The sequence below is a fragment of the Denticeps clupeoides genome, chromosome 1, assembly GCF_900700375.1.
Source record: "Denticeps clupeoides chromosome 1, fDenClu1.1, whole genome shotgun sequence".
Lineage (NCBI taxonomy): Eukaryota > Metazoa > Chordata > Actinopteri > Clupeiformes > Denticipitidae > Denticeps > Denticeps clupeoides.
In genome coordinates, this window is record NC_041707.1 from 22,556,412 (window position 1) to 22,844,769 (window position 288,358).

Below are 288,358 nucleotides of genomic sequence, written 5' to 3' on the forward strand. Positions count from 1 at the left end.
ATTTTCTGCTGGATACGACAGCACGGTCCTCTCCTTTTCACCCCTGTCAACGCAAACCACGGCCATTTAAATCTTCCACCTTGTTTCAGGCCCCCAATCACAGGGAACACACACAGGGAAAGAGAGAGACAGGGAAACAGACACAACACCACAATGGAACATCACAGCCAACCACTTTGTATGGAGTTCACACAAGCAAGTGGTCCAGTCAGTGAGACAGCCAGACAGTTTGCGTTGGCACCGTAAGGTTTCCGCCCGCCTGCTGTTAATAACTACCTCTCCTTATACCCAGACAGACAACTTTTGGACAAGCATTCACATAAAAGTTTGGGATCCACCGAGGCCCCTATTGTCTTAATGTACCGGCACAGAGTTATTTACTACTTGTAGCCTTCTCACAGGGGCTGTGGACTATGACAAACTTGGTGGGACTCTCAGTACTGCAGTCATGGCCAATTGTAACCACAGTACCCCATGAGCCTCCTAAGCACTATTGCCTGAATCTTTATACTTCCCGGTGGTATATCACCAATATCACCATCAGCACCCAGGCACTGCTTCCAGTTCTTTACACCTGGCGGGACTCCCTATACCACACGTCAATATATCACACCGCTCCCAGGTACTGTTCCTACACTACATTCATTGGATTCATAAATGAACCATGGAAATTGCTTCCACATGATTCTTCTGATTTAGGCTGTTCTAATTCCTTTGCATTAGTTAAGTTTGTTCAGAATGATTTTTATTAGGTTGATCAAACATGATCTGGCATAGTCAATTAATTTTATACATTAAGTTGAATCCATGAGGCTCATCTCAGGCAAAATTTCAAACTTAATTTTTTATCAGTGTAGAACAGGTTTTACACTTAATATCCTAACTGAGCTGAAGGGATCAACTTTACTCACCCTGGTCCCAAAAGTCTGTTTTTCCAATTATTGGATTCAGGATCATGTCACCCCTTCCGTCCTTCGGTGGGTCTTTCCCTCTTTTTCCAACAATTCAGTTGGATGACTTTGTTATCTGTGCACGGTGTTCTCTGAAACCGAAGTCTGGAGGAAACTGTTGGAATCCAGCTCAAAACACCATATGTTTTACGGAAATGTTCTTTTTTCTGAGAAATATCCCATTGACTCGTTGGGCCATATTTGAAAAAGTTTATATTCTTGTACAAGAAGACAAGTCAGCACAGCGGTACAGGATTATCTGAAGAGGAACAGGTGGTCTGTATATCAAAAAATTAATATGTGTATGTCTGTGTGTTTGTGTGTGTGTGTGTGTGTGTGTGTATATATTCCACTGTGTTTTGTACAATAATATTACAACAATATTAAATGTGTTAGGAAATACATTTTTTAACAATTATATATATAATTTATATATTATAAAAATATATAACTGCCTTTTAAAAGAAATATGTAAAAGTACTTTTTTTTTTTTTTTAGCGAAGACGTCAACTCTAAAATCTGCCACAAGGCGGCAGCATTAGTCCAAATTCAATCAGACTAACCAAAAGGATTAACGGGAAAAAAAAAAACGTTTCGGCATTTAATTTTATAAATATCCTATTGAAGTATTAAATGCATTTCCAATATAACGTTTTCTGATATTTTGCCAAATTAATGTTTTTCCTGAAGAGGTTGTAATGTAAGATTTATGAACAAGGGAAAAGTGAAATGATTGTCATTGTGAAAGACTGCAACACAGCACATGGTGAAATAACGAAGTGTGTCCTCTGCTTTTAACCATCACCCTTGGTGAGCAGTGGGCAGCCATGAGAGGCGGCCGGGGAGCAGTGTGTGGGGACGGTGCTTTGCTCAGTGGCACCTCAGTGGCACCTTCGGGATCGGGATTCGAACCGGCAACCTTCTGAATACAGGTCCGCTTCCTTAATCGCTAGGCCCCTAAAGCGTTCATGTTTTCCTGTTCGTTTCAGTTTGCAGAGGTCTATGTACAGTGGATAAAATGCCTAAATGTTATAAGAAGTATTATCACATACCAGCTAGCTGCAGTACACAATGATTTTCACGATATGTAAAAATGCCTTCTCACAACTGTTTGTTCACATTTGCACAATTTTGGAGTTTAAGAAATCAATTTTTCTAACATAAACAGAGCTTCTGTGACACCCTTTTTGTAAGATTTAAGATGGTTCTAAGAAGTAGTCACTTTCTTAATTCAACTTCTGAAATCATTTTGGAACACTGGAGCATCTTATCGACTCAAATCAAGTCCAAATGAACAAATATTGGTATGTCGACACAAGAAATGAAATTTGGTCTGAGATCAGCATTGTGCTTTCTCTAATATCAGTTTTCAAGGATTAAGAATGCATAGCAGGACGTCTGAGACCCTTCCTCTTTATGTAGTTTATTTATATTATTCGGGGTCCTAGGCCCTCTCTTGTACACGGTCAGCTGAATACACTGTTCTTCAGTGTGGTTCAGGTCAGAGGATCTGGGATGGGCATGACAGAAGCTAGGTTCTGTGTTTATTTGCAGCTACCTTCTGATCTCTGATCTGCTGAAAGATTCATTGACGATGCAGTTTTTTTTGTTTCCAGTCCAGTAGATTTAAAAACTCCGGGATGCGTTGTAAGAACGTCCATCACAATTTACAGTTGGGCATCTTTTGGCTGCTAGGTTTCCGTTAGACTTTTGTGGTAATTCACCAACAGTAAAAGAATGAAGCGTACACGACTCACTCACTTGGCATAAACATATCATCCCAATAATGAGTCTCTCCAGCCGGGACTCATCCAGGGTGGAGCACCAGCACCGTTCACTCACACCCACCCACATCTATGGCCAATTTAGAGTCGCCAATCCACCTAGTGTACATGCCTTTGGCCAGTGGAAGGGACTCGCAGAAATAGGCATTTTCTGGCAAGAGGAATATTAATGTGAGGAATCAGACCTCCATGTTTATCAGTTTACCTTTAACTATTCACCAGATAAAGGTGTAGTCAAATATCCATTTGTTCTGTATAAAAGATTGAACGTTTGAACTTCTGGGCCAAATGTAACTCCTCATTTTATTTACTTACTGTCTCCTGCTCAAGAAGGACTTCCAGAAAACATTCCTTTCCTTTTCCAAATGACCTAGGGCCCTGCTAGTGGGACACCAGGGGGTCTTGCTGATGAAGGAGGGTCGGGGGGTAAAACACAGGAAGTCTCATCACTGTCTGATCATAACAGTTTTTAAGCTCCACTTTTTTCCAATTTTGACCAGAAAAGCTTTTTAATGGAACAAATTAAGCCAAACTACTAGAGCTAATGACCAATCATTTTATTTCATTCCGTTCCAGTCACAGTGAACCAATTGAGTCCATCATGGCTGTTCTTTTTTTCTGCAGTTTTACAATGAAGTGGTGTCTCTTGCCGCAATTTGTTTGGGGGGTACTTTTTTTTTTTGGTTATAGATTCAAATCTTTTACACACACACAGACACAAACTTGCCCACATACACACACAAAAACACACACTAGCACAACCGGCTTCAGATTTCCTTGAAGATTGTTTGCATGGCTTCTCCAGATATTGCATACATTAGCGTACATTGCATGAGACTTACGATGCTGCGCTGCTTTGTTTGTCCTGCTCTTTGTCTTTATTTCGTCCTCCCCCCTCCCCCCTCTCCGTTGCTCTGTCTGGCTCTCCCCTCCCTGCCTCAGTGGTTCTAATTACAATGGATCTTCTGGTATCTGCTGCTCAGTGTGGTGGGAGTGTGCCTGGCTGCTGGTGCCAGACATATGGGCTTAATCAGGGCACCCAGCGCTGATGTTTTCTTTGGGAACGTTGACAGCCTGACAGGCTAGGCGCTCCAGTGACACCAAATCTCCCTCAAGTCTTCTGGAGAAAGTGGGAGAGGGGAGAGAAGGAACCTCGGCGAGGAGGAACGGAGAGAAGGAAGAGCGAGGGAGAGGTGGCGGTGGCGGTGGGGGGAATATTGTATTCACGCCTGTGACTGCCCCCTTTTCTCCCTTCTCTTCCCCCCCCCCTTTCTGTGCTTCTCACTTCCTCCCTCTCTTTCTCACACAGACACACACTCTCTCTCTCTCCTGGTCTCTCAGAACTTTCTTCCTATTTTTTTTTTCTCTGTCTCTGCTGTAAATGACTTGGAGCCGGAGAAAGGAACGCATTCGGACTCTGGCTGAGAGACAGGAGCTTTGCAAACAGCCTGAGGGCAAAGAAACGAGAAGCCGGCTGCTCCACCTTCACCACCAAGAGAGGAACGAGTGATTTTCAGGGAAAAGCCGGACCACTGCCCTCACCTACCAAGGTATTTTTTGGTTTGACTTTTGAGGGCGGCTATGGCAGTCAGAAAAGGACTCGTGCTGCTCTGGCTCTGTCTCCTGCACTGGTCCAGCAGCGTCCGTCCGGCTGCCAACCGGAAGGGCCTGTCCGAGAGCTCGGAGAGCAAGGTGGAGCGCCTTGGACAGATCTTCAAACAAAACGTGCGGCAGCTTCGGGAGAGGAGCCTGACTCTGGACCTAGTCTTCCTGGTGGATGAGTCGTCCAGCGTGGGGGCCTCCAACTTCCGGAGCGAGCTGCGCTTTGTGCGTAAGCTGCTCTCCGACTTCCCTGTGTCTCCCGAGAACACTCGCGTGGCCCTCGTCACGTTCTCATCCAAGACGCACGTGGTGACCCGTGTGGATCACATCTCGAAGCCACACGCTCACCAGCACAAGTGCTCCCTCTTCAACCAGGAGATCCCTGCCATCACTTACCGTGGTGGAGGCACCTACACCAAGGGGGCGTTCCAGAGAGCATCGGTAAGTGTGGTTATGTGTGATTCTGCACATGTCCATGCTGTTTAGATGTCTTCAAGTTAAAACTGATTGGAATTTATAAATGTATTTGAAACCCTGGTTTGAATTCAGAGTGCACTCAGACTCACAGAGGTCTTTTTTCCAAGTGGTTTCTGTTATTTTTTTTGTACACAGAGAAGATGTTGAGTGAATGCACGAATCGGGAGACGGAATGAAACGGAAGCCATTATTTCCACTTTAAATTGACAGTATGAGTGAAGAGAATTCACATTCCCTCCATTATACGCTCACACTGCCCCTAGGGTGGACTGAGTGGGAGTTTTGAGTTGAGACCAATGTTGAGGATGATGTGAACAATATGTTGGGGTCTCTCTCTCTCTCTCACATACACACACACACACACACACACAAACTTACACCTCTCTCCATATGGTAGCTGGTAGCAACTATCAATCACTTTTATCCTCAGCTGTTGTGTCTGGGTTCCCCTGGTTTTGCCTGGAGGAAGTGGCCCTGACTAGAAAGCTTCAGATCCCTGCTGGGGAGCTCCTGTATGGAACACAGGTTCCACACTGACAGCCTGTCCATTTGCCACGCCTCCAGGGACTGTATGCTGTAAGCTCTGTGGGTGGAGCATTATGTTATCAGTTAAAATGTATGGTTTTAGTCTATACCAGAGATCAAATACACCCCATCTTCTTCTTCCTTCTGCTGCTCCCATTAGGGGCCGCCGCAGTGGATCAACCATTCTGGTTGTTTTATTCCAGATTTCCTTCCTAACGCAACCCTCCCCATTTAACCGGGCTTGGGACTGGCACTGAGAAAGATCCCCAGTGGCTGCGTTAAGAGCTTTTATATCCTTAATGCTCTTGATTTGCTCAGTCATACGGCTGAATGTTCGCTAACTGTTCAGCATCCAGGATCAATGCAGGGCTGTTTGCTCTTTGTCTGTCCTGTGTTGTATCACCACATATTGAGCCAGCTTTGATTATCAACCCTGCTGTATGCACAGACATCTTCTTCTGCACATTGATTCTTGATGCCTTGTTATATATGTTTGCTGTTTAGACCGCTTTTAGTTACTTACTTTGCCCAAATAAAACAGATTTTCTCAAACAGAATGCACAAAAACAACTTGGCACATGTATAAAATTAGAAGTGATGAATGTCAGGAGAAGATCCATGTTCTTTGTGTTCTTTGTGGAAAGGTCAAAAGAACAGACATCATTATGTTATTTTCTTTGGCCCGACACACCATCGTAAATGCAGTAGAAATCTGGAAGTCATTTGAGTCTTTTTTTGTCCATTTGGTAGAGCAGGGTGGCAGGATACAAGATTCTCTCAATGTGACTATAGTCACAGTTCCAGCTGCCTCCAATTCCACAAAGATGTCAAAACTGGGTGCAGGGAAATTAATTCCTGTCACAAAACTTGGAAAGCCTAACTGTGCCTGAGCTTGACTATCCCTTTGGGATCAGAACATTACTTATGTAGCTTCCATAATCAATGACACTTCATTCTGTATTACTATCTGACAACCTGTAAATAAAGCTTATTTGAACTTTTAGGCTTATGCCATCATATACCAAATACCAGCCTGTACAGTCCCCACACTTTCCAATTCCAATCTGATTCATTACTTAACCCTTAAAACCAGAGAAATCCAGAAAATATGATAGTACTCTTATAGTGTCAATGTTTTGGTCATTGGTATGCAAAAAATGAATATTGATGCATCTCTGCACAAACTTTGTGAGGGATGTTTACCTGACTTGTGGCTGCTGAAGAGGAGATGCTTCACTGAATGAAATTTAGAAAGTATTTCCTTTTAGATTTCTTGTTACCATGTTCTGGGCATGCATCATGGATGCATGCTCTACTACATTCACATTCCAGGCTGTAGACCAGTGACCAGAATTGCACTGTATGTACTGAGGTTGTTTAGGTGTCCATCATCTTGTTGGCTGGCTTTTTTGTTGCAGTTAAGCTGCTGCTCAAACACTAAAGTGTGCAAAAGGACCAAACCTTTCTATACTCCTACCATTTCAAACCATTCAGGCATTTTGACCATCCAAGGGCATTAACTGCTGTCATTATGAAAAAAAAAAAAAAAATTCCCTCTACTTTACTTTTTGGTACAACAGAACATGAACTGTGTTTTACACATCAGTATAATACCTGAGTTTACAGTTATTCTTTTATTCCTCTTATTTCTTTGGTAACAATGGTTCCTGGAGGTGGTTCTAGCTGCTTACAAATTTTGAGCAAATTGATGGTGTTCTTCACCATCTGCAGGAAAGATCCAAAAATCCAAGAGGGGTACTTCACATATTGCATCACATTTGTTTTTCAACAATAGTGAATTTTTTTTTTCAATTTTACCAACAGCCACTCAGTATATATTCAGGAAGGGACTAACTAAAAGCTTATAAAACACACAATTAGTGATTATTTAAATAAAAATGAAAGTGACAATAATTTCATTTGATTTCAGAATGAAAAACTGAAAGAACAAAAACTTTTGAACAAATTTGTATTGCTACTCAGAGAACAATAGGATAACAGAGTCTTGATCTCCGTACAAATTATGCCATTGTCTCTTGAATAAATAGTGTAGGTAAATCTAAATTAAATCAAGGGAATTTTTTACCTACCATATTTAACTAAAACTTGTGTTTAACATGAATTGTTTTCAATTTGGATTTTGCCATATGTAAATGTAGTTGACAAAAGTCATATCTACACACAATCATTTACCACAGTACTGCTTACCAACCGCCACTTCTCAAAAAGTGTAGTTTTTTTGTTTGTTTTCGATTACTTAGATTTAATTGCATTAAAAGCATAATGATTGCAGGGCTGGCTTTTGTGGAAGAGTTTGTCTTTGTACATGAGACCTCCATCCAATACACACACACACACACAGACCCACAGAGACCTTACCCCCCAAAGACAAATTCCAAAAGCAGGCCTCTAAATTCAGTTGACCCCTGTGGGGTCTGTGAACCCGACTACAGACTCATGTCAGGACAGTCCAAAATATATCATGTGGTGTTCAAAAAAAAAACATCTGTCATCAAGAATTTCTCTTTTCGACACATGTTGCACAAACCCCAAATCTAAAAAGACACGTACACACAGTAAAAAATCTTCATGCACACACACGCACAAGCATGTAAAATGCACCCTGGAGGATGTATTGAAAAGAATCTTGGCTCAAATGGCAAAGTAATGACCAGATAAATGGAGCAGACTGCAAACAGTCTGCAGGTGTTGAGTGGAAAGATCCAGTCAAGTTTTATTACCTCATTCATTCATGCTGAGATGCCTATATCTATTAAACAAAGTATGAGCTCAGGCAATCTACACTTCATTCAGTCATTATTTTAATGTGTGAACAATCAGTTCTCTCATGATTTAGATCATCATGCAAAGAAATTGCTTTAGAAACACTCAATATAAAAAAAACGCTTAATCAAAAACATAGGCATGTTCATTCACCTTGAAATCTAGAGCACTTGATATCTTTATATTTAATATCTTTAATATATTTTATTAAAGGAGTTTTATCACAAAACTGGCTACACAGTTTGTCACAGCAGTAAAAAAAACGCAAGAGGATTTTAAAAGAGGATTTCGTTTTTACTGTGAAATCTGGGCATTTCCTCCCAGTTTCTCCCAAACGCATTTGGGTTTCTAATAGGGATTGATGACGTAGATCAATACCAGAGACAGCCTCCTCCACCCTTGGGCATGATAAGGAAGCGGGGAATGCCTCTAGGTTTAGAGGCATTCCCTCTAAAACCTAGAGGATATGGCTGCTCTGGGAAAGATACAAGGGCTTTTTATGTGGAGCTATTGATGTGATTATATATGTGATTATAAGGGCAGCAGTAGTCAGTAAATCACATATTGCTTTCATCCAATTTCTCTGAGAAGAAACAATTATATTCACTAATTTATTGTAGTTGAAGTCACTGTGGGTTCTATGGTTTTGGTTCTTAAAGAGTACTCTAGACATCACATGATCTCTTAATTTCACAGACAGATCTCCCAATTTCTCATCAAACCAATGGCATTGCTGTAACTGCAGAGGGGCTCTGTCACACATAGCATCTGGCACTGACTCTGTTTGTCTGCCTGCCTGTCTTACAAGACAACACATCCAGCACTTGTAAAAGAACAAAATGCCCAAACCACTCGAGCTGCATCCATTCTGATAATGCTTCTCTTGTTGTCTCCAGGGTTCTGTCATGTAAGACCACCCCACACCCCAGTCTGTGTGCTCCGAGCTGGAAGTTGTTACAACAGATCTCTGATCTCTGACCCATGTGAAATGGTACTGAAACACAGGGTCTAAGGTCAAGAGAAAACACAGTGTGGGAGGAGGGCAGCAGTAGAGATAGACAGAGAGGTAGAAAAAATGGAGGAAAGGGTGGGAGAGAAACCTTCTCTTTGATGGTGGTGGATGTTGACTTGGGGCTGTAGGGAGGTACTGTTTTAAAGTCTGGAGGGAGTTCCTTATTCCAGGGTTTCTTAGTTTGCTTGGGATGTTGGACAGTCTTGTTTATTACATTTGATGACCAAGCTGAGGTGACCCCATTCCAATGTCAACATGTCCCAACAATGTAAAAAAAAACACACAAAATAACTGGAGACAGTTATTAAATCCCATTTTTGCTTTGGTGCCTCAATAGTAAGTTCAGGAACAGAAACCGACACGTGCCTTCTGCAAGCTGGTGTGAATCAGACAGCAGGAAATGTTCAGCCCCTGTCATTTGTATTTGATCTCTCTTGACCTGATCTCTCTTGGCCTCAGAAATGCAGTAATGTTTGAGAGAGGATGCATTGTGTGTGTCCTCAATAGGTCAGAGTGCTTCAGCCTAGCCACCCACCCAAAACATTAGAAGAACATAATTCCCATCCTTACCACTTACCCCATGATTCAGCATGCTCAGCTATATTAATAGTGACATATTAGTTTCATATGGTGAGAATATTGCAACAGTCAGTTGGAGCCTGAGTCTCTGGACTGGTACATAAAAAAAAGTCTGTCCAGTACATTACTGCTTTTACTGAGCCTCACTAATAGTTCAAATCTGTTTTAGCTTCTAAATGCATTTGTCACTAAACAATGAAGATATTTTTGTAGTTCATTAGTTCGTTAGCAGCAGTTCACTTTGAAATGAACTTTGAAATGTCCTCAGTGAACCACACATGGAATGACAACATCTGGCCGGGACAATGGAGGATATCTGTGCTAATGTGCAGTAAAAGCCGTACCGTGTGGAAAATAGGGTAGTTGGCTCTGTCTCTTGACTGAATCCACAGTTCCTCTATAAACTGAAGAATCTGTTTAGCAACTGAGAAAATACCATGTTACAGGTTAATGGTGTACTTGAGAGGTAATATTTACAATGCAAACTAAAGGGAAGATGTTATTTCTTTTTTATGGAACCTACTCTCGAGCAGTGATGCTCATGGTATGAAAGATAATAGTTTACAGCTGAACTGAGTGTGCTGTTTATCAAGTAATTGTGCAACAGCTACTACAGCAATGCATTATTGCTCAAGTACATTACACAGTGATACTGCAGGAGCCTCACAATGCAAGGTTTTATTCATGCAGATTTAAGAAGTTATACATTAACACACATTCATTTATTTTTTTGACTAATTATTAACCGATTGGTCAATGGACTCATCAATAGTAAATGCTACTACAAATAATACTAATTACAAGAAAATATATTTAATGGCTGATGTACAATTACATTGCTCTAGAAAAGTAATTCAGTTACATGCTGTTGCATGTAAAACTGATACCAGAATTTATGCCAGGATTTTTAAATGTCATGTCGTACTCTGGTCTGGTGCAAGAGGAGTCATGGTTAAATATCTGGAGCAGTTCTGGGTCCAGTGGAAACAGTTGCATCTGCATTTGCTGGAGATGGAAAAGAAAACTGAGTCTGTGTTTACGTCCGTGGCGTTTCTAAACCACAGGCCCCAGTGGCTGACCCAGCAGAGCTTTCTGTGCTCCTTATGTTCCACCCTGATGGGTACACATTTCACACACACGTCACAGTGTGCCTATGTTCATGCAAATGTGGTTGAGTCTGTGGTTACTAAGTTTCCATTAGTGTGTCTGTCATAACATGTATCTGGTACAGCCTCCGTCATTTTATTTCCTGGATCTTACTCTTCTCTGTCAGTTGAATCAATCAGTTTGGCTAATTGAACTTAACCTTGGAATGCCGCACATAACAGATTCTTATTTATTGTAGACATTTGTAGGTTGCCTCCTTTCCAGAGCAGCCGTCCCTTTGCCTCTGGGCAATGGCTGTGTACGACTCCTTCTGTTTCAAAATGGAGCCCAGAGGTAATTATTTTATTGATGCTTAAATTCAGAGCATGTAATTCAAAACGGCATTTAAAGAAAGGCACAGGATATGAAAATGGAAAGTAATCTCACTTCAAACCCAAGTCTGAATACAATTATATTATTTCATGGCAAATGTGCAGTCGTGTTTAGTTCCCATTTTAAGAGAATTTACTCTTGTACACAAATTTTTTATTTTAAAAAATGTATACATCCTCCAAGTCGAAGAACCGCCTGACAGCCTCAAAGGCCATCTATGTGACTATGAGAGTGAAGCAGGTAGTCGATAAAATGAGGTCAGGGTAGTGTTCTTCAAGACGGCCTACCGGGGTTCTGGACTGAGGAGAAATAGAATAGACACTCACACGCACGCTGGAAATTATGTGGGAATCATAATCATATATGGGAATCACGACCTCCACAAAAATCTGAGCCAGCCAATCTAACCCCCCACTATAAGCACATATAATCATACTAAATGATTATGGATTATAATCATAAATTTATTAATAATTTGTTGCTTTTTTTATTCATGCAGTTTTCCAGCAAAATTGTAGCATGTTTGGTCATCTGATAATGTTACTTACCAAATATTACCCAACCCCTTTCATACCGTAACCCCCCGTCACATCTAAATTATTTGCTAGCACACCCCCTCCTTAATTTTGTTTAGGCAGAAAGCATTCCTGATTGACAAATGTATGATACGTTTTTGTAGAGCTAGACATAGCAAAGGTGCAAAGGCCTCGCAGGTGGGCTCAGTGTGATCCGGGCAAGGCGGCTTGACCTCCGCTGCGATTGTGTTGCCACTCAACACTCTCAGCAGCGGGACTTACTTCCCTAAGCAAACAGAAGGAGGAAGCCCGGAGGACTGATAGGATCTCCGTAATGGTGCAGAGAGCTCGGAGCTAAGCCTCCTCTGTTATCCCCGCAGCTTAGCCACCAGTTCAGCCAGTTGCCATTCTCAAGCGTCCGTCCTCCATACCAGTCTATATGGGCAAAACATGCAAAACTACTTCTAGTAGATAAAGACTCCACAGCTGATGTTTCATCCAACCTGCTGATATGCCAGTAGTGACATGAATATAAACCTGAATTTTATTTTATTGACAGTCAATAAAAAATTAAATTCAAAAATTGACTGAAAGGAGATTTAACAATTGCATTTTTTTTTGTAGAAGATGCATTTTAATTATAAAAACTGTATTCTAAATCATTTTTCCTTGTAAAAGGGAAAATTGACTGAATATGATACATTTTTGTCATGGGTGGGCTGGACATGGCATGAAGGAGGACGCATTCGCACGATCACAGGACAGGGGGTTTAATACGAACTACACGAGACAAGGGAACATTAACATGCACAATGACCCGACGGCGAACAGACACGAACAGGATAGTTTTATACAATTATATAAATATACACCAGGTGAACACGATCAGGGAACATTGCACAGGACAAACATGAAACTCCGTTCCGGACTCCGGATCCGGAGTAACCCCTGCCGGTCCGGATCATGACACTTTTTATGTATTTTTTGAGTAAAGAAAGTGTAAAGTCACTTGTGATACACAGCAGCACAGCACACCGTGCACACAGTGAAATTCGTCCTCTGCATTTAACCCTCAGTGGCACCTCAGTGGCACCTTCAGGATCGGGATTTGAACCGGCAACCTTCTGATTATGGGGCCGCTTCCTTAACCGCTAAGCCACCACTGCCACTGTGTTTTGACTATGTATTCTGTTACATCTCAATCCTGGTAATATGTAGCTATCCTTATATCTGATTTTGGCTCCCAGGATTTCCATTCCAAATAAAAAATGAGGATTAAAGGTTGAAATAACATTTAATTTTTGGACATCTGATTTTGTTTAGTTAAGATGCATTTATTTAGACAGCAGAGATTTCTGGACACAGTGACTCTCTATGGTAGTTAGCTGTGCAGAAGAGTTGCAGTCTGGTCCAGGTGTAGTCTATCCGAAAAGTAGAAAAACCTCAAACTTTATGTGCAAGTTTATTTACTCCGGCATCTCGTTACAGTATAAACATGAGTGCCATACTCATGCATGTCTGGTGTACCTTGCTCTCTTAGGAAGCAGCCCAACCCCCAACACCTTCTTCTCGGCACAGCCCTTGCTTTGATTAATGGTGTTTTGACGTGAACCAGCAAAGCGTAGCAAAAAGAGCCCTCCGCTCCAGTGTCCACAGCAATTACGTGAACGTGTACCATCTAGAGTCCTCACGTAGCACAGGCATTAATGCCAGTTTGCGGTCTCCACAGTCACACAGATAGTAATAACCGCACAAGTGCCTGTCTCTGTGTTCATCACTCAGTATGAAATTAAGTTAATATCACAACTTGCTGAAGAGGCGCTATGTTTGAAAATTAGACAATATACAGTTGAGGCTAAACTTCTTTCCAGTGTTTGCTGCATTAATAGAACTTGATATAATCAAACAAGTTATTTAGTAGCTTTTTATGCATTTTGTAATGGAAAATACATTTTTTGTCTTGCTTTATATCAAATATAGTAAAAAAATGGCGTGGTCAAAACCAATCAGCTCTGGAACCACACCTGTGCAGTTAATTGGCTTCCTAACAAAAGCTTAATCCTATTGAGAATCTGTGGCAGGTGCTCTCAGATGTACATGCCGATTCCAAAATCTCTGCATGTCTAACTGACATTTCATCTGGGATGGCAGCCAATCACGTAAAACTCAATCCCACCGAAATAATTAATTCCAGCAAATTCTTCAAAACATTCTTGCTGTTTACCTGACTCACAGATTTCTCCTTCTGCAAGTGCATGCAACAACCTTGGAGTAACTATACATCCATCTCTCCTTCTTGACTCACATCACCAATCTTTCACACTCATGTAGATTACATTATCAGATGGATCCGCCCTGATCTATCAACACAATCCCACTAGGGGCGGTGATCTCACGACTGGATTACTGTAATTCCCTTCTAGCAGGTCTACCTCTGCCATCCGGTCTCTACAACTTATACAGCTAATACAACTAAGAATGCAGCAGCATGACTGATATTCAACCTTCCCAAGTTCTCCAACACCACACCACTGCTTCGCTCCCTCCACTGGCTCCCAGTAGCTGCCTGTATCAAATTCAACTAAATGTGTCCTCTGCTTTTAACCATCACCCTTGGTGAGCAGTGGGCAGCCATGACAGGGGCCCGGGGAGCAGTGTATGGGGACGGTGCTTTGCTCAGTGGCACCTTGGCGGATCGGGATTTGAACCGGGTCGCTTCCTTAACCGCCAGGCCCCCACTGCCCCACAAATAAGGGAAGAGCGCGAACGCAGTCCCCCACTACCAGAAATTATGCAGTCGAGATTCCCACATTTGGGGAATCCGCAGGGGTCAGTAGGGGGTCAGTTCAATGGCTGAGCCTCACCCTGGGTGAACCGCCTTCTTGATCACAATATCTCCTCTGCCAACGGCGGCTAATCGTTTCAATAACAATGAATGATTACCAATTTTCCTTTCTTTTCTTTTCCTGTGAACAACTATGTAGTTCACATTTCCAAAAATATAATTCACATTCATTTGTTATTTTTATACTTTTAGATGTTTACCATATGTTCTGGGTGTAAGGTTGGTGGTTTTAAATAAGTGCATGAATGTTTATTTCAAAAGACAACGTTTGATTTTTGTCCTGTGGGCTGTTTCTGTTGTTTTGCCAAGATCTGATACCATGTCAGAGCAAGCAATTTAGCTTCCAACAGACATGCTTGGGTCACATTCCTCTGTCTTCCTTGGAATGCCATAAAAAATAAGGTATCCTCAAGGTTACCACGACGATGGAAGATGGGCAGAGTTCCCTTTTTCTCATGTCGCTACACTTTATTGCCATAACCTCTCCAGGTGCAATGAAAGAGCATGCATGCTCCCAGCATGCACTTAGCTAGTGCATAATGACAGTGAGAAATTTCCAAGCTTCCTACTAGGCATGACCAGTGACCTGAGGCAAGACGCAGCCACGAAATCAGGGAAAGAGGGATTAGTTCTCGTTGCAGGTGTGATTCGAAAAAGATGAAAAGCACAGCAGCATGATTTAGCATGCAGGATGTGTGCCAGGTGCTTTCTGATAAATGGGCCTGGATGCCTGATCATGGTCTATTCCTTTCCAGCATCTTGAACTGTGGAACATGTTGGAATTTAAAGAGATGCATCTAGTCTATATGTTTTGCAATATGATGCAATATGTTTCCTTTGCTGTGTAAACCCACAAGGAAGCTATGGCTTTATGAAGCACCACCCTCACTTTCCCTTCCATTGTCAGTGTGAACTAGCCGCCTCCTTTTTGTGTCTTTTGGCTGGTTATTCCTCCCCCGTATCTGGGCTCTGTCTTACGTCTAGACCCCTGACAGCGATCTGTATCCGAGGGCCAGTGGAGCTCAACGGGAGCAGCTCGTTGGCGCTTATCTTCTCTCTGACATACGAATGTAGTGCCGGCAGCTGCGCCTGCCATGTACAGTACTGTATCGGAGACAATCCAGATGACATTTATTATTTATCAGGAAGGTTACAGCCTGGCTGTAATGCAGCGGAGAAAAAAAAAGGTGCTGTGTGGCTGCTCAGTTCACAATAAGGTTTGAACTCAATGTCTTTATTCCTCCACTAAAAAACACACACACCCTCAAATGGGTGGCAGATCTTTTTGCTTGGTGTCCCACAATATGTGTCATGCTTTTGGGGCAAGGCTTAGTGGTAAGGGGAGGAGTTTTATTTATCTATTTATTTTTTAAACCAGTTGTAAAAAGAAACCATTCAGTCTGGCTTTTTTATGTGGCTGCATAAAAGTATGAGTTAAAGAAAAGGGTTTGACAAGGCACTATATTTGAACGTTTGCACAACAGTTACAGTGTGTCTTTACATGAATCTTAACCGAAAATGTATCCTGCTGTGAAATGATGCATCGCATCGCACTCCCACTTCCCCCATCTGCAACCATCGAGTCACTAGCCACTGCTTTCAGAAAGCATCCTGAACAGCCTCACACCCTTCCCTCCAAGAGCCTCAGGGCCCCACAGCTTGAGGATGCTGGGGGCCACAGTGATGTCACTGCGGTGGTGGAGGCAGAGAGAATGATAGCTGGGTTTGGGCGCAGGCCGAAACTGAGACCAAGGAACGCTGGTGCCTCTTACCAGACTTTTTCTTCTCGCCCCGTGCTCAGGGCGTGTAATTAGACTTCCCAGAGAGAGGAAAAAAGAAAAAGTTGAGGTAGCGGCAATTAGCCAATAAATAAAAGAGCTTTATCGCTCCCTGTCCTTCACATATATGTTCATTCTCTGTCTGTTTTTTTAATTCACATTCTCATCCTCATTTTTTACTCAGTCTTTGTTGCACTTTTTGATGTTGGCTGCGCTTGTAATTGAGCTGACATGTTTGTACTATTTCCTTCACCTCTCCCCCTGATGTCATTTGACCTTTTTCTGCATCCTTTTCTTAGTCCGTGTCACCTTGCAGCTGCTGTTTAATGTTAAAGAAACTCTTGTGCCAGATGCATCTGCTCCTGTAAATGGTGCTTGGTTCAAATAAAGACGTTTCTCCTCTCCTTCCTTTTATGGTGTGCTGTAATTATACAGGATGCACTGTAAAGTTCAGTTAAGTACAGCTTTGGGATGGGAGCTTGTTTTCCGAAGCACAGGCTTGTCTGCGTATGTGAGGGTTATGTTCGGCATCTCCCTGTGGTTTGATGCTGGCAGCTGCTTCCTTCATACAGTGCTCTGCTTTCGCGGTAGCTTGTTAACTTTTAGGGAGTATTATATAGAGGTGTGAGCCTTCACTGTTCTCGTGATTTGATTACAGTTATCAATGCCTCGATTATCGATGCATCATGATGCATACCATAATTTTTTATTTCACATAATGTTTTCAAATACAAGAGTTAAGGTCTGGTTCACCCATGTGGACGGTTTAGTTCTTTAAAAAAAAAACTGTGGGGCTCAATGCAAAAAATAAACGTCTAACTCCCGGTTAGACGATAATGTGATATTGTAGACCCATGGACACTCAGAGACTGTTAAGATCATTTGTTCCTCCATTATTGTCATGCCGGGGTCATGGAGCAAGGTGAACAAGTGATTTACTATATGGCCATATTTCAGCAGACGCTTTATACCACCAGTGTATAACTGGAGTCACAGAACAATTTTTGCTTCATGTGTGTATTTCGAAGGGGCAAAATGAACTCTAGCCCGCTTCAAATACGTCCACAAATTTCTACGTTGACTGTGGTGTCCGCTGAGTAGCGCGCTGAGTAGCGCGCTGTGCAGCGTGAAACTCCTCCCCAGTCACTGTACTTAGATCAGGCAGCCAATGTCACTACCAGCACTACTATAACATAAAATGTTTGTAAAGAAGGTGGTTCGGCTGTACATTACATTGTAATAAAAAAAATATGTTTGTTCCTGTCGCAGCAAATCTTGCAGAACTCCAATCGCAATGCAACAAAGGTCATCTTCCTCATCACGGATGGCTACTCGAATGGCGGGGACCCTCGACCAGTGGCAGCGTCTCTGCGGATGGATGGCGTGGAGATCTTTACTCTGGGCATCTGGCAAGGGAATATTCGGGAGCTCCACGACATGGCCTCTCTTCCTAAAGACCAGCACTGCTACTTTGTCCACAACTTTGCTGAGTTTGAGGCCCTTGCCCGCCGTGCACTTCATGAAGGTAGGGGATTCTAATTAATTGAATTTTGCAAAAAGAACACGGTCATTTACAACACATTTTTCTGCATCTTAGATTGTCTTAATATAGGAGACTAATCCTATAATATACACACACCAATCAGCCACAACAGTGTGACATTTTTTGAGCACATACCACAGATGCCCCACTGGATTGAGAGTTGGAGAACAATTTCAACACCCTCATCATCGTCAAACCATTTTTGTGCCATTTTTGGCAGTGTTTCAGGCTGCAATATCATGTTGAAAGAAGGCACTGTCTGCAGGGAATTCTGTAGCCGTTAATGTCTTAGCCGAAATGTATTGGTGCGTGGTACAGTTCTAAGTAACGTGAACTCAACTCAAGGTTTCCCAGAAGAACATTGCATCCTGGTGCCATGTCTTCCCCACTGTAGGCACTTTAGATGGAGAACACCCCAACAAGTGTGCAGCTTTGCACAACCTACACATAGCAAACCTTCAGAATCAGAATCATGTTTAATTTATTATGTTTATTATGTTAACTCAATCACAAATAGTTTTTTGGACAATATACTCATTATAAAAAAGACATACAGGCCAAAGGTTTGGACACACCTTCTCATTCAATGTGCAAACAATAATATGCAAGTGTGAATGTATGAGATTGGACCAAATAGTGTGAATATGGAACAGGATGTAATATGTGAGATGAGAACAAGTGCAGCATATCTGGTGTTATTGTTTAGCTGTTAAAGAAGGTGATGAAAGCGAAGAAACTGTTCCTTTGTTGGCTTGTTTTAGTCTGTAGACTTATATCGCCTGCCAGAGGAGAAGAATTCAAAAAGACCGTGTCTCGGGTGTAAAGGATGTGAGTTGGTCTTTCCTGACCTTTTTCTGGATCTCATCAGCATCTTGAATTGGTCCAATGACTGAGGTGTCACCTGCAGAATTGAACAGTTGCAGAATTTAAACGTTTGGTGCAGTAATATAAAAGGAGAAGAGCTGTGGGGAGAAGATGCAGAGCTCCAGCACAGACTGTCTGTAAATCAGATCTGAAGTGCATTACCTCTGTGCCTCAATGAGCTACTTTAAAACAACTGTAAAATTATACAAGAGCTGACATTTTCAAGTAACACTTATACAGATTAGTTAACCTGTTGAGCCCTGGTCCCTTATTTTGAATGGACATACTCAAAATTTAACTCTGCAACGGCATGGTCTATTAATATAGCTTTTTTTTGTATTCTAAATCATAACACTCCTGAAATTTCTCCAAAGAGTTGGAATCAGCATATATGTCAACTTGGTCAGAGAAAATAAAGATGGAACACTGAAGAAAATGAAAAGGAAAAAAGGTGCATTTTCACAGTGATTTAGCCATCTAAGAGAGGCTGTAGAAGAAATATTCCTCATGTAACCTGTAGTACTAAACCCTAATAATAAGCCTGCATCAAACGAATTGCTGCAATAGAGGACAGGGAGCATTATTAATTTCTAACCGGTCCATTTGGGCACGTTGGTGAATTTTTGGACAAAATTGGTAACATTTGAGATTTCTCGGTAACCAAGCTATAATTTTGTTTTTACTTTCTTGTGACTGGTAAGTTCCTGCAATTCCATTCCTACTAATTACGGCTAAATATGTAAAAATATGTAAATTGTGTACATATGAGTATATGATTTCCATTCAAAATAACAGCATGCAAAATAATTGGCTGAACAAGAACAATATTTATTGATTAGAAATTGAAAAATGAAAAATATAACTGTTGTAGGAAAAACTATATACAATTCCAACAGTGAGGAACCGTGGCACCTGATACTTTCTCCGGTGTATGGCTGTTTTCACCCTATGGATGCAGAACTATTGTCTGCCTCAACTTCTTCTGCACACAGGAGATGCTTTTCATCAAATGAGGATTCAAAAGGACAAACTGCTGTCCTTCACCAGAATATCCAGCACCTACTCAGTCATAAAAACCCGATCATCATTTGGTCTTCTTTCAATATGCGATATGTATAAACTGGTACATGTTTATGGGTGTTAAAATTGTACGCAATGGGCCTTCTTTTTGAAATGGTAAAAAATCAACCCTTTCTGTGTTGCCTGTCTACACTGGATCAGAAAGGAATGCATCACTGAAAATTTATCCACACTCTATGGAAATCCCTTCAGATCTAAACAGCCCTTGGTCTGAGGCCACTATCACTTTTGTGGCCTTAAGCTATTACCTCATTAGTTCGCAAGCTTTCAGAGACAACCACAAGGATTACCCCAAGGGATAGAGCTTGACTCAGCACTTTTAATGCTTTATGTAAACTCCCCACCCATTGAATACAAAATTACCCGAAAAGCTGTTAAGGATCGAGGCCGAGAATAAATCAATCATCTCTCTCAGACGGTGCGGGGAGACAGTCTGGCTGGGAGCTCACGTTGTTGCACAGAGCAATATCAGTCTAGCCTTATGTCTCTCTGCAATAGCCCTGTTCCAAGTCATCTCAGATGCTCCCAGCCCTTACACCCAGGCAATGTGTGAAAGTAACTGCATTCCAACCATGCAACACAGTATCAAGGGGGAAACAAAAATGTTTAAAGCCATTGCACTGTCCCCTTCTGCCTTGTGCCAGCCTCCTAACTCGAGATTTTGTGTTATGGGTTGTTTGAGGATCGAGCATGTTTCTGATGTAATTCAATGATTGTCCAGGCGTCAAATGTACAGTAATGTTAATTTCAATTTTTTCTCAGACTTGCCAACAGGTGGATACATCCAGGAGGACTTATCACGATGCTCGTCACTGTGTGATGCTGGGCATGATTGCTGTGACCTGATGGCAAGCTGTAAGTGTGGGACCCACACCGGCCAATATGACTGTGTCTGTGAGAAGGGGCATTATGGAAAAGGTCTGCAACATGAGTGCACAGGTAAGGGGTAATGTGCCGCTGGACCACATGACTGCAGTGAACCCTTATAGGTCCCAGAGCTTTTACAATGTAAATTTACAGTAGTATAAATGATTAAGCTGTATACTCATACTCAAGAAATTTGATTCAAAACCAAACACATTCTGGCTGTATCACTCCCCCGCAACATGTGGATGTCACCATCAACTGGACTTCCTGGACTTTCAGTATTGCTTTTGTTCTTGGTTGATTATCTACATTAAATACATTCTGACATTATCTACATTCAGCTCACTTGCATTGGTTTTGTGTTTCCAGTTCACTTTTATCAATTTATCAGAATCCTCATGCTTACAGTTGCATACAGTCTTATCTTCTGTCCTTTGAGGCTTCATCCCTTTTGTTTTCTTTTTTTTTCTTTATGCTAACAAATTTCCTGTTGGTGTGTACTTGTGTCCACGGTTGTGTAAAAGCATCTCCTGAGACCAAAAGCTTATCCTTCAGGATAAACTTGGCAAAACTTGGGAAAAACAAATTGAGGCCACTTCCTTGAGGTGTTTGTGTAGAGCTTTAGTGATATAGACGTGCTTGTGTGCATGAAGCCCTTCACAAACCAAAAAAAAAACCCAACAGTCTGCACAAGCATTAATTCCAGGAATGTCCGGGCTCATTTCACTTCAAGCCCTCTGCCAGAGTCTGCCGAGACGTCAATACAAGTGAAAAGTACTCCTGTACTTTCTCACCACTGGGGTTTTTATTACAACAATTTAACTGAAATAAGTACTTAGGTAAGTGGGGTTTTTGGCTTGGAGAAAACATACATGGACAGTCTAGCCTTCCAGGCCTGGAATGGGTCGATTCTTTCCTCTGGTAACTTGCAGCCCTTGTAACGATGCAGCCCTTGAAAAAGCAGCAAGGAACACGAAAACAACCCTGGTGCAAGGGAGCCCGTAAGGCTTTGGATGCCATTGCGGCTGCCAAATATCTAATCGTCTTGGTTGATGGAGAGGACTGCGGTCTTTGTGGTTGCTGGAGAGCTCAGATGGGGAGAAAGAGAAACAGATAAACAGAGAGCATCTCTGTGGCAACCACAACAAGTAGTAATGATGGACAGCTGAACTAACAATTGGAAAACAGTGTCCGTGATGGGAGTAACAAATAACCGATGTCTCTGTGAGTGAAGAGTGTGAGACTGTGGCAAAGATGCAGATTCATTCAATTATTGCCAGATGTTTCAGACTTTTTTTTAATATATTTATGTGCAATTTTTTTTGTCCCAAGAATAGTAACCTCATGCAGTCTTCCTTTGTCTCTACTCTTTGTTCTCTCTGTTTAGGAGGTGTAGGATAGGTGTTGAACAATTAAAGGATTAATATATTGTGCTGTGGGTGATATGTCTGGGAAACTTAGCTATCTAGAATCGCATTTACCAATCCCATGTCTGGAGGATTTGAAATAAGTTTTTTTATGGCCTAATAATTAGAGCAATAGATGGCACTTTCTGACAGGTGGGACTTTAAGAGCAGGATTAAGAAACACTGTTCTAATGTGTTCTGTTTTTTAGACAGGCTAGAGTTAATCCTTTGTTGACTAAAGCCCATTATACCATGTAGGATTGTAGACTGACCCACACAAGAGATGACTACTTTAAAATGGTTGTAGGTTCAAAATTGTGGTCCTATGTCATATTATGAAAGCGGGTCAAGGACAGCTATTGTCATTGTATTGTCATTTATTTAGGTGGACCTTCTAACAAATTGGGTGCTGTCTAGACAATAAAATGCAAATAGCATGGAAATGTGACAAGCTTGCGAAGTTCACGTTCTCCCCCTTCTTTGAAATGTTCACTATGCACATGAAAGTAAGGGTTGCCAGAGCTCAGTTCATCTTGTGCTCAGCAATGTTTACGTCTAGCATGTGCTGATGACATTTTGTTCCTCAATACACACTTGTGTCATAGACTGTAATTCGATAGGTGTTGTCATTGTAGTGTACATACCTTTGTACATATCATTGTACATTTTGTAAAAACGTTTTATCCCGGTTTATTAGATCAATGTCAAATTGCTCTGTCTGTACAAGGCTTAAGAGATAAAGTCGCATCATTAAAATAATTTTACGGTTGTAGTTTTCTTGGACAGTGACAGTAAATTTTTCATATTTTTGAGGCTCTCAAAGTATAACACTGTTTTTCCTGGGCTCCAGTGACTGCTCAATTGAATGCATTTCTTTCTGTTGTCTAAGATGACTGAAAGCAGGACAGCAAGGCCTGAGACCTTTGGTACATCACAACAACCTTCTACCTCCATTTATCAGACAGACAGCAAAGGACACAGGGGTCTGAGAGAGGATTTTCTCTCTCTTTTTTTATCACCAGGAAATGAGGGGTAGAGCAGGACTCCTAGCCTGTGTCAGCTCTGGGTTATGTTTATTTACTTATCAAGTTAATTGTGGCATTGCGCTTTTGCACAGTAGTGCAAGTGTTACTGAATGAGGGTTCGCTGGCCTGCTGTCACAAATCATTGTGGATGTCCATTTTATTAAAGGCCCATACTGCATTCATGCTTGGGTCACTGACACCCCTGATAACCACACTTAAAACCAGCTGGGGTCAATTTATTTCCCCCAAGAGCTCCTTGTAAATATTTACTTTCTCCTGGAAGACCCAAGGAAAGCTTGAGCTGGCCATAAATCCATGGGATGAATAAAAACGTCAGCGCGTGAGGAATTTGAGACATGTTGGTGGAGGGCAAATTTGTTGCAAGTGTATGTTTGTGTGTTCTACACTGGAGTTTTGAATTCAATGCATATGTGTATGTATTCACATGTTTAAGGGGGCTGCATGGTTGGAGTGATGGTAAGCGCTGTAGCCTCACACCTTAGAGTTTGGGCTTGGCTCAGACCTTGTGGAGTTTGCATGCTTTCGCCTTGTTGGTGTGGTAGTAGGACTGAGTGTGAGTTTGAGAGGATAAAGTATTCAGTCTTCATGGCCACATAATCTTTGGGGCAGTCGTATACCGGTTAAGGAAGCATGAACAGGTTTGAATGCTCCAACCACCAAGTTGCAACTGAGGTAACCTTGAGCAAGGTACCATGCCTAGACACCACCCATTGTGTACAGACCCCTGTAGCGTTCGGGCACAAAGCATGTTGAGTATTCTTAGAGGTTGTTTCTGATATCCATATGAATGTATTTCTGGTCAAATTGACTCTTTAAGTGACTCATTCTGTGAACCCTTACTGTCACCTCTTATAGTCCATCCTTTTCCATCTACTGATGTTGATGATTCTGCATTCAGATCCAAACCCATTTCCTCTTGGGCTTTGATCTTTGGTTATCTATAGTGCTCTATTCCCGTAGCCCAGGTCCAAAAAAATGAAGTCATGGAGAATCCAATAAAGTATATAGATCAGACCTGCTGAGATTTTATGTCCTGGCTGAGAGCTCCATTGGCCTGAGAACAATTCTATTGCTAGGAAAATTTTATATCATCCAAAGAGAGTCTATAAGACATTTTTTTCCACATGCTTTTGTCATTGACTATTTACTGTACTTGGATAAAATGTTGTTGCATCAGTGACATGCTTATCTTTTCAAACTGAATTTAGAATTCAGAGCACAAGCTTGGAAAGTTTGGTGTAGTTTAACTTTGTCTGGTAAAGGTGTTTGTATGGCCAGTGTTGCTAAGCACCATGAGGTTCTCAAATACTTTTCTAATACTGTCTAATTCACACTACCAGTCAAAGGTTTCTTTGAGAGAAGCGAGTGTGAAATTAAACCATCACAACAGAAGCACCCTGCCTTAGAGAGACTCCAATGTTCAGCTTTTTGCCTTTTTTACTATTTTTTTGTTCATTGGATAACCCCGCATGCATTATTACATAGTCCTTTGTCTTCAGTTTTGTAGTATAATGTTTTTTTTACATCTAATCACCAAGCAGCTGCAATGCTTCGCATGTTTTCAGGCCATGCCGGTGGGTGGAGATAATGTTTTAGGGGAGGGGTGGGAAATTCTCTAGGGTGGAAACAGCATGAGAAAGGGGAGGTAACCTTATGACAACATAAGGGGAGAAATCTCAGATCCGACCATCTGAGCCACCGCTCAGCAGCACTCTTTAGACCTATCACCATTTCTAGCCATGCAGGACCAAAGACAGGCTAGGGGAACTCATATTCATTTTAAATAATCTCACAAAGTGAATATTTCATGATAGGGGACCTTTAAGAGTAGAATTGGTGGGTTCTAATATTAAATAATTCTATGTTTATGGCTGATGCTGTAGTGGGCTTTTTTCACTGAAAGAATTTTGACACACAGCAAGAAAGACCCTTTGATGACTGTAAGGCCCAGAATTCCACATGACACGGTGCAAAGAGAATTCCAGAGCCTAATAAAATGTCTTAATTAATAGCTTTAAAACCAGGAGCAGCATCGGTACTTGGGAAAGCAGTACTCTCGTGTAAAAACGAATGTTGCTTTTTGTCATAAATAGAACCGTTTCTTGCACGAGGAGTGTGCCTGTGCCGCCATAAACTGCACATAATTAGGGCTCCCCAGCAGGTGGGTGTGACAGAACGAGAGCTTGTGAAACAGGCGGCAGTGTAAAGCTGAAGTTCACAGGGCCATTAACACCCTCCGTCTCTTCCACTTTCTTCCTCCCTCCCTCCTTCTTTTCCCTCCTTCCCCTGCCATTTATCAGCCTCACTGCAGTGCCTGATGTCAGCTTGTCCCAACCGTAAAAAGAGGATTTGCTTTATAGGTCGATATAAAGTGGCCAATACTCCCGCAAGAAACACCCCTTGTTAAATCTGCCCTGATTTTCCTTCCTGGGCCTGGACCCACAGGTCGGCTCCCAAACCGTGTCACCATTGTGAAATTCGCCCTTTCTCACGCTCTCATTCACTCCTTTAGTACCGTTTTCTGTTCTGAGTTTTATACAACCTCTGATCTACAGTCTTCATAGCAAACCTCAACATCTGCATGAAACATTGGACATTTGACACTTTGATTTCCTTTCTGGTCTATCTATAGATGGTCATCTGCTCTTTCTTCTGTATTTGTGACCTCTTCTCTAACTCACTTTTGATTCCCTTTGCCATATGTTTGTTCTGCTGTTTGGATTGCTCTCTATGATTGCTGCTGGCTTTCCCAGCTTGTGTTAATCCCAGAAAGCTTCTTCAAAGTGAGGTGAGATGCTGTTTATGAGGAGTTACTAGTAGGGATAGGGGTCACATGTGCGGATGGTTATGCTGTAGAGGGCCCTTGATTTTGACAGCTGCTCAGTTGAAGAGTGTTGGTGGCTGAATTGAGAGAGAATAGAGGGATCCTCAAGCCTAGCCCCTCACTTCCTCATGTCCACAACTACGTTTTCGTCTACTTCTAACCCACTCACGGATTCCACCCCTAAATCCAGATACAGGGAGGAGATCTCAAGAACAGGAGGATATATTTTTTTTGGATTCACAGAGACATGTTATATTTGTCACATAGAAATAGCTTCACCATTGACACTTACATTTACAGCATTTATCAGACGCCCTTATCCAGAGCAACTTACAATCGGTAGTTACAGGGACAGTCCCTCTGGAGCAACTTAGGGTTAAGTGTCTTGCACAGGGACACAAGGGTAGTAGGTGGGATTTGAACCTGGGTCTTCTGGTTCATAGGTGAGTGTGTTACCCACTACGCTACTACGACCCCCCATTTTTTATTCTTTTCCTTGTTCACATATAAACACTATCCTTAACCATTTAGTGTTTCTCACAGTCACGGCTGCTGGAGTTCATCCCAGGACTGTGCAGGTGGGTACTCAGCCAGGGCGGTGGGGTGCCAGCCCATCACTAGGCACACTTAGTAGTGCACCAATCCACCTAGTGTGCATGCTTTTAGATGGCAGGAGGAAAACCCGGGCCAACACAAAGAGATCAAATCTCTCATATTTACAACCTTGGAGGTATGAGATCACTAACGACTGGACCATTGTGTGGCCCTTTACTTATCCTGTGAACTCCCGTGAATGCCGTTGCATTCACCAAATTATCTTTTGCTCACACATGGGCAGTGGTGGCTGCTGGTTCGAATTCTGAATTGATTACCCTTCACACAACTTTTACCACTTGCATTCATGTAGTTGTGTACTGTTGCAAGTATTAGGGTAAATGCAACAATATTTTGACAAATGTGACCTGTAAATTGTTGAATGTAAGGGCTTCGTCTGTGTGTGCGTCCCCTACGGGGACTGTTTATGGAAATGATAATGTCAACAAACCTTCAGGATATCTCTCACTAAAAGATCTGAAGTTGGGATGTCCGCCTGTGCCTGGATTGTTTGGAAGGTGAAGGATGAGTGCATTGACCCAGAAAAGAAGAATGTGGATGGCTTTCCGTAAAAAGCTCAGTGGGTCCATGGACGTGATTTACAGTCATTGCAGCATAGCAAATCTTTTCTGGATGTGAATGGGCTGTTTTTTATTGGATAGCTGCAGCAGGCCAGGTCAAAGGAATCATTTTTCATGAACACTCTTGCCTTTAATTGGAAATGCAATAGGAAGTGTTGACACTGTCAGTATGCTTTTCGTACAGTCAATTTTGTAAATAGCGAAACAGAAATATCCATGGCCTGTAATGGGACAACAAAGACCATGTTTTTGTTTGGTGTCCCCTCTATTTTTCTTTGTCTTGAGCCAGTTTCAGCTGACATGAACCATTTAAAAAATTGTTCTGCTGTGATAGTGCTTGTTTCAAGACTGAAATGCATGCACTGAGATTAGGAGGAAGCAAGATTCATAAATTGGTTCATCAGTGTATTCTGTAAATAAAAAGTCATATTCAGAATACTTTTCCAATACACATCAAATGTGTTTTTGAAATGCATGTCTAAAACAGTTTGATAAATTCTCCACCTACAAATACTTGTGGAACTGTCAATCACATTCTGTACATCAGCATCAATATGAATAAAAAAATATTGTTTGTTGGTGACTGTAATGCACATCTACAATTGGGTGTGGAAAGGTGCTTGTGAGCAGTCTCATCTTCACACATTTTATGACTGTAGAGTGATTGTAGAGTCACAGTTAAAACACGTGACATGTCTCTGACAAAGCACTGATTTGGCCTAAAATACAGAATGCCACGCCCAATACACAACAGAAAGCCAGTGAGATTTCAACATATTACAACAGACGTGTATATTACACACGCCCATTCTGCCTTTAAGCATTTGTTCACGGTTGGAGCTGATATATTCTGAAAGATGTATTTGTGCAGTAGAGTTAAGGTAAGTAGCTGTATTCTAAAGAGTGTTAAACTGTGTTGATGTAATTGAAAAGCAGACCTGTTTAATCGGTTTTCGGCATGTGAAAAGAGGGTCCCATTTTGGAAATAATTGTGCTGTTCTTACCAGCACGGCTGAACAGATTCTTGTGATTAGCGGCTGTTGGCATGAACCGAGATGGACAGGGTATTTTTTTGAGGAGCTCATTTCGCACACAAGGCTTTTGTTCATGGTCTGTGGAAAGTAATTTTTAAAAAACCACTTTGACATATTAGACCTGGAGAAAGTTTACAACATCATACAGGGGAAAATGTGAACATTGCATTCTCTCTGAAATGTAAACCCACAACAAGTCAAGCGCCACTGCTCGTTGGCTGCAGAATATTTTTAGCACAGCAAAGCTCCATGTGTTTCAGTGACTAAACCAGTTTTCCAAGCCGTTTTTCACCTGCAAATTCCATCAACATTGGTTAATGCTAACAGCTAGTTTCCATTCTGCTTGTATTGGCATTTTTTGTTATCCACTAGAATGTGTGCATCATTTTTATGGAATGGAAGGTGAATTGACTGCAATGTGTTTTTCTCTTCCACAGCAACTGGTTCACATTCCAGTCGGAATAGCTTACTGTTCTGTACATTTGAAAAGAACCTGAATTTAGTTCATTTTGCTCATGTTTTGATGGTATGAAGCTCATTGCTCTAAAGTTACTTGACACATAGCTACACCCGTTACTGTTGCTGTTCCCTTGAGCCTTTTTTTCCTGATGATGGACTGTACAAACGTTCTTGGCGTTTTAAAGACTGTTTTATAGAAACTTGAGATACATCCAATCATACACACACACACACACACACAAGTCTGCCATCAAAACTTTTAGGTATTTGTTTAGAGGAGGATCCCAAGATTCCTTGATACTTTTATTGGCTGGGATATTTGAGATGATCCTCCAAGCCTTTTCGGTTCAGTCTCTCTCCAGTAGTCTGTCTCTTTCTCTCTTTTTGCAGATAGGTGACAAATGAAATGAAAGTAATAAATGAGTTGCTTCTGACAAGATGTCAAAGACCTTTTTTGAAACCTTGTAGGCCTATTTCACAGTAAGTGAATACTAAATGCCTGAGTGATCACCATCTTCCAGGGTGAAGTGCCACAAGGATTGTCTGCCTGTCTACATAACTTTTCCACTACCATCATCTAAACAAAGCACTGTGAAATGATCTTTTTGAAGTAAGATAACAGATGAGAGCTGGGCTGAGCTCCCAGATCTCAAGGGGCTCTGGATATGTCACCTGGCCCATGTGTTGCATTTAAAAAGAAAACAGAGAGAAGAAAGTTTCCACTGATGCAAATTCAGTTTAATACACTTTCCCCACTGTTTTGCCACTTCATTAATAATATTCAAATAAAAGAAAAAATCTGTTAAAATATCTGACTTCCTGTAAATTTTAAAATGAACCTGTAAAAAATAAAGTAAACCTTTCACTCCTGGGGCCTTGGAAGTGGAGTTTAAGAGATGAAGACGCATTTGACTCAGAGTTTTCTTGTTATGTAACTGTCTGTCTGACCAGTCAGTGTTATCAGCTTCACCATCAGAGCTAATACCAGCCTTGTCTGTCAACACTACGGTGTGGCAGAGGCACGGCTTTATGTGGGAAACACGGGTTATTTGATGCCAGGCAGCTTGGCAGGTGGCTAAAGGTGCTTGGCTGACCCTAGTGTGTATTAGGTGGCAAATGAGTATGTCTTGGCACGAAGGGCCTGTTTCCCCCAACGACAGACTGCCGCCATAAAAGGAGTAAGGGGAAAAGGAGGGAGTGATTGGCCAGGAGGCCATGCCAAACTTTCCCACCTCAAAGCTGAAGGACTAAACTTTGCAATTGCAACATGAATCCCCTATTAAAATCCAGTCTTTCTTTGAGGCCTGTCATTTACTTTCTCTAAGGTGTTTTAAATAAAATTCTTCTACGGAGGCAAGTACACTTCCTCTTGCCATTCATATAGAATAGTTCATAGAGTCGAAATCAGTGGAAAAGCACAAAAAGAAAGTCTCAATTTTTTCATCTTCTTTTTTTTTTCACCAGCATGTCCATCTGGAACATACAAGCCTGAAGCAACCCCTGGAGGTCTAGGCACCTGCATCCCCTGCCCAGACAACCACCACACCTCTCAGCCAGGCAGCACTGCCCTCAGTGACTGTGTGTGCCAGGAAGGGTATATGTCTGTGGAAAAGACCTGCCATGGTACATTCATCCACTGCCATTTATCTTCATCCAGGATAATGCTACGATCCATTATTTCACTGGTGTTTCAGCTAAAAAGACCTTTTGAGTGTATCTCTTTTCACACTCTCCAGTGGTCCACTGTCTTCAACTGGCTCCTCCAGAGAATGGCTTCTTCATCCAAGGTGTATGTAATCACCAATATAATGCAGCCTGCGGGGTCCGCTGCAGAGTGGGTTTTGACCTGCATGGTAGCAGCATCCGTCTCTGCCAGGCTGATGGTACATGGTCTGGTACTGAAGCAAGCTGCAGAGGTGAGTACAGGGCATGGAAATGCATGAGAATTCTCATAATGTTTTGTCAATGAAAAAACTGTTTGCTAATGGCCACTAAGAAGATGTATTTTCTAGTTCATCTCAAGGATCACTATATTAATGCTGGTGTGAATTAGTGAGATTGTGGAATTATCAACCAGCATTCATTTTTAATTATGAAAATCACCAGAAATCACCCCTAATCGAAAGGTTGCCTGGTCAATTCTCAACGTCCCCACACACTGCTCTCCGGGCACCTTTTATTATTACCCACTGCCCACCAAGAGCGATGGGTTACATGCAGAGACCACATTTCACTGGGTGCTGTGCTGTGGTGTGTCACATGTGACAACTAATCACTTTTACTTCACTTGAAAGTCACTCTGTATTAAAAGGTCACATAAATAAACGTAACTGTATTATACTGCATTTTCTCATATTGATTGAATTGAATAAAATTAGAGATATTTTTTACCTCGTCACATATCATAGACATGCATACATTCATCATTCTATCATTCTATGTGTAGCTCAAAGGTCTCAAAATGGCTGCTGTAGATTGACTTCATATGTCTTTATAGGACTAAATAATTACTGGGAGACTGAAGCCTTGCGCCATTTATGTGGAAAACACACATGCTCACATACACACACACACACACACACACACACACACACACATCAGGCACCTCTTGTACCAAGTGACTTAAGGTCTGGGGATTCTGTTCGTCCCAGGCGTTGAAAGCTGAGATGCTAAGCACTCTTTGAAAAGCCTCAGGATTAGCCAGCCAAGCCATGTTGGGTCAACACTATTCTGGGCCCTCTGTTTTGAAATAAATTACAGGTCCCAGAATTTCAGGCGCAGCCTTTTTTCCGCATCTCTGTTTCTTTCTGTAGCTGTTTTCCACTATGTGTTCCTTTTTCTTTTCAATTTCATCTGCTACACCCTATGGATGATTCTATATGTGGTCTTTTAGACAACCACCGTGTCTTTACATACACATAGGTTCATGGTTGTGTTAATTATTGCTTTGCACGTCTTGGTGTGTGAGTAATTTGTCGGGTTCTCCAAAATCTTTTATTTTCATTTTTCTTCCTGAAGATGCTTTACTTATAAAGATGATATATTTCTCATGGATTCTCCTTCATTTATCCATGGTATATTCACTTGGAAAGAAATATATATTAAAGTATGCTGGTTATCTAATACAGGTAGTTTTGTTTATCGTACCAGTGAAATGCTGGTTGGGTAATTATTTTACCAGATGCAGGTAACTAATAAACAGCTTTTTCATTTTGTTTAAATTTTTTTTTTTCAGAAGCTACACTTGGTGTGACATTAGTGCTGCGTCTCATTCACCGGCAGGAAAACATGCCACTATATGCTACTGTGCTTGAATAAGCAGCGTTTTTAACTGCATTTTAAACGCATGTGTGTTTGTTTTGTGCTGTAGTGCGTTCATGCCCCAAGCTTTCCCCACCGCCACACGGCCAGGTAAACTGCGCAGAGAGTGGGCCGCCCTATACAGGGGAGTGTGAAGTGCGCTGCGCTAAAGGCTACCAAGTGCTGGGCCACAGTCGACTCACCTGCCAGTCCAACTCTCAGTGGAGTGGGCCGCCACCTCGGTGTGTGGGTAAGACCGGAGGCCTCTCCCACACCTCTGTGTTTGTCCACGTGTTACCATCAAAGCAAATGCACACACACACACACACACACACACACACACACACGGTTGTGTTCAGTTACGCATATGGTCTGGATTTGTTTGAAGCCTCTCTACATCCCAGAGAGAGAATATATCTTCAGGCCTGACAAGACACACGTATACTCTAAAAAGCACACACTCACACTTACATGTGTACACACATGCACACACATCAACATGTCACAAATACAGACTTGCATACACACACTCTGCCACATCTTACTACGTCATTTTATGTGTCAACCAACAGGGCACACACACACACACACACACGCACACCTGTTGTGTTGCTTTCAACCCTATTTTATGCAAAACTCAACAGCCTGTGCTCAGAAATGTGTGTTGTGTGTCTCTGTGTATGCAAGTCTGTGTTCAGTCATGTGTATGTTATGGTGTGTGGACTCATGACCGCAAGCCTCTGGCCACCATGCTCTTTACCCTCTCGTGACACACCACTCCCTTTGTAAAAGCGGCCAGTGTCTCCTGCTGCTGCCAGAGGCCAGCTGCTCACTCTGTTTATCGCCCAGGCCTCCTTTGGGCTCTGGTTTGTTTGTGCGAGCGTCTGAATGCTGGCTGCACTGGGTGCACCCCCCTTCGTGGTTAATGCTCCATTTTTCATCCTTCCAAGTTCCAAACTCCCAGCAGTGAAAAGGTGGTTCTGTGTCCAGTTATAATCTCAGGAAGAAAATATTCTAATGAATGATTTTGAACTGAACTCCCTTTTGGGTCATTGCTCATACCTGGAAAATGGAAAGTGCATGAAATGTATGTATTTGAATATAGTATTAGTATAGTCTAGTATATAGTATAGTCTTTAATTCATTAACTTAATTCCATATGTTTCCAAATCTTTTGAAAATAAATGACTTTGTCCTTACACAGGTTACAGGTAGGTTATTCCCAGTGCCTTGCTCCTTATTGACCATTGATTAGGGTAACCATGTCAGTGAGGACACTTGGAACCAGAACAGGATTTGTAAGTTAACATTTACAGTAAAGCTCTTGCTTTGTGCTGTATGGTGAGTCTCTTCTAGTCCTGCACATGCCAATCCAGGAAACAAACCAGGCAAAGCACAAGAAGAACTTAACCATTTAGCCAAGCGGAATCTGCAGTAGCAGAGTGTCCTCTGTGGTTGCTCTTGATGTAATGTCCATTGTGAAAATAATAATAATACCTGATTGAAAGTCCTTATGGAAATGGCTGTTTTAAAAATGCCTTTTGCTGCAAAGTTGCTAGAAAGGACTATGATGTCAGCTCTTCATGTTGAGTGGTTATTGCATCAGACACATGAGGGTTGTGAGTTTGTAACTGCAGAGTTTATGAATTTTGAAAAAGCCATCGCCTCTCCTCTTGTCTTCTAGAGATTCGCTGTCAACCCGTCAGCGTAAAACATGTCCTGATGTCGCCCCCTGCCTGTGGGACCAGGGAAATGAGGAGTGGCGCTTCCTGCCAGCTTTCATGTCGCCAGGGTTACCAACTCCTTGGCAATGCAGTAGTGCGGTGCCTGCCATCTGGGGAATGGAGTGATAACCTACATAAAGCTACCTGTGCAGGTATCGCACTGCATCTATTGTGTGTCTGTGTGAGTGTATGCTCATGTGAGTCAATTTGCATACACTCCAACAACTTCAAGTGTGAAAGCGTTGGAACAACATAAATACATGTATTGTGTGTATGTGTAAGAAGAGTGTGCTGTGTGTCAATAATCCTATATCATTCTTACTGTTTAAAACCTACATAGAGTGTTTTATTACATAGAAGAAGGGTTCACACTCATTCCCAGTCTGGGTATAATAAAATGTCTAAAACAGGTGTTTTTTACAAGTCTGGCTCATGCTTAACAGAGAGAAGAACCAGTAAAACCATTTTCACCACCATAAAGCATACTAAAGCCCTGATTTAACAGATATATTTAGCCTTAATAGAGACGGACTGTTCCCCACTCAACTTCTCTGTTTTAATAATGATGTGTAAAATCGTAGAATGAACCTCAATAAAGTTCAGCATCTCATAGTTGTCTACTTTCCAGGTTACCCAGCATTTCATGTTGGTCCAGCAACGAAGATGTTCTTGCTTATTACACAATTACGCAATGCATTTGTTTTATTTTAAGACTTTGATCACTTCTGGCAGATGTATTAATACAATTAATGTATTTGCTGAGCACCCATGTTTCAGGATAACAGCTGAGGTGCTAGAACTGTAGGAAACTACTTCCACATGTTTTTACAAACATGTTATTTGTGGACTCTATAGCCTTTTCCATATCTGATATTTCCCATTTCTCTTCATATTATGATCCTTACCCATAACTGTGTTAATTGTATTCCAGGATGAACAACAACATATTGTAAAAGTATTGTAGGCACTACATTATTTCATCATTTCCCCTGTATTTTGACAATGGTAAGACATGATTTGTCCAAATCTCATCAAGATTTCCCTGAACATTCTCAGCATTGTTATAAATGAGTAAACCTTCTGTTGTTTATTCATTCAACTCTCAGAAGACTTGCATGATGGCATGATCTGACGGTAGCTATTTGCACCTTGTTAAAAGCAACAAAGCTCCTCCTTCCTTCCCAGGCTGCTCTTGTTAGGGGTCACCACAGTGGATCAGCCAGTCTGGCTGTCTTAACAACTGACTTGGTCAAAGTTCTACTCCGGATGCCCTTCCTCACACAACCCTCCTCATTCACCCGGGCTCGGAGCCGGCACCAGGAAATACAATGTCACATGCATCCCTAGTGGCTGATTTGTGAGGGTCCATAGCTACAATGCTGAATTTCGGGTTGGACTGGTCTTCATGTTTGCATACGCAATGGGTTGGAAACCCGTATTTGTTCTGAGGCAATGGATTTTGTCATTGACTCTGGAGAATGGTTTAATTGAGAACATCTGCATACCAAGTCTGACTCATTGTCAAGCCATGGTCAACTTGCATACATTTTTCTTCAGAGTTGGCCCCTCTGTATATTGATTTTTGGCTTATCTGTAATGTTGGTCTTTGTGACTCTTTCAGATGCAGAGCCTCCGTGGATCCAGTGTCCAGAGGACATCACTACAGAGACCAACAAGCACCAAGGGTCAGCCAGCATCAGCTGGAAGACACCCACTGCTCACGACAACTCAGGGGAGGAGGTTGGCTCATACTCACCCCATCTCCAGTGTTGAAAATGACTTTATCTAGAAGAATAATCTAAATGAGACAAGATGATCCTTTATTAGTCCCAGAAGTGGATATGTACATATATTTGTTGTGATGATGAGAAGAGACTAAGCTAGAGCTTTTTTGGATAGAGCTTAATTGGATAAATACTTTTACATACTAATAGGATCTTTCATCCTATACCTTGTTGAACCCACAGGTCACGGTGCAGGTGACACCAATTTTAAACCTGCCCCAGCTGTTTCCAATCGGGGTGGAGATGATAACCTACAGTGCTGTGGATCGGACTGGGAACAAAGCTAACTGTTCTTTTTCTGTGACAGTGATGGGTTTGTACTTTCAAAGTCATTTATCACTATTATAAATGCTACTTTGCATTTTTCAGATGTATTATAAATTAAGTAACACAAGCAGATCAAGCTTTTGTAAGTTCTATGGATTTACAACATGTTCTTACTGCATATGACTGCACATGCTACAATGCAAAAACAACAATTCATAGTTTAACAGTTTTAGATGTTGAGAATCAGGATTAAGCATCACTAGCTGTGAGTATATAAATAAAACAATTGAAGGTCAGTACGAGATAAAAACTTTTACATGTGGCTACATATTTTGCCTAACAACATGTCCTGTGCCTTTACTGTAGATATGGAGCCCCCTTTGATTGACAGGTGCAGGTCCCCTCCCCTGGTCCAAGCAGTAGACACTGAGACAGTTGTCTTCTGGGAAGAGCCTCAGTTTTCGGACAACTCAGGTATACGCCCGGAAAGTGTGACAGAAGCCTGTGCAATCTCACAGGTTTAGGCAGGGCCTGGAAAAGAGCAGTCAGGGCTGAGTTATGGCTCTGTCATTGCTGGCTGAACGACCGTGAGAAACCACACTCACAATGGTGATGCTAATACCTTTACAGTGTGTGGAGCTAACACAGATGGATCAGGAGTAAAATATGGCAGACACATTATTATTTTGGTTTCTCTCCTTCTCGTCAGTCTGTTGGTATGAACAGTTTAGAAATGCATGGAATCTAGAAAGCCAGGGGTTATTGTCCATTACAGAAGCAACCAGGAAATGATACTGACTGGGGTGAAGAAACTTCTAAATATTACATTAGCCAAAATAATGCCCACATAGCACAGCTTTACACTCTCGTACATATACTGGGCCACGTTACACTCGTTGTGTCTGTGGCCTTTCTGTGACCTACACTGCTAAACAGAAAAAGACTGTGGTAACCCCAAGCCAAGACAGCAGGCTGACACCCAGAATGTCTCTGACGTTAGCATGTTTTTTTTTCCATGTACAGCCAGTGTAGCAGCCACTATATTTAGTATCCATGATTGGGGAGACACCAGCATTCCCAAGGCCAGACAGCCCTGTAATAAACCAGACCCTCTCTCACTACACTTCTGTACAAAGCAAGCAGTCATGCAACAGAACGCAGAAGCAGTTCTCTCTCGCTCTCTCTCCCTCTCCCCCCCAAAGTCTCTCACCATCCCTCTGCTGTGGGTTTAAAGCAAGCAGACACCAGCAATTACTGGCAGAAGACATATTAATTTGGTCCTAGATGATGACGGAATAAGCCGCTTTCACGTGTCAACATATTCTTATAGTCACAGCTAACCAGTATGCCTTATTGTTGCACACACATACAAGGACAAAGGTCTAGCATTTAGGATCTTAAATTTTAGTGTGGAACGGACTGCCTTTTTCACCTCCAAATCCATTTAGGCAGGTGATTTAATTTGATTAAATAACTTAACTGTTTGAAACCATCCAAAATTGTGAAAAATAACAGGAAACTGTTGATGAAAACATGTTTATGTCCTTTATATGTTTCTGAATTTCTGTGTTTTTTCACATAAATCTCACATAAGTGAGAAATTTGGGAGTTTTGAGCATTGCTTTTATTGTGATTTATCAAAGGAGCACCTCTTAACATCTCCAGTAGCCACATTCCTGGTTCTCTGTTTCCTGATGGAGAAACATCAGTATTTTACACAGCTACCGATCCATCTGGCAACAACCGCACCTGCGAACTCATCATCACTGTTCAAGGTACAGGAGTTTATTATTTCTATCTCACAACAGTTAACATAATGATGGTTGTGTCTGTCAATTGTGATGAGATTTAGTTAGAGCAACTCAAGGATGTCAGTTTGAACTGATAGATCAGGACGTTGGCCTTTCATGACAGGGAACTCCAACACAATGGTGTTGTTGTTAGACCATCCTTTAACTTCTGATCCTTTGATCTTATCCAGGATTGAAGTGTGAGCAGCCCTATGTCCCGGTAAATGCTGACTTTTTCTGCACTGAGTTGGAGGCAGGGGTGAACTGTACGCTGCACTGCAGAAGTGGGTACAGCTTCACAAAGGACGCTGTCCAGAGCTACTTCTGCCCCCACAACGGGGTGTGGGATCCACCCCATTCTCCTGACCGCCCCGACTGCTCCCGTGAGTTGGTGGCTGCCCATCATTCATCATTTATTAACCCTTCCTTAAAAAACCCTTTAAATAAAATGTTATTGTTACAATATTTGAGTCAGAAGTGTACAGAAGGGTGCTGTGCTTGCTTTGCATCACAATGACAATTACTTCACTTATATTTTTTTTCACATGATGATATACAGTAAAAACTTGTTCAAGTTGAATTTGAAGTACATGTTGAAGTTTAAGTAAATTACTCAGGATGTCTTATTCAGTAATTTTCATTGATCTATAAATTATCTAAGGCTTAACATGGACCCTCTTTTCATCCTAGTTAACCGAATAGCCAACAATGGTTTCAAGCCATTTGAGATGTTGTTCAAAGCCTCTCGCTGTGATGATTCAGACATGCTAAAGTCTTTTTCTGGAGACTTCAAAGTTGCCCTAAAGGAAATGGTAAGAGCAAACAGCGACATATTTCTCAAAAACACTTGGTTGCAATATAGTTTTTAAGGGTTTAAATTGCTCTCATTTTTCTTCAATGCTCAAATAAATTGCACAGATGTTGCCTAAAATCTTCTTTTTGTTTTGTTCTTTAGATCCCTATGTTTTGCAGTGGGTCGGACGTTTCTTGTAACCTGGAAGTGATGTCACAGGGCCAATGTTTAGAGTATGACTACTATGAAAATGGGTTTGCAATTGGTTAGTCAAACCTTTTTCATTTTCTCTACGTGTTATTTGCCTTTTCCGTTATAAAGCATTCTGAGAAGATATGTGTCAGTCAACAGCAGAATATTTAGCTTTTGATTCATGTCGGCAGGACCTGGAGGGTGGGGCAATAACTGGGGTTCTCAGAATGGACCGGACTATACCTACTTTGACTCTGGCTATGCCACTGACCGCCAGGGTCCCCCCATGCAACAAGATGCCAGGTTCCACCGCAGCCATCGTCTCAGGGCAAAACGGCATCGTAAGATCACTGGGCCAACGAGGGACCAGAAGATCCAAATATACTTTAACATTACTGGTAAATAATTTATATTGGTCTTTATAAGTGGGTATGGTTTTCTTCCAGTTACCACTTCAGTTAATAGCACCAATCTTAGTTGTTTGGAGTTGTCACTTAATCAGGCTCAAATCTCCCAGCAAACATCCCATTGCCCTTGACAAGGAATGACTCAATGGAGGTGGCCAATCAGAAGCGACTCCTTAGGACTCTGGAACTGTTGACCAATCGTCTGAAGAGGACTCTGAGTAAACAGCCACTATCCACATTTCATGTGTCTTCTGAGATGATTGTGGCCGACCCAAAATCCCTGGAGAGCAAAAAGGCCACGCTATTCTGTCGGCCAGGTTCGATGCTAAAGGGTCGAATGTGTGGTGAGTATCTCTTATGTGGAGGGTATGCTGTAAACGATGTGCTTGAATAGTGCTTGAACTTGTAATGAAATCCTTGATAAATTTGGTTGGGTTGGGTTGGGTTGTGTTGGGTTGCCTGTCCATTCCATTATGTGAAAAATAAGATCTTGAGGGACAAACTTTGTACAAAACAATGAACCAAGGTTGTGCCAGTCAGTAGATAAGATTTTTCAGTTTGGTGATTCTGATGGTTACTTTGTGGCATACAACCATGAGGCAGTAAGTTTAGTTCCTACTCACAACTACATTTTGGAGATATTTTCTTGATTGACAGCTTGTATCTTCATGACAGCTAAGGGCCATTACTCATGCTTTGCTTTGTGATTTAGTCCAGTGCCCTCTTGGGACATACTACTCTCTGGAGCACAACGAGTGTGAAAGCTGCTGGATTGGTTCCTACCAGGACCTGGAGGGTCAGTTGGAGTGTAAGGCCTGTCCAGATGGTTTCTCCACTGCATACCTGCACTCCCGCAGTGAGGCAGAGTGTAAAGGTGAATTATCACGCAGCTTTATGGAATAAAATGATTTTCTATCCTTCTTACATTCTTTCCATAAAGAAAAAAAGCCCAGGATCACTTCAGCTTTTTGACCATATACACTTTATGCATTGCATCATTAAGATAAACTTCCATTTCTCACATTGTACAGCACATGATCAAAATGCATTTGAATTTAGAATTTTACATTTTTAGCATAACCAGTAGAAACACTTTAACCAAACTTGAATACTGGGTATGGTCCACAATATAGATGGTGCTTATAATGCACTTAACATAATTCTGAGCAAGACTACGAACTGAAATTACATAAGTGCTCTTCACAGTATGCGCAAAGTTGTTGGATAACAGTGAACAACCACGGGTGCATCCTCTTCTGTCTGGTTTTAGCACAGTGTAAGCCTGGCAGCTCTTCACGCAGTGGGCTAGAGACGTGTGAGTCCTGCCCACTGGGTGAGTACCAGCCAAACTTTGGGTCCAGACATTGCCTGCTGTGCACAGCAGGCACCTCCACCATCAACCGGGGTGCTGTGGACATGGACGAGTGTGGAGGTAAGGAACATGGGTAGGTTTTGGTACTAGATGCTACAGGAAAAAAACTAAATAATAGTTATTTTTAGAAATTTAGTCAATGTCTTTCTAGATGTTTTGCTTATGTTGAAGTGTAACCTGAAGCTTGAAAGTTGTTACAATGATGCTGTTTGTAAGTGTAATTAACCACATTACAAAGAGTTAAACTACAACCAAAATACTCTCCTGTTGGAACATACACAGCACACTAGATCCTTCATAATTAATCTTCTTTTTATCTGCTCTTCCAATGTTTTTTCCAACAGTGCCATGTTCTGCGGGTCACTTCTCTCGTACAGGTCTTGTGCCCTGTTACCCCTGCCCTCAAGATTACTATCAGCCTGAAGAGGGACGGTCGTATTGTCTCTCATGCCCCTTCTATGGCACCACCACAGTGTCCGGCGCCACAGCTATCCAGCAATGTTCAAGTAAGCCAGGGCAGCCCACTGAACAGGGAGCAAAATGAGGAAATCACTGGCCTGGGCGAGGGGAAAAAAACAATCTTTTCCAGAGCTGACGTCAGGAATTATACTCTCTTCCTCTTTGTGCGTGTCTCTCTCTCACAATCATTGTACTTCAGGTTTTGGCTCCAGTTTCTTGCCAAAGGAAGAAAGTGTTACTTCAGCCCCTGAAGTGGACTTGAAGCCTGACTATCAAGCCAGCAGTCAGGTTAGTTTGATTCCAGGAGCTTTAATGGTGCCCTGGCTGGAACTGCTGTATGTAAAACATTGTCTGGGTTCGGGTAAAAGATTCTTGTTCTTGGTCTCATGCAGGCTTTCCATGAATGTTTTCTGAACCCATGTCAGAACAAAGGAACATGTATAGAAGTTGGCGTGGGCTACATCTGCACCTGTCAGCCAGGATTTACAGGTAGGAGGGCAGCACTCTCCATTTTATCTTCTCCAGAGTACCAGGGGGGTTAATCCATTAATCCATTTCATGTGAATGATTGATTATTTTTGCATTAAGTGAGATAATTTTAGTAGTGATGTTTTCTGGACATTTGCAACCGTTTCCAATCTGTTGCTCCATCATTCTGGGAATATCAAGGCAGTATCACAGTGCTGAACAGATGATGTCTGCATGATGGCTTCTCCCACAGGAGCAAAGTGTGAGAGTGACATTGATGAGTGCGATTCCACTCCATGCCAAAATGGTGGCATTTGCCAAGACGGGATGGGAGACTTCCAGTGTCAGTGCCAGCCTGGCTATGTAGGTATGGCACTGAAAACTCTTCTGCCCCTACGCTACCCTGCATAGTAACATTTATTGTCTCACACAAAAACGGTGTAAGAACAGAATGGTGCACTCAGTTTAGCATGCAGCAGCATAGTAGGATGTCACCAGAGATGTCTAACAGAGGATTTTCCAAACTGTCAATCATTTATATTGGTGCATATTCTGCTTGACCTAAACCGTTATATGTTGCTTATAGGGCAGCTATGTGAGGCTGAAGTAAATGAGTGCAGCTCCTCGCCCTGCCTAAATGAGGGTGTCTGTGTGGATGAAGTCAACAAATTTACTTGCAGTTGCACAGATGGGTTTACAGGTCAGCGAAGCTCCTTTTTTACTCTTCTCTTATTTATCAATTTATCAAGGGGAAGAAATGTTAATTTAGTTGCAATTAGTTAGTTTAGTTAATAAAGTAAAAAACAGAACAGTATCAATATGCAACTTTTGTTTTTGTATATGTTTAAAGGATCTAATTGTGAATTGGAAATCAACGAGTGTGCATCCAGCCCGTGTAAAAATGGAGGTGAATGTAGGGATATGGCAGGGGGCTTTTCCTGTGCCTGTGTTCAAGGATTTACCGGTGTTACCTGTGAGCTCAACATCAATGATTGTGACAGCAACCCCTGTCTGAATGGAGGAAGCTGCCAGGATGGTGTCAATGACTTTAGGTAAAAGTGGCAAGACGGTTTTGAAACTTTTATAGGTTTGCAGACAACGAGCCACTAAGTGAATGTATGTTCACATGCAGCTGTGAGTGTCCTGGTGGATACACTGGCCATCACTGTGAGGTGGACGTGGATGAATGTGACCCCGACCCGTGTTTGAATGGAGCCACGTGTCTGGACAAACCTGGTGCCTTCACTTGCCGCTGCCCCCCTGGGTTCAATGGAACCAGGTGTGAGACAGGTATAGACACCACAGTGAAAGAGCAGAGGGGAAAAAGAAAGAGACAAAATAAGCTGCAACATAGCATTTGATGCTATGAATAAAAGCTGTTAAAGGAAATTATTGCTTTCGAACAGCATTAAGGACCATGCATTATCAGTGAAGCAGGAAAGTGATACAGACAGGAAAAAAGAGGATGATAAATATTATATTCCATTAAAACAGTGCACAGAGAGCATATAGTTATGACAAGAACCTTAACAATCTTGCATTATTCCTGAGTGTCAAATGTGACACTGTGGTTTCATTTCATGTCAATACAGAAATTCATTTAACTGAGATTTAACAAAAAGAATTAGTCAAGTGAAATCTGTCCAGAAGTGGCCAGTCTAATTCAGGGGCCAGTTGTGTTTTTTTTTCCTTCATAGATTTTTTTCTTTTGAAGGCTGTCACCTCTAAGCATATGTAAATTAGATGGTCTAGTTTAGCACTCTCTGTCACCAGGATGTATTGAATTTTGGGGTACGTTGGTCCCATTGGAAAAGAGGGATGCAGTGCTGGACCAAGTTTGAAAGAACCTCAGAATTGGTATAACCTTTATGCATTTGATCTTCAAATTCACCATTGAAAGGAAACACCATGCTTTGATAATTAGGTAAAAAAAAGTTTGTTTACAAATGTAGTAGCTCCTGAGCAAAGCTTCTCCTAATTCCTTCAGAAATGTCCTCTTCATTCAATCTGGACTTTGAGGTGTCTGGTATCCATGGTTTTGTGATGATGGATGGACTCATGCCCACCCTGACAGCAATCACCTGTACATTCTGGATGAGGTCATCAGATACAATCAACTATGGCACACCAGTCTCCTATGCTGTAGATGGAGGGATTGACAATGCTTTTTTGCTAATTGACTACAATGGGTGAGTCTTTGTGAAACAACACAATCACCAACAACACCAATAATCATTTTACAAATCAATTTAATAAGCAATTTTGATAGAATCATTAGAAATGTGTGTTTATGTCGGATGTGTTTCTATGTCTATGTTTAATTTGTCTGTCAGTTGGGTTCTGTACGTGAATGGTAAGGAGCGCATCACTGACTGCCCAGCAGTGAATGATGGCCGCTGGCATCACATTGGTGTGTCGTGGCGTAGTGAAGATGGCGACTGGCGGGTTTACATTGATGGAAACCCCACAGATGGCGGGAAGAACTTGTCCATTGGCACCACCATCCCAGGTGTAGTGCCATTCTCATCCAGAATGCCACTTATCATACACTGCATCATTCAAATTATATAAATGATAATAATTGCAAACAAGGAATATCTAATGAAATTATGTAACATGGACAAAACCTTTTGAAGGAGGAGGAGCCTTGGTTTTAGGCCAAGACCAGGACCAGAGGGGTGAGGGCTTTAACCCTGTGGAGTCGTTTGTGGGATCTCTCAGTCAGCTCAACATTTGGGACCACGTCCTCTCTTCTCAACAGGTTCATCCATTAAGCAACTAGATACATGGTGGACTGGAGTAAAACTATATTGAAAATAGTCTATATGCAATATGTACTAAAACTGTCCTGTCCCCTTATGTATCAGTCAAACGTTTGGACATTCCTTCACAATCAATGGTTCTTTATTTTCTACATTGTAGATTAATATGGCTGCATAATTGGCTGCTTTCCTTCTCTACAACTCATCCCAAACCCTCTCAATTGGGTTTAGGTCAGGTGATTTTGGAGGCCAGGAAATCTGATGCAGAACTCTATCACTCTCTTTCTTGGTTATATAGCCTTTACACAGCCTGGAGGTGTGTTTTGGGTCATTGTTATGTTGAGAAAAAAAAAAGATCCCGCTAAGTGCAAACCCCCATACCATCACATGCTCCATGCTTCACAGTGGGAGCCACACATGCATGTGCTAACATCCATTCCTTGTGTTTCTTGGCTAACTCTCTTAAACTTGTTGTTCTTCCTCAGAAAACCAAACTATATAACTATATATACTAACCAATCTAATCTCCTCTGTACAGTTGATGTTGAGATGTGTCTGAACTCTTATGTGGGCTCTAATCTGAGGTGCTGTTAATGTGTGATTTCTAAGGCAGAGGGAACTTTTGGTCTTTCTTTCATGGGGTGGTCCTTATGACAGCTAGTTTTTTCATAGCATTTTAATGAACTTTGCAACTGCGTTTGTTGATATGTTTACATTTTCTAAATGTACAGATTAACTAATGAACTGTGGTTTCTCTTTACTTTGCTTAGTGGTTTCTTTTCATAATGTGGATTAGAACACTAGTCAAAAAATGCTATTCACAAGACTAACCCTACCTCTGCACAACACAACTGATGGTCTCAAACACAAAAAGAAGGCAAGGAATTAACTCTTGACAAAACAAACCTGTTAACTGAAAACAGTGCAAAGATTTCATTCTGTGCAAAAGCTGTCATCAAAGCAATAGGTGGCTACTTTGAAGAATATGTTCTGTTTTAACACTATTTTGTTTACCTCATACTTCCATGTGTGGTCCTTCAGAGTTTGGAGGTTGTCAGTATTCATTTACAATGTAGAAATAAATAATAAAAAAAGAAAAAACATTGAACGAGAAGCCAAGTCCAAACCTTTGACTGGTACTGTATGCATTAGATGCTTGTTAGATAGGAAAGTGTTACTAGCATCCCACCCTTCTTCTTTGTCACCAGATCAGGGCTTTGGCCAGCAGCTGCCCTGATGATCTAGCTAGAGGGAATGTGTTTGCATGGCCAGATTTCCTTGAAGGGGTCACAGGAAGAGTGAAGGTTAACCCCAACTGCTTCTTCTGTGCAGGTGAGTACATGAAGCATTAATGAAACACAATGTTAAACACAATTTCACAATGTGTCCTCTGCATTTAACCCATCACCTTGGTGCCGAGGGAGCAGTGTATAAGGATTATATATATATATTTGTTAATTGCTGTTATATTCTGATGATCATTTTACATTTTGTTTACAAAAACCATATGTTGAGCTACATTATGCCACTTTTTCTCTCATGATGGTAGACTGCCCCCTGCTGGATCATGCTGTTCCTTACCTCCGTGCCTCCAGCCTGGCAGTAAGTCCGGGGTCTCAAGTGCACCTGTCTTGTGATCCTGGGTTCTACTTGGTGGGAGAGCCTTTGCAAAAATGCCTTAACCGCGGGAAATGGAGCCACTCCCTGCCACGTTGTGAAAGTTAGTAACAAGTGTGAGAATTTCACACATATTTATTAGAAACAATATATCAATGTTTTACTAGTGTTCAGATACTGCACTATTTGGTCTAACCTGCTTGATACTTCATAAATGATCAGATAACTATAGATGACTAGAAAAATACATTTAAAACAAGCTTTCTTAACCTTGTGTGTTGTACAGGAGTGAATTGTGGGGTGCCACCCCCTTTGGAGCATGGCATCCACAGGGCTTCAGACTCCTATGCTGGAAGTTCTGTGGTCTACCAGTGCAGACCTGGTTTCTATCTACTGGGGGAGCCAAAAATGCTTTGCACCAATAGTGGGAAGTGGGCCGGAAACCCCCCTGCATGCCTGGGTGGGATATATATCCATTACAATATTGCAAATCTGAGTGTGAAATAATGAAATTGTGGCTGATGTAATAATGTGTGTGTCTTTTGCAGATGTGGATGAGTGTGCACTAGGCTCTGATTGTGACGAGCATGCCAGTTGTCAGAACGCTGATGGGTCACACATCTGCACTTGCATCTACCCCTACAGTGGAGATGGAAGGAACTGTACAGGTGAGACACTGTCCACCCTGACAACAACAAGATCTACCGTTTCCTCATCTCACTGGTTGTTTCTGTGCTTCATCAGAGCCAGTAAAATGCAAGAACCCTGGAAACCCAGAGTTTGGACACCGTGATGGCAGCATCTTCATTATGGGCAGCGTGGTGGTGTTTACCTGTGAAGAGGGCTATGAGTTGATTGGCTCAAGTCATGTCACATGCTCTGAGGCAGGAACATGGGATAGGGAATTACCATACTGCAGAGGTGAGCCTACTAAATTGAAAGAAAAACATAAAACATATGCTTTTTGTGGGTGATTGTGGTGTTTCAAAATGAAAAATAATTCCTAATTATAATAAATTTGTAATAATTTACATTTCAATATTTAAATCTTGGTAATATGGTAATAAATCATGATATGGTAATAAATCATATAACATGAGTATTATGCATCTTTAGACAATATTGCGCCATATTTGTGTAACCCTTTTATTAATTTTATTTTTGTTTGCCAAAGGCAATCCCAGACGTGTGCATTATTATGTGCATGTGTAGCTGCATATCTTATTCCACTAGATGGTGGTGTCTATCAATGTATGTTCATTGTTACTGGTTAAAACACATCAGTGAAAAATGTGCTCAAGTTCGGTGACAGTTTTATGATAAGCATTAGCTTTATAGATATCATGTACATTTACATTTACAACATTTATCAGACACCCTGATCCAGAGTGACTTGCAATCAGTAGCTACAGGGGCAGTCCTCCTGGAGCAACTTCGGGTTAAGTGTCTTGCTCAGGGACACAATGGAAGTAAGTGGAATTTGATCCTGGGTCTCCCAGTTTTATACAGGTAAGGAGCTGATATTGGGAGCTTCTCAACTTGTCATCTTTATAAAAACACATGTCCATAGAATCAATAAATCTATCCAGATTCTGCACCATGGCCTAGACAAACGAGCTTTCCATGGATATCAGGGAGACAAGATTGTGAACCTACACAAGGCTGGAATTGGCTACAAGACCATCACAAAGCAGCTGGGTTAAAAGGTGTCATTGGATTGGTGCAATCATTTGCTAATTTAAAAACCATAAAATACCTGCCAATCTCAAAGCAGCTGGGACTATAATCACCAAGAAAACAGTTGGTAACACACTATGCCGTGAAGTTACAAGAGACATCTGAGTGGTTTGCTCACACTGTAGCAGGTATTTTGGCCCATTTTTCCATGCAGATTTGGGTACAGATTCAGATTCTCTATTGGATTGAGGTCTGGAGACTGACTAGGCTACTCTAGAACCTTCATCTTTAATGCTCTCACTGATTGAAGGAGGTTTTTTCCCCATTCATCATTTTTCCCTTTTTCGTAATATGGATCAGTCATCCTGTCTCCTTTTGTTGATATTCTGCCAATCCTCTTCTGCATCATCCATATGGTGGATGACAAACTTTAGACGGGCCTGGACATGTGCTGCCTTTCGATCGCACTAGGATTTTAATCCACAATTTTCACAGATTCAGCTTTCAAAGACTTTGTGGTCTGAAACCACAGTCCCTGAGCAAGACACTTAACCCTGAGTGTCTCCAGAATTACTGTCCCTGTAGCTACATGTTGTAAGTTCTTGATAAGGGCATCTGATAAATGTCATAAATGTAAATATATTATCATTTTAATAGTTATCAGTGGCAGAGTAATTAACGACATTCTACTAAAAAGTGATGTCAGAAGTTGACCTGAAAGGAATTGATTTGGAATTTAGAACTACAACAAACCTTAAATACATATGAAGGAAAATTATTTTGTACATTTACTCAAGTAGAAATTTAACTGGGGGACTTTTACTGGGGTAAAATTTTACCCTGGGTAACTCTACTTTTACTCAAGTACATAGTAAAATGTAGCTATGAGGTTTCAAATCAGAACAATACCTGTCCAAATGTCCAAATAAAAATTACACAAGGCCCATAGCCTTATGATTATCAAGATAGCTATGAATCATAGGAAATCTGCAAAACATATATATTATTTCTAGAGCCTTTATTGTATTTTTAGTTGTTTATTCACAAAACATGAAGCAGTTGAATTAAGTGTATATTCTTCTTTGCAGCACTTTCTTGTAGGCGACCTTCTGTACCACAAAATGCAATCATCAAGGGTACAAATTTCACTGTCACAAGCAAGGTCTCTTTCAGGTATCACTGTGAGTTCTAGAAGTAACACTGAAACTTATTCACTTTACATAAGACACAAAGACTGTAGGAAATGATAAATGAATGAACATTAACTAGCATTTCATTGCCTATGTAGCTGCAACAAAGGCTTTTTACCAAAGGAGTCTGTAGAGATTCAGTGTTTGTCCAGTCTGAAGTGGAGTAGGGCACCTCCTGTCTGCAAACCTGTAACCTGTGATGATCCACCAAATGTTGACAAAGCAAATTTTACCCTGAATGGAAAAGAATACCTGTCAACTGTGATATATACATGTAAAGAAGGGTACAGGTAAGGTATTCATTTAATTATCATGAATCACTAACTGATTTCATCTGGACCTGAATAAGGGAGTAATAGACTTGCTGTCTTTAAGATTGCAGGGCCCTGCTGAACTTCTGTGTGAGGCCCTAGGAGAGTGGGCCTCACCACCACCTTTATGTGCTAGGGTGAACTGCAGGGACCCTCCTGTTCTAAAAGATGCTGTGACCATAGGGGACAACTTCACCCTGGGCAGCCAAGTGCACTACATCTGCAAAGAGGGGTAACTACAGCTCAACACAGAAGATCTTCATGAGGTTATATTCCTAGTCTTGCTGTAGCTATAGATAAAGTTGTATTTATGTATATGGTTTTTTGGGAAGGGGATTCTGTTTTCTATGTGTTTATTTTTATTTTTACCTGACCTCAGATACATACTGTTGGGAGTAGAGAATCGAGAATGCCTTTCCAGTGGTGAGTGGAGCAACAGTTCTGCCCAGTGTGTCCCCCGTTCCTGTGGCCCACCTCCGAATATTGACTATGCCCTACCTCAAGCAAGCCACCAGCTTTTTGGTGATACTGCTATTTACTTCTGCACTGATGGCTACACTGCAGGCAACAATACCAAAATGCTTTGCAATGCCAAGGGTTTGTGGGCGCCACCTGATGGCCAGGATATACCACACTGCATTGCAAATTTCTGTCAGAGGCCTCCTGATCTGTCCCATGCCATACTGGACTCAATTAACAAGCCCAAGTATGCCAGTAACACAGAGGTGAGCTACAAATGTGAGGAGGGCTTCATGCTCAACAGCACTGGTATGCTCAAATGTATCATGGGAGGTGAGTGGGTGCCCTCGCCTCTCAGTGTGGCTTGTGTTCCTGTTCGCTGCTCGAAACCAGAAGGCATTGAAAGAGGACATGTCAGCGGAACCAACTACAGTTTTGGTGCCATTGTTGCCTACACCTGTGAAAAAGGCTTTTTTATTCGGGGTGAGAAAAGAAGAACCTGCAAAGCTAATGGGGAATGGGGTGGGGTTCTACCCACATGCCAACCCATTAACTGCTCCTACCCCCCATCACTAAGACAAGGTTACATCAGGGTAAGCATGTATTATTGTCTAAAGTGATGATTATTTTCTGTTTTTCCTTTTTTGTTAACAACTCCTTTTTTCAGGATCCACAAAGGCGAAGTCATTATGTATATAACAGTAAGATTTCATATGCCTGCAACGAGGGATACCGTTTGATTGGAAAAGCTGAGCGTGTATGCCAGGCCAACCGACAATGGTCCAGTGATACCCCAGTTTGTGTTCTCCTCACATGTGATCATCCACCAGATATCAAGAACGGACTCTATCAAGGATACAACTTTCAGGTTGGCAGCAAGGTGGTGTATGTCTGCAAAGAGGGCTATGAATTAACTGGCGATGCCATCTGGACGTGTTTGAAGAATGGCAAATGGGATAAGACAGAGACACCACGGTGCTCACCAGTTCAGTGCCCTGAACCTCCACTGGAAGAGAACCACTTGGTGCTGCGAAATCTGTACTCGGACTCAGGAACAGTAGAGTTATCCTGTGAGGAAGGCTATGTTCTGCATGGCTCCAGCACCCTCCGCTGCACCCCATCTCAGGAATGGAATGACTCTTTCCCAGTCTGTAAGCAAGTTTTCTGTCGACCACCTCCAGAGATTCCTTTTGGCGACCCATTACCAGCATCTTCATATTATGGCAGCGTGGTCACTTATTCATGCATGGATGGGTTCCACCCAGGGAAAATATCCACAGTAGTTTGCAAGGCTGATGGACAGTGGAGTACACCTACACCGGAGTGCAGCCCAGTTGAGTGCCCACAGCCTTATGAAATCCCTAATGGTATAGTGAATGTACAGGGTCTTACGTACCTTAGTAGTGCTCTCTACAGCTGCAAACCTGGGTACAACATTGCTGGCAATGCCACTATCCTTTGTGGACAGAGTGGACAATGGATTGGAGGGGAGCCAGTTTGCCATCCTGTTGAGTGCCCCCTACCAAAAGAGATCACCAACGGCATGGTTGCCTATTCCCAGCTGGAGTTCAGTCGTTCTGTTACTTATTCCTGCCAACAGGGTTATCGTCTTGAGGGTCCCAAAACACTGACCTGCTTGGAGACGGGCAAATGGGATCAGGAAGTACCCACCTGTAAACAAATTTACTGCAGTCCTCCCCAGCCCATTGACAATGGTTTTGTTGAAGGTCTGGACCATAAATATGGAGTGACCATTTTCTACAGCTGCTTCCCAGGATTCCAACTGGTAGGAGAAAACAACTTGATCTGTCAGGAAAATGGCTGGTCAAGTGCTATCCCTGTTTGTGTACCCACTGACTGTGGTCTGCCACCACATATTGATTTTGGGGATTATCAAAAAGTGCTTGACCCAAGTGCTGAGCTCAGTGAAGTAGTAATCCCTAACCATTCATCCACCACATCTCTGAATCATTCTTCTGTGGCTGACACAAGCTACCTACATGGCACTGCTGTTACTTACCGTTGCCACCCAGGCTATGAGATTACTCAAATAGTTGTACTAGTCTGTCAAGATGATGGTACATGGAATGGCACATCTCCACATTGTGTCCCTGGTGGGTGCAAAATACCCCCAACTCCTGACCATGGCACAGTTACCATAACTGACACAGTGTTAGGCAGCCTAGTGGAGTATGGCTGTCAGGAAGGATACGAGCTGGAGGGTCAGAGTTTGCGCCAATGTGTCTCTGGCAATCGTTGGAGTGATGCACCACCCATATGCAAGCTGGTTTCTTGTGGACACCCAGGGGACATTGCTGGAGGCATAGTTCTGGGGACCTCATTTGTCTTTCAGGCAGTGATCCACTATGAGTGCCTTCCTGGATTCATCCTGCTGGGCAGTGGCACAAGAACATGCCAGGCAGATGGGAAATGGAATGGTAAAGATCCGCAGTGCAAAGCAGTGTCTTGCGGACAACCTGTATTTCCTAGTGACGTCTTAGTGACAGGACAGGAGTACACATTTAGTAAAAAAATTGTGTTCAATTGCATGTCTGGCTTTACTCTAAAAGGGGATTCTGTCAGCATCTGTTTGTCAAATAGTACTTGGAGTCATGCTAACCCTTCATGCCACCCAGCTTTCTGCAGTGATCCTCCACCTATAACCAATGGACGAATCATAGGGGCTGACTACAGCTACAAAGGCGAGGTTGTATATGAGTGCAACAAAGGCTACACTCTCTCAGGAGGTTCTAGAAGAATATGCAATGAAGATGCATTATGGAATGAACCACCACCCCAGTGTGATATAGTTACATGTGACCCTCCAGAGGACATCAGCCACGGGTACCTTAATGGGTCAAGTTTTATGTTCCAGGATGTGGTGGAGTACATTTGTTTTCCTGGGTATGAGGTTGTGGGCAGCCCAGTTTTACGCTGTGCAGAGGATGGTGCTTGGGTTGGAACAGTACCTGAGTGTCGTCCTTGTGTGTGTTCCCCCCCTGTACTTAAATTTGGAGCAGTTCTGGGTCGTGAACACAACTGTGGCGATCAAGTCTGGTTCCGTTGTGATGAAGGCTATAGGACTCTTGGGCCTACAAAGTCTGTTTGTGAACAAGGAGGAGTCTGGAGTCCAGGTGTGCCTATCTGTTCCCGGGGCAGATGTTCTTCTACTCCACCTACTGTGCCTAATGCTGTATTTCAGGGTGGCAGTGCCATCCCTCCAGAAACAATCACTTATGGGTGCAGACCAGGCTACAGGCTTAGGGGTTCTCCTCACATCAATTGTGGGAGAGGAGGGAAGTGGGCTGATCCTCGGCTGTCATGTGAACCAGTATCATGTGGAGCCCCTCCCTACATTACAAACACCCAGACTGTTGGAGAAACATACACTTTTGGAAGCCAGGTACAATACAGGTAAGCTGCCATATATATTTCTTTTAAATTGCATTAAAATACGGGACTAAAACTTTGTATTGTGAGACATAATGAATATTAATTTTAAGGCTTTTGAGGATAGATTGTTTTTCACAAACCACATGATCACATATTTCTATTGGTCTCTATATATTTTAAGTAGTAGGTTCATACACATTGCCACTTGTAACCAGAAATTCATGTATCTGAAATGGCAAGGAAATGGCAGACATATTTTAATTGAATAGGTTTTGCAAGATATTAAAGCCCTGCAGTAAGTACACTAAGTTGTATGTCTTAAGTAGGAACATGTAAGCACCTCCTATACACCATATCAAATAACTCCACCTTCATTTAAATGTCTTTCTTTACTGTATGAGCACCTCCCATTTCAAAGCTCATTTTCACTGAACATGCCACATTGTGCCATGCATGAATCTAACATTAATAATCCTTGGTCAAAAAGAATTGTTCATATAAATACAGAAACATACACTGCACTTTAGACTTCTTTTGTCATAACTACCCCAAAACCAGAAAGTAATTATTGAATTTCAGCAAATATGAAAAGAGGTCAACATGAAGCTTATAAAAATGCTTTATTTATTTGCAGGTGTTTAGAAGGTTTTGAGCTGGTCACACAGACAGACAAAGTGATCTGTCAGAGTGATGCAACATGGTCCAAACACAGCATTCAGTGTCAGCCAACACCTTGTCTCCTCCCTGCCAACATCACACAGGTTGTAGTCACAGGAGAGAACATCACCCTAGTGGGTGGCACAGTTACCTTGTCCTGCAAGACAGGATTTACACTTCAAGGGCCTGCATTCTCCAAATGTGAAGTAAGTAGTAACATGGGTGTGTACATCAAAATAGAAACATGCCTTTTTGATGAGCCATTAATTTCTTAATTCCCTCTGGGTGTAGTTTGGAGGAATCTGGTCTCCCACCTTTTCATCCAAATCTTGTGTACCTGTGACATGTGGAAAACCTCTTTCCCTTCTTCATGGGATGGTTGAAGCCACTGGTCACAGTTATGGGGACAGGGCTGTCTACAGCTGTCTTTCAGGATATGAAATGAAGGTACTGAATTTTATTTTGCTGTGTGTTTGTGTTGCTGAAAGGGTTTAATGTCTGCTGTCATGTTAATGACACTTTAACATTAAATTATTTATACACATTTTTCTAAATAATTTTTTGAGGTGTGCTTGGAAATGTGACTGCATGACTCGTGGTGGTTTGTCTCTTGTATCTCTTTTCCAGGGGGACTCATTATTAACGTGCCAGAAAGACAGGACATGGAGTGGAAATCCTCCTGAGTGTGTTGGTAGGGATTTTTATGGTGTCCATATTTCAGATTTTAGGATGTTTGAGACTACTCAGACTTCACATCTGTCTTTCATTCAGAAGCCCATAAGAGTTGTGAAAACCTTCCTGAGTTTCCAAAAGGCAGCATAGTGGAAAAGAATGCATCTGATGGACGTGCACTCAGCTTCCACTGCAATAAAGGTTACAGTTTGCTCGGGGCGCCCTTGGTCAAATGTATGCCAAATGGCTCCTGGAATGCTCCGTTTCCTGTCTGCACACGTAAGTTAAACACCCTAAAATTTACACTACTACAAATTATCCAGTTTTGCAATTAGGATTTTTACAGAGATTAATCATTCGTGGTACTGCTTTGCTATATGCTAATGTTTTATTCTTTTGCCACCCAATTTTTTAAGTTGCCTGAATACATAAAATAGGACAACATACAAGCAGAATGAATATACATGAAATCTAAAATAAATAGTAGATACTACATTTAATTAATTTTAATGTCTACCAACTGCATGTAATACTGCACCTTTCCACTGAACGTTCCAGTTTGTACACTAGTATATACTGCACAAACACTTTTTCTTGAGTGCTTGTTTAATGTTTTACTTTGAGATGTCATCTTACTACAAGACCTGGCACCTGATTACCACTCTACATGGGCAGAGATTTGTGACAGTAGAAACTGAAATTGAATTGAATATTTTTTTATCTGAATTTCTCAAACTGAAATTGAATTGTATGTATCACTCCCTCCAGGTAATACACAACACCGCAGTTCATCAGTCACAGATGTATTTATTCCTTCGTTACACTTATCCGCCAATTCACCATAAAATCCGTCAAACTCACTGGTTGCACGTAACCGTGAGGGAATGAGTTCGCTTTAGAAACAAAACTTAAGAAGAAACACTTCCCAACATCTTCTTCCTCTTCTTTACAGCTTACTTTCACTTCTTTATGCCTTTTTTAATTAACGGCTTCTCCTAGCTTCTTAACCTTTTTCTGCATCACTTAAAGGTGACTGTGTGCAACACGGAATGTAACATGGTTCCTACCCGTAAAGGAAACAATGTTTATAAAATGAAGAAAATAAATAAACACAATCAATTAAACAAACTGACATAATTTACATTTATGGCAGTTAAACTCCCACCAAATCTCATCCCTGCTCATTTGAACCCTGAAGCTATGAACATTTACTTCGATTCAACACATGCTTATTCTGCTTCAACCAGTAGAACTGTTTTTTGTACTGGCCTATCAAGATAAACTAACTTAGATGCGCGTTTTCCCTGTTTGTCTAAGGTTGAGTCACTAATCAACAGCTTTACCTTTCTGACCCTTCCATCAGAGCTGGGATACACCTCTGTGACTCTTGCTAGTCTCCAGTGATTTCGTGGAGCACTGTCGTCTTGAAGTATAACAATGTCTTTAACCTTGGTATTTCTGTTATCCCTTTGCCATATCTGTCTTTGCTGAAGGTTAAGAAGATACTCCCTTTTCCACCTTGTCCAAAACTCATTTGCTAAGAACTGCACCTGATGCCATCTCTTACGCAGGTATAGATCTTGACTCACAAACTGACCAGGGGGTGGCAATATTATGTTAGAATAACATAAGGAGAATGTGATTTGGTGTGAGTGGTTCAAGACTTGTTGGATTATTTAAGTGCTCTGTTGTCAGGGGTCTGCTAATTATAATAGTTTATTTTACTTTACTTTACTTTATTTAGCAGACGCTTTTATCCAAAACGACTTACAAGAGGAAGACACCAGCAATTCTCGTTCGATTTCTATAGAATATTGAGTTTACAAACTAAGAGCCCTGATAAGGCTCAGACTTGTCAGTGGAGAGCATGCTCAGAGATTGTTAGGTGCTAGATGAAGAAAAATTATAATGTATCACTTACAGCAAGGTTCTAAGTGAAGCACTGTCAAGTCTTCTAGCAGACTGATCAAGGATTGCTGTTAGAACACTTCTGATTGTCCTTATTTGTCTCTCCCATATTCCTCCCATATGGTTTGATGATGGGGGATTCGTTACAAATTCGCAGCCATATTCCTTCAACTGTTTATGATCCAAGTTCTTCATTGTGTCCATGAATTCTCCTTTTGCACCCACAAAGCTGGTACCTTGATCACATCTCAACTGTCTTACATTCCCACGTATTGCAATGAATGCACGCAATGCATTGATGAAAGCATGTGAACTAAGGTCATCAAGCATTTCGATATGTATGGCACATACAAGTGAAATGAAGACCATACTTCTTCAGTTCCTTTCTTACATCCTTCACATAGAATGGTCCAAAGCCATATATGCCACAATATGTGAATGGAGGGGTCATTTCCATTCTGTCCTTTGGCAAATCTGTCATCATTGGATATTGTGTTCCTGCTATACTTCCTGCATGTGATGCATTTATAGATGTGTGAGGTAACTGCACATCCAATGACCCATATCCCATTGGATCGCAATTCATTTACAGCCACAGCTCTTCCTTGATGCTGTACTTTCTCATAATGATGCTTGATCAGTAAAGAAGACACGTGACTTGTTTTTGGCAGAATGGCAGGATGTTTAACATGTGGATGAAGACCAGATCTTATGAAGGGTCCACCTACTCTCAGCACACCCTGCTCATCCACAAATTGACTTAATTTGTGTAGCTTGTTTGCTTTGTCTTTAGATGTTATGTCCTTGCATTGTTGTAAATCTTTGCTTCTCTTTTTCATCTGATTATGAAAAGTTCTGCTTCTCGTCTTTCTTCAACACTTGTACTTCCATTTAGTTTAGGATTAAGACCTTTGACTTGCTTAGCATGACATTTAAGACAAGCAATAGCTTTAACAGCTCTTCTCCAGTCAGAAAACTTAGTCAGGCGGTCCAACAATGTTCTATATACCTTTGTGCTGGTGTTGAACACCTGAGCCTTTCGAAGCTCTGGATCATTATCACTAACCTCTTCCACCTTAGCATCACTTGTCGGTAGCTCCTTATCCCATAGAAAATCTGATCCAGTAAACCAATTTGATCTACTGATTTGAGCTGATCTACTGATAGACCTCTCAAAGCATGATCCGCTGGATTGTCTTCGAACTGCACATGATGCTATTGCTTGGCATCTGTGGTGGACTTGATCTTTTGGATTCTATTTGCCATGAAAATGTCTGGCATCATTATTAATATATCCTAGAACAACTTTCGAATCAGTCCAATAATATTCTTGAAGTTTGTCTATTTTAAGCTAGTTTTTTAACACAGCACCTATCCTAGCAGTGACCACTGCTGCGGATAGCTCAAGCCGCGGAACTGTTATAACCTTAGTGGGGGCAACACACGCTTTCCCCATGACAAGTTAGCAATGAACATTGCCATTGGTGTTGACATCTATGAAGTTTGCTGGTATGTAGCACCTCTTGATCTTTACTTGAGACAAGTTTTGGAGATCTTGTAGCCATGATTGCCACTGTAGTCTGAGCTCTTCTGAAAGTGGTTCATCCCAACTAGCTTTCTCTCGACACAGCTATTGCAAAATTAACTTTCCACGTAGGACAAATGGTGCTACGAAACCCAAAGGATCGTAGATGGCTGCTGTGGATAGCACTCCTCTTCTCGTCATTGGGTGTTTCTTGACAGTAACTCTGAACTGAAAGTCATGAGAGGATACACACCATTGCACCCCAAGTGCTCTTTCCAAGAGTGGCTCCCTTAAATCTATGTCCAGTTCTTTCACACTGTCAGCACACTCTTCCTGTGGTATTGAATCCAATACCTTCTTGCTGTTGGAAATGAACTTATGTAGTCTAAGCTTGCCTGCACTGCAGATCTCTCTCGCTTCCTTGATCAGCTTGATTGCCTCAGCATCAGACCTTACACTCACCAGTCCATCGTGAACATAAACATTTCTTTGGATGAATTTAACAGTGCTTTGGATAAATTGATCCTGACCTTCTGTGGCTAGATGTTTAAGTCCAAAATTGGCACAGCCTGGTGAGGAAGCTGCTCCAAATAAATGGACTTTCATCCGAAAAACTGATGGCGGAGATCCCCATTCTCCCACCACTTTGTGAATCTAACAGAGCATAGACGAGGACTTCTTTGTTTGAATCACTTAGCATGGACACATAAACAGGAACTATCCGTGAAGTCTGAACCCTACTGGATGTAGTATCGCTGAACCCTATTGGTGTTCAGTGGTGTCTTGTGGTTGTGGCAATTGTGGCTTTCTTTCCTTATTGTAACTTGCCTCATTATATTCTTGTTGTTTTGAGCGATCCTCATGTAGGCAAGTGGGGTGGCGTTTTGAGCAGGTGTCGCAGACCATCCGGCTGCTGCAATTCTTGGATTGATGGCCAGGACTCAAACAGCCGAAGCACGGTTTCTCACTCTGAATGAACTTGATTCGATCAGCAACTGGCTTTGTGGTTAGTCTGCGGCACTTGTGTAAGACACGTCCGGTTTTCTTACAAAACACACATGTTCTTCTCAGTAGTGTTAGTTGTAAAGATTTTCGCACTTGCTGCTTGGTTCTTAGAGGTCACTACATTCTGAGGTTTAGACCTTGTCTTTTCCGGCTCCCCTTGCCGCAAAGCATAGTAAGATGTAGCAGGGTTACAAGCAATATGAGCCTCCATTGTAAGGAATGTTACAAAATACTTCAAATCTGGGAACCTTCCACGCTACAGCTTGTACTGTGTGGCTTTCCGGTTCCATTTGTTGCTTAACCAGTCAGGCAACTTGCCTGTCAGTTTTTTATTTTCAACACCATCATCAAGAACATGCAAACTCTCATTGTGAGCCATGGCACATTCACAACTGCGTAAAAAGTCCACAAAGTCAGAACTCTCTTTTTGGCCAGGCATGTAATTTGTCTCGACAGGCTTTGGCAAACATAAAGGGCTGGCCATATCGTTCATTGAGTAGTTCCCATGCAGCAGCATATGCAGTATCTGAACCAATCAGAAAATAGGCCTCTCTAGCTGCTTCTCCAACATATTTCTGAAGGAAGAATATCTTCTCTGAACTTGGAATGTTTTTCTTTTCAATTAGTGTTTGAAAGGATGACTTCCAATGATTAAACTTGAGTGGATCACCACTAAAATCTGTGGGCTCTGGAATGGGTAACCTATTTGCTGATATAATTTTCATCATACACTTGAAGCCTTGCTTTGGCTGCATTCAGCCTTTTCAGTTCCTCCAAACGCTCAAGTTCTCTCTTTAGGTTTTCTACAGTCCTTCTTCTTGCAGCATTCTCTTCTTGCTGTTTCTTTAAGAAAGCAGCCTCTTGTTTCTGTCATTCTAGCATACGTTCAGTTTCTTCCTTTTCTCCTTCAAGACGACGAGCTAATGCAGCTGCTTCTTGGTCTGCAACAATCAACTTCTCTTCAGCTTTTAAGTTTTTGCAGTTTCTCTTAGTGGCCCTCTTGTTCAGCCATAATCTGCAATACAGCTTTTGTAGCTGGATTCTCAGCAGCAGCTTCTTGTCTTTTAACTGAAGACACATTAGAGCAAATGGAAAACGCTTTAGAACCATTAGAGGCAGGAGGTGAAACACTGGAAGCTGAGGATGAGAATACAGAACTATGATCTGGCCAAATCAACTCCTCCGCTGTTCCCTGCATTTCAGATTGAGCATTTTGTACTACAGTCTTAGTGATCCAGATGCAGTTATCCATCTTGCAACACATGTCATGGGCTGGACAATTCTTCAGTAATCATCATAAGCAATGTTCTTGTAGGATGTCACGAGGATCCTGTTTTAACACAGATCTTTTAGCTACCTTAATCAGAGCTTTCCATCGTTCAAATTTGCTGTCAAAGCGAAGCAATACCCCCTTAATTTGCTCTTTCTGAAACTGTTAATATCCAGGCTCTTTCACTTCTATGAGGCTCTTTAGGCTGTGTTATTCCTTGCATAATACTTGATTCTTCTTCCAGGGGAGCTGCTGCACCCTGTGCTTCTTTACTTGTATGTGACATTCTAATTATTTAGACATTATATATATACACAGGCAACAAAATTCACAAATACTGAATAAATGGGCTTAACTAAATGAAATCACTGTCCTTCAAATTAGCCCATATACATCTGGAATATGAGTAAATTACACTTAACAGAGTTCTTATTATAACCTTGTCCCACACTGAACTTGTAAAAGTATAAAGGTTCAGTTGAACATGAATTTACACCAATTACGTAAATGCACATTCATGTACATGAAACACCGTTGCTGTCAGTCTATACACAGTCTCTTGTAGTTTCCAACTCTTGTCACTTTTCAGACTACAAACTTTAGAGTCTGACTTATAGACTTCTTCAAGAAAACCTTATGAGCCTATGTGTCCTTTACGTTAAACAGTGGCTTATCTGTGTTCCCGTTTCGACAAGCTGTCGATTGTGCACATGTCAGGCGAGTCTGGGCAGGTATGAGTTTGACTATCACTCCCTCCAGGTAATACACGACACCGCGGTTCATCAGTCACAAATGTATTTATTCCTTCATTACACTTCTCCGCCAATCCACTAAAAAATCCACCGTCAAACTCGCTGGATGCATGTAATCGTGAGGGAATGAGTTCGCTTTAGAAACAAAACTTAACAAGAAACCCTTCCCAACATCTTCTTCCTTTTCTTTACAGCTTGCTTTCACTTTGAAATGGCTTGTTTCATCTTCTTTATGCCTTTTTTAATTTACGGCTTCTCCTAGCTTCTTAACCTTTTTCTGCGTCACTTAAAGGTGACTGTGTGCAACACGAAATGTAACATGGTTCCTACCCGTAAAGGAAACAATGATTTTAAAATGAAGAAAATAAATAATCACAATAAATTAAACAAATTGACATTTACGTTTATGGCAGTTAAGGTATGAGTAATTGCAAAATGTAACACAAATTTGCTTCTCCTAATTCAAATTCAGTTCTCAATATTCTATTCAATTTTTTAGGATGTAAAATGCAGTTTCAATTTCTTCGGCACTCAGATACAATTTAATACATTCTGATTCAATTCACACAATTCAATTTCAGTTTGTGAAATTCAAATAAAAAAAAATTATCAATTCAATTTCAGTTTCTACTGTCACAAATCTTTGCCCATACTTGTAGGTTTTAATACATGTTTGTAAAGGGTTGTTTTTTATTTGAATTCTCACCCCTGCACATAGCAGACTAGAGATAAGAGGGACATTCTAAAGTTTCGACCAATCTAGCAGTGCTATGGAGAGAGACTTATATCAAAAGTCCTGTACCATAAACATGAACCCTATGCCCACAGCCAAATCCTGCCCACCTCCCCCAAGGGGGACAGACAGAAGCAACATGTCACAGGGGGGTTTCACAGTGGGCCAGCAGGTGCCCATTTCCTGTCCAAAAGGTCAGCAGGCCAAGGGTTCAGCCATCTTAACCTGCCGAAGTGATCAGACCTGGACTCCCATCAGTGAGCTGTGTGAGAGTGAGTTTCCCCTTCTACATGTGCCAACAATTCCTGCAGATCACGTGTCACTGACAGTTCTGTCTGGAAGCTTCAGCATGCATTTTCTCCGAATTTTGATCAATTGGAGAAGAGCTACAGCTCTTAACTCTTGTTCTTTCTCTGACTGTAGCTTAGTCACTACCAGAGGTGGAAAGTAACGAATTACATTTACTCACGTTACTGTAAATAAATAGTTTTTGTGAGTAATTTGTAATTTGACTGAATCAGTTAAATTTTTTTGACAAGTATTTTGCCACATTGGAACCCCCCCCCCAGTTACCGAGTCAAAGTTTAAAATGCAAAATAAATAAATAAACAAACAAATCCGTCTGAACCGAAAGGAAATTCCGCAGATTCGAGCGCGGCATATTTCTCAGAACACGACCGCAGCTCCGCGCTATTAAAAACAACCGCTGGGTCCTAAAGCCGGTTCGATGCCAGCCAATCAAAAAAGAAAAAGAAAAGGCCAATCAGAAAACAGCAGTACTGCATCTGGGCGGAACGCTACACAACAACCATTGAAAAGGTCTCCGGGAATTCTTAATTCTGTTATTCTGCTATGTGTGATTAAATCCCCTAAAAGGTTGTTGACCCAAACAATAATGCTCCGCACGTCACTTCAAGCAAAGAGTAAGTCATCTCAAGATTTAATGTTATAACAAATTCACAATTTGTTTGACACAAATGACAACTTGACTGCTGTTAGAGAATGTTGCCCAGATAATTAGCATCAGATTTTTAACTTAACTTTTTACAGCTACCACATGCAGCCTGAAAGCACGCTGTAGTAAGTGCATCTATACAGTGCATCCAGGTACTATTCACTGCGAATTCGTTTTTCCATGTTTTGCTATGTTACAGCCTTATTCCAAAATGGATTGAATGCATTTTTCCTCACATTTCAACCCCATAATGACACAATTCCATAATGTGAAAAAAGTTTACTTAAGGTTTAGAAACTTAGAAAACTGAGAAAGCACATGTACATCACATGTATTCACAGCCTTTGTTCAATACTTCACTGATATACCTTTTGGCAGTGATTACAACCTCAAGTCTTTTTGAATATGATGCCACATGCTTTGTACACCTATCCTTGGCCAATTTGGCCTATTCCTTTTTGTAGCACCTTGGAAAGATGAGAAGTGTTGGTGCACAGCCATTTTAAAAGCTCTCCAAAGCTGTTAAATCGGATTCAAGTCTTGTCTTAAAGCCACTCCTTTGATCTCTTGGCTGTGTGTTTAGGGTTGTTGTCCAGCTCAAATATGAGTAGTCAAGAGCACTCTGGAGCAGGTTTTCATCCAGGATGTCTCTGTACATTGCTGCGGTCATCTTATCCTCTATCCTGTCTAGCCTCCTTGTTCCTGATGAAAATATCCTCACAGCATGATGCTGCCACCACCATGCTTCACTGTAGGAATGGTATTGGCCTGGTGGTGAGCGGTGCCTGGTTTCCTCCAAATGTGACACCTGGCATTCATACCAAGTTTTGTTTCTCATGGTCTGAGAGTCCTTTAGGTGGCTTTTGGCAAACTCCATGTGCCACGTGCCTTTTACTAAGGAGTGGCTTCCATCTGGCCACTCGACCATACAGGCCTAATTGGCCTGTATGGTCGAGTGGCCAGATGGAAGCCACTCCTTACTAAGGAGTGGCTTCCATCTGGCCACTCGACCATACAGGCCTAATTGGTGGATTTCTGCCGACATGGTTGTCCTTGTGTCTTGGTGGTTTTGAACTTCTTCCACTTATGGAGGATGTGGGCCACTGTGCTCATTGGGACCTTCAAAGCTGCATAAAATATTTCTGTAACCTTCTCCAGATTTGAGCCTCAAGATAATCCTGTCTCGGAGGTCTACAGAAAAATTCTTTGACTCCTTGCTCGGTTGAACTGTCAACTGTGGGACATTTATATAGACAGGCGTGTGCCTTCCAAATAATGTAAAGTCAAGTATGATCAGGGTAAACAGGAGGCACCAGAGCTCAATTGTAAGTTTCATGGTTGTGAATAGTTATGTACCTGGGCTTTCTCAGTTTTTTATTTTTAATTAATTTACCAAAAACCTCAATTAAACTTTTTTCACTTTGTCATTATTGGGTGTTGTGTGTAGAAAAAAATGAGCAGTGATTATGCCAGCAGTCAGTGTGCTCATTTGTCCATAAAAACAGCCAATATACAACTGTTTGCTATAGAAAGAACAAAAAGCTCAGTTTTTTAACAAGGAATTGTTGATGGATACTTTGATTTAGGCTTTAATTTATCTTTTTATTGTATGTTTGAGTTGGACCATACAATTCAGATATTGGTACTTTTGTGGCCAACTGTAGTTTAAAATTTAGTATTTTTTTTACTTTTACTCAAGTCTATTTTAGAAGGGTACTTTTACTTGAGAAGAATTTAATCAAACTAAAGATACTTTTACTTAATTACAATTTTTCAATTCTCTTTCCACCTCTGGTCACTATTGGTGACCCGTGTTACACTAAATACGTAAGAAACAAGCTGTAAAAACCCTTTGCTCTGGTGTAACTTAACTGGATGCCGTTTCAATTATTCTAAGTTTTCTTTAAGCAGTGACATTCCTAAAGCTAATGTGATCTGGTTTGCTTGCATGCCTTTCTATTATCTCTGTTCTAATTAATCGAACTGTTTATCAGCATGTTTACACGATTGTTCATCCAAATGGTAAATAATTCTGGTGGGACTTTTGAACTTTGCTCCATGAACCTCTGATTATTGCTGAGACCACTTTTGCCTAAAACTGTCTGTGAATGCACATTTGGCAGTCGGTTGTGTTGTAATGAGTCTCTTGCTTCATTTTATTCCTCCTCTTTCGCTGTTCTTTACACGCCCTTCATCCCCTGCTTATTTTCCAGCAAGTGACTCTGAAAGTATAAGTATAGCATAAGCCTGTGGCACAAAGAGATTACTTTACTTTTAAAAGTTACATAATAATGTACATGTGACTGGGGGGAGAGGGGGTATAACGTCACCCTGTACTTCATGGAATAAAAAATACTATGCCATCCACAGAGAAAGATCTCCAGGAATTACACCATGTACACAAAGTTTGTACACAAATGAAGAGAAAGATTTGGTTTTCATGTTTCAAAAATAGATTTACTCTTAAATAGAAAACTGGAAACAAGCAAATCACTGAAACTAAATCTTTATTCACTGTGGGCCATAAAAAGGGACCACCCATTAGTCATTAGTTTGGAGTTTGTTAATACACTGAAGCCCACCAGGTTATCTGAGGATGCGAGGGAAGAGTGCAGAAGGAGAAATCCCAGGAAGCACCTGTGCAAAATCTCACACACACACACACACACACACACACGTAGCAAGCTCCTTGTGCAAAGACACAGCAAATTGTGCAGATAATTCTCATTATTATTTTGAATCATCTAAAATATTTTTATTCACTGGCCAAAAGCAGCAATGGCACAACAGTAGTCCCACCTAGCAAGAGAAAACAAACATTTCTTTTTTTTGGCAGTTTTTTAAAGCAAGACAATCCATCCGTTATTTTCTATTTAAATGACTATATCTCATTTAGCTTATAGGAACAATTAACAACATTTGAATATTTGATTTCCATAAAGCATGTCTCATGTTTCTCATTCCGTAGATTTTTTTCATTGCTTCCATCCTTCTTTCATTTCTTTTCCACCATGTTTCATTCCATCTTCAGTTCTTCATTTCCATGGTCATCTCCTGTGTTGCAAATTTGACTTCCTTTTGTCTGTTTGTCTTCCATTTTTGACTGCATCCACTTATTTCTTATTACATCTGTTATTAAAGCCAGATTAAAGTGTGCTCATAATATTCATTCCTTGTTTCTTCACTCTGTTATAAGCAGCTTCCTCTGGATCGCAAGATTTTTCAAAATTATTTACACAATTGTCTGATTCAAGGCTGCGTTGTTGTTTTTAATCTTAATGAAATCATAAATTGATAGAGCACAGCAGTAGAAAAGTGTGCCCTAATGCAATTGCATATGAAGACCCCCAACTGCTGGCAGAGTAGACACCTTGTCAGAATAAGGCAGATAACCAGGCAGCTGTCTGCAGGGGTGTCCTGTGGTCCCCCTCTCCATGTGGCCAATGGGGTGGTGAGGGGGGCAGTGTTCCAGTTTGGCGATGTGGCAGTGTACTCGTGCTTCAGTGGGTATGCTATGGAGGGCTACGGTCGCAGCACCTGTCTGGAGAATGGCACCTGGACCCCACCTCCTACCTGCAGAGGTGATCTGTCTGCGCCGCTCTTCACAAAGATTCCTCCTTTCTGTACTTATGCTTCGCACTAGCACATCTACATACAGACACACATGCCTGCTTTTTCATATACACCATAAAGTGGCCCTTTCCTAGAACAGTCTCACTCTGTGGACTGATGGCAGGGGTCAAAGTGCTGCTGATGGGTTTCTCAGGCTCCAGCACTGTGCATGACATGGAGGAGCTTCCCCAGCATGTTTTCTACGGATGGTGTTGGTTTCTTTCTGCTTTGACAGGGGCTGCTAATACTAACTTCTGCTTTAAAACAGGACTCTCACACAAATATGTGTAATGTGTAACATTACTGCCATGTACACACTATGTGTTTCTGCAGCTATATGTTGGCTCCAGTGCCAGAATGGTGGCATGTGCCAGAGACCAAACACCTGCTCCTGTCCAGAGGGGTGGATGGGGCGGCTCTGTGAAGAGCGTAAGTGGCCTGCATCCCACTTTAACTAATCTCAACATCTACAGTCATGGCCAAATGATTTGAGAGTGGCTACTGTTTTTCACACAGTTTGGCTGCTTCTGTTTTTATTGTGGCAATTTTCATATACTCCAGAATGTTATGAAGAGTGAGCAGATGAATTGCAAAGTTCCTCTTTCCTTGAAAATAAACTTAATCCGAAAAAAAAAAAACATTTCCACAGCATTTCACAAAAGGACCTTCTGAAATCATTTTAGTGATTTCGTTAACACAAGTGAGAGTGTTGACAAGCACAAGGCTGGAGATCATTCTCTCATGCTGGTTGAGTTAGGATAGCAGACTGGATGCTTTAAAAGGAGGGTGTTACTTGAAATCAATGTTCATCCTCTGTTATCCATGAATACCTGCGAGGAAACGTGTATAGTCATCGTTGTGTTGTATAAAAAGAGCTTCACATGCAAGGATATTGCTGCTAAATCAACCATTTATCGGAACATCAAAAATTTCAAGGAGAGAGGTTCAAGTGTTGTGAAGAGGGCTTCAGGGTGCCCAAGAAAGTTAAGGACAGACAGAAGTTGCACTGGTGGCACCCTGGCAGCAGGCAGGTGTGAGAGCATCTCAAAGAAGCCACTTCTCCCTAAGAAAAACATCCAGGACAGACTGATATTCTGCAAAAAAGTACAGGGGTTGGACTGCTGAGAACTGGGGTAAAGTCATTTTTTACAAAGCCCCTTTTCTATTGTTTGGGGCATTTGGAAAGTGGGTAACACATTCGCCTATGAACCAGAAGACCCAGGTTCAAATTCCACTTACTATAATTGTGTCCATGAGCAAGACACTTAACCCTAAGTTGCTCTGGATAAGGGCATCTGATAAATGCTGTAAATGTAAATGTCATACAAGGAGTGGGCAATTTAGCCTAAGAACACAGCCATGAATAAAGAATGGTACCAAAACATCCTCCAACAGCAACTTCTCCCAACCATCCAAGAACAGTTTGGTGAAGAACAATGCCTTTTCCAGCATGATGGAGCAACGTGCCATAAGGCCAAAGTGAGAACTAAGTGGTTTGTGGAACAAAAGATTTAATTTTTGAGGATTTGGCCCAGAAGTTGATTGACAGCATGTCAGGGCCAATTGCAGAGGTCTTGAAAAAAGGGCCAACATTGCAAATGTTGATTCTTAGCATAAACGTGCTGTCATTGTCACTAAAAGTCTTTTAAACTTATAAAATGGTTTTAATTCTACTTCAGTAAACCACAGAAACAACTGACAAAAAGATCTAAAACACTGAAGCAGCAAACTTTGTGAAAACAAGCATTTGTGGCATTTTCAAAACATTTGCCACGACTGTACTCTGTCACCCTTTTCTAACTGTTTTGTTGTTACAGACTTATTCTTGATCAATTCTAGATTATTCAATCTAACTGTAGTTAGACATTGTACCCCAAAATGACAAGGTAAAAGCAAGATATTATAAAGATGTGCATTTTTCATAATGAGTACAACTTTCAAGTACCACCATTATGACAAACATTTAAAACAATAGCAAATCTGTATGTAACCTTGGAGTCATTTTATTTCCCATAATAAAATTTGTTTTATCATTGATAGCCATCTTCTGGCAGTACTGGAGGATAGTAACTGAACTAAGGATCATGTCTAAATCTCAGCAGTAGAGCATATTAACAATAATTTTCGAGTTTTCTGGCATAACGACTAGAGGAAGCCACTTGACCATGAGTAACTCATACCAGGAACCAAGGAGTTGAAACACATGCAATATGTTCCCCAAATAGGTCTGAGTAACTTCTGTTGCTAAAGAGAACCAAGAGGTGGGCAAGGGGCGAACATTGTTATTTGAAGGGCAGTGGAAGCTAAATCATGAAGCTAAATAAAATTGCTGCACAATTTTTGTAATGACTGTGGTTTGCTTGTCTCTCATAGCCATCTGCATTCTGCCATGTTTGAATGGGGGACGTTGTGTGGCACCTTACCAGTGTGAGTGCCCCAATGGCTGGACTGGCACACGCTGCCAAAATGGTAAGTGTGGTTGTGTGATGACTTTTCTTACCTACATATCTCACATGAATAAGTGTGAAGGCTGTCTAATTAAGTAAAAAAATCTGAACACAACAGTTTCAAAACTGAAAACTCAGTTCTCATAGTAGAAGCGGCCATCATAAGTATTAATGAAGTGGGAATGAGTGAATTAAAGGAGGAGGAATTAACCTAAGGAGCAAACAGACTCACTCATCTTCCAGGGGTTACACAGAAAGGTAGCTGATGTTGCTGTGGTGATATAACTCCATGACAACAAATCACTTTCAGCACCCTACTGTGGTGTGTGTTGTTTTTGGCTGAACGGTGATGTATATCTTTTGAATTCATTTCAGACTCCTCTTGAATTTTCCTTTGTTGTTGTATCAGGCTTATTAACAGTAGAATAAAGCAGAATAAAGCATTGCCTGCAGACTCGATTGTCATAGGTCACATGTACTTTAATTTGCCATAAAACAAATGCATTAAACTGTGCATTATAATTGTCAGTGCCTGTAGTGGTTATTTTTGCAGATTCTGTAAATGTGCAACAGTGCATTGACATTAAGAAGCACCTATGAACCAGAAGACCCAGGTTCAAATCCCACTTACTACCATTGTGTCCCTGAGCAAGACACTTAACCCTAAGTTGCTCCAGGGGGACTGTCCCTGTAACTACTGATTGTAAGTCGCTCTGGATAAGGGCGCTCTCTGATAAATGCTGTAAATGTAAGAAGTTTAAAAGCAAGTTCTTTGCCTCAAATAAAAACTTGACTCCACCTCTGCTAATTATGAAAAAGAGGAATGGATTGACATGCATGCAGAGGAAGAGCAGGTTAAACCTGATGGTCATCTGCCTCAACCTGAGATAATAGAATGGTGCAGTGAGACATCCAGACAAACAGTCAACAGAGCACTGAATGGATCGGTCTGGTGCACTTTGTCCCCATGGATTAGATAGCTGTTCCCTGGACGTTTTTTATTTCATTTTCAGCTATTGGATTTTCTGGTAGTAAATAATTGCCACGGTGGTATTCCCTCACAGTGACTAAGATGGATTATTAATCAAATATTTAAATGTATTTGGCAGCTGTCTGCTCTGCTCCATGCTTGAATGGTGGCAGATGCATCCGGCCAAACCGTTGCCACTGCAGTCAAGGCTGGAGCGGATATGACTGTTCCAGGTACATACACACCCAGCGGTGCCCACCTACACATTAACTGTGCATGCAAGTGGTCAGAGACGTGCTCACAATAGATTCCTGTAAAACCCAGATATTTTATTCATTTTGTTATTCCTTCTTGTCTTGTGTTTTAGGAAACGAAAAACTGGATATTTTCATTTTTAAGATTAAGCATCAAGAATTAAAGTTCAGTCCTTTGCGTGGTGGAGTTGGGGACCATTACTTCAGAACTGTACACATTTTGTTTCTTCCCCATTGAAAATCTTGTCAGTGTTTTGTAAAATAAAGCTGTATTTTTTCATATAGAAAAATAAACAGTATTAATAATTATATGATGCTATATACTTGTATGATGTGTACAAAACATTTCTGTGATTGCGAAGTGTATATGTGTATAAAATATTCTCACATTTTTATTAAACCATAAAATACCCACCACAGCGCTAACAAGCTTTCTTCCTCTGATTATTATACGATGATGGTGAAATGAGATTCTGAGTACTTCTGATTAAACAATGAAAAAAAATCTTGTAGATCATATTTCCTCATTATCTCCATGAACTTTCAGGTGGAAATTCTTCATTCCAGTCCGTTGTAGTCACTGCATTAATGTGAACTTCAGAGGAGCTGTTCTCTTGTTCTAGCTTGTGACAATAAGGGGTTGTAAGTAAACATATTTTGTTCAGATAATAATGCATAGTGCTGAATACTAGTGTATAATACTACCATCTGTAATGTCACTATTCATTGCAAAATATTATATGTAAAAATGTAAAACTCAATTCTTATGAGAATGATTTTGTTGCTTCTGTGCTGTGAACTGTTTCATGGAATGTGGAGTTTAAAAACAAACTTTAAACATGTGCAAAGACTGTGACTGAAATTCCTACAAAAGACTGTGGAAAAAGATCAGAGAGCATTGCTGCCAAATGATCAGGAAACTAATGGAATCCAAATGAAACCAAGAGGCACTCATGATGTAGCTGGAGGGATTTCATTTCATGCTGTACAAATCACAGTGTGTTTTTAACCATGCTCATGAGAACGAATGGCTTTTTGTCTTCGGTTGCTGCGTCATTCTAAAACCAATCATATTCATGCATCTGTGCTAAATATATAAACCATATCATATAATTTACTTTCTGCACATTAAAATGAAAGTTTCAATTAAAGCAGCATGGTACAGAATTGCTTCTAAACAGAATGCTTGTTTTGCTGGAGTGAACTTTTACTATTTTATTTATGTGCATGAATCTTCTTGACCAATGATTCCTCGTTTGCCCCAGAGAACTCGTCAATCTGCAACAGAGTAGGAGCTGTCAGATGGGCAGAGAGAAACTGACAGCAGTAGAGGTCTGCATACATACCTTTTTCCCATTCTTGTAGAACTGAAAGGTGGGCATGCTTCTGATCTCACATTCAGCAGACACATCCTAGAGTGAAACAAAGTGAGAAGAACAGAGCTGAGACCAGTAAATTACTTCAAGATTCTGAAAACCCAAGTATATTATGTAGTCCTGTCATGAGAAATTTGGACACATCCTTCTCTACCACACTGGATTAAGTGTCCAGTTGCTGAATGAACCATCCAGTACCTGTATCAAATACCATGCTCACACAAAAGCTCTGGTCACCATAGAAACTCTTTGAAAGTGGTTCCTGGGTTTTTACTGATAAAATGCCAGTTGAGCCTTTATTTGGCAGGCAAGTTATATGAATATAAACAGCAGCCTTATCTAATTTACAGACGATGTTAGAGTGCACAAAGTGGTAGGAGCAAATACGATAGATTTGCCTGTGTTTTGTTCTTACTTGTGGCAAATATCATTTTGTTCATACACACAGCAACATGAGTTGCTCACAGGGTGTGACAGATGAAAAAGTGAAAGTGAAATGATTGTCATTGTGAAACATTTCAGCACAGCACACGATGACACAACGAAATGTGTCCTCTTCTTTTAACCATCACCTTTAGTGAGCAGTGGGCAGCCATGACAGGCGCCCGGGGAGCAGTGTGTGGAGACGGTACTTTACTCAGTGGTACCTCAGTGGCACCTTGGCAGATCGGGATTTGAAGCAGCAACCTTCTGATTACGTAGCCATTTCCTTCCCATGGTAATGTAATGAAATTTATAGATCTCAGCTTACCTGTGCGTCGTCCACATCAACTTTCAGGAAAACGACATCCTTGATATCCTCAGACAGTTTCTGCAAAGAACAAACATTTAAATGTCTTTAAAGAAGATTAAATTATATATGTAAAGGGTTTGAATTCAAAGAAATTACTAAAAACTGTGAGTGAAATAATGATCCTTATCTGGTGATGCACAAGATATTGCACTAGTGTGAATTTGGTTAGTTTTATTGCTTCTTTAATGCGTGCAACTGTTTTCAGCCATACTAAGATAATTAAAAATGGATTTCTCATAAATCAATGACGATAGATAGACGATAGGGCAGAGAGGAAAAATGCACCTGGAAAATTGGTCAACATTTCCTGTCACCCAAAATGCAGATCTTCTAATAACCATCTCATTACCATTCAGCCTAGAGGCTTCCTCACTGGTTGCCACGGCAGCAGAGAAACACAACAAAAGGTGGGTGAGGTCACCACGGCGACTCCTCCCCACTTGCTAAAATTCTCATCAGGATCGTGACAGCTGCAGCTGACCGGCCACAGCGAGGGGGGATGCTGCTCTCCAGCTCTTGAAGTTAAATATGAAAGGAGAGAGAGAGAGCGAGAGAGCACTCACTTTGAAGACGGGAGCGATCATTCGGCATGGACCACACCATGATGCAGTGAAGTCCACCACCACCAGCTTATTGCCAGCATCCTGCAATGCCTTGTGAAAAGAATCCTGTAATAATTTCAGAAGAGACAGAAACAGATCTATCAAATTCTTTTATATATACTTATTTACAGGAAATTACAGGAACCCCCCCCCCAGAGGTGTCAGCCTTAAACATGCTGTTCTCCTGCTTGGTTTAAGGTTAAATACACACGTTTACTGTATTTAAAGTGGAGCAGATGGCACCCAAACAGACTTGTATCTGCTGCCTGGCATCTTCCAGGCAAAAGTTAGGGCTGGTGACGTCACAGCGCCACTTCCACCCCTTAAGGCGGGGTCCGTCCACGCAGGACGCCCCGGAACGTCACACGCGGACCTTTCCGTGGCTGCCTCGCACTATTCCTTCATTCGTGTAGTGTTTTTAATGCATAAAAGCTTGTTGGGTGGATGAATAGCGTAGCAGCGCATACTTGTTACTCAGCTGCTACTCTACATTCTAAACTAAGCAAAAAGGCCAAACTTGGATTTTGCCAAACTTGTTTTTTTTTTTCTAGTCGTGTTTCTGGCTCGGATAAACCCGGCACGCATCCAGGCGCCACGCCGGGCTGGACACGCAGGGACGCAGAAACGAACCAAGGCGCTGTTTACACGCACAGCTTCCTACCTTATCTTCGATTACGATGATCATCGCGATCTGTCGTCGTGCGTCCTCGGCCGCCAGGAAGTGACTGGAAAGCGCTTCGTCCAGCCGCGGCTTATAAAAGAGGGTGCGGCGGTGGCCCTGCCCCTCACACACCCACACACACACTCACAGTCCCACTCCCACCCACACACACTCCATGCGGTGGTTTTCCCCTTCTCACTGATACTGGCAGGGACGTCTTTTCGACGTTCACGGAACAAAGTCAAAGTAACAAGGCACCACAAAAGGTTCGTTCTGCGAATAATATTGTAATTAACATTCATTAACTTAACTGAAAATGATTAAGGAGACATTTCATGGCATCGACAGTATTTTATTTGCTTTTACTTTCTTTTCAGCTCACTGGTAGATTCTTGTGAGTACGCACAAGTCACAGTGACTAATCAGATTCTGACTGAAATTATAACCAACAGGGGGCGCTGTACTCACCGCCACACACCGCTGTGGACATTACTATTTAATTTTTTTAAAGGCCCTTTAAACTTCAGGCGTTATAATTTATAAGAAAGTCGACTCTGCTTGCTAATACGACAAAATACGAAATGTGATATGTGTTTTCCCTAAAGAAAAACTTGGAAATGTCATAAATTCGAACAGCTGATGTAGATATCTCTCTCTCTCACACACACACACACACACACACACACACATTTCCTTGCTAGAATCCTCTTTATGCAGCTGCTTGTACGAGAATGGTTATCACACGACCTTTGCTTCTGCCTCCACCTACTGGTTCTTGCCTTAACTTCATATTAACTCCAAAAATCAATGCAAACGGCATGATAAGAGCCCATCTATGTTCTTTTTGATGTGAAATGGGCAGAGCGGAATGAAGCCCAAAGTACTCAATGGTACCCCAGGATGTCAGGAAGTGGACACATTCGGACACCAGAGGACACATTTGTGAAGTGAAGTGATTGTCATTGTGATACACAGCACAGAACACAGCGACACAATGAAATGTGTCCTCTGCTTCACCCTTGGTGCGCAGTGGGCAGCCATGACAGTGACAGGAGCAGTGTGTGGGGACGGTGCTTTGTTTGGTGGCACCTTGGCGGATCTGGATTCGAACCGGCAACCTTCCTATTACGGCTTCCTTACCTGCTAGGCATTATCCGCCAGTGTGTGCACGGTGTGCTGTGCTGTGATTCACAGTGACAAAACACTTCACTTTCACTTAATCATTAAAAAAATATTCTTAATCCAAATGACTTGGACAGACAAATAAACATTAACTTGTGAAGATGCTCATAACGTGGTTAGAAACTGAAGCGTCGTTGTTCCGAGAGCATCCGCTAGGTGGTGCTATCTCGTTACATTTCATATCTTTTCTGAACACCCAGTGTAAATAGTCGGAATGCTGTCCAGAATGCTGCCCATTGCACCCGCTGTTCACAATGACTTCATGGGATTCAGAAATGGATCAGGGAGCCAGTGAGCTGGCTTGTTGGGAGCAGGTGAGAGTGTGGGCAGATGCGCAATGGTAGAAGCATGATGCTTTGGTAGGTGTCCTGCTCCGCTCCTGCATTCATGTCTTCCACATTTGCCACCTATGCCAAGATGATGTGCAGCCACGGTGGCCTTTTCCAGGTGGATCACAGCAAGGAATGTTCAGAAATCATTTGAGGAACATGACGAACATCCAGATATTGCTGTCTTCGCTATACATCCCGCTTGGACAGTTGTAAGCATGGAGTAAACTTTCACTTTTATGTTGACAGCACCCAAGCGTACATCTCCGTCAATCCGGATGAAGTTCACCACCTCTCTAAACAGGACAATTGTCTAAAAGACAGACTGCAATCTCTTTATGCTCAATTCTACTAAGTTTCTGAGCTAGTACATCAGTAAAAAATCTGTGTGTGCCCTTTCATGCTGATCTTTTATTTGACTGTTTCACTGAATAAGCTTCAACTTGTTTAAAACTCTGCAGGCAGGGTTATGAAGACATTACTCCTATTCTTACATTCACAGCATTTATCAGACATGATGAATGACTAACAATCATTACATTACAATCATTACAGAGTGACTAACAATGCAACATGCAGCCAGATTGGCAAAACTGTCATCAGTTCTTATTCTCCTCGACCTATCTGCTGCATTTGATACCATTAACCACAAGACTCTCTTGTCAATCCTGAAGAGGCTTGGAATTCGGGGCTCAGCATGGCAGTGGTTTGCTTCCTACCTTGATGAGCGATCTTACCAAGTGACTTGGAAAGGATCCACCTCTACCCCACGTAGACTCTCCACTGGTGTCCCTCAAGGCTCGGTGCTAGGTCCTCTCCTTTTCTCCCTCTACACGAGATCACTTGGTGAGGTCATTTCCTCACATGGATTATCCTACCACTGCTATGCTGTCGACACACAACTCCTCTTCTCCTTTCCTCCCTCTGATCTACATGCCCCTTCCAAAATCTCTGCATGTCTAACCGACATCTCGTCTTGGGTGGCAGCCCATCACCTCCAACTCAATCCCACCAAAACTGAACTAATATTCATTCCAGCAGATTCACCACATCAGGATCTTGCTATTTACCTAGACAACTCGCAGCTCTCTCCTTCTGCAACAGCCCGCAACCTTGGGGTAACAATAGACAACCAACTCTCCTTCTCAACTCACATCAGCAATCTTTCCCGCTCATGTAGATTCCTTCTCTACAATATCAGACGAATCCACCCTTATCTGTCAACCCAGGCCACCCAACTACTGGTTTAGTCCTTAGTAATCTCAAAACTGGACTACTGTAACTCCCTTCTAGCTGGTCTACCACTATGTACCATCCAACCTCTACAACTCATACAAAATGCAGCAGCACGACTGATCTTCAACCTTCCCAAATTCTCCCACACCACCCCTCTGCTACGTTCCCTCCACTGGCTCCCAGTAGCTGCACACATCAGGTTCAAAATACTGATGCTGGCCTACAAAGCCAAACATGGAGTAGCACCATCCTACCTCACAGCCCTTATTACACCTCGCACTGCACCTCGTTTACTCCGAGCCTCCAGTACTGCTCGCCTGGTCCCTCCATCTCTGAAGGTAAAAGGAAGACATTCATCTAGACTCTTCTCCGTCTTGGCCCCTCGGTGGTGGAATGAACTTCCCCTCGAGGTCAGAACAGCTCAGTCACTGAGCACCTTCAAACGACAGCTCAAGACCTTCCTCTTTAAAGAATATTTAGATTAAATTGTAATTTTCTTGTTGTCGAACTTGTGTACAGAATCTACAACAGAGTGAATAAAATAGATGTATTCATAGTTGGGGTCCTAGTGAACTGGAATTGATCTCTTCATCGATGGTAACTTGAAAGCACGTTGTAAGTCGCTCTGGATAAGGGTGTCTGCCAAATGCCGTAAATGTAAATCAGTAATTACAGGGACACTCAGGGCTAAGTGTCTGGGACAAAATGGTAGTAGGTGGGATTTGAACATGGGTCTTCTGGTTCATAGGCGAGTGTGTTACCCACTAGGCTACAGCATTTATCAGATGCCCTTATCCAGAGCGACTTACAATCAGTAGTTACAGGGACAGTCCCCCTGGAGCAACTTAGGGTTAAGTGTCTTGTTCAGGGACACAACGGTACAACGGTAGTAAGTGGGATTTGAACCTGGGTCTTCTGGAGCATAGGCGAGTGTGTTACCCACTAGGCTACTACCACCCTACAAAGTGCTTATGCCCTGCTCGCTGTCTTCTCTGCACTGTTTTCCTGTTATTTGCTGTATTGATTTCTTCCTATTCCATTATATCTTAGTAGAATAACCCACCACAATCCTTTTGTTTTTTGAGAGAAGGCTTCCTTGCTGTCCCATGTGTACACAAAGTAACTGCTGCAAACAGAGCATTTGCTTATATAACCCTAAATCAATGGAACACCCTTCCAAGGGATATTCTGGAATATTTCTCGAATTCAATATTTAAATTCAGAATAAAATCCAATTTATACAGTCAAGCTTTTTACCAACACTCCACTCATCATTAGCATGATCATCATTATCTTGTGGTAGTGGTGGCCTAGTGGTTAAGGAAGCAGACCCCATAATCGGAAGGTTGCCGGTTCGAATGCCGAACCACCAAGGTGCCACTGAGCAAAGCACCACCCCCACACACTGCTCCCCGGGAGCCTGTCATGGCTGCCCACTCCTTATGGTGGTTAAAAGCAGAGGACACATTTAGTTGTGTCACTGTGTGCTGTGCTTCAGTGTTTTACAATCACTTCAATTTCACTTCTTAAATTGGTAATGAAAACTGTAGCCCTCACCTCGCATATTGTCATATTAGTTAACAAAAAATACTAACAGAACCTTTTTCTTTTCTTTATTCTCACCATTTGCTACCATGTAGATGGTAAATATTTCCTGGAAAACATCTGCACGACTGATCACATGACATTGTTCCTTTCTCCAAGGATTTCCCTTTTTGTCCCTTGCTTTTTTGTACCTGATTCCTGCCTAAATCTCCAATATACTGCCTTAATGGACTTAATGGACATTTGACTTCCGCAACATAATACAAATCTGTACTGCAGTAATCTCACTATGCCAACAACTCCTGGATGTATTTCACACTTCACTAGGACTGTGACCCAGTATTCCAGTGCTGACCAGAAGATGATGTTGCACTTCGCTTGCTCACTAGGGGCCTTGAGCACTGCTCCAACATGATGTGGTTTGTGCCAGTGTACATCTCTCTCTCTCTCTCTCTCTCTCTCTCTCTCTCTATATATATATATATATATATATATATACATATATATAGATAGATAGATAGATAGATAGATAGATAGATAGATAGATAGATAGATAGATAGATAGATAGATACCCATTGAATTTGCTTGCAGTTGCCACTGCAGAACTGGTCCAACCTGGGTTCAAAGTGAGAACATGCAGCTCTTACAATTGCCATGGCAACAAATGAGCCCCAAGACACACATTAAGCACTACTCTAAATGGATGAGCCTCCAACCCCTCTCCTGGAAAGATTGGAACCTCTGTGTGTCTTTTTGTGCTGAAGATTTATGTTATTCAACAAAAACAAGGCCAGTATGCAAAAACATGATATACGGTATTTTGGGGAAAGCATATTAAATTAGTGTAGAGTTCAACAATACTTTTATTACATAACCCAGTGTTGGAACACTGGAACACTGGAAATAATTCAACAATTGTACTACATTTTTACTTGGTTGTTTTATTGTTTTGTTTTTTTCAGCTGATGCCTCCAGAGGGTCTGACTGTCTGGGTTCTTTTGGTACATGTGATCTGAGCACAGAACAAGTTCTAAATAATTACATATCAGAATGAGACCTAGAGCCATTGCAGTTTTATTATTATTGATTGGCTTCTGAATTCCTTGTAGTTATGGTGGAGCAGTTATGTTCCATAGAATCAATCTAAGATCTATCTCTCTGCTACAGTCATTAGGTAAATAAAAAAAATGTTTGATTATGTGCTTAAGTAATGTAAATAAGAAACACTGAGCAGTTACGATTATCCGAACAGACATTATGTAAATCCTCTTCTGCTCTCACAGAGCCCTTTCAAGCTCTGGGCTTTAAGCGATAAGACATTTAAGTTTAAGTTTAAATTAGAGATATTTGCTGCACAAACCAATATCCCACGTACAAAATATCAACAAATTGGCAGATTTTTGAAGCTATCTGCCTTGGGACTTGAGTCATCTGATGGTGAAAAAAGAATGATAAAGTATAAGATTACTTTTTAAAGCATACCCACCGTTCACTGGGTCCAAGAATACATAATTCAGGGTAAAAAGCCTGCATCTGTCCATGGTGTTGAATGTGATGTGTAGGTGTTGTCCATGGTGCTGAATGTCACAGCTCAGGCTTTTTATAACCCAACTGTTAGCTCTGAACCCAGCAGTGGACTGAACAGGAATTCTTTTATATATTCATATCTGCGATGCACAGAAAAAAAGTACCAAATATTGCTTTATAGACAATGTAGTTAATAAAACAGAGTTGGCCTTCAGTTCCTTTAAAAACCATGTCTATAAATCACAGAGAGAAGGAAGACCACTAAGCAGAGAAATAAATATGTGCAGGACTGCCTCCATGGCAACGAGTATCTGACATTCTGACGTTTTTAAAGGCAGACCTTGATCAGCCAGCCTTGACGGATTGGAGGTTTTTTGGCGACCTGTATTCCGCTCCGAACTGAAGCACAAAGAGAATGCCAAGTTTAGGTCATCTCCCATGGGGATTTCCACACTTGGTCTAATTTCCTTAACGTGTCTTTATATGAGAGCTGTGAAGATTCAGTGGTATCCAGATGAAACACATTGACCTGGAGAACAGCGGAAGGATGGCGTTCAGTTTTGGGGAAAAGACAATTAAGGGAAAACAAAGACAGGGAATTTGGACTCATTAGGCTCCAAGCTTGTTAACCCTCTGCTGTCTTGAGGACACATTTCACTCTTTATTCTGCACACATTCCATCAGCAGCTCTACAGTTAGGTGGGAATAAGCAGTGGCTATAAAGGGTAGGCAGACAATACATCCGCAGAGTGGAAATTGCTAAACAGCGCACCAATGTTTCAGTAATGAACCAGCAAGGGCACGATACTGCAAATGGCCCCTGAGGAGCAGGGGGGATCACTGCATCAATGTCTGGTTCATCACAAACCCTCAGGTGGGAGCTTCAAGCTTCCCTTTAGGGAACAAATTAACGATTGCATACAAACTGTCTTTTGTGTTTCCTCAGACACACGGCAGATGTAAAAATTAGAGATGTACATATACTGATTTCATTCGATTTAAGACTAAAACCACATTCAGACAACACACACACAGCTTCTGCTATGGTGTTATATAATCACTTCTGACATTACCTTAATCTGCCAGCATTTTAATTCAGCTCAACCTCTGATGCAGGGGTCACTGAATCCCACCTGTTCCCAACTAGGCCCAGTGTGTGGGTTGTCATGACAACTGACAGGGGCCTGTGTGCTGTTTGAACAGGCAGTGAAAAGAACAGCCAAATACTGTAAGTGATAGTGAAGCCACCACTGCACTGACATAAAAGCCTTTTTTTTACAATATAACACACACATCACAGAAATTCCTCTTATCAGACATAAAAAATAAATTAAATTAGCCATTGCAACACTCATAATTTATGAATTCCATTGGAAAGAGTTTGTTCTACAACATACAGTTTTGAGAATGCCACAAATACAAACGTTTGCTGCTTCCGTTTTAATAATGGCACTTTGAAAATAGAATGTTATGAAGAGCGATCAGATAAATTGCAAAGTCCCTCTTTGCCATGAAAATGAACTTAATCCCAAAAAACATTTCCATTGCATTCAGCCCTGCCACAAAAGGACCTGCTGAGATCATTTTAGTGTTCCTCTTGTTAACACAAGTGAGAGTGTTGACAGCACAAGGCTAGAGATCATTCTACCATGCTGACTGAGTTAGAATAGCAGACCAGATGCCTTAAAAGGAGGGTGATGGTTACCTGCAAGGAGTCATCATTGCGTTGCACAAAAAGGGCTTCACAGCAGGTGTGAGTGCATCTGCATGCACAGTGAGGTGAAGACTTTTGGATGATAGTTAAGTGTGTTGCTCAGAGACACAATGGTAGTTAGCGGGATTTGAACCTGGGTCTTCTGGTTCATAGGCAAGTGTGTTACCCACTACGCTACTACCACCCTACATAGGAAATATAGGTAGCAACACAGATATAACATACATATCATATGTATATTTTGTGCGCACACACACACTTGCATTCATGCTTAAAGCTACCTACACTGAGACAGATAACCCACCACAGCTAACCCACACAGCACAGATAACCCACCACAGCTCTGTGTGATGAATAACAGTGGCGCTAACTTACCTTCAGCAGGACAAACAACCCACAGCCCCACAGACAGAAAGAAGGATTCACAGCCAGTTCTCCATATACACATTTCAGTTCATTTCATGTCTGTAGGGGCTGTAGCTGTTATTACAGTGAACCTCACAAATCCTTAGTCCTTCCAAATCAGGCTGCTGCATTAAATAAAAAATTTCCAATTATGCAAATCACAAAAGACCTATTCCTATACAATAACAAACATTCTGGGGCCTTAGGTGTTGCTTTGGCTTCAGCAGCCCTCTGTGATCATCTGCATGTGGTATCACATATAAAAATACACAAATATATATTAAAATACACACACACACACACACACACATATATATATAAACTAATTCAGAGCATGTATATATTAAACTGAAACAAAGCCAGGGAGTAATCAGAGTATGGTACAATAAAGACAATTTAATGTTTCTCTTTAAATATGATTACACATTGTTAATTGTTGCAGTATCATGTGAAAAGCTGTTGACTGTTACATGTAGCTAGATTCAAAGTTGTTTAAGCCTTTATTGTTGCAACAGCCATAACCAAATGTTGAAGGCCTTCATCCCAGTATCTCAATTCTATTATTGAGCAACACTTGATGGTATGAGAGCATCTGGCCACATGAACATTATACACCATAAACCAATGTTGACATACTGATGCTTGAAGAGATCCATAATAAATGATTGCTGTATATACTGAATTGTAGTTAATCTAGAATAGAACCATATTTTAGTGTTGGGGCTGGTAGTAGCCTAGTGGGTAAGACACTCGCCTGTGAACCAGAAGACCCAGGTTCAAACCCCACTTACTACCATTTTGTCCCTGAGCAAGACACTTAACCTTAAGTTGCTCCAGGGGGGGACTGTCCATGTAACTACTGATTGTAAGTCGCTCTGGATAAGGGCGTCTGATAAATGCTGTAAATGTAAATGTAAATGTAGTGTCAGGATGTGACACTATCTAAGTAGGGATTTCTAATACACACACAGAGACACAAACACTGGAAGTACTAATCTGACAGGCAACAGCACAGTCAGATGGAGAGAGACGCACAGCTGCACAGTGTGAGATTACACACAAACACACACACCCACACTCACATTAATAAAACATAATCAGACATTATTATTCCTTGCACCGCAGGTGACTGATGCAACATTTTTAAAGATGAATGATGCTTGTGCAGATAGTTGTTTTTGAACACCATAAATAATAGTTTCTAAAAACAATAGTATAGATAAATGAGTCTTACTAACACCATCTCTCTCCTGCTTCTCCACAAGCCTGATTACATCAAGGGTTTTTCTCCTTTCATCTCAATCCTGAGGGCAGATCAGGGAACACAGTGATCCTTTAGCTCCCAATGAGTGAAACAAGAAGCGGGACAATCCTGATCCCAGATGCATCTCCCTGGAGGCTCCTTCAGTCATATGGAATAATTATTTGCTTAGTGCTTCAGAACTGAGCCATGAGGTGTTTTCTCCTCTCCCTGTGTGTGAACACAAGCCTTCTTGTCCATACCATTCACCTGAGCCCTTAATTCAGACATGAATTGTATCTAGAATGATATGTATCCCAAGGAGAAAATTTTCCTTCACCTTTGAAACAAACATTTACAGGAAATGTTTGAAACCAAAGTTGCTTTGATATTCCAGTTGCAGTTTTTTCTGTTTGTAATTATTACAATATAATCCTTACACTGATCTCTAATTATTTCCATCTCTTTTAATGGATCAATTTACAGTAATTGTTAAAAAATGGAATTTGTGGTCCAACATGCTATTTAATGTGATATAGAAGCAATCACCATTTATCTTTGGGTTTGGGGTTTCTCAAGAGATGAGAAAGCACTACAAAAAGGGGAATATTGTGAGGGGAATAGTGCTCAGGAGGCTCAGAGGCAGAGGGAGATCCATTAGGACTAAAGAATGTAACCATGGATTTTGACAAATATCTAAAGGGCACATTTCCTGGGTAACGTTTTCATTTTGATAGATAGTTGTGTGTATATTCAGAAGCATAATCCGTTCATTTAAAACCATTGTAAGCATTTCAGGGTCAAATCTCCTCTTTAACCTACAACATACAGCCCCTGTCACCATGGTAACAGACAGACAGATCCATACCCCACTAAACTCCTTCATGGAAAGGAAAGTGCAATCATTTTCTGCTTTGTCTTGGCTTAAAAACCAATTTGTGTCTGTGTTGGTCACTAGCTATTCGCCCACAACAACCAGAGCTGACTGAGGTCACCAGGGGTCACAGTCAACCAGAGTATGAGTTCCCAGAATCTCATTACTTTTTCTTCTGAAACATTCATCCATGTTTTTACACATTATGTATGCATTGCATGGACCATGAGTGTGTGTGTGTGTAGCGTTCCAAGGTAACTGGCACTGGCACTGTCTTCATCTCAAAGACAGCAGACTGACAGATCTAAAGTAGCATAGTAGTGTTTTAATTTTTTTATTTAAATAATTTTATTGTAATTACAGCTTAATAATTGCCTATAATTTCCACCTCATCTATTCCATTTGCACAACAGCATGTGAAATTGATTGTCAGTGTTGTTTCCTAAGTTTGATTTCATAAAGTGTGATTGACTTAGAGTTACATTGTGTTAAGTGTTCCCTTTATTGCCCAAACTATGCGTTGTTTGGTTTGAAAGATTTGCTCCAATGAGCAGAAAAACGGTTTGTTTTCAGTCCGCATAGGTGAACGAGACCTTAAGTCTTGTATTTGAAAACATCATGTGAAATAATGTAGAAAATGTATGTGATCAGACCAGTGAAGGTTCACACCTCTACTATGTAGAACAGTGGATCAGAAACAGGCATTTTCACAAGTGTTAATAAAATAGAATTGTACAATAGGAGGGCATCTTCATCCCTTACACAAGACCCACCCTAAACATAACAAATGATCACAAATCAACTTGAAAAACAATCTCTCACATTTTATTGCACTTATAAATTACAAGAAAAACAATAACAATAAAAAATAAAGAAAAAATCTATTAAAATGCTGGACACAATCATCTACTGGATCCAACATTGAAAACAGGACCATCTGATTTCACAATCCAGACAATAAAACAAAAGGGGAAATAAGAGAAAGGGAAACAGAAAATGGATGAAGAAACCTGTGAAGAAGCAGTAACCTGGTCGCACTGGTGAACGGGCAGCATATGTGAGATGACTGATGTTTTCATTGAACGGTCCATAAAAATTAGATAGCATATAGCTGAGGCAGTCAGACTTTTAGACTGATATAATAATAGTCTGAAAGGAAAGTGAAATTAAGCATTTTCATTTAGTTTACATATGACTCATACAAACAAATGCTAAAAATCACATACATGCCTACACGTCTCATCCGCACACAGCCATTTAACTTGATGCCTCTTAGAGGTACATTTGGCTTAAATGTCAGTAGCACAGAAATAAAGTCTGAAAATAAAACGCGTGGTTCAGAAGTAACTCATCCTGGGACTAAAACGTCACAGTAATGATAATGGTCTTTTTTTCTACATAGCAGCAGATTGTTTTGGAGGTTTGGCCACAGTGTACAGAGACACTAGTAAAGGAGAACAGCGAGCAAGTTAGACAAAAAAAAAAAAAAAAAGAAGGCAAGTATGGAAACAGCTAAATGTCTTGTGCGTACAGAACAAAGGAGTGAAGACGGAGGTTAATGAACTACACAAGGGTGTGGATCACACCTTCACAGTACTGTACACCTTCAAAACCAAGAACATATATAAAGTGGTGAAAAGAAAAATATTGAGGTGAATATTAAGGCTGTCGCCCCTTTGCGTGTCATGCCGCCACCTCCCCATACTCTCTTTAGAAAACAAAATGTACATCTTTTTAATATTTGTACAATATTTAACATTACATGACAAGCATGAATCTTTTCTTCCCGTTTCAGTTGGCTGTACAGCAGTCACTCCGGACTTGTCTCTGGTTGACTTTGTACAGTCACTACAGTACACCAACTTTTAGGAGTTTGTGCAATAGCCCTCCACTCCAGAAGGGGGAGCTGTGGGGAAATTTGGCCTTTTAGAAAAAATATGCGAGTGCTTCAGCATTTGATTGAATTGCAGGCACACTGCTAAAGTCTTTTCCTCTCTTAGACAAGAGTGGTACAGGTCGGGATGGAGTTCTCCATGACGTGGAACGTGGAACCAATAAAACTCGGCACTTAATTATACATTTCTACAACAGAATATTTTTGTGAGTTTTATTTCAGCCACTCAGCGTGCCTGTGTCATCTGGGCCTCACTTCATGTCCACATCGAAGTCCAGCACAAGCAGCTTGGTTTCTTCCGTGCCATTACGGCTGCCCACAGCGCACACCAGCTTGGTGTTGGAGGCTCGAATGCGCCAGACAACCCCTCCACTGCCCCCACTCTCCAGGGTCACAAGGTCACGCACAAACTCGCCTGTGCGCAGGTCCCACAGCTTGACTGTGCCATCATCTGAGCTGGTCACCACAAAGCTCTTGTTGAACTGGAGGCAGGTGACAGCACTCTGGTGTTTATGGGTACCTGGTGAACACAAGAAGAAGCCATGAGTTCTCTAATGCCTCTCCGCATTCGGGAAAAAATAATCAAAAATGGAGTTACACGAAAACGCAAAGCCTGTTTGCATCTGCAAAACAAATTCCCCAATGCTAAAAAGGGTCTATGGTGCAACAAATTTAAATTCAAGTCGGAATGGAACATTTTTTGCTTCAAAAAAAAAATGAGAGTAAAAAATGATGCCCTAAAACACACAGCCTGATGAAGACTTTACATTAGTGTTGCGTGTATGAATGGCGCTGTACATTGTGCTGAGTATGTCAGGTGTCTGAGCTAGAAAGTCCTGCTCTGCTGCGTAAATCTTGGTGGAATGTGGTGCCCATTGTTTTCTCCTATGTGTTTGAATTTCTATTGACCCCATTGCTAAGCTGAATGAATGAAAAATCTGATCCCACAACTGGGGCTCTTGTTTCAGACCTCTGACAATTTCCAAAACCTCGCCCAGACTCCCTTGCTCCAAAAATAATTCCTTTATTTGATCACAAACATACATACCTTGCAGAGTCTGTAGGCACTGTCCTGTTTTGATGTCCCAGATTTTAACGGTGGAGTCGGCGTTCCCAGAAACCAGTGTGTTGTCTTTCAGCTCCATGCCGCTTGTCAGGGATTGATGACCGGTCAGCGTGTGGATGCAGTTCCCAGACTCCACGTCCCAAACACGGATGGAGGTGTCCAGTGACCCGCTCACCACATGGATGCCATCAAACTACAGGAAGCATTAGAAGGCTGGTTAGCATGTGGTTTGTTGACGCACAAGTGCATATCCACTATAGAAATTATGACATTAGAAATAATTTGGTTTAGTAATAGCATGTGCTATGGTCCTTTATAGTTGGGTTTTAGGTTCAAGTCTAAAACACTTTAAGACCCCTGCAGTGCTTAAGATATCACAAATGGTCTAGATGAAGGTGTTGCATTGTGGCAACAATAAAGTAGGATTAATCCAGAGGGCTTGCTTAAGAGTGTGAAGGGAGTGTGTGCACACACTGTGTATCCAGCCCACCTGCAGAGAATAGACCCTGTTGGTGTGGCCCTGCAGTGTGTGTAGACATGTCTCTGTCTCAGGGTCCCACACTTTGACCATGAAGTCGTAGGCTCCACTGACCACGCGCCGGCCATCATACTGCACACAGCGCACCGCTGCTACATGGCCCATGAGCACGTGCAGACACTGACCGGTCTCAACGTCCCACACACGCAGTGTTGCATCACGGGAGCCACTCACCACCCTGTGCAGCACCGAGGAGAAAGAAATGAAGATTAAAATGAGATTTAAATTAACTGCAAGTCTGATAAATTGCAAATGGATAACAATTACCATTTTGGGCCAATTTTTTTTATTGTGAAAAAGTCTTGTTTTCAGGTGAATATGATACATAGCCACAAAATTTATTTTATGTATTTTTATTTATTTTTTAAACCTGTGGTTTTTCATGCTTTGGTTTGTCTTCCCTCATTAGTCATGTCAGCACGAAAAGATGAGGATGCCGTAGTCAGCAGGTGTGCATGTCCTCAATTTCACACACTCACCTTTTCCCATGCAGGTGCATGCAGCGCACGGTGGATGTGTGCCCATAGAGCGTATGCACACACTCGCCTGTCTCTGCGTTCCACACTTTGAGGGTGCGGTCTGTTGAGCCACTGATGATGGTGCCGTCCTGCATCTGAGATGACCACACCCCTCCCGTATGGCCCACCAGAGTCCGTAAACACTGCGCAGGGGAGAGGGGAGACACAGCAGCAATTACATTTGTACAACCAAACCAAACACCCAACACTGCTATGGCACAGCAGAAGAAAGTGGACTCTTAACTGAATGGTTGTGGGTTCAAAATCACAAACCCCCAAGGTGCCACTGAGCAAAACACCGCCCCCACACACTGCTCTCCGGGTGCCTTTCATGGCTGCCCACTGCTCACTAAGGGTGATGGTGAAAAGCAGAGGACACATTTTGTTGTGTCACCGTGTGCGGTGCTGCAGTGCGTCCCAATGGCACAAACATCCTCCACTGCAACCATTGGACATCCAGGGTATGGTCATTGAGGCAGTGGAGAGCTACAAGTACCTTGGTGTTCACCTGAACAATAAACTGGACTGGACTAATAACACAAATGCACTTTATAAAAAAGGGCAGACCAGGCTGTACCTGCTGCGGAGGCTCAGGTCTTTTGGAGTACAGGGGCCACTCCTAAAGACTTTCTATGACTCTGTAGTGGCATCAGCCATCTTTCATGGTGTGGTCTGCTGGGGTAGCAGCATCCCCGCTGGGGACAGGAAGAGGCTGAACAGGCTGATCCGGAGGGCCAGCTCTGTTCTAGGATGCCCTCTGGACCCAGTGGAGGTGGTGAGTGACAGGAGAATGGTGGCTAAGCTGTCATCCCTGTTGGACAACATCTCCCACCCCATGCAAGAAACTCTTGACAGCACTGAGCAGCTCCTTCAGTGGCAGGCTACTGCACCCACGATGTGGGAAGGAGAAGTTCAGAAGGTCTTTTCTTCCAACCGCTGTCAGACTCTATAACAAAGACCTAACAGCTGACCACACAAACATACACAGACAAACACACACACTTTGGCACATTCTGTTAAATTGTTAACTGTTTAAATTGTAAATTTGTACATATATACAGATACATATTAATGTTATTTTTTGTGATTCTTTTACCTTCTGCTTCTGTCCACTTTCTGCCTTGACAAGTGCAATTTCCCACTTGTGGGATTAATAATAAAGGTTTATCTTATCTTAATGACAATCACTTCACTTTCTCACTGAGGGGGCTCACAGCCATGGATATGTGATTATTAGTAGCCTAGTGGGTAACACACTCGCCTATGAACCAGAAGACTTAGGTTCAAATCCCACTTACTACCATTGTGTCCCTGAGCAAGACACTTAACCTTAAGTTGCTTCAGGGGGGTACTGTCCCTGTAACTACTGATTGTAAGTTGCTCTGGATAAGGGCGTCTTAAAAATGCTGTAAATGTAAATTATTTAAAAAAAAATCAATATTGTTTAATGAGTTAGGGTGAATGGGATATTGATGCATGTAATTCCACCCAGATCTTAACATAATTGAGCTAATTTACCAAATGCAGATCATTCTGAAATGAGAAAGATCCTCACAAATCATGATGAAATTAGCACAGTGTGTGTGTTTGTATGTGTTTGTGTGTCACAACGAGAGACAGAAAATGTCAGCTCAATTTGGACAGACCAGTCTGTCGACGAGGAGCTGTGGAATTAGCCAGCGGAAGTGAAGTACTCTACTGCAAACACACCATTTGCTAATAGGGTGTTGTGAGGCAGTGTGCTTCCATGTAAATGATGCTGTGTGGGTGTGTGCATGATTCTGCTGAGGTGAGCATCCCTGGGTGTCCCAGGGCCCGTTTAATACCGGCAGAGAATAATTCATTCCCTCTTACACACACTCAGATGATGATGTAGAACTTCCATGAATGAGAAAAACACCACAGTAAATATTTAACTACTACTGCTGCTGGCCTTTTCCACCTCTCTTCTTATTAGCTTCTTTTTCCATTCCCCCTTTCCCTTCCAGTCACTCCTCTCTGTCTTTTTCACTCGGATCACCAGTCCTCTAGATAGGTGGCTGGTTTCCTAGGCGATTTGTAAATATTGAGCCTGTTGCCAGGCGAATTCAGACCATAGCGCTTACACCTGACATTCCTCATATTTTCATATCATGCATTAAAAAAAAAAAAAAAAAAACACGACAAGAGAAGTACAACAAGCTTCATAATTCTGGTGTTCAAGGAAAAACCGCTAGCTTTAGAATGCGAACAGTGCTATGACCACCTATTTAAAACATTAGCTCAAAAAGATCCATGAAAAGCGGACAATGTTGTTAACACAGGCCATTCTAAACCAGTGTTTGCTCACAGCGCCAATTCTACGGACAGCCCTAGAGTTACTGAGCGAAGTAAAAACCATTTTTCTCAAATACAGTCACTAAATGCCACAGTTCGAGTTGCTCTCTGTGTCTGTAACACACACACACACACACACACACACCTTGTGCAGGGTGTGTAAGAGCGGGCAGGTTCAGGCAAGAGTGCAGCAGGTGGAGTACTCTCTGTTTGAATAAGGAATGCACACCGAAACTGGGCTGACAGGAAACGGGTTTTAAAAAAAATAAACTCTTCAAACACAACTGTGCGCATATTCTCATGTTTTCTTTCAATACATTTGACTAGAGAAGAGAAGTGCTTTATGTGCATTTTTTTCAGAGGATGGCCGGTCAGGTATCCCTCACTGAGAACGGGCGGAGTAGCAGTGGCCTGAGGATGGGGGCGATAGCATAACTGAAACAAACAAAGCAGCTGTGGCTTCAGTGGCAGGGGAGTAATGCTGGAAGTCGGGAGGGATTAAAACACAGTGTGGGATTCAGCCCCGGCACGATATGCCGGGATGATCCATTGTATCAAAATAAAGTGAGTGTGTTTAATGGGCACGCCTGTAATCCTCGGGATTGGGGAAGATTCTAGAAAAGCTATTCTAGAATACAGCATTAGATCTAGTGACACCAAACGGCATTAAAATGGTTATAAAAAGCATCTATTTAGAAACAGACAGATCTACAGCCCAGGCAGTCGCACGCACACACATTTTCGCCATCCTACTCTCTGGGATCCCCACTGCCATGAACAGATGGAGAGATTAGAAATTCACATTTCCAACCTCCAATTGAAGGACAGACACATGCTGAGAGAAAGAAGTCCAATGGGAAACACAATTGTGGGTGTCATTTGTAAAAATCTCACAACCCACTTTGACCCATACAGAAGTCCCTATCAGGACAAGGAATTCACATACACACAACCGCACTTGCAGCAGGACATTAGAGAGGAATAGTCTCTCTTAGTGTGTGCAATAGAGAAACAATGCTAAGTGTGCATAATAAAGTAAAGAAAAATGTCGGTGAAAGTGCCTCAGCAGCAATAAGCAGTGTGAGTGAACATATCTTGTGTGTTCCAGTTCTAGCACGGTAGAAAATAGAAATTCCAACAATGCCGTAAGAGTGCTGCACATCTGTTTAATGGTTATGGAACACTATCACAGGCCAATTCAGAGAAAAGTCTGAGGCGGACTGCCATTACGCTCCTGTTACCACTACATTACCACCTCCATTATACCTTCCTAGTTCACCTTGCCATTCCTCAAGAGACAGTTCAAACCTACACCTTTACCTTACTCTGGTAAACTGTGTGGACTGCTTATAGCAAGTTCATACAACTACATTACCGTATTTCAGGGTGGATTGGGGAAATGTGCTCACTGGAAACTAGCTCAAGTGTGTTAACCTCCACTTTATAAATAAAGGACATCATGTAGGCATAGCTGCCAGCAGCCATTTTCTCATGCACTCTAAGAGTTTTGACACACAAGGACACTAACCTTATGATTTGTGATAGCCAGTGACCTAACTGCCCACGGCCACTGCGCTGTTCATCAGAACGGTTCTGATTCGTGGCTTTCATCAACCCACAGTAAACGGGACATTTTAATAGGCCAGCTGTCTCTCAGTTTGAAGTGTAATTAAATTTGAGTGTCCTGGGCCGTCCTTCAGTGGTGAAAGCTTTGTGTGTGTATGTGTATATAACAGGGATTTTATTTCATTACTACTGTTGAGTGGATTGCAGCTTTAGCTGGAAGGCCACACAATCACAGCAGTGAATTGAAGCCACCCCCAAACTCCCCCTCAAACGCTTACGCTCTCACTCTCCTATTCTCGATCTGCAGTCCTTCTCTTTAGACCCAATCTTTCACTTTCACCAAACCCAGCAAATCAGAAAACATTATAGGGCATGTGTAGGGGGGGGGGAAGAAGTGTCTCGTTACTCACAAGAAAAGAGAGATAAGCCTCAAGGAAGGTAACCTGATAATGTGACCTTTGCCTAATACAAAGAACCTTAGGACCGTACACACAACACACACACAAACGGAAAGATAGTACAGAGCTGAACAAAGTCTTATGCAATATAGTCAAACCCTTACCTTTCCTGTAATTGCAGACCATACTTTGAGTGTGTTGTCATCAGAGCCACTAACAATCCTGTTGCCACAGAACTGTAGACAGGTGATCACATGATCATCGTGACCTTTCAACACCTGAATGGGGCAGAGTCAAAGGGTCAATAGGTCAACAGGGGCACTCCAAACCTGAGCCCTTATGGCAGGATTAGCATTGAGTCGTATATCGTTGTTAAGGTCTGGCTTAATAACAGCTTTGGCAAGGGAGGAGACGGGTCCGGTAGCGTCAACGCTGACACTTCCTGCTGATCTTTAGATAAGCTGCTCTGAAATACTGCAGTTAATGTGCAGTGAAAGACCAGGGCAGAGATCCAGAATGTACTACAACTAAATGAGCAAGATAATGGCAAAACCGTCCAACTCAGTAACCAGCATTTCCACATTGATACTGAACTGATAAATCTATATAACCTCTTCCAATGGGAAACTTTGGCTAAATTTCTGCTTTTAAACTTAATCATTTGCTGGTAAAAAATGTTTAGATCATTTGGAAGGCAATGTATGTGAAACTCTGGGACCTAAATTTATGCAATGAATGGCTGTGTGATGTTACGTCCTGGTGGAGCCTAATTAAAAAACGGCAGAAGGCTGACATCTTGAGACAGAGAAAATAATTAAAACATTTTTATGCCTAGCACTCATCCCCTTCGGTGCTCCAGGGAACCGGAAGAACCTGTGATATGCCTTTAACTGCTACATTAGCCCTCTTGATACACCATTTTGCTGCCTGATGCTATTGGGTAACATGTGTGCTGCTACCTTGGGGGAGCGCAGGTCTCCTCTCCTCCAGTTGGTCTCAATGTTATGCTGCCTTATGTATGCACTCTTCCAAGGGCTGTGAGAGAAACAGGGCTTCAGTAAACCCCTCCTCTTCACATGCAGAGGCTCCTCTATACCTGCACATGAAGGAACACAGAAAAGGGGGGATGAGTCCAAATATGGGCATGGAGTCCAAAATATGGGCATGGAAGGAATTCATTAACATTATTTTAATGCAGATAGTCGCAGAATGAGAGGCTGGTAATGTGCAGGCACGTTGTTTAGTATATGTGTATGTATAGTATATGTGTAAACAAATGTACACTATAGTATTTAATAATGTGTGTGAATCCATAAGCAAGTGTATATGTTCTGTTTGCCTACGCACATCAGTGGAAGCTCATTAGTTTGTAAGGGGCACCTCACTATTAGGAGGAGGTGGCGTAGTGCTGGGTAGACTGGCACAATGCCCAAAACGACTAATACTGCACTGCACTGCAGAGAGAGAGTGGGTGGGGATGCGTGTGTGTGTCAGAGACTCACAACCATGCTGAATTGAATGGAAACTGGGCATCACTGAAAAGTAGCACATATTGCACGCGTGCATAAGCTGAAGAGGGATGGCTATCTATGGACATAATGTGTAAAGGAATGACTGACTTCATTCATTTAAACATTTTTCCCCATTGCAGGTTGTACATGGCGTGTGTATGTTTGTGCATGTCAGTAACACACCCTCTTCTCTACATTTCTCTCTCCATAGTAGGTTGTCCTCAGCCAGGATTCTCCAGGACCTGCAGGTCTGAGCTGCCTGCAGCAGGGCACACGGCTCCAGGAAGGAGAGAACGTAGAGAGCCAGCTGGAGGAAGCAAGGGATGGAAAGGCAGAGAGGGTGGGAGGGAGGAATGTGAGTCATAGCGCACCATCAGGATCGGAACCTTTACTGGAGCGTCAATGTGTAAACTTCTGGCTATTATTTTTCAGTAGTGTATACAGTGATTGTACAACACAAAATATATTCCATTTATTATAAAATAAGTGTCTTGAATGGTAAGGGATGCACGATGTCTCTGTCTCTCTCTACATACCTCTTTGGGGAGCAGTGATATGAAGTCCCTCTGGAACTGTGGCTCTATGACCTGCATCATGTGCTTCACCTGAGACTGCTCACAGCTGTCAATCAACTCATCCAGAGCCAAGAGTCGTTCAGGACCAGACCATGTCTATGGCAAAACGAAAGTACCCGTGACAAAAACGCCTCAGTATGAGTATATTTAAACAGAATATCCCGCATATTCCAGACTTGGGTACTATATGACTAATACATCTTGTGTCACCTGAGCGCAGCTAACAAACCACAGCTTAAAACAAGCATATGACCAAACTGTGTGAGCCATTTGCCCTTATTACAGTGAAGAGTGGGAGAGAGGAATTACAGAAAAGCGAGGGAGTACTGGGTAGAGGTGGAGTCTGTAAGAATGGATGAAAGTATTTAATTATACCATTTGTTAGTAGTTGTTGCACAATCACTGATATAAATCACTAGACACTGCAGACACCGAATACAGCCAAGACACACACACCCAGAACAGACACATTCCTTTTCTGCCCGCTTTTCCTGGGTTTTACAAAAGGGGACCAGACGAACAGAAGCTGTGTGTTCAGTGGCTCTGATTAGAGCCAAAAAAGATAAAGCTTCGTTACTATTTCCTCTCAAAAACCGGATTGAGGCTCTGATGTGTGACCTCAGAAGCATCCAGCAATAGGAGAGAAAAAAAAAAGGACTGTGCGTGTGTGTGTGTGTGTGTGTGTGTGTGTGTGTGTATACAGCCTCTTATAACAGATGAACAAAATACAGTTCTTAGCGAAACAAAAACAGACAGAAAAGGGCTGTTATCATCCATTCATGGCTTCCTGTGTCGTCTCAGAGCTGATGACATCAGCAGGCCATGAATGAAACATCTCTCCTGAATGTATGGGGCTGTAGGACATGTTGGAACTTGTCTGGGATCAAAGCTTAGTGGCCCCACCCCCTTTCTCTCTGTCTCTCTCTCTCTCTCTGGGGCAGGGAGGGAGACCCTCACTAGTTCACACCTGTTTAGAAAAAAACAAGTTGAGATCTAGCACCTTTTTGTCTGATCTGCGAGTGTTAAAGAAAACCTGCAGTTGAGCATGAGAGGAAAACTAATTCTACGAGACGTGAATAAACCCAGTTCCCGCCTTATCCTCCCCAGAGCTGATAATTACCGCAGTCGGAGGGGCTTCTAACAGGCTGGGCTCCGCTGAGAGAGCGAAGGGGAACAATCTTTTAGATTAATAACCCGCCAGCGTGGCATTCGGCTGCAGAACGGCGTACGGATGGTCAGGGTCTGAAAGGGCGGCCCTCACCTGGAAAGTGCGGAGCCACTCCTGCATGCCTGATGGAGGAGGGATGGAGGTAATGCGCCGTCTCTGAGGGCCCTGACCACTGGCTGCACGCAGGTCCCCAAATGTGGTTGGCGTGGCAGAGCATGGGACAAGACCCACCGGACTAGCAGAGAATGACACAATGAAGAGAAACGGGAGAAGGAATTAAAAGGAAGCGCATTTTTACAGACATTTTTACTAAAGGGGACCGCTCTCATTGGGCAGAGATGCAGGGTGTGAGGCAGATGCAGGGTGTGTAGTGCATATTTGAACTACAGCGGGAGCCCATCAGCAGGCACATCAAGAGACAGGGAAATTACTAACAGTGTGTGTGTGTGTGTGTGTGTGTGTGTGTGTGTGTGTGTGTGTGTGTGTGTGTGTACATTTCCGTTTACCTTGAATAGTCGGAACCTTTTGGTTTCTTTCCAGCAGGGAAGGCTCGGACCTCGCCATGATCCAACTTTCTCTTCATCTGAGAAAGCAAGTCAGAGAAGCGAATAGAGAGGAAAGAAAGGATAAAAGGTGGTTACCGGCTGCTAGGCTGAGAACAGACACACACACACACACACGTTTGAATAATGTCCTGTCAGCGCAAAGGTAGCCAGAGATCCAATAAGATGGAATGGCTCCAGCACAGAACAGGACATAAATCTTTACCCCAACAAAAAGCATCGCCAAGGCACATTTACACCCAAAAATACATCCGGTGGGACCACGAGGGGGTAGGTACCGTACAGCAAATTAACTCAAAAGTCGGATTAATGCTAGATCCCCCCAACCCCCACCTGGCGTGAGATGTAGAAATGTTTGGAGTCTGTACTTCTTGAGATTCATGTGCACGTTTCACCTGCCAAACCCACCCAGACGTCAATAGTCCTCCACCAGAACCGACTCTTGCGTCTCCTCGCCATTAAAGCCGCTAATCTGCATTCGAAAGCGGCGCACGCGGGCTGCTGTGTTACGAGTGGTGGCTGAACGTGGGAATCCTGGTCTACTGATCATGGTGAAAAGAGAGAAAATGGGAGGGAGGGAGAGGACGAGAAGGAGCTGGAGCACAGACGGCGAGGCTGAAAGAGCGGCTCCTGAACCCGCGTCCGGAGGGCAGCGTTAAATAACTGCGGCCCTTTTATTGGTTAGTGGGTGGGGCATCACCAGAATCCCAGATTTTATGATATGAGGAAGTGTTTTTTAATGGCAGTACTGGGGGAAAAGAACAGGCTCTGTCTGGGTTTGGGTCTCTGACCTCCTCACCACACCTAGCGACTTAACGATCAGGATCGCGGCCTCGCGGGGAGAAAATCACGTCACGCAGGTATTTAAACACGCACGACACGCACGCCGCGGACAGGAGCGTCGATGCGGATTTCTGGGTGGAGGTGAGGAGTTGCGGGTGTGCGGGGACCCCGGCTGCGCCACTCGCAGGTGCGTCGAACCAGACATTCACACACCGGGGACTCGGAACAGTTTTACTAATATATCTCTCTCTCTCTCTCTCACACACACACACACACACACACACACAAGCGCGCTGTTACATAAGTTATGCAAGTCCAACCCACACAGACGCGGGCCCGGATCGATACAAATGACAAGATCGACCGGTTGAAACTGGTGATCCGATCACCGGAGAGACGATGTAGCAGATCTCGAGTGAAATCCTCCCACACTCACTTTATAGAAGATCATCTTCAGGGTGCCGTAGAAGCCCATGGTTTCCCCGCTCGCTGGGTACAGATCCACAGCAAAATCAATCCGCAGAAGGTTCTCCAAGTAAAATTATCGGGTGGGGTAGTGTGGGGGGGTCCCGGCGGTCGTGATCGCGCAGCGCACCGGAGGAGGAGGAGGAGGAGGAAGAGCCTGCGCGCGCGGTCACCGCCACAGGAGCGACATGCCAGAAACACACCGCGTGCGTCTTCAGCCACCCTGACACTGAGCCCTGCAGCAGCAGCAGATCATAAAAACCGCGAGGAGGTGGAGTCCGGGAGAGAGAGAGAGAGAGAGGGAGAGAGAGAGAGAGAGAGAGAGAGAGAGAGAGAGAGAGAGAGAGAGAGAGAGATGCTCCCCGGTGGTAGGAATGTGTATCGGCCCTGCTGTAAGCCTTAAACACGTAAAGTCCCTCCTTAACCTTCCCAGTCTCCTCCACGCCACCAGAAGCCCTTTCTTATCCAGGGACCATTAATGATCAGTCTGCTGCGGTCATGTGACAACTGGCTCCCTGAATCAACGTTCAAGATCATTAATTATGTACTACACAAGATCACTAATTAAGTGACAATCACTTCACTTTACAGGCAATGAAACGTTCCCTGAATCCGGTACAAATCCGACTGTAAAATCGGAGTAGTGTGTGGATCGATCTAAGAGATAAGAACACAAGTGGGACATTTACATTGTCATGTCAGAAAGATATGACTAGTTCCACCATGTTTTCATCAACAGTTGGCTTTAACACAAAAACGAACAATTTATTGGTATAAACATTTTTTTGCACTTTAAACTAAGAGCCAGTCATATTTATTCCCCCATATCTCCCATTCATCCCTCCACCCCCCTGGAGAAACATGGTGGATCTGAGAGAGTGGGGTTCACAGCTAGCAGGCAGGGCATCAGCCGTACGCCACGCCCTGGCTGTACATCTCCCGTAAAACAGGGAGGATTTATTTTTTCTTCTTGGACCAAAAATGACTTCAGCTCCCTCCACCCCTGGCCAGCCAATTACTTCCCCTTGGCTGAACCAGTGGTATCCCAGTAATGCCTAATAAACCTCACTGGGTTAAACTCAGACACAGGAGCACATTAGAGACTGGCTCAGTAGTTCCAAGTTATTTGTCCTAGTTCATCTATGAATGAACACACACGGACACACACAAACTGACAGACAATATGAGCAGTTGCCCATATTCACACTGTGAGGAACCCAAAACCACGTTCTCAAATCTGCACAGAAACAGAGATAGATGGACGGAGACATGTGAAATGCAAATTAGACAAAGATTGTCCTGAAAAAGCTACAAATGACACCAGTTTCCCAGAAAAGCAAAAAGACAAAACCAGACGGCAGAACGACCATTTTGGAAGGTGTTCAAAAAGAAGCTTTTTTTTTTTTTTAGAGTGTGGGGTGGATCTGCTGTAACAGGTGAGTTCACCAGCCCCACCCCCACATGAAAAATTAAACCCATTGCAGCGAAGTTTGGCCAATTCTATATTTTTATTAATGTAAGACCAAGTAAACAAGGAAGCATCAGGACCATCAGCTCTTAGCACCACACAGCTCTCAGAAAGATGTGGTGGAGGAAGCAATAACTCTTCCTCCAGTCTACATTTTCTGACTCCTTTATTTCCTCAAGTGACCTTTCCCCTGACCCAGTGAGCTCATGTCCCAGAGGGCCTAAAATTGCCCTTCGAGACAGACACTGACAGTTAAAACCCACACTTTTCTGATTCTTACATATCAGCACACACACACACACACACACACACAGTGGGGTGTGATGAGATATGCAGGGTGGAGATAAACATTTCCCAGGGGACATTTCCGATGTGTGCACACACAGTAGAGTTGATCAGATGTTGTTTACACCAAAAACACGCATCAGCGTAATCCACAGCACCATCTAAAACACACCCACAGCCCCAAGCTACTTCGTGACTGTCGCTCAGCACCATAAACAAAACAATGGAAGTAGGAACACACCTGGGGGGGGGGGGGGGGGACAAACCCGGGCGTTTCAGCGATAAGTGGGGCCTGATCAGTTGCGCCAGCTGTTTGGGGGGGGGGGGAGGACTGAACATACAGCAACCATCAAATCTGTCGTATTAAGTTGCAACTATTAAGATATTGAACTATTAAAAACAACATCTGTTATACTGCTGGTTCTGCTGTGATTATCTTCAGGCTATAGCCATATCACCCCACAAAGTCTTAATTATCTCATCAAACTCCCTACTGTAAGTAAAACAGTTGGTAACTCTCTCTCTCTCTCTCTGAGTTTCTCCCCAAGCTCTGCGTGAACTAAATGTTAAGTTGGCAAAGGGCATAACGCACCCTCTGGCTGCCTTTTCCAGGTTTTGTGAACAGGCAAACAATGGCACGGCATGTTCAAAAGGGGAAAGTGGGTGTAATATACGGCAAGTTATCGGCATTTGAGTATTTCAGCAATTGTCTGTGTGGGATAGAGAGCGTGTGTGTCAGGCAGTAAGAGAAAGGGAGACCACGCCACCAAATCAGCCTCTATGAATAGCTCCCAAGAGACCCTTGGTGTAGCAACAATAGGGATTGGGGAAGTCAGGAAAGTCCCAGGCTTTATCTGATGTAGGCCTCATAATAGCAAGAGGATGGATTCTGCATGGTAAACAGGCAAAATAATCAGGGTGCTTCAGTTCATCATGGCAATTACGTGGCAAAAAGAATCCCCCGAAATCCAAGCTTTACTTTAAAAAGAGCTGCAGGCTGTCTTTAAATGTAGGGCTGTATTCTGTAAATGGTGATAACACCCTAATGACCAGAGTCTGACTACCAGAACTATTAGACAACCCTAAACAAATTAAAAGGCAGGCAGTACTAGACCCTAGGTGAAATTTCATGCAGTGGCCTTATCAATAATTGTAAATAAAAATGAACTGAAGTTAAGAATTAAGATTTTGCTAAGTCTACCCTGTTTCACACTTAATTCGCATTTATAAAAAATTCCAACATTAAATACACACATGTAAGTTCTATGTTATTGGAACAAAACAGCAAAACAAGCAGTCTGTGTAGAGCCTTGGGTTCCAGTTACAGCAGAAAAGCAAAACATGCAGTTGCAATTATGCAGGCTAATATAATATAAATGTATTGTGATATATTAATTTCCCTTCAATTTTTGTATTTTTTGTTAACAGTCTCACATTACCTGTACAGCTGCATGCCACTCGTGGATGACTGCAATAGTTTTAGTTAGTTATTTATGAGTATTTTCTGGCGGTTTTTAATATGAGTGATATGGCCGGCATTGTGTACGGACGCAGCATCATGAGCAACAACGAAAAACAAAACTTATTGGCCCCTGGGCCCAGCCTGATGTATACTAACCCTGATCCTCATTTTTCCTCAGAGTACAGTTAACACCAGACTACAGATTGAAGGCTTGTTTCATTTGATTCACTGGGTCTGCAGTATTTTTAAAACCTTTCAAATGTAGATATAAAACTTAGTGATTTTTAATTATATTTAAGGTTTTAATTTTTGAAAATCCAATTTAGACTTTTTACGATTTCAGGACAATACGTTTTCTGAAATTTCTGTACAAATGTGGGCGAACAAAAAAACAAAAAACACAAAAAGTCCAATTTACCAAAATGTTGTTAAACTAAATTTATGACGACCCTGAAAAGCTTAACTTAACCAGAGTTTTTTCCTCAAAGTTTGTGTAAGTCTGAGCCAGAGTAAAATGGGCCCCAATCAGGCATAGATCAGCAGCTGTAATTTACGTGACTTAAAAAGGAGACAAGCTGCTGCAGAGCTGCTGGAATATGGAAGCAACCACCACATGATGTGGTTCACTATGTATAACTAGGAAAGATAGCTATAGAACTGCACTTATTTTAAACATTGTAGTTTAAATGTAGAAAAAAAAATGTTTCCTCCACAGTCTTACAGGAATTATGTACTTCGTAATACATTAATGTGTCAGATTTTGATGACTGTGTTCATTTCATATTTCAAAACTTTTCCCCAATGACTTTTCCAGGATTTTAATCTTGGAAAGATCTCAGAAAAAGTCACTTTAGAGTACAGGTGAACAGTCTAAGGTAACTCCAGTAAACTGGAATACGGCAGTTCTATATCTAAGCATATGCCACGTTATCCAGCCCTAAAGTTAGGAATACCAATTTTTACCTCAATGCATGAAGTTCATACCCTACAGCATGGAGGTTCTCTCTTCTGTGATAACATGGTACATGGTAAAATGGAGCACTGTCATCAAATAAGACTGTTCTTTTGATTCAAAATCCTTGCTTTATCTGTGCATGCTAGATCAGGTCTATTGTTATTATAAGCTAACCATAATAACATTTCTGTAACAAAAATTATATTGTAAAGTTCAAGCAGAGGACAGCAATCCACAAAGATAGAGAGAGAGAGAAAGAGAGAGAGCCCAGACTGAAGAAAATGACCGAACAGAAATAGGGAATGAAAGAGGTAGTCACAAAACAGGTCAGACTTCACTGCATAATTCATTTTGTAATATTTAAGGCCTCTGTGTTAATGCTCCTTGTTGGGCTTCTCAATGACCCTTCACCGAGACAGATTAAAGCTAAAACTTTCAGGAACATTAATAGCTGACTCACGCACTTCAATAACCTGGACAAAGACTTTTAGGACATTCAAATGAACAAAATAAAGAGACTGGAAAATTCTTGATTTAACAAAACATTGTCATCGGTTTTGTAATAGATAACAGAACCATTCAACATAAAATGTCATAAGAGGCCATTCACATTTTGCTCATGAAACAGTAGGCCATCCTGAGTGAGGTTTAATAAAATAATTCATTAAAACACACCCATGTGGAATCCTGGACATCTGCATAACAGTACATTAGAAAAAAGTGAAATGGGTAAATCCAGATGGCAGCATTTGGTGTACAAAAAAAAACAAAAAAAAAGCATATCAAGCTCATTCTGGGCCTCTAAAAATGCCACTCAGATATGCAGCCGCTGCGGTTACATTTTTGGTAGAGCTAGAAGGCCACAGAAAAACAGTCACACGTCTGGTATTTTCATAAAACTGTTTGTGGAAAGGCACAAACCACGCAATTTAAAAAGTCACTAGTGTGAGCGTTTGTGTGTGTATGATAAAATCAGAAAAGGTTGTGCTAAATCTTTCATTGTGTATACACATACACTAACAAAATGAGGACTATATTTTATATCATTGCTTCATGAGCATAGAATGCCTAATACTTACTAGGCTTGTCATAATACTGAAATTTCGAACTCTATACAGATAACGAAAATGGAACTTTAACAAGAACTTTTATTTATATATATATATATATATATATATATATATATATATATATATATATATATATATATATATATATATATATGAAGAAAATACTATGAAAATAAATCGATTTGGGCAGGCAACGGTTCTAAAACACACTTGGGTCACCCCTGTTGTATTTGAGGGAAAAATTGATCATTAGACAGAGTATTTTTACTTCTATTAAGGATCAATAAACCAGAAGTGTAATTGAGTTCTGTTGGAACTCCACATGGTATGTACAATTTCAGTTTCCATTTTTTTATAATATTTTCATTGTGTACATATCTTATAGTTGTATGAAATTTGTTTTGCCTGCCAAAGAAATAATTTCAGTCACACAGTATTTGTAATAAAAAAGAAAGCCGGCGGACAGTAATAGATGAAAACATGCAGGTCTGAGACAGGTACTGCGCCTCCTTCCAGTGTGTTTAACAATCTCCCCACTTTCCTGCATCCCTTGAAGCGGCAGCAGCAACTGACTGCTTGTTTAATCTGATGTTTGTTGTTCTGCTCTCAAGTACTTTTAATGATGAAGACTCCCCTGCGATAAGTAAGAGCAGCATCACGCTGATAAAAGGTGGTGTGAGCGGCAGACGGATAGATGAAGCGGGGCCCGCTGTTGAGCACTGAACTGATGTACCCATTCAGTAACGTGGTGTGGTGATTTAGAGAAAATGGCTCAGAGTACTTTTTCTGCTCCACTGGCTCAGACACAGCAATGACGCGGATTCCCACACCGTTTCTTTGCTTTGGCCTGTTCCTGAAAGGCAGCAGGGAGAGGGGACACTTGGCCAGTGCATTTATCACTGCATGTTATGCTTTTTCAGCATTTAATGACTAGCATTTTAGTCCAAAGAGAGGGAAGAAAAAAAAAAAAAAAAAAAGTCCCTGAGAGTTCAGTTCTCTGATTGTTGTTGTTACGTCCTGTGGTCATGTGATGTGCTGTCTGTGTTTTTCCTTTTTGTAGGAGGAGCCTGTAATTTACGGAACTCCGCCCATACCTGACCCTGATTTGCGCTCCCGTTGTAGTGAGGATGTTAAAGATGGCGTGGGTATGCTGCGACGAGAGCAAAGAGGAGAGAGGGGAGGAAAGGGAGAATACGCCAGACAGATGCCCTGTTCCCAGTAGTCTACCTGGTGCTTTTTCATGACCTCACTATATTCTTGTTTCAAGGCTGGAATTGTACTGTTTTGATTTATTGAAATTGACCTCGCTAAAACGTCTGTGGTGTTTCCCTCCATCTTTCTAAATGTTCACGTTCCTGACCTAGACCAGGACGTAACAATTGTGGGAAAAAATCTATAGCACAGTCTGTCAGTGACAGCTGGATGGTAGGAGGTAGGATGGTGCAGAGGTGAGGGTGAAGAGTGCAAGTTAGGAGTTCCCAATCCAGACAGTGATAAAGCTGGTCAGATTGTTAAAGAATTATTGAGCACAGTCATGTGAGAATGACACAAATTCTTGTTGACAAGGTTTGTTTATAGATATTTTATGACTGTTGTTTCTGTGGTGTATTGAAGTATAATTACAAACATTTTAGAAGTTTTAAAGTCTTTTATTGACAATTACATCAAGTTTATGCAAATAGTCAATATTTGCAGTCTTTTAAGACCTCTGCAATTCACCCTGACATGCTGTCAATCAAGTTCTGGTCCAAATCCTGACTGATGGCAACCTATTCCTTCATAATCAGGGTTTGTCAGAATTTGTGGGTTTTTGTTTATCTTCAGGATTGACCACAAATTCTCAATTGGAATAAGGTCCGGGGAGTTTCCTGGCCATATACCCCACAATTTCAATGTTTTGTTCCCAGAGACCCTTAGTTATCACTTGGGCTTTTGGCACGGTGCTCAATCATGTTGGAAAAGGCATTGCTCTTCACCAAACAGTTTTTGGATGGTTGGGAGAAGTTTCTGATGGAGGATGTTGTGGTACCATTCTTTATTCATGGCTGTGTTCTAAGTAGTGAGTGAGCTGACCTTGGATGAGCAGCCCCACACATGAATGGTCTCAGCATGCTTTACTCTTGGCATGAGACAGGATTGATGGTAGTGCTCACCTTTTCTTCACCAGACAATCATACTTCCAGATGCCCCAATCAATTGCAAAGGGGCTTCATCAGAGAAAACAACAGTCCTCAGAATATCAGTCCTTGGTGTTTTTCTTGGAGAGAAGTGGCTTCATTGCTGCCCTTCTTGACACCAGGCCATCCACCAAATATTTTAATTTTACTGTGCATGCAGATGCACTCACACCTGCCTGCTGCCATTCCATCTTTAGGAGACGGTGCAGCGGGGACCTGTACTTTCTTGGGAGCCCTGAATCTTTCTTCATAACACTTGAACCTCTCTCCTTGATGTTTTTGCTTAACTGAGGTGAATTCCAGTGGTAGATAAAAATTTCTGCATCAGTCACAAACTCTAATGATGAACAATAGAGAGACTAGAGACAAGCTAGAGACTAGAACAGTCCGTTTTAATGTACATACGACAACTCTGTGAATTATCGCACAACGCTGCATTTCTGTCTGCACAAAATACAGTAAGCCAACCTAGCTGAATGGCAGCATCCACAATTCAGTCCGGTGTTGTTTCTAATTAAAACAACTCGGTCATAAATACGTTTAAAACAAACCAAGATAATAAAAAATGCTTCTCCGGTTAAAAAAACAAAACAAAACAAAAAATACATTTCTTGTAATTCATGGTAATCAACAGAAAAATGAAGTGCTGGAATGCTTCATCCATTTTAAAGGACCGCTACTCAGTACCAAGATGGCGGCTCTATTGACTCATTTGCTCCCATAGAAGACCATATCCAACATGACATCTAGTGTATATATCTACGTAGGCTCTGATTGCTGGACAAAAGCCAATCAGAGGCAGGTCCACCCTTCACAATCTCAACATGGTCCCAATATGTGTCTGTTGAACCACAGGGAGTTCACAAAGACTTTCCCTCCCCAAATGGCTTGTTGCACTGGTTGCGCAGATTATTTTAGTTGCACTATTGGAATTTAGAATTTAAGTCACATTAAATCGACCAAAATGGTTGCACACCAGAGCCCTGCACCTTCGACTGCATTTCCTGCCCTTTCCCTTGTTCCACCTCCCATGATGCTGATTTTCAAAAAAGTGTGTGTGTGTGTGTGTGTGTGTGTGTGTGTGTGTGTAAGCATGCATGTGAAAGTAAATTGGTTTCTATGTCAAACTGAAGATGCATTTAGAATTAAATGAAAACAGTACGGAGGATTTAAGATTTACACTAATATGGAGATTAGGAAGAGAATGCATAAATTGTATAGATTACAGCTATGAGAACAACTGTGCAACTCAAACACAAAGCATTTAGGTAATATTAGAAATATCTTGCTGCAAGATTATTTCAGAACAGAGGAATGGTGAATGGAGGAATGAGATTGTGTTTAGCAGTGGAGTGAGATGAGATTAGAAATGTTAAAATTTTAAATTGAGGAGAGCAAGTGAGGCTACCACCTCCCCCTCACATAGTTTAGGAATTATGACCGAGATCAGTGCAAACACTGACAGAAGTGTCTGCGAACAAAAGAGCACCATCTTTGAGTAAACACATGCTGATTGACAGTTGCAGCTTTTGTATAAAGAATTCATGCAGAGAAAGAGAGAGGACTCATGTATGCTTAATGACTGAAGAACGAATGTCTGCAGTAAGAAGTACATATTAAAGCATGTCATCCATTAGATGACACTTACGTTTTTTAAATTGGTGTATTAAACTACTTAACAGTAACAAAGTCTGTGTATGTGTGTCCTCAAGGGCTCAGTGCTTCCTAACATGCTCATGCTCAATTACCCACAGTAACGAATGCAAAAGCTTTTCAAATAATCATAAAAGGGTGCAATAAGATGCAGCAACTGGACATTCTGTACATCAAAGACGTACACTCAGGGTTCTCAAGGTCCAGGTGATGCTGACTTTGTGAAGTCTCTGTGCCTTCAGGGAGGGAAAAAAAAAAAAATCACAATTGAGGAGGACTGATAATAAAGTGCTGGGTTCGGACTGGGTTTGATTGGAGTAAAAGAAATGACCCAGGACTTTCAGGTACAGTATTGCCACAACATAAATGTACATTCTATTTTATTCAGTATTAATCACCATTAGGCCTTTTATAGCACAACTGAGGACGCTTGTGTGAATTTGCCAACTACTCTTCTTGTGTTGTGAATTCGTATTTATGACACGGGTGAATAAGCGAATTACCACAGAGCTTCACATAAAAAATAAAAAAAAGCCTTAGAATCAGGTTGCACCATACAGAACCAAAGAATAAAGAAAAGACCCCATCTATAAACGGCAACCCTGAAACTCCATTCTGGAATCTGATTGGGAATGAGCCAGGATTAGGGACTAAATCGTCTCTGATACGGTCCAGCAGCCTTGTGCGTGCTGTGAGGCGACACCGCAGACTGACTGACAGCCATGTTGAGCCAACAGCTGTCCAGCACTAATCAGGGGAAGAGCGTAAAAACACGTCACTTCTCCCTCCAGAGCCTTCATTCTGTTGAAAGGACACTTTTTGCTTTTCTAGATCCTTCCATCTCTGCATTCTATTACTGGAATTTTAGAATTCATGGAAGCGGCATTCCTAAGAGCTAGTCACTGACAGCTGGTCCAGAATGGAGGAATGCACAGACCACCAGACAACACCCAAAAGCAAGTGAAGAGAAAACAGGAAATGCATATCACTTAAACATTAATGGTGATATGGTGCATCGTTTTTAATCTGGGAACCATAAAAACATAACTCTGTAGTATTCCTAACATCTGGGAGAAGGTAGCTAGTTTATAAGGAAATCTCGAGGCTTTGGAAACCAGTCTGCTGAATTCACAGACTGTGACATTCTCCAGCTCTTTATATTAGAACACATCTAAGATGAAATGAATAATTTTCTCATTGTGATACACAGCACATGAAATACGGCCTTTAACTCATCAACCTTGGTGAGCAGTGGGCAGCCATGAAATTCTGGGGATGGACGAAAACCTATTAAACAGTGATGTCATTTGGCAGGGTTGTGTGACCACCATATTGAGCACCATTAGTTTCTAAAATAGTTCAATGTAGCCGGCATGCAACAAGGTATGTCATGTGACTGCAACAGCAGGCAGAACAAACTGGTACTAGGTAGGGATGCGACCCTAACCTGCTCCCGAGTGCATAGAACAGTTAATCCTCCAGACTGACTAACCGCGGGCAGGCGAGCACAGGCCAAGAAAGGTGTTCACAGAGCATCACTGCGCATGTGCATTCGCATAGTGAAGGAAAGCACAATGTGGCTTTTAACCCAGTGATGCTGCAGTCATTCGCGAACATCAGTTATGGTATTTAGCAGGGCACAATTATTACTTGGTAATGGTATTTTTTTTGGTGCCGTGTGTGCATGCATGTGGTCAGTGAGATAGAAAAGGAGAGTACAAGAGTGACAAAAAGAGGAGACCTAGAGACAGCAAGGGCACGGTTTACTGCATTCTTCTGGTGTTTCATTGCCGCCGTTTCTGTTACGACCCACTGCTCTGCTTTATTCTCACGTTTCTTAAACAGGACTCTAGTGACTGCAGCTCTGCATGTGGGCTCAGAAGAAAAACAAACGCCTTCCCCCTCTTTGATGTTTTGCCCTTTTTTCCCATGGAGCACCTGATTCTCATTGCTTATTCTCAGTAGCACGCACTCTTCCTTCTGAGCAGACCCCTCCTTCTTCCTACCCTTCTCTCACTGCTGAAATATTCCCTTGCAAAGCATAACGAATGCAGGGGCGAGGATCCAGAAGTGTGTGTGTGTGTGTGTGTGTGTGTGTGGGGACATGAGAGAGAGAGAGAGATAGAGACAGAAAATACATTACTACAGACCATAGCAAGTGCAAGATCCAAAAGACAAGACTTACACAGAGAAAAAAAATACATAGGGAGAGAGCAAGAGGCAATGAGAGAGGTATAGACATCAGCAATAAATCAACCTCCCAACATAAAGCACCATGTCCACACGCCAAGCCCCAATGCAATTCAAACCACATGATCTCAAATCCAGATTCCCCAGACCCCCGTCGAAGGACCACATGGGTCAGCAGGGAAAGATGATTCACACCCCTGTGATAGTGGATGGCAGGGTAAAAGACCTCTAGATTAGAGCAAAATATTCTAAAACACGCATTTGATTGTTAGCTGCTGTCGTTGCCCATTTGTGTTGCCAGCTGCTTAGTTGATATGTTGCAATTTCTCCAAGTCAAAGCATTTCTGCCCTAATGTTGAGTTACCATGTTTGGTTGAGATGCAGTGAACATTTGCATGATAGATGCACGCTTGTGAGACGACAGACAACAAGTCAAAACATGATTACAACAATCAAATGACCCTCTGGTTTTCACCTCCTCACATTCTTTTGCAGTGTTTCTGCTATGGAGCTGAAGTGGCTTTGGTTTGTCCTCCATGGTTTGAAGCTACAAGTTCTATTAGAGATATTAACTGAATGTCCTTTCTGGCCATTGGACATCACTTCAGATGATGATTGGCTGAAAGGGGACAGGAGGAGAGCACATCGGTCACTGCAGAGGCCCGGCTCATGGTCTTGGAATACAGGACAGAGAGCTATATATAAACCAGGTGGCCGACCACGCTTTGTCTCTGTCATATATACATTACAGTGGCCTGCATGTGTTCTGTTAGCTAGAAGTTAGCAATCCTGATTCTAGATTTAAACTAAAGATCCATAATATACATAATTATAAACTCTTTATATATTCATTGTCCCCTTTTAAAGTGCACCTTTATTGCGACACCCCCAATTTTTTTTGGCTTCATCGTCTGACCTCCTCCTTCATTTCATATAATGGTAATGTAATTATTTTGAACAGACAATCATGCTGTGGTCTAAACCAGGCAGAGTAGCCTCATTTAGCTTAGGCTAATCTGCTTACTTGTGCAATCCACTCAGGTTGAGCCCCTAATCAAACTCTGAAGGAATACCCTCTCCTCAAAGTGAGAAAGAGCACAAGAGAGACATGGAGCACACCTTGTGAGTGAACATTTGGACCAGACTGGTATAAAACTAGAGAATGCATATATAGATACACATACACACATGTATACACACACACACACACACACACACAATGTAAAAAACAAACAGTGTAAAAAAAAAAAAAAAACAGATAATTTACGGATTTTTTTTTTTAAAGCATGAAATTATAAAATTTATTTTCTATTTTTTACTCTTATAAAAATGATAGAAAAATGATAGAAAAAATGATTTAATACTATATTGGATCACAGTGTTTGTACCTGGCTAAATAAGCCAAATCAGATTTCGAAGACTGAAATTATGATAACTTTATTGGTTCAGTGGAGCATCATGGCAGAGGGAAAGTGCACCAAAAAAAATAAAAAAATAAACATAAAATGCATTTCACCTCACCTGAGGTGCTGGAATACAGAAGCAATGCATGCACATCAAGTGGTTCACTGCATAAAGATAGCAAAAGAACGTGGTGATATTGTACTGATACAGAGACAACAAACATGGTTCTTTTTATATACAAATTTAGTCCACCGGAGGGGCTGTTCAGCGTTTTATTTAATGTGAGCAGCAGAGAGTGAAGTTAGTATGACAACAAACTCCTGTCCTGTAGATGGCGCTGTAGTGTTGGGTACTTTGAATTACCACTTGAATTACCATTTCTGACAGAGTGAAAATGCAAGACATGACAGACCGAGGAATTCCAATGCTCGATTCGATCACTGGCAATCCAGTGGCGAGAATGTGCAGCTTCAAGTACCTGGGTGTCCACATCTCAGACGACCTGAGGTTTGAGGATATCCAGGTTCAGACCAAAAGGGCAAAACAATGCCTGTACCACCTAACACACATCACACCCAAACAGTGTTTCAGCATCAGGCAAAAATCTGAGAGATTCAGGAGTTTATCCTCAAGCCATAAGGATGCTGAATCAGGACATGCCACCCCACCTCACACCTTCCATTCAAGACTATCTGAGTGTTCAACGTTGTCAACTGAAATCTGTTACACTGGTCACTGCACAATCAATGCACAAATGCACTTTAGCAGAATCCATTTCTACTACCCAGTGTCTTATGGTCTCCTTGAAAATAAATATTTGCTTGCATTATAGGTTAAATTTGTACTTCTTTTTGGAAAGCCTTTATGGCTGCAACAACGAATCAATTAAATCGCTAAAAATCGATTATTAAAAGGTAGAGGAACGATATAAGGCCATATGGGCCATAATTCACCTGAATTTTAAACATGCCTTTTTATGAAAAAAAGTACCGCTTTGAATGGTGTTTCTAATGCCGGTTGCCTAATGCGGCCAGTGGAAGCCGGCAGCAAGCAGTGGTCTGTGCGCATGATCAATTCTGTAGAATTTCGCAGTATATACACAGGATCACAAACATCATGAACCAAGTATTATCATAGTATTGGATCGTGAGGTCCTTGCCGATTCCCACCCCTAGTAATTCAACTGATTCAGCATTAAGCCACACCATTAAAACCACAAACAGATGACTCGAGTGGTATAAAAAAAAAAAAAAAAAAAGAGAAGTGTAAGGATCTGAATAACAAAGGCCAAGGTCTGACACGACAACTGGGTCAGAAAAATCTTACAGGTTGTTGTGTAATGGTTAACACCAACTTGAGTGGTATGATGATATGGGAGCGGGATCATTAACTGGTATGTGCAGTAGCAGAAAAGATGAGGTCACAAAATTTGAAGCAGGTGAGTTTAATGTTGGAGCTAGACTACATTATTCATCATTTCTCACTATAGCAAAGATATCTTCTTATGTTTCACAAAGAAAAGTGAGCAAATGAAGAATCATGTAGTCTAGTTAATAGGGCTGCGGCGACACGTCGAGGACTCTTCTAAAAAACCGTCGACATCAAATCCAGTAGTCGACACATCATGCTCATTCACCAGACGAACGTGGGATAACGAAACTCCATCCACTTCTAGCCATACGTAATCAGAAAACAACTCGCCGTCCTACATCAAAGGTGTGGGAATATTTTAAACACAGCCAGAAACGAACGAGATAGTTATATGTGGTCTTTGCAAGATGGAGCTAGCATACCACACCAGCACGACTTCCATGTAGGAGCATCTGAAGCGAAGGCACCCCATTGTTACTTGTGATGCCGGAGAAACATGCAATTAATTCAGTAAATATTGGCGGGAGTAATGTTAGTAGTGTATTGCGCAACGTGTACTTGATCTCTCCGCACTTCGTTGATGTGAGCTAACAGTATTTGTGTTTGATTTCTGCTAATACCTAGTGGCTAAACAGTGTTGAGCTAACGATAGTTAGAAATAGCATATACTGCTGGCATTATTGGTAAGGATGGCTAACTTATAGCTAACAGAACTCCGCTATCTAGCCACAAGTGTCGGCTTACGGACAGTTTGCATCACCAAAGTGGTGAGCTGCTTGCTGCGGTTAGACTTATGTTTTGTGTTAGTCCAGTCAGTGCAAAAATGATCAACTGTGTGTCTAATGTTAATGGACTGAAAAACTGGACTTTTCTGGACAGTCAATAAGCTACATTGCCTCCAGCTCCAGAAAGATGCATCACACTTTGTAGGAGAATAAAGTCCACCACAACACAGTACACCTGCATGAGTTGCAGCTTACATAGATAAGGGTCTCCACATTAAAGAGCCCAGGTGACAAAGGAAATGGATCAGAGCAAGTTTCTTATCTCAGTTTTCAAATTCTGCTGAGATACTGACCAGCAGCTCACAGATGGGCAGGCTCAGACACGTCCCTTAGACTCCCTTAGGACCCTGCTGTGTATGGGGGGGGATCTGTACCGGAATTTGGTCAGAAAGGTGAATTGTGTCATGCGGCACAGAAAGAGTGAGGTAGTGTCAGATGAAGGAAAAAAAAAAAAAAAAAAAAAAAAAAACTTACTAACCGCTTGTAACATAAATGGTCTTGCAACTTCAAAGCACATCCAGTCACATCATGTCAAGAAATTACACATTAAACATGAGCTTAAGAACACACACACACACTATGGGGAATGCATATATATGCATAGTAATGAGCCTTGGTCTCCCATGAACCAGTTATCCCTCCCTGCATCACTTTTGTGTGCCCAGGAGGCATAAGTGATTAATAGCTTCACTGAACCTCAGGACTACTTGCTAATGAATGTAATTAACTAAAAATCACCAGCACAGCTTCCTTTCTTTGAAATATGTTTTGCCCTTAGTCACTACCTTGTCCCAAACTGGCTGACAGATTTATGAGCTGGTAGATTTATCTCTGTGTAAATCTCTTAAATTCAGCCTGTGATTACATATTGCAGAAAATCTGAAAACCAGCATATTTAAGCTAAGTTAAATTAAACTTATTGAAAACAGCCATATGCCTGAAACGGCTTTTAAACGGCCATATAAAATTCCTCAGGAAGACTAATTAAAAACTGCCATTCTTCAGCAGCACAATTGGTCAACACTAAACTAGTAGATGCTGCAATATTTATCTACGTAAAATTCATGAATGGCTTATAAATTTGTTACTCTCATTAAGAGTGAAGAGATTTTAAAGAGCTGCGCCAGTCAAAACAACAATCACACAGTGAAATCTGACCCCAATGGTCAGTGCGTCCAGTCATAAATACTTCAAAACAGCACAAGACACAGAACAGGCTAAATAGTTTTTACACTTGCACAGGGCTTCCCAGTAGCTCACAAAAAGAATTCAGAGTGGGTTTAGTGAAAAGGATGCAATTTACTTAGAGGATAAGCATGGTCACAGCGGTCTTGGGGTGATTTGTACCTTTGAAAGATTTAAGGTGGAGACTGGCCAGAATGGTGAAAGTGTTGAATCATGCAGACTTCAATCTAGTTATTAAATAATAGCTTTCATGTTTCTGAAAGATTTCACACGAGTAACCATATTTTTAAAACATTGTACATTCCTATCACATAGCAGCTGTCACAAAATTACACATCACAGACATACACAGGTGTGAGAGCATTTTGGTGAGGGAAGAAAAGATCCATATTTAGCATTAGGGTTGGGTTACAGATGAATGCTAAATGTTACCAGGAATGAATATTAAATCAGATGCTATGAGGGGCTTGGTGAAAAAAAAAAAAAAAAAAAAAAAAAAATCACACTGAGCTGCCAAAAAATTGATCAGGTATAGATTTTCCTGGTATCTAGGGCTGCAACAACGAATCGATAAAAATCGATTACTAAAAGAGTTGGCAACGAATTTCCTAATCGATTCGCTATGTCGCGCGACGTGGAGACGTTTGATTATTTAAAAAAATAAATAAATAAAATATTTTTGCGCGGAGCAAAAATAAAAAAAAAACAGGGGAGGTAGAGGACAGATACATGGCGGAGGCAGAGAAATCTGCACGAAAATATGCAAAAGCGACATGGCATGACACAGGAGCACCATGGCAATGATCCAGCACCTGAAACGCAAACATGTTGGAGTGTTTGAGGAGGAAGAAGGGAGTTCAGCAGCATGGAAAGTCGCTACAGAATCCTACTTTTGTTTCGTTTTGAAGTGAGGAACGTAATGTCCCTGGTGCTGGTGTTTAACTCGCCGCGGAGGAGAACTAGACGGGGACTTACAGCGCCACCTACAGGTGTGGAGGGGGGATGAAACAGCGTTCGGACTGTTCTCTGCGTCTCCGCGTGGACGACTCGCCTATTGTGTCCCTGAGCAAGACATTTAACCCTAAGTTGCTCCAGGGGGACTGTCCCTGTAACTACTGATTGTAAGTCGCTCTGGATAAGGGCGTCTGATAAATGCTGTAAATGTAAATGTTTACCCTTCATCCAGCTTGACAAGCATGACAAGTTAGCGTTAGCTCGTTAGTAACAATAGTAAAGCAGGGGTGCTATAGTTACTTTGCATTAAAAGACTAAAGACATGTTTTTATTCACTAGCCTTATTTGGACCATTCATTTTTCAATCTGTTGTCATGTATAGCTACACTGCAAAAAAAACTTTTCTTACCTAGTAATTTTGTCTCGTTTCCAGTCCAAGTATCTAAAATAAATCAAGATTACTAGACAAGAAAAATGGCATGAGAAAATTAAGTGATGCTTAAAACTTCTGTTTGAGATTATATCTCATTAAGATTAGTTTTCTTACCCCATTGGCGGATAATTTTGCTTGTTTTAATCACTCAATTTTGGGATGTTTTATCAGAAAACAAGACATAATTTCTTATGCTATTTCATGTGTCTAGTAAATGTATCTTGATTTAAGATTTTTTTTGAGATTTGGACTGAAATCAGTACAAAACTACTAAGTTAGAAAAACATTTTGTGTGTGTGTGTGCGTCAGTGTGAGAGCTTGTGAGTGTGTGCATCTGCAGTGTAGTGTAGTGTAGAGAACAAGTTCTGACATTCAAACAAATCCTGTTAAATTTTCTGATTTGTATTGTTCTTTATTTTTTTATAAATTATTTATCGTTCTGGCAGCTCAGGTGGCACTTTATTAAAAAAAAAAAAAAAGTCTATATTTGGCAGATGTAAAGCATACATGTGTATGTTTTTTGTGTTATAACAGCTCAAGGAGCAACATGTTTGTGCTTTTTCTAAAGATTTTGGTTCTGTTTTTGAATAAAGGGTTGGAAATGAATGCTTTTCTTTTTTTTTTTTTTTTTTTTTATCCAATTCTATGATTAATAAAAAAAATAAATAGACAGATTTATCGATTATTAAAATAATTGTTAGTTGCAGCCCTACTGGTATCGATACTTAAATGGCAGTTATGCATCTGCCGATTCATTGAAATTAATCAGACTACAACAGACCACACCTACTAAAATGTTTACCTGAGAGACACACTTTAAAAATGGCAGTGGGCGAAAGCAGCTCCAGCTATAATTCTGCAACACCAAGCTTGCTAGAAAAAGCAAGACCACTGGGTTTTTTCAGCACCATAATAATAGATCTAAATAATGTAAATTAATCTCACAGGACGTAGAGTTTGACATGTGGTCTAGATTAGAATATGACAAAAGAAATGAGAAAGAACCTTGACTTAAAATAAGTCAGTTGACTACTTCCATAACGTTCCATAACGTCCCACTTTCATACACAAAACTTGGAGTCGATCTTTGGTTGAAATTTCTGACCTTATATGAGCAGGATTCCTTTAGCAGATCTGCATGTTTAGTGACAAGAAAGTGGAACCCATTACGTTTGAGTTCCGCAAAAACCAGGAAGTGGTGCAAAATAGGTCAAATAGTGCAACACACAAATAATTAATGCTGATTGGCTGAAGTTGCGTTAATTGTAGCGATCACAAAATTGCAAATATCTGGAGGGACTGATTGTAAATGTTACATATTGTGATATGGAAATGGACACCCCCCCCACCAACAGTTGCACAAAGTAAAGGGTTTTTCTCTGACTAAAATTAGCATTACTGAAACTGGGGGCTTCGCTATCTGCTCTATTCTGGCTGGTGGTGGTGAGGCTCTATGATGACCCAGCAGTGCAGAGCAATGATCACTGATGGCCGTTTGTGGTGCTTGGTGAATGGCTGATTGGGAGTGAAACATTCTTCCTGTTCCTGAGGAGGGAGTGGTAAACAGCTGACGCAAACGATTGACAGGTGCAAAACTCGAGGAAATGGAGTTGATCTCTGGTCCATCAGTAGTGAGAAAAACATTACCCTTTACTCCAAAAAACATTATGGAGATAAACACCAGGGCCAGAATCATAAGGCAAGGCTATACTGACCAACTAAAATAGATACTGCCGTTGATGAAGTGACTATCTAAATGGTCAAAACAGGCAATGCATCCATGTGTTTTAGAACGTGATGACAAATCAGAACCATTAGAATGAGGCCATTGGACTAAGCTGTGTATTTTCACATTTGCTATAGACAACCTGTTTATAAATAGTACTGATTTTATAAGGAAATATTGAAGCACACACAGTAGGTTAAGGTAAAGGACACAGGAGGAGCAAGTCAATATTTAGAGAGAAAAAGACTATGATCTAATGATTATTTCATTATTATTATTGGGTTCATCTCAATTTAATCATTATTAAAATTGCTAATAAAAAAAAGTTTAAAAAAACAGTTCACCAGGGGGACATGTTACATGTGTTGTGCAATATGCACAAATATAATATAATATAATAATAAAAAATTATAAAAACATGGGGAACAAAGCCCTTACCCGCCTCTCCCTGTGACGATGCAGCCGATGTGTAAAGAACTGTAAATTAAAAATCCTTAAAGCGCTTTGTTGAAGTTGTGATTTCAGGCCAAACTTTGGCTTCCGGGAGGACAGTCTCTTCCAAAACCAGTCCATGACCACCCTCTCCCTCTGTGGAGGTCCTAATTGGTTCGATTCCCTTGATGAAACCCTCTCCCAAGGCATCAAAACCCCAGAGCTTGGTGCCTTAAGGCCAGACATGGATCTTCCTTGAGAATTGTTGAGGCCAAGCCACTGAGACGTCCAAATCAACCTGCCTGCAGTAAGGGTTGTCCCATGTCAATAGTCTCAGCTGCCTCAATCTTATTTTAGTCTAGAGAAAAGGCTCCCCCCTTAGCCCCAACAACCCTCACTGTGCCGCCTGTGTAGTGCTGTCCTGACACCAGCTGAAGGCCTTTAATAAAATGGACACACCCCTAACTGTGTGATCCACCTTACTCAGAACTGCTAAGGGATTTCAACAACCTACAAGATACTAAAGAGGAGATCTTATATGGGTCAAATGCCTTTAATCTAGCTGCACAAAAAAAAAAAAAAAAAAACACTGGAACACTACCTGTATTTTTAATGACTTCAGATTTCAAAGAGCATAGTACATTTAATGAGCACTTAATATCAGAATGGTTTGGAGAAGCAGGACTGCTGTAAACATTCTTTTTTCTACGTTCTACTTTAGAAAAGAAACGACAATGTCTGGAATCTGAAGAACTTATGCTATGCTTGTTAGGTGACTTGGGTGTTCAACTACAACTTCCAAGGTACTACACTTCTCATTATCAATCTGAAGCTGTAAGAAGCTTCAAAAAGGTACATTTACACAATCATTTGTATCTGTAAGTAAACAGACAAGCTCAAGAAGAAGGCACGAGGAAAGGAAGCATAACACAGTAAAAAAAAAAAAAAAAAAAAAAAACAAGATCCTGAAAATGCCACAAATGCTCTGCTGCCACAGTAATACAAGGCAACTTACATTTGATTTTCAAACTGTAGTAGCTTTATTAGTGCACAATATAGAAATGTATCCTGAATGTGTCTGTTTTCTTCCACAGTTGCAGGTTTTTATGCAAAACACACCTCTGTGTCACCATAACATTCACATGCATTTTTTACAAACAGGCTATGGTTATGATCAATGCAATAAAATGCACTGCATCTTAATTAGCCAAAAGATATGTAGTTGAGTGTTTTGTATACACGAGAACTCAGTTCGGTGTTACTGCTATTCATTAACAGGAAATCCCCCGCACCTCATAGCCAGGACATTGCCTGGGAATTTGGTGCATATGACTTTTTGGTGCAGGTGGACATTGTAGGGCAGAACTAGGTGATGGATACAGGAGTGGAATGAGAGGAATGCTTGGATATGTGACCTCTGCGACCACTGGTGTGAGAGAGTCCAGTGCAGCTTCTGAATCCACCCACATGCCAAGCATTCCTACCTCAATCCTGCACTCTCTCTTTTCATTACTCTATGGAGGCCAACAATGAGCAGCTTATGCTTGTTAGGTTTCATGCCGCTACTGTCACAGAGACATAGGAAGTGACAAAACCTGCAGGAGAGCCCAGCAGACTGTCTCTGCTGATTAGGAAATTCACCATGGGTCACAGTTTCAGCCTGATTAAGTAAACATAACCCTATGCCTTTAAGCAGATGGACACCAGCTTAACACACTCAAGAAAGAGTGAGTGAGAGTGTATGTGTGTTTGTATATAGATGTGATTAAACAGATTACTGAGCCCCAGGCTGTAGGCTGGAAAAAAATTAATCCTTCACTCCAAAAGGCCAGAACAGCAAATTTATACTGCCAAGAGCAGTAGGCATGAAGAGCTAAACTGAGGGACAGGGAGCTGAGGGAGAGAGAAGGATGTATACAAACACAGAGAGATGGATCAGATCAGTTTTTTATTAGGTCAAACAGAAGTGACCATCTGTGTCATTCGGATTCTGAAAGCTCAGCCAACCAGAGCTCCTTATCTATATCACTAATTGAACCAATCATATAGCAAGGTCAGATCACACTTCCCCAGGAAGACCAGCCTTCTCAGTGATGCAGCAGACTTCACTAAACAGTGTACATTATCGAACAGATGGACTCCATTACAGAGCAGCCTGAAGGCACTTCACTGATTTACACATGGACACCGGCGATCTGCAGTGCACCCTAAAGGTCAACCAAAGTAATGCGACACAAAACACAAAACCTGTACAACCTGTTTTGTTAAAAAATGAGACACAATAAGTACCCTAAATGTGCAATAATCCTGAAGATATCTTAAATTGGTAATTTTTTTTAAAACTAACATTTTAACAATATCTATGCAATGTATTGATAAATGTACTTCAGTAAGTAATACAGTTTTTTTTCTGTGGTGTACTGAAGTATATTTACAAGCATTTTATAAGTTTCAAAGTTTATGCAAAAAGTCAACGTTTGCAGATTTGTCCCTTTTTTCCCCCAAAAAACTTCTGCGCCAAATCCTGACTGGTGGCAACCCATTCCATCATAATCAGTGTGTGGAGTTTGTCAGAATTTGTGGGGTTTTGTTTGTCTTGATCATTGACCATGAATTCTCAATTCTCAAATGTACTATGCTTATTGATAACTGGAAAATGCATTGTTCTTCACCAAAGACAGAGAAGAGTCTAGATGAGAGTCTTCCTCGTATTTTCAGCGGTGGAGAGACCAGGCAAGCAGTACTGGAGGGTCGGAGAGTGTGAGGTGCAGTATGAGATATAACGAGGGCTCTGAGGTAGGCTGGAGCTACCCCATGTTTGGCTTTGATGGCCAGCATCAGTATTTTGAATCTGATGTGGGCCGCTACTGGGTGCTTGTGGAGGGAGCGAAGCAGTGGGGTGGTGTGGGAGAATTTGGGATCAGTCGTGCTACTGCATTCTTAGTTTTGGTGAGATTGAGTTTAGATGATGGCCTGCCATCCAAGATGAAACGCAGAAATTTTGGAAGAGGCACGTACATTGGAGGGACGAAAAGACCAGATGAGTTGTGTCGCCTGCAGAGCAGTGGTAGGATATCCTATGTGAGGAAATAACCTCACTAAGTGATCCTATGTGAGGAAATAACCTCACTACTGTGACAGCAGTGGAGAGTCTGTGTGAAGCAGATGTAGATCTTTTCCAAGTCACTTGGTCAGACCACTAATCAAGGTAGGAAACCTTGGAGAGTCTTGTGGTTAATTGTGTGAAATGCTGCAGAAAAGATGCAGAATCATCTTTCTTGGGCAGCCTGAAGCGTTTTTCACAACTCTTGAACCTCTCTCCTTGAAGTTTTTGATTGATAGAAATGGTTGATTTAGGTGCAATCTTAGTAGCAGCCTTAGTAGCCTGTGAAGCCTTTTTATGCAACACTGTGATGACAGCACATGTAACATCAGAACTTGTTCTCTAAACTACACTGCAGATGCACACACTGACACACACACACAAAACACACTTACTCTCTCTCTCTCACCTCCCTTTGTTGAGATACTTTACATTGTAATGCAAAAATGTGAGCATGTCCACATGCTCCTGGCTCAGACTCGCTCTTTGAGGCTAAATTGCCTGCTGCAGAAAACAGATGCTCAGACGGTGTTGATGGGGCAGGGATGGAGAGGTAAAAATTGAAGTGATTGTCATTGTGAAACACTGCAGCACAAGGTGACAACCACCAGCTAGGCCACCACTGCCCCATTTGGCAGGCCTGGCCAACATGGGATAGCTTTTATTGTTAGCCTTCCACCCCAGTAATGGGTTTTCTTGCATGGCAAGGCTCTTTTCTACAAAATATGCGAGGTCTTTGTTCCTCACTTGGCTGTGGACATAAGTGAGGGTGATAAAAATATTTAAGAATGTCTCAGTTTTAACTGGACCATAAACATGCAAATAAATTAAACCAAAATTCACTTTCAAACTGCCATGCAGTTCATCATGTGCTGCCAAATAATTTGGAGACGGCTGTGAAATACAAACTACAGGCACTTCACCTCAGCTCTCCTGTCCTCTCCAGCTCGCTACTGTTGTCACGTGGGCTGGCGAGCTCGCTGTTTTGTCGTGGGAGGAGAAATGGGCGGGTCAGACCAGGTGTCTGCTAAAACAAACAACGCTGTGGATCTGGTGTCACGCTTGGTTGTTTTAGAACGTACCAAAAAAAAAAAAAAAAAAGCCCACGTAACTCATGGCTGTGTTGAGCACACACACGGACCACGGCTTGCAGCCTGCTTCCACTGGCAGCGTCAGGCATCAGGCGTTAGAAACACCATTCAAAGAGGCTTTCGCTTTTTTATTTTTTTTTCTCCATAAAAAGGCATGTTTTTATGAAAACTCTGCATGCATCACTACACGAGACAGACCGAGTGTGTTCACTCTGCTCCGCGCTCAACTAAAGTTTTTTAATAATCAAATGCCTCTGCGTCACGAGACATAACGAATCAATTATGAAAATCTTTGCCAACTCTTTAAGTAATTGAATTTCATCGATTTAATCGATGCATTGTTGCAGCACTAAACTCAATCAGCATGACAGAATTATCTGCAGCCTTGTGATCGTCAACACTCTCACTTGTATTATGGAGAAGATTACTGAAATGATCTCAGCAGGTTGTTTTGTGGCACGGCTGAAATGCAGAGGAAATGGGGTTCATTTTCACGGCAAAGAGGGACTTTGTAATCTGCATCTGATCAGTCTTCATTGCATATGGAGTATATGCAAATTGCCACAATAAAAACAGAAGCAGCAAAATTTGCGAAAATCAGTATTTGTCACTCAAAACTTTTGGCCATGACTACATTCTAATGCAGTTCAACTGCTCCAATTTTTGGGTGGTGGGGAATTAAAAGGGAGAGGACTAGGAGGGGTAGTGCAGAGTGTCTGAGAACAAGCAGAGGGCATGTTTGGCTCCAGGGGCACTCTGACCCATGACCTCTAACCTTACTCAAGACAGCTGCATCAAGGAGGGTGACTTAAGAACCATCTGTTGCTCAGAATCAGCCTTCACTCACGCCCAACCAGATTTCTCCTTATAGCACTCATTCACACTGAGACCAGCAGGTACACAAAGAATTAGAAGTTGCTCCACATCTGCATTTTCAGATTCCAGAATAAAAAAAATACCAACTGTTCAGTTTTCCAATTAATCAAATTATCTTGATTGTTTACAAAGTATGTATGAAGTGAATCATACAAATATTTTTGGTATACAGATCGAAACTGTGCACTTTTCTCTTTTGTTACTCACCTTAAGCTGTGATGGCGATGTCTCTTTAAGGAGCAGCTTCCCCTCACAGTTTGTGTTCTCACTGCCATTTCTGAGGGGGGAGGACAGGTCAGTCTGCTCTTCCTCATCATTGCAATCATCTTCACCCAAACACCCCTGCTCTGAGTGCTCGGAGCTGCTGCAGTCCTCATTTTCGCTGTGGTCTCCCTCATCTAAGAAACAGTCACAAGTCTCTTCTTGGTCCTCTTCCTCATCCTCACTGTTACTCCTTACAACTTCCTCCCCGAGTCCTGACACTTCCTGAATGACACAGACCTGGCAGTCATCAGCAGCCCCTTCTCCATCTTTTGCTTCCTCCACATGTTCAACACCACCGTCCACATCCTCCCTCACGTCTTCCACGCTTGTGCGTACTGAGGATGAAGAGGAGCTGGATGAAGAGGATGAAGGTGTGCTCCCTGGTGAAGTACTAGATAAGGTGGTGGTTGGTGTAGGTGGCTGCTGCTGCTGATCCCTGGTGGTGGTGGTGGTGGTGGTAGGGCTGCCCCGCAACACCAGCGACTCCTGCTTCATCTCCAATGGCCCGCTGCAGTCAACCCAATTTTCAGTGCATTCTAAAAAGAGAGAAAGAAACATAGTGGTCATTGATCCTGCATGGTGCTAAACAGGAGAGGGTGCTCGAACATAGGAGATTATACTAATGAGATATAAAAATATGTTAGATAAAACAATATCTGGGCAATCCTACTGAAAGTGGACTGTCACACCCACAAGGGCAGTGAAATACCAGGTATTTGTATAACTTGAGTGATTATATAAAATTTACAGACAGATTGAAGACTTGTTTTATTTTACATATTGGGTCTGCAGTATTTTTTTTTTTTTTTAAACGCTTTAAAACTTATAGAAACTCAAATTTAGGATTTGTGGAAACCATGTCACATGCTCTGTGCTCTCGCCCAAAACTAATGGCTTGTGCCAGAGGTGATATGACTAATACCATGCACCCCTATCCTTATCTCCAGTTTTACATAAATTTAGCACAACTCATTTTCAAAAAGGCAAGACAATGTACTGACAGAGTATATCAGCTAAGTGCTGCTTCACCTTACAGGGCCGGAACTTGGAGTATTGACTATGGATGAAATGCTAGAATACAGAGGAGATAGGCTGTAACATGCGGGATCAGGTGCTGAACTTCTGGGAATGTCTGACTCACAACTAAACCTACATGAACTCTCCTCCTTACTCCTCCCCTTTCCATGCCAGGGATACATTACCTACGGTAAGGAGATTCAAACTAATGTTGCATAAGATTGCAAAGAGAGCAATGTCAATGACTTTTAGAGCAGAGATTCAAGATCTTGAACCAGAGGACAAGCACAGTACTGGCAAGAAAGAAGAAGAAAAAAAAAAAAAGTTTCAGCATTACCACCTAACAATTCAATCTAAACCATTAAACCACAACATTCAAAACTACTGACTGCTAAAATGAGCACATGCAGCAGGTAAACATAAAAAATAAAAAATGGTTGGAAAGAGGAGCATGATGATGAGAGCCACTTTAACAAGGGCCAAATTGTGATGGCAGACGTCTGGCCAAAATAGAGGGCCTTGTGGAGTGCTCCTCCCAAAATACTACCAAAAAGGGTAACTGATGCTAAATGTCCAAGACGCATTAATGGGCATGGTATTGAAAGACAGCCAATCACCACAGTTGTAGAATGGCTTGTAGAAGAAACTTTGTTCCTCTAGACCCACTGACTCAGGCAAAGATAGAGATGAGAGTGTCTTTCCATAGGACCACTATGAGCCTTCATGGAAGTTGCTGTGATCAAATGATGGTGCTGACAGCAACATCCTGTGGGATGTCAGGGACTAGGAAATGGATTAATTAAAATCAAGAGAAATTCTTGAGGGAAACCACTTTCATACACTTGAGACTTGGACAGAGGTTCAGTAGTTCCAGTAGGACAATGACTTTAAACTAGAGCAAAATGGCAAAAACTGATTATGTTGCTTGCAAAGTAACATTAACAACATAAAAAATATATAGTATCACACGTGCACTTTTCCGAATCATTAACATTTTAGTTCATTCATTTAAAACATAGTATTTTTTAACAATCACTTTTAGTGAGCAGTGGGCAGAAATGACCCAGGGAGCAGTGTGTGGGGATGGTGCTTTGCTTCGTGGCATCTCAGTGGCACCTTGGCGGATCGGGAATTGAACCGGCGACCTTCTGATTATGGGGGCGCTTCCTTAACCGCTAGGCCACCACCTTTTAAAAATTCTAAGTTTTAAGGCAACAACATAGCACACTAATTTGCAAGACAGAGCTAATCTGTGATTGTTAGAGGAAACTATAGTACCCACAAGATCATCATAAGATCACCTTTGCTCACCACTAGCATGAGACCACTAGCACCCGGAACTATAGAAAAATTTGCTGACTAATTCAACAATTCACTTACATCTTAGAATCGCATTGAACTAATTCATTCAAATTCACTTCAGAACACAAAACAATGAGATTCGGTCAGGATATGGTAACCGTTTAAAAAAATATTTAACCTTAAACTTCATCTAGCTCTCCGATGCAAGAGGCTTAAACGTTTGTACGCTTGGTGCTCAGAACAGTCTCAGGAAACAGTTATAGCTGCCAAAGAGGTAATTTCCCAGGTTGGGCTGAAACATACATCTTAAAACAAAGGGCCTGACGGATCACCACTTTTCCTTGTCTTTTTTAAACATCTTCACTACAGGACCGAAAATAATGATAATTTTTTTGTGGATTGAGTATTCCTTACTAGGCGCTTTCTGTTCCAAATCTGTAACATACATGAAGTCATAAATAGAATGTTTAATTATCATCATGGGGCAGTGGTGGCCTAGTGGTTAAGGAAGCGGCCCCGTAATCAGAAGGTTGCTGGTTCGAATCCATATCCGCCAAGGTACCACTGAGGTGCCCCTGAGCAAAGCACCGTCCCCACACATTGCTCCCCGGGCGCCTGTCATGGCTGCCCACTGCTCACTCAGGGTGATGGGTTAAATGCAGAGGACAAATTTCACTGTGTGCACTGTGTGCTGTGTATCACGTGTGACAATCACTTCACTTTCACTTTCATAATTGCTTTGCTTAATATTGTTTTCAATGTGAAGCATTCCTTTCAGAATTTTGCTTTTATAAAAAGGCCGCTATCACAATACATATTGTGAGCAATGCATCTGGTTTTAAACCAGGATTGCTTATGATTATGGACTAGACAGACAGTGACCAGACAGGTCCTGCAGAACTGTGGCTAGGCCACCATGCGATTTTGGTGGAGGAAGGCGGGCTGAAAGCAGACGGATTGTGCTTTGGTTTGGTTGTTCACAGAGATTCACTGTGTCCACAACCACTTCATCTCTTCTGATGTCTATGAGAAGGATGGCTGGCTAAGCAGTGTGACACTTGTTTCTGGGTGCAAGTCTCATACACTGTGACACATGCTACCTATCTAAATAATGTTGTTCAGCACTTCATGGTAACTATGCCCTGACAGCAGTGTCCTCATTTAGCAGGACAATGTGTCCTGGCACCCTGCTAAAATGGCTCAAGAAATGCTCCAGATCTCAATCCTTTCAAGCATCTTTAGGATATGTTCAGGAAAAAACAACTTTCGTACGTAGGGGAACCTACTCAAAAGAAGGTTGGTGGTCACGTTGTTATTGCTGCAACAATCATGAATACTCAAATGTTCAAGCACTATAAAAATCTCTACAGGAACCCATATGTGGTATATTATCAAAGGCATGATGGTCTCTGCTGAATGCCAGCTAATAATAGGCTGTGTGCGTGGTACAGTACATCCCACCCATTCACACCTCTCTCTCCATCCCTCACATACACTATTCACCAAACATACACTTTTCTTCAACCCTGATGTACACAAACACCACTCAACTCGACTGTTGTTCGCACCTCTCTGCCATTTGTGCCGTTATTCCTTTTTACAACAGGAAGTCGGACTGCTTAGTGAGACAGTTCTCTTTTTGCGAAGGGAGCCAAACACCCACAGGAAGAGAAGACAGCTGAACAACACACACACAAACACCTCTTCTCAATCCTTAAATTTAACGTTTGGCCTGCTATTCTCAATCTTTTAAGATTTTATTATGATTACAGCCACCAAACGTACCCCTGACCAGAAGGGAATTACACAGGGACACACCTTCCATTTACATTACATTTACAACATTATCCAGAGCGACATAGGCACCTAGTTTCCTGGCTGACTAGCCTGGACTCTGCATTTGACCCTGAACTTGAAAACCTGGCTCGAACCTTGGCCCGCCGGTCGGCTTCCAGCAGGAGGAGCGGAGACGCTCGATCCCCTCTTCTTCATGCAGCCGCACTTTCCCGTTCTGCACGAACCCGTTGCTCTCTTACCGACGTGGCTCCAGCAAACAACGCGACGCGCGAGTAGAGTTTCAGAAAGAGACGAACTCCATCCGTGAGGACTCGAGGTGCACGTTTCTTAAGTTATCCCTCCGTCACATCTGGAGAAATGGTTTATGGAGCTCGGGAACTGGGCTTTAATCTTCGTGTTCGGCGGCTGGCTGATGAACTGAAGCTAGCGGACACTCACCTTTGCGTGAGAAAAGCTGCGGCGCTCTCGTTTTTTTTCCTGTTGTCCACTACAGTGCAACCGAGCCTGGCTCTCTAAACACTCCACTGTCCTAAAAAGTGCTGGGAATGGCCACTGTCCACCAGCACACTTCTTTACGCCTGAAGGCAAAACTTCGGTAAGTCGCTCCCGTGTGCGCCGCTCTCGCGTTCTTCTGCTCGGACCTGCTCCTTTGAGCGGAATCTCGGCGCGGGGAGATGACGTCACAACTTGTTTAAACTCGTCGCCTGATGTTGATATCATACATGCGTGTTCCCCAAAGTGAATTAACGGTATGATATTTAAGTCTCATACAGCTTGTTTAATAATAATAAAAAAAAACATATTTGATATTCGGTATGAATACTTTAGTAGTATGTTCGCTTAATGTTCTAATGGATTCTTGCACACCACATATAAATTGGTGTACTGTGCACTAATTTTCTTCCTCGACGTCAGAATGTTGAAACCTATGTATCCTGAAGCGTTATGTAAGACTTATCATATGGTATATGTAAATGTAATGTAACTATATTGCAGGTTTAAAAAAATAAGCATAATTTAAACATGTACACAATTAATAGCAAATAATTGTAGTCCTAATTTAATTAAGAGGTGGGCTCTTTTGCGTCTTCTACTGGCCAATCGGAGCATTTATAAATTACAACAATAAATCTTCAAAATGAAGCGGCCACCCCTCTCATCAGAGGCCCATGTCTCAAACTGGAATCAGTTTTACTGTGGCAAGAATTTCCATCACTTTCCATCTTTACATGACAAAGGGCAAATTTTTGTTCTGAGGAATCAAAATGATTAAACCTGGCTTGAAGTTCATAATATCTCAAGTTTTAATCAAAAACTTAGTAAAATCACTTGATAATTTATCTGTGTATTTTCATTACACATTAATTTTCCTTACCTCAAAGTTTTGTTGGTTTCACCTTAAGGGAGTTACCAAGGAAATAAGCATACTGTTTAATGCCAATTTCTACTGTCCACATTTGTGTGCAGACAAGCAAAAATGAGTACAGAGAGAAATCCAGGTAAAGATAGAAATGGGTGTGGCACTATAGGAGGATAAATAATACAAATTCATTCAAATTACACAATTAAATACATTTTGGGCTGAATACTGAAATACAGTGACAAGTTGAATTTCAGCGTATCTCTACCCCTCCACCCTCCCCTGGTCCATTCACAAAAAAACTCACAAGATTTCAACAGAATTGACATACAATTAAAAACAAAACATTTTTAATGTAGTCAAGACAGTAAAATTGAATAAACTTCAGTAACAACTATGGCTGTGTGCTCTAGCAGGTGATGCTCATGGGCCTGCAGACAGTTTGTAATTTTCGAACATAACTACTAACCAAGCTTATATTCTCTCGGATAGGTATGCACGGAGTGCAAACATATTAAGGATGAGGCAGATGCTTCCCAAATACTGGACTATGAACCCGGATTAGGTACACTGAGGGCAATTTTTGTAAAAACTGACTGCTCAACAATGGACAAGCAGCAAACTTCTACTATTTATTATTGAAATAAAAACTACTGAAAAGGTAAAACCTTTAGTCAATGAAAGAACAAAACAGGGATTTCAGAAAAGCCCATTGTCTTATATAGTATAAAACATCTACACCATTTATTTATTTGTCGGTTACATATTTATCTTGTATAAATGGAAAGCAACATGTGGAAAAGTCAGATCCTTTTGCATACCAATTTATGTCCAGAGAGAAAATACCTATACATTATAATCATTCTTCAAAGTTAAATAAAAAAACACATCTACATTCATTAACTTAAGTGTGTTTCAGCTTCATTACTTTTTTTATTGACTTTTCCAGCTTTCTTTTTCTAAAATAATAATTGCTCTATCTCCAAACTGGTCTGAGGAGCTTGTCGGGCTGCGAGTCTCTGGAATGACCAGACTTGTCTGAGAAACTGCCACTGTTCTTCCGCATATGGCCTCTGGGGGGCGACAGAGTCTCACTGGGGATATTCCTGCGAGGTGAGCGGATGCTTGTGGTCCTCCTGATGGGAGCCTGGGGGTTCTCAGGCGTGATTTTATTAACAGGATGACGGAAGGAGGTGGCACGGGAAAGGGAGGATGCTTTTGGGGAGGTAGCACTAGCAGCGTTGGCACTAACGGGGGCGAGGTCGTGTCTGGCAACTCGGGTTGTCGAGGCAACAGTGTTGCGGGCGAAGCTTGGCAGGCGGGCGACAGAAGCAGGGCTCCGGACAGGAGTCTGAGGAGCACTGAAGGACTTCTCTCCTGTAGCAGCACCTAATTTGCCGGTGGCTTGTGCCAGCGACCGCATGGTGGAGCGGCACATCTTCTCCTCTGGTGGGAGTTTTGGCACAGCGGGCCGGGCCGGCTTTGTTGAGTTCTTTCGGATGGACTGGTTGCGAACAATGGTAGCCTGCTTACTACTGCTGGTTCTGGGGGTCTTGTGGTCCTCATTTGTAGTGTTGGTACGATGTGGCATTGGGGTTCGATGGTTTTGAGCCTCTGTATTGTGTTTATCAGACTTTTTTGCAGAGCTCCCAGATCGAGATACCCGTGAGATTGGCACCACCCTCCGCATGGTTTGACTCTCTGATGTGGTTAAGGTTCTGACAGGTTGGACCCCACGTTTGTCTGTGTTTCCAGCGGTATTATTAGATGCAGGTTTGGATTTAGAGGCGTTGGTTTTGTCACCTTGTTTTTTAACTCCAGCTTTTTGGATCGCAGACTCATCATTCTCAGGTACAGTGATGTCACAAGCAGATGAAGTGGACAGAGATTCTTCAACTGCGCCATCACAATCTGATGACTCCATAGAAACAGCTTCTGACTGCTCGCTGATTGAGGTTGTCCCAGATAATTCATCTGTGGATGTCTGACTGGGGTTAAAAGGCTTAGGGTTTGATGAGACGGCACCTGAGTGGATGCGTTCTGCATCTTTTGACGCAGATGAATCCTTCTCAGCTGACACTGTTGAGGCCGCATGTGTTGGTAGGTGATCAAGGTTCTTCACATGCTCTTTACCTGCTGTCTGGGCAGACACATCAGTTCTATACCCTTCTCCTTTATCTTTACATTCTGAAGGAGTGTCCCCTTCCGTCTCCAGGTCTGTGAGTGTAAGGTCATCCAGTTTTGCAGGGGACAGGCCATCATGCAAATTGTCATTGTGGTGAACCAGAGGGTTAGAAACTACATCAAAAGCTTGGAGCTCAGGCACAAGGCTGTGTCTCTCCACACTTATACTCATTGTGTAAGTATTTATGTGAGGTGAGTTTGTGAGGATAAGGTTCTGGTTGAGGTCTGTGCTGGCCAAGTCTTCTGAGGTATGAGTGTTGGGGAAAAGAGAGGAAGCTTTGTGTGAGGAGGAGTGCTTAGGAGAGTTAGAGAGGGTCAAGTGCTGGTGTGTTTCAGGATTTGTTCTTTGTATTGAGTGGGATGGGGAAGTCCAGTTGGGTTTCAACCATAAAGGTGATATAGTCTTCGACAGAGCAGGGATCACATCATTCTTGGGTTTGGCAAAATCGGAATTTGTCTCCAGGAAGTTTTGCAGCTGGCGATCAGCAGCACTGCTCACAGGGCTTTGACGTGAGCGCCGAAGGCTCCCGAAACGTCCCAGTGGGCTCTGGGGGCTGCGGGGTTGGGGCTTCAGAAGGTCCAAAAGCCCCTCTCTGGTCAAGGCTGCATCTACATCCGTCTCACTACTGCTGCGCAGCCCGAAAACTCCGCTGACCTCCTCTCCTCCTGCCCATGAATGACGCTTCTCCTCCAGTTCCTTCAGCCGCCTCTGCTGATTGGCTTCCTTCAGCTCCCTCTCAACATTATCCTAAAGATGCAAAATATGAGGAATGATATGACTTGTAATTTCAATAAACCAACACTAGGGGGCAACACTACACATTCACATAAACTGCACTACTTGCTAAAGCTTGATAAAATGTTCAGAGGGGCTGTCCAATACCTTCACTGCCTTTTTAAACTTCAAGCAGAAGTCCTGGAATATGGTGAAGCACTCATCCAGTTTAAAAGTGTCTTTGTCTTCACAGAAGAAATCGATAAGCGCATTCCCCTCCTTTCTCAATTCCAAGCGGCGATTCTTCAGCTCCAGCAATGCTTTATCACATGTCTGGATGACCAGGAGGGAATGAGTTAAGTGTCTACACAGGGACAGATACAGAATAAAACCAGGTGTAGAGTTTACAGGCCACACAGTCACCTGTAGGAAGAGGCCAAGTTGCTGGAGTAGCTCTGTGTCTTTCTGGATCTTTTCTTCAATGGATCGCGTCCGGGAGTGCAATGACTGAACTTCTAGCTCTATATTCTCCACGGATATCCTGAAGTGACAGAAAACCATCAGTACCATCACATATGCAATCCTCAGGAAATGTTGTTTTGCTGGGTTAAACGGCCAGGGGCATGTTTTCCTTGAGTAAGTTGCCACCATTAGCTGACTGTAAACTGACTGTTACCTGGCAGCACTCTGTACATGCTGTAGTTTCTCAGGGAACATAAGCAACTTCTCATCTTTCTTCAGTGCTTCCTGGAAGACAAATGAGGAATAGTGGAAAGGGTAGGATGTTTATATTTGTAGCTATCCCAAAGACAAATTAGAAAACAATTTTCCTGAAATGTCAGCTTATTAACTCTCAGATGATATTTGGCTGAAATCCAACGACACACACAATTGCACACACTCACCAGAGCCACAAAGTGGAGTAGGTTCATGCCAGGCTTATTGGCCTTGGTGTCGGCCAGCGAGAGTAGAGATGACAGTTTGAAGCCCACAGCATTACCTGCATATCCACCCTGCACAGAGGAAGGTATTGAACGATTATCTGATGGGTTACATGAAAGTCAACTACACAGAATGGAGAAGCAGAGGCCATGTCTGAGGCAATGAGCATGGAAAACTCACAGCATTCATAATGTTGCCAGCCTGGAGGACAAGGTGAAGGATGGCATGAAGTTCTTCACATGTCAGCAGCTCTGGAGAGTAAGAGAGGGCAAACATTTACTATAATCTATAATCAATTACGTATAAACAATTTACATGAAAAAACACCAGAATTAAAAAAGTAAAGAATTTAAGCATTAAATAAAAAATTATATATTTACAGCCGTTCTCAAAGACTTCAAAAATAAAGAGTCTGGGACTGTAAAAGCTCCATATAAGCCATACAGCTGTGAAGCCAAAGTGACTCAACCAAACTAAATATAGATTTAAACAGGGCACAAGCAAGCAGTCTGACACCGAATGTGTGAGAGATGGAGGGGTAGAAATGTGAAAGTGAGAAATGAAGGTATAGTGTGAATCAGCTGGAGAGGACATAAATCTCTTATCCTCAGGTTTCCTCTCATCTTTTCTGCATTTACCAGACCAAAACTGACATGGCTGGGCTGTGGATGTGGCCAGCTGTCTTAGTGACTGCACATCACTTACAGGCTGAACTTTACAAAATGTAGGATTTCTGAGAAAAGAAAAACTCATGGTGGCCTTTCAGATTTCAGTTCATATTTACGTCCAGCTGTGTTTTATTAATTTAATAAAAATAAAATGAAAATTCACAACCATAAAATGTTGTGAAGATGGCCTGATTCGTTAAGTTAAGCTTTCAGAAACAAAAGCTGCAGAGATGTGAAATACAGAATAAAAGAGTGTTTTGATTTACCTTTTGTAGCTGCTCTTATAACTGCAATATCATGGTTCATGGCTGAACATATGGAAGAGAATTCCTCTTTGAGCAACATTGCTTCAATGCGCACTTCAAACCTGACCAAAAAAAATGTCATTCACTAAGATCTTTTTGCTGTAGTTAAGCTCATGGAGATTTTTTTTTTTATTTCTGCACAATTTTTTAGTGACTGTAATGGGACACTTGCCTCGGTATTTGAGTCAGCAGGTACATGAATGAATCTACAAGGTGGAGTTTAGTGGGGTCTCCTTTGAAAGCCTGAAGCTTCTTCACCTGAGGGTTCAAAGAGGGTCCAAATGAATGCTCATGTCTGTTATCAATGGCTATAGGAATGTAAAAAGACACACAATTTACAATAAAACTGCAAAGTTTAAAAAAATTGTATATATCACATAATTCTTTTCCCATTATCCAACCATGCATCCCTACCTCCTCTGTCTCTGGCAGGAGCTTCAACAGTTCTCGGAGGGGCTCAGCCCCGAAAAACTCACTGTTGCCAAAGCGAATGTCTTCAATAATTGAGTGGTTTGACCTGGAAATTTAAAGACCACAATAGACAGTAAACAAACAAGAAACATAACACAGGAATCTGCTGCTCAGAACATACCTACTCACTATTGCTAACCGCTCAGTCCTGTTACTCCCAAAAAAAGGTTAACATTAAATAGTTAGTGTGAGCTCCCTTATATTACAACTGGGCAATGCTTCAATGCCCAAGTCCCAAGAAAAAGGTACCAGTTTGGCCATTAAATGAACCATGCAGTGACAGTTCAAAATTCATCACCCATTATACTACTGTGTAGCAGGACAACTGATGCCAGGTTACTGTTACCATAACCCAGACTTGCCTTGAATCTTCATCATCAAAACTAATCTAGCACAACTATATACTCAAATTTTGAACCATTAACCCCTTATCCAATCCAAACTGTGTGACATAACAAAGCTCAAAAGCTTAAGTCCCTCACAAAATCTTACTTGGGTTCAGGGCAATTAAGAACAATGTGAACATCGAGCGGAAGCCTTCCAGCAGATAATCATTTTTTCTCCAACAAAGGAGTTGCCGGGGGAGGCCGGGTAAAAGTTTGTTTCAGAAGGATTAGAGGGGAATGTGTGCTCCAAGTCCCCAGCTTTGGCCAAATTTGGACAAAGGGGGCCTTTATATTCTTAGCTTTCTTTAATATTGAAATGACACCGTGGAACATTCATTTAGATGGTGGTCAGATCACCTCATACGCTTTGAGGTCCTGAATGTGATGAAAACACAGCAAGAGTGATCCCTATCTCTTGGACTGGCTCTGCATCAGGATTTAATTGAGAACTTCCAGGACATTGCTAACAGAATGTTAATAAGCCAACATTTACCTAGCATGCCAGCTGTCATTTAGCCGCGTCAGATCATTCAAAATGCACAATAGCTGATTGTGTAAGCCATAAGTGCGCAAACAGAACAATCACAGGACAAGCCGGGAAGGATCTGTGTCAATACAACGGGCGTCATTTCTTTCACACTCTCCCTTTGTGAAAAACGATCTAGGCGAAGACAATAGCTGCAGGGACAAATATTTCCACTGGGATGGACCCAGTTCTGCTTTATGTCAAGAACCATTTTTATTACTGTGCATCTACGGTCTCAGGTTAGGCTTGATGTAAGGGAGAGGAGCATTTGTTCAGCAGTTTGTCACTAAGACTTGGGAGGAAGTTCTTGTCATATTTGCCAACCTTTAGACCTCTCAGATGAATAGAAATACAGAAAACATGCATAGGAAACCTGAGTCAGAACAACATGGCCTTGAAAATACACATGGTCCCTCACCTTTGTTTCATATTAACAGAAAATAGCCAATTGTAGCAAGCACTAAAAAGGTAAAATCGCCATTGGATAAAAATTGTCTGTCAAAACCCTAAAATGTCAGAAAGTGGTAAGAAATGCAGTACTGCAGGCATGTATGTGTTAAGTATGTAGTCATAACCACATACATTTAAATCACCTTGTAGCAAGGCAGCAGCACTACCACACCCCATTTGTAAACTTGTACACATGTGTAAACTTGTGGATTTATGGACTTCTGGACTTATTTCTAAATCCATGGATTCTAAATCAATCAGGCACTCACATACAGAGGATTCCAGTAAAGGTAATCCTGGACATTCACTGGCTACCTTGGTCTGGACATGAGTCCAAGTAATTTGTATTTCTTTAATTCATATGGAATTAAAAATGCACATTTGATTGACCGCAACAGAACTGCAGATGCATGATCGTCTGTGTGCCACCAGCCTTGTTCTGTGCTTTATACTCAGTGACACAGTCTCTTAGAGTACTAGCCACAGAGGGAAATCTAATGGTTTCTCAATCCAACTAAAATGCTAAAAAAAAAAACCACAATGAAAGCTGAACTCCAAAGCCTCATAAATTAAGCCTCGCTAAAGCCCCCGATCCTCCAGTTCACAGTTCCTCATCTCTTGCAACAATCAGGGAGGAACTCCTTCAGTATGTATGAAATCTCTTCCCAAGCCAACAAGCCAAACATATTCCTAGAGTAGAGTAGAGAGCTAGAGATGTATTAAAGAGATACATCCATCTGGAAAATATATGAATGAATCCTGATGGTAGCACATTTGAACCCAACATTTTGTGTAAAACAGTGCATAATAATAGTTAACAATGTGAGAAAACAAGCCCTAAACCCGATTTTGTATAATGTTGGAAGAGTGAATATCAGCACCAATTCAATTTATTTACCATATTACGAGCTGCAAATGGATGACTGAATGACGGTGATTTTATTCGACTTCATGAACTATAGTCTCACTGGAATTATACACTTGTCCCATACAGCAGCAATGGTGTGCTTCAATAAATAATTGGTTGTTTGCTCTGCTCCAGTATCATGTGAACATCAGTGAAACACTCCAATGAGCTCAAAGGCAGATTGAATGGATGGATGCACAACACCAGCTCCTGGCTGGATGCCTGGTGTTAATGGTGTTCACGGGACCCTACCACTTAACTGTCTGATCTGAAGAAAGATCTGACTTGTGAGGCCTTTCAGCTGGTCCAGGCCATCATTAGCAGCTTGTTAAAGGGTTACCCGGGAAATTAGAGTACACACCGACCTGCCAGGACTGGAGCAAAGTCCTGACCAACAATGGTTATGTGCCTGGACTTACTTCTTGAACTGCTTGAGGAAAATGCCCACATTCATGCTTCTCTTCGAGTCCAGAATGTTGATCTGAAAAATCAGGTATATCAGTGAGGAAGAAGAATCGCTCCAGTGGAAGTAGTTCATAAAATGTTGCATCGGGCTAATTCAGGAATGTGTGTATAATTTCACATACCTCATCTTTGGACTCCTTAATGGAACCACCACGGCCCTGTGGACCTCCCACTGCTTTGGTGCCTGGTCCTTCCTGTGACCGCGTCTCTTCGTGTTGGCCAAAGAGCTCCTCGATTGTGCGCACGTCAATCTGATATTGCTGCTTCTCACCCCGTCCAATGGTCCACAGGTTGGGCTTCCCTCGTTCCTTCACCCGTTCCTCCGGGATTGGCTTCCAGAAGAAGCTCCTCACCCTCCTCTTTCTCCTCAGGCCATTGCTGGGGAGTTCCAAACCTGGCGGAGGTGGCGGTGGAGGTGGAAGTCTGCTGGGTGGTGGTGGAGGAGGAGGAGGGGCATTAGTAGGACCTATTGCCTGGGGTGTCACTCCAGGGATGGTATCACCCTCTATGAAGCTGTCTCTCTCATTGATTGGAGAGATGCTACTTGTCACATGCATCATGGAACTCAAAATTGGGGTTTCTTGAACAAAACAGTTCTAGAGAGTTGTGGCAACAGCTGGTTGAGCAGCGGACATGTCCACAACATCTGTGGGTTGAACATGATTGTCCATCTGGTCCATCTTGTCCATCATGTTCAGTTTAGTGTTACTTCTTAGCATGTGTATGCAGTGTCAAACGTTCAGGTGTTAGATGTTACCAGGGTGGACCTGCAATAAAACACAAATTCCATGATTAACTGCAATATATTAAACATGCAAATCTTTCTGAATGTAGAAACAGCATTTTGATGTAAATTTAGGAAACAGACTGAGGATGAACGACTTATGCTGGCATGCAATCTATCCTACATCAAAACCAAAAACAGCTGTGTTGCCATACAATAATTAGTTTGATTCCGGGTGCCTCAGAAGGTCTGCATGAATAAGCAGTATGCAGCATGATCCTACAGCACCCTTTCATGCATCTTCCCTGTTCTATAATTAACCAGATGCTCTGATTGAGTCAGGAGCTCACGCAGATGCACCAATTGGAGGCCTTTGACCAGACCACGTGACTCCATACCTTATTCAAACAAAGGATTATATAGCCCATCTAAGTGATGAACAGACCACACCTGGAGTGAAGAAGATACGAGTTAGGTGAAGAAGAAGAAATCCCTCATATTGGCCTTATTTATTTATGAGCTGCTCTTTCGTCACTTCATGCATGAAAAGATACACATCCACAACCCATCTATTATTCAAACTATGAAGAAATGTGATTAATTAACCCAACTTTGCATTGTGTAGGTATTGGGAAAAGCTGCTGATGACAGTAAAAGATGAGTGCGGGGCATTAACCTCTGAAAAAATTAAGCTTTAACTGTGTTTTCTTGCATGTAAGACTATGGAGTTCTCCCATGTGCCAGGTCAAGTCTGTTTTGTGACACCTCTACTGCTTTACTGCTAGTCTTACTATAATTACACTGAGCTATTATGCTCTATATTACAGTGCCCTTATTACATATATCTGTACCATATTAGGCAATGTAATTAATAACATGTAATATGTAACACCGGCCTGAAATAGAAATGCATTTACACAATGAAAACATTTTGAAATGCTGCACCATAAACAGATCTACAATAACATGGTCCTGTAAAATAACCTGAATAACAGAATGTATTTTCTGTTATAAATTAAGCCACTGTTGAATCTACGCTTTGATGGAATGTCCTGAGACTCAGTAGTGTGTGGCCTCCATGTGCCTGTATGACCTCCCTACAATGCCTGTGCACCTGATGAGATGGCGAATGGTCTCCTGAAGCATCTCCTCCCAGACCTGGACTAACAGCACAGGGCACCAGTGGTGAATTTGCCACACTTGGTGTTCTCTGGCAAATGCCAAACGTGCTGTACACATCGGACCCTCATAGAGTCTGTTTCTGACCGTTTGAACAGACACATGCACATTTGTGCCCTGCTGGAGGTCATTTTGCAGGCCTCTGCCAGTGCTCCTCCTAGTCCTCCTTGCACAAAGGCGAAGGTAGCGGTCCTGCTGCTGGGTTGTTGCACTCCTATGGTCTCCTCCATGTCTCCTGATGTACTGGCCTGTCTCTTGGCAGCGCAGCAGACACAGCAAACCTCCTTGCCACATCTCACCTGTTTTCTATTTGCACAGCAGCATGTGAAATTGATTGTCAGTGTTGCTTCCTAAGTGGACAGTTTGGTTTCACAGAAGTATGATTGACCTGGAGTTACATTGTGTTGTTTAAGTGTTCCCATTATTTTTTGAGCAATGTTAATTATTCATTATCATAAATTATGCTTAAAAATGACTTGCTGCCATTATATAAGTTCTCTGATGTGTCATTAAGGGGCACACACTTCAGTTTTCGGGCCTCTAATCAGACTAATGAGTGGCCTGAGCTCCTCCTGGATAAACCTCACAAAGAGCTGATCAGATCAAGCAGTCGTAAGAGAGCACATATTTCTCACATAAGCCGGCAAAATTACAGACTACTGCCGAAAAGAAAAACATGAGGGCATTGCCTCCCTCACCTGTCCGTTGTGTGTACGCGTGTTGTGTTGATATTTGTGAGAGGTGGGATGGCCAGCAGTGTAGTAAAGTGGCTTATGCTCAAGAAAATAGCAGAAAATAGCAAACAAGATTTGTCACCTTTTTTCTTTGAGGCACAGGAAAGAATTTTAAATCCCCTTAGCAGTTTACAGCACTTGGAGACTTTCTTACACAAGAGTTTCATGTAATATTCACAGCTCTCCAGTCATGTATGAGATGCGAGTTGTAATGATTCCTTCCACTCTAAAGGCCGCCCGACCTCAAGTCCCCTAACTTCCTGGGTCGTAGGTCAAGCTTTCTCAATCTCAGAGCTGCAAGTGATTTCAATAAAATTGACATTAAATTTGTATAGAGGTCTCCTACAGTGCGAACAATTTGGTCCCACATGTGACCTAATTGCATGAGGTTGTACCGGTGAGACCAGCTGTTCGTGGGAGAAAAATTTACAAGGCATCTATACATTTTAATGTCATTTTTCCACAGCAGACTTTGCTTTTGTAATCGGCAGAAGCCTCAGCTTCCATTTTAGTGCTAATCACACTGCATCACCTGACCACAATGATCACAATTAAACGTGGAAAAAGCCCAGTGTATCTATAAAAAAAAGCATTACAATGCAGCGATAAATGCACTGGCCCAGCATCCCTTCTCCCCCGCTCCCTTTCAGCAATAAGCAGCAGCAATCATCAGGCCAAGATGATAATCAACTTCATGTCCTTAAAACACTTGCACTTTTAGTTTAGGAGAAGGAGAAAAAGTGTATCTGTAAAACTGTGTTATTAAATGTGATGCAGTCAAAAATTTGGTGCAACTAACTAACTGTGGCGCCCTAGTTTAGATCCCTGGTATATGTGTTACTTTAAATCAAATACAAATAAATCTATTTGAATTGCAGAGTCCGTCGCCTTCTACAGAATGGCATCTTTATTGTTAAGCCTATTATTCTGACATTTACATTTACGGCATTTATCAGACACCCTTATCCAGAGCGACTTACAATCAGTAGTTACAGGTACAGTTCCCCTGGAGCAGGGACACAATGGTAGTAAGTGGGGTTTGAACCTGTGGCTTTGTGGTCGTCTGGTTGAGAGAAAAATGTCTAACCCACAAGGCTGCGTCCACCCCATTTCTGAAACAGAACTGATCTTGGACCTGCACACATGCACTGTTTTTCACTTCTAATACAATGCCAATAGTGAAGTCATGATGCTGAGTCCAGCTCCCAGGGATTGGCTGTCCTTCCCATTTCTGGTTTTCCATCAGCACACATCATGACAAGCATGATAATCATCTGATCATAACCGGAACTGTGCAGGACAGTGGGTCGACCAGAATAGGTCTAACTGGGTAATGCCCAGACACAGAGCTGGTCACTGTTTTATGTCTAAACTCTTTGAGATTTAAGATGAGAAGGAAACACAATGAACTGAAACTATGCCCAAGTTTTAGTGCAACAAGTGAAAAACAGTGGCAGATTCATCTTTCCCATACATAACTGCAAGGAGGGCTGGGTATTTAATGATCACATGACACATTTAGTCTGACCACAGTGCCTGTTTTGTGTGAACATACTGATTACAAATTTTCTGGTTTGTCTGGTCTGTGGTGCAGTAAACTGTTGTCCGGGTATGGTTGGAGAGAGCCTGACCACTGAGGAAGTGGGTAACTTTAAAACATATAGAGCTCTTAATGTTGTTTGGACAAAATTCATACACTGCAGGTTAAGGCAACTGTTTTCCTGCCACCATCTGCCTAACTGCAAAACGAACCGGGAAAACTTTCCTTATGAAGGCTAAGGAAGCTGGTTGTTCTGTGCCACCTTGACAACAGCCAGGGCGTCATCCATCACCATGGTTACCCCTGGGGTGCCAACAAAGAGCACTTATTTGGGCTGGGACGGAGGATGGGAGTAAAAGTGTCTGAATTTAAAGAGGTCCGTCCCATACCGGACCCCACCCCCCATCTGTAAACTTTCATTCTCTCTTTCTTTCAATCTCATCTTCAAAGGGAAGCCCTGCTAAACAAAAGTGCTGTAATTGAAAAGGCCTGGCAGTGACAATAGCACGCAACACACAATCAAAAAACAGCCCTGATGACCTCACAGCGCTGCGGGCTGATCACGTTTCCTCACGTGCGTTTGAACGTTTACAGACGAACTAAGCTGACCAGTCACTGAGCTCGACACCAGCAGGTCTTGGTGTATGCCTGAATTGTTATGATCGTATCTACTTTCTCCCAGATGACCCAATTTAGGCAAACTCACCCTGGCCTCGACTCAACTGTGGGAGCTGACCTATATTCAGCCCCCACTTGTGGGAGGGAGAGCGCAAGAGAGATAGAGCGATGGAAGATGCATCAGAGGTGGGCCATTTCAGTTCATTCATGCTTATATGGCGTAGAGACATCAGACCAGAAAACAGTTGATTATGCTCATGTGTGCAAAGTTATTAAAGTTGTGTTGGTGAAGGCCAACAAGGCTGGAAGTGGTGCGGCCGAAGAATTAATTCCCAACAAAGAAGCTGCTTCAGGGGTGTGGAATTATTTTGGATATAAACAAGCATGGTAATATGCAAGGGAAAACTCATTTCACCATCTGAAGCATCAGAGTCTGTGCCAGGAAAGCCTGGGAGGAAAGTTCAGGAGCTAACACTAACAAAGCAAGCAGGTTCAGCATCAATTTAGTGTTAGAACACTGAATATACCTTTACTGGGTGATTTGTCAAGTTAACCAGGCTTACACGTACAAGCATAAACAGCAAGGGACGTCAAGAATACCATACTTGACAGTGTAATAACAAAAACAATATCAATACTGAATAGAGACATAGCTATACCTCAGTCAGCATTGCCAAGGTATGTTAATATCAGCACCCAAGCATGTATCAGCACCCATCAAACCAGAAGACCCGGGTTCGAATCCCACTTACTACCATTGTGTCCCTGAGCAAGACACTTAACCCTAAATTGCTCCAGGGAGACTGTCCCTGTAACTACTGATTGTAAGTCGCTCTGGATAAGGGCATCTGATAAATGCTGTAAATGTAAATGTAATCAATCATGTATCAATCATGTACAATGTAGAATTGGTAAGAAACTGCACTTCACCGGCTTTTTGCACCGAAAAGAAAAGCCATCGTCTATCTTCACCATCAACTCAGTTTTTTTTGTACAGTAACATTTTCAATCATAATTTGCCTGCAGCTCATTCATGAGAGAACCGTACTGTGAACCGTACCGTATCATGGAAAAAACTTGAGTGCATCATTGCACCCCTAGTGGACTTTACATTTACATTTACATTTACAGCATTTATCAGACACCCTTATCCAGAGCGACTTACAATCAGTAGTTACAGGGACAGTCCCCCCTGGAGCAACTTGCTAACTGGAGTGTCTTGCTCAGGGACACAATGGTAGTAAGTGGGGTTTGAACCTGGGTCTTCTGTTAGCCACTGGGCTACTACCACCACCATTTATACCCAGCCCTGATGCTGGGCTTCTCATGATTCATTTCATGACTAATGGTAAATATTTGTACTGTAAACACAAGCTGACCCGTTCTTTCGCTGAAACAATAGAACACACACCCGCAGCACCACAACGCAAACAGAGATGAAGACGCACGGTACACTAAGCTTTTATGGTTACTAGGGTCAAAGCAGCATTACACAACCTGCTGCTCACATGCTGCAGTCGGGCATAAGCGGATTGATTGGAATCTCAGTCACCAAGTTTTTTGAAAAATAATGATATGCACAACAAACCCCGTGCATTCATCATAACCAATCTGATTTAAAGAGACCATCGTATATAAGAGTACTTGCTTGCTGTTTGAAACAGACTTTATTCAGGAACATTCCCCTGGGACTAAAGACATTTCAGCTGTCTGGAGTTTAAACATCACGGCTGTAGCAGAGACCCCAGAAGCCTTCTCTGAGCCCTCTTCAAACATGTAATTATTACTTTTCAGAATAAATATATATGTTGTCAAAATGAAAGGCCTTGGAGTCCCTGACCACTGGGAGCTGAGTGTTCCAAAGGCTGAAAAGCTCGTATTTTCCAAATTCGCTGGAAATCCGTGACCATTAGACATAAATGTATAATTTATCAGAGGCTGCTGTGTTTGTTAGGGAAATAGTTGTGGTAATGGCACATATTGGATCACAGTCAGCACATATCTAAGTAATACTTAGGCAAGTACACATTTAAGAAGCCATGTCATCTCAATACTTTTTATATCCACAGTGTGTGGTGTGAAGACCTGGCTACTGGGCTTCCTAACTTGTTTGTAGCTTTTGTAGATTTATTGTTGCATATTTTCAATAATAATCGATGTTAAATGTTACCCACACACACCTTCATTTTATGCAAGCTGCATACCTCTATTTTGGTCTGTCCTCGCGCCTGTCTGTCATCTGCATCACATTTCCCAAGGTGTCCCATGGCCCTTATTTAGTATTAAACATTGCGTCCCAGGGTTTTTAAAGTTCAACATAAAGTCAATGCATTCTCCTATAGTGGTCCCCACAACCACATAACCACACCACTTAAGAACCCTACAGGCCAGCAGACACACACACAGAAAGAAAAATCCCACCACAATCACATCACATGAAAAACAACACAAAACCCTTAAACTGGCAACAGAGACCAACTCCTCATACGGCGGTTGTCAGGGAAACGAAGACTCCCTCTTTGGTCAGGTGGGTTGGGGGAAGGGGGGCGGGGTGACGTTGGTTGGCTGCTTCTCATTTGAATAGGATAAACAGCCATAAAGACTTCCAGTGTTCATTCCCTTTGAAATCCTTGCGTCATTGGCAGGGGTCCTTAGAAGGACTATTAGGCCAGCGCTGTTGTGGACATGTTGAGGGCCCCCCACATGGAACCTGGCCCTGGTCAAAGAGCAGACCCCAAAACACAAGAAAGACCTCACGCTCCAGCAAAGCCAGCATTCCACATAGCAACGTGCTGATGACCAGCAAACCAGGTTTCGTTGGTACAATACTGGCAAAGCTCACCGACGTCACAGCAAATCGACAAAGACTTAATTACCACAGTTATAAAAAGTATAGTCTTCATTAGTGCACAAATATTCGAAAATTTGACACCAGCAAAACCAGAAACACACAGTAACGTTCAAAAGTTTACAGACAAGAAGCAATCAAACTGGCCAAATCGTGCAGTATCTAGTGCACCAGCAGACATGGGTTCAACTTTCTTATTTCAAACTTTGTCAATGACTATTTATAATTATTTTTGTAATTTTTCTAGTCAAACCCTTTTTTGTTGAAACAAAAGGAAAATTATAAATGACTAAACTTTTGAACAGTTGTGTACTTACTGTGCAGAGCAATGCTACAGGGCAAACCAACAACAGTTTTTGATTTTTTTTTTTTTTTTATCTTCACAACACACAGCTACATCTACGCCGGCTTAAGATGTTCTTTCACCAGAGTATTTTAAGAACATGGCATAATAGGCCAGATTCAACTCGGGACTAATTAACGATGAATCAAACACCCCACAACAATTCACGGATTTTCATGTGAATAAACCTCTTTTGAGTTCCGAATTAAAGCACAGCCTCCCTAATTTTACTGCCGATGACTGTTTAAAGTGGTGAAAGGTCGTGCTGAAATCTTCAGTGGCTACAGTCTTTCTACCCTCATTGTCTCTTTTCAGGAGAGTCCCACACAAATCCATCAAGCTCTTATAGGAGCTTTACAGCTTCGCATGACGTCAAGCATTTTTTTTCTGAGTCCTCCTCGTTACCATGGAAATGCAGAGGGCCAATTGTAACCCCCCCCCCCCCCAATCCCGGCACGAACCTGGGTACTTTTCATTGCCCCCGAAGTGCCAGAGCACTTAAATGCACGGCTGCCTTGTTCACAGAGGGGGTGAGAAACAACATGAAAAGGCCACAGACGCTGCTCCCAACCGCGGGAACAGACCGGGTCAGATGGGCCTGTCAGGCCAGGAGATGCCGAGAGAACTCAAACATCAAACAGTGGGGCGACAAAAATGTCCTGATCTTCTCCAAAAATGTGTTCCTGAGATGGACAAATTCATGCAGCTGTTTTCATCTCAGGTGGCAATTCCTAATGGTCACAAAAGAGTAACCAATCAGTACAATCAGAACATCCATCCTTTTTTGAGCCCCCCTTTTCTTGGGTTTTCATGGTACGATAAAGATCCAGGTCGGTGACACCTGGTTCCTCACCTTGCAGGTGCCACACTCGCACCGGATTGACAGGGGGACACCCGCGCGGGCTGCCAGCTCGCCTCCTGCTGCTACTCGATAGCAGCTCCCCGGGCGAGAAACTTTATCTCCACACGAGCCGTTTCTATGTCACCGCGGCGGACAAACAGGCGGGCAGAGAAGATCCGCCACCTTCTCCATTTCAGCGCCACAGATGTCCAACCAACGTGAAATCGGACAATTTCAAACAGAAACGCACTGACATCATATCACGAACAAGCGACCAATATCCAGACTAAATTGATCACAACAAAAAAAGCTGAAAATAAAAGTGTTTCAGAAATTACCTCCCTCTCGCTATCCCGTTTTCATCCGCGCTCTGGACTCCAGCGGCTGGGAACGCTTCGTATCCGCTGCCGCTGCCAGCGAACTCACCTCCGGTCTCCGACGCCGAACACGGCGAGGCGGCTGGCTGGATGCAGGCCCCGCCCCCGGCCGGGCGCATGCGCACAGGCGCCCAGGTGCTCCGCGCCGCACCTTCGGAGTCTTCAGTGGCCTCGCGACGTCCCGAGATCCAGATAAATCACAGTCGCCCCTGGTTGCCGCCAAACGTTTATTGACAAAGTATTAAGCAAGGCCGTGATTTCTTATTTTTTTTTATTTTGTAATACATTTGCCAAAACCTATGAGGGGTTAAGTGTAGAATTCTGAGGAAAAATGCATTTAATCAACTTTAGAATAAGTTTAAATGTGATGTGCTGTTAACCCTTTCCAGATGCCCTGTAAATAAGTCAGATTTTCATTTGTATTCAGTGTAAGTTGAAGGTGCCTCAAACTATGTGTTTTTGGAAGGGGTACCAGTGAAATATACACACATACACTTTAAAAGGATCTCAAAAATAAGACCTCCTACATTTACAGCATTTATCAGACGCCCTAATCCAGAGCGATTTACAACCTCCTAGATCTGAATGAATGAGATATTCAAATAAAATTAAATAAAATGTATCAACTGATGAAGGTCTGGATTTGGAGTCACACTCAAAGTGGAAAAAATCACTACAGGCTGATCCAACTTTGATGTAATTGCCTCAAAATGAGAATCAGTAGTGCGTTTCTTCCACATGCCTGTTTGACCTCCCTACAACGCCTGGACATACTCCTGATGAGGTGGCGGATGGTCTCCTGAGGGATCTCCTCCCAGACCTGGACTACAGCATTTGCTAACTACTGGATAGTCTGTGCAACTTGGCATTGGTGGATGGAGTGAAACATGATGTCCCAGATGTGCTCAATTGGATTCAGGTCTGGGGTACAGGTGGGCCAGTCCATAGCATCAATGCCTTGCTTTAGAGGAAACCCAGGACCAACCACACCAGCATATGGTCTCACAAGGGGTCTGAGGATTTCATCTTGGTACCTAATGGCAGTCAGGCTACCTCTGGTGAGCACATTTACATTTACATTTACAGCATTTATCAGATGCCCTTATCCAGAGCGACTTACAATCAGTAGTTACAGGGACAGTCTTCCTGGAGCAACTTAAGGTTAAGTGTCTTGCTCAGGGACACAATGGTAGTAAGCGGGATTCGAACCCGGGTCTTCTGGTTTATAGGCGAGTGTGTTACCCACTAGGCTACTACCACCCACATGGAGGGCTGTGCAGCTCCAAAGAAATACCACCCCACACCATTTTGGACCCACTGCCAAACCGGTCATGATGGAGGATGGAACCATCTAGTTTCTCTAGATTCTGTCACATGTGTCACATGTGCTCAGTGTTAACCTGCTTTTATCTGTGAAGAGCACAGGGCGCCAGTGGCATTTGTGGTGTTCTCTGGCAACTGCCAAACGTGCTGCACAGTGTTAGGCTGTAAGCACAACCTCCACCTGTGGAAGTCAGGCCCTCATACCACCCTCATGGAGTCTGTTTCTGACTTTTTGAGCAGACACATGCACATTTGTGGCCTGCTGGAGGTCAGAAGTGGTCTGTGGTCACCACCTGCAGAACCACGCCTTTATTTCAGGATGTCTTGCTAATTGTCTATAATTTCCATCTCTTGTCTATTCCATTTGCACAGCAGCATGTGAAATTGTCAATAAGTTTTGCTTCCTAAGTGGACAGTTTGATTTCACCGAAGTGTGATTGACTTGGAGTTACATTGTGTTGTTTAAGTGTTCCCTTTATTTTTTTGAGCAGTGTATAATTACATATTTGCACTGGTATGTGTTCTCATTTTTTACAGCATCTGGCTAACGAGTGGATGTGTACGAAACAATACGTAGGAAAATGCTTGAAGCCAGAGGACTTCATTTGAAATCGTTTCTCGGTGGTCAACGTCAAGCCACATATCATTTTTCTTTGGCCATTGGATTCTATTTTGGTGTGAATTGATAAGTTACTGTGAGGTGTGGGACCTCCAAAGCACACAGTGCGTGTGTGCAGAAGATAACAGAACATGTCCCTCCCCAGTCTGTCGGAATGCTGCCAACTCAACTTACAGTGCTTCATAAAAAAAAAAAAAACCCAGTCAGCACAACCCTCAGTGTCTCCTGTAGGGTGTCCCCTCAACCTGATTCATTCAGATAACCCACATTCTAAGACCTCAATAGTAAGAGGTAACTAGCAACTAATGTAAGGGTGCTTGTAGTTTTGTAGCCATAATCCCTCCCTACACATGGGTGTACCTTCAGTAACAATCTATGAATATGAAAATAAAGATTACTAACACAAGAAATGTGTTTTTTTGGTTTTTGTTAGATAGTTTATGGCTCTGCAGATAAGTGCAGTGCTTCCATGGTAACAAGCAGAAGAGGCCATATGGCAGGAAAGCGAAAACGCTGAATCAGCCTGTCAGAACCGTCCTATTAACCGACACAAGCCATCTATTCCGAGGAGTCCTGGGGATCTCAGAAAACTTCTTCCTCACAACATTTAGAAGTCGTGCCCTTTCCAGATCACCCACTGTTTTATGGTCAGTGAACAGGCCTGGGATTTCAAATAAAAGGATGTGTGGAGTTCATTTCAAACTACATAGCAGGTCTCCAAATTAGAACTTCAGAAAGCGGTCCATGATTACACTGCCAGGAACTTATCACTGATGTGTTTTAACAATAGCTGCTCAGTGATAAGTCAATGCACCAGGCAAAAAGACGCTTAGTCATGCCCAAGCTACAGTGACACTTTCTCCAAGCTGAATTGTTTACCCTAACAACCGTAGAGACCAAACATAACTCAGGGACAAAAACAGTGGCATCAAATAGGCAGTTGTGCTTCTACCATCTAGAATGGCAACTTTTTTTTAATATTGCATCCCCGCACTTGCATCTATGCAAGAAAGTAGCTGGTCTATAATGACCATCATGTTTTTGCATGAAGAATATATGACTGAAAGAAAGTACCTCAGAATTGTGTTTAATATGACTTGCATTGTTACATAAAACAAAGTACACTGTGCATGCAATAGTTACATTGATTGTTCTTAAACAGATGGCTGTACGACCAATGAATGTGAATGTTTCTTATTTATTGCACACCCCACTATAATATAAAACAAAAAAAGGAATGCAACATACCTCACAGGACTGAATCACATGATCTTTGTATAGGCCCTTTATGTAACAACATTTATGAAAAGGAAGAACACTGTTTTGTACACAGCAAGTACAATGTTATAAATTTAAATACCACTGGTATAAAAGATGTCCAAATTGGATCACATAATGTGGCACAACCCCAGACACACACTGACCCATCAAATGTTGTAGCATCAGAAACCTCCTGTTCAAACAGGCCCAGAGAAAAGCCCAATTAAAGCATAACCCAGTTATACTAAGAGAAAGAACCATTGACCCAAAGGGACAAATGGGAAGCCAAAGGTCATCAAAAGCAAAGCGTGCAAGAGATTTAAAGCTGAATTTATCAAATAAAAGATTACATGAGCATACATGCACTCAGTCTTATCAGTACAAATCTCTTTCTTCCCACAGTGTCATTGGTCACTTTCATTTTAACATTGGCAAGATCCCTGTTAGTATAAAATATATGTACAACAGTGAGCACCATTCACAAACCTTGCAAGGCCACGTTTCAAATATACCAATTCTGTAAACACTGACTAGTTGCAGTTGTGGTCCAGGTCATGTGACACACTGTTACATCAGGGAAGTGTCCCAGCAGCCAACAATATCCCATTTGAAAATAATTTTGGTCCAAAGTCCCAAAAAGTTGTACAAATACCATATTTTAACCATGGTGTGAGTTTTGAAGATGAAATTAACTGCATGTGAGATGACTTTTGATAGAATAAATATTGCAATATATTAGGTTAATGCTATTTAGTCCACCATTTTCTGTAATGTTTGCATTTTGTACATTGGTCAAATCAGCAAAAGTGCATCCCCTATAAACCCACTAAGGCAGACTTTGCCTTGTATAACATTTTAAACCAGGGACACTTTTTCAACAGGCCTATGAAGTCCTGAATAAAACCTGAGTGGCTCAGTATTCTCCTCAAAATATGCACATTTCTCATGAGAGGGCTCACTAAGAGTGTTTGTGCCCGTTTCAGTCTGGTAATAGCAGAAAGAGGATGAGGGCTCAAGATTGATTTTGCTCATTTTCCAACCAAGACGGCATCTCAGCTCCAGGCATTTTGAGTTTGCTGTGGAACTCCCGTAACGTCTGATCCATCTTTTGTTGGTTCCCTGCATAGAATGATGCTACTGCACTGTGGAGCAAGACAAGCTGTTTCTGTATAACCTTCACCTGCAGATAAAACATTGACAATATTAGACTCAGGAACATTTGGATTGATCGTTTGCAGTAACATACTGGTTACTGGATGTCCTGAATTCCAGACTTACCTTACGGATTACCATGATTGTGAACACCGCAGACAGCCTGTTTTACATCACCCCAATATCAGATGTTAGAGTATTTGTGTATTTATGGTAGCAAATGAAATATACAGTAAGTGTGTTTATATATATATATATATATATAAAGAGAGAGAGAGAGAGAGAGACACACACACACATTGAAGGAAATACACAGACACATGTTTAACTGAGATCAGTTGGCTAATTCTGTGATGTTTATATTAGTCCTAAGCCTTTTCATTATGGGTAACTGCAGCAGAATTCTTCTCTTACTTTTGCAATTTGATAAAGACTGATTATTATATTCTGGTCTCTTCAACTTGTACAACACTATTTTATTCAATAAACCCCTGTAATAAGATACCAGATGTTATGGAAGGTTTGTGACTGGTTGGTAGTAGCAAACCAAACAATGCAGAAATGCAGATTTGGGCAGTATTAATGTTCCGAGTTTGATTTCAATGTTGAGAGCATTCTATAATTTGTTCACCTCACCCTGTTCTCCTCCAGCAATTTAAGCTTGACTGACAGGTCATCTCTCATTTTCTCATACTTCTGCCGGTGCTGCTGGTAGAGGATCTGGGCCTGTTCAATCTTAGGAATAGTGTTGGTGTCCCGAGGACCCAGATTCAGTTCCTCTAGGTCTATGCGATAAGCATCATACTCAACCCTGCAAAAATGTTCAACATTAAGTAACCTTCTTAAAACCAGGAACTTAAAGAAAAGATGATTTAAAAAGATAAATAAATCTATACCTGGCAGTTTCATACTGTTTGATGTTTACCACGGTGTCCTCAATGGTTTTGTTGACCAACGTATTCATGCCAGAGGTGAAAGAGTTGATGGCTTCCACTAGAGGCTCCCCATTTTTAGATAAGTATTTCTGGGTGTCTGCATTGAAGCCAAATTCCTCCTGAGAAGTATGGGAAGAACAATTAAAACCAAAAGCATACAGCTGCTGCTAAGGTCTCGAGTCTCATGACGCAGTGGTTTCCATGGCAACTCACATGCAGTTGTGGTGTCTTTAGGCTGAGGTCTGCAAATGCGTCTCCCAGGAGCTTTTGCGTTTGCAAGATCTGTGCCGTCTGAGAGGAAAGGGTCTGAGCCAGTTTGGTTATGTTCTCATAACGACTGCGCAGGTCCATCAGTATTTCGATGCCAGCCTCCAGATCCAGGTCCACCGTGCGTGACCCACGGCCCAGACGTTCTGCCACAATCTGCTTGGTACACTGCAGGGAAGGAGAGTGCTGACGTTGCTCACACAGTTATAATTAGCCAAGGCATTAATGAGATGTAACACCCAAGTCTGACAGACTGCACTCGCATCTTAATACTCACTCCGCATCTCACTCACACGCATACACCACCCTCTCTCTTTCGTCCCGAGCAACATCTTGTCTGAATCATTACACCTATGCTCCGATTATTTCAGACATGAGGAGGGTCAGGGATATTATGTTTCCCAGTCTTCCTTTACCTTGTAGGTATTGATGCTCCACTTGCGCATTTTCTCCAGCTTCTCAATGGTTGGGTTTTTCAGCCCGGTGATGACTATTGAACCGGTTTGGTTGGGCTCTGGGTCAAGACAACATGTTGAATCAGAATTCATGAAAAAAAAGTCATATCAGCAAATGTCAGAAGAATTTGCAGCATCAGGGTTGGGCTGCTGTACCTCCAGGGTAGTCAGGTATGGGGGCATCTGACTCTGCATGATTAGGTGAGCTGAGGTCATTACATGGCATGCCCTGTGTGAAACATACAAACACACACTTTAATCATCCTAATCCTTCTACAGTACATGTAGAGTGATGTGACTCCAACATTATAGGATGTGTCTAAAGAGATTTCTAAGGAAGGTCATAGTCAATGACCTGGTTTTTTAGATCAGTACTACAATTACAGCATACTACAACATGAAAAGATTATCTTTGAAAGTGACGAAGAAAAGATACAGGGCTTTTATGTTTACCAAAACCCTTTTCAAATTATATATATATAAAAGCTCAATGGCTCAAAATATCTGACTGTTGCGTTTGTAAACGGAAGAAAATGAGAAAATGTTATCTTCAATAAACGTTGGCCCTTCCATAATTTAGTTGGAAGGGGATGGTTCCTCATCACAGGAGATGTAATTACTTTAACACGAACTCACACAAAGGCTGTCAGAGCAGGAAGTGCTCACTTGGGAGGCAAATAATCCCTCTCCCTGCCGCACATGCCAGAACGCATCATATCATACGGGCCTCTGCTGGGACACGTTTGGAACGATCAGAAACGGTTTTACAGAATGCTCATGGACGTTCAGCCAAGGCAGTGCAGTAGACTTGCTATTTAGAGAGAAAGAAACCCATAAAAGTGTTTGTATGCACGGGGCAAGCTTATGGGGCAGTGGTGGCCAAGAGATTAAAGAAGCGGCCTCCTAATCAGAAGGTTTGCTCACCAAGGGTGATGGTTAAAAGCAGAGGACACATTTTGCTGGGTCACCGTGTGCTCTGCTGCAGTGTTTCACAATGACAAATCACTTCACTTTCACTTGGTGGCAACTACTGAATATTCTAGTAATTAATTAGCTTTCTGCAGTTTTCTTTAAACAGCATATTTTACAAGCCTTCTACAAAAATGTCCACTCGATCATGGATATCATTATTGTACTACAAGAATCAAAGAGGTGCATGCATTGTACCTGAGCTCAACATGAAAAAAAGACAGCTAGTTAACTACCAAAATAAAATTAATCCAGTGTGACATTGTCTGTGGTCTCATAAAGAAGACAGGGCACCGCTGTAATGTGAGGATCCGAGAGAGTCGTGGTGAGAAAGCACGAATCAGATTGAGAGCCAGTATTTGTGCAACTGGCATGCGAGCACCTCGGCCCTATCAGCCGCTGCATGTCGACTGATAACCAGGCCATTGTGTGGTGCAGAGACAGATCACTAAATGACTGCGAATTTCCCAAGCACCATACCGACGGCCACATCGCCCTGTTGGACACATAACTCCATGGCAAGAACGCCGCACATGTGGCCTGCTTTCTTCACACACATACAGATGTGCAAAGGATGTTATGAACATAACTATTCGACTTTCACAATACTGCGCTTGTTTTGTAATTTTGTGTATCAGCGTAAAATGTATAAAAACGGCTTGAAACTGATTGACCAATTAAAACAGATTAAAAACTCCAACACCTCTGGCTTGTCTTGACACAGGCATGGTTTGACTTGTGGAAACTCTCTCCTCTCTGACCGAGGTATTCGGGGAAAATAAAAAAAATGCTTACAGCACCACGCTCACCAAGAAGCCGTGTGACTGATATGGTTACAGTTACACAACGCCACAGCGGGCTAGTTATCTGTACACACCTGAGAAACACATGGCAATTAGTTCGCACGCCCATCAAATCACAAAGCCACTTGTTTTTTCCTCCATTCACTCGACCTAGCCCTATATACACTACAAGTGGTGGTAGTAGCCTAGTGGGTAACACACTCGCCTATGAACCAGAAGACCAGGGTTCAAATCCCACTTACTACCATTGTGTCCCTGAGCAGGACACTTAACCCTAAAATTGCTCCAGGGAGACTGTCCCTGTAACTACTGATTGTAAGTCGCTCTGGATAAGGGCGTCTGATAAATGCTGTAAATGTAAATGTAACAAACACATGCCCATATATAGAATGCAAGACACACGCTTGACTTATGGACCGGACATAGGTGGCCAGGAGCAACAAGCACCACTTTAACTTCAGAACATGACTTAAACACAGTCCAGCATGCATCAAATTCCTGCTAGAATGCCAATTCCTGTAGGCACTTTATCAGAGCAACCACGTAGTTGACACTGAGATACAGAAAAACCATCGCAAAACGCAGCATACGCAGCTTACCATCTGAGGTCCGTCTTCTTGATGTTCCTCTCCCATTCCACACCTTGCTCCATTATTTGAAATAGAGGAATTGCCCGGCAGGGACGTTTCAAGCTCCCCTTCCATATTCTCGTCTTTCTAAGAAAAGCATCGATATTTGATTTACAGTACATATACAGAATATGCATATGCTCACTTGGGCAGAGTACAAGAAATCCCACTCATTAATATTTACATATGGGAGAAGATCTGTATTAAAAGCACAGCAGCTGTCGGTTCAGGGTTTGATTATCACGGTTTGTGAGAAATGGGCAGTGGCACATCCACCTATTTAAAAAGAAGGTGGAGGACCGGTTCCATTTCTGTTCTGGGGGATGAGTTTATTTTAATGCAACTACACTAGAATCAATCCTGCAGCATCTTTCCAAGGGAACACTTCATTTGGAAACTGCAGCATGCAGAGGAAGCTACATTAAGTTCACAAAAAAAAGAACAATCCTCTTTATTATTAGTAAAATTTAAATAGTGCATTATAGACATTCTTCTACTTCCTGTTAAAGGATCTGCTAAAAAGATCTTGGCACTGCTCCTCTGTTGTGCGCTAATAGGAACGTCCCAGTTGTGTGAAATACTTTCAGAGTTCTTTTTTTTTTTTTTTTTTAAGTTGAAAAATACAAGTTTATTAACAGTGACAGAATAAGGGCTGATGAAGGACAGTAGAGCTTTGCTGTAAAAGAGAAAATCCCCCGGGCGGCGATCTGCAGGCACCTAATGTGAAGAGGTCAAGAGGTGAGTCGAAGTGGCCTTTATTTGTGGTGATGACGTCAGATGTTTGCAGAGCGAACTAAGGTTAAAAAGACAAGGGCAACACACACACACACACACACAAATACACACCGCAGAACAATGGTGACACGTAGCCGAACTTACTTGGTGTTCTGTTTGAAAGTAGCTCGCCATGTTTATTAAAACGAGTCGGCGATATTTCGGCGGCGAAGGCTCGGCCGCCTTCTCTTACCTGTTCGTCGTCGCTCCGCGTCAGGTCTCCGGTGTTTAGGGCGAGAAATCTTTTTTTTTTTTTTACATTACGCGCCGAATGGGACCCTGAGCTTCGGTGCAAACTTTCACGCTAACTTTTCGAAAGGCCGACGACGCAGGAAGTCTGCGCTAAACTTATTAACACGCCGAGACACGCCGTGCGGGGAGACGCGGACCTCAGGAGCGAAACCCGAACTTTTTTTTTTACCGGAAGAGGACGAATTTGAAGACTTGAGGAACGCGTCCAATTCACATCCGGGACTTCAAAATAATAAGAAGAACAGATTTTTGTCGTCGTCACTTTGCAGCTCTATAACAACGTGGTCCTTTTGACATTAATCCAAAATCCAAATAATCTAATAATGTTCATAGTCATGAGTTTTAACGCCAAGAGTTTCTTGCTCATTAGCAAGGTCCGTTTTTAATAAAACACCTATTCAAGGCAAAGTTTTGGGTAAATGATTAAGCTTTAATACATTTAAAAGACTGAGAGGAAGAACTCACAGTCATGTGATGCCTGCCGTTTGGGTGGAAATTGCGCCCCCTGGTGGAAACTCTTCGCTATAAAGCCTTTCTGTAATATGGTGTAACATGAGTTAAAGAGTGAAAAGTATGGAGCATTTCAAGATCGTATGGTTCATAAAACTACCAGGAAACATGTGATGACTTTGTTGCAGATTCTTGCAGAAGTGTTGGGTTTTTTTCCAAGGAGACAAAGTTTTAGCAGGCAATTTGCTGTCTGATCCTATGCAGATATATAGCGCAGCCTAACACTTCTAACAACTTCATTATGAATAAGCATCGTTGGACAAGTTGCTTGAATTTACAACAGTACCACATTTGTCATGCAGTGCTTTTTTTGTCTCATAGGCATTTTTTGTGAACTGTGGACACTGTACAAAATATTGTACTGCCTGATTGCATTGGAGACACAACTGTAAATATTATAGACCTGAAACATATTCTGAATGAGATTAGTTTGGTAGGTATGCATTATCTTTGATGGAACACAATAAATATAATAGCTTTTTCCTTTCAACAGTAAACTTGAGCAGTTCAATGACAAATGTTTAGAGAGAATATTAATGGTGCTCTGCACATACAACTGATCATGTCTGTGAAGGACCACCTTCATATTTCCTAATCTGTGTAGGAAATATGTGTAAGCATTAAACAGAAAGAATACATGTATTACACATAATGTATTACATGCAAATACATGTAAACTGAATATCATTGGCATGAAAGTGAATGTGGATTTCTTTTCTCCCCAGACTTGAATGATATGGATTTGATAGGATTTGATTTTCTTATTTTCTGAAAGCATCTCTTTAGATCATTCTACCTTGTTATGTTGTTTACATAAAAAAGACGAGCATCCTCTATATACCTGAGAAACAATTCCAGCTGGATCACAGATGCAACTAGTTCAGTGTGGAACAGACTGAACTATTTTTTTCTTATGTAAATCGTGGCTTGTTTTGTTATCAACAAAATACAAACTTCTTTACTTTAAATTATATTTCTTATCTTGCGATGGTGTGTGTGTGCTAATGTTATTCAGTGTCAGTGTGTGCCTTTCACGGCCCCTTTAGAAAGGGAAGGGGACTGGGTGGCAGCACCGTACCAGCCTGTCCTCACAGTACCACTAACATGCACAAAGAAAATCACTGAAAGAGTGAGCAAAGTCATTTCTGTTCTTTCTGAGTATAACCTCTATACTCAACCTTATACATAATCAACCTCAAACAGAAGTCGCTTACTGGGAGACAAACCCACAGCCAATGAGGCAGAAGAGCCTCTTCTGTGATTGGCTCAGGGTGCAGAGCCCCGCCCCCCCGGTGTGCTGGTGTCGCTGCTGAGCTCTGTTTTTGTTGCCGTAGCACTGAGAGTGGAAAAAAGGAGGAGGAGGAGGAGGAGGCGGTGAAGCCAGGCTTGCGCTGTTGAGCTCTGATGAGCGCACCTCCACGTCACAAGAAGATGGGAGCCGATGTGAGATGTAGGCCCCTCATCGTTCATCCCAGGGATCCCTGATAACGTCAAGGTAAGGCCTGAGAGACTGGGAGAAATTGAGAGAGAGAAAGAGAGCGAGACAGAGAGAGGGACCCGGCCACTGTGGTAATGGGAGAGGAGGACAGAAGTGCATGAGGGAGGGGGTTAGCAGAGATGCTCAGATGAGAGAGCTTCCTCGTGGAAGGCCTTTTCTGGCCAACATTCTTCTCTTGCTTTCTACCCACACACAATTGCATGACTGTATGCATGTGTAAGGCTGCGTGGGGGTGTTTGTGTGGGTGAGACATGACCGTATCAGTGGATCAGGGTTCTAGCATGCATCTCCCCACACACCCGGTTGTCTCCAGAGCCGGTGGCCGCCTCACGGTGAAAGCTAACAGGCTGTTCTAGTCATCTGACGTTCGGCTGCGGCGTTAGCCAGAGGGAAATCCGCTTCACTGCCTTTAAATGGCCTCCTTATTGCCAGAGAAGCGGCTCCCTCTCTGTCTGGCTCGTCTCTCCTTCCCTCAGTCCTCCCCCAACCCTCCTATTCTCGCTCCACCATGTGATGTCATGGTTTCATGTGCAATAACAGCTTTAATGAAGGTTTTGATTTGTTGGTGTTTCTAGAATGAGCTACAGCAGAGGGAGAGGGGGAACGCTCGCTCTGTGTGAACCTTGCTCATGGTGTGTCTCACGTCTGTGGAAACAGACCTCAGATCCCTGAGGCCTGCTGTGCTTTGTATGCGATCGTTGAATGAAGATATCAATTTCCTTAAAAGCCTTTTTTTTTTCCTCCACCAAGGAACTGATCAACAGAATCAATAATCGGTTGGACAAAGGCAAACAGGCACAGCAGAGTGCAGCCACTGACACTGACACTTCCAAGCTGGCATGTACTGAAATGCTGCACATATCCTTCATGAACTGCTGAAATTGATCCTAGGCCTGCACTCACAGGGCATATTGAAGTAGGGGTGTAGAAAGGGGTCTTGGCAGATTTCTGGTAGTGCCCCTGATGGATAGAGATCAGGAAAAGATTAGACATTGAAAGAACAGGCAATCATTCATGTGCCCGAATGTGGGGTCTTAGAGGATGACTCTTCTGGGAAATTATTTCTGCTTGTTATATTGTATGTAGTCTTTTGAAGATATGTGTTACTGTTTTTTTTTTTTGTTTCAGTTTTTGAGGCCTAAATAAGGAACATTATACGAGAGCCTTGTTTTACCCATTTGGATACATAGCATAGCTGGAGTAAGCCTTAACCTCCTGTGGGGGTTCACAATACATTCAACTGAGGGAATGAAGATGAAAGTAAAGAAATTTGCCATGAAGTCATGAGCTGTCAATCAGTACATGATACCATATTTAGAATGAATACACTCATGGCCATTTTAATGTTAATGAAAGTTGAGGGCTAGAGCTGAAGAATTGAAAGGTGTACAGAAATGTGAGGTAATAAACGTCGCCAACCAGCCTCAGCATAATGTGACACAAACTCTGCAGGTGTAGCCTTAACGTAGCTTAAAAGTGATGAAATTGGTAAAGCTCTCCTGTGTCATCCTGACCTTGTGGAGGAACTCATACAAATACATTTTTACATTTTTACTCCCACAACATTGCACAGTGTAAATGCTTTGGTTCTAAAATAGATTTTCCTCCACTTGTATCTGGATACCAATGTATGGCTGCAAATGATTAGATTACATTACTTCATGCGTGTTCGATCACTGACCATCAGTCATCAATAAATGTGAAATATAATCTGCACAATGAAAATGAATGAATTCATGTTGCCGTTCAAGAAAAGCATATGTGTACTTGTACTAAGAAATCCTCAGAAAGCTTTTTGTGAAACCCCCTCTCCAACATGGCCCTCCTCAGGTTGCCATGGTAATACAGTGAACTCTATTAAATCAAATATATTTTTGTGTTATATTGTATATTGCAGTGTCCTACAAATCCAAAACTCTTTTTCTGCTCTGGATTTCACCATCCATAAAAGTGAATGCATATTCAGTTCCATTACTATAATGAAGGAGGAAATGAATTGGATTGGAATGCTGCAGTGTTTTGAGCCGAGCACAAGGCACTGGCTTTAGAATAAAAAATGCAAGTCTTTTTTAGCAAAAAATTATTCAGGATAGTAACAGAAAATGTCTTGTCTATTTTTGAATTCACATATGTTATTCACATTGAATGCTGGACAAGGATTATCATATTTTAGGGAAGGCCTTTGAAGTAACATGTATTTGGTGTGAGGGACTGGGGGAGGGACTTTGGATCATAAATGATTTATGGAAGCCCACCAGCTGCTTTTGTGGTGTTTGGGTGTGGGCGTGTCTGACTTTTCTGTCTGACTGTTTTGCCTCTCACACCCTCTTTCTGAGTAAAAGATGGGCAGGCCAGAGCAGATACTATCTTGCCCAACGTGCCTTCAGAGTAACACAGACACTTACTACCCTTTATCTGTCTGCAGCCAGGCTAACTTTGCACCATATCACAACTCCAACAAAACAGAGACAATGTGGAGTGACTAGCAGACTGCCATACATACACATAGCATTGCACCGCATATACTCAATACACACATTCTTGATTTATTTAGCTTCTCAGACGGATTCTTCTTGTACCTTGCAGTTCTCACCTGAAACCGCATGGCGCAGCAGGGGTCACCAGACAGCAGCAGTGAAGAGTGCACTGTGCTCGAGGCGCTGCCCAATAGAGCAGCAACTCTGATCTGTTCGGAGCACGCAGGCAAGGTACAAACACTCCTGCCATCTGCAGCCATTAACAAACAGCACTGCTTTTCATCTTTGGGGACTTTAATGTCCGGTGCAGTTTGATGTGGTTTGTTGAACACCAGTCACTTATCCAGGTTTCTCTGATTCCAAGCTTGAACAATTTATTCTTAGCTTGAACATTAAATTATCATTTCAAAAACTATACTAAAACAAAACAAAAAAAAGATCTGTAAATTTTTTTTATTTCTTAAAATACATAAATAGGTAAATCACTGGATGAAAAGCACAAAACCCTGTGTATAAAAACTGAAGCTTTACACATAGCTCATCATTGAGCATACAGAAGTGCACATCCTACACACATCTGGCTATTTGAGATGTTTGACTGTTCAGACTGTATGCTATACAAAAGACCCCCCCCCCACATATTATGATGGTCTTATCAACACAGTACGCAGCAGGGTAATCAATAATGAAATGCGTCTATTTATTCTCACAGTGTAGTAAATAACAACATATTTCTATCACCATCGACACAGTCAGCAATTCTGTGGATACATACACGTTTGACAGTACATAGTGAAAAATACTTGAAATTTGTAAAAGATTTCTAATTTTAGTTGAAAGATTAATTGATTTGATTAGCTATTCTAATGAATCTGACCTCTTGCATTATCTCCATTTTTTTATTTAGTAAAAGCATGGGGAAAAGACAATTAATTGGACTGACTGCCAGGATGAGTGTTTAAAAGAGTAACACATATCTTGTATGTGAAATGGATCACATTTATTATGCGACTATATGAGCCCACTTGCTTTTGTAGACCATTTCCATATGGTTAATTTGTCTGTTTGAGAAATAGAGAGAGAGAGAGGGATGATATTTTATATGATGGCTGGGTGTGGACACTGCTATGTTATTTGTTAGGTAACGGAGCTCTACTGCACACCCTGCCTGACAGCTGTCTGTGACGAGTGCGTTGCCGGGCAACATGCAGACCACTCCACTTTACCCCTCGCGCAAGCAGTGGAGCAGCATCGGGTCATCCTACAAGAGAGAGTGACTGCAGCCAAAACCAGGTTTAGCACGGATAGGGATGTGCTTAGTAAAGCCAAATTAGCATTCCAGCTGAATAAATGATCTGATCGAATAAACACGTTAATTCACTTTTCCCTGGTGGGTTTATTAATTAACTGAATTTTCAGACTGCCACAGGTCACTGAGGCCCAGCAGTCTCTCAGAGACATCATGCAGCAGCTCAGCAGCCAGAGGAACTCCATAGAGGAGGATATCCACACAGCCTTCTCAGAGCTCCACAAAACTCTTGATGTCAGGAAGAGTGTGCTGCTCATGGAGCTGGAGGTCACCTATGGACTCAAACAAAAAGTACATTCTATCAGCTGGCTACTTTATATTCCCTCGGCTGGCATCACAGCAACAGTGCAGCTTAATAGTGAAGAGAAGCCTTGTGGTGGAACAAAACTTACCTGGTAGCCTAGTGGGTAACAGGCTATTCGCCTATGAACCAGAAGATGGTAGATTCACTACCATTGTGTCCCTGAGCAAGACACTTAACCCTAGGTTGCTCCAGGAGGACTGTCCCTGTAATTCTATGTCGCTCTGAATTAGGGCATCTGCTAAATTGCATAAATGTAAAAGTAGAATTTGCGTATTCTCCTGATGTTTTACTAGGTCTCCTCAAAGTGCGCTGATATCCCCATAAAGACCTGAGAATATTGGGGGTGCAAAAACTGGCTGGCCCTGGACGTGCTTGTGTAAGTGAGGTAAAGAATCCTGTCAGATCTTGGTCTAAATCTGCCTGTCTGTCTTTTTTACTGACAACTGCAGGTGCTGCAGTCTCAGCTGGACTCTCTGCTTCAGGGTGAGGAGGGCATCAGCAGCAGCTGCAACATGACAGAGGCAGCCCTGGGTGGGGGCAACGACGCTGCAGTTCTCCAGGCCCACCGGGACGTGGGTGAGCGTCTGAGCGAGCTGGCTTGCAAAGGTCTTCCTCTGCAGCCTGAGGAAAATGACCAGCTTGACCTTCTGATGGAGTCAGAAGGCCTTAGGAAGTCCATCCATAATCTGGGCACCATCGTCACCACCAATGCTGTGGCAAGCCAGACTGAGGCCTCTGGTGATGGGTTGGAGCACTGCATTGTGGGCCAGCCAGCTTCTGTCACCATCACCACCAGGGACAAATCAGGGGGACTTTGCAAGTCTGGCAACGCCATCATCTCGGCAGAGGTGTTCACACCTGAAGGGAGCATAGCAGATGGAGAGATTGTGGACAATAAAAATGGAACGTATGAGTTCCTGTACACCGTGCGGAAGCAGGGCGACTTCAGCTTGGCAGTCAGGCTCTATGACCAGCACATCAAGGGAAGCCCCTTCAGGCTAAATGTGAACAGCTCCCCTGACGACTCCCCAACCACCACAACCACCACATCGGCTGCCAACGCAGCCTCCACAGGCTCCAGCGAAGGGGGTGCGAAAAGGCGCAGTGCCAAGTCTCCTGGTGGAGGGAGCAGGAGCCGCCAGAGAGGTGTGAGGCGAACTGGCAGCATGTTCAGTACCCCCAAAAAGAAGGTGAACCCCATTGAAGATGACCTCATCTTCAAAATTGGTGAGTCAATCCAGGATTTATGGTTGTGTGCGATTTATGTTGCTTTAACAGCTTCTTCATAGAATGGAATGAGTGGATTCATTGACTCATACCAGTGAACTCACTAGAATATTGATTGTAGTAACATCACTTGTATATATCTAAATTATGAACATAACAAAACCACATACATTCTTCAAAATAATGGAGGCACATTTATTCTTTTTTTGCTCAGGATCAAAAGGAAGAAACAAAGGTGAGTTCACAAACCTCCAGGGTGTGGCAGCATCATCAACAGGAAAAATCCTTATTGCAGACAGCAATAATCAGTGCGTCCAGGTGAGCTTAGAAAGAAATTCCAGTGCATAAATAAAAATGTCAAAGAATTGCATTCATGCACAAGATTGACATCTGATGTTTTTTTGCCATGTTTGTGTCAGATTTTTTCAAACCAAGGAGAGTTCCAGAACCGATTTGGTGTGAGGGGTCGGTCGCCAGGGCAACTGCAGCGTCCCACTGGTGTGGCTGTCCACCCAAATGGTGACATCATCATTGCTGACTATGACAACAAATGGGTCAGCATCTTTTCCAGTGACGGCAAGTACAAGGTGTGTACAAAAAAGACATTTTCTCTGCTACAATCTTAATGTAAATTCACTGCTGTTGTTTCCATTATTGTTTTTAAAATATGATGACGAAGATGTTTTTTAAATAATATTAATGATGATTAAATCTATAATTGCATTGTACATTTATTATAACAGGTTCCTAAATGAGAAGCATTTGCTCTGAACAAGAAGTTGGTGACGTACACTAATGTGCTGTGCTATAATTTTTTTTAACTTGAAGGCTAAACTGGGCTCAGGCAGGTTGATGGGTCCCAAGGGCATCTCTGTGGACCAGAATGGCCACGTAATAGTTGTTGACAACAAGGCCTGCTCTGTCCTCATATTCCAGCCCAGTGGGAAACTAATAACCAAGTTTGGTAGCCGAGGAAATGGGGATAAGCAATTTGCAGGTTGGAAATGTGGCTTTTGAACCACAACTTGATTATACTATACAGAGTTACATTTGACATGAGTTGCTCTGATTTTTTTGTTGTTAATGTTTTTTTTTATTCTCTTTTTAGGTCCACACTTTGCAGCAGTCAACAACAATAATGAAATCATTATAACAGATTTCCATAATCACTCAGTTAAGGTAAAAATACACACATGATGGCTATATGACAACATTTCAATATAGTTTGTAGGTTATGAGTGTGTTGGGTCAGTGGTGGCCTAGTGGTTGAAGGTTGCCGGTTCGAATCCCGATCCGCCAAGGTGCCACTGAGCAAAGCACCGTCCCCACACACTGCTCCCCGGCCGGCTATCATGGCTGCCCACTGCTCACCAAGGGTGATGGGTTAAAAGCAGTTCTCTGTATCACTTTTTTTGTGAGCGAATATATAACAATATTTGTATATATCTGATGACAGGTGTTTAACACAGAAGGGGAGCTTCTGCTAAAGTTTGGATCCAACGGTGAAGGGAATGGTCAGTTCAACGCCCCAACAGGAGTTGCAGTAGACATCAACGGGAATATAATTGTGGCAGATTGGGGAAACAGTAGGATCCAGGTAGGGATGCCAGTACAGGTCCATGAAATGCAAGCGCTGTCTCTTTAAAGTTGCAATATGCAAGACCCCCTTCCTCCCTCACTAGAATGCTGTGGTGTCCACCTGTTATAATATAAGAAGACAGACACATAGTGCCTCCTCCTGCATGCAGACTGCTGATCTAGTTAAACTACATTTTTATTTCATGTTTCAAGCCACCAGCTAAAAACTTAGTTCCTCTTTATCAGCGCACACTTCTCCAAATCAACATAATTTGAAGACCACACATATTTACCTCTCAAAAGTAACAATGACCGCACCTTGGTCACATACCCAGTCTAAAAAGATATCTTGGTGACAGGAGAACTGATCAAGGTTCAAGTGGACCTGGAGCTCAAGTTCTACATGATTGATAAGACTGCATTTCTTATGCATTTCATCTTAAATACAACTTTTTTAATAGTTTCTGAAGTCATTTATATATAAACATCATTGTTCATATAAATGCTACAGACGGCAAGATATCTTATGTGGTGCATGCAGTTTTGATCCCTTCCTTCCTTCATCTAAATTTCTCCTTCTGTTTCCTCCCTGTTTCTGCACACTGCTTTTCTACCTTCTTTTTGACATCCATCTTCCTTTTCATCTCATTTCTGTCCCCTCACCCCCGTGAAGGTGTTTGATGGCAACGGTTCCTTTCTGTCCTACATAAACACATCTGCTGACCCTCTCTATGGCCCCCAGGGGCTCGCACTCACCTCTGATGGCCATGTAGTGGTGGCCGACTCCGGGAACCACTGCTTCAAGGTGTACCGCTATCTCCAGTGACCCGGAGGTGGAGCCAAGGAATGGTTGCAGGGGCTGATTTACACTGAAGCATTTGATAGTCCTGTCATACACACCAGTTGAAATACTGTATGGACTGTGACACTCCTAAACCAACCAATCTCTAGTGTGACAAACTACATGAAGGCTTCATGACTCCTGAACTAGGGTGTCCCTTGAAATTATACTGAAAATCCAGGGCTGTTCACGCAGAGATTCTACAAGGTGGTCGCCAACCTTGGTCCTGGAGGACACGCATCCTGCACACTTTTGGGTTTACACTGATTTAAAACTCCTGTTTCAACTTCTTCAGTTGAATCAGGTGTGCAAGAACTAAGCTATGTGGGGCTGGTGCCCTCCAGGTTGGTTTGTGACCACTGGATCTTGGTATTAGAGCTCAATTATAAAACCACTGCACTTTTGTTGGGGTATCGCACCAGTTTTTGCTCTCCATGTCTTTCACACGGAATTTCCTGTTTTGCTGACTGCTGCCCGACTCCAATGCCAAAAGCCACGGATGTAAAATTATGCTTTACGAATTCTCATCATCATAATGGGGACAGAAACCTGCAGTCCTTCAAGTCTTTGTAAATGTGAGTGTTTACCCCTTCTATTTTACTATTAATATGATTGATCAATTAACAATTAATATATTTGTATATATATTTTTTTTTGTGCATGAAAGCCATCTTGGAAAGAACAGTTCTAGGATGCTATTCCTATTCCTGAATATCTGTTCAGTAATAGTAGAGACAAAATTAATATGATTATGAGAAAACAAGTTATATGGACTTTTTTTTTTTTTGCGCAAATTATCTTCAAAATATTAACCGTATATTTTTTCCCAAATGAGTCACTCTAAAAATTCTAAATTTATATTTGTCAACTTATCTTTCATAATTAGTTTGTAGGTCAGTAGTCAAATGACAAGAGGGTTCTTATTGCGCAAATGACAGAAAAAAAAATTCCACAATTTCTGCATTCATTGTTAACGTTCAATAAAAAAAAAAAAAAAACAGTTACAGTGTGGTAGTGCTTGCCTATAAATACAAGTCATATTACTTGAACATGCATACTGGGGTCTTATAGAAGCATGTCTTACACCTTGAAGTTGTGACAGTACATTCAAAATCTGTAATGACACACCATTCACCATTGCCTGTTTAAAGATGATATATTTGTAAAATTATGGGGAAAAAAATAACGTTCGGTTGATTTTGACATTTTACACCAAGCTGAGAGAAGATATACTGAATGGGAAAAAATGTTTTGTACAGTCTGAATGTGTATTTCTTTGCTTCATATAATAATTCCTTTATCAATTTAAACTTTTATTTAATTTAGAAATCAGTTTAGTTTTGTACATGGTCTTCTGTCTTAACATTGGATAGTAAAGGAATGTCATGATGATAGAAAAACACTTGAATGCTTGTCATTCATGTCTGTATCCCATTTAGCCTTAACATGCCCATTGTTCACATGTAATTATGAATGTTATTTTTATTTATTTAAGTAGACATGTGTCTATGAATGGCCTAAACAAGCCTGCTTTTACCAACAAATCTTCACAACTGTCAACTGTGCTGATGTGCAGCACTTCAATAAAGCATTGACTGCCATTTATGCCATGCTTCTTCATTTCTGATGTTGCCACACTAGATGTGGATGGTTAAAACTGTCAGAGGTGCAATTTAATTTATTATACTTAATTATGTTACATTTATTTAATTAAAATGGGGGCTTATTAAATAAATTCCCACTTACTACAATTGGGGCCCAGAGTAAGACACTTAACCCTTTGTGTGGTCTTTAGGACCCATTTCATTTACCCATGTAAATTTTCATTATTCCATAATGCACCCAAGACAATTAACCGTGAGTTGCTCCAGGAGTACTGTCCCTACAACTAATGCTTGTAAGTATAAGGGTGTTTGCAAAATGCCATAAATTTCCTATAAAATAATTGCATGTCAGCCATTTGTACTCATTACTTAATTTTTAGTCTGTTCTACTATTGGATATGGCTGTAAGAAATGTGGCGTTATTGTAGCATCGTGTTTCTGCCGCTAGGTGGAGACAGAATACACGCAACGCCCAACCCATTCTCCGGCTCACAAGCTTTACTAAGCAGCACAAATTAACCTATAAACGATTCAATCAAAGGACACAGATAATATTAAGAAAAGAGCTCACTGGTTAGTATGCAACTGTCTGGAAACAATTTAGAGATAAAGGGCATTCTATCTAGCATCTCACTGTTAAACATGATCTTACATATATAAATACAAATCATTGCACAGTTACTTCAACATTTAATATAGAGAAAATTAACAGTAGTATTGCAAAATAAATAAACAAATAAATTAAAATTTGGTCTGGTCAAACACCACATGCCACTGTTCTTCCTCTTTGAATCTCTGTTCCCATTTGTAATACGGCTCACTGTGGAAGTCAGGATTTAATCCTTTAAAAGGCTTTAGACAATGAAGTTAAGCTTCATTTAATCATTCATTGCCATTTATTGTCTGCAGAGTAAAAATATCTCACTGGTTTTGAGTGAGTGGTAGATAAGTTTCCTCTTTCCGGAACAGCTTGTGTCATGCATCATTACAGCCAAACAGCATTTGCATATCAAGGTTTATATTTAGGTAGACTTTTAAAGACTGTTTTTTAGTTTCTGGTGTACACCCCCCAAAAAAAAACTCAAAAATATTTTTTAATATTAAGAAAATAGAGTTTACTGAGTGTTTGCTTTGCTAATACAGACATTATGATTCTTCAGACATTTGTATTTGTCACTGGCAAATCTTCCTGATGTTGCTCAACCTTCAAACTCTCATTTCCACTTTTCACTTCACAACAGGCAGTTGTACCAATCATAATGTTTTAGACCAAAAGTTCTACTGGCTGCACACCAGATGAACATTTCCTGAAACACTGGTTTCATACACTCCCCTTGAAGCCCATGTAAAACATCACTTCCCCATGCCAATGCCAAGAAGCACATAGGTAGTGGACAGAAGAGGAGAACACACAGTTTGTGCCAGAAGGTAAAACATTTGAAAAAAATACAATATTAACCTTTATTTCTTTCCTGCCTTTTAATGTTATTCAGGTATATTGGTTATTTTTTTATTATTTCAGGATGACTTTACAAATTGTAATTGTCATGTGGGTGTTCTGGGGTCAAAGCTCTGTGGTGACAAATGCCTGTGACTGTAACGAAAACCTGGTCTGTGACTGCTCCAGTCAGGATCTACTCCACGTTCCCAGAGTCCCGAACAATGTTCTGGTGCTCAACCTCTCCTCCAACCACATCCAGGTGCTAACAGAAGGAGACCTGCGAGATTACAGAACTATCAAAATCCTGAGCATCCAAAGAAACAAGCTCCAGACAATCAGCAGCATAGCATTTAAGTCCCAGTTACAACTGGAGGCCTTGGACTTGTCTTTCAACCAACTATCTAATTTGTCACATCTGTGGTTTGAGCCGCTTTGTTCGTTAAGTTACTTAAACATCCTGGGTAACCAATACATTACCCTTGGACCAGTATCCCTGTTTCAATCTCTGGGAAACCTGAGGATTTTACAACTGGGAAACCCATTTCTACAAGAGGTGAGGAAAACGGATTTGCAAGGACTTGACCATCTTAGTGAGCTAGTGTTTGTTGCCACAAACTTGTACACGTACGAGGAAGGAAGTTTTGACACAGCCCATCCTCTCAGCTCTGTTACGCTCACCCTCTACTGGCCATTCTTGCGGAACGCCACCCTAGTTTCCCAGATCCTAAAGGACGTCTCTCATCCTGAGACCACTCTGGTGATTTCTGACACACTGCTTCGTGACAATTGCTCTGTCCAGCCCTTCTTAGAGGTCAATCGAGCAGGAGTAAAGAGACTAGTATTACGTAACACGTCCTCCTCTGATGAAGCAGTTGTCTGCCTCCTGGAGGCATTGGACCATGCTCCATTATCATATTTGGCTCTCGAGGACTCTGCGTTTATTGGCGGTGGCTGGTGGCAAAAGGCTAAGTGGACAAATCACAGTGCCCTGGATTCGGTCTACATTCGCCATATCCAAATTCTAAGCTTCTATTTGTTCAGCTCATTGCAGCAGCTTGATTTCCTTCTGAAGTATCTCAGAGACGTGTCCCTCATCAATACGATGGTGTTTGTAATGCCCTGCAACACCTCCAGACTTATGCCAAGGCTTGAATATCTGGATTTAAGCCAAAACCTGCTCTCAGACATGACAATTCGAGAGTCACTATGCAATGGAGATGGATCTATGAGGAAGCTGCGGGTTCTAAATGTTAGCCGGAACTCAATCAAATCACTGGGTCTGATGTCTCAGTTGGTCTCTAAGCTCTATAATCTGTCTGCTCTGGACCTGAGTTACAATACTTTAATTAACATGCCAGAAAGCTGCAACTGGCCTGCCAGGCTTACTTTCCTTAACCTTTCATCTGTTAAGTTGCGTACAGTCACAGCTTGCCTTCCTAGGAGTCTTGAAATCTTGGATTTGTCCAATAATGACTTGACTGTATTCCAACAGGAACTTGCTCATCTGAAGGAACTCCTCCTCTCAGGGAATAAGTTCATGATTCTGCCAATTGGTGCTTTTTTCCCCAGTCTTCAAGGTTTGTACATCCAGAAGAACATGATCACCATGTTCGGCAGTAATGACCTAAAGGCATATAGGCATCTTCAATTCCTAGAAGCCGGCCAAAACCGGTTTCTGTGTTCTTGCGATTTTGTCCCATTTCTGCAGAATAAAATTGAACACATGGTCAACCTGACTGATGGTTACTCCAGCTATGTGTGCGACTCCCCATTTGCACTGAGAGGAACTGCAGTCATGAAAGCCCACCTATCACTTTTTGAGTGTCACAGGATCCTGATAACTTCTGCCCTATGTTCTGGGACTCTCATTCTCCTTTTTGTTCTTGTGATTTTATGCTCTCAGCTCCATGTCTTATGGTATCTTAGGATGACTTGGGCATGGCTGCGGGCCAAACGCAAACCACTGGTGGGGAAAAGTGCAGACATCCTATATGATGCTTTTGTTTCATACAGTGAGCACGACGCAGAGTGGGTGGAAAACCTGTTGGTGTCAGAGTTAGAGGGGGCCGACCCTCATTTCTCTCTCTGCCTTCATAAGCGCAATTTCCTGCCAGGCCGCTGGATTGTGGACAACATCATTGATTGCATTGAGAAGAGCCACCGCACACTCTTCGTCCTCTCGGATCACTTTGTTTCTAGTGAGTGGTGCCGCTATGAGCTGGACTTCTCACACTTCCGCCTTGTGGATGAGGGCAACGACTCCGCTGTCCTGATCCTTCTTGAGCCCATTGAGAAGGAGACAATTCCCAAGCGGTTCTGCAAGCTGCGAAAGATAATGAACTCACGGACATACCTGGAGTGGCCTGATGAGGAGGAAAAGAGGGTGGAGTTCTGGAACAATCTCAAAGTTGCCCTGAGAAGGGAGGATGCCGTACAATAGATTTCTTTACAAATGCAAGCAAACTGTCAAAACTTTATTGAGTTTTATAAAATTCAATTTACCAACTACCATAATATTAAAGTGACCAAATGAAGAAAAAAAAATCCTTTAGGCACACCAAAAATTTCAGTTACATGTTGAAATGTGTTAAGAATACTGCATACACTAATACATGATGATCATAAACATGTATTACACCATGATAATGCCATGTAATGTTTGGTATTTGTGAGAGGATATGGGTTTGATGATTCAGTGAGCTGCACTATTTGTAAATAAAAAACGCATCTGGTTATATGCATACTTGTGAAACGCTTGCGATATTTCAATGAGGCAGAAAAAAAAACATATGCAATTTACAAACATAACTTACATGGCAAATATAACAAAAATAACATAGGCACACAGACAAATTGTGTTACAATACCTCATTCTAACAGACGGACAAAGACTGTTCAGTTACTTTTCTTCCTAAACTGAGGTGTTTCATACGGTTAAAGCTGAAAGCTTAACCGATTTAAAGTATATTTAATAAATTAAACAATAAAAAAGCATTTCCTTTTAGAAGAAAAAAAAAAGCACTCATTCCTAAAACGTTGCCTCCTGTGTCTTAGTGATTCTCAAATCATCCAAAATTCTACTCAAGGCCCAGGGTGAAATTTATTCCATGAACAACGCCAATAATGATGGGTTGCCAGGCAACAAGGTACCTCAGCCAATCCAAGAGCTGACCATATAAAACATGTGTCCTCTCCCATCTGATGCAAAGTGTCAAGGACTTGAAAATCTGTCATGACATGTGAATGACGCACACATGTAACACACACATAGACAGCCAGTAGGTTTTTATCTTCCCACTAATAAATCTATAAATATTCAAGAGTATAGGCCAAAATTTGACTTGTGAACTGCTACAAGAACTGGGGCGTGACACTGTAAACAACGATCTCCTGTGTAACAAGTACCTTTCTAGTGAAGTGACAGTCATTGTGATACACAGCTCAGCACGTGGTGCACACAACAAAATGAGTCCTCTGCTTTTAACACATCACTCTTGGTGAGCAGCAGGCAGTCATGACAGGTGCCCGGGGACCACTGAAGTAATGGTCTAAGTATCTGGTAACTCTTCTCTGTCACCTGGTGCATGTCTTCTCCCTTAGTGTCTTCCTTTTTTAACCTTAATGCTGGGCACTGCCCTCAATCTAATCAAACTAAGCACTATCCTATACTATCTAGTTACACTCTTCCCTGACACTATTTTACAGTCTCCAATCTCCATCAAATTAATCCTCCTCCACGCTTATATATCACTTTGTGCTCCTCCATCCTCTTAAAAATTGTGTTCACCACATCCTTTCCATCCTTTTTGCAAAATCTACCACCTTCTGCATTCCTCGCTTTGACACTGTACCTACCAATCACCTATGATTCCTTCACCAATATGTCCATTGAAGTCTGCTCCAATCACCACTCCCTTGGTAACACTACTTCAGCCAACAGTCCAATTTCCTTTAACCTGGGCATTGACAAATCCAAAAATTAAACATTTGTAGTTTTTTCTGTGTAATCGATATGGGAAAGTATTGCACTGGATTCACTTCATGACGTAAGTCTCTACATATACCTGGGCTTGGAACCGGTGCATCCATAATTGCTGGGTTAACAGCGTTTAATTGTGTTTCTTCAAAACAGCTTGCTGATACTTGCTGATGCAGTGTAACTACCTACCAGCGTAACCACCACCTCATCTTGGTAGCAGAGTTTTCTTGCAGCTATTCACTGCAACAGATGCAATTCACTGCATCATTTAGAACTAAACATAATCAACCATGCTGTAACCATGCTGGTTGGGGGGGCCACACATAGACACATAGACACACACAAACACACACACAGCTGACGGTGTATTGTATATAGGTATATTTTGCATATTGTTTGGGGCAGTGGTGGCCTAGCGGTTAAGTTGCCGGTTCGAATCCCGATCTGCCAAGGTGCCACTGAGCAAAGCACTGTCCCCACACACTGCTCCCTGGTGATGGGTTAAATGCAGAGAACAAATTTCACTGTGAGCACCGTGTGCTGTGTATCACATGTGACAATCACTTCACTTCACAGGATGTCAGCTAGAAACCAAACTGAAACCCAAACCTGGATGTGTGCGATAGACAAGGTAGTCAGCATGTGTGAAATCTAAATGGATGTCGGACCAAAGGAACACCACTTACCTCCAGGCCTCAGCGCAAACCTGGGTCGGAGGGTCCTCAGTCCTCCTTAACTCCAAAAGTTCACATAGGGGAAAACCCCACAAACGAAAGAAAACCAAAAAGGGGGAAAAAAACATGCATCTAAACGGAACAAACTAACTACAAGGAAAAAGGTACATCCAGAGGCCACAAGATCCACAACCAAGGTCTCACCATAAACCAACCAGCCTCCAGCTTCTTTTATGGCCCAGCTTGCAGACCTGAAAACCTGGAAGCAAGCTGGTGCCCCTTCGTGGATGGGATGTGATTGTGAAAGTGTTATGTCTAGCTAAGGTGTATTACTCCACATCCAAACACTATACGCAAAAGGATACGGATTGCTCATCATCCTCTTCAGGTCAACCTTCTCGTTGCAGTATGGGCATGTTTGCTTTTTCCCCACAATGCACCAACCACGAATGCAAAACTCATGGAATCTTCCCAATGCAATATGTTAAGGCACAAAATGCAGATCAGCAAATAATAGCATAAATTAACAAATGAGAAACTAGCCGCAGTCTGGGAGATTGATTTTAATTTTAGAACCTCCAGCTCCCACCTGCACCTTAACTTGAGTTTGTGACCGAGCCTCCCAGTCCAATCACACTGCAAATCAGGCCAGTACTCTGAGGGAACTCAGGGAGATCAAACTCAGCTGCCAATGGCAGGAACAGCATGAGTCATAAAAAGACACTGTGCATCCTCAAAATTTGCTTCATAATGATATGCATCCAGTAATTACCCATAAACTTGCTTATCATGGTGACAAAATCCTGAAGCGATCATGCAGTTCAAACCTTTTGTTTTAACTAACCAGATAAAGAGGGTAAGAAATATTAAGACTACAGTGGCATTATCTACAGGTTAATCTGAGAAGAACAACTGTACAAAACAGACAAAATATAGTACAAAAAGCTGAGCCTTGTCTGAGAAACAAAAAGATGATAATCTCTATGACAAATACGTATGCCATGGTCATGTTGCCCATGTTGACTCACATTATTAAAGTTGCAATGTTTAAAGATTTAAACTAAAACAAGGCTAAGTAGAATACCACTGTGTACCTCCAGATTAAACAGTGAAATACATAGAATCTGCCCTATTCTGCATGATTGGAGTTATTCAGACATAGCCAGCTTTTTGCTGAATTATTACTTTATTTGATGACATTTAAATTCTCCAGGAGGCAAAATCTCATGATGTTATCTCAAATGATTTTTGACAGAGTAAGTTGTTGCAAAAGGATACATATGATTGCAGGACAGTTGATATGTGTCTTCAATGATGCCTTCCTCGTCTACATCGACAAAGATCTTCTGCCCGCAAACTGCGCAGATGTCATCGCCTAGACTCCGCGAGGGCATCCCACCCATGCTGTAGTACTGCCAGAAAACACAATAATGTAGTTTGATTGTGTATAACATCAGAATTAAACTGTGATGCACAATGTAATTTTAGACAGATTAAGTTTGATATAGGTCTCTCCATGTAACTAAAGCTTGATAAAATGCATAGTTAAAACTATAACAAAGACAAGTGTGGGGGGAAAAAAAAAAAGTGTCGGCTCAGATGCAGAGTGGCCTTTTTTTATTAAAAAACTTGCATCTTTTTTTTAATATTCAGATGATGCATCTGAGAATTTACCAGTCCTCAAGAGCACACTACCAGCCCCAATGTTTTGTCAACTGGACCATGTAAGCAGATCACTGAACTGGTGTAGAATAACTTGTGCAACATAATGGCTAGAAGTTTCAATCCGGCCTACCCCAATGGTGGAAGCCATATAGTCTGAGCAAATCTCAGCAAAGTCTCGCCCCATCACTCCATAATAGAGACCATAGAACAGCATGATGACACCAACGTCCATCGAGTCTTCAGCTTTAATCCTGTATAAGACTCAAGTTAATACTAAAATCTCCAATACAGTGTGATTTGAGGTTTATGATTCAGGTTCCTGAGCATTACCCACCTGAAAAACACATTAAAGCCAAACATGGTGAACATAATAGCAAGGTATCCCACCACACCGACTGCGTAGCTTAGTTTGTAGATTAGCAGGAACCATTTGTAGACCATTCTGAAAAGGCACCACAAACTGGTTACACAAAATCAGATTAAACATATAGTACAAGCCAAATGTTTGGACACACATTCACATTCAATGTGTTTTCTTTATTTTCATGGCCATTTACATTGGTAGATTCTCACTGAAGGCATCAAAACTATGAATGAACACATGTGGAGTTATGTCTCCAAAGTTTTGGCCTGTACTACATCAGACATATACCTATGTTTTTTAAAAGAAACAATATAACATGAAAGCACACTTTGTGGGAAGATGATGCAGACAAATTACCACACAAAACTTGTTCGACCAACCATATTGCAAGCAAAAAAAAAAGCGTAAAACATGTGGTGCGGCGAGAGGAAAAAGAAAGTCACGTTACCTGGGCGTCCTGCAGGACAGTGGCTTGCGGGTGGCCCTGAAGATGACATAGCTGGTGATGACAGAGAACATGCCCCAGGTAGACAGGAACCGCCACCAGTAAAGCCTGATGATGAAGTAGAGCGGCACCACCCACATCTGCAACAGGGTCACCATCTGCAAGTAGACAGAGCGAGAAAGCAGGACAACCAAACACATGATCAAGTGGCTGCAAATGTTATTTCTTTAACATTTTTAGAAACTACTTTGTAGCTACACCTAGTCAGGTACAGCAATCGGCCATCTACTGAAAATTATATTACGAAACCACAAAATATGACAGTGGGTGGTGGCCTAGCAGTTAAGGAAGCGGCCCTGTAATCTGCCATGGTGCCAATGAGCAAAGCACCGTCCCCTCACACTGCTCCCCGGGCGCCTGTCATGGCTGCTCACTGCTCACTCAGGGTGATGGGTTAAATGCAGAGGACAAATTTCACCGTGTGCACCGCGTGCTGTGCTGCTGTGTATAACAAGTGACAATCACTTCACTTTCACTTCACATTCCAAATGCTATCCCATGAACCATAAATGATACTTTGAAATCATTTTAATTCAAACTTTGTTTGACCCTTGAAGTGTGACAAGCTGTCTACCTTGCCTCATTCGTCTGTCGTGGTTTTCAGAAAAACAATCTTCTTTACATGCTCAGTCAATACGTGACGTTTTGTATTTTGTGATTTCTGAAAGTATCAAATGTAATTTCTGTGTTGACAAATAAATAAGATAAATGCAAGATAACTAGACCAGTTGATCCGTTGCAGCGACCCTTAACGGGAGCAGTATCTGCAGTAATGTATAGGTATCGGATTTGGAAAAAAACGTGGATCACCCATCCCTAGAAATAATGACAAAAACGCAAGGCTGTAGGTCGATTTCATGCAAATATGGTAGATGCGGTGCTGACGTGCGGACTCGGCAAAATGTGGTTAATGCCGGCTCTTCCCTCACTCACATTGTACGACCTGCAGTGTCTCTGCTTCCACTGCACCAAGACGATCTGGGCCACCACCAGAGTGGCAATAAGGATGAGCACCATCTCAGCATGCATGGCCTCATGGCCCCTGTGCCTCACGTGAAGCTTCTCATGTTGGACCCTTAAATAAATAAATAAGTAAGTAAATGATAGATTTTGCCAGAATTAGCAGTGCTGGACACGGAGAGCAGAACGGCAGCTACTCACTTCCAGGTTTCTTGGTGGGACATTCTCAGGAGATCCCCCTGCAGGGATGAGGTGGTTAGTCAGGGTTCTTTTGTTGGGTGCCTTGGCAATGCAGAAAACAAACCTGGACAACTTGAGCTTTAAACAAATCGCCATTATGCCTTAAACGGATACAAAATCAAAAACTAACCGTACAGTCAGCGCTTCAGGGATTTCACTGGCTTTTCTTTTCACAAGATAGGAAAGGGAGGCTACTGCAACTTTTGAAAACGCGCACATTTTGTAGTTGCTAGAGCAAGCATTACCATGTCTGTGTTTGTGAACACGTTTTAGAAGAAACCAGACCGTGTTAAATTAATGTGAGGGTTCCAATTAATTAAAAACAGCAGGTCAACTCCTAATAAAAAAAAACATTTCAACATTCTGTGGTTGCACAATTAGCTGAACGTGGGGAGAAAAAAAGAACTAGACTAATTCCCGAAACGCCGAACGGGACGGAGACACCGCAGATCATCCTGGATGATCTGCGCCTTCCATCCGCGACGTCCCGCCGTTCTTCACCTCCCAGAGCCGGCCACCCTGCGCACGACGCTCCGGGCCGCTTTTTATATTTAGAAGAGGAGCCGCGCCATCTGCTCGCCAGTGAAACACTCATCATGTTACACCGCACTGTTTACCGCAAGCAGCCGCCGAGCGCCAGGCTGCGACGCGCCATTAACTCGTGGCCCGGACAGCGCCGGTCGCCGCCACGCCTGCAGCCGGCAAAGCGGCGACGTCCCGACCCGCTCGGCCCGGGGCGGCTTTCTAACGCGCGGCCAGTCCGACGCACGGAAACGACGCTTTCTACCTGCGGTTGCAACGCCGCCATCGCGCTCCCACCGACCGTCTGCGTCACGCGCAGCGATCCAGCGGCCACATTCCCGGCGTGGACACCGGCGTCCCGTCTTTCCAGAGCTTTCTGCCCGCGTCTCTTTGTTGTGTCACTTCTAACCTTACTCTTGCACGCCACATCCCACCAGCCAAATGCGTCTTGCTTACTACAGAAATCCTTGTATTAATCTTTTATTTAAAAACTGCCCACTTCAGTACAATATATTGCAACAGCGCCCCCAGTGGATATTGCTGGACCTGCAACACTTGAACCCCGCGCCTGAATGTCTCTTCGCCTGCGACTCAAATGGACATTTCACAGCAGATTTCACAACACGTTTCCATATTTTACAGCCACGACGTTACTTTGCAGAAGTAGTGAAGGGAGTAAAGGAGCGGTCATATATTTGAGCAGCTGTGATTATAATATGCAAAATATTACATTGTTTGGTTTCTGGCCTCTCCTTTGCACCATAATGCACTTTACACACACAGACAAGGAAGAGAGAGCATGAGATGATGGGAAGAGAAATGTTGTCACCAGTGACAGAGCGAAGTCTGGGGATCAGACTTACTGATGAAAAGTCAGATAAACCTTCCTCCTCATGCGTTCTGGTGCCCATATTTTTTCAGGGATATACCAGACTTAGTGCTTGGGGCATTTGTTTACATTTTACATTTACGGCATTTATCAGACGCTCTTATCCAGAGCGACTTACAATCAGTAGTTACAGGGACAGTCCCCCTGGAGCAACTTAGGGTTAAGTGTCTTGCTCAGGGACACAATGGTATTAAGACACATTTGTGTCTCTGGGACTCAGACATATGAGACCAGAAAGGACTGTTTACTAGTTATCTGTGTCTTGGAAAGGTAAAACTATCCAGCCACAAAGTTTTTGTTAGAAATTTGTTCAAAGGGAGGATCCATTAGGCGTCAATGGTCCTAATACCCTTTTGCACAGAGTATGTCAGTGTCCAGTACTTAAGAGATTTTGTTGTAACAAAAATTTTCTTTTTTCTTTATCTAAAACACACATTCTGACTTCTTTGACATTGCTTCCATAGTAATGCTGAGTACTAAGTAAATGTAATTAGAATCGTTATATTTACATCACTGTTATGCCATCTTCTGCCAGTGATATTACTATAAACTTATACTGTATATACATCAGCCATTATTACAGCATTATTTAGTTCAATTCAATAAAAAAATTGATGATAGAATCATCTAGTTAGAATCACCAAGCAAATCAATTAAACTATATTAAACTGATATTGATAAAACATTTTAATTGTTTTAAAATATCATGTCCAACTGAAATGAACAAGAATGAAACCTTTGTTTTTCTTAAGATTAATATTCCCATCAGCTCACGAACAAGAACCTTATCAAACAAAAGTCTGTCTCAACATTTCCCAAAACTGATGCTGAGCAGCAAACATTTACTCATACCAAGATAAAACAACACAGACCAGTTAACCATTAATGTGACAATGATGCACTCGCCCTAAGGTACAAAGGGGTAGGACTTCTCCAGTATAAAACAAGAAGACCACAGAGACAGACATCAGAAGAAAACCTGCATTTCCTGGCCAACATGAAGTGGGGACTCCTCTTACTATGTTTGTGTGTCAGCAGATCACTTGGCCAGGTCGATTATGATGAATATGACACGGTGAGTTTTTTTCAGAATGTAACTTTTTTTTTTAAATTGGAATGAATTTGTGAACAATGAATTTTCTAGTTTTCTATATCAAATCATTTGTTGGTTTTTGAACATTTGTCATGAATATTTTGCTTGAAATTTCTCATAAATCTGTTTCTTGCAGGAAGCAAAAGACCCAGAGGTATGGATGTGATAAATATTAACACAAAACACAACATATTTTAATTGTCTTGCATGTATGGAAATTCTACCTTTTTGTTGTTAACCTCAAAAAAATGACATTTTAATAGATAGCTGTTGACTAACTGAACACACTAGCATGTTACGGAGTGAAAATATCTTGTATCTCATCCTCCGCAAGCCCAAGGAAGCAATTGACCCCAGAGGTCACAGACCAGTTTCGAGAGGCCGTGAAACCTATGTGCCACCCAATCCAGCCCCACCGCCAGTTTCTGGACGTGGTCGTTATGCTGCCCGGCCAACTTCTGCACCAGCGAAACCAGTAGAGGAGCAGAAAGAGGTGCAGCCTGATGAAGGCGGTTGTAGCCATGGTTCAGAGCAAATGGTTAGTATATGAGTGTGTATGTGTCAGCGTGTGTATATGTGTGCTATAGAATAACGGAAAAAACACTGTTTGTTTGACCTCTATAGGGCGTCCTCTGTCCAAATGGCTGTGAACTGAAGACTACCATTCTGAAGCAAGAGAGAAATGTGAGGCCAAAGGTTGCTGACCTCAAGCGTAAAGTGGATGACCTGGACCGGTCTTCCAACAGCATCTACCGCTATGTATCAGGCTTGTCCAATGAGCTTCGGGAACGGCAGCGAGTCACTGATGGTAAGATGTCTTCAGCACTACAGTATCTGTAGTTAAATCTGTCAGTTTCTCACATGTCCATGTTTATAAGCATGTCTCTTATCTTAAAGGCAATGGACAAGTCGTGAACGAGTACACTAACGACCTGGAGAGCCAACACGCTTTTATCAAGGAAACCATAGATACCACATTCCCCAGCAACATCCGAATCCTGCAGGGCGTCCTGGAAAAACTGAGGGAGAAGATTCAGCGAATGGAGAAAGCCATTGTGGCCCAGCGAGACCAGTGTGTTGACCGCTGTGTTGTCAGCTGCCCCATTCCAGTGGTGTCTGGGAAGGAGTGTGAAGATATCTTCCGCAAAGGTGGCCAGACTTCCGAGATGTACCTCATCCGGCCAGACTCCTTATTCAAGCCATTCAAAGTCTTTTGTGACCAGACCACTCTGGATGGAGGTGACTGAGATTATGTTGCTTGTGCTTATCTACCTATTCCTTCCTTCATTCATTCATTTGTGTTTTGTTTCTACTCTCTGCCCATCATCTCCATTGATGTCTAAAAGTATTTTGAATGTTGAACATTTTTTTTTTTTTTTGCAGGATGGACTGTCATACAGAACCGTTTGGACGGTAGTGTTGACTTTGGTCGTCGCTGGGATGACTACAAGAGAGGTTTTGGAAACATTGCCTTCACTTCAACCAAAGCTCACTGTGAAACACCAGGTGAGAACATCATCAATGACAAATAGGGGGCCTGAGTTATACCTTGCACAAGATACTGGCAATTGGCTAGTAAATTGTACCTTTTGAGTGTTCATAAGCCACTGAGTATATTGTATGATGGTAGGTCTCTACTGTACTTCCTTACAGGAGAATACTGGCTGGGCAACGATCGTATAAGCCAGATTTCAAAGATGGGTCCGACTGAAATTATGTTTGAGATGCAAGACTGGACTGGTGCTAAAGTCAGCGCACAATACCAACAGTTCACTGTCCAGGGTGAGATGTCCAACTACCAGGTATCAGTGGCTGGGTATAAGGGCACAGCGGGTGATACACTGCTGACAGGGGCTCTGGAGCTGTTTGGGGAAAACCGAACCATGACCATCCACAACGGCATGATGTTCAGCACATATGATCGTGATAATGACAGATGGTAAGATATAATTATTCACAGGTATTCAAATACAGCTTTTGGCAGCAGTATCAGTGAACTGTCAATTTCTGTTCTATGTTACAGGACTGCTGGTGATCCAACACGACAGTGCTCTAGAGAAGATGGGGGTGGCTGGTGGTATAACCGCTGCCATTCAGCTAATCCTAATGGACGATACTACTGGGGTGGGGCTTACACTAAAAATATGGCCAAGCATGGTACAGATGATGGCATAGTATGGATGAACTGGAAGGGCTCATGGTATTCACTTAAGGCCATAAATATGAAGATTAGGCCCTTCTTCCCAGAATAAGTATGGACAAAGACATGCAGACATGAAAATGGTCTTGAAATTGACTTACAAATGAGGTCAAACTTTTAAAACACTATTTAAAAGACTTAACAATATGTCATTGTAATTTTAAAAGGCCATAGAAAGAAGTAAAAAGTATAGAAATGTGTATATTTATTCAGTGCAAAGGCAACATGATTGGAGTGTTCTATTTACATTTTCTCATGAAAGAAATTCTGAAGCCTGTGAATAGTTTGAATTCATCTCATTAAAATCTTTTTCAAGAAGATCTTTGGTTCTCACCTTTCGATTTGTGCTGCAGTCACAATACACATCCACACACCAACATGATAAGCGATAAATTTTGTTTTTGCCATTCTTACTTAAAAGTGCCAGAATCCAGAATCCAGTCCAAATACCATTGTCCTGCGGTATAACAACTTAAAATGAAAATGTGAAAGTTAAGTGATTGTCATTGTGATACACTGCTGCACAGCACACAGTGCACACAATGAATTGTGTTCTCTTCCTTATCCGCTAGTCTACTACTGCCTCAGGCAATTTAAACATGAACAGGGTGATCCAGACTCTCACTAGTTCCACTGCAATATGAGCACCTTTCAGGTAAAAGCTATTCCCACTCCCATGATAGTACTTGTTGTAGTGTTTGCCCACAGATTGAAGGTCTTCAGCAATGACTGCTTTTATTTTTGTTCTAACTTGAAAAGTTCTGTCCTGTAGCAACATTGCCACCAAATATTGAAAACTTAATATTATTTATTAATTCAACATTTTGCTTCAAAATGAAAACAAATAAAACAAAAAATGGATATTCTGGCTGTTTTTAGGTAAATGTGCTGAAAATATATAAGCTTCAGAGCATGATTGTGCACCAGTAATACTGACTGAGAAAAAAGAAAAACAGCAAATTGAAAATGTAAACATTAAAAAAGTTTATTTCTGGTTTTGGAATTTTATTACAGGAAATGTATATTAGCAATGTGGCTTCACACCTCCAAGCTTATCAGTTCAAATCACAGCTCAGATCTTCTGTGTGCAGAATTTGCATGCTTTTCCACCACCTATTGGTGGGGGTTTTCTCTTGGTTCTCCAGTTTCTTTGTGCAATAGAAGGTACAGTAGGTGGATTGGAGACTCTAAATTGTTCATAGTGTGAGTAAATGGTGTGTGTAAACCCTGTGATGGGACTTGGCCCATATCCATTCTACACATCAGTAGGGGCAGTGGTGAAGAAAGCAGCCCCGTAAGCAAAAGGTTGGCGGTTCTAATCCCGATCCGCCAATGTGCTACTGGGAAAAAAACTGAATGAAACCTGTATCTACTTTTTCTAGTCTGCAGGGTTCTTTATTGTCTTCCAGAGGGCAAAAGGTAAAAAAAATCTGTGTCCAGGATGTGAGGGATCTGTAATTATTTTCCCTGCACTTTTCATGGTTCTTGAGAGGGACGAATCCTGGATGGAGGGCAGGAGGGTACTCGAAGGATCTTCTAACAGTGGAGGAGTTCAGTCAGTGTAACGAAGATCAGACAACAACTAACAGAAGCGAGTGATCGTAGAGTATACAGGTGCTCAGTGTTAAGTGGGTTTGGCCAGTGAAAATGATAGCTATTCTGGAGAAAGTACGTGTGTGTGCATGGAGTGCAGCTGCGGTGTAGGGCGTCACACGTGCTCAAATTTGGCACACTTATGTGGTACAATTCCTTTAAATAATGATCAAAATAAACCAGAATATGTAAAGAAAAGGCAGGTGTAACAGAGTAAAGCATTACTTCAAGGTTCAGTTTACTAAAATAAAGATTCTCAGCAATATATGGGAATACATTTTCAATCCTTTCATAATTCTAAGCATCATTGTGTCAGTTGTTGTAATGTACCTGAGCAAAGATTAGAGTTAATTGATCTCAAACCCTAACTAGCTTTTTGCATCTAAAACCATACTTGATGTACAGTACTGTGATTTAATCATATATAAGATTGGTAGAGATCTATGAATAAATATTGATATGGATTTGATGATTTGGCAACAGTCCATATGCAGTTTTTACAGATTGCATAAAGACCTACAAAGTTACAATATCCATATGGAGTAATACTGTACTGTGCAAAAAGCACCAATGCAGAACCACTGTTTATCTAAGCTGACAAAACAAATTGCCTGTTAAACAATGATCAAATATTGATTTAGCTAAACTGTTTATTGCAGATTTTTCTTATTTTCATTAAACATTGACATCATGTATACAGAGAAAGAGACAAAAAAGTCTTCAGCCATGGCTGACATAAACTGACATAAATAAATAAATGTGTAAACAGATTTTTAAGAATGTGGATGTGGAATACGTCAATAAATAAATTTGTGTATTTATAAATTAAATCTAATTTAGTCATACAATTTTTATTCATATTACAATTTTTAGTCCTCCATATTGTGCATACTGTGTCCACGAAACACAACCTCAGCACATGGTTCATTTATTTTCTGTTGGGTAAACTAACTGACAGATTCTTCCAAGATATCCTCTAGCAGGACTTGATTCAGTGCAATGTCCTCAAACTGAGTCAGAAGCTCCATCTGGACCAGTGGAATACTTCTGTAAGAGGGAGGCACTTGGGGGCGGATGATGGGCTCCAGTTTAATTGTCTTCATGTCATTTGCAAATGATTTTTTTCCCATTGCAATAAAGTTAAATTGTGCCATATGGGCCATTATGCTATCCTGGGCCTTATGATCGATCTGATGGACAAAGGTATGTTTGCATGAACCCTTGCAAGCTCGGATTCTGATGTCAATGTCCACCTGAGCAAAAAAGGAAAACAAGTTAAGTAATCATGGCAAATAAGTAAACGTTGAAAACCTTGGAACTGGACTGGTTAATGGTGACATGAAGCATGAATAAGTTGAAGCAAATACTTAAGTATTTTATGCCAACCAAAGAAAGTTCTATTTATCCATTGTTTATTCCCATGACAGATGCTACGTTGTCCATATAAAGAAAGGTACACATGATTTGCATGCAGCTGTCCATGCACACACACACACACACACACACACACACACCTCAGCCCGGTATAGATCCCTGATCTGCTGCAGGATGAGGCCATGCAGTTTTTGGAGTTTCTGGGAATTCTCTGAGGACCGTTTCAGTAGCATTGTCAGGCTTGCCTGAATGCTCTCAGCAAACTCTGCATATCTCAGCTCAGCAACTGTGCAAAGAAATGTATAAAAGTTATTGAATTTCTACATAGATCCATGCCTAAGTGGCTGCAGGAGACAGCGTGTTAATGTACTAGGGAAAATTTGCATTGACGTTTGCATTGCACTGCTAAGGTAGCCATAATTTAAACATGTCCTTTATGTTGCTTACCATAAGTTCTGACAATTTTCTTTCTGTGGCTCTTGTAGATGTTTCTGAGCATGGATAACATTAATGCATTTTGATATTCAGACGTCTTTTGACAGATCATTCTTAGATTCTGAAATGTATCACTGTTTGTGGCTTTAATCAGACCCTCTAGCCTACACCCAGATGGGCACTTTCCAAGCTGTGGATAGAAAAAAAAGAAAGAACATTTCTACTATTTACTTGTAAGATTTATATATACAGTACAGGCCAAAAGTTTGGACACACCTTCTCATTCAGTGTGTTTTCTTTATTTTCATGACCATTTACATTGGTAGATTCTCACTGAAGGCATCAAAACTATGAATGAACACAAAAAAAAGTAAACTAATGAAAAACATGTTTTATATTCTAGTTTCTTCAAAATAGCCACCCTTTGCTCTGATTACTGCTTTGCACACTCTTGGCATTCTCTCGATGAGCTTCAAGAGGTTGTCACCTGAAATGGTTTTCCAACAGTCTTGAAGGAGTTCCCAGAGGTGTTTAGCACTTGTTGGCCCCTTTGCCTTCACTCTGCGGTCCAGCTCACCCCAAACCATCTCGATTGGGTTCAGGTCCGGTGACTGTGGAGGCCAGGTCTCCACTTTTTGTTAAGTACATAACTCCACATGTGTTCATTCATAGTTTTGATGCCTTCAGTGAGAATCTACCAATGTAAATGGTCATGGAAATAAAGAAAAACTTTGAATGAGAAGGTGTGTCCAAATATACATCACAGATTCTACATACAGTATGCCTTACACATATCTGGGAAATGAAACCGATCCAATTGGTGACATGTGGAACTCACCCACTCTTCATCTGAGCATAAAGGATATGGTGATGTTACTGCACAGTGATGATTTGGGTGGCTATACTGATGTAGAGGCTTCTGGCCATTTTGTTGCAAGGCTTCACAAAACATAGCATCTTCACAGGCATGGAAATGTAGAAAAAAGTAATCATTAGCTACTCAGCAAATAAAACCAGCAAATAAATAGTCATTATGCATTCAACCATATTTCACGTTGTTTGTATTTAATTTTAGATTAAATATGTTGTAAATGTTGTTTAATGTGTGTATAATAACATTGTACATGTATGTATGGTTGTTTATTTTTCCATATTTATTCTGCTTATTGTGTACTGAAAATCACTGAATTTAAAGAATACTATCAGGATATAAATTATTAATCTAATGAAAACATGTTTAAGGATATTTAACCCTTGTTTTGATGAGTTGGAATTATTTAAAATTGAATATTAAATATTTCTAAGGGTCAGTTTCATTTTGTATGCTCTAGTGTGTTCATTTATTCTTGCTAATAGTAATACAGAAACCACAAACCAGTAAGGTGAACACATTTCTTTATTGTTCATTTGAGGTCACTTGGTTGTATTTTTCAGTACATTTTCATGTTGAGCATGGTGAAATCATAAGAACATAATTTTTAAACCCTTTTTCTTGTTTCTTTTATTGTTTCTCCATAGTTCCCTCATGAAGGATCCGCAGGTCTGACTTTCATGCGCACCACTTTGAGAGAATAATCAGCAGGCCGAAAGGGTGTCCAGACCACTCCATTCTCAATCTCGTAGGGAATATTGGTTCCTGGGTCATAGAGTCCTCCCCGGAAATAGACCCCATTGAGGTTGGCTGACTGGCAGTTGTTGTACCACCAGCCTCCTCCATACATCTCTGCACAGTTCTCCTCCCACCTATCACTGTCCCTGTCAAATGTACTAAATTTCATGCCTTCATGAGTAAGGAAGGATCCCAAGTTGTTATCAATCTGAACCAGCGCATCCCCTGCATCGCCAATATACGAGGACACAGACAAGGGGAAGCCTTCGCTTTCGGAACCCACTCGCACCTCATACTCTGCATATGCCTCCTTACCCTCCCAGTCCTGCATCTCCACCCTCAGCAGGCTGGGTTCCTGTGTGAGGAGATGGAGGAGCTGGTTGCCCAGCCACACCTCACCTCTCCCGGCCCCATCTATGTGTCCAAAACCGTCTCGGTACTCCTGCCAGGTGCGGTTGAAGTTAACAGAGCCATCTTCCCTTTGCTGAACCAGGACCCAGCCACCCAGCTGGGTGCTTTGGTCACAGTAAACGTCCACTACAATCTGAGAGCCTGCAGGTTTAATTTTGAACAGGCCACTCTTAGCTCCCAAAGTGTGATTCTGGAGAATATCCACACAATCTGAAACAAGATTACACAGCTGCCGATTAGTGCTGTACTGGGTTTGGGCCAATTTAGCATTCTTACCCCCATCAAGATCTGCGGAGCTACAGTAACCCCCCCAGCAAATATGGTTTTGTGCTGTAATGTCCTCATTATTACTGAACAATTAGTTATCATTAAAACAATCAATGGAGGTTCTTGTATTTGAAATGGTTCACTTGTGTACTGAGTGGCTGGTGGGCACATCATTCCACCTCAGATGTACCTTTTCCTTCACTCGCAGTGCGCTGGAGTCCTGCAGGCCTCACACTCCGTGCAAAGATATCAGGCTTGTCGTCATCCACATCACCACGTCCAAATCCACCAAGATCGTCTCCAAGGATGGAGGAGGATTTGCTTGTTTTAGTGGTTTTGGTAAGGAGGGTTTTAGTGGAGCTGCTGGAGCTGCTGGACTTGCTGGTTTTGGTTGCGGACGCGGCCAGGGGGTCTTCAAAACTGGTTCCCAATGTCCTGAAGAAATCCGAGCCAGTGAGCAGATCAGGCATCTCCTCGCCTTGGCTGATTGTTGTGATGGAGCGATCACCCCCAGTCACTTTGATTGTGAACCCATCACCCTTCACGTCCTTACCCTCTCTGGCTGCTGTCAGGAAGGTCTGGGCATCAATGCCTTCGCAGCCAGGCCCTCCTCCACTGACCACTTCCAATTTTTCCACTGGCCCGTCCTTTGTGTGTGTTACTGTTTTGCGCACAGATTTTGTGCACTTTACTTTATGGCTGTTGACTGAAGAGGAGGAGGAGGAGGAGGAGGAGGAGGAGGAAGTAGAGGAAGTGCCTGTACCTGGGACCTTGCCGACGGTGGCAGCTGTCTCAGCGGTGGAGCCCTCTGCCTCCAGAGTGAGCTTCAGCTGACCCACATCTGTGAAGTATGCAGTTTGTTCGCCTGTTGATCCAGACTTGTAGATGGAGGGAACCGTGACGTCTTTCAGTGGTCGACTCTTCATCATCTTCAGAGAGCTGACTGTCTCCACGCTCTGGAAGCGCATCGCCTCCAGATGGTCCATCTGTTTTTCCATTGATACGTAACTGTCCTTGTCTACTGAGAATTGGGCATAACCTGCACAAGATCCCTTGCAGGCACGCAGCTTTATGTCAATGTCCACCTGAAGAGAAAAAAAGGTGAACATACAGAAACTGATCATAAATGCCACAAAATAATAATACCAATAAGTATACCATATATCGTGGCACCATACATAAATTTAGGATTGTGTCCAATTTGTTCCACTGATTAGTGAGATAAGGCTAAATGCATTACTAAGTACCTCCAGTCTTTGCATTTCAATGATCTGCTCTTTGACCCGAGCCTTCAGAGACTGGAGCAGTCGTAGTTGGCGGTCGATCTTCATTTTTATTTCCACAATCCTCTGTCTCAACTGTTCCGCCAGCGTCATGTACTTGTTGTCATTACCTTAGAGTGGAATGGAAATAATTTCATTAACCTGTGGTCAGTGGGGATCTACAATGGCTTATTTAAAACTATTTAAAATAACTAAGCTCATGGCAATAAGAAAACATCAGAAAGACAGGATGTACTACCGGCATCTGAAGTGAGGCGTTCTCGTATGTCTTCATAAGTTTTCTTGGACTCTACGTCAGTGGAGCGGTACTTCCCATCATGTTCATCCAGAAGACGCTGGATTTTCTCAATCTTGGTGAGGAGTTCATGATCCGTTTTGGACAATAGGCCTTGGATCCGGCAACCTGAAGGACATTTTGGGCCCTGTTTGGCACAGTATGTTGATAAATGTTGATGTTTTCAGGCTATTAATTAATGCAGAATGATATTAAATGATATTATGCATGTTAACGTTAAAAAAGTGGAGCAACATCAGAACAGCTTTTACCCAGTCATCATCTGAACAGAATGGCCACTCTTTTTCTGTAGCACACTTGTCAGGCTTGTAGCCATGCTCAACTGGACGAGGACCTCTGACATCCAGATTCATCTACAGGAAATCACAGTAAGGAGGGAAATTGTAAAATAATGTTTTCACTTATACGGACAATTATGATAGTACAATATTTCACAAACAATTAGCAATCAATCAAATGCAGATCAGAAAGTATTGTGGGTACAATGTGTTGTAAGTAGTAGTATTTGTATGTTTGTATTTTGTCACAATGTCATTGTGCTATTTCACATTTTATGAAAGATTTCTCTTGAACTTACCCATGCTGTAGGTAAAACAGCACACAGGCAGAGGAGAAAATAACGCCGCTGCATGTTTCTCTCTACCCTTCTGTGCCTGGAATGAGCAGTACTGATGCCCTCTCTCCGTTACACCCCCTTTCATAGCCAAGAGTGACTAACGCAGAGAGTAAATGATTGACAGCTATAAAAACAGCATGTCTGGGAACTGCTGATGAGCACGCTGCAGGTCCGGGTGATTGTATCGATTACGGGAATCTGACCTTGCATTTTAGGGACAAACATACACTCAGACTCATGAGTAGAACTTTACACCCCTGATCCTGTGCTGTATTCTAGAAAGTGACGGAAAGCTTAAGAACAATTTCTAAAGTAAGCAAACAGTTACAAAATATAGACATCATGATGACATCAACAACTTGTACTTTTCATGGGAGCAGTTTGAAAGAAAAAAAGATAAATAGTTGTTTTATAATAATAACTATTATTATTATTTTGCTGTTCAATTGTTGCTAAAAGCTACATAATAAACACAGTACCATGCAAAGGTTTTAGGCAATAGTGAAACTATTTAAAGGGTCTTCCCAACAGTGACTCTGAAATTGTTCAGGAAGCGACCTAAATGGAAAAAAGCTAAATATACAAATAATAATTCTGAAAAATATTTTTTTTTTTTTTAGAAAAGCTGTTGATTTCAAGAGATCTGCTTCAAGAACTGGGGGTAGGTTTCTCTCAACTCAATGTATTGCTGCTCAAAGAAAAATTCGATTTCCTCGAGTTTAGGCAATAAAATATTGGGTAAGTTGTGCGTAGGGTTTTTTTGTGAACGTGTGATGGCAAAGATCTGCAGAACTGAGTAAAATACATAGGTGCAAATAAAATACAATTTTCTTTATGGCGAAACCTCCACTAGGAACTAATATCTACCCTTGAAACACACGGACGAATTTTGCTGCTACACCAAGTGCACCTTGAGCTTTTGATCCTGACGTTCTTTGTCTAATAGTTCGAAATCGGTCGACGAAACCAGGATGCCCTACGCTGGGTGTTTATCGCGCAAAATATCCGCGTTTATTCGACCACGGTGGCACGGGAGCGTCAGCGCCAGCAGCCAGCTGCTGTCAGGGTCCCCAAACCCCAACAGAGAGCGCAGAGAGAGATGTCACCGTCACGCAGCGTCACAGAAAGCTGTCCGAATAGGATGCGCCTCTGGCTTCTGGGGAGACACGGCGACTTCAGGTGAATAAGGACCAGACTGAATGCGCGTTTACACTTCGCAGCGAGCCCACCTCCATTATGACCAACATTAGAACAGGCCTCTTTAAATAGTTTGCCCAGGAGGCAGCTATATTCCTATTGTAGTATTTATTACTCACTGACACCCACTGTCAATACTGCAGTCAAACACAGATATTAAGAAGAACCACACTACAAAAGTAGTAATAACAGTTGTGGGCCACTAGATGGAGCCAGAGAAGCACATTTTGAAGAACCAGGAGTCAGACCTCTCACCCAATAATCCGATTTTCCGTTGTATTGAGGCATAAAACATTCTAAAGTGTATATTCTACTGCAGATTTAAATACACGACGCTACTGTTAAAGGTCCCCTGACATTAATTGTTTTTGCTTTTATAAAGCCCTTACTGGTCCCCTAATACTGTATCTGAAGTCTCTTTCCGAAATTCAGCTGTGGTGCAGAATTACATCCACTTTGAGCCAGTCCCACAATGAGATTTCCCCAGGACGCGCCGTTTCGGTGTCTGTAGCTTTAAATGATAATGAGGAGGAGAGAGGCGGGACGAGGAGGTGAGGGGCCGCTCCCTGAGCACCGAAGCAGAATGACCAGAGGACTCTTTACACCTATCACCATTTCTAGCCACTGCACGACCATAGACAGGAGAGGGGAACTAGTATTAATGTAAAATAATCTCATAGAGTGAAATGTTTTCAATGACACGCTAAATCTAGATATTCTCATGTCTAGAACTCTGTATGTATGTATTTTCTTCCTTTTGTCTCTCAGTTCCACAACTGTTATATGGAGGAAGACTGGATTTCCTGGTGTTCGATTATCTCTCTGAAATCACCATGTCTCTGCTCACAGCAGTTAAAGCCAAGGACCCCGTGAGTGGAGATCAGACTTTTCTCATTAAGATGGATTTGCTGGTCACAAGGCTATTTTTTAATCCTACGCTGAATTTGATAATAAAATTGACTGTTCCACACCTCCTAAACAAAAGTCAATTAATTAAGGTTTCCATATAAACTGGCACATCTCCAAATTTCTTGAAATAATTTAAATTGAATACCTTTTATAATATGCCCACACACTTCTGAAACAATAGTTTCTTCTTTAAACACACCCATTAGGGGCAGTGATGGGCTAGCGGTTAAAGAAACGGGCCCCGTAATCAGAAGGTTGCCGGTTCGAATCCTGGTCCACCAAGGTGCCATTGAGGTGCCACTGAGAAAAGCGCCGTCCCCACACTCCTCCCCGGGCACCTGTCATGGCTGCCCACTGCTCACTAAGGTTCATGGTTAAAAGTAGAAGATACGTTGTGTCACTGTGTGCTGTGCTGCAGTGTTTCACAATCACTTCATATTCCCTTTTCAATATTAATATAACAATATTTAATAATAATAATATAACACTACATAACCCCTCAGGAATGTTTTGCTGGAATATTCTGTCTTTCAGAATTTGGGCTATACTCCAGATTTTGTTTTGGCTGCCATGTTACCTTTCATTAAAGACATCCATAAAATGGGTAAGTAAGAACACACACACACACACACACACATAAGGTATTCAGTAGATGCTCAGTGTGCGATTGTGTCCCCTGCAGGTGTTCGAGTGGTTAGTAATGCTGGGGGCGTGAACCCCCAGGCCTGTGCAGCAGCACTACGAAATGGGATCCAGAAGGCTGGTCTCGACATGACGGTTGGGGTGGTTACTGGTGATGACCTCATGCCACAGGTGAAAACACCCAAGACATTATTTATGGACTCCAATCATGAACTTCTAATGATGTGTCAGCTGCTAACAAAACAGCTCTTTGAAGTGAACGATCTGAGCCGATTCCTACCTGTGATCAGGAGTCAGAGTCACATTTGCTTTATATATATTTATTTGCCGCATGTGACTGGTCAACTACACGATACGTGTCTGGACTGAGCAGGAGGGGTTTTAAGTGTTGAGTCGTCTTGCTCTTGTGAGGTTTTTACTATGTGACATGAAGACAGGTATAAGTTTTGCAGCATTGACTGAAGTCAGATGATAAAATCTAACCATGATTCATTGCATTGGGACCAGAAGGCATAGTTGTAAGCCAGCACTGCAAACAAGTTGAGTGAAGACAGATACAGCAGTTGCACAGAGGGAGAAATGGGAGGGAAGGAGACGTGCGTGACAAAATGAGTGACCACAAGCAACGGAATAAAATTTGGATACATTACAAGTCTATTGCTAATACAAAGAGTGTAGAGCGTGCAATGTTAAAATGTCATATTAGACAGGCTCTACAAATAATCTGCATTGGCACATAAGAACCATGTTATAAGCTAAATAATTAATAAACATTTGATATAATGTATGTTTGTATGTTAGTAATTCATTTCACTTTTAATTTTACATTATTTTTTAGTAATAATTCTATTTAATCATCAAAAAAAAAAAAAAAAAAAAAACCTGAAGGCTCCCTTGGGAGTGGGCTCACTTAAAAGCACATTTGAAAGTACATGAAATACAGTTTGACTAACATTAATTAATATCTTTACTAAGTACCATAGTCTAAATTTTTACATACATAATCTTTATAAAGTTTACTATACAAATGTTCATTCACTTCCTTTTCCCCAATCACAGAAGGACTTGCTAAAAGAGGTGAAAATGGCAGATACTGAAGAGCGGAGACCACTGCCCAAAACAGTTCACAGCATGAATGCCTATTTAGGGTAAAACAAATCAATTCTACATAAGGGGATATTTCAGAGGTTTTGGTTGTATTCGCAAATGTCTCATTCACTAGTTTGACTATTCAGATTAAATTATTTAAAAAAATATATATATAATGTATTGATTAACAGATGGTTAGATGGTCTATCAGAATTCTTGAATTAAAGCACTAATAATCTATATGCATGGATTGGTGTGCAGCAGACATGGTCCTGAGATGGCTAGAACAGAGATAACATTTTTGAGATAACGTGTGAGATACCGAATGGATTTGTTTAAATGGTCCAGAACGAGGCAGTAGGGTGTGTGAGGGCTGTCAGTAATACAGGACTTTTCATGACTTTCCATTTAATCTTTTCAGAAATAAGAGTTGGGTGGCAGTAAGTTCCTCCTGTATGATTGTGTGAGCTGTTTTATGTTCAGTACACTTGCTGGCCTGTGTATTGTGTATCTTATAGGGCACATTTTTCAACACAAGCTGCAGCCTTTCTGTTGCTGTACACAGTTTATTAGTCGTCAGTAGTCATTCTGACCAGATATTGATTGTTGAAGTACTGGTATGTTGGTGGACTGTTGGAAGCAGTGTCAGAAACTGATAACTGAATGACTTGAGAATGCTACAAACAAACTGTACATGGTAACTCATACAGCCCTTACACAACTCTTCCTCCAAGACCCCATTCATCAGTGATCTCTGTGTGCTTTGAAAGTAGAATGCTATTGTTTTCTGCAAATATATTATGATTAAAAATGAGTTCAATTCATGAAATAAACTGCTTTCTACAGTGCTATGCCCATTAAGCGCTGCCTAGACCTGGGAGCTGACATTGTGGTGACTGGCCGCTGTGTCGATAGTGCACTGGTTCTGGGTCCTCTAATGCATTCGGTAAGACACACAAAATCTGGCTGCAATGCATTTCGTTTTCAAATCAAATTACAAGAAATTACCTGTGCAAACTCTAAAAACTATGACCGCTTCATTCAGCCTTGTAACAATGCTTTGAAGTTGGTCTGAATTGTTGCTGGTGTCCTTCCTCTCTGTTTTGATTGAAACTCTTTGCCTTTTTTGGCAGTTTGGATGGGATCGGAGCAGCTATGACCTGCTGGCCACTGGAAGGTAGAGGGCAGTAACCAGTCTGGAGGCTTTCCCAGGACTTAATTTAATTTACAAGAGAGACCACCAGAGCAGATGTCAGATGGCCACTGCCTGTTTCGAATGCTTAGATGTTTGTCAGATCTTAATTGGAATTGACAGATCTCATTTAGGTTGCTGTACATAACTAAACTGCCTTTTTGGCTCATACCATGTGCAATTGGCAGTGGTGTGCTGGAAGCTGTGTAGACATCTAAATTATGCCTTTACAGTTTTCCTGTTTCTTCAGTTGGCTCACAGTTTAATGTAATAGATTTAAAGACAACAGGGTGGCAGCATAAAAGTTACCTTGTTTTCAGGTTCCTAGTATTTTTTTTTATCATCTCCTTGTATTGTTACTCTAAAAAAATAATAATCAGAAATATATCTCCTTATCTGTGCATTTCAATCTCATAGAACTCATCATGTATTTACTCCAATAGAGAAATAAATGTATAAGTGAGAGTTTGTGCTAATTGTTTCAAAACAAATGTTTATAGGCAAAATACAGAATATCTTGAGTAAACTCCAAAGTATTTGTATATTATCAATAATTGATTAATTTATCTTAATCTGTCTTAAAAGTGTTTATCGGCATAACAAAGAATACATTGTCCAGCTGGTTTCAACTGTTAAACTTTTTTTGTCAGTTTAGCTGGCCATCTGATTGAGTGTGGCGCTCAGTGCACTGGGGGCATCTTCACTGACTGGCATAAAGTGCCTGACTGGTGAGGAAATTTATTTTATTACTCTTGGATTTCCCCCTTCCTACAACCTGTTAAGAGAAAACTGAAATGCATCACTAATTTTTTCTGAGCACTAAATATGATGGTTTATGCTTAGTATCAGTTCCAGCAGTTTTAAGTCATGTCTGGCAGCCTCATTCTGAGCTCAGTTAGGTCTTATGGCAAAACCTTATTCATTTCAATTGTTACTTAAGACTGATTCACCAGAGGAATAAGCATGAGAAGTATGATTTTTTTTATTCCCACCAAGGAACTGCAGTTGAACTACTGAATTCGGAGTGAGTCTGAACTACTGAGTTCAGAGTGATCCATGGATGAGCAAGGCAATGTCTGTACTGATATTTAATTTTAAGTGTACTTGCCCTGAAAACTGTGACTGGGTAAATATTTCAATTAAAATGAGATGCCATGATGCATTGATCTGTAATGCATCATGAAGAAGCTCCGTTCAGTTGAAGGGGCTTATTCAGCCATAAACAGAGTACACAGTGAAACAAGGTTTCTCCAGGCCCATGGTGAAATAACACAAACACAAGACGAACATGGAACACGACAGCAGATGCTGACAGCACATATCACAGTGCAAAAAGAACATAGTTCAAAATGGAAACGGTGCTCTCTCTCTCTCTCTCTCTCTCCATCTCTCCATACAGAACAGCAGCAGTGACAGGGTAAAGGTGAGAGTGACCATACTGTGTAGTTTAGCAACCGGGATGAGGTAGTATTGGTAGCAGCCTGGCCATGATAGTACTTTTTTATGGTTGGTGACAGGAGAAGCCGTTTCCCATTCTTGTCTGCCTCTATGCTACAGAACCTTTTTTTTTTATAGGGCAATGTGGATAAGAGAGAGAGAAGAGTAAGTGGAGTCAAGAGTAACATAGCCAATGTTTATGGCTATGTTGGAGCAGTGGGTGGTATAAATGTCCTTGACAGGGTAGAGAGACTCTGATTATCTTCTCAGTTGTCCTCACTATGTGTTGTATGGTCCTGCCAAAGCTGCCAAACCTTGGTACTACTTAACTGAATTGCATTCATTCTGTATGAGGTGCCTACAAATCTCACCACAACAATGACTTTCCTCAGGGACAACATGGGCTTTCCAGTGGTGGAGTGCTTTGCCGATGGCGCCTTCACACTATCCAAACCTCCCAAAACAGGCGGAATGGTGTCTTTTGGCACAGTGGCTGAGCAGCTCGTATATGAGATCGGAGATCCCAAACGCTACCTCCTCCCTGATGTCACCTGTGACTTCTCCCAGGTCACCATCACCGAGATACCAGGTCAGATAAACAGCTACAAATACATGAGCCATTACAGTTGGTAAAACTTCCATCTACAATGGTGTTTTCCAACTATGTTATCAGAGGACCATCTTTTGGAGGCGAGGCACTGGTCAAGAGTTCTAAATTGTGTCCTAAATCACTGAATCTCTGTTTTTGCTTAGCTCTTGTTAGGTCTTGAAAAGATTTGGAATAAAATAAACATATAAAATTAAATCTGATTGACATATGAATTATAACAAAGTATATAACAAAGTATAACAAAGACATATTGAGATCAATATTGCGATATGCGATTGCGATATGATAAAGGACACTTGCTTGTATATCAATGAAAAGTCACATACTAATAGTGAAATGTTTAATTTCAAAGTGAAACATACAAACTACTTATAACAACCTGAAATGCCCAGTGCTTTCAAAATACAATATTCTACAAAATTAAATAAATCACAAAAAACTCTTTAGCTTACTGTCGAACGACAAACCCTGGTAAGGCTAAACAACTGTTTTGATTATATTTGGCCATTATAAAATCCCGTATTATAGTTCTTACGTTTAACCAAAACGTTGTCTGGAGGCTGACTTGAACACAGGAATGCATAGCTTCGCTAGCTTAGCCTAGCTTAGCTAAGGTTAAGACTTATAAAACGGGATTTTATAATGGCCAAATATATTCAAAATAATGGTCCAGCCTTACCTATGAAATGAAATCCCCCGGGATCTGGTTTGGAGCGTACAGCGGTTTGTACAGCCCCAAGCAGCACAAGAGTGAGGCATTTTTATGCACTTCTCTCCATAGACATGTATATGCTCCACGCCACAGCAGCGCCTATCGCAATATGGCGGCGACGTTGACGTACGATGCAGCGCGTCAGCGGCGTCTAACCATATGTCTCCAAATCGAAAGTCATGTGACCAAACACGTCACATCTGACTGAAGTGAGACTTCAGTCAGTTAATTTCAAGTGAGACTTCAGTCAGCTCGCAAACTTTGAGAGAATGAGAGAATGGATCGGATATGTTGCCGATCCAATCCATGTACTAATCATTTAAATCGCAGCTTTTTGCGTTCATGTAATCGCACAGACTGACATCGCGATTACGATTAGATTAATCGTGCAGCACTACATTCAATCCACTCATCTCCTTTCCCTCTTAGTTTGGCACACTCTCAGCATCCTGGTACAGTCAGGTTGGCTGAACACCGAGATGGATTTTATTCTGATCATTGATTAAGATTGTATAATCGCTTAGCACTAGTGGTAATGATTTATTATCGGTTTTTGCACAGAAATTGTTCATGAAAAAAGTCATGGAAATTATTTTGTAAAAATGTGTCAGTAGAATGTTCACACAAATGGGTTTATGAATGGATATAACTGTGGTAAACATACACAATTCTTGCTGCAAGCATTGTAGCCCTTGGACTGTGGACTGCAGCTGCCTAGCAACTTATCACTAAAAGCAACACGAATGGACCTCTTGGAGAGAGATTTTTGGTTAAGGGTGAACTTAATTACACAGTTTTACATCCTTTTTTAGACATTGTTTGGCCAATCAGTCAAACCCTGCTATTTTGTTTTGTAGTACCTATTAAGTTGCCATTTCAGTTAAACTCAGAGCATCTGAGGACGTGCTGGTGACCAGAGGGTGAACTGCAACCTCCTGCTGAACTGTAAACGCTCTCTTTGCCTGAACTCGCTCTGACCCGGATTGGCGCTCTTTGCAAATTCATGACTCCTGTCACAACAAGCAGAAAACAAGATGTACAGTTGGTGCCTTTATCAGTCAATACAGGGTCAGGATGTGGGAGCATGGTGAGGACATCTTAATATTTACCATTATTTTGGGAAGAGACATAGTGACTGAGAAAGAAGAGGAAAGAGGGGGGGGGGGGGTCAGTCTAATTATTTAACACTTTAGGCCATCCATATTCTTATTTTACTTTTTCTACTGACATATTTTCTACATGACTTTGGTCATTCTTGTGGGATGTGCTGCTGTGAAGCCAGAGCTTATCACAATAGCAAATAAAATAGAGCTGTATGGCACTGTAATATTCATAACGTTGTTCTTTTTGTGCTTTAAGCATTGCACTGTGTTCATTTCAAGCTGAAAATGTGTGTAAAATGTTCACAAAATGACATTCCTTCACCCCCCTAAATCACAGGGGTAGAGGGAGGGGCTGTAAAGGTGACTGGAGCCAAAGGATCCCAGCCAGCTGCAGACTACAAGGTATGAGGTCAGACTCCAGGGTCATTTATGGAACACAGATGCCACTCCCTGTTACACTAGCCTGACCCTTAGACCTGCTTCATGTAGTAGTTTCTCATAGAATTTTAGTTCTTCAGGTCTGTGCCACATACATGGATGGGTTCAGGGCCACAGCTGTGTGTCCAGTCGGGGGACCCCGCGCTGCTGAGAAAGGCAGAAGAACTGCAGAGAGCATAATCAAAAGGTAATATATACACGCATATACAGTACGGGCCAAAAGTTTGGACACACCTTCTCATTCAATGTGTTTTCTTTATTTTCATGACCATTTACATTGGTAGATTCTCACTGAAGGCATCAAAACTATGAATGAACACACGTGGTGTTATGTACTAAACAAAAAAAAGGTGACCTAACGAAAAACATGTTTTATATTCTAGTTTCTTCACCCTTTGCTCTGATTGCTGCTTTTCACACTCTTGGCATTTTCTCGATGAGCTTCAAGAGGTCGTCACCTGAAATGGCCCCTTTGCCTTCACTCTGCGGTCCAGTTCAACCAAAACCATCTTGATTGGGTTCAGGTCCGGTGACTGTGGAGGCCAGGTCTCCACTTTTATTAAGCACATAACTCCACATGTGTTCATTCATAGTTTTGATGCCTTTAGTGAGAATTACCAATGTAAATGGTCATGAAAATAAAGAAAACAAATTGAATGAGATGGTGTGTCTAAACTTTTGACCTGTCCTGTACAGATATACACACATATACACCAGAGGTGGAAAGACCATTTGCCTTCAAAAGCAAATACACACTGAATAGTTATGTTATTTATGGTTCATTGTTCATTAATGTAGGAGTATGGTTTTTTGCTTTAGGACTAGGCGTATCTTTAAGCAGTTGGGCTTGGAGGACTACAGCTCGGTCAACATCCAGATCCTAGGGGCTGAGGACACATATGGAACTCATGCCATCCAGAATGTATTTTGAACTTTTCTTTAACTTATTGTCTCATTCGCATTTTTGTCAGGGATCTTATAAGCACTATAAGTGCTCTTGTGATCCTGCAGTTTCCTTTTTGTCCTCCCATAAAGATCTTTCCCACCACAGAGTTCCAGGGAGGCTGTGGTGTGGATGTCGGTCCATCATAAACAGAAGAAAGCACTCGAGTTCTTCTCCAGGGAGATAGCGCCTGCTGGAACGGGAATGGGTGGGTAGAAAACCAGAAGGAAAAAATAAGGGTCCCAGTAAGGTTCTGCACTACCTAATCTTGCACATTTTTGCACATAATCATTGCACTACATTGTACATAGAATTCTGACTATACACTTTTTTAAAATAAATATGTTCATATTTATCCATCTCTTGTACATATCACCTTATGTATACACATAACTTATTTGACATTTATCCTGCACTTGCTGCTAATTGCACTTCTGGTTAGACCTAAACTGCATTTCGTTGCCCAGTACTTGTACATGTGTAATGACAATAAAGTTGAATCTAATCTAATCTAAATTCTGAGTGTGTTTTGAGTTCTCATATTTGTCATTTGGAGTGTGTATGCTTTACTTTTAGCTCATTTGTGGTTCAGCATCTGGTCACAGACTGCATGTGTTGCAATTTGAACTCTGTCTGAACTGAGTCTGGTCATTGCCCTCCAGTCACCTCATATGTATTAATAGTTCAAGCATTAGCACAGTAGCACTTGGGTGGCAGGCGCAGACAAGCTGCTTTCCGGTATATTCACAGTAACCTGCAGATCCCTCAGACCTCAGAATTATTTGTATCCCACCAGTATGCCAGGCATTCTGGTGCCAGCAGAATATTCAGTTATATTGTTGGTTTAAAACACAATTGGCCATGAACAGTCCAATGGGACCGTTTTATTCACTTGGACAGTCTGTAACGTTTGACGGTGGTGTCTAGCTGATTTGTGAAATATCACCCAGGTGTTTTGTGTCAGGGAGCGAGAGATGAACTGCAAATGTTGTAACCACTGGAAAAATATGTATGCATATGTGGTTTGGTGGGGGTCAAGGTGCCAACAAGAATTAACTGAAAAAAATATATATATAACTGGCTACAGAATTTTGTTTTTAAAGGTGTAGATGAATCTAGCAGATTTACGCTTGGGCAGTGCTCGAGAATAAAAACATGTTTTGTTCTTTTCCAGCCCCTGGACTTACAGGAATCGTAGGAGGCAGACCCAGAGTGTGAGTGTCATGTCAGAGACCCATGTACTCCTGACGCTCACTTTCAATTCAGTACAAATATCTGTAAATGATTGAGTTATGCTGTATTGTTTTTAAAATCAGAAATATATAGTACACCTATAGTAAGAAAACATCTCTCTCTTCTCAGGTCACCAGTGCTGAAGCCTTTCTTTTTCCTCCATCCTAAATCAGAAATCAAGGTATCAGCCTTGTCTAATCTGTCTGTTGTGTCTGTCTGTCTTTTCATTTGATGAGAAATTTTGTATTTCAGACAGACATCCATTTGAATGGGAAGCTGGTAGACACTCTCACAGATTTGGACTCGTCTTTATCTGTGGGACCCAGACCGCAGTACCTGACAGAGGAGGCTACTGATGCTCCTGAAGGTAATCTGTGAATGAGACTTTATCAGCTAGTCGCAGAGGTGATCCTAATGTCATAAAACCTTTACATATGAACAGAATCTGTATTAGATACTGTTTTGTTTCAGAAGTTGTGCCTCTTTTTAGTTTTTAATATATTGCGGCATCTTTCAACTCCAGGGCTATGGTATTGAAACTATTGATTTATCTTTTTTATTTATTCACATAAATAAAAATTAAAATGACTTTCTGCAAATGTCTTTGGCCTCGCGGAAACAATGTCTTACGCCATTTTGGGCCTTCATTCCTGTTGACCAGCAGAGGGCAGAAGTCCATATTCCCACTGATGTCCATACTGTTCCTACTGACCTACATGCAGTTTCTGAACACCCTACATGTTAAAATTTCCTGAATGTAGGCTGAGATAACATATTTAACACCTTCAAAATTTAGTGCTGAACTACATTAAAAGCAAACAGAAGTATCACAGGCCTTGTTCAGCTAATCAGCTTATACACCAATAGCCGTGTTGACACTAGAGCGGAAATGTGGTTCAGGGTGTCCTGTTGGCTGAGAAGAAATCTGTTTACTCTTGTTTTTGGACCTTTGCTAGTCATACGTGAATGGCCTGCAGCGATGACTGATGTGTGGAGACTCAGAGAGGTGCCGGCACTATTGTGGGTTTCCCAGTGAATGGTGTGGGAAGTTTTCTTGAAAAGCAGCTCTGCTGGCTGTGTTTTTCTTAAATGGTTACAGGCTCAACATAACAATCAGTGAGACCACATTTAAGTCATCAGAACCATACAGAACCACACGGACGTACGTGTGTGAGTGAGTGTGTGTGTGTGTGTGTGTGTGTGTGTATATATATATATATGTGGGTGTATGTGTGTGTATACACACACACACACACACACAGACTCGAATGAGCACGAAGTCACAGTACTTAAGCATTCACTGAGGTCTTATTGTTAGAATAGCTTCTTATGCTCTGTCTGAGTGGAAAGTCTGCAAAGAAAGGCAGATCAAATCAATCCTTTAAAGAAGGTGAGCGAGAAGCGGAGTATACGTGTATTAATTAAACCATAGTGTTCTTTTATTTAATTTACACACGCCGCCATTGGAATTATTTGGAGCTTGCACAGTCACAGGATATTTTGAAATTGCACACAAATGTGATGTGCAATGAATTATGAGACAACAGCATGTTTTAATTAACTGGCTTGTCAAGTCAGTGGAAATGAGGGCCGGTTTTCACTGGTTCCCAGCTCCAGAACAGGGCCAAGCTCCGGCACCAGCACTGGCACCGGCACCAGTAAAGTGGAAAAAGAGGTATAAAGCAGCCTAGGCTGAAGATTTTTCAAGAAGAAAAAGAAAAAAAAAGATCCTTGTTTTTGTTAACAACTTACTTCTGTGTAATTATCTGTTTCAGGGGCTGAAATCTAACATTTAAAACCCTGATTGAGTATGCAAGGCATGGGAATATAGTAAATGGAATTTTTTTTTTTTTTTTTTTTTTTTTTTTAAGATCTTCCCATTGGCCCACATAACTACAGACTGGAGGAATTAGCCTTCACCAGGAGTGGGGACAAGGGTGATTCAGCAAATATCGGTGAGAATTTCAAAGTGCTTCTTTTCCACACGTTTGCTAATTCATCAGCTGAGATGACCCTGAAGAGTAGTTTTATGTCATGTCACGGCTTCTCTGTTACAACAGTTTGTGTTTATTGATTTATGTAAAACTTAAATCAGTCTTGACTGATTAGATCAGCTAAGATGTCCCACTTAAAAAGATGAGAGATATCTGTTATAGTTCAGAGTAAAATGTAGCTCATTCAAAGTTTGAGCATCTGGGATAAAATGCCAGTCAAGACATTAACCAAAATAATGGACTTGGTGCTGATTCAAATCCTGAGATCCACCAGTGGCCAAACACTTCCAATGCCTCCCAAGTCACATTTAGGGCAAACATGGTGTGGGAGATAGACCTGTTCTCTTGTCTACTGGCTGGGGGTCCAGCATCTCCCAGGTTTCTGACAAAGATGTCCATTCAGCGCACCAAAGTGGTGGCTTGGTTCGAGCCACAGTAAAACTTCCTTGCAGCCCATGTTTACTCTTGGGCTTGCCAGCAGACCCCCACCGTGCACCCACAAAAGACTTTTATTCAGGTCAGATGAACCAAAGCTGAACCAAAGTCTGGGTCCTCTGGATGCTTAGTTTTTTAATTGGAGGAGTGTTTCAGATCTTCTTTCTCATTAATATGGAAATTAGTATTCCTAATTAATCCCGACTGTGGTGTTATATTTTACTGAACAAAGAAAACAATGTTTATACTTTGTCTCAGGGGTCATTGCTCGACAGCCACTTTTTTATCCATATTTGAAAAAGCTCCTCACCTCCGCTGCGGTGGAGGAGTACTTCAGACACCTCATCAGAAAGGACAGGACAGACCTGCCTTCAGTCATAAGGTCAGATAAATGTTTAATTCCAATTCTCTGTACCAATAAACAGAATAATAATAAGATGAGTAATTAATACATTAAAATGCTGTTTAAAATCTCACGTTGGGACATCATTATGCATGTGTTGTGTTTATGTGAATGTATGTTTTCAGTTGTGTTGAGGCTTTTCTTTGAATCTTGCGTAATATTTTCAAGTCTAGTGTCTGGAGTAAATAATGCTGAAAACCAGAGTCTAATTGATTTAATTGACAGTAAAAAATGAGTGTCTTTGTGACTGCTCTGGTGTTTGTCCCTAGGTACGATTTGCCTGGCATCCAGGGCTTAAACTTTGTACTTCACAACTCACTTGGCGGGGGAGGGATTGCTTCATTACGCAGTGACCCTCAGGCAAGACAATTCCAGAAATCTGAACCTTTCACACACGCCTAGAATAGTGGGGTCCCTGGAGAGTTTTACTGCTTTTATTTCACTCAATGTATTGATAATTTAATTCCAAGGACAAATTGTGTCCTTTTTGATCTAAAATCATCAAAAAGCTACTGCACTATGAATTGTTATAAATTTCAGAGTATGAAATAAAAATATATATATTTTTTACATTTATTGTTGAAATTATCCTTATTTCTTAGGGGAAAGCGTACGGCCAGATGCTGTTGGACTATGAACTAAGAGGTCTGCCTGACTTCAAATCACTGGTGGAATGAGCGAGAACATTTCTTAGAGAAGTAAATTCAAATCCATGTATTTGGTGTCATCAGAGAATTCACTTGATGTGAAATATTTAGAACATTGTTTCATAAGCCATATGTCAATGCATCAGACTGATTTTGCAATGTTATCAGTGAGTGCCATTTTCATGACCAGCTCTTAAAAGGCCTTCTAACTGGAGATGTAAAACATAATAAACTATATCTTGAATAATTTTCATTCTTTCAGTGTAATTCTTATGGTATTTTAACTATTTATGGATTTCGAATGGTTATTAGGATTTTGACCTGGTTTTCTTAAATAATATGACTGTTATCGTTTTAAACAATAACATAATTTTTATTATGGACCTTTGTAATGTTCTGTTACACCTTTTTTGTATTCTCTGTGTTTAGCAGAATTAACACAAGTTTATGTTGTTTTTGGCTACTTTTGCACTTGCGTGTGAACGATTTTACAAATCAACACTATTGATGATTCACCATTTGTACCTTCATGAAGTAATGACTGGTTGGGGTCCGTTGCATGAAACATTTCTTACTTCTGTTTTTTATTAAGGGACTGTATTGCTTTACAACTTAACAACATTCAAATCGCACCAATCATTGCCTAGCAAAGTGGAAATGTTCACTAGTACTAGTACTACATACTCCATTTTGTAGTACTAGGACCAGACCACACTCTCTAAAGTGTTCTATTAGTGAACCCTCATCCCAGATCCAGAGAAAAGATTATATCATTGTTTGACATTGTGATGGTTTCTGGTTCTGTGTCTCCTTAATTTTAATCTGGGAGGATGCTCCAGTATTTTTTACCTTTTTTTACCTCTTCATCATTTTAGGTGCTTGTAATTCTCATGCGTGTTGAGATAAGTCTATTAGAATGAGTATGAATGTGTTTGTTGGTGAAAAGAAGACCAACTCTGTCATCTGACCGCGGTCTTTATGGAGGTCTGTTAAAAGTGGGGGGCTCTCACACAGAACAGTAAACCCTTGAAGTTTGGAGACTCCACCCATTCTCGTTACCTCCGAACTCCAGACACAGGAAGGGGGAGAGGCAAGAGAACATATATACGACAGCATGTGCATATGTGAGGGAAAAGACCGCCCATTCTTTTTACTTTCCAGCGCCACAAAGGAATTTAAAGAGCAAAAGGCCGTCGGTTATGTGGGTGGATGTGTGATTCTGTCAGTGAGCTTCTCAGGCCCTTGAGCATCTGTAAACCCCCACTGCCCCCCAATTAACAGGCTCCATGCCTCAGCTCGTCTGGCGTGTTTCCTGCGCATATTCAGCGCACCGATTCAGCTTTCAGTGTGTTTAAGGAGAAAATGAGGATCCATTTATCAAATGTCTCACAAAAGCTGAAGATATAGGTCACAGGGTTGGATGGCCACTTGGCTTTCTCTCAATACTTTAAAAGCTGACAGTGACTGAGTGAAACACACAGCACGCTACGGAGCATTCATACACAGAATGTCGCTGCTCACTACAAATGCACGGAAAACTCCCACACCAACAGACAGAGTCGCAGTGGTCACCAGGAGACAAAAGATTAATGTCTTTGCATCCATCATCCTCATTCTTCTGCAAGCCCATACAAGCAGGAGGTCCCTGGGGTCAATGCGCAACAGTGGGTAATTATGGGTAATCCCGCCACTCACTCAGATCAATGTTAGCCCCACACCGGACAGTCATGCTCTGTGGCCCACAGATTTCTCCACCTGTCAATCAATGGCCGTCATCCCCCTCCAACCTGTAACATAATCCGGGGTGGGGGCTGGGATCTTTGTGTGAGTGAGAGGGGGCACAAAAAGAGAGAGGGGGGGGGAAGAGTTAAAGATGCTCCCTTCTGTTTTTCTGTCTTGATGGTTGCTCTACGGGAGCCTATAGAGATGAGGCTCATTTCACCGAGTACTGCGTCAAAAGGCCCTATCGCTGAACAAAGCCAGAGATTAACACCCCGTGTTCTGCCTCATAGATATGTAATTTTCTGCAGGCTTCTTAATGCCAAGCCACTGAGCGTCTGGCAGTTGTCGTTGTTATTTATGAGTCGGCCCCTTTTCTTCTGATGCCGTTGTGCGTGGTTTTCCAGAGAACACGAACATGCTGACTCGCTGGCTTTTCTGGGGTGCGTTTACTGAAAGCGAAGGGCCCGAGCTTTCTGAAGGAGCTGGCTGTGTCTGCTCTGGAGGACCAGTAATGAATGCCACATGGCCCCGGCCAGCCTGCATCCACAACCAGACAAAGAGTCAGCCAAGCCGCTCTCCGCCTTCCCACCCCCAGAACGGCCGGCAACACATTCCAGACCCTCTTTCTAGACCGTGCATAGCTGGCATGGAGAGGCTGGCCCTCTACACCACAGGACACGAATAAGCATGTTCTGGTGTGCAGTGGCCTGCCATTAGCCAGCCACACTCCTGCTGTTTGCCTCGGGCTTTAGAGGGGGTCTGCTCTGCAGGCCGAGGCATCCCCCTCGAGCTCCCTTCAGCGGCCAATGGCCTTCGGAGACCCACGGTGATGTCACATCGCGCCCACCTCCGGCGCAACTTGGGAGAATAAAGTCAAAAGCGCGGACCGGCGCATCGCGCAGGACCTCAAAATGCTGGACTCGCTGACCTTCCTGCTGGAGAAGGTCTTCCTGATCGCGCACCTCAATGTTTTCAGACTGATCTTGTCGGACAAAGAAAAGAAGATGAAGCAGTACGACAGCAGCGCGCCGCCGCCCCTGCAGCGCGGGGACCTGCTGGAGGTGCCGCGCACCCTCTTCATCCACTTCGGCATCTACCTGGGCGACAACAAAGTGGCGCACATGATACCGGACATCACGCCCGTGCTGACCAGCGACAAGGCTCGGATCCAGAAGGTGGTGACCAACAAGCGCCTGCTGATGGGGGTCCTGTACAAGCACGCCACCATCCGGGTGGACTCGGTCGAGGACTTCGCTTACGGCTCGCCGATCCTGCTCAACGCGATGGATAAAACGTTTAAAACGCCAGCGCTGCCGAACGAGGAAGTGGCGAGGAGAGCGGAGAAGCTCGTCGGTCCGATCGCGTACAGCTTGCTGTGGAATAACTGCGAGCATTTCGCCACGCACTGCCGGTACGGCGCGGCCGTCAGCCTGCAGACGGACAAGGTAACTTTTCACTCTTTACCCCCGCCCGCCCGCCCTGTCATTTCAGTCGGCCCAAGAGTGGCTTATGCTTGGCTCGTCGCTTTAAAACTTTTTTTTTTTTTGTATGGCGTGGAAGGTTGAGGAGAATGGATAACAAACAGGATAGGTGATGGGTGGAACTGACACCAAAACAAGAAAACATACCTTTCGACACGAACCAAGTCTAACTTTCCGACCAATCCGGTCTTATTTTAGGACATTCCAGTCCTATTCTGTGCTTATCTGTATATGTTTTAAATGGTTGCCTTCTACTCAGACGTGTTATTAGATCTTTAGAAGGGGCAGGGGGGTTGCCAGGTTTTTGGGGTTGTCGCCATTTTTTGGAACCCATATTCTGGGTTCGCGCGTCAAATTGGCAGTTTTTTTTTACAGAAATGTGAACATTTATACGGTTAACACAGACACGTATCCTATTGTCGCTATATTGTAGGTCCGTTTGTATAATTACCGTTACACACTGCCAGATTTTTTTAGAACTGCGTGGAATTTCCATCATCTGGCAACAATGGACGGAAGCCTTTTCCTTTTGAATTCTTGGCTGAAGACACGAGCATCGTATTCCCTGCATTCTCTAGTTTTAAAAGTCCGGATAGGTCCTCTTTTCAGTCTGAAATTGTCTTTTCACGTGATTTGCCATGGTGATGGGTGGAAAATCTGGGTTGATCTCAATGTAGAACCGAACAACAGGCTCATTGAATGTTCTGCATCAAATGAAAATGTTTTTTTGGCTACTGGTGTATAAACCACGATGATCTACCTTTCAAGTATTTTGTGTTACGATGATTTATCTTACAAATATTTTGTTGTCTTCTTCTTTATTTTCTTCCCCTCCCCCTCCCCCTAAACAGTTCTGTGAGTGGCTGAAGTCCATTATCCGGGACCAGAGGAGTGTTCTTTTCACAACATTCTTTGCTATTCTATCCATCATATACCTGGAAATGGCGCTATCCTCCGCATTACCTACCCTGCTGATCCCTTTCACTCTCTGGATGGCAGGTTAAAACCATTCCGAGAACTCTGCATGGATTTTTGTACTCAATTTGCTGTGGGAAACATGTACTTGTAGATGGGAGATTCCCAGCTTCAACCCTGGAGGAACCCCTTCCAGGCGTTCTACCCTTCAACCCACACTTTCGACCTGGCACATTCACTCTAAGACTGTTATTCATCGTCTCAGTAAGGGGGGGGGGCTAAATTAAAACACAGAAGGGCCCTTCAGGAACAGTGCTGGGAAGCCCTGTTGCACATAAAATGATCTTCTATCTGCAGATGTTATTCTCCATACATTGCTAGCATTTAGTCATTTTAGAACCTGTATGTTTTTTATAGACAGATACATCTGGTTTTTGATGTACGTAATTTATACTTGAACATATTTTCTAAAATTACCACATTTTGCACAGTACTTTCCATTAAAATCAAGTTTAATAAAAAAAAAAGATAAATTGTTTAAATAAAATAAAGTTTTTACACAGTAGATGAATTGCCCTGCCTTCTTTCTCAGTTTGCATAAGTCACTTGACTTCATAAAAATTTTTTTTTCCTTTTTGCAAGTTTTCCATTGATATTGGCTATAGGCACTGAATAATCCCCAGACCAGAGACACCAGAAATGGCTCATGTAGTGTTATAATAAGCACATTTAGGTTTTGACTCGTATCTCTGGAACTACATGGGATAAATAAATAAAAAAATCTTGCCTCTTGGTCAAGAAAATGGACATGCACATTTTCACATTAAACAATGTCCTACTGTTTTCTAAACCTTAATCTGAATTCCATGGCATTTATTACACACATTTACATTTACAGCATTTATCAGACGCCCTTATCCAGAGCGACTTACAATCAGTATTTACAGGGACAGTCCCCCTGGAGCAATTTAGGGTTAAGTGCTCAGGGACACAATGGTAGGAAGTGGGATTTGAACCCAGGTCTTCTGGTTCATAGGCGAGTGTCTTACCCACTAGGCTACTACACACCATCTACAAACTGATTCAGTGTTATGTGTCAATCACTGTGTTTGACTTCTAATTACTGTACAGCCAATATCTTCTCATTAAAACATCCAACATATCTAACTATATCAAAATATTTCATATTTTGGACACGTTTGCTCCATGTTTCATATGTGCAGAAATGAAGTCATGTGTGCACCCTTAGCATGTTACAATGTATTTAGTAAACCGTTCATAAGCTGAAAGAATGAAATAGTCCAGTGACATTCAGCAAGTCCCCGTTTTCTGCCAAAACAGCCCTAAACATGTTCTACCCAATCCATACATTTTAAATTTATTATTTTCTTATTTTCCCAAATGTAGTCAAGTTAATGAACTCTTTCTAAAATACCTAACTGTATTTTAAAACATTTAAAACATAAAAAAGGTTAACTATATCCTGAGCACTCAAATCTGATTTTACAAAAGAATCAAATGCTGATCAAGCACAGGTAAGAGATGAAGTTTTCAAATACTATAAAAGTTTTTTTCATAAATTCATGAAATGTTATTGAATAAGGTGTCAACCATAAGAGGTCAGTGCATGGTTGCTGAAAGACCACCTGGCCTAATGGATAAGGCGTTTTACTTTGGATCAGCAGATTGAGGGTTCGAGTCTATATTGTGTGTCAAAATCTTTAGGGCAGTGGTGGCCTAGCGGTTAAGGAAGCGGCCCCCTAAATCAGAAGGTAGCCGGGTTCAATCCCAAAACGACAAGGTGCCACCGTCCCCACACACTGCTCCCGGGCACCTGTCATGGCTGCTCACCAAGGGTGATGGTTAAAAGCAGAGGACACATTTCATTCTGTCACCGTGTGCTGTTCTGCAGTGTTTCACAATGACAATCACTTCACTTTCAACACTGTAGCCCTTCTAAAATAAAAAACAGATAAGAATTCTATCTGAAAATGAATATATTTTAAATAGTCTTAAGAGAACACAAATTAAAAAAAAATCTCTGTACTCTGTACATTTTACTGTAAAATGAACAAAAGAGAACATTGTGTTAATCCAATAAGATCTCAGGGTGACATAACTAATTTCTTTCTAATAATTGAATAATGTGTTTGAAATACACCGTTTATTTAAATCAAGCTATTTACATACATTAAAGTTATTCATCAAACAAAAAATCTTTCTTGTGAATTCTTATCTGGAACACTAATGTTTTCTGGTCTCTTGCAAGTTTAGAAGTAAAACAAAATAAATAAAGAGAGCTGTTTTATATGTAAATATACTTTTTCCCACATATTAAATAAGACATATTTTGTCCAAATTGTCCCAAATCTTTCATTAAGAAGTTTCTTTTGTCAGATGTGTGTTGTCTGTTAAATATATGTTCATTACAGTTAATTTAACAATTTTGATTTTTAATACAATACTTACTTTATGTTATGTTACAATATGTATTATTGTGTGCCTGATGCCTGTGTGTGTCATCAGAAAAAAATATTTCAGTTTATGGCAAATACATACACTGGTTTGTGATTCATGTCACTGCACATACTTTCCTTTTCATGAAACATCTAACTGTTTCTTGTTGTAAATATTGTTTAAATATACAAATAGTCTAACTCATATTTCAGTAAAGCTATAGAACTGAAAATGTTGTATAATTGAAAAGGCATATTTCTAGAGATTTGGCCACCCCATTGCTTGCATCACAATCTTAACCTTTACTAACACACAGGCTATTGTTATGGATTACCTTTACTTATGCTGTAAGTCTTCATGGTGGGTCAGAAAGAGAAATTTTACAAATGTTAATACCATTACCTGATTTGGGTACTTTCAACCATGCCCAAATAAGGTTAAGTAACCCCGTGTGACAAGCCATAACCTCAGTTCTCAATGCCGAATCCGCCTGAAAGTCGAGTGCTGTCTAATCCCAGCAGCCCCCTCCCCAAGCCTACTGATCAAGAATAAAATGCGAACGTTCCAAATGTTCCACAAACACCAGCTGTTTTCTGCATGTCTGTAAAGATGTCTGTTCTCAGGCTCTTGAGCCTGGTTTTCATCACAGCCACCACCACCACCACCACCACTGAAGAGAAGACTGAAGACACTGATGAGCGAAAACAATGCAAATATGACATATCCAAATTCAAGAGAGGAGACCTGCTGGAGGTACCACGCACGCTCTTCACCCATTTTGGCATCTACCTTGGGAAGAACCGGGTAGCTCACCTGATCCCTGACATCCTGCCTGCCATGACTAGTGATAGCAATGCAATTGCAAAGATGGTGACCGACTTGCGGCTTGTCATAGGAGTCATTGCAAAAGTGGCAAGCGTGCGTGTGGACACAGTGGAGGACTTTGCCTATGGAGCAGAGATTCTGGTCAACCATATGGACGAGGTGTGCAGCCGATCACCCTTCCATGGCGACGAGGTGGGCCGTAGGGCAGAGAAGCTGCTGGGATCTGTGACTTACAGTCTTCTGTGGTACAACTGTGAACACTACGTGATGTACTGCCGTTATGGTACTGTCATAAGCTTCCAGACTTACCAGGTAAGAGGACAAAAATGTGTGTGAGAGACTGAACCAGAGAGACAGCTCAAACTTGGGACCCTCTGTTCTGGTTTCATTTGTTAATTACTCTAATAATTGAGAGTGGTGCAGGCAATGGTGAGGTTCCTCTTTGCAGATTTTCATTGTGCTGCTATCAGGGGTACACATCTGAAAAATACAGACCAGGTTGAAATACTTGCTACCTCAATACAATATAGACATAGAAAGTAACGGCACTGTTGTCCTGTGCACTGTACACGTCTCCATGGAAACAGTTTAAGGTGGCCAGGAGAGGCATTAAAACCTTGCTGAAATTCTATGAATGACAGATTTTCACTTCCTCTTGTCATTGACACCTTTGCTGTTTCTGTGAGGCTGACATTTGAGCATTTAACCACACAGAAACACATTGAGATGTGATAATGATTTAGCAAAATAAAGAATAGCTTCAACTTTTATACTAATTAAAAAGAGACCTCTGATGCTGCAATAGTACTGAGCCTGTTCTGTCCTGTAGGGAAAGAAAGTTTATTCAAGGAATATTATACACACAGAACACAGAGTTGGCAGTAGTAAGTGATTATGCAGTGCATGACAGAACGTGGGCTGTTGGGCTGAGATTTCTGCCTTACTGAATTCATGATCAATCCCCGTTTCTTAGTTCTTACATACATTCGGAACACAATTCAGACATAGTGTCAAATATAACTTAATGAGATAAAGTTATTTGTAAGACTTTTTTTGTATTTATGGCTGGCACTGAGGCCCCCTACTGGCGTGGCTCAAAAATGCAGGTGATCCTTTGCTTTACCAGCAACAGTGTGCGATTGTGTGTTCTGCATTAGTGTGAGGATGTTCCATTTCAGCCACTGGCTAGCTTCATCTTTTTGACCTTCATCTGGAAGTAAATGGGCAACTCTCATTATGGTATCAACATGAGTGGTGTGAACATTTATACAATGTTTAATGATGTTTAACCTCTCTCTTTCTCCCTATCACAGTTCTGTAAAACAGTGAGGAAAATTTTCTGCAGTAAAACCGCATCCATGCTCACAATGCTTCTTGGCGTCTTCATCCTGGTGTACCTGGATGCAGTCTCGCTCTTAATGCTTTTAGCAATCTTTGTTGTTTCTTTCACTATCTGGATGGCTTCATAAGTTTGCTGCTGCCTGACATGACTAAAAGAGCAGGGAACAACTCTTGCTGGACAAAACAAGAAGAATGAGCACCAAGTCAAAGCAACCAAGTCTGAAACTCTGACTTCCTGTGCTGTCAGAAATCTAACCTGTTAAATGCATGAATGGACACTTAAACTGTAATTGTGAATGCCAAGCCATGACCTTTGTATGACCCCTAAGCTTGTGCTGTATCTTGGCTATCAGTGGTGTAATGTGACAAAAACCCCAGTTGTGACAAAATCCCTGAAAAAATGAAAAAGCCATGAAGTACTTTAACACAGATCTGTATTTTGTAGCCTCTATTCTTCAGCTGCTGAGACAGAAAATATGTCTAGTTAAATATCTCATATATTACATTTATGACAAAACTCATAGTAGGAGTCTTTATGTGTCTTTTCGCTTATTTTAAAGTAGACCACATCTGTGGCAAATTTATTCCGATGTACATTTTTTTGTGTTGCAATGTCAGTTTTTCATTTTTGTCTCAGGTTCCCATGGCTACCTAGCTCATCGTTTGTTCCTGCATTGACCTGAGAACCACATTTTGGCCTGGAATTGTGCAAAGGACACAATGTAGCCTTTGACTCAGGATGCACAGAGGACATTGCTAGTTTCCAAAAAGATCAGAAAATGGCAGCTGACCATGTGCAAGAGTGAGAGGCAAAAGTATTTAATAATTACATCACTGACAATCATGCCGATATGAAAATGTACATGCGCATCAGCAATGGTGCTTTCCACTTGTGAGGTTTGGGAGTAAAATCTTCTTTATTCCAGATGAATCCATGTCCTTTTATTATAGTTGATATCATGAAAATGGACGTGTGTTGTATTATCACTTGTATTGATTAATCTTCATATTAATTAAAGTATGTTTTGACATGGTCTGGCCGAATATCCCACTCTGACTGGACCATACAGGTACAATAAAAACATACAACACACAACTTCTCATGCCTTATGGAAAGCTTTAAAAAAGTCAACATTATTATTTTGCATAGTATGTGCACTGAACGGCACATCTTACGTATCATAACGTATCATTTTTTTTGCACTCTATCTCCATGATGTGTCGTTTATTCTACAATGAACGATTTATATGTTCGACGTGACTTTTTAAATAAAAATGAAAAAAAAAAAAAATATATATATATATATATAGTTTTTAAAGCAGCGTACACAGGATGTCCTAACATGGTAATTGGCCGCCATATTGACGTTATTGACCCGCCGCGCGAGAGAACGTCAGATTGTCGATTAAAATCTCACCGAACCGGAGTCCAGCTGCTTCGCTCAACACAAGTAACGTTGATTTATTTCGTTTCTGAGGCAATAAACCTTCCGCCGCGAGTATCAGTATGTACTCTCATTACTGAGGGCCGGGCATGCTCGTTCATTACAGGTAGAAATTACGGCAGTTGGACTAATGCAGATAACTTGATAACTTGGAATAATTTCCCTAAAAAATGTCATCTGGTTACGCTAGCGGTGGTTAGTGGTTTACAGAAGTCACCCAGTTGACCCCCATCAGTTAGTTAGTTAATTAGCAGCAAAAGTCTAGTGTTTTTTTTAGTATTATTCAGTAAATGGGAAATAATTCGATGTTCTGTCAGTTGACGACAATCACGCCATTTTAGAAGCCGAAAGGGTGCGATTATTGACGGTGTCGCCGTTCTTCGCCCTGCCGAGGCTTTAGGACACACGGTGATGGAGAAGAACGGGCAGGGAGACGACCGAGCGCTGCTGGCCCTCATGGACAAGAGCGGCTACAGCATGATCCAGGTGAACGGCCAGAGGAAGTATGGCGGACCGCCTCCAGGTACCTGGGAACACTCAAACTGGGGGACCATCTGATCCCCACGCGGGGTTAAAGGTTAAGGCGTGGTTAGTCAGTACAAGTTCTACCCCTTCATCAGTAACTCTGTAAAAAAGCCACATATCTGTGTATCCAGTGAGGATCCACACTTATATCCACAATGGAGCAAGGTTGTTAGTCATTACAGGGAGTGCAGAATTATTAGGCAAATGAGTATTTTGTCCACATCATCTTCTTCATGCATGTTGTCTTACTCCAAGCTGTATAGGCTCGAAAGCCTACTACCAATTAAGCATATTAGGTGATGTGCATCTCTGTAATGAGAAGGGGTGTGGTCTAATGACATCAACACCCTACATCAGGTGTGCATAATTATTAGGCAACTTCCTTTCCTTTGGCAAGAAAGGGTATAAAAGAAGAAAAAGCAGCACTCTTAAAATTGCAAAGCTTCTGAAGCGTGATCATCGAACAATCAAGCGTTTCATTCAAAATAGTCAACAGGGTCGCAAGAAGCGTGTGGAAAAACCAAGGCACAAAATAACTGCCCACGAACTGAGAAGTCAAGCGTGCAGCTGCCAAGATGCCACTTGCCACCGGTTTAGCCATATTTCAGAGCTGCAACATCACTGGAGTGCCCAAAAGCACAAGGCCAAGGTAAGAAAGGCTGAAAGACGACCACCACTGAACAAGACACACAAGCTGAAACATCAAGACTTGGCCAAGAAATATCTCAAGACTGATTTTTCTAAGGTTTTAAGGACTGATGAAATGAGAGTGAGTCTTGATGGGCCAGATGGATGGGCCCATGGCTGGATTGGTAAAGGGCAGAGAGCTCCAGCCCAACTCAGACACCAGCAAGGTGGAGGTGGAGTACTGGTTTGGGCTGGTATCATCAAAGATGAGCTTGTGGGGCCTTTTCGGGTTGAGGATGGAGTCAAGCTCAACTCCCAGTCCTACTGCCAGTTTCTGGAAGACACCTTCTTCAAGCAGTGGTACAGGAAGAAGTCTGCATCCTTCAAGAAAAACATGATTTTCATGCAGGACAATGCTCCATCACACGTGTCCAAGTACTCCACAGCGTGGCTGGCAAGAAAGGGTATAAAAGAAGAAAAACTAATGACATGGCCTGCTTGTTCACCTGATCTGAACCCCATTGAGAACCTGTGGTCCATCATCAAATGTGAGATTTACAAGGAGGGAAAACAGTACACCTCTCTGAACAGTGTCTGGGAGGCTGTGGTTGCTGCTGCACGCAATGTTGATGGTGAACAGATCAAAACACTGACAGAATCCATGGGTGGCAGGCTTCTGAGTTTCCTTGCAAAGAAAGGTGGCTATATTGGTCGCTGATTTGTTTTTGTTTTGTTTTTGAATGTCAGAAATTTATATTTGTGAATGTGGAGATGTTATATTGGTTTCACTGGTAAAAATAAATAATTGAAATGGGTATATATTTTTTGTTAAGTTGCCTAATAATTATGCACAGTAATAGTCACCTGCACACACAGATATCCCCATAAAATAGCTAAAAATAAAAACAAACTAAAAACTACTTCCAAAAACATTCAGCTTTGATATTAACGAGTTTTTGGGTTCATTGAGAACATGGTTGTTCAGTAATAAAATTATTTAGTAGTATGACTGTGGAAAATTCAGAGGCACTAGTCAGTTCAGTGAAAACTTGCCTCCTTTGAACTGAATTTAATTTGTTTTGCTCTAACAACTTCATTTCTTTTAGTTGATAATGAAGGTATTTTAAATGAATCTCACTATTAAGTGGCTCTTAATTTTGCAAGATATTTTCTTATCTATTAGTATCCCCAAGCTGAAGACATTGTAGTGTGTCAGAGAGCAAAATACGTTTTGTAAATATGTGTTCAGAAGGCACTGACGGCTCATGGGGTTTTTTTTTGGGAAGGCTGGGAAGGACCCCCGCCACCACGGGGCTGTGAGGTGTTTGTTGGTAAAATTCCACGCAACATCTACGAGGACACGCTGGTGCCACTGTTTGAGCAGGCCGGCGTCATCTATGAGTTTCGCCTCATGTTGGAGTTCAGTGGTGAGAACCGTGGCTACGCCTTTGTCATGTACACGAGCCGTGAGGATGCCCAGCATGCCATCAAGCTCCTCAACAACTATGAGATCCAGGCAGGGAAGTTCATTGGTGTCTGTGTGAGCCTGGATAACTGTCGACTCTTCATTGGCTCCATCCCCAAAGACAAGAAAAGGGAGGAGATTAAAGAGGAAATGATGAAAGTAAGTGTTGAAGTTTGCAAAATTAATAAACCAAAAATTCACAATAGAAAAAAATATGTTATTTAAACGTTTGCTTGTGTGATACAATGGAAATAATCACTGTTTTATCCCAAATATAACACAACACTTATATCATATTTGTTTCCATCTACTAGCCATTTGTAAAGTAAAGTAAAGTGAAGTGTTTGTCACATCACAGCAGCAGCACAGCACACAGTGCACACAGTGAAATCTGTCCTCTGCATTTAACCCATCACCCTGAGTGAGCAGTGGGCAGCCATGACAGGCACCCGGGGAGCAGTGTGTGGGGATGGTGCTTTGCTCAGTGGCATCTCAGTGGCACCTTGGTGGATTGGGATTCGAACCGGCAACCCTCTGATTATGGGGCCGCTTCCTTAACCACTAGGCCACCACTGCCCATTTGTCTCATTTTGTAAACGTTTTCAGGGAAAATAAAATGGGATTTTAAAAATATTTTTAATATATTGAGCCTTTATTAGTGTAAAATTGACATTTTCCCTGACAATGTGTGTAATGCTCATTTTTATTTTACATTTATTTTTACATTTTTCAAATAATAGGTAAAAATGAATGCAAACAGTTTTGTTATTGTAATTGTATTTTTCTTAAGCAGTAAAATAGTGCATACTTGGTAAGATTGTGTCAAACATGAAATGAATTAATTCAATTGAGGATTTAATTAATTAATTCACTACTTCGTTTTCTCACTGTTTGACATTTTAATATTGAGCACACAATATGATGTGAAATGCAGGTGACTGAGGGAGTGACGGATGTCATCGTGTATGCCAGTCCCACAGACAAGACCAAGAACCGTGGCTTTGCCTTTGTGGAGTATGAATCTCACAGGGCAGCTGCCATGGCACGCAGGAAACTCATACCAGGTACAGCCGAATAAAACCAGCCAAATCCTTTTTTTAATTGGTTTACTTTTATCATGGAGTTAAACAGCGGATAAATCAGGCCCTCTGAAATGTCTTATTTAATTGTGATTGTTATGATGTTAAATCCCCTAAAGAGGGCACTCTAATGCCAGTTTTTAGCATTGTAATTGGTCATTCACTGACATTTGTCCAATAGACATTAAAAAAAGCAAAAAAGTGATAAGATTGATATAAATGATAACCTTTTCTTAATACTGTGCTTATAGCCAATGTTCCAAAGCTGTAATTGTTGGCTTGATAAAGTTGTCAAGATTCAAGTGTGTTTCTATAGAAATATGGGTTTTGTTTAATTGTTGGCTGTTTTCTAAGGTACATTCCAGCTTTGGGGCCAGACTGTCCTGGTGAATTGGGCAGAACCGGAGAAAGATGTGGATGAGGAGACAATGCAGCATATGCGTGTTTTGTATGTCCGCAACCTCATGTCGTACACCACTGAGGAGACACTGTTTGCTGAGTTCTCAAGCCTCAAGCCCGGCTCTGTGGAGCGTGTGAAGAAAATGACAGATTATGCCTTTGTTTATTTCAATACCCGTGAAGATGCCATGGCTGCATTACATGCCACCAATGGTAAGCTGGTGGATGGCTCTCCCATTGAAGTCACCTTAGCTAAGCCCACAGGTAAAGATGGTGGAAAACGCTTTAGCAACAGAGGCAGCAGCATTTACTGTTGTAATAACAGTCCAGGCAACAGCTTCATCTTCCAAAGTAAGCCAGAGAATCCCGGGTTTGGAATAGGGATCGGTCCACTGAGTAACGGGACAGTCTCTGGACTACCGCTCAGCATGTCCCCTTACCAGGGCAGCTCTTTCACCCAGAATGCTGAGTGCATGTTCCCAATGCACCCTGGAACCACATTGTTTCCAATGACTATTCTGTCACTGAAGCCCAGCCAGATGAGTTCAGCAGTTAGCCTTCTGGAATATTGCTGCCTCAAGAACAACTGGACCTTGCCCGAGTACCTGCTGTACTACACCTTGAGTCAGGAAGGCAAGATGCTGCTTATCTGCAAGGTTGTCATTAACAGCACTCGCAGCTCCTTTATGCCCAACAAACTATGTACCGTACTGGACGATGCCAAGGAGCTTGCGGCCCAGCATGTCCTCTGGAGCCTGGGTGAGCGAGAGAGAAACAAAACACGCTTACACTGTATTGACTAATTCAGTATATGTTCATGTAGTGTTCTTCTACAGTTCTACAAAAGCTGCACATTATGTAAAGGAGCAAGATGTATGTAAAACAACTAGTATTTCATTGTTCCTTGAAATAGAGTTGGACAGATTTCAGGTGGTATAGTGAACTAGACGTTAAAATTTAGCATTATGCAAAGCAGAATGGGTTCTAAGTGGTTGACAAAGATTCAAGTAGCTTACAAATATCTGAGCCATTTCTTGAACTAAATCTATTTACACCTAACAGAAAAAAACACTGAAACAATGTACAGTTATTTGGGCTGGGGGAGGATCGGGTACATAATTAGTTCTAATTAAACATTTAAACATGTGGATAGGGTCTTTGCATTGGTTTAGGGTGGATAGGGTCTTTTTTATTGGAAAACTGTATTCTCTGGGTCACAATTTTTTTCTGAGACACATTACAGGCATTATTGTGGGACAAAAAAGTATTTGTGCAAATGGTCCTACTTAAAAAGATGAGAGAGGTCTATGTATGTCAGGATTGCCTGCAGCTGGGCTCCACACCTGACTCCAATCCTGACGCCCCATAAATGCCGGAAGTTTCCGCCCCTTCTGGGTCTCTGGCATTTTCGTGAACATCACTTGCACGAACTTGACCTGGTTTTGGGTCAAAGGTATTTTGAGTTCTGGCAATCGCCACACGCCTACGGGTTTGTTTACGTTCTTCATTTAAGTTAAATCGTTTTCGGCCACCGCGCCAGTCTTTATTTGTGTTTATTGTTTATTTGTTAATAAAAACCCCGTTCCCAGCATGTCAGACCTCTGCGCTTCCTTCCCCCGTAAGCCCGTAGTCGTGACAGAATGCCAGAGACCTCCCCAAAAGCGCAGAGGTAAAAAGCAGAGGAGAAGAAACGCCGCGAAGGACGCAGCCCGGCGCGGCGAACGCGGACGCCAGGGGAGAGACGCGCCGGCCGTTCTGGTGGAGCGTTTTCTCCCCGAGAAGCCGTGGTACGCGGCGCCGCGTGATGACGTCACCCCCGGGAAACTCCGCGAAACCCGGAAGCGACAACGTCAGCGGGTGAGTGGGCGGAGCGAGGACGTTGGCGTCAGCAGCAGCGAGGAAGTGACGTGGGCAGCGAGCGGCGAAAATGCGACCCCCACGATCTTCGCCATGTCGAGCCAAGAACTCTGCGCTCTGCTGGCAAGGCTCCCTGTGGACTGGGACGACACGGACGACGACGAGAGCATGGGAGACGAGAGTTGGGCTCCGCCCATCGCACCAGTCTGCGATCGTCTCAAGGTCCGTGGGGACCCACGTCACTTCCAGGGGGGTGAGAAGCGGCAACAACGGCTCCAGCCCGAATGGCCAGAGTACTGTCCCTGGGAGTTGATCGCACCCTGGGTCCAGGATGTCTGCAGGGTTGACGACCCTCGGAGTCACAGGTGGGAGGACACGGATGACGAAAGCGTCAATGATGTGGATTTTCGTTGGGCAGTCGGGGCCGGGATGGCTCCACCCAGCGCGCGCGTCCGAGATTGTCGCGACATCCGTGAAGATCCACGTGACTTCCGAGGGTATGAGGTCGACACGGACCAACACGAGGATGACGCCGATTGGGCAGTCGGTGCCGGGATGGCTCCGCCCATCGTGCCCGTCCATGATCGTTGCGAGGTCCGTGGAAACCCACGTCAGTCCCAGAGGTGCGACAACAGTGAGGAGGAGGACAGCGATGCGGGGGTAAGCTGGTGGAACAGGGCGACAGGAGGTCGCCAGCCAGCAACTGCACTGCTGGAACTGCCTCACAGGGAAGATGCCCTCCCACCTCCAGTCGCCGACCCGCCTTCCCTCTGCTCGGACGTTCCCCAGCTGAACGGCAGCGCATCACCAGCGCCCCCGCATGCTGGAGAAGACGTCCACCACCCACCACCCACCACGCCACACGCCCACCACCATCTCCAGCGACGTGCCCAGCCCCGTGTGGGACAGCCAAATGGTCCCAGGACCCTTCAGTGGGGCAGCAGACACTATCATCACTACCATCCTCACGTGTCTGACTGGATCAGCATGGGGCTGGAGCACAGCCCTCTGGCAGCAGGGAGAGACCGACAGGAGTTTTCGGGACTTCCAGCAGAGACTGAGGGCAGAGTTTGATCGGTCAGAGCCTGAGCCAGGGATCGAACTCTGCCCCTCCACCACATCCAGTACCAGTCAGGATCCGGGGCAAGAAGACCAAGCACTGGCGGGCGACGAAAAGGTCGCACCTCCCGAGATCCTGGCTGTGCCCCCTGAGGAGGTCCCAGAGAGCCCAGAGAGGGAGCCAGACGACCCTCTCTTCTATCTGTCTGTCTCTGTCTGTGTGTGTGTGCGTGGCATATGTGTCCGTATGTCGCCCCCACTTCCCCTCTTTGTGTCCACCAGATGGCGACCCAGCCACGGAGCCGAACCCCAGGGAGGAGGTTCCTGACCCGAATGTGCTGGTCCAAGGCAAGGCGGACAAGCCCCAAGGTACCCCTAAGTCCAGCCGGGGGGGGTGCTCCCCCAAAGAATTTTTTGGGGGGGTGCAGTTCGGGTTGGGGACTCCTCCTGAGGGGAGGGTAGGTGGGGAAGCGATTGAGCTGGGTCCTCCGGTAGCCAGTGAGGAGGGCGGGCCAGGCATGGGCCTGCGTCTACCTCCAGAGGGGTGGAGCGCCATAGAGCCCCCGGGTAGGCATGAGGACCCAGCTGGGACAGGCAGGAAGAGGGCCTGCTTGTCCCAACGGACGCAGAAGGGGCTAGCCGGATGGTCTGGCAATGCCCCCCCCTTGGCACCAGGGCCGGGCAGCGAGAGGGGCTGCATAGTCCCAGAAGGCACCAGCCTGGGGTGCCTGGAACAGTCGCCGGAGGCTCTGGGACAATCTCCCTGCGCGGTGCAGGGGGTGACACAAGACGTGTCAGAGGAGACGTGTGGAGACAGGGCCCACACGTACCCAGATGGATCGGCCCTGATTATTGTGTGCAGGTACGAGGGTCCGGGGCCGCCACGCCTGACCATGCTGGGGAGCGAGGCCGAGGGTCCGGGGCCGCCACGCCTGACCACGCCAGGGAGCCAGGCCGAGGGTCCGGGGCCGCCACGCCTGACCACGCCGGGGAGCCAGGCCGAGGGTCCGGGGCCGCCACGCCTGACCACGCCGGGGAGCCAGGCCGAGGGTCCGGGGCCGCCACGCCTGACCACGCCGGGGAGCCAGCCCGAGGGACCGGGGCCACCACGCCTGACCACGCCGGGGAGCCAGCCCGAGGGACCGGGGCCGCCACGCCTGACCACGCCGGGGAGCCAGGCCGAGGGTCCGGGGCCGCCACGCCTGACCACGCCGGGGAGCCAGGCCGAGGGTCCGGGGCCGCCACGCCTGACCACGCCGGGGAGCCAGCCCGAGGGACCGGGGCCGCCACGCCTGACCACGCCGGGGAGCCAGCCCGAGGGACCGGGGCCGCCACGCCTGACCACGCCGGGGAGCCAGCCCGAGGGACCGGGGCCGCCACGCTGGGGAGCCAGCCCGAGGGACCGGGTCCTCCAAGGGGAGGATACAGCAGGGCAGGAGCCCTGTGGTTGCCGCCGTCCGCCCCGCCGCCTCCACTGATGGTACTGTTGGGGCTCCGAGGACGTAGCCCTTGGAGGGGGGGGCTCTGTCAGGATTGCCTGCAGCTGGGCTCCACACCTGACTCCAATCCTGACGCCCCATAAATGCCGGAAGTTTCCGCCCCTTCTGGGTCTCTGGCATTTTCGTGAACTTCACTTGCACGAACTTGACCTGGTTTTGGGTCAAAGGTATTTTGAGTTCTGGCAATCGCCACACGCCTACGGGTTTGTTTACGTTCTTCATTTAAGTTAAATCGTTTTCAGCCACCGCGCCTGTCTTTATTTGTGTTTATTGTTTATTTGTTAATAAAAACCCCTTCCCAGCATGTCAGACCTCTGCGCTTCCTTCCCCCGTAAGCCCGTAGTCGTGACAATGTACACTTCAACTGTGCCAGAGAGAATGGTTTTTAAAGAAATTATATGGTGCATAAAATAAGTATTTAGCACCAACAAACAAGCAAGAATTCTGGCCTCACAGACCTTCTATCCTTCATTTGCTGTATTAATTGCACCTGAACGGAAAAGGTTACTAATAGTAAAACAGTACGTTGTCATGGATTAAATTCCTGTAGCACTCAAAAGGTCCCCCTGCTTAAGGCAGCAGGGGTCCAGGCCCGTCTAAAGTTCTTGATGGACCATCTAGACCATCTAGATGACCGTCTGAGTTGCATCCCAAAAACACCATACCCACTGTGGAAATGGGGTGGAAACATTATGCTTTGAGGCAGACTGATGACCGGCTGGAAAGAATGAATGGGCTTAAGGAAAGAATGAATGAGCAAGAGATTTTGAGGAAAAAGCTCCTCCTATCAGTGAGAACATTGAAGCTGAAATGTAGCTTGGTCTTAAACACACCGTCTGAGCAACAAAGGAGTTGCAACGTAAAAAGCATAAGAAGGTTCTGGAATGACCTAGCCGGTCTCCAGACCTCAGCCTAATAAAGAATCTGTGCTCAGCAACAGCCTCAAAACATCACAGCTCTTGAGAAGATCAGCATGGAAGAACAGGCCAAAATACCAACTTCAGTGTGTGCAAACCTGGTAAAGACCTACAGGAAACGTTTAAGCTCTGCCATTGCCTACCAAGGTTACATTAAAAAGTATTGAGGTGAACTTTTGCTATTGATCAAATACTTATTTTCTGCACATTTAAATAAATACATTCTTAAAAATCATACACTGTGATTTTGTTACATTCTGCCTCTCACAGTCGAAATGTACCTATGATGAAAATTACAGACCTCTTTTTAGACAACTTGCACAATTGGATGCTGCCAAATACTTTTTTGCCCCACCGCACATTATTCCAGATAATTTATCATGGACAATTGGATAATGTAGCTATTGTGGTAAAGTGTGCTGCTGACATTTTCTGTCAATTAATCTCCAAGTGTAAGCCAATACTAATATTGTGGTCCTGTGTTTTCTCATGGTGTGTATCTATACAGATTTAACTTTGCACAGCACTGGATCCCCCAATTGCCCCTCACCTCTGGACACATCTTCTGCTACAGGCCTACCCTGCTGTACATGCCAGGCTGTAGAGTACCACAACTTCCCCATCATGCCTCTGACTCCACCTCTGGCCTATACCAGGAGTGCTGAACAGCAGCGCATTTTCATGCCCAGCCAGTCTCTATACTTCTCACCTCAGTCGCCCTATGACTTTTTCTGAAAATGAGACTACGGAAGAACTTTGTGGTGTGTTTCACTCTTCAGCACATTCTAATTCCCACTCCATCTAAGAAGTCTGCTTGGCCAAGTGCCCCAGGCATTTAATATCAGTGCCATGTACGTGAGAGGTAGCCCTAAAGTTCACCAATGGCTGACAGTGGCTTTAGGATAACGCTGGACAGCAGGTTTCAGTGAAAATCTGAGCAATACTGTTGATACCAGTCAAAATATTTGAGCGGAATTATTTAAATCACATTGTCTGGAATTGGTTAAAGAAAATAACACAAATCTGCATATTACTTTTGGGAACATAAGTAGACAAATAAAGCCATGCTGACACCTCCTCTCACATACAGACAAGATGGTAAGGAGCATTTTAAGAAATTTTAAAACAGGGCCAGCTGACCAAGTGGACTGATTTGATGAATTGGGAAGGAGAATGAGTTGCAGCTCTGCATACCATCGTTCTATAAGTACGTTTTTACAGTTTTTACAGTTTAAAGTTTTTAAAGTTTGCAGTTCTATAATGAGGATACTTTACCTCAAATAACTTTCATTATTTCTTTGTTTTTGCAAACAAAGATATTTATTTTTTGCTTTAAATGTGATTTTAATTCTAATTACGTTCAAAACAGCATTTCAGATATTTTGTGTCCAAGGAAAAACATTTTTTTTGTCTCATCTGCATTTCTTTTTTGCTACCCTATCCCCATTTGCTAATGGTTTCTGCAGTTTCATGATCAGGTTGATTTAATAAATAAAAAAGCTGTCTAGCAGCTTTTGGATTGATCTTGTAGATGTCTTGTGATTTGTTACCATACTTTGTTAGACACACAGTAAAAGGGGCGGTGTTATAATCTATGGTCTGGCCCATAAATTGCTGATAGATATTTGAACAATTTTTCCAGCCACTCACTACAGCATTAATCAATAGCCTCTCCTATGAACCAAATGAATGCCAAGTTCATTTATCAGAGGCTGGACCTCTTCTTACCCAACAGTGGTCCTTCAGCCTGAAACCAGAGTAATAAAAAGATGGGTGGGACAAGTTCAGCTGTGGCTTGTAACATGTGTGTCAATTAAGCCCTCCTGGAGTAAGATAAATTGTGGTAATTTTTGATGTCAAATTTGTGGTCATTTTTAAAAAAGCTTTTAACATTTCTCTGAATGTAGTTTAGAGAAGACGGGAAAATTACATGTGTGTAGTTTGCATGTTAAATGTAGCTTTGCCTTTAATAATGAATGAAATGAACCATAAATAAGTTTAGTTTATCTGACATTTTATGTCAGTGTTAGAAGCACTGTTTTGTCTGACAGGTTTAGGATAAAGTGTTGTTCATGTGACTAGGAGAGCTGGCAGGGGGGGAATATGTCCCGTTCTGGAGGTTAATGTAGTCCCAGAATGGGTTGCACATTTCTACTCAGTCATGTGCAGCCGTAGAAAAACAACATTTCAAATAGATACTGGAATTACACTGAGAGCTACTGGCCGCTTATATTGATGCTGCAAGTAAGAAAGACCGGACTGTGTTATATAAAGACTCTTGCTGTGATGGTCATAAATTCTGGGATCTTATGGGTTTGCAGGATATGGGTGGCGGACCTTATATAGAACCTAAATAGACTAGAAAACCGACAAGGTAGGTACCAGATAAGCTAAAAATCTGACAAATCTAAAAAAAAATGTTTTTAGTACTGTAATGGAAAAATTACACAAGGGTTAATTCAACTTTCATTTGGTTAATCATGATGCAGCTCAATCTGTTACCAGTAGAATTGAATTTGAATCAATAAAGCAAGTGAAAATTACATTGATTATTGATTATAATGTAGTGATTATGTTATGATTTTCTGATTGAACCAAAAGTGATAAAAAAATCCTATGTTTTTCTCATTGAAAAATCATTTCGCCCCTGCTACAAACCCGTCACAAGAAAATGAGGTGATTTGCGCTGTTGCTTCAGGAGAGCTTCTTAACGCCCACAAGACGTGTGGTCTGCCAGGGTCTGAAGGGCACACAGTAATGGCTTTACATATAGCCCAGGAGATGTAAGATCTGCCTTCAGTGCAGTGTCATCTTGGTGAAGGGGTCTGTAATATGAGGAGAACGGCAGAACCGGCAGGTGATTAGACCCTGCGCTACCAGCCTCCATCCCAGCTGAATGCTTTGAGCACATGACATCTCTAAAGCCCATCAGGGCTGGATTATTTACCTAACAAACAGCCACACAATTTATAGGGATGCATAATTTAGATGGGACATTTAATTATGTGCAGCAATAGATACTGCATACACATCGCTCCTGATTGTGGTAGATAGCAGGGAGGGTTTGATTAAAATAGAACAAAATAAAAAATACACATAGTAATACAAAATGTTCTTTTTATTTATTATAAGGGGACCGGTTCACCAAATGTCTGAAAAGGATTTCAACCTTTTCAAATAACATCTTATAGGGTGCAAAAAACTTTCATTAACAGATCTTCTTTATTCCAAATGAATGCATGCCCTTTAGTATAGTTGATATCATGAAAATAGACGTGTGTTGTATTATCACTTGTACTGATTAATCTTCATATTAATTAAAGTATGTTTTGACATGGTCTGGCCGAATATCCCACTCTGACTGGACCATACAGGTACAATAAAAACATACAACACACAACTTCTCATGCCTTATGGAAAGCTTTAAAAAAGTCAACATTATTATTTTGCATAGTATGTGCACTGAACGGCACATCTTACGTATCATATCGTACGTATAAATGATTGTTAATATTTTTTTGCACTCTGTCTCCATGATGTGTCGTTTATTCTACAATGAACGATTTATATGTTCGACGTGACTTTTTAAATAAAAAGGAAAAAAATATATATATATATAGTTTTATATATATAGTTTATAAAGCAGCGTACACAGGATGTCCTAACATGGTAATTGGCCGCCATATTGACGTTATTGACCCGCCGCGCGAGAGAACGTCAGATTGTCGATTAAAATCTCACCGAACCGGAGTCCAGCTGCTTCGCTCAACACAAGTAACGTTGATTTATTTCGTTTCTGAGGCAATAAACCTTCCGCCGCGAGTATCAGTATGTACTCTCATTACTGAGGGCCGGGCATGCTCGTTCATTACAGGTAGAAATTACGGCAGTTGGACTAATGCAGATAACTTGATAACTTGGAATAATTTCCCTAAAAAATGTCATCTGGTTACGCTAGCGGTGGTTAGTGGTTTACAGAAGTCACCCAGTTGACCCCCATCAGTTAGTTAGTTAATTAGCAGCAAAAGTCTAGTGTTTTTTTTTAGTATTATTCAGTAAATGGGAAATAATTCGATGTTCTGTCAGTTGACGACAATCACGCCATTTTAGAAGCCGAAAGGGTGCGATTATTGACGGTGTCGCCGTTCTTCGCCCTGCCGAGGCTTTAGGACACACGGTGATGGAGAAGAACGGGCAGGGAGACGACCGAGCGCTGCTGGCCCTCATGGACAAGAGCGGCTACAGCATGATCCAGGTGAACGGCCAGAGGAAGTATGGCGGACCGCCTCCAGGTACCTGGGAACACTCAAACTGGGGGACCATCTGATCCCCACGCGGGGTTAAAGGTTAAGGCGTGGTTAGTCAGTACAAGTTCTACCCCTTCATCAGTAACTCTGTAAAAAAGCCACATATCTGTGCAGGCACGGGGACAGTGAGTGCTTGAGCACCTGCCCCTTTTGTCTTTGATGCCCCAAGTGCCCTTTTTATCAGTTTTTTTTTTTTTTATTATTTTTTAATAAATTAAATAATTTATTTTATTAAAATAAAACTGCCGGTAAGTGTAGACAAGGCAGGCATGCTTCTGTGGGACTGGGACATGTGGGTATTTTAACACCCAGGCATTTTCAGTGAGATAGTTTAACCCCGCTTTATTATAAAATGGCTATTCTTTCTCCATTAAGTGTGTGTTGCCTCGTCTCCCCCTCCCCTTTATCTGACCGGATTAGTGTTCCCATCTTCTTGAATCACTAAAATTCCTCATCCCCATGTCTTGCGTAGTTAGCTCAGGCTAAGTTAGATCACACAACTCCAGTACTACTGACACTGCAGTTGCTTATTTGATGCTTTCACCGTACGTTCTACTCGCTAATTGTCATTGCTTTACTAGTGAACAGCTACACAAGCCTCTCTCTTCTCTAGTCTCGTCCTGCGAGACACACACACACAGCCTGCTTCAGTTCAGCTCTTGTTGCATTCAAGTTCATCACGTAACTTTCACCTGCTGAACGTTTAGATCAAAATTAAAAAATATATTCACTCCAGTCTCCAGTCCAGGGTACTATACGACGTGTTAGCAGATGTAAGTTTTTTTTAAGTCAGATTCATCATGTCACTGCCAAGCTTTTAATTCCACTGATGCTGAAAAGAAAAAGGCAGACATCCTTTAGGTGAAATTACTGAAAATCTGTTTAAATTAAAAATATAGTAATTTGTGGTATTAAACATTTTTGTGTAAACTGAACCGTAAATAATTCAAGTCATTCAAAGCTTGTTGGTTTGCAGACTTCTGGTTTAGGACGGGTAGCTGCCGGAGGCATCTGGTTCAGAGAGAAAAAAATAAGGTTTACCTGTCAGCAATTCAATAAATATAGGTTTGATACAGTGTTTTTTAGTTTCAGTTTGTGAACAAAGTCAATGAATGCATACTGTGTGTGTGCAAACACATGTGTGCATGTCAGGTGTAAGTGATGCTGTCAACAACATTCCCCAGTCCCCACATTTTTAAAAAGGTTGCTATACCACTATACTACACATGAGTATCAGGCTATTATGCATGTTGTTAAGTTGTTTTGTGGCAACTGATGAAGAGATATGAGCTGGTGTGTGTGTGTGTGTGTGTGTGTGTGTGTGTGTGTGTGTGTGTGTGAACTATGCAACAGAACAAAACATTACCTGTCATGTTAAGTTCTGAAGTGTGGTTCTTGTGACCATTTTAAGTAAGGTCCAGGTTATATTGTTATATGGTCTTATAAAATCTTGTATGTAATTTTGAGCACCTGCCCCTTCAAGGGTCTCTGCATGTCCCTGCATCTGTGTATCCAGTGTGGATCCACACTTATATCCACAATGGAGCAATGTTGTTAGTCATTAGTCATTACTGTCAACTGAATTTAAATTGTTTTGCTCTAACGACTTCCGGTGGGCATTTCTTTTAGTTGATAATGAAGGTATTTTAAATGAATCTCACTATTAAGTGGCTCTTAATTTTGCAAGATATTTTCTGATCTATTAGTATCCCCAAGCTGAAGACATTGTAGTGTGTCAGAGAGCAAAATACGTTTTGTAAATATGTGTTCAGAAGGCACTGACGGCTCATGGGGTTTTTTTTTGGGAAGGCTGGGAAGGACCCCCGCCGCCACGGGGCTGTGAGGTGTTTGTGGGTAAAATTCCACGCAACATCTACGAGGACACGCTGGTGCCACTGTTCGAGCAGGCCGGCGTCATCTATGAGTTTCGCCTCATGTTGGAGTTCAGCGGTGAGAACCGTGGCTACGCCTTTGTCATGTACACGAGCCGTGAGGATGCCCAGCATGCCATCAAGCTCCTCAACAACTATGAGATCCAGGCAGGGAAGTTCATTGGTGTCTGTGTGAGCCTGGATAACTGTCGACTCTTCATTGGCTCCATCCCCAAAGACAAGAAAAGGGAGGAGATTAAAGAGGAAATGATGAAAGTAAGTGCTGAAGTTTGCAAAATTAATAAAAATTCACAATCCAAAAAAAATATGTTATTTAAACTTTTGCTTCTGTGACACAATGGAAATAATCACTGTTTTACCCCAAATATAACACAACACTTATATCATATTTGTTTCCATCTACCAGCCATTTGTGGACGTTTTCAGGGAAAATCAAAACTGTGATGGGATTTTAAAAGATTTTTAATATATTGAGCCTTTATTTGTGTATAATAACTTAAGGAACATTTATGACAGTCCTTCAAATTGACATTTTTCCTGACAATGTGTGTAATGCTCATTTTTATTTTACATTTATTTTTACATTTTTCAAATAATAGGTAAAAATGAATGCAAACAGCTTTGTTATTGTCATTGTTTTTTTCTTAAGCAGTAAAATAGGGCATACTTGGTAAGATTGTGTCAAACATGAAATGAATTAATTCAATTGAGGATTTAATTAATTAATTCACTACTTCGTTTTCTCACTGTTTGACATTTTAATATTGAGCACACAATATGATGTGAAATGCAGGTGACTGAGGGAGTGACGGATGTCATCGTGTATGCCAGTCCCACAGACAAGACCAAGAACCGTGGCTTTGCCTTTGTGGAGTATGAATCTCACAGGGCAGCTGCCATGGCACGCAGGAAACTCATACCAGGTACAGCCGAATAAAACCAGCCAATTCCTTTTTTTAATTTGTTTACTTTTATCATGGAGTTAAACAGCGGATAAATCAGGCCCTCTGAAATGTCTTATTTAATTGTGATTGTTATGATGTTAAATCCCCTAAAGAGGGCACTCTAATGCCAGTTTTTAGCGTTGGGCAGTATTCCTCATTTTATGTATAACATACATTATAAAATGTTCTAGTAACAGCTAATTACATATTGTATCAAGTTACAGTATTAAGCAATTCAAGCTTTTTAATTGATTGTTTTAGCATAATTGAACACTGTACTTACTAATCTAATTAGTAGTAACATAGTAATTGGTCACTTTGTCCAAATAGATAGATATAAAAAAAGCAAAAAAATTATAAGATTGATATAAATGATATCCTTTTCTTAATAACTATGCTTATAGCCAATGTTCTAAAGCTGTAATTGTTGGCTTAATAAAGTTGTCAAGATTCAAGTGTGTTTCTGTACAAATATGTGTTTTGTTTAATTGTGTCTTTTGGCTGTTTTCTAAGGTACATTCCAGCTTTGGGGCCAGACTGTCCTGGTGGATTGGGCACACCCGGAGAAAGATGTGGATGAGGAGACAATGCAGCATGTGCGTGTTTTGTACGTCCGTAACCTCATGTCGTACACCACTGAGGAGACACTGTTTGCTGAGTTCTCAAGCCTCAAGCCCGGCTCTGTGGAGCGTGTGAAGAAAATTACAGATTATGCCTTTGTTCATTTCAATACCCGTGAAGATGCCATGGCTGCATTACATGCCACCAATGGTAAGCTGGTGGATGGCTCTCCCATTGAAGTCACCTTAGCTAAGCCCACAGGTAAAGATGGTGGACAACGCTTTAGCAACAGAGGCAGCAGCATTAACTGTTGTAATAACAGTCCAGGCAACAGCTTCATCTTCCAAAGTAAGCCAGAGAATCCCGGGTTTGGAATAGGGATCGGTCCACTGAGTAACGGGACAGTCTCTGGACTACCGCTCAGCATGTCCCCTTACCAGGGCAGCTCTTTCACCCAGAATGCTGAGTGCATGTTCCCAATGCACCCTGGAACCACATTGTTTCCAATGACTATTCTGTCACTGAAGCCCAGCCAGATGAGTTCAGCAGTTAGCCTTCTGGAATATTGCTGCCTCAAGAACAACTGGACCTTGCCCGAGTACCTGCTGTACTACACCTTGAGTCAGGAAGGCAAGATGCTGCTTATCTGCAAGGTTGTCATTAACAGCACCCGCAGCTCCTTTATGCCCAACAAACTATGTACCGTACTGGACGATGCCAAGGAGCTTGCGGCCCAGCATGTCCTCTGGAGCCTGGGTGAGCGAGAGAGAAACAAAACACACTTACACTGTATTGACTAATTCAGTATATGTTCATGTAGTGTTCTTCTACAGTTCTACAAAAGCTGCACATTATGTAAAGGAGCAAGATGTATGTAAAACAACTAGTATTTCATTGTTCCTTGAAATAGAGTTGGACAGATTTCAGGTGGTATAGTGAACTAGACGTTAAAATTTAGCATTATGCAAAGCAGAATGGGTTCTAAGTGGTTTACAAAGATTCAAGTAGCTTACAAATATCTGAGCCATTTCTTGAACTAAATCTATTTACACCTAACAGAAAAAACACTGAAACAATGTACAGTTATTTGGGCTGGGGGAGGATCGGGTACATAATTAGTACTAATTAAACATTTAAACATGTGGATAGGGTCTTTGCATTGGTTTAGGGTGGATAGGGTCTTTTTTATTGGAAAACTGTATTCTCTGGGTCACAATTTTTTTCTGAGACACATTACAGGCATTATTGTGGGACAAAAAAGTATTTGTGCAAATGGTCCTACTTAAAAAGATGAGAGAGGTCTGTCATTTTCATCATAGGTACACTTCAAGTGTGACAGAAAGAATCCAGGAAATTACAGTGTATGATTTTTAAAGAATTTACCTGTATATGGTGCAGAAAATAAGTATTTAGCACCAACAAACAAGTAAGAATTCTGGCCTCACAGACCTTCCATCCTTCACTCGCTGTATTAATTGCACCTGAATGGAAAAGGTTACTAATAGTAAAACATTACGTTGTCATGGATTAAAATCCTGTAGCACTCGAAAGGTCCCCCTGCTTAAGGCAGCACATGTCCAGGCCCGTCTAAAGTTCTAGATGGACCATCTAGATGACCGCCTGAGTTGAATCCCAAGAACACCATACCCACTGTGAACCATGGAAGCTGGAAACAGTCCAATAAAGAATCTGTGCTCAGCGACAGCCTCAAAACATCACAGCTCTTGAGAAGATCAGCATGGAAGAACAGGCCAAAATACCAACTTCAGGTTGTGCAAAACTTGTGAAGACCTTCAGGAAACGGTTAAGCTCTGTCATTGCCAACCAAGGTTACATTAAAAAGTATTGAGGTGAACTTTTGCTATTGACCAAATACTTATACTTAGTACTGCACATTTATATAAATACATTCTTTAAAATCATACAATGTGATTTCTGGGATTTTTTGTTACATTCTGTCTCACAGTTGAAGTGATGAAAATTCCGATGATGAAAATTCATCTTTTGAAAATTCCTCTCTCATCTTTTTAGACAACTTGCACAACTGGATGCTGCCAAATACTTTTTTGCCCAAATGCACATATTACAGATAATGTATCATGGACAATTGGATAATGTACCTATTGTGGTAAATTAAGTGTGCTGCTGACATTTTCTGTCAATTAATCTCCAAGTGTAAGCCAATACTAATATTGTGGTCCTGTGTTTTCTCATGGTGTGTATCTATACAGATTTAACTTTGCACAGCACTGGATCCTCCAATTGCCCCTCACCTCTGGACACATCTTCTGCTACAGGCCTACCCTGCTGTACATGCCAGGCTGTAGAGTACCACAACTTCCCACCTCAATCTCCCTATGACTTTTTCTGAAATGAGACTACGGAAGAACTTTCACTCTTCAGCACATTCTAATTCCCTCTCCATCTAAGAAGTCTGCTTGGCCAAGTGCCCCAGGCATTTAATATCAATGCCATGTACGTGAGAGGTAGCCCTAAAGATCACCAATGGCTGACCGTTGCTTAAGGATAACGCTGGACAGCAGGTTTCAGTGAAAATCTGAGCAATACTGTTGATACCAGTCAAAATATCTGAGCGGAATTATTAAAATCACATTGTCTGGAATTTGTTAAAGAAAATAAAATAAATCTGCCTATTCCTTTTGGGAACATAAGTAGACAAATAAAACCATGCTGACACCTCCTCTCACATACAGACTAGATGGTAAAGTGGACTGATTTGATGAATTGGGATGGAGAATGAGTTACAGCTTTCGTTCTATAAGTACGTTTGTTTTTACAGTTTTTACAGTTTAAAGTTTTTAAAGTTAGCAGTTCTATAATGAGGATACTTTACCTCAAATAACTTTTGTTATTTCTTTGCTTTTGCACTAAAGATATTTATTTGTTGCCTTAAATGGGATTTTAATTAAAACAGCATTTGTTTTGAACGCAATGTTCATTATTTTTAACGTAATGTTCATTTTTTTTTTGTCTCATCTGCATTTCTTTTTTGCTACCCTATCCCCATTTGCTAATGGTTTCTGCAGTTTCTTGATCAGGTTGATTTAATAAATAAAAAAGCTGTCTAGCAGCTTTTGGATTGATCTTGTAGATGTCTTGTGATTTGTTACCGTACTTTGTTAGACACACAGTAAAAGGGGCGGTGTTATAATCTATGGTCTGGCCCATAGATTGCCGATAGATATTTGAACAATTTTTCCAGCCACTCACTACAGCATTAATCAATAGCCTCTCCTATGAACCAAATGAATGCCAAGTTCATTTATCAGAGGCTGGACCTCTTCTTACCCAACAGTGGTCCTTCAGCCTAAAACCAGAGTAATAAAAAGATGGGTGGGACAAGTTCAGCTGTGGCTTGTAACATGTGTGTCAATTAAGCCCTCCTGGAGTAAGATAAATTGTGGTAATTTTTGATGTCAAATTTGTGGTCATTTTTAAAAAAGCTTTTAACATTTCTCTGAATGTAGTTAAGAGAAGACAGGAAAATTACACATGTGTAGTTTGCATGTTAAATGTAGCTTTGCCTTTAATAATGAATGAAATGAACCATAAATAAGTTTAGTTTATCTGACATTTTATGTCAGTGTTATTGTGTTTTGTCTGACAGGTTTAGGATAAAGTGTTGTGACTAGGAGAGCTGGCAGGGGGGGAATATGTCCCGGTCTGGAGGTTAATGTAGTCCCAGAATGGGTTGCACAATTCTACTCAGTCATGTGCAGCCGTAGAAAAACAACATTTCAAATAGATACTGGAATTACACTGAGAGCTACTGGCCGCTTATATTGATGCTGCAAGTAAGAAAGACCGGACTGTGTTATATAAAGACTCTTGCTGTGATGGTCATAAATTCTGGGATCTTATGGGTTTGCAGGATATGGGTGGCGGACCTTATATAGAACTTAAATAGACTAGAAAACCGACAAGGTAGGTACCAGATAAGCTAAAAATCTGACAAATCTAAAAAAAATGTTTTTAGTACTGTAATGGAAAAATGACACAAGGGTTATTTCAACTTTCATTTGGTTAATCATGATGCAGCTCAATCTGTTACCAGTAGAATTGAATTTGAATCAATAAAGCAAGTGAAAATTACATTGATTATTGATTATAATGTAGTGATTATGTTATGATTTCCAAAAGTGATTAAAAATCCTATGTTTTTCTCATTGAAAAATCATTTCGAATGCAGGGCCCCTGCTACAAACCCGTCACAAGAAAATGAGGTGATTTGCGCTGTTGCTTCAGGAGAGCTTCTTAACACCCACAAGACGCGTGGTCTGCCAGGGTCTGAAGGGCACACAGTAATGGCCTTACATATAGCCCAGGAGATGTAAGATCTGCCTTCAGTGCAGTGTCATCTTGGTGAAGGGGTCTGTAATATGAGGAGAACGGCAGAACCGGCAGGTGATTAGACCCTACGCTACCAGCCTCCATCCCAGCTGAATGCTTTGAGCACATGACATCTCTAAAGCCCATCAGGGCTGGATTATTTACCTAACAAACAGTCACACAATTTATAGGGATGCATAACTTAGATGGGACATTTAATTATGTGTGCAGCAATAGATACTGCATACACGTCGCTCCCGATTGTGGTAGGTAGCAGGGAGGGTTTAACTTAAAGCCTGTTTTGAGTAGAAGGATTCCAACCAAAGAATGGAAAAAGTTTATTTAATGTTGAGTTTGAACTCATCTGTAATGCATGAGAGGCTGTGACCCTCACAGTCCCTGACGTGGACATAATTGAAATCTCTGGATAGATCTGTGGATAGAAGAGCAGTGCATGCAAGATGGCCCAAAAATCTTGCTGAACTGGAAGACTTTTGCAAAAAAAAAAAAAAAAAACACCAAATGAGAACAACATACTTAACTGGATACAATAAATGTGCACAAGTCAAAAAGGGACTTACTATTTACTCACCATTTCAGGTATGTTGTTCATTATATGGACAGTATAATGTGGCAGTAAATAATCTTTAAAATATTAAAAAACATCTGGAACTTAAGTTATCAGTTCTTCTCACTAGGGTGTCATATTCCATTGTAACTGGTCATATTGAAGTCCTGAAGTGGCTTTGATGATTAAGTGTTTCCTTCATTTGTTGAGCTGATTACAGTCCCTTACAAAAGTCTTGTCACTTATCTATTTTGTAGAAACTCCTGCTATTAACCTGACTTTTAATGAATCAATTGGTGTTAGAAATAGCTCATTTGAAAAGTTAAAACCTTACCAAATTATGTTTAATGCATTGAAATGAATTAGTTTCACTGAAAAAAGATTTATCATTTAATCAAGACAGATAATCACCTATACAGAAATTTAACAAATTTACTGCAAATATAAAAATATGTCAGCATATGTGCTGTGAGATCCAAATCTTGTATGACTTCAATGAGCTTTAAGGCAAGAATTCATACAATTTATTAGCAAAGAAAACAGTCTTGCATGCCTCCCAGAGTTCATCAATATTCTTTGGTTTCGTCTTCCATGCTTCCTCTTTCATCCTACACCACACATGCTCAATGATGTTCATGTCTGGTGACTGGGCTGGCCAATCCTGGAGCATCTTGATCTTCTTCGCCTTGAGGAACTTTGATGTGGAGATGGAAGTATGTGATGAAGCACCATCCTGCTTCAGAATTTGGCCTCTTTTATGGTTGGGAATATAAATGGTAGCTAAGATTTCTTGGTATTTCAGACTTTTGATGTTGCCTTCCATCTCTCACACACCCGCATACTGGATGTAACCCCAGACCATGATGTTTCCACCACCAAACTGTTTTCTGGGTGAATCTTGGATCCATGTGGGCTCCAGTGGGTCTCCTGCAATATTTGCGGCGACTGTGGTCCAGCTTCCATCCTTTTAGCAGACTGTGGGCCTTGGCAAATGCCAGAATCCAACAAACTGTTCTGGTTGACACAGAGGCTTCAGGAGACCAGGTCTTGTGGAGCTCTGCTGCAATGGAAAATGGGCTGGCCTTTTTTGAGCCAACAAACGGTCCTCTCGAGCAGTTGTCTTGTGGGGTCTGCCTGATCTGGGCAGGTCAAAATATTTCCAGTCTCTTCAAATTTTTGATGCTGAGACATATTGAAGGTGTCTGCCTCTTGATGATCAACACTTTAGTCTCAGGGTGAACCTTAGGCATGTTTGCAGAGGTGTAGTTGCAGTTGATGTGAAGGTCTAGTGTACTGATCCATTATTAGTCACAGGTGTAATTGATCCATAGGTGAAGCTCATATGACAAGGCGACAACACTTATGTCTTTGCAAAAATGGACTCAATGGGCTTTACCAAGCTTTAAATATTCGAATACTTTCTGACAGTTTCATTTTGCACTGAAACATTATTATAAAAGCTTTTGGGAATAAAATGAGACATTTCTTGTAAAAGAAAATGCTTTTTTTTTTTTTTTTACAGGTTTTTTACTGGCCATTTCATAGGTTGGCATTTGTCTAGTACTGAGCTACTCTGGATTCGCTCTTCCTGTGTGTTTAAAGTAGAGGGTGGATTAAAATGTCTCAGCAGTAATTATTGTTTACAGCAATAATTATAAATTTTTGCCTCCAGGGACCCTCCAGGTACACATTTCTTCCAATGTGTACGTAGGTTGTAATATTTGTGTGTGTGTGTGTGTATGTTAATTTGGTTAAATTCTCTATGGTTCTGACATCAGTTTTGATAATGAAATATGTTAATGTACAATCGTTAATTGTTTTATGTGTTTGTGTGTTCACCCAGGGCCCAAAACAGGCTAGGTCTGGCCCTGGTGGAATCTGCATCTCTGCATCTGCAATGAAACGTGCTTGGAACTGAAATCAAAAATTTCACACAGAAAAAATTCCACATTGCAGCCTAGAGCAAAACCATTTTGCCGCACCATCCCACCTGACTTCCTTTTGAAGTACCTGACTCATTTACAACATGTTCCATATTAGCCGAGTAATACTGCCTGTAACTCTCTTTACATTTTTTAAGATGTAAATGTAAAATGTAAAGAGAGTTATGGCAGTCTGACATTGAACTCTTTTCTGACCTCGATGTTGCCGTATTCTTGACTCCGATGCCACTTCTGAGCACCTGTCATGTACCTTAATGCCCCTGACTTGATGTTTGCCTGAAGTTTGCGCCTTTTTCCTGCAATGTTGAAGCCTGAATCTTTAAACTCACCATGTGCTAACACCGCCGCACAGATTTCTGTAATGCCCCTGACTGCCAGTGCTCCGCCTCTCGGCACCCGCCCTGCTACAGACTCTGCACGCCTGCATAAACGCCCCCGGTCCTCCAGTGACTTTGAACTTGCTGCTCAACCGTCTCCTGCTGTGATGTAACAGAGCATCTGTCCCTCCAGTGACAAAAACTTATTACACTCTTGAAATAATTCAAAAAAACTGTGCCAATACAAAAATGATTAAAAATGTTAAAAATGAAATAAACAAAATGTGTAGTTTTGATCTGTCATCACATTCCCCTGTTGCATAAACCCCATCTGGCTAGCCGACTGTCATTTTTTTCATGTTCCCTGTCGGGGTTGCTTAGTTTGGTACAATTTGCTTACAAATTCCAGAGATTCAGTTCAGCCTTATTGACACACAATGGCACACAAGTGAGCTGGAGAATTGAACAGAGCAGGTTGCTTTTTCTTGGAATTGGCGTGTGATTTAAAAAGCAGGAAGATTGGTGTTAAGTGCTCTGGTACATTGTCTCTGTGAATACTCCTTGAATTTCAGGAGAAAGTGTGAGGTGCCACCGGACATAAAGCTTCAGTGTAGGTCATGTGCAATTCAGCTTTGCTAAATATTGCAGGGTAGAAAATGAACAGAAAATATAAATATTTGATTAGAGCACAGAATAGGAAGAGCAAGAGAGTGGATGAAAGAGGGAGCAGGAGGCAGAGTGGTGGGAATGCAGGGAAAGAGAGAGGAGAAGCAGTGATCTGGATATTCCTGAAGCGTAACTGGGGCATAACACATACAAAAAATATTACATGTCCAATTCTCAAAGAATTCCTGAAAATATTTGGAATATAGCCATCATACTGGTTAGCCCACACTAGCAGGAGCAAGATAAAGGAAAGAATAACCACAACGCATGATTCAGTATAAGCAAAATGAATGAGCTGTGCATTTAGTGAAAGAAAGCAAATATGTAAAATAGCTGAGATTACTTGTAGGCTGGCAAGGGCTAAATGTTGCTTTCTAATATTGGCTCACTCTCTGTTAGATGAGACATGTGGTCTCTGTTTATGGCAGTGTATAATATAGCCATGCATCTTACTTCATTAGGCTGCCAAACAAAGGTCAGTAGAAAATGTGGCCATACGTCATTTGGTTCTTAACTGTTAATTTGAAAGGTGATCTGAATCGTAACTAACGCAAAATTTAATCGGCTGCTTCTGAGGATGGAAAAGATGGTTTGTGGGCCAGTATCTCCTTGCTTTCAGAGAGACAGAGGTTTTTAAAGCTTCGATTCTGTCAGGATTGGCTTCAGCTGGAGACACCTGTGCCCAGACCCGACTGTGGATAAGAGGCGCTGTGGTTCCACCCATTGGCGGCTCCGACATTTTCGTGAACTCTTTTGTGGACCATGCAACTGTTTGGCAACCTGTTGTTTTTTGCGGGCTAGTTTTTGTTCTCCCCCTTGTTTCCCCTGTTTTCGGCCATCGCACCGTTTTGGTTTCAGTTTGTCAATAAATCTTATTTCCATTATGTCCCGCATCTGCGCTTCCTTCCCCCATCAGCTCGCTGACATAACAGATTCTCTCTTACCTTGACAATGATTCATAGTGGAAATAGCCGGAGCCACAGGTTATGATTGTTATGATTTTATTGATTTTTTAATAAATGTATGTTTGTTTTTGTGTGTGTGTGTGGTAGCTGTACTAGCTGAGGGTGGGCCCGTCCTCAGAGCAGTGCAGGGTTAATTAATTTTTGTGTCTGTTTTGGGTTACCTAGGTGACCTGAGCCGAAGCACGTGACTGGACATAGCTGATGAGGATGAGTGCAGGGAGAAAACAGAAATTGGGAGAATCCAAGAGGATGGATGAAAGTGAAATGGGTGAAATAACTGAAAACATGTTTTATAAAAATAGCCGCCCTTTGCTCTGATTACTGCTTTGCACACTCTTGGCATTCTCTCGATGAGCTTCAAGAGGTCGTCACCTGGAATGCTTTTACAACAGTCTTGAAGGAGTTCCCAGGGGTGTTTAGGACTTGTTGGCCCCTTTGCCTTCCTCTGCGGTCCAGCTCACCCCAAACCATCTCGACTGGGTTCAGGTCCGGTGACTGTGGAGTCCAGGTCTCCACTTTTTGTTAAGTACATAACTCCACATGTGTTCATTCATAGTTTTGAGGCCTTCAGTGAGAATCTACCAATGTAAATGGTCATGAAAAGAAAGAAAACACATTGAATGAGAAGGTGTGTCCAAACTTTTGGCCTGAACTGTATTTACAATGCCTTTTTCAATATATAATCTCATTTAATGTATATATTTTTCAGTATATATGATAATGTATTAAATAGAATAACAATGTATTTATTCAATATATGAAAACGGCAATAATTGCAATATTTTCATAAATTGTCATACATCCTATTTCATATATTTATATATTGCCTACATATAAAATATGCTTGATCCCTCACAGATATGTTCCACTTAGCCTTTCCAAGCTGAGAATGTGCCATGGCTAAAGTTTAAATTGGTCTGTGTGTTTGTGTGTGTGTCTGAAACAGTGTGCAGACAAGATAAGGTCCTGCATCAGTCTGAATTGTGTGCATTTTTTTTCTATGTGCTGAGGCTGTATGGTGACATAACCGTTGTTGTACGGTTGTTGTACAAACCAGCTGCTGTAATAACTGTGTTACTCAAGTTTCTACAACTAATAAACTCTGTCTTGGATGAATTCCATCTTCCATCCAAATTTTTTAAGTAAATAAATCACAGAACAAATAAGTTATTTCTTCTTATCTTCATCTGAGCCCAAAAAGAAACAGATGTATATTACAAGTCACTGCCACAAGTTTTTGTGGGAGTGAATGATCTCTTTACCTGCTGTAAATGACGGTCAAGTCTACCCTATGCTAAATGTCCCTAGGCAAGAAAAGGATTTTATATCCATTCCCATATTTATGGAAATGAAGAAATATTGCTTATAGTGGAGGAAGTTCTTTCGCCATCTTTTTGGCACTTATACATCCTATACCCCTTCGTATTCCACCGTCACTGTGAGAAATGTGTTTGCATGGCAGCATAAATTGCCACAGCACAAAACCACAAATTGCAATGCAATTTTCAAGTGCAGGAGAGCCAAAACTGCAGTGATGTTTATGCTGTGCAATGTGAGATGAGATAAAACAGTGAATGTATATATTGTGTGCTTTTTTTTTTTACAGAAGGCAGCAAACAAAGGAATACTGTCAGTTCTTATTTATACTCTATATAAAGGATGGGTGTTTTATCACAGCAAGGGCCTAACACTTCACCTGTACCCCTTGCCACCTGCTGTGTCTCTAAATAAAGCTGATGTCCTTGTATTTGTCAAAGTTGGCTTATTTGACTGAGATCAATAAGGTGCATCTGTATTCCTTGGTGTATTCCATTTCACCTCCTACAGCGGTAAAATGATTTTTCGCAGCCCAATGAACCTCTTCGTCTAAGCCTGCTGAAATGTTTCCATAGTTTTTGTGCCTTTCATTAGTAGGTGGCTGCTGAGAGACGATGGCAAACCATTAAAGACATGCTTGGCGTTACAAATAGTTGCTCTTGACTGAAACGCAGCATACTTTTTAGCACAGGCTGAAACCAGATGATCCGCCTCTATGTGCCATATTGCGAGATAGATGATAGGGTCGGCTGTAATGGATGTCATTAGACGTCACAGAATTGTTTGCTGGTTGCTGAACAGTGTGAATCGGCCACATAATTACCTCAGCAATGTACAGTCAGCAATGTATTGCAGCAATGTACAGTCTAGTACACAGCTTTAAACGCCTGTCAGGGCAAAAAAGGGGTTTTGCATTATTTGTAGCAGTAGGGCCATGTTTGTTGATCTTTAGGCTCCTGCCACCTTGTTTATTCAAGCAAACTGTTGAGCTGTCTATAACTCTGTGCAAATTATGGAGCAGCTTAGCAAAGAAAATGGCAGATCATGCAAGGTTTAACATTGACCGTGTGAAGCTGTGCAGAATATAAAGTGCCGAAGGGCAAATGTGCAGCAGGCATGGCATTTGATGAGATTGTGGCTGATGGACAGTAATCTGGAGATACTCACCATAGGTAATGTGGTGGACACCAGCTTGTCCTCATCTACCTGACTGCCAATGCATTCTATGGTTTGGGTAGAGATTAGATACACTGCAGTATGAGGCACTGGTATGCACATTAAACATTTTAAAACAAATAGGGCCAAGTTTCATGTGGCATGTAGCTCATTTTCTGACCATGCTCTCGAGGAGGATTTTGCATGCATTTCATGACTGTCGGAGGGGTGTTTTTTAAAGGAGGTGTGGCTGGGCGCATTGTTGGTGCATTGCTATTTTAAAGCAGCAAAATGCCATTGTTCTTTTTTGGGCAAAGAAATGGGGTCCAGCGAAACTGCTTATGCACAGGCTCCAGAGTTTTGTGCTTCACGGCAGTTTTCGGCAGTTTTCTCATGGTGTTGGACATTAGCTCCACTTCTGCCCATGGCAACATGTTTTATTTTTTTATTGTTACATGGATTACATGTATATTGTACAGAGTTCACTGTTTGAAGCCGAATAACAATCTTACCTTTTTCTTCTTTGCTCTGGTGCAAAGTCTGTTTTCTGCACCTTAAAACTACCTAAATGGACTTCTATATGCAGATATAAAATGAATGCAGGTGTGGCTTTGGAATGGAAAAGCCCTACAAACTTTATTATCTGAATAAGAATCTCAGTTTTCAATAATTTTTTAGAGTAATGAAATTTAGAGCAGATTTAAGCATTCTTAGCCTCAGTCCATGGTGCACTGCATGCTGCACTGCAGTGTGCATTAGAGGGGCAGTGTCCTGGAGGAAATCCAGCTGTGCTCAGCTCCACCTTCTTTAACGGATTTGATCCATACAGTCAGAGTCACACGTGTATTGAAATCCTGAGAAATGTCAGACCTTCTCATGTTTAACTTGCATCTATGTGGATGCTTCATTGAAAGAAAGAAAAACAAAATGAATGAATATTTATCTGTAAATGTATTATTGTGCTCTGATTAACAGTATGTTGATGCTTAATGATGGGAGTGAATTTGTGAATGTGGGAGAAATTACAGGGGAAGACAGAAGATCGACTTCATCAAGCTTCAATCATTCATCAAGCTTTGTTCAGGCAGACATAATTCAAAATAATGAAAAAGTGCACTGTATGTGCATAGGTCTGCTTCCAATTTGTCACATATTTCAAGCTCAGAGCACAGCATCAGGCTGTGCCGAATGGATGGACATTCAATGCATATATTTCCCTAAAGGACATTCATCATAATTATGATCATATACAACCATTGCATTGCCAATACATTTTGGATTTTCTAATTGACACTAAAAAATAACAATTCCAAGTGCAGAAAATATATGCTTTCTATATGTTTTCTATAGTATACAGTTTTTACCATTAACATATATAGCTCAAAAATGACTTTTCTAGTAAATGTTCCTTCCAGCAATAATAATTTCTTTGCATTGTATGGACTTTATTTTAAATTAACCAAATTTAACGAATATTCTATGTCCCATGTACCACAATTAAAATGATTGTGTTCTCCTATATGTGTAAGAAATACAAGAATCTTAATGTGTCCAGTCCGCGTGCAATCCTCCTCATACCTTGGTACATGTTTCTTGTCCATGTTATGTTCCATGGAGTCGTGTGCATGCGTCCTTCCATGCATCATGCCCCCCGTGACATGTATACACAATATAGTTTAAAGCAGTAGTTTTTGTAAGTGATGTATCATATTTCACGATTCCCTTCATGAGTCAGGGAGACTGGGAAGTCTTCAATATCCTTCATTAACATGATCTGCAGTCAAATGATCAGTGCACTGCTGTCGCAACATAATTAATATTTTATGGGTCTCTTTCAGGTTGTGACCTATAATATGAACATTTTAGAAAGAACCACTTAAACCTGTAGTCAGAAAAAAAATGTATTCAGGACACCATTGAATATCTAAGGAGGGTCATTTAAGTTTTTTGTCAGAATGATGGCAGTGAAATGCCCATTAAAAAATCTAATGAAATTGTGAGACACTTTGTCAGCTAAGCCTTGACATCTTGTCCACTGGTCTATATTAAGGCACTGGAAAAAACAAGAGCTTTAAAACTGAAATACAATGTGTCAGGATGACAGAGTGGGTCTGAATCAGAGAGAATCAAAAGTGAGTTACTGAAAATGTGTTCTATTTTTGTATGATACATGGTGGCAAGATGATACATGATGAGCAGAACATGTTCAGAAAGTCTGTGTAAGCATATTAGGACCTTAAGAGAATGAAACTGCCAGAAAAACCTAAATAAAACGAATAGTTAAACCTGAATTTTTGCACTACATGCCGAGTAATAGTACTCATTCATTTTAACAGTATACTGCAGTATAAGAGGAACCTTCCAGAATGAATTCAAGGAACATTATATATCAAGAGTTGATGTAAATGAATACATTGTGATTTAATTTAACTTGAAAGAGGCAGTACATATCAAGGATATTGCACCTATAAAAAAGTGAAGTGAAAGTGAAGTTATTGTGAAACATTGCAGCACGACACACAGTGCACACAAGGAAATGTGTCCTCTGCTTTTGACCCATCACCCTTAGTGAGCAGTGGGCAGCCATGACAGGCGCCTGGGGAGAAGTGTGTAGGGATGGTGCTTTGCTCAGTGGCACCCTAAAAAAGGCACTCAAACCTTAATCTGCTGATCCAAAGTCAAATGCACCTCAGTGGCTCGGGATTCAAACCGGCAACCTTCTGATTATGGGGCAGCTTCCTTAACTGCTAGGCCACCTCTGCACCGAACAGATAGGTTGCATTGACTAAATTGAACCCGGGCCTCCTGCGGGGCAGGCGAGAATTCTACCAATGAACCACCAATACTATATTGTTCAAAGGCACCTGTTCAAAGATGCCTTTGAAACTGACATCACTAAAAAAATCATAACCGATGTGAAGGCAGACTGACCACTAAATTAATCCTGCAGCTGGAGTAATGTTTTTGTATCCCCCATGAGGAAGAGCTGAGAAGTTAAGCAGGAAATTATTATAAATAATAAATATATTAGAAATGTTTGTGTAGAGTCATGATTATAAAATTATATTACTATTAAATGTATATTGTGACTGGGTACTACTGATATAGTTGAAAACACATTAAGGTTAATGGAACATGAGAATTGTGTGCACATTCTGTCCTTGTATACAGTTTACTTTTTCACTTAGTCATAAAATGCAATGATCATTAACGCTCTTTTAATGAGCTGTACTGCCTATCATTATATTTAGTGTTATTTACTGTAATCTTGCTTTGATATTACCACACTTTGTTCTTTATATAAAGATGTTATAACAACTTAAGCAGCCTCCTGTCTCCTGAAGAACTACAAAGTTCTATCATTTTTGCAATTCATCTCACTGCATACCAATTCTGTTGGCTACTTATTTGTCAAAACCATTAGGCGTGTCACGACTACGGACTTACGGGGGAAGGAAGTGCAGAGGTCTGACATACTGGGAAGGGGATTTATTATAACAAACAATAAAGAAATAAACAATGGCGCGGTGGCCAAAAACGGGAAATAAAAGGGAAAAAACACAAACTAACCCGTAGGCGTGTGGCGATTGCCAGAACTCAAAACACATATGAAACAAAACCAGGTCAAGTTCGTGCAGAGTCCACGAAAATGCCAGAGACCCAGAAGGGGCGGAAACTTCCGGCATTTATGGGGCGTCAGGATTGGAGTCAGGTGTGGAGCCCAGCTGCAGGCAATCCTGACAAGGTGACTGTGTATTCTGTATATTTTAATATTTTTATTTTGTTTTCTAATTATAATTTTGTTTTAGCTGTTATACCCACTGATGTTTGTAGTTGTTTGACCTCAAGACAGGTGAGCTGTTGAATTATTCACTGTGATGTGACGAGTCCGCCATATCCTTCTCCCTCCAACTCCCCAACCCCACTGAAAGCTAAATATAAAACTGTATAGCAGCCCTGCAGTCTGAGTTCACAGGTAAATGCATCATTTTGAGAGCCACAGAAGGCTTTATGCACTTGGGATGTGACAGCAGTAGCAAATCATGGAAATAAAGCAATGCCAACGGGAGATTGGTTACCAGGCATATATCATGTTTCCCTTCAAATACACAGACTCAAGCGCATACTGTACACACACAAACAAATATGCCCACATAATAGAGAACAATTTTTTATTATATTCCGGATGTCTATGCATTGTCTTAAAACTAAAATCACAGACAAAAAAACTATAACTATCCTAAGTTAAGCATTTACATTTGCTAAATGGAGTTGGTTTAAGCCTTTAAGACACCACTTTCTCTTCATATGACATTCAAACATAATAATGTAGAACAACAAGAAAGATGGGAGTTATAAATCATGTTTCATATTTGACCATCTTAGCCTACCTGGTAATTTAATCAGGTTGACGTTTGGCCATCCTAATGGTTCGTGTCTCCTCGTAGATTTTTTTTGGGGGGAAATGGACATTGAGACAGCCCAATCACATTTTATTTATCTATGTATGTCTGGCATTTTATGTTTTGAAACATCTCAACACCTCAAGCTTACACGGCATCTTTTTAATTGTGCTAGAGATTGACGAAGATGGTAAAGTGAGATGACAGTTGAGATGTAAGATGAGTTTTTTCAGGGTGGTTTAGGAAGCCAACACATATAAACGAGCCAAAGGTCAAGGAATTGGGCACTCAAATCATGACATATCTCAGAAATCAACACAAAAAAATTCCACCTCTCAAGCCATAGACTTGGAACAGAAACACACCCACACCACATCTGACTGGTGGTATAACTCATGGAGGACCCGCGCAATAGTAGTCATAAAGAAATATGAACCAGAATCCTATTACAGTCTTTGATATATTTAACCAGAGCCTCCTGGCAAAAAATTAGACACAAACCACAGTATTGATTTATATACACAGACAGACTCTCTAGAGGAATAAAAGTAATGCAAGGCGCTGTCCCCCAGGAACTCTGAAACGAACCCATTCCAGTGTACCAGCAGGTGTTCTATGGTCAGAAACTGATGACTAATGAAGAGCTCAAAGATGGCCCAGCATGGCTGCATCTTTACTGCAGTAAAATAAGCAAGCACCCTTGTGTGGTGTGAAGCATAAATCCTGCCATGTTTGACATAGCGTGTGCTTTGATGATCTCATATTTCTGCACATTTAGTGGTGAAGAGCTGTGTGTAGGTGGTTGGAGGGAAAGAGATGAAAATTGAGATGAAAAACTAAGGGTTTCATTTGAAACCTGTCAGTAAAGTTAATTACTATCATTTTCCATGGGTTCTAAGCTTCATTAACACAATTGTGCCTTTTTAAAAACTGAAATGACACACATCTGTGCTTAATTATAGGCAGAAATGTTGAAACTGGCTTATGCTAACATATTTAGACTCTTTTGGAAGAATATTATGAAATGTTATGTGATTTTTTTATTGGATGTAAGTATAAATAGATGGCTGTCTGCAGACTCATTCATTAATGTCTGTATAGCAATAATAAAACGACAAAACGTATGAGCAGAATTGAAAATCAGCCTGGATCTGGATTTTTGGTGGCAGCTGTACTTTTTAATATTGTGCAGCCTTGTCTCTTTGAAACCTCATGTGGCCTTTTTTGAGACAGTCTGGGACATCAGGAATTTACTCCTACATAAATCCAGTGCACGTGTCACCGCTGCAGCGTTTAAATCAGCTTATGGCTGTCTGTCATGGCTAAATGGATGCAGGCAGATGGGATAGAAGGAGAGGTCAAATTGCTGAGTGGAAGATGACTAATGTGCGATAATGTGAGCCTCTCAGAGTGAGCTTGTTACCATGTCTGTAAGGTCACAGGGGAAGTGATATTCGGTACTGAAAGGAAGCCATGCAGTAAAAGCACTGATAACGGCTGCTCCATTCTTAAACTAACATTTCCGTTCAGTGGTGTCCAGGGAGCAAACTACACGCCTGCAGGCTTGCAACAGCTTCCACAGTAACTCAACAAAAACTGAGCAAGCACAGCCTTTTCGTTTAAATTGTCAATTTTTCAGCCATTAGTCTGTAAGCATTTTCTTTAACTATGATATTGTTCTTAGGGTAAATTACCAAAATTGTATAGATTACCACAATTGTGGTCAGAAGTTTACATATACAGAAGCAAATGTTCAGGCTGGAGTTTCATGTTCATCGCATGCTGCTAAGTTTCCTGATTGTTTTTACCTGTGTATGATGTATAAAGCTGCCCTGTTCGTGTCTGTTCTCCATCAGGTCATTGTTTGTTGATGTTTGCCCTGTTGTGTATTATTGTATTAAATCCCCTGTGTCGTCTAGTAATTTTGTGTTTTCAGTGATTTCTTTGAACTGGTCCTTTTCGAGGGTGGAATGATTATACAGCTAACACTGGTTTAAATTGGTGGACAATTTATTTAGTACTTTATAAAATCCCCACTAGTCCAAAATTATACATGCACTCTTAAACATATACATACACCTTAAATAAGGTTCTATGATGTCTTTTAACTAGACAAGGTCAGCAAACCACAAGTCAGAATGGTTTCTTGGAGCCATTTCTTAACAAGTTCAGCTTATATGAACACCAGGATCAAGATCAACAATTGCACGTAAGTACTGGTACTGGTAGGTATTGCCACTTTGGTACAGTCTGGAAGAGCACCCAAATGCTACATTACAACCACCAAACCACCCAAATGCACCACAACAACCACCCAAACCCAAGCTTACCATGAACAGGAAACTGGAACACCAGTGTCACTGTCTACTGTCAAAGTTTTACAGTTTTACTGTAAAATGATATGAATGATCGGAATTGATCCAAAATCAACAGCTTCAAGTTCAACTGAATTCATAGCTGCCCAAATACAAGCCAAAACCTTTCAGGAGGAAAATTTCCTGGTCAGAGGACACAAAGATTGTGTGTAGCCTCAATAACAAAAGGAATGTTTGGAAAATGGAGACTTTCAAAGCCAAGTCAAACATGGTAGCAACATGCATCATTTGTGCAGTTGTGATTATAAAATCAGTGACAGACAAGTGATGATAAGCATTGTGACAGTGACACACACACACACACACACACACACACGATAAAAGTAATTATGCAGTTTGAGGCAGTTTCCAGAAAATTTACTCTCTGGTGTACAAGAAGTGAAATTACTTGGTCAGTGACCTATACAACCTTAGTACTCAGGGATCGCAGTGTCGATGATTAATGAGACACAGCTGACGGTGCTCAAATTAATTCTGAATGCTGAGCAGAGACGCCACCGACAGTTATGAATCAAGTGAGACACGTCATAACAAAACTCCAGTACAGGGCGTGTTGTGCATGAGAAGGAGTCATGAGAGGGCATTTTGGCCTGTGGACTGACCACGTTTTGTCTGTTATTCATTTTCATTTCCTTTTTGCTGTGGAATCTTGAGAGCATCAGTTCAGGGATTTAGCTTTTATGTTGGCATATCATCACACATTTAACAATCTAGCTTTGGAATAGATAAGCTGAAGGTCATCTCCTTCAGTAATTCTTGTAAAATTATCTGTTGTGATGAAATTATCTGGCTGTTTGCCTCCATTTGGTCTTTTTATAACAAAACTTGGTTATAACAGCACCTCATGAAACAGTCACCTAAAGTTAATTTTTTTTCCCTCATGCAGTTATTACCTGAAACTTTTAATAAGGCAGTAGAATACACATTATAGGGCTTATAATATTGGTCCCTCCACTTTTATGCAGGTAATTAAATCTTGATTATTTATGGGACCCTCTGCATTTGTCATATAAAAAAAAGTTGAGGGACTTCAGTGCTGTGATAGATGGTGTCCTTTTGGAGCAATGTCAAGTGCACCCAAATTGATGATTCTTTTATAATGCCCATCACCAAACCTGGTGAAGACCAACAGGAAACGTTTGACCTCTGTCATTGCCAACCAAGTTGTGATTACAAAGTATTGAGGTGAACTTTTGCTATCGACCAAATACTTTTCACCATTATAAAAATATATGCAGTGGGCAGCCAAGACAGGTGCCCAGGGAGCAGTGTGTGGGGACAATGACCGTAAGCACACAGCTCAAATAACGAAGGAGTGGCTTCACAATAACTCTGTGGCTGTTCTTGAATGGCCCAGCCAGAGCCCCTACTGTGCCAACTGAGGATCTCTGGAGACACCTAAAAATGGCTGTCCAAAAAACATGGCAATATAACAGAGTGAAAAATTTAAGGGAGTCTGAATACTTTCCATACCCACTCTACATATATTAAGGTAATATTTAACTGTTTGATTTTTTGGATTTTGTTTTGGTTTGCCCATTAACCTTTTCATCTCCAGAAATGAAAGATCACACAATTGACTGCAAAAGTAGGCATTTCAGGGAGCAGAAAAACTGCTGATAACTAAGGCATATATTCTTAACATTCCTTATAGCCTTAGGATGATTAAAATAAAAATGTCAATTTTCTTGACTGAGATTAGATAATTGATTTAATTTTGTCACTTACTGCATTAACTTTAAGGAAATCAATGTGTTGGATCAAAAGCAACTAAAAGATTAATATTGATATTTTGATGTTTTCAGTATAAAGTACAATACCAAACAATACCCATATGAAATTTATTCCAGAAATTATTTTTTCATTTATATTTACAAATATTTAATTAAAAAACAGGTTGGAAGAATATGAATGTGACGTGTAGTGTGGGTGTGATATTTGCACTGAAAATACAAGAACAACATTCAGTCAAGCAGAATCAATTCTATGCCCAGATAAGTGTTTGCTGGGTCAGGAACCAAGAAGAACACTGAGCATCGTTCTCCTTCTTTATGGAAGAGCACCACTTACTGTTCTCCAGTAAATCACCTCTCAGAGGTGGTTTTCACCTCATGCTTTGTGTCGGTGCTTGCGTTCATGGTTTATCCATTCATAGGTCATGCAGATGCCTCTGTTAAGGCATCCTACAGCATTACCGTCAAACTGTGTGAAGTGATGCAAGAGGCATCATTGTGTCATCTGCCATCTGAAGTCCACCTGAACTTGATCCACTTAAAGCACAGAATACTGTGATGTGTACAAAAGTATATGAAGATTTACAGGAAAATGAAAGGCATCTTCTCCCTCTCCCCTGCCACATCTGCAAATCAGTATGTCCATTAGTGTTCTGTCCTCTTTGCCCTTCTAAACCTGTTCTCTACCCTCCTTATTATGAATCCTGATTGCTATGCTCTTCACTGACCTCTCCTCTTTATAGATTCTGTCCACTGACTAAAATCAGCAACCCCCTCTTTCTATGGCTCACTACGCTACCGTGAGCTCAATATGAAGTGTGAGTGGTGGATTGACATGTTTGTTTAGATTAAATTAGATACTGTTATAGTGTTGTAACAATGATTACATTATATCTACACATTAAATGTTTGTTTCTAAAGGTTAATTGGGCGTCTTGCATTGTTGATAGTTGACCAACGCTCAACATTTAATAAAATGATAAAATAACAGAAAGCATGTCTCTTGTTTTTATAGAAATTATCATGAACTTCCTTATGAGGACTAGCGCCTGACATTCCGGTTGGGATGGGAATCAATTTGAACCTTGATGATGGGTCTCGGGACAAGAAAAAAGTACAAAACAGTACATGGGACTGGAAATAAAAATATTGTAACCATTGGATCGACTGGGATTAGTTCTTCTGGGGTTGTGATGAGTGGACACTTACTGTGACATCTGATATTTCAACATTTAAACCATAGCTCCCAGCTGCATGCATCTTTTAATGCATATGCCATAAATCCAGTTGCTTACCTATAAAGTCATGGTTGCCTACTGCTCACTAAGATAATGGATTAAATGCTTCTCAATTATTTGGAGCATAATAAAGCAAGTGGCATAATAAAACGCATGGAGCTTTGAATGCATTTTTTACACTGTTTTCTTGGAACACAATGCATTTTTTCATTACATTAGGCTTAAAATGTGTTGTGATCCTAGCAAATATTGGCCCAGTTGTCTTGCTGCTGATGGTGGGGGGAGGGAGGGGAGGGGGAGTGGCTCATAGATAATTTATGTATCATTATTTTTTTTTAATAAGACTACTTAATAGGCTTTGCAGTGCTGGTGCATGTGGACTTGTTCTTTTCATTTTAAGACACAGTGACACTGAATAGTTTTAAGAAATACATTTTTTTCTGGAGGAATGGTGCATTTGCCTATATTGCCTATGCCACGGGCTGTCCCTCATTTTTAGACACAGTAATGTCCCACCTCTCACCCGTTCACTGGACCACCAGAGGGCTCAATGGCAACCCTGACCTCGTTCACCCCGAAGAACACCCAGGCCAACAACCAGGAAGCGGCCCATAATCAGAAGAATCCCAATCCATCAAGGTGCCACTGAGGTGCAACTGAGCCAAAGCACTGTCCGCACACACTGCTCCCCGGGCACCTGTCATGGCTGTCCACTGCTCACCAAGTGTGATGGCCTAAAAGCAGAGGACACATTTCGTTGTGTGCACCATCTGCTGTGCTGTGTTTCACGGATTGTCTTTACCTTTGCCACGATTCCGGACTGCCTCTTGTTTGCCTTCGATGTTGCCAACCATCTCCACTCCCGAGACCACCCATGCTCATCAAACCTGATTACAGCCAGCTGCCTTCCTGTATCAATACTCAGAGGTTGGTGCAGCTTCCTCTTTCTCTGCCTCACACACTACTTGTCATGGTACCAGAGTGGGACTAGAACGTGAGCGCTTGTTGGAAGAATCGAGAAAGCGATTGGATGCAAGGAGGCAGGTAAGTTTCCTCCAGTTTAATATGCAAACAAGAGCCAGTGTGCGCCGCAACACCACACAGATGTTGACGTTCAATTCTACATTGAATTGGGGAAGGGACAGGATGGGAGGGAAGAGTTGAGAGGTGAGGAGATGAACAGGAGTTGAGAGCTGAGTTGAGTTGACAAATGCCAATCAATGACTGAGCAGCTGGCAGGGTCCATCTTGCCAATTTATGGGAATCACGCTACCTCATTTCCGTGTTGCTCACAGTCATGTGGATGGACTCACGTGACACTACTACTGCCATGCATAGAAACAGCATGCTCCCAGCTGCATGCAATCATGCTCTCATGCGGCGGGGTCCCTGCCCAAGCGCCAATGATCCAAGCCTGCAGAGTTACATGCTGACATTGCTCTCACTATTGTAGTAGTGCTGGATTAAATGCAGAGGCCACATGTCATTGTGTGTACCGTGTGCTGTGCTGCAGTGTTTCATAATGACAGTCACTTCACTTTCACGTTCTTTCACCTCCCTGCTGCATGCATTTTTTAATGCATACGCCGCTAATTCGGTAGCAAATCAGAATCAGAATCAGAATCGTATTTATTGGCCAAGTAAGTGCAAGCACATACAAGGAATTTGATTCCGGTAGATGGTGTCTCTCAAGTACAGTGTAGACAAAAACAACAACAACAAACAACAACAATAACAATGTGCAAGGATGTGGTAAGTGTTATTGTACAAGTTGTGGATTTGTTTGTGATTTATAAATAACTATATCTACTTTTTATGAAATAAAGGCGAGGGGGAAGAAACTGTTCCTGTGTCGGCTGGTCCTGGTCTGCAGGCTTCTGTAACGTCTGCCAGAGGGCAGCAGGTCAAAGAGTCTGTGATTAGAGTGTGAGGGGTCTGAGATGATTTTCCCTGCCCTTTTCCTGGATCTGGAGAGGTACATTTCCTTGATGGAGGGCAGGGGGGCACCGGTGCTCCTTTCTGCTGTCCGTACAGTCCGCTGCAGTCTGATCCTGTCCTGTTTAGTGGCTGCTCCATACCAGGCGGTGATGGAGGAGCACAGGACAGACTCAATGACTGCAGTGTAGAACTGGATCAGCAGCTCCTGTGGAAGACTGTACTTCCCCAGTTGCTTCAGGAAGTACATCCTCTGCTGGGTCTTTTTGAGGATGGAGGAGATGTTGGTCTCCCACTTCAGGTCCTGGGAAATGGTGGGGCCCAGGAACTTGAAGGTCTCCACAATAGACACCGGATTGTCTGATATGGTGACAAATGATCTATAAGTCATGCTGCTAGTTGTATTAATTAGTATTTAGTCATGACGGATGCTTGACCGTCACACCCACAGGGGCACACAGGTGGCCCCACGTGCTGAGAGCGACCACTTACAACCATGAAAGTAAGAGTGGCCCCTGACCAGGCTACTTAATGCACTCCGAATTAAAATGAAGGATTACATGATAACAAACTCAAGCCTGCATTCTGACTTCCCTTTTGTGAAAGTTAAGTAATTGTCATTGTGAAACATTGCATGGTGCACACAACGAAATGTGTCCTCTGCTTTTAACCTGTTCAAACCGGCAACCTTCTGATTACGGGTCCATTTCCTTACCTGATATTCAACCACTTTTGACTTACCTCTCAGATGGATGTATTATTGGACCCGTCTGTTTTGTTCCACTTGGTTTGAGGAATCAAGATGGCGGTGTGCAAGGCCACATCTCCATACTTCTCACCCCAGCCTACAAACCCATCATCAAGCAGTTCAGACCAGCCATCAGAGAGGTAAGAACGTGGCCCCAGGGAACCATCTTTGCCCTCCAGGACTGTTTTGACTGCACAGACTGGAAGATGTTTAGATGCAGCCAGCAATGACTTGGAGGAGTACACAACCTCAGTCACCAGCTACATCAGCAAGTGTGTTGAGGATGTCACCGTCTCCAAGACCGTCATCACCCGTCCAAACCACAAACCCTGGTCCTCTGCTAAGCTGCACAATCAGGGACTCTGCCTTCCAGTCCAAAGACAAAGAGGCTTATTCTACAGCCAGAGCCAACCTGTCATGGGCCATTAAGGAGGCAAAGCGAGCTCAAGCAGAGAAAATCAACATCTTCAAAGGACACACGGCGCATTTGGCAGGGGATCCAGACCATCACATGCTACAAGCCAACACATCAGGCATGCAGCAGCAACCCCTCCATGCCAGATGAGCTGAATGACTTCTTTGCACAGTTTGAGGCTGAGATCAGGGAGTCACTGAGGAAAACAACTCCCTCTCCCAACAGCCAGGTCATGTGTCTTTCCACGAGAGACATCAGGATGACCCTCCAAAGACTAAACCCTCGGAAAGCAGCAGGACCAGAAAACATTTCTGGTTGGGTGCAACAGGAATTTGCTGACCAGCTTGCATACATCTTCACAGATATCTTCATCATCGCTGAGTTCAGCCGTGGTGCCTACCTGCCTCAAAACCACCAAGATCATCCCAGTACCAAAGTCAACTCTGTCCTGCCTCAATGATTAGCACTCTCACCCATCATCACAAGTTCTTTGAGAGGCTGGTTCTGAGGCACATGAAGACACAACTCCCAACAGAATCTGGACCCACTTTAGATTGCCTACCACCCGAACTGCACCACAGATGATGCAATCTCGTCTGCCCTCCACACAAACCCTCTCCCACCTCGACAAAATAGACACTTACACCAGAATGCTGTTTATCGACTTCAGCTCAACATTTAATACTGTCATCCCACAGAAGCTTGTAATGAAGTTGGACCTGCTGGGAATAAACTGTCCACTCTGCAGCTGGAATAAACTCTCCACTTGGCCTCAGTCTGTGTCTATGGGAAATAACACCTCCAAGGTCCTCATACTGAGTACAGGTTCCCCACAGGGATGTGAGCTCAGCCCACTGCTGTTCACTCTGCTGACACATGACTGTGCTGCACAGTACAGTTCAAATCACATCAAGTTTGCAGATGACACAACAGTAGTTGGGCTCATCACCAACAAGGATAAGTCTGCCTACAGAGAGGCGATAAAACGTAGCAACAACCTGACACTCAATGTTCCCAAGATCAAAGAGATGGTTGTCAACTTCAGGAAGAAACCAACTGTCCAACCATTGATGGATCTGCTGTTGAGATTGTCAGAAGCGTGAAGTTATTGGATGTGCACATGACAGACGACCTCTCCTAGAGCCTCAACACCACCTCTACCATAAAGAAAGACCAGCAACGATTGCAGTCCCTCAGAAAGCTGAAGAAGGCCAACCTTCCTCCTCCTATCCTCACATTATTCTACCGGGGGACCACTGAGAGTGTTCTCTGCTGCTACATCACTGTCTGGTACGGGAACTGCACTATTACTGAGCAGAAGGCCCTGCGGATAGTGAAGACAGCAGAGTGCATCATCTGGGTTCCACTAACACCCATATCTCAGCTCTACAAGAAAAACCTCATCTGTCAAGCTCGGAACATAATGAAGGACTCACACCACCCCTTACATGCCCTGTTTTCCCTCCTACCTTTTGGCAGATGGCGCCGCAGCATCAGAAGTGTAACTGCCAGACACTGCAAGAGCTTCTTCTCACAAGCAGTCAGATCTCTCAATGCTCTCAATGCTCTCAACTGCAACATTACACTTCCAGCTTTTTGTACCTGATAACATACTGACCATTTTGCACATTTCTGCTCATTTTGATTGTCTTGTGTTGTGTGTCCTGTTAGAAATATAAAACAAATCCACTTTTAAGCATCTTACATGTTATCCAGTTATATCCTGTTCATTTTACAGAAAAGTTTTACTTTTCTCTTGTAGAGATCTGTACAGTATTTAACTTTTCGTTTTTGTTAGTATAGTTTAGTTTAGTATAGTTAGTGTGTATATACAGTACAGGCCAAATGTTTGGACACACCTTCTTATTCAATGTGTTTTCTTTATTTCCATGACCATTTACATTGGTAGATTCTCACTGAACACATCAAAACTGTGGAGTTATGTACTTAACAAAAAGTGGAGACCTGGCCTCCACAGTCACCAGACCTGAACCCAATCGAGATGGTTTGGGGTGAGCTGGACCGCAGAGTGAAGGCATAGGGGCCAACAAGTGCTAAACACCTCTTGGAACTCCTTCAAAACTGTTGGAAAACCATTTCAGGTGACTACCTCTTGAAGCTCATCGAGAGAATGCCAAGAGTGTGCAAAGCAGTAATCAGAGCAAAGGGCGGCTATTTTGAAGAAACTAGAATATAAAACAGATTGAATGAGAAGGTGTGTCCAAACTTTTGGCCCATACTGTACATATGTATACATATATATATTTCTTTTTTATAATGATTGCACTATGGGTCTGTGTGAAATATAATTTCAATACACAGTATACTGTATATAGTGTTGTACTGAAAATAAACTGATCTTGAATCTTGAGTCTTGAATCTCTTAATTCCATGTGGCACCACCTATGCCTCAGGCTGCCGGTGTGTTGCACGCACATCTCTCTTCAATCTCGACTCAACGCACCTGATCCCGTTCCCCCCTCCCACGCCCACCTTCAGCAAGTGCCCCCTGACCGGAGACAACTGTTGCATCAAACATTAATTCTGACTCTTTCTGTTCAGTCTGACATTTCTGAGAATGAGCCTGAAGTACATTCATAATTTGCAATACACTACCGGTGAAAGATTTTACACCCTAATCTGATCCTCAATTTCTGTTCTTTACTCTCAGGATAACCTAGCCATGTTCATTAGGCATGACCATTCGGGGGTTACTGGGTCATTTAATATTCAAGTGATTTTATATTCAGTCTACTTGTATCCCATCCGCATACAAGTAGACTGTGGGTTGAAATAGTGATCTCTAGAACCAGTGCTGCATCAGTTACAACACAAAACTGACAAGCCATGACAGTGCAAAACTATGTAAGTGAAAATACAATGTAATAATGAGGGAGTGGAGTAAGCATGAGAAATTTTACAGATAAATGTAGAAAGAGTACAAAACTATATAATAACATTTAAACATAAAAATCTCAGTCAGTACATTGGAATTGATGCGGGCATGGAATCGTCAGTTTAAAGTGACACATTGAAGTGAGGCAGTTTGTGGTGATTTTCAGGTCACCTTTCAGGCTTTTGGCACAAGGTGGAGACAGTGGGCATGGCAGATTGAGCAATTTAAGAGCAATTCATGGCAATAGATCAAGTCCAATGGACAGTCATACATCTCAAATGACTATTCAAGGCATTCTATTTTAAAGAACTGATCATAATGGCTTTCTGTCTTTTCAGAACAAAGAATTCAAAATGAACATTTGGAGTCATAATGGGCGCAATCTCCTGGACTTCTTGCAGTAATTCGTGTACAAAAGGAACAGAGGAAACTCTATTAACCATAAAGTTTTTTATGTTATTCAATGCTCTTGGTATGTTAAGTATTTCATTTAGCAGTGGTTTACAAGTGTATGATCTTACAGTAAAAAATGTTTTTTTCCTTGTGGTGGCTAATATTATATTATTATTTTTAGATTTGTCAATTAAAATTATAGAAATTCATGTGTTGAAAGGAGTTTGTTTAGTACCGCTGTAAGGTAAACACTTTCATTCATTATTACACCATTTCAAAGTGGTTAGAAGTACGCCTTCCACCAACGCTCCACAATGTTTCTGGTCTTTATCATCTTGTCCCAGGGAGTGGCCATGGAGCCCAAGAAGCTGGAAGTAGTGGTGTCCATTCTATTCTTCTGTGAATTTCCACCATCCAAGCCTTCAACTCCCTCTGCCAACGATTCACCTCAGCTCCCAACATCTTGACCCATCTTGTCCATTGCTGTGCCAGTCAGTAGAAGTAGAAGTTGAGAGCACCAATTTGTAGAAGTCTTTCAAGTCTCTATATTATATACAGGGTATCAGCCGATCATACATGCTGTGCTACAGTTTTTTTTTAATCCAAGGTTTCCGGAGGTTAGTTTCAGGTCTTCAAACTTTATGACAAATGTGGAGAAATGTGGCCCACTGGATGTGGAGGTTATGTGGATCGGTATCTCTAAATGTCCCCTGGGAGATTGTGTGGTGTCCTGGTTTATTTCTCAGTCTGTGCTCCCATTCTCAACCTTTCTCCAGCCTTCAGTGCCCAGAGGAGGGTAATTAGCTGGTCATGTTGAATGAACTGTTCATTGCTCTGGAATGGTGCCTCTCTCCAAAATATATATTGTAAATGCAGCAATCCTGATTAACCATGTATGTCATGTATGTTTCACTTTTTCACATTTGAAAATGTCCCTCATTAGAAAAGAGGAGGCCAGCACTGTAACCCGGGCTCACAAATTAACTTAACTAAGGAGTCATTCAGTACAGTATCCAAATGTGTGTAACAAATCAAAGAGAGAAAATCATAGAATGGAGAAAAGGTCACAAATCGACCTTCTGAAAGATAACATGAATCATACTGAGTTAAAGGTCACATAATTTTCTTATTTAGCACTATATAAAAAGTCTGTCTATTTCAAATACATTATTCAAATACACTGTTTTATATTTAAAGTTTTTTGACCCCAACATCTCGATCACACAGTCATCCACATACAGTATAATAATCATTATACATCGATAGATTGAATGGAAAGCAATAGATATTTTAAAATTGGATGCAAACATAATAATCCACATTGCTACCCAGGGTCGAGCCAAACCTATGAGGCCCTAAGCAGAATTTACATTTACATTTAGAGCATTTATCAGACGCCCTTATCCAGAACGACTTACAATAAGTAGTTACAGGGTCCCTGTATCAAGGGCCCCACCAACACTTAATACCAATACCAGTGCTTAACTACATTTATGGCATTTATTGGACGTCCTTATCGGGAGTGACTTACAATCAGTAGTTACAGGGACAGTCCCCCAGGAGTAACTCAGGGTTAAGTTTCCTTAACCGCTAGGTCACCACTAGGTCACCACTGCCCCCAGTGGTGGCCTAGCAGTTAAGGAAGCGGCCCTGTAATCAGAAGGTTGCCGGTTCGAATCCCGATCTGCCAAGGTGCCACTGAGGTGCCACTGAGCAAAGTACCGTCCCCACACACTGCTCCCCGGGCGCCTGTCATGGCTGCCCACTGCTCACTCAGGGTGATGGGTTAAATGCAGAGGGCAAATTTCACTGTGTGCACCGTGTGCACATGTGACAATCACTTCACTTCACTTCACTTACATCTCAGCTGAAAAGATCATCTCTACTCTTGCTCTTGTACAAGGATGATCCTCCACAATATTTCAAAATATCTGTAATGGATGGATACCTGTAATACTTTAATTACAATTGCTTACCAAATACATTTGTTACAGAAATAATTACCAATAACCATGACTCTCAGTCAGGATTTTTTTTTTTTCATATAGCCTTCACAAGAAAAAAGCATCCATTTTTGGAAACACTAAGTAACTATGAGAAGCTCAGAGCTTGGTAAAGAACTGTTCCAGTCCATTCATTTAGCAGAGCACTTTCAGCACTTACCTGCTGAGCTTGAAATCACATATGGTACAGTTTTGGTCCAACTGAAAATGTCTGGACCAGTACATGCTGACATCTTCGGGTCACTTAGTATCTCTTAAGGTTGGTATTTCTTTGTCCAGAACAAAAATGTATAGTACGTGAATTGTAATCAGAAGGGATCAAATTGCTGGGTACATACTTATGCTAGCTATTAAAGAAAAAACAGAGCATTATGATAAAGGGGTGAATCATTCCAATAAAATAAAAGGTTAAATGTTTGTGACATAATGATACACTAAAGTACTACAAAAAAGACAAAGTGTCATGATCTTGTGCAATGTTCTCTGATCGTGTTCACCTGTGTATAATTATATGAGTGTATAAAGCTGGTTGTTTCCCTTGTCCTGGTTATTATGTATTAAACCCCTGCCTCGTGACGTCGTGCTTATGCATCCTCCTTCCTCACCATGTCCAGCCATCGTGACACAAGGATAAATGCTCCTGTTTATTCTTTATCATCTCATGGGAAAGTTAAAGTCAAAAATAGGACAAAAATAAAATAAAATAGAGCTGTGCACATGGTTGGTAAATCACAAAGGGATGAAAACATCAACCCTTAGTGCAGTGTGTGTGAAATGCTCTTCCATCATATCAGAAAAATGTAATCAAGACAGGCAAAATCAACTATATCAACATATGACAGTTGATCAGAAAGTTCACAATTGTTACTACAAGAGAATAACAGAATAAATGTGATTAAATAGCAGACTTATCAAAAAATACACAATATGGGTTCCTACACAAATGTAAGAAAACCTTGTATATCCACACACATTTCACCAGATGTAGCATGAGGTATATGTGTTCAAAATCAAACTTGGTCTGGTTCAATCCAACAGTACGGCCATCAGTGCGAGAGGTTGAACAGAATCAAAATGGGTCACTCTTTCTTATACAGCGAGGTTTGAGAATTTGCGAAACTTTTATAATATAGATTTTTCACATCGTCAGATGTGATTTGTGTTGTTGTCTCACTGCATGACACAATTTCCCCTATGATTAATATCTTAATATTGCTGACCCCCTCCACGTTTCACAGATGCAATACAAACTTTCTACCGTTTAACTAAATATCCAAGACTCGCCCTGATGTCTTCAGGGTGACAACCCTACAGATAAACCTGGAAAGGGAATGTAAAGTAAGAGTCAACCACCACATCCAAGGACCGAAGGCACTCAGTTATAGAAAGAAATTTTATTTAAATAGCTAAAATGTTCAAACAAACAATAAATGTAGTGTGGTGGCAGGACAGAAACATAAGCTTGTCCAAAAAACTCAAAATCCCAAAACAGCAGAGGGTTCTAAAAATGGGTGTGCTCAGATTTCAGCTAGCACACAGATCACAATTTAATCAGGGAGCCATGGAATATGTGGCATCTGTGAGAATATGTATGAATGACATCTAACGACTGCTCTGTATGTCTGTGTTACAGTCTCATATTTCACAGATTTTTATTTTTCTACGGTCAATATGAAACCTTCCAAAACCTTCAGTCAAACACTTACAAATTCTATTGATTTTATTTTCTAACTTTACACATAAAGCAAATAGATTTTTTGCATTGCCATGAAGTATTGCCATCAATAATATTGTCAGTACTACAGTCAGAATACAGTAGTTCTCCTTCCATTGTGTGTTTTGATATTCAAACTGAAGAGAAAGGTAAACTGAAGTTATTGTCATTGTGAAACTGTACACAACCAAAATGTGACAACCAAATGTGTCCTCTGCTTTTAACCATCACCCTTAGTGAGCAGTAGGCAGCCATGACAGGCGCCCGGGGAGCAGTGTGTGGGGACGGTACCTTGCACATTTGCCCCTCAGTGGCACCTTGGCGGCTCGGGATTTGACCGGCAACCTTCTGATTACGGGTCCATTTCCTTACCCACTAGGTTTATATATAAGGATCCAACAAGTTTACAAAAAGCAACATTTGTAAACTCTGTGTACTTGTTTGGCCTGTTTTGTGTAATAATGAATCAAATTTCAGGTATACCCACACACTCACTCACTGTCCATTGAGTGCTTTCAAAACTATTTAGCACTGGCCATGAGTTTTTCATTTGGAGCGGATAGGCATGCAGGTATGTGCTCAGTCTCTAGAAATGTTCCAGTAACCTGGAGTGGCAGTTTTAGGTGAGCTGAGTGAATTGAGCAGAAGCAGTGCCAAAACCATCAGCATCATGTTACTCCACTGTAGGGTTGTAGCATTTTTAAATCTGATGGAGTAGGCCTTTAGGTCTTTCAAAATGTTTATCAAATTCAAGCCAACCTCTAATGGTGATGTCATTTGGATAACTGCTGACCTCTTGATATTACATACTGTTTTTTTCCAGTGTGTCAATTCTAATTTAACAGACATGACTGTCTTCATTATGCTGGGACATTAAGCATCTGTTACTGCTGTTTTATTCTCATTTCATAATGACGTGCTCTTTAACAACTGCAGACAGCATCAGTCGAGAGGGTCTCCAGCATTCTATACAATTCTTGAAACTGGATCTGTAAATGCTGAGCTGGGAACTTGACAAAGAAAATATGTATATGTTTCCATCAAAACTAATAAAGAAACATGCTGCTCTCAATTACAATAGATATGTCAGAAATGGAGGACACAAGGGATTTGACAGCTTATACATTTATGTAGAGGCAAGAGTGCGAAGCACAAACCAAATCAGCAGTGTGTGTTTCAATATGCAATAGGCTGACAACAGACATGAAATTGTTCTGCCACTGCACTACAAAGGACATAAAAAAGAAGCCCAGGACTGGGGGGCTAATGATAATGATTAAGTAATACGAACAATAAGACTAGGAACAGATACTGGACATCTGTGACAAGCCAGCCCTGGGATAGAAAAACTCGGTGGTCTGAGGTCACCGTCTGTCTTTTTCAACAATAGACAACCATCCTAGTCAACAACATTGTTTATTGGGTGTGCAAAAGAAGTCTTCAGGGAAATATGAATATTTATAAGAAAGGCAGAGCTGATTGTCTGCTGAAAATTTTATGTTAGACTTCATTGGCGAATTTGTATTATTATATTCACACATTTTCCAGGAGACTGCGAAGAAGAAACTCAAGCATGCAAAACTTGATACATTTAATAACTCTCATTTGCTTGTGTCTATTTTATGACTCATGGGAGAAAAATGTTCTTGTCAGCTGAAAGATTTCATATGGATTTACTCAGTACTCAGAAAGTTTCAGTTAACCCAGTTCGTGTTGCAAGTGCAAGTTAAAACTCAACCATGCGAGGGGAAAGCCACATATCAACAACCACCAGAAACTCCGCCAGCTTCTATAGACCCGATCTCATCTTAGATGGACTGACACAAAGTGGGAAAGCTTGCTGTGCACATTTCAAATTGTTTGTCATGGAGGAAAAGGACCATCCAGATTGGTACCATATCATCTTTGATGCTATTGGGGTGCCCAAGAACTTGCACATCTGTGATCATGCCATTAATGCTGAAAGGTACATACAGGTTTATGAGCAACATATGCTGCTATCCAAGCAATGTCTTTTTCAGGGATATCACTGCTTATTTCATCAAGACAATGACAGGCCACATTCTGCATGGGTTACAACAGCATGGCTAGCCTGGTCGACCTTGCAGTCCAGACCTGTCTCCCATTGAAAATGTGTTATGAAGCGTAAAATATGACAAACGAGATCCCAGACTGTTGAGCAACTGATGCTGTACATCAAGCAAGAATGGGAAAGAATTCCAAAAACACAGTCTATGCAAGTTCTCAAACACTTATTGAGTGTTGATGAAAAGAAAGCCGATGTAACCCAGTGGTAAATATGTCCCTGTTGCAGCTTTTAGAAAATGTTGCAGGCACCAAATTAAAAAAAAAAAAAAAATTTGTATCAGTTTGATCATTAGATGTCTTTGTAGTGTATTCAACTGAATATAGGTTGAAAAGAATTTCTGTCTTCAGCGGGACTGCCCTTGACCTCAAAGCAGGAAAACAGCATGGAGCCAGCTCGGCTGGAGACCCCCACGGTTGTGTGCAGGTCAGCTGACTGCCTTCTATTCCAGTGCTCAAACATTAAGGGTTCAACACTATTTTGCTAAAAATAGATATGTGACTGTGACTGAGGACAGAAAATTTAACAGATTTAACAGGGTGGTAGTAGCCTAGTGGGTAACACACTCGCCTATGAACCAGAAGAACCGGGTTCGAATCCCACTTACTACCATTGTGTCCCTGAGCAAAACACTTAACCCTAAATTGCTCCAGGGGGACTGTCCCTGTAACTACTGATTGTAAGTCGCTCTGGATAAGGGCGTCTGATAAATGCCGTAAATGTAAATGTAAATGTAGATAAATTTATTTGGTCACATCCACAATAAATCTGTACTTAATTACTTACTTAAAAGTTATTTTATGCCCTCATCTTGACAAAAGAGAGCGCGTAATATTAAATCACAATTTATTACACATCATCTTAGAAACACACAGGAAAAGCATCCCTTAACATTAATGTGATTCTACTTCATTCCCAGGGTCAGGATCGAAGTTAGCCTATAAATGTAGTTTATTGATTTGCTTTTTATTTAATTACAATGTAGTTAGTGATGCTTTCTTTCATCTGTAGCTGAGGTTAGGCAGCAGATGACATTAATGATGAGTTAAGGACTGTTTTCTTTCAGGATATGCACTAAAAAATAATTACACATATGATGCTTAATAAAAGTTGTTTGTGTGGGTGAGAGAGCAATGGACCAATATTGCATGTATGTGCTCAGCGACCAGCTGGTGTCATATTTATCCTGTCCATCTTTTGTCAAGGCGGGTAAGCTAATGGTGCTTTTGCATTATAGTAATTGCTGTAAATTTGATCTGACTGCAGAAAGGAGGCACTGAAGAGGGGGGACAATCGTCTATTGAGAGCACTCTGTCACTCCCAGCCATTAGCAGTAAGCGCACAAGTAGTGGTGGGTTATGCAATGCACACATAAAATAATTACCCTCATAATCTGAACATTAGACTGCAACAGATGGTCGAAGAGCAAATTTGTAGGAATTCTCTCTCTGTTTTTTACTAGCCCCCTCTTTTAAATTTCTGCTGTTTGGGTTGTGATCTGTTAAATTTTCTGTCCTCAGTCACATTCCAACAATAAATCATTTCACTCCATAAGCAATCTTACAATTCTTCTTTGGAGCTGTATCTTATGAGTCAAGGTCACTCCTGCTTCAGCATTTGCATTCATTTGCATTAATTTTTAAAAAGGGTCTAAAGTGGACTCACCTTTAAATACCAGGGACTTTGAATTTAAAACGAAAGCATTAGAATTCATAAAGTGACTTATGAAATGGATCTACTGTGAATATTGTCCAAGGAAAATGTGTATCATATTAATTTTATGGTGTTCCTAATGAACACCATAAAATCACCTTAAAGCTGTCATGATCCGGTCTGGCAGGGGTTACTCCGGGTCCGGAGTTCTGACTGGAGTTTCATGTTAGTCTCGTGTTAGGTTTCCTGATTGTTATCACCTGTGTCTGAATGTATAAAACTGCCCTGTTTGTGTCTGTTCGCCGTCGGGTTATTGTTTGGTAATGTTTCCCCTGTCGTGTGTACTATGTATTAAACCCCTGTCTTGTGATGTCGTGCATATGCGTCCTCCTTCCTCACCATTTCCAGCCACTGTGACAACAGCCCAATTTAACAAAAAGAAACCCACTGCATCCTAGCAGTGGACAATGTGACTTTAATCTAAATCATACAAAAATGTATATGCATGTATTCATTGTGTTGCTAATTAGAAAACATGGATTGCTAACAATGGCAGCATTATTAGGATGACTAGTTTTAGGCCTCCTGAAGATAGATTAGATGGATGGAGTACCTTTCCAGGTGATTGCAGGTGGTAAAGCTGATATGCAATGGGGATGAAGTGATATGGCTGTGAACGGATACTGCCTTTGGCTGTCATAAAATACTGTTCAACAGGATGAATTTGATTCACCTCCCAGAATTTATGTAACACTGTCATTATCATTGTTTACGGAGAATTCTGTTTGTGCGCATCGTCTACCATATGTATGTAATACCTGCTTTTATGGTTAGATTTGGACTTTCAATATCAGTATTGCATTGGGGTTTGCAGGGTTCCATTGTTTTAAATTATGAAAATCGGCATGAATTGTCTTAGTGATAATTAACCAGATCTTGAGCCTTGATGATTCATTAATGATGTTTGATGGTTTACAGAGTATTTAATTGTGGGAAGGAAAGGATCAAGGTGGTAGTAGCCCAGTGGGTAACACACTCGCCTGTGAACCAGAAGACCCGGGTTCAAATCCCACTTACTACCATTGTGTCCCTGAGCAAGACACTTAACCCTAAGTTGCTCCAGGGAAACTGTCCCTGTAAATACTGACTAAGTTGCTCTGGATAAGGGCGTCTGATAAATGCTGTAAATGTAAATGTAAATCAAGGTCAAGCCAGCCACTGGGGATTCACGTGACCCTGCATTCTTTGGTGCCGGTCCCAAGCCCGGGTAAATAGGGAGGGTTGCACCAGGAAGGGCATCCGGAATAAAATGTTTGCCATGTTGATTTTTTTGGACAACCAGACCAGTTGATCCTCTGTGGCAACACCAGCTGAAGGGGGAAGAAGAAGAAAAAGATTTAGGATAGTATAATAAAAATAAGACTATAGATCACTGATAATTGACATTGCAATTCCACTACTGCAGTTCCACTACTGGACACAGATTGATGTTGGGGCACACAGGAAAAATTATTTCACTCCACGAATTACCTGAATATGCTTTTTGCAGATATATCATATAAGTCAAGGTCAATCCTGCTTCAGCATATGCACCAGTTTTCATTAATATTTAACATGACTGCAAAGAAAGAGGGTTCAAAGTGGGTCCACCTTTATTTAGCATAAATAAAACCACCAAACCAGAAACATCCTTTGCCTCTCTCCAGATCTCCTTATGTACTAGTGACCTATGTATGGTCAAAAGTTAAGCAGTCCAAGTAAGACATCAAGAACACACTCATCTGGTTTTTACCTTCTGTTCCTGAAATGAACAACACTGTATTTCAGAATATTTTTCAGATCTCAGAAATGTTGCTCTTAAGAGCCCACGCCCTAGAAGGTCATGTGGGCACAACCCACCGAAACAATTTGGAGAAATAGCACAGTAATGCTTTTCAGACAATAAAACAAACAGGAAAATGGAAATGCACAGAGAGCCCTGCAGCGCCCTGCACACACGCCTGCACCTGATCACCGTAACTCAAGGACGGATCTCAATATCTGCTGACACTCACTTCAAGCACCTCCTGATCACCACTCTGCAGGTGTCAAAACATTGTCTTGTCATTGTACGTGTCAAACCCCAGTTGCGTGTAGAATTTTGGAAATTTAGAGTTTTGAAATCTGGAAATAGTCTGTTTTTGAGAATCTGCACTTGGGTCTTTTGCCATTGCTCCCTCCCCTTGGCATTAAAAACAAAACAGATCTTGATTGATGTCTGAGCGAACACAGGTTGAAATTGGTAAGCGATGCACAGAACATTTACACCAAAGGGGAAGAAGTGGAGAGTGTCATGATCCAGTCCAGCAGGGGCTACTCCTGATCGTGTTCACCAGTGTCTGAGTGTATAAAGCTGCACTGTTCATGTCTGTTAACCATAGGGTCATTGTTAAGTGTAACTTCTTACTGGATGTCTTCCCTGTCCTGTTCATCACGTATTAAAGCCCTGTTTCGTGGTGTCGTGCATATTCGTCCTTCTTCAGTTAGCTTCTCTTACCTTGGCATCTTATGTCTGTGAGATTAGATTCTCAGCTACCTTATCATTGAAAACAAGGTACAAATCAAAGATCAGTATTGATGGCATTGGCTTCTATGTGCCCCATCACACTGCAAATATTGTGACGTTTGTAAAATATTAATTGATCTACATGGTTTGCTGGGTTGAGGGAACAGCACAACACACAGTGCACACAACAAAATTGTCAGGAATGCGGGCTTGGGGTGCAAGTGCAAAAAAGTTCAGCCAATTAAAATCCGAAACCACCACAATAGACTGAACATATTTCCAGTATTGCTGTATACAAATTCATAATATTCACATGTATTTACTTTTTCTTACACCCCTCTAGTTCAGCTGCTTCCTGACAGAAAAGATTTGAAACCACTTGTCTAGTTCCACATTTGTATTCTGCCAGGCGGAGCAGTGAAAAGCTTAGTGCAAGTTTGACACACTTTAATTGCATGCCGGATCGCTTTGATTTATTGAGCATGGGGAAAACAGAAAATGGCTGGATTCAGCGCACATCTGCACCAGGACCTGATAAGTAAAAAAATGATGGATAATGCATGGAAAACCTCAGTAATAAACTGCTCAGAGCCCCAAGCTGGATTCGAGCATATTTATCATGTATTAGCCTGAATGCAGACTTCTGTGGCACCGGTGTAACAGTGGACTGAATGTAAAACCACCAAACCTTAGACATTATTTCCCTAACATGGAAGCCTCTAGGCTATAGCAGTGTAGTGGAGAAGAGTAAATAATGAGGTGTGTGAGGTGGAGTTCATGCATTACAGGTGTTAATGTCTATCTTTGAAACAAACGATTTGCTTAAATAAAAATTGTATTACACGTTAACAAACAACAAATGGTGACTATAAGCAAATGGGCACAGAACCCAGAATTCATTCTATAGCTAAGCATTAATGTCACATCGGCAAGCTGACAGTGGAGGGAAGCAACAGAGCTGGGACATTCTGGAAATAAGGATTTATTTATAAACTAAAAACAAAAACCAGGCTCGATGGCCGAAAACAGGGGACATAAAGGGAAGAAACAAAAACAAGCCCGCAGGCATGTGTAACATTCGTGCCACCTCTGCCACGCCCCCAGCAGTCTACCTCTCCCATGTATTAGTGTGTGTTCTTCTGGGGCTCACTAGCACCCTGATTATTCCCACCTGGTCTTCATCACAGGTAAGTGGTGGTAATCACGGGTGCTTAGCGGGCTAATGACTTCTGATCGGTGATTGGTTAGTTTAGCGGTAATGGGTCTGTCCACTCCTCTTTATAACCAGCCGGTCTTTTTAGTCCTGTGTTTGGTCTCCCTCACACAACCAGAGTTTGTTGCTGCACCGCATGCTGTCCTTACCGGCACTTGACAGTGAACCCCACAGAAGGACTGGAACTCAACTCTCCCCTCTAGGCTCAATACAGCTCAGCCACGCCGGTTCGAAGCCTGGGAAAGACAAGGGCGATCTTTGGCTCTCGCTGAGGGCCTCGCGGAAGATCCCACAACCCGGCACTTCACGCAAGGACATTTCAGTTCTTTCATTTTGTTTTTTGAGTTCAAATAAAATACACATTGTTATTTCTTCAACCTGCGTCCTCCATTTTTCACCTGAGCTAGAGGGGAACGTGACAGAAGACCGAACCAGAACGAGAAAAGATGGACTCATCCCACATCCCTCTGCTGACGTAAGAAACCCCCCAGCTGCTTCCTATCCTTCACCGCCATGAAACACAGCTGAAACAGGTCTCGGAGGTACTCCAGCAAGTGGTGAATGCCCTGCAGTCCCCTACACAACCACCAGCTCCGCCCGCACCTACAGTGGAGCCACGCAGCTCCAACCACCATCATGCTTCGCTGCCGGAGCGTTACAGTGGGGATTCGGGTACCTGCAGGAATTTCCTGCTCTCCTTTCAGCTATATTTCGCGGAGTTTCCTGAGCTGACTGACGTTCAGAAAATCTCAGTCTTCATCCAGCGGCTTTCTGGGCGTGCTAATGACTGGGCGGCAGCCGTGTATTGGGGAGGAGGCCCTGAGACGATGTCTTACTCTGCATTCCTGGCGAGCTTCAAGACCGTCTTCGACCACCCGGACCAAGGGCAGTCGAGCAGTCAGCGCCTCCTGCGGCTCAGGCAGGGCAATGCCTCTGTAGCAGACTACTCGATTGAGTTCCGGATCCTTGCCGCAGACAGTGGCTGGAATGAGCCTGCGCTCATAACAGTGTTCCGGAATGGGTTGAGCCAAGACTTACAGACTGAACTAGCCTGCCGCGATGCCGATCTAGGGCTGGATGCCGTGATCAATCTGGCCATTAAGCTGGACCAGCATCTGCGCGGGAAAGGGCGCGTGGCGCCTGCGACTACTTCCACCACTACTTCCAGACACGTTAGTCCTCGGATCCGGTCCGATCCGGTGTCCGAGACTCCTTCCCCTGGTCCAGGGAGTGCAGAAACCGCCCAAGAACCCATGCAGCTGGGGTCCACCCGATTGTCGGAGGAGGAGAAGAAGAGACGCAAAGAGCTAGGACTTTGTCTCTACTGCGCGGACCCAAGGCACTCTGTAGTTGGGTGCCCGCGCCTTTGAGTCCCAGAGGGGGGTAGTCTTAGAGTATCCACCACATCCTACCAATTCAGTTCTCAATTTTTTGTTTCTGGAGTCATTTCCCATTGTGATAACTCAATCCCTGTGTCTGTCCTTGTAGATTCGGGATCGGCTGGGAATTTAATCTCTTTATCCCTGGTCTCTGTTCTCTCAATATCCCGGGTGGAATTGCCACCCTGGAATTCCCCCTCACCATTCTGAATCCCTAGAGTTTTTTGTTTTACCCATGTTAGAAACCCAATTGGTGCTGGGACTACCTTGGCTACGCCAGCATAACCCCAGCATCAATTGGGTCGAAAGCACTATTACCACGTGGTCACCATCTTGTGTTTCTCATTGCAATTTGGCACCCGTTTCTGTTAGTTGTACTTCTATTGAAAGCCCCTTAGCTGATTCGCCCGTTTCTGTTCACCCTCACTATTCTGATTTGGCGGAGGTGTTTAGTACCTCCAAGGCCTCGAGCCTCCCCCCACACCGCGCTTGGGATTGTGCCATAGATCTCCAGCCTGGAGCAACACCTCCTCGTCGCGTGTGTATCCGTTGTCTGAGCCAGAGACTCGGGCAATGGAGAAGTACGTGGCCGAGTCCCTCAGGCAGGGATATATTGTGCGGTCCCGTTCTCCTGCCTCCACTAGCTTCTTCTTTAATGACTACCGAGGGCTCAACGCGGTCACAGTGAGGTATCCACACCCCCTTCCACTAATCCCGTCTGCTATTGAGCAACTCCTTAGTTTTTTACTAAGCTCGACCTCCGGAGTGCCTACAACCTGGTTAGGATTCGAGCAGGTGACGAGTGGAAGACGGCGTTCAGCACAACGTCTGGTCATTATGAGTACCGGGTCATGCCCTATGGGCTGGCCAATGCCCCCACGTACTTTCAGGGCTTTATGAATGACGTTTTCAGGGACTACCTGATGCACTTTGTCATCGTCTATATCGATGATATCCTGGTCTACTCGCCTACCGAGTACAACCACATCAGACACGTCCGTCTCGTCCTTCGTTGCCTGCTCGAAAACGGGTTGTACGCCAAGGCCGAGAAGTGTGAATTCCACAAGCGGGAAGTAGCATTTCTCGGCTATAACATCAGGCCGGCGGGTGTTAGCATGGATGATCATATGTTACGGGCTGTTTCTGAGTGGCCGGAGCCCACAATGGTAAAGGAATTGCAGCGGTTCTTGGGGTTCGCTAACTTTTACCGTAGGTTCATCCGGGGATTCAGTTATGTGGCAGCGCCCCTCACCGACCTCCTTAAAGTGAAGCCAAAAATGATCAGATTCTCCCCAAGGGCCACCAAGGCGTTTGAGGAGCTTAAGACACTCTTCACCACAGCTCCTATCCTTAAGCTTCTGGACCCCGCTATGCCTTTCGTGGTGGAAGTAGATGCTTCCGAGGTCGGATTAGGGGGGCTGATGCCTTGTCGCGCTACTTCCCTGCACCACCTACCATTGAGGGAGATGAGCGCATTCTGCCTCCGGATCTCGTGGTCGCCCCGGTATCGTGGGATTTAGACCAGGAGATTTCCCGACTGGCACAGGGTCTCCCTGTGCCTCGGGGATGCCCTCCTGGCCGGACCTATCTGCCAGAGTCACTGCGGGAGCGGGTGGTAGTTTGGGCTCACACCTCACCTGCTACTGGGCATCCGGGGGTAAGTCGGACCTTAGCAGCGCTTAACGCTAAATATTGGTGGCCCGCCATGAGGTGGGACGTGCAGAACATTGTGCGTTCCTGCACTGTGTGCGTGGTCACCAAGGTACCTTGTGTTCTTCCTGCTGGGAAGTTATTACTTCGGCCGGTTCCTTCTGCCCTGCAGGTGGCTGAGGCTCTGATGCAGTCCGTGTTTCGGGTGTACGGGATCCCGGAGGACATCCTGTCGGATTGGGGCCCCCAGTTTGTATCGCAGGTGTGGAAGGCTTTCTTTCAAAAGCTGGGGGTTTCCATCAGCCTCACCTCAGGTTACCACCCCGAGTCCAACGGTCAGGCTGAGCGCTTAATCCAGGAACTCGGCAGGTTCCTCCGGGCATACTGTTACAATCGGCAGCACGACTGGTCTGAGTTCTTAGTCTGGGCAGAATATGGCCAGAACTCTTTGCGTCACTCCGCTACTGGTCTAACGCCGTTTGAGTGTGTGCTCGGGCGACAGCCACCTCTGTGTCCTTGGGATCGGTCCCCATCTGAGGTCTCTCGGGTGGACGATTGGTTCCGAAGGGCAGAGAGGGTCTGGGAGGGAGCACGCTGTAACATCCAGCGTGCCGTTCGTCGATTCACCAAGCAAGCGGATAGGCATCGTTGAGATGCGCCTGTTTTAAAGGCCGGTGATAGAGTCTGGCTCTCCTCCCGGGATCTCCAACTCAGTCTCCCATCAAAGAAGTTATCCCCCAAGTACGTAGGCCCTTTTGTTATCCTCAAACAAGTTAATCCCATTTCCTTTAAACTGCAGTTACCCTCGCACATGAAAGTCTCCCCTGTGTTCCATGTATCCCTTCTTAAGCCTGTCACCCCTGGACCGTTGGATGAAGGGGAAGCTACCCATACGCTCCCCGCGGCGGTGGAGGTCGAGGGGGCTCCTGCATATCGGGTGAGGCAACTCCTCGATTCGCGGGTGCGTCGGGGCCGGCTGCAGTACCTGGTCGACTGGGAGGGGTATGGTCCTGAGGAACGGAGTTGGATCCCGGCCTTTCACCGCGCATGGCCGGATTGCCCAGCAATGGTGCGGTGGGAGGCCTCGGCGTAGCTCTGCGCAGCCAGGAGGCCGCTCTCGCCCCCCTTCGGGGGCCGGTCCTGGAGGGGGGGTTACTGTAACATTCGTGCCACCTCTGCCACGCCCCCAGCGGTCTACCTCTCCCATGTATTAGTGTGTGTTCTTCTGGGAGACACAGCGGTAATCTTTCTCGCGTGTAGTCGTGAAACGGGTTATAGTCAACTCCACTACCTGTGGACCGCACCTGTAGCCACTCACAATTTGACCTGTACTTCTGGTACTACTCTCGCGCTACCGCGTCAGCCCTTGTGTGAAGACCCACTTGGGTAAAGACCTGCGACTCGTCCTGCGCGACTCTACCGAGCAGTAAAACCAAAATACAGGTAAATTCACCCATGCTCTTCTCCTACTTCTTTTTGCTAATCATGTCCGTCCAGAACGTTCCGCTCATTCACTCCAGGCGCCCTCCTCGATTCAATATACACACAACACACATAACCTGCACACACTCTCCCAGGCCTCGTCTTGCCACCCTGAGTACTTGTTCGGACTGTGGAACTGTCAGTCGGCAGTCAACAAAGCAGACTTCATTCCTGCTTTTGCTACAGAACGAAACCTCCAAGTACTCGCACTGACTGAGACCTGGATCCGCCCCCATGACTCCGCTACACCTGCAGCCCTTTCCACAGACTTCTACTTCTCTCATACCCCCCCGCCCCACTAGCAGGGGAGGGGGCACAGGCTTGCTCATTTCCAAGGACTGGAAATTCACTCCCGTTTCTGCTATTCAAACAACCAGTTTTGAGTTCCATGCAGTAACTATTACACACCCAGTAAAAATGTCCATAGTTGCTGTATATCGTCCTCCAGGTCCGCTGGGGAACTTTGTAGAAGAACTAGACACAACTCTCTCCTCAATTATAGATGATGAACTGCCCCTTGTGCTACTAGGAGACTTCAACCTCGATCTCCTCAAGCCACAAACAACTGACTTCCAACACTTCATCTCTGCTTCCAACTTCACACTTCTCTGCACGCCCGCAACGCACAGAGCTGGAAAATAACTAGATCTAATACTCACACGCAAATGCTCCACAGCCAACACATCTGTTATTTCTCTACATCTATCCGATCACTCTTTTATTCACTTCAGACTATCCCCCCTGGCACGCACCACACCCACCTCACACTTAACACAATTTCGCCGTAATCTCCGCACCCTCTGCCCTACTCAATTGTCTTCCACTGTTTCCTCTGAGCTCTCCCCCCTAGACATCCTCTCTATTCAGGACACTAACTGTGCTACAGACATCCTCTGCTCCACACTAACATCTTGCCTCGAGAGACTCTGCCCTCTAACCTCAAAACCAACACGTGCGACTCCACCCTCGCCGTGGATCTCTGACGAGGTTCGTCACCACAGGACCCATCTTAGAGCAGCTGAAAGGCAGTGGAGGAAATCCAAGTGCCCGCTTCAACTTAATAAGTATAAATCTCTCCTGAAATCCTTCTCTGCTGCTGTAACTACAGCAAAGACCAGATACTTCCAGGACAAAGTAAGCAACTGCAATGACTTTCGAAAACTTTTCTCGACTTTCAACCGTCTCCTGAATCCTCCACCCCCTCCCTCCTCCACTTCTCTCTCATCTGAAGACTTCACCACCTTCTTCACAGAGAGGGTGGCTGACATTAGCAAACAATTCTCACCGCCTAACCCCAAACCCCGTCCTGCTATTACCTCTGAAACCAGGAATCTGTCTTCCTTTACTCCCCTCTCAGAATCAGACGTGTCTAAATTTCTCCAGTCTAGTCACCCCACCACCTGCTCCCTGGATCCAATCCCCTCACACCTCCTTCAGTCCATACAGCCCACCATATTATCTGCTCTGACACACGTCTTAAACTCCTCACTCACAACAGGAACATTCCCCACTGCTTTCAAACAGGCTGTCATTGCTCCCCTGCTCAAAAAACCCACATTAAACCCGTCTCTACTGGATAGCTACCGCCCAGTCTCCAACCTTCCTTTTCTTTCAAAAATTCTTGAAAGAGCAGTCCTGGCTCAACTTTCCTCATTTTTCCACGAGCATGATCTTCTCGACCCTTTTCAGTCTGGTTTCAGGAAAGGGCATTCGACTGAAACCTCCCTCCTGGCAATGATTGATGACTTTCGTGCTGCAAGAGCTGCCCGCAGATCATCTGTCCTTGTCCTACTTGATCTATCTGCTGCCTTCGATACAGTTACCCACGAAATTCTTCTCACCACACTCTCTGATTTAGGAGTTACAGGAACCGTACTAGATTGGTTCACCTCCTATCTTCACGACAGGTCCTTCAAGGTATCATGGGGAGGTGAGACATCTGTCCTCTCTAGGGTAACCACAGGGGTTCCACAAGGCTCTGTCCTTGGCCCCCTTCTATTCTCAATATACACTCGCTCACTTGGTAACATCATCCAATCACATGTCTTCTCCTATCACTCTTATGCTGATGACACCCAGCTCTATCTGTCATTCCCACCAGAAGATGCTACTATAGCAACAAAAATTTCGGCCTGCCTCTCAGACATATCGGCATGGATGTCTCAGCGACACCTCCAACTCAACCTATCCAAAACCGAGATTCTGATCTTTCCGGGCAACAATTCCCCTCAGCAAAACCTTTCAATTCAAATTGGATCGCTATTGTTAACACCCACGGCATCTGCAAAAAACCTTGGAGTTTGGATAGATGACAAACTGAGTTTGAACCATCATGTTGCTGCGATCTCCAGATCCTGCAGGTTCACTCTCTACAACATTCGCAAGATTCGGCCTTTTCTCTCACAACAGGCTACGCAGCTCCTCGTCCAGGCAATGGTCATCTCCAAACTCGACTACTGTAACTCTCTCCTGGCTGGAGCCTCTGCAGTCACCATAAAACCACTCCAGATGATCCAAAATATGGCAGCCCGTCTCATCTTCAATCAGCCAAAATACACCCATGTTACACCTCTTCTTACCTCCCTCCACTAGCTCCCGGTAGCTGCTCGCATTGAGTTCAAATCCTTGATGCTTGCCTACAGGACTGTACATGGAACTGCGCCCTCCTACATCAACACACTACTACCTAGCTACACTCCTGCACGCTCCCTCAGATCTGCAAATGAAAGGAGACTAAAAATTCCTTCTTCACGGGGTCTCCGATTCCAATCATCTCTGTTCTCCGTTGTTGTCCCTGGCTGGTGGAACAACCTGCCCTCCTCCACACGACTAGCCGAGACTATCACCACTTTTAAGAAGCAGGTGAAAACCCTCTTGTTCAAAAAATATTACAGACAAATCTAACACTTACACACGCACATGCATACACATTGCACAAACAATACAAAAATGTATAAATACATTATTTTTCTTCGTCTAGCACCTAACAATCTCTGAGCATGCTCTTCATTGACAAGTTGAGCCTTATCAGGGCTCTTAGTTTGTAAACTCAATATTCTATAGAAATCAAATGAGAATCCCTTTAGTCCTGCGTTCGGTCTCCCTCACACAACCAGAGTTTGTTGCTGCACCACATGCTGTCCTTACCGGCACTTGACAGTGAACCCCACAGAAGGACTGGAACTCAACTCTCCCCTCTAGGCTCAATACAGCTCAGCCACGCCGGTTCGAAGCCTGGGAAAGACAAGGGCGATCTTTGGCTCTCGCCGAGGGCCTCGCGGAAGATCCCACAAGCCGGCTTCTAGAGGAGAGGCGTGGCATTTCACACAAGGACATTTCAGTTCTTTCATTTTGTTTTTTTAGTTCAAATAAAATACACATTGTTATTTCTTCAACCTGCGTCCTCCATTTTTCACCTGTGCTAGAGGGGAACGTGACAGCATGTGGCGATTGCCAGAATACACATACAACGTTGCCAGGTCAAGTTGTAAGTTGCTCTGGATAAGGGCGTCTGCCAAATGCCGTAAATGTCAAGTTCACACACAAGTTAATGAGAGAGCTCATGAAAATGTCGTCCCTGCAGTGGGGCGGAGTCACAGGCTTTTAAAAGCCGTCCGGATAGGCTACAGCTGGAAACAGCACCAGGAGCCAGTCCTGACAATTAGCCACTTTAACAGCATAAACAAATTTGAGATGGGCAGTCATGGGTGCATAATGGTGGTGAAGGAGCCGTGGAGAGGAGCAGCTTCTTGTTTGTCCTTTTTCACCACCATCATTTCATGTTTTATATGTTTTTCGAATTGTACAGTATTATGCTAAGTCCTGTAAATATTCGGCCCAACATACTACTGACCTGTGTATTGTCAAAAGCTACAGATTTACTCTCTGTTACATTCTGTTTCAATAATGAACAAGCCTGTATTTCACATCGCAGAAGTTTTCACAGAAACATACAGCTTTCTTTGTGTATTTGTTTTGAGGTGGGCAAGTGTATGTCCTGTATGGCCAGGACAGGCCAGTGTGTACTTTTGAGCACCACCAGTAACCACAGGGTAAACTGAAGAAAACAGAATGGGACAGTTTGAGTGGTAAACAGAAGAGGTTCTGGTGAATCACAGATATTCTGCCCCTGTGGATTACGTGAAATGACATCATCAAAATGAAGAGGTACATTGGGTGAATTTGGCAGCTATTTTCTTTCAACAGGTTTCTGATTCACCCCTGCCTTTTCTATTCATTTCTCTTTTTTTTAAGGACAGCATATTATGTGCACTGACAGAGTGTGAAAGAACACACTGCAAGGTGCAAGGGATGATAACCATGTACAGTTGCAATGTCCTGGTAAAGCAGTCCATTAGAAAGAAGTTACTGAAAATAAAAAAGGCAAACAAGATATAGAAAATAAATACTTGGCACCTACAAACAAGCATGAATTCTGACCATAAAAAAACCTCTTACTTCTTCTTTAAGAAGCTCTTCTTTTCTTCACTCGTTACCTGTATTAATGACACCTGTTTGAACTCGTTATCTGTAGAATTTAAGTTAATTTAGATTAACTTGTAACATTCTTACTGTCTAACTTATGTACAGAATCTACAACAGAGTGAATAAAAAGGTTGTATTCATAGTTGAGGGTCCTAGTGAACCAGAACTGTTCTCTTCATCGATGATAACATGAAAGCACGTTGTAAGTCGCTCTGGATAAGGGCATCTGCCAAATGCCTTAAATATAAATGTATAAATGACACCTGTCCACCTCCACCATGGCCAAGACCAGAGAGATGTCTAAAGACACCAGGGACAAGATTGTAGACCTGCACAAGACTGGGATGAACCAATCTACAATAAGCAAGCAGCTTAGTGGTGAGAACTGATCAACTGTTGGGGCAAATATTAGAAAATGGAATCACTGACAGTGTCCCTCGGCCTGGGGTTCCATGCAAGATCTCACTTTGTGGGGTACAAATGAGCTGGATAAGAAAATAGAACAGAACTACAAAGGGGAAACTGTTAAATGACCTGGAGGTAGTTGGGAATTAAGGTTACTATGTCGTCATGGATTAAATCTCTGCAGCACTCGAAAGGTCCCCCTTCTTAAATAAGCACATGCCCAGGCCCATCATAAATTTACCAGAGAACATCTAGATTATACAGAGAAGGATTAGGAGGATTAGCATGACAATGCTCCTAACAAATGAATGGCTGCGTTAAAAAGCATTACAATGTTCTGGAATGGCCAAGCCTTCAGACCTCAATCTAAAAGAGAAGCTGTGCCCAGCAACAGCCCCAAAATATTACAGCTCTTGAGAAGATCTGCAAGGAACAATGGGACAAAATTCCAGTGTGTGCAAAACTGAACTTTTGCTAGTGACCAAATCCTTTTTTCTGCACCATTATACAAATAAATTCTAAAAACCACATAATGTGATTCCCTCGATTTTTTTAACATTCTGTCTCTGAAGTGTATTTATTACAGACCTCTCTCATCTTTTCAACTTGCACAATATGTTTTTGCCACATTTTGCCCTACTGTAGGTACAGCAAGGTCTAGAGGTGAGAAACTCGATAGTCCTCTCATGCCCCAACCTTGCCCAATTCGCCTACATTCTGATCATGAGCCACTGAGGACTGTTCACCATATATTCAGCTTTGAATCACCTCTCAACTTAGAAACCTGCCACATTCACTCTGCCACTGTCAAACCTTGTGAAATGTTTACATTTACACACCACTTTAAATTCTCTATTCTATGTTCATTTTGTTTTTGAATAAAAATTATGTTTTTTTTAAACTAACAAAATATTTTTGGATTAGGTGAATTAATTTCTAGCCTATTTACTACTAGTACTTAACTGTTTAGAGTTTTAACACATTAGCTGTTAGGACCAGGAATTTGTCATGTCGGGGAGCTGATGGGGGAAGGAACATTCTGGGGACAAGGCTTTATTAATAAACAAAAATAAACAAGGCACGATGGCTGAAAACGGGGAATCAAGGGGAGAACAGAAACAAACCCGCAGGCGTGTGGCGATTGCCAAAACTCAAAACTATGAATAACAGTTGCCAGGTCAAGTTCACAAAACAGAGTTCACTAAAGAGTTCACGAAAATGCGTTCCCTCCAGAGGGGCGGAGTCAGAGGCTTTTAACAGCTGTCAGGATTTGCTACAGCTGGCAACCTCACCTGGAGCCAATCCTGTCAGAATTATTGAATTACAATGAGATAGTTATTTTTATTTTCAGCCAAAAATCTATTGTGTAGGGCTCACGTGAGGGGTCTATTTGAAAAATAGTATAGTACACAAAATGACATTTGGGATTGTTGCAATAACTGCAGTATGTAAATTTCAGAGCTTGAATGAATCCTATATGGAAATACAGAAGTACTAGTCAGATGCTTTATTTTGCAGTTTGCAGTTTTATTTTTTCCCCCTCACACATGGAACTTCATTCAGCATTATAGGTGGTAGTAGCCTAGTGGGTAACACACTCGCCTATGAACCAGAACACCTGGGTTCGAATCCCATTTACTACCATTGTGTCCCTGAGCAAGACACTTAACCCTAAGTTGCTCCAGGGGGGGACTGTCCCTGTAACTACTGTAAGTCGCTCTGGATAAGGGCGTCTGATAAATGCTGTAAATGTAAATGTAAATGATATGTTGCAGTAGAATGATAGGGACTGCAGGCTATAATTCAGGTCAGACCCTGCCAGCGATTTTATTTCATACACTGCTGTAGTCGCCAGCTACACTGGCTCTCTGATCTGTGAACACTTATTCTTTTCTTAATGCATTACATGTCTGACTTTTTTGCATATTTGTAATATCCCTTTTCTGCTTGATTTATATGCCTTTTATTTTTTAAAATGTATGAAGAAACCACCCCTAAAATGTAAATGCAAAAGGTCATCCATGACACAACAAGGTTGCACATTATGAAAAAGCTCCTGATAACACAGGAAATGAAGGCTCAAGGCATCTGTTTCAGATAAAAAATGATTACTTCCTTAGAACTGGCAGGCGTAAAATGCAACAATTTCCTCCAATGCTAAAAGACAATTAATTAAATTGTTGCTGATTGATGTAATATTTCTACATTTAAATATTTATGTGATTTATGTACCGTACATTAGTCATTTCGGTATTTCAGCGATTTCTTTTAATTGTTCATTTTCCGAGGCAGAATTATTTAATTATATTAATTATTATTATTTTTTTTTACTTAAAAAGGCCAGTGTCATAACTTCTCATTATTAATCATGATATGCTACAGCAATTAGCTTCTTTGCGCTGCATAAAAGACTTTCCTCACAAGCAGTAGCTGGATTAACCAGCACTCAGAATGATCCAAGTCCAAGGAGCTCAGTAGATCTGTAGATGTCATAAAGTTAGGAAGGTCTCTTTGATCCATTTCTTAATAACTTCTGATTTTAAGATAATGAATTCAAACACTTTAAAGTATTTGGGAGCGGCTGCCACTTTGCCAAGGTCTGGCAGACCCAAAGACCCAAACTTCAGTTGATCCAAAACTGATTTTTGGATGTTCAGATACAACCCAGGGACTTTCACATGTGGTGCTGCAACATGCTGATTTACAGCCAGTGGTACCGGTACTGTTACGTCCCTGGACTTATGCTCCCACGTGTTCTGTGTGTCTGGCTGTGTTTTTGCGTCCTGTCTCTTTTAGGTTGGCTTCATGGGAGGAGTTGAAGCCTTCCAGCTCCACCTACCATCTGCCATTGGTCACCTCCACCTATATAAAGAGGCTTCAGCTGGTGTTCGAGAGGTTTCTGAGACCCCTAGACTTAGGAACGTGACAGGTACATTGCACAGGTGGATGTGATGCTGAGGAAGCAGGACAACCTCAAATCAAAAGTTAGACAGTTGAAACTCGGACACAGTTGGGTGTTCCAACAGAACAATAATCCCAAACAAACATATGCAAAGCAGGCTGACATTAAACCTTTAGAAAGGCCTTCCCAAAGGCCCAGGCTCAATTTAAAATTTGTGGTCTATGCTTAGAAGCTGGGACTCTCCCAGGAAGCCTAGTCCACTCTAACAGTTCTAACATACATTCAGAATACTATTAATAGACTGAGCTGAACTAATTCATCCATTAATCTTTCCATGCTATAAAAGACATTTGGTGTGTGCTTCTCAATGTCACATCCTGGTGCCCCTGGGCCCCCAAATGGCACCACATCATGTGCTGCTCATTACCTGATGTATATGTACCTACTCCTGTCTTTATTCCCTGTTTGTCATCTGCCCTGATTACATGTGTCACGGAGATTAGTCTATATCACAGAATCAGGAAAAAAAACCTAGAGAATGAACCAGAGCAGTCATTGTAAAGCGAAGGCTTTAAATAAAGTGTAACTCAAACACACCTACTCAGACAGCCTAATAAACATATTCAAAATGAAATATAACCAGTTACTCTATTATTAATAATCTGTATAACTACCAGGACTGCAAGAGAAAACAAATTCCTTGCTCATATTTAGTAAGGTGACACAGGACAGGGCAGGAAAAAGGACACATTTGCTCAACGCATCAGTGCATCAGGAACATACACAGTAAATACAAAAACTCTGGACTGGAACACAGACCGCAAAGCCAGGCCACAACACAGGGATTACTTGTCAAGCACACATTCTAATCTTTTAGATAGCAACACATTTACTTATTAAAAACACAAGGTCAAAAATACAAAATTCCTATGTGAGCCTGAAAATTAACTTGAAAAAGCTTATAATTTAACCACTGCTCAGTATTGCTTCAATGTCCCCATGGGGCATCTGGAAGGGGACTCGGAGGAAAAATGTCAATAATGAATCTTGGTGAAATATTGCAATGTTGCTAATTATGTTGGACCAGGGTGCAAGCTCTTCAAATATATACCCAAACTATGAGGCAGACATAGGAGAGCCAAAGCCAAGCCTTCATGTGTATAACACACACAAACACATGCAGATCTACATTTCTTTGAGGGTCATTAAATAAATAATATATATATAATAATAAATTCTGTGTGTAAACCTCTTAATTTATGAGTTAACTTAGACTTTTGTCTGCTTAATGGAATTGTAAAGTTTTTCTGTAACTAGCTGCTTTCCTTAGTAGGAATCAGCAACATGTTAACATAGAATAGCAGGTTATCTGAATTTTGCCTGAACATTTGTGTCACGACTACAGACTTACGGAGGAAGGAAGCGCAGAGGTCTGACATGCTGGGAAGGGTTTTATTAACAAACAAACAGTAAACACAAATAAACAATGGCGCGGTGGCCAAAACGGGAAATAAAGGGGAATAAACTAAAACTAACCCGTAGGCATGTGGCGATTGCCAGAACTGAAAATACACATTCACATACGATACGTGCTCTAACGTCCACAAAAATGCCGGAGACCTGGAAGGGGCAGAAATATCCGGCATTTATGCGCCGGCAGGATTGGCCACCGGTGTTGAGCACAGCTGCCGTCAATCCTGACAATTTGGTGCCAAACAATAAAAGCAAAACAACATTCATTATGTAACAATTCATATGAAATATTATGCATATTAAAAATAAAAAATTGCATAAATTTATCCAGTCAATATGCATAAATATTAATGAATGGCTGGATGGCAGAGAGTATTCCCTCTCTCTTTCTATCTTCTGAATTATTGAGCTATGCCAAGTCATTCCAAGAGTATATGATTTCATCCTCATGCAATACAAAATGAAAACCACTTCCAGGTTTTTCGCTCCACTCTTGGTCTTAATATACCTACATATCACATCATATGAGTTGCTGCTCATTATCTCGAGGCTTCCTTCAGCACCAGGCCACACTGGGTTCTTTGCTGAGACTGAGATAAAAACGCAAAATAAGGAATCGAACTCCATCAATTGTGCAGGACCTCGTGGTGAATTTTAATCTCCCAGCGTAGTCCTCGCCAAGAAAGCTAATGACCCCCAAAGCCAGAGAGGTATGGCTGATTTTTCCAGAGCTCCATGGCCTGCTGGCACCTGATGAGATTATATAATCACTGTGTGACTATGGAAGCCTCAAATACACTTTCAACACTCCAAGATTCCAAAATCTCACATTAACATGAACTTGATTTATTTTTTTAATCATATGGAACCTAGAAATACTGAATCAATTCCAATGAGTCAGCTATTGTCCAATCCCAATTATAGATAGCAGAACAGAGGAGGCCGTGATATTTTCTATTTTTTGCCTGTGGTATTTTGTTCAGTTTATTGTTTTTAAATGATTGTAATGTGCCAGACAGTTGGGTGCCTGGACTATGTGAGTACACCACGCAGGCCAGTGCATCTGTAGGTAATTCTGCTAACGCTTTCTGTCTTTTCTTAATGGCTTTAATGGGATTCTCATTACTTTACCCAGCATCCTAACAGCCCTGCGGGTTGGATGTTTTGTTACACCAAACAAATTAGCACCAAACCATTTTTTTTCACAAAATATCTTGACAGCCTTGGTCTCACTTTGCTGGGATGAGTTCTTCATGCCAGCAAATAAGTATGTGAACTGTCCTCCCAGTGAGTGTTTCTCATTGTGCTAAACTCCATCAGAGAGTTTAGAAACTAATTTCTCAGAACTCATGAAACATTTTCTCAGAATATATTCTCTCTCCCCTTTCTTCTGGGGCAGTGGTGGCCTAGCGGGTAAGGAAGCGGACCCGAAGGTTGTGGGTTCAAATCCTGAACAGCCAAGGTGCCACTGAGGAAAGCGACTTAACAAAGCACCGTCCCCTCACACTAAGGGAGACGGTTGAAACCTGAGGACACATTTTGTTGTGTAACCGTGTGTTGTGCTGCAGTGTTTCACAACGACAATCACTTCACTTTTGCAAGGAATGAAAAAACTCTGGGCAGTTTTGATAGTTAGTGTAAAATTATTTCAATTGATTCATTCTTACGTGGATATTTTTTTCTTTGATATCCATTCTCTAATCAGAATTATAGATGAAATTAGGGCAGGTGTAAGCTCTGTGTAAGTTGCAGGGAACAAATTTGCATTCATTTCTAAATTTACAACATTTGGCACATGCTGTTACCCAAAGCGACTTACATAAGTGCTTTAAGATCTCGTGAGGTGCAATTGCCAAGGAACAGACACAGTGATGATGACCATTATTATAAACATTTTGGAAATGCTCATCAGATGAAAGTCTTTCTTTTTTAATGTTATTGGTGGAAAGGGGGAGGCGACTGATGCGTAACTGATGAGACGTGTGCACTGACGTTAATATTTTATGTTGGTCTGTGACTGTGTGCATATATGAGCTTGTGCTTCCATTCGTGATTTCCAGCATTTATGAGCTTTCCGTGGCTCCTATGATTTCTGAGAATAGATCATGCCCATAGAGACTCACACAAAGCTGCATTCTGTCTCTTGCAGTTAGTCTCAGTCTTGACTGCTCATTTGCCAAACATTGACCCATACAAGAGAGGACCTCTCCAGTCCAGAAACAATTCTTTCTGTCTTGTATTTTTTTTTAATGACATGAATAAGAATATTTAAGGATGTGCGCAGTGGATGTGCTGCAATGGTGGCTGTAGAAGTAGGATATAGGGTAGTAGTAGCCTTGTGGTTAACACACTCGCCTGTGAACCAGAAGACCCAGGTTTAAATCCCACTTACTATCATTGTGTCCCTGAGCAAGACACTTAACCCTAAGTTGCTCCTGGGGGGGACTGTCCCTATAACTACTGATTGTAAGTCGCTCTGGATAAAGGCATCTGATAAATGCTGTAAATGTAGAAGTGGAAATCAATGTTGTCTCTTTAAACTCTGGTGCAGGTGACAGATGGTTTAACACCTGCCTTTAAACAATTACTCAACTATAGTTCTAATGATTTCCTGTGATTTCATACCCAGTGTAAAACACAGGGAAATGATGCTATTAGATCTTCTGTGTGGAAAGCTGCTATTCTCTATTAAACCTGTTTTACTGACAGCTCATAACCCGAAAAAACGGGAAGTGAGTGAGAGTCTCAGGCTCTGGGAAAAGTTTATTCAGTTCTCTCTCTTTTTGTCTATAGGTCCTTCAATATTTGTTCCTGTAATAAATATTTATCTCTTCACCCTTAACAGGGTTAAGAGGGTTCTCCATGCCTTCCTAAATTTCATATGGCCCTTAACCCTATAATCATAATTCCATAGCCACTTCAATAAAAACTTCTCTCCGTCACTCGAGCATTTCAGGCATTTATCAGCTATATAACAAATGCAATAAGAACAAAAACATGGTATTCTGTTATTTTTTGTCTTGCGCCAGTGGCACCAGAAAATGCTGATGCCTATAGGCTGCTTTTGATCTGTCTGCCTTCCTCTGTGTGTGTGTTAAGCTTATATATTATTTCTAATGTAACAACCCCAATTTAAGTAATTTCTTTGCACTTTGTGACAGTGATTTTCCACCCAAAGGTTTACAGAGCCTTTGCTTTTCTTCTCTTAGGGCCTAACGAGGCCAGTTCATTGGATGCTGTCCTCTGTGTGACTCCTTCCTGTGGTGCTGTTATAGAAACGTGCTAAACTGAGATGCAATGGGCGATTTTTGCCAGGAGCTGTCGCTTTATCTGCCTTCCTCTGAGAGTGTATGTTGTCCTTCGAGAGCATACATTTTCTTTCAAATGTCCTCTTTTGGTTTAGGCTCATATTTGTGTGTCATCTGCTTTGCTGGAGCTCTGAATTGTTTATGGGGTGTCTATGTGTGTGTCTGTGTGTGTGTATCCTTTCCTTTGCTTTTCCCTCCCTTTGTCCTTCTTCACTGTGTGCCTTTGAAATGCCCCTGCTTAGTGTCATATTATAGATGGTTCTCTATTATTGCCACTCATCAGTCCTAGTTGGGAACATGAAACCTAAAATGTGTGCAGTGCTGCCAAAATTAATCTTAGAGTTTGGGTTCAAAACCACTCAAATACAGGGAGTTTGCAAATGGGCTGAAAACACTCCATCCATTCTACTAACCCTGTAGGCTGGAATGAAAGTGACAAGACAAAAATAAAAGGGAAAGGACAGATGGAGGTTTCCTCTGAGAATAACTCTGACTTTTGTCAGTATCATACATTTCGTGTTTTCATGTCTAATTTTGCTGGAGTTTGGAAAACCAGAAATGGTACATTAATAATTATTATTAAATCGCCCTCCCTTCTGTGCTCGCTCTCTTTCTTGCTTTTTGACTTATAGCTTCTGTCTACTCTGTGAAGATTTCATATCACTTTAAATAGCTGATGCAAAATTTGGTACTATTTGAAAACTATCATTAGGATCATTTAATGCAATCGCCAGTGAACATAGCAGCATAAGTTAACATTTCATTGGCACTCTAATGTAGGCCACCCATTATTGTCATCTTCGCTCCTTCTCCTTTCCTGCTTAACTCAGCCTTTTACTGGTTTTTACTTGAGAGCATGAAGATCACATAAGACACTGCAAATACCATGTTGTTGTGTATACTTAATAAATGAAACAAAACCTGCTGAAAAAAGTACTGAGGACCTAGGAACTTGCTGTCCTCAATAGTAGATACAGCAATGACTATAATGCAAAATATGGTTCCCACATTTGGTTTGTTATCCAAAGCCAGTCAGGAAAGGAATGCAGGAAAGGTTCCTGCATTATGCATTATGTAACATGAGAATGATGAGCTATGCACATTAATGCAATGAGGAACGCTCACACAAATAAAAAAAAAGAGATGATGGCTTGTTCCCATCTTTCGGTTGCATTTTTTCATTGAAGCTCACAGGTCATTTCATATTATCATTGATTCAACTTGAAAGCTCAAAGTTTAAAGTGATGGGATTGTCACTTGTGATACCCAGCAGCACAGCCCACGGTGCACATAGTGAAATTTATCCTCTGCATTTAACCCATCACCCTGAGCGACCAGTGGGCAGCCATGTCAGGCGCCCAGGGAGCAGTGTGTAGGGACGGTGCTTTGCTCAGTGGCACCACAGTGGCACCTTAGCTTATTGGGATTCGAACAACCTTCGGATTCAGCAACCTTTTAATTACGGGGCCGCTTCCTTAACCGCTAGGCCACCTCTGCCCTCATTTGTAAAGGACAGTCATTCAGAAATGTAATTGGTTTCTATTAATCGGTGTTTGACAGAAATCCCACCCCCAAAATACTCAACTTTCAACAAAAGAAAAAGAGTGTGACTATGTGTCTGTATTTACTGCTTTAAGTTAACCAGTGGGTTACTGTCAGGCTGAAGGTATCGCTTGCCAATTTGGCTCTTATCATTCAGTCTCATCGATCCTTTCATGTATCCTTGTGGACTGGAGCACAGTAGAGCGGAGTGGAGTTCAGTCACTTGTAAGTGGACACTTGTTCAAGAGTTTGTGTTTATAGTCTTCACCCAAGCTATTCAAAATGTGGCAATTGATTAGTTAGAAAGACTTTATAGAATGAATTTGATGTGAAATATGTAGTCTCTCTCAATCAGCATCTTTGCATTATGAAACCACTGAGACAAAGAGACTTATATGCCAGATCATGAAAGCAATACCACAGGTGACTGGTCAGAAGTAATGGACAACGTCCATACAGAAATTTACAGCAATTGAGCTACTGTACATATTTATATTAAAAAACAAAAACAAAAGCATTTGTTTTAAAACACTAGAGGCACAATAGAGGTTACAGGAAATCAGTTTCTAATTTATAAATAAGTGAAATAAGTGAAGTGATTGTCACACGTGATACACAGCAGCACAGCACACGGTGCACACAGTGAAATTTGTCCTCTGCATTTAACCCATCACCCTGAGTGAGCAGTGGGCAGCCATGACAGGCGCCCGGGGAGCAGTGTGTGGGGACGGTGCTTTGCTCAGTGGCACCTCAGTGGTACCTTGGCGGATCGGGATTCGAACCGGCAACCTTCTGATTACGGGGCCGCTTCCTTAACCGCAAGGCCACCACTGTCCCCGCAAGGCCACCACTGCCCCAAAGTTTAAACACTTTATTAACACCAGTAAATTACTATTGCAATTTACACTTGAATATTGTGTGTAAAAAAGGTGTCAAAGTTACAGAAAAACCCAAAATAAAAGGAGAAAGGGATAGAGGAAGAGAGAGGAAAGCCAGGAGCCAAGCTGCAGAGAGGCCACTTGGCCCTTGAGAAACAGAGAGAGCCAGCAAGACTGGAAAACCCCCAGCTCCCGATGGAAGAGGAAATTCTTCTATACATTTGGCTCCCAAAAAGTTCCCACAGACCAATCTGGATCTTTCCTTTGATGTCTCTGTCTTGTTTCCTTCTCTTTGTGAGACCTAAAGCAAATGGCTGGCTTTTCATGCCCCTTGCCTGGGGGAGGATGCTTGACAGAGACACAGGCGGGGGACCTCTACACAAGACAAAAGCACAGAATGCCATGGACCAGGGACTTCCCATCTTACATTTCCATGCACAGTTAAGCTTAACTCAACACTCAACTTGGCCATTAAATGGTACTCCTATTATTCTCCCTGTATACATGCATTTGAAGGAAATCAATTAATTGACTCATGTATTTTCCACTATTACAGGTGATGTTGTGCTAAGGTGCCAGTTTTTCTGGTTCACATATTTTATGTCACAGACACAATTTGCTTTGCAGCAAATACTTGTTCTTTATATGTCCTACATGCCATTTCCTTTTTTGATTTTGCAAATGTGATGTACCTTTTAATACAAGAATTTTATTCAAAGACAAGCACTAATATTCAAGGTCAATGTCCAGAGAGTGATTTGTCGAGCATTTACAGAACTTTGGTCCCAAATGAATGTAAATATGAAGGAGTAATTTTTGGTCATTTTTGTTCTGGTTTACAGAAGTTCAATTTAGTATGATTTCAGCAGGATTAACACATTCATAGTCCTGTTTTGGTCGCATTAACACAATGATTTGATTTTCTCTATCATCATGTAA

The 288,358-nt window shown here is 42.0% G+C and overlaps 15 protein-coding genes and 1 pseudogene across 25 annotated transcripts; 9 read left to right on the top strand and 7 right to left on the bottom strand.

The window, feature by feature from the left end:
- The first annotated feature begins 4,047 nt into the window (after positions 1-4,047).
- Positions 4,048-69,779, top strand: svep1 (sushi, von Willebrand factor type A, EGF and pentraxin domain containing 1). Of its 4 annotated transcripts, none has more exons than XM_028987964.1 (48): positions 4,048-4,777; positions 17,600-17,855; positions 20,580-20,756; positions 30,093-30,251; positions 30,365-30,544; positions 31,999-32,178; positions 33,613-33,804; positions 35,274-35,392; positions 35,620-35,749; positions 36,070-36,177; positions 37,347-37,478; positions 37,685-37,876; positions 38,184-38,305; positions 38,449-38,551; positions 38,670-38,876; positions 38,996-39,229; positions 39,598-39,759; positions 40,156-40,317; positions 40,602-40,763; positions 40,916-41,004; positions 41,109-41,205; positions 41,438-41,551; positions 41,771-41,884; positions 42,035-42,236; positions 42,317-42,474; positions 43,172-43,373; positions 43,518-43,693; positions 43,821-43,945; positions 45,155-45,278; positions 45,496-45,666; positions 45,850-46,023; positions 46,112-46,231; positions 46,308-46,484; positions 48,329-48,413; positions 48,529-48,720; positions 48,806-48,973; positions 49,121-49,793; positions 52,403-52,614; positions 53,228-53,456; positions 53,542-53,697; positions 53,878-53,941; positions 54,022-54,201; positions 61,211-61,387; positions 65,481-65,651; positions 66,016-66,111; positions 68,056-68,151; positions 69,239-69,332; positions 69,467-69,779. In XM_028987964.1, the coding sequence occupies exons 1-48, from the start codon at positions 4,316-4,318 to the stop codon at positions 69,495-69,497; spliced, it is 8,106 nt and encodes a 2,701-aa protein (XP_028843797.1). In that variant the 5' UTR covers positions 4,048-4,315; the 3' UTR covers positions 69,498-69,779. The 4 variants fall into 4 exon arrangements, with proteins under 4 accessions (XP_028843797.1, XP_028843630.1, XP_028843716.1 ...); XM_028987797.1 differs by having other exon boundaries at positions 4,050-4,777; positions 49,868-52,614; XM_028987883.1 differs by lacking the exon at positions 65,481-65,651 and having other exon boundaries at positions 4,050-4,777; positions 49,868-52,614.
- Positions 14,459-14,613, bottom strand: LOC114802737 (uncharacterized; annotated as a pseudogene).
- Positions 69,720-72,932, bottom strand: LOC114795160 (thioredoxin-like). The gene is made up of 5 exons (XM_028988096.1): positions 72,786-72,932; positions 72,086-72,190; positions 71,481-71,540; positions 70,700-70,765; positions 69,720-70,631 (listed from the first exon to the last, which is right to left on the bottom strand). Exons 1-5 carry the CDS (start codon positions 72,807-72,809, stop codon positions 70,569-70,571), a joined length of 318 nt encoding a protein of 105 aa, XP_028843929.1. The 5' UTR covers positions 72,810-72,932; the 3' UTR covers positions 69,720-70,568.
- A 10,709-nt stretch (positions 72,933-83,641) lies between these two features.
- LOC114787260 (F-box/WD repeat-containing protein 7-like) lies at positions 83,642-125,867 on the bottom strand. Of its 3 annotated transcripts, none has more exons than XM_028975042.1 (12): positions 125,638-125,867; positions 121,027-121,619; positions 94,895-94,971; positions 94,482-94,623; positions 93,182-93,316; positions 92,829-92,952; positions 92,094-92,230; positions 91,299-91,412; positions 86,816-86,997; positions 86,289-86,514; positions 85,781-85,991; positions 83,642-85,252 (listed from the first exon to the last, which is right to left on the bottom strand). In XM_028975042.1, exons 2-12 carry the CDS (start codon positions 121,576-121,578, stop codon positions 84,984-84,986), a joined length of 2,169 nt encoding a protein of 722 aa, XP_028830875.1. In that variant the 5' UTR covers positions 121,579-121,619; positions 125,638-125,867; the 3' UTR covers positions 83,642-84,983. The 3 variants fall into 3 exon arrangements, with proteins under 3 accessions (XP_028830875.1, XP_028830874.1, XP_028830876.1); XM_028975041.1 differs by lacking the exon at positions 125,638-125,867 and adding an exon at positions 125,334-125,481; XM_028975043.1 differs by lacking the exons at positions 121,027-121,619; positions 125,638-125,867 and adding an exon at positions 96,171-96,416.
- Positions 125,868-126,938: 1,071 nt separating this feature from the next.
- On the bottom strand, positions 126,939-143,874 carry LOC114789574 (FH2 domain-containing protein 1-like). Its single transcript, XM_028978737.1, has 12 exons — positions 143,744-143,874; positions 134,701-135,345; positions 134,533-134,594; positions 131,788-131,890; positions 131,546-131,631; positions 131,335-131,435; positions 130,581-130,651; positions 130,364-130,471; positions 130,135-130,205; positions 129,882-129,999; positions 129,627-129,791; positions 126,939-129,491 (listed from the first exon to the last, which is right to left on the bottom strand). The coding sequence occupies exons 2-12, from the start codon at positions 135,136-135,138 to the stop codon at positions 127,536-127,538; spliced, it is 3,279 nt and encodes a 1,092-aa protein (XP_028834570.1). The 5' UTR covers positions 135,139-135,345; positions 143,744-143,874; the 3' UTR covers positions 126,939-127,535.
- A 2,921-nt stretch (positions 143,875-146,795) lies between these two features.
- On the bottom strand, positions 146,796-153,519 carry LOC114800788 (arfaptin-1-like). Of its 4 annotated transcripts, none has more exons than XM_028998616.1 (9): positions 153,162-153,519; positions 152,912-152,987; positions 152,165-152,277; positions 149,950-150,022; positions 149,755-149,852; positions 149,285-149,506; positions 149,033-149,190; positions 148,773-148,947; positions 146,796-148,164 (listed from the first exon to the last, which is right to left on the bottom strand). In XM_028998616.1, the coding sequence occupies exons 3-9, from the start codon at positions 152,267-152,269 to the stop codon at positions 147,997-147,999; spliced, it is 999 nt and encodes a 332-aa protein (XP_028854449.1). In that variant the 5' UTR covers positions 152,270-152,277; positions 152,912-152,987; positions 153,162-153,519; the 3' UTR covers positions 146,796-147,996. The 4 variants fall into 4 exon arrangements, with proteins under 4 accessions (XP_028854449.1, XP_028854432.1, XP_028854441.1 ...); XM_028998599.1 differs by having other exon boundaries at positions 152,165-152,281; positions 153,162-153,518; XM_028998608.1 differs by lacking the exon at positions 152,912-152,987 and having other exon boundaries at positions 152,165-152,281; positions 153,162-153,518.
- A 1,551-nt stretch (positions 153,520-155,070) lies between these two features.
- Positions 155,071-164,569, top strand: trim2b (tripartite motif containing 2b). 2 transcript variants are annotated; one of them, XM_028994291.1, is made up of 11 exons: positions 155,071-155,225; positions 157,815-157,936; positions 158,847-158,998; positions 159,125-159,305; positions 159,768-160,545; positions 160,760-160,863; positions 160,965-161,132; positions 161,374-161,542; positions 161,654-161,724; positions 162,002-162,142; positions 162,797-164,569. In XM_028994291.1, exons 2-11 carry the CDS (start codon positions 157,832-157,834, stop codon positions 162,947-162,949), a joined length of 2,022 nt encoding a protein of 673 aa, XP_028850124.1. In that variant the 5' UTR covers positions 155,071-155,225; positions 157,815-157,831; the 3' UTR covers positions 162,950-164,569. The 2 variants fall into 2 exon arrangements, with proteins under 2 accessions (XP_028850124.1, XP_028850133.1); XM_028994300.1 differs by having other exon boundaries at positions 162,866-164,569.
- Positions 164,570-165,877: 1,308 nt separating this feature from the next.
- tlr2 (toll-like receptor 2) lies at positions 165,878-168,748 on the top strand. The gene is made up of 2 exons (XM_028984207.1): positions 165,878-165,996; positions 166,091-168,748. Exon 2 carries the CDS (start codon positions 166,092-166,094, stop codon positions 168,447-168,449), a length of 2,358 nt encoding a protein of 785 aa, XP_028840040.1. The 5' UTR covers positions 165,878-165,996; position 166,091; the 3' UTR covers positions 168,450-168,748.
- rnf175 (ring finger protein 175) lies at positions 168,471-175,424 on the bottom strand. The gene is made up of 9 exons (XM_028984216.1): positions 175,184-175,424; positions 174,358-174,395; positions 174,130-174,271; positions 173,140-173,294; positions 172,662-172,769; positions 172,458-172,578; positions 171,941-172,074; positions 171,028-171,129; positions 168,471-169,207 (listed from the first exon to the last, which is right to left on the bottom strand). Exons 1-9 carry the CDS (start codon positions 175,202-175,204, stop codon positions 169,087-169,089), a joined length of 942 nt encoding a protein of 313 aa, XP_028840049.1. The 5' UTR covers positions 175,205-175,424; the 3' UTR covers positions 168,471-169,086.
- A 1,338-nt stretch (positions 175,425-176,762) lies between these two features.
- fgb (fibrinogen beta chain) lies at positions 176,763-179,319 on the top strand. Its single transcript, XM_028982067.1, has 8 exons — positions 176,763-176,882; positions 177,037-177,054; positions 177,235-177,438; positions 177,525-177,708; positions 177,798-178,139; positions 178,284-178,406; positions 178,554-178,839; positions 178,924-179,319. Exons 1-8 carry the CDS (start codon positions 176,805-176,807, stop codon positions 179,150-179,152), a joined length of 1,464 nt encoding a protein of 487 aa, XP_028837900.1. The 5' UTR covers positions 176,763-176,804; the 3' UTR covers positions 179,153-179,319.
- A 5,519-nt stretch (positions 179,320-184,838) lies between these two features.
- fga (fibrinogen alpha chain) lies at positions 184,839-187,007 on the bottom strand. The gene is made up of 5 exons (XM_028993028.1): positions 186,945-187,007; positions 186,619-186,720; positions 186,311-186,494; positions 186,037-186,182; positions 184,839-185,874 (listed from the first exon to the last, which is right to left on the bottom strand). Exons 1-5 carry the CDS (start codon positions 186,996-186,998, stop codon positions 184,960-184,962), a joined length of 1,401 nt encoding a protein of 466 aa, XP_028848861.1. The 5' UTR covers positions 186,999-187,007; the 3' UTR covers positions 184,839-184,959.
- An 876-nt stretch (positions 187,008-187,883) lies between these two features.
- LOC114797820 (uncharacterized) lies at positions 187,884-202,216 on the top strand. 2 transcript variants are annotated; one of them, XM_028993007.1, is made up of 20 exons: positions 187,884-188,162; positions 188,949-189,049; positions 189,624-189,693; positions 189,772-189,902; positions 190,791-190,879; positions 191,667-191,766; positions 191,954-191,997; positions 192,663-192,740; positions 193,842-194,038; positions 196,212-196,276; positions 196,393-196,499; positions 197,132-197,234; positions 197,364-197,463; positions 198,430-198,469; positions 198,618-198,669; positions 198,741-198,855; positions 200,360-200,443; positions 201,176-201,299; positions 201,590-201,680; positions 201,923-202,216. In XM_028993007.1, exons 1-20 carry the CDS (start codon positions 187,955-187,957, stop codon positions 201,995-201,997), a joined length of 1,974 nt encoding a protein of 657 aa, XP_028848840.1. In that variant the 5' UTR covers positions 187,884-187,954; the 3' UTR covers positions 201,998-202,216. The 2 variants fall into 2 exon arrangements, with proteins under 2 accessions (XP_028848840.1, XP_028848850.1); XM_028993017.1 differs by lacking the exon at positions 201,590-201,680.
- Positions 202,217-204,429: 2,213 nt separating this feature from the next.
- Positions 204,430-206,650, top strand: LOC114796224 (lecithin retinol acyltransferase-like). The gene is made up of 2 exons (XM_028990218.1): positions 204,430-205,134; positions 206,022-206,650. Exons 1-2 carry the CDS (start codon positions 204,601-204,603, stop codon positions 206,172-206,174), a joined length of 687 nt encoding a protein of 228 aa, XP_028846051.1. The 5' UTR covers positions 204,430-204,600; the 3' UTR covers positions 206,175-206,650.
- A 2,442-nt stretch (positions 206,651-209,092) lies between these two features.
- On the top strand, positions 209,093-211,560 carry lratb.2 (lecithin retinol acyltransferase b, tandem duplicate 2). The gene is made up of 2 exons (XM_028988307.1): positions 209,093-209,679; positions 210,681-211,560. Exons 1-2 carry the CDS (start codon positions 209,140-209,142, stop codon positions 210,834-210,836), a joined length of 696 nt encoding a protein of 231 aa, XP_028844140.1. The 5' UTR covers positions 209,093-209,139; the 3' UTR covers positions 210,837-211,560.
- A 1,004-nt stretch (positions 211,561-212,564) lies between these two features.
- Positions 212,565-222,315, top strand: LOC114800389 (probable RNA-binding protein 46). The gene is made up of 5 exons (XM_028997695.1): positions 212,565-212,676; positions 214,592-214,929; positions 215,705-215,834; positions 216,204-217,007; positions 222,089-222,315. The coding sequence occupies exons 1-5, from the start codon at positions 212,565-212,567 to the stop codon at positions 222,313-222,315; spliced, it is 1,611 nt and encodes a 536-aa protein (XP_028853528.1).
- Positions 222,316-225,760: 3,445 nt separating this feature from the next.
- On the top strand, positions 225,761-231,655 carry LOC114800398 (probable RNA-binding protein 46). Its single transcript, XM_028997724.1, has 5 exons — positions 225,761-225,872; positions 227,697-228,034; positions 228,573-228,702; positions 229,237-230,040; positions 231,516-231,655. Exons 1-5 carry the CDS (start codon positions 225,761-225,763, stop codon positions 231,653-231,655), a joined length of 1,524 nt encoding a protein of 507 aa, XP_028853557.1.
- Positions 231,656-288,358: the final 56,703 nt, after the last annotated feature.

Coding starts and splice junctions, on each gene's coding strand:
- LOC114796224 (XM_028990218.1), top strand. CDS start 204,601: ATGCTGGACTCGCTGACCTTCCTGCTGGAGAAGGTCTTCCTGATCGCG. Junction 205,135..206,021: donor TCAGCCTGCAGACGGACAAG/GTAACTTTTCAC, acceptor CCCCCTAAACAG/TTCTGTGAGTGGCTGAAGTC.
- trim2b (XM_028994291.1), top strand. CDS start 157,832: ATGGCGCAGCAGGGGTCACCAGACAGCAGCAGTGAAGAGTGCACTGTG. Junction 158,999..159,124: donor GTGACTGCAGCCAAAACCAG/GTTTAGCACGGA, acceptor CTGAATTTTCAG/ACTGCCACAGGTCACTGAGG. Junction 161,725..162,001: donor TCCATAATCACTCAGTTAAG/GTAAAAATACAC, acceptor ATCTGATGACAG/GTGTTTAACACAGAAGGGGA.
- LOC114795160 (XM_028988096.1), bottom strand. CDS start 72,809: ATGATCATCGTAATCGAAGATAAG. Junction 71,541..72,085: donor TGATCGCTCCCGTCTTCAAA/GTGAGTGCTCTC, acceptor TGTTCTTTGCAG/AAACTGTCTGAGGATATCAA. Junction 70,766..71,480: donor TTGATGTGGACGACGCACAG/GTAAGCTGAGAT, acceptor GTTTCACTCTAG/GATGTGTCTGCTGAATGTGA.
- LOC114800788 (XM_028998616.1), bottom strand. CDS start 152,269: ATGGAAGGGGAGCTTGAAACGTCCCTGCCGGGCAATTCCTCTATTTCA. Junction 149,853..149,949: donor CATACCTGACTACCCTGGAG/GTACAGCAGCCC, acceptor GTCTTGACCCAG/AGCCCAACCAAACCGGTTCA. Junction 149,507..149,754: donor GGAGCATCAATACCTACAAG/GTAAAGGAAGAC, acceptor CCTTCCCTGCAG/TGTACCAAGCAGATTGTGGC.
- lratb.2 (XM_028988307.1), top strand. CDS start 209,140: ATGTCTGTAAAGATGTCTGTTCTCAGGCTCTTGAGCCTGGTTTTCATC. Junction 209,680..210,680: donor TAAGCTTCCAGACTTACCAG/GTAAGAGGACAA, acceptor TCCCTATCACAG/TTCTGTAAAACAGTGAGGAA.
- LOC114800398 (XM_028997724.1), top strand. CDS start 225,761: ATGGAGAAGAACGGGCAGGGAGACGACCGAGCGCTGCTGGCCCTCATG. Junction 225,873..227,696: donor GTATGGCGGACCGCCTCCAG/GTACCTGGGAAC, acceptor TTTTTTGGGAAG/GCTGGGAAGGACCCCCGCCG. Junction 228,703..229,236: donor ACGCAGGAAACTCATACCAG/GTACAGCCGAAT, acceptor CTGTTTTCTAAG/GTACATTCCAGCTTTGGGGC.
- LOC114789574 (XM_028978737.1), bottom strand. CDS start 135,138: ATGATGCATGTGACAAGTAGCATCTCTCCAATCAATGAGAGAGACAGC. Junction 131,632..131,787: donor TCCTGCCAGAGACAGAGGAG/GTAGGGATGCAT, acceptor TTGAACCCTCAG/GTGAAGAAGCTTCAGGCTTT. Junction 131,436..131,545: donor CTGCTGACTCAAATACCGAG/GCAAGTGTCCCA, acceptor TTTTTTGGTCAG/GTTTGAAGTGCGCATTGAAG.
- LOC114800389 (XM_028997695.1), top strand. CDS start 212,565: ATGGAGAAGAACGGGCAGGGAGACGACCGAGCGCTGCTGGCCCTCATG. Junction 214,930..215,704: donor TTAAAGAGGAAATGATGAAA/GTAAGTGTTGAA, acceptor TGTGAAATGCAG/GTGACTGAGGGAGTGACGGA. Junction 217,008..222,088: donor GCATGTCCTCTGGAGCCTGG/GTGAGCGAGAGA, acceptor GTATCTATACAG/ATTTAACTTTGCACAGCACT.
- fga (XM_028993028.1), bottom strand. CDS start 186,998: ATGCAGCGGCGTTATTTTCTCCTCTGCCTGTGTGCTGTTTTACCTACA. Junction 186,721..186,944: donor CTGTTTTACCTACAGCATGG/GTAAGTTCAAGA, acceptor GATTTCCTGTAG/ATGAATCTGGATGTCAGAGG. Junction 185,875..186,036: donor TTGAAATGCAAAGACTGGAG/GTACTTAGTAAT, acceptor TTTTCTCTTCAG/GTGGACATTGACATAAAGCT.
- fgb (XM_028982067.1), top strand. CDS start 176,805: ATGAAGTGGGGACTCCTCTTACTATGTTTGTGTGTCAGCAGATCACTT. Junction 177,709..177,797: donor ACGGCAGCGAGTCACTGATG/GTAAGATGTCTT, acceptor CTTATCTTAAAG/GCAATGGACAAGTCGTGAAC. Junction 178,140..178,283: donor CCAGACCACTCTGGATGGAG/GTGACTGAGATT, acceptor TTTTTTTTGCAG/GATGGACTGTCATACAGAAC.
- LOC114787260 (XM_028975041.1), bottom strand. CDS start 125,394: ATGAAGAAGAGGGGATCGAGCGTCTCCGCTCCTCCTGCTGGAAGCCGA. Junction 94,624..94,894: donor AAAGGTTCCGACTATTCAAG/GTAAACGGAAAT, acceptor ATTCTCTGCTAG/TCCGGTGGGTCTTGTCCCAT. Junction 93,317..94,481: donor AGTGGCTCCGCACTTTCCAG/GTGAGGGCCGCC, acceptor GTTTTGCCATAG/ACATGGTCTGGTCCTGAACG.
- rnf175 (XM_028984216.1), bottom strand. CDS start 175,204: ATGGCGGCGTTGCAACCGCAG. Junction 174,272..174,357: donor TCCCACCAAGAAACCTGGAA/GTGAGTAGCTGC, acceptor TATTTATTTAAG/GGTCCAACATGAGAAGCTTC. Junction 169,208..171,027: donor AAGAGGATGATGAGCAATCC/GTATCCTTTTGC, acceptor ACTTTGCATCAG/ATGGGAGAGGACACATGTTT.
- tlr2 (XM_028984207.1), top strand. CDS start 166,092: ATGACTTTACAAATTGTAATTGTCATGTGGGTGTTCTGGGGTCAAAGC.
- LOC114797820 (XM_028993007.1), top strand. CDS start 187,955: ATGCCCTACGCTGGGTGTTTATCGCGCAAAATATCCGCGTTTATTCGA. Junction 189,694..189,771: donor TAAAGACATCCATAAAATGG/GTAAGTAAGAAC, acceptor TGTCCCCTGCAG/GTGTTCGAGTGGTTAGTAAT. Junction 201,681..201,922: donor CATTACGCAGTGACCCTCAG/GCAAGACAATTC, acceptor CTTATTTCTTAG/GGGAAAGCGTACGGCCAGAT.
- svep1 (XM_028987797.1), top strand. CDS start 4,316: ATGGCAGTCAGAAAAGGACTCGTGCTGCTCTGGCTCTGTCTCCTGCAC. Junction 42,475..43,171: donor TGGAACCAGGTGTGAGACAG/GTATAGACACCA, acceptor TAATTCCTTCAG/AAATGTCCTCTTCATTCAAT. Junction 53,457..53,541: donor CTGCATTCTCCAAATGTGAA/GTAAGTAGTAAC, acceptor CTCTGGGTGTAG/TTTGGAGGAATCTGGTCTCC.